This window comes from Pantherophis guttatus, chromosome 2 (assembly GCF_059756535.1).
Source record: "Pantherophis guttatus breed Tessera chromosome 2, ASM5975653v1, whole genome shotgun sequence".
Taxonomy (NCBI): Eukaryota; Metazoa; Chordata; class Lepidosauria; order Squamata; family Colubridae; genus Pantherophis; species Pantherophis guttatus.
The window spans coordinates 91835764-92124121 of record NC_142064.1 but is presented as its reverse complement, the minus strand read 5'-3'; the positions used below and the strand labels follow the sequence as shown (position 1 = coordinate 92124121).

General features: G+C 39.9%; 2 protein-coding genes and 1 long non-coding RNA gene across 9 annotated transcripts; 2 read left to right on the top strand and 1 right to left on the bottom strand.

Moving 5' to 3' along the window:
* Window positions 1-81065: 81065 nt before the first annotated feature.
* Window positions 81066-265187, bottom strand: LOC117661630 (PH and SEC7 domain-containing protein 3). Of its 6 annotated transcripts, XM_034410671.3 has the most exons (16): window positions 264101-265187; window positions 255981-256092; window positions 236281-237307; window positions 227313-227657; window positions 193636-193848; window positions 193453-193533; window positions 190196-190308; window positions 187868-187926; window positions 180012-180101; window positions 113470-113513; window positions 102079-102272; window positions 100465-100535; window positions 88888-89045; window positions 86390-86534; window positions 85364-85507; window positions 81066-81373 (listed from the first exon to the last, which is right to left on the bottom strand). In XM_034410671.3, exons 1-16 carry the CDS (start codon window positions 264119-264121, stop codon window positions 81158-81160), a joined length of 3033 nt encoding a protein of 1010 aa, XP_034266562.2. In that variant the 5' UTR covers window positions 264122-265187; the 3' UTR covers window positions 81066-81157. The 6 variants fall into 6 exon arrangements, with proteins under 6 accessions (XP_034266562.2, XP_034266564.2, XP_087742533.1 ...); XM_034410673.3 differs by lacking the exons at window positions 255981-256092; window positions 264101-265187 and adding an exon at window positions 245458-246045; XM_087886407.1 differs by lacking the exons at window positions 227313-227657; window positions 236281-237307; window positions 255981-256092; window positions 264101-265187 and adding exons at window positions 187327-187403; window positions 198352-198417.
* On the top strand, window positions 244828-263353 carry LOC117661631 (uncharacterized). Its single transcript, XR_004590082.2, has 4 exons — window positions 244828-244962; window positions 245823-245963; window positions 256300-256467; window positions 262521-263353. It is a non-coding gene; the product is annotated as an uncharacterized LOC117661631 (long non-coding RNA).
* A 16270-nt stretch (window positions 265188-281457) lies between the features above and the next one.
* On the top strand, window positions 281458-284729 carry LOC117662016 (E3 ubiquitin-protein ligase TRIM32-like). Of its 2 annotated transcripts, none has more exons than XM_034411275.3 (3): window positions 281458-281634; window positions 282725-283246; window positions 284335-284729. In XM_034411275.3, exons 1-3 carry the CDS (start codon window positions 281623-281625, stop codon window positions 284680-284682), a joined length of 882 nt encoding a protein of 293 aa, XP_034267166.1. In that variant the 5' UTR covers window positions 281458-281622; the 3' UTR covers window positions 284683-284729. The 2 variants fall into 2 exon arrangements, with proteins under 2 accessions (XP_034267166.1, XP_034267165.1); XM_034411274.3 differs by having other exon boundaries at window positions 281461-281634; window positions 282725-283267.
* The last annotated feature ends 3629 nt before the right edge of the window (window positions 284730-288358 follow it).

The following is a 288358-nucleotide window of genomic DNA, read 5'->3' as shown; positions in this document are numbered from 1 at the left end:
TAGTCTTATAGATTATGGAATTACTGGTTTCTACTTGGAAACCACATCTGGACTTTGTGCTTGAGGTGATTTGATTTTGGGTTTTACAAATTAGATAGATTCGTTGATACAGAAATTGCTAGTTTGTACCACTATGTAAAAGTAAAAAGTTGATGTTGGATGTTACTATTTTATTTTACTAAATCAAAGGGAGTCGGAAGTCAATAACTTTTCTTTCTTTTTCCCTTCTTTTCTGCACTCTTCCCTTCCTCTTTCCCTCCCTTATTTTTCCTATTATTTGTTTTTGTATTTTTTGTATTTTATATTATTAACAAATTTTTAAAAAGATTATGGAATTACTGGTGTGTATGGACAGAGAAGAGCCCTTATCCATGAACTTCAAATAAACTGGTCACATACAAGCAATCAAGATAATAAATAAGTAAGTATGTCAGAGAAGTGGCCAATCAGCCTTTTAACTGACCTCATAATCTTCATATGTACAAAAAGTGTAAAGTTTAATCATACAATGACAGTAAACCAATGAAAAATGGACATAGCCTATGCATGCATGTTTATAATGCAGTACAGGCGGTCCTCAACTTACAATCACAATTGGGACCCAAAATTAACACTAAAGCAAGATGGATGTTACTGTAATTGTTGGAAGAAATATCCATCTGGTTCAGTTTCAAGCTAGGAGAAAGATACTGGAAATATGGAGGCTGATTGGAAAGATGGTTTATTGATGAACAGAACCACCAAGCACATGGTTCTGGTGCAGCTGACAAAATGGAGTTGAGAGTGAGGGGTTTTTATATCTTCTTTTGGGCTTTGCACTTGAGTTTACTGTTCCTGTATAAGAACATGTATTCTATTGGCTGTTATCAGACTCCCATGGTTAAGTGAGTCTAGCTTCCCCCGTTGACTTTGCTGATTGGAAGCTGGTTAAAAAGATTGCAAATAGTGATCACGGGACCCAGTGGTGTAATTCAACTTTTTTTTTACTACCGGTTCTGTGGACGTGGCTTGGTAGGCATGGTGTGGCTTGGTGGGCATGGCAGGGAAAGGATCCTGCAAAATCTCCATTTCCATCCCACTCCAGGGGAAGGATACTGCAAAACCCCCATTCCCACCCCACTCTGGGACCAGCCAGAGGTGGTATTTGCCGGTTCTCCGGACTACTCAAAATTTCCGCTACCGGTTCTCCAGAACTTGCTGGATTTCACCCCTGACATGACCCCAAGAGACTGCAATTGTCTGTAAATACAGTACATGCCAGGTGCTTGAATTCTTTTTTTTTTTAATTGAAAAGTTTTACAAAAGGTTTACATATTTCCCCCCCCCTTCCCTACCACCCCCACCCCCTCCCCTTCCCAACCACCCACCTCCCTCCTCCCCTCTTCCCAGAACAAATTACAGGGTATAACCTTCAACAATCATAATTCATCCTAATCTAGATAATTATAACATTCAACATCTCTTGTTCCTTCAATTCCCTAATTACCCTACTAACTTAATTACTTAAAAACACACCAAATATCTATATACTCAGTCATAACCTATCTGCAACTTCTTATTTCGGTATTTATTTTGGATATAATCTATCCATCTTCTCCAGTCCCTTAGATATCTTTCGTTTGAGTGTTCCTTCAAGTACGCCAAGATTTTTGCCATTTCCGCTAGGTTTATAACTTTCATTGTCCATTCTTGGATTGTAGGTAAGTCTTGCTTCTTCCAATATTGTGCCACCAACAGTCTTGCTGCAGTTATTAAATTCAAAATCAATTTCGTCTCTATAACCGTATAATCCGTAACTATACCCAACAGAAACAGCTGTGGTGTAAATTTTAACCCCTTTTTAAGAATATTTTGTAAAATCCACCAAATTTTTATCCAAAACACTTTAACCTTTTTACATGTCCACCAAATAAGAAAATATGTGGCATCCTCACAATCACATCTCCAACATTTTAGTTGTACATTCGGATACATATGAGATAGCTTTTTTGGATCTAGATGCCATCTGTAAAACATTTTATAAAAGTTCTCCCTTAAATTTTGCGCTTGTGTAAATTTCACATTTGTTACCCATATTTTTTCCCAGGTTTCCATCATTATTGGTTGTTCAAAATTCTGCGCCCATTTTATCATACAATCCTTAACTAGCCCTGTTTCCGAGTCTATCTCTATCAATGTATTATACAAACTTTTTATATGCCTTAAACTTTGGTCTCTAGTTTGTCAGGTGCTTGAATTCTGATCCTATGACTGTGAGGATGCTGCGATGGTCATCAATGCAAAGATGGGTCAGAAGTCCCTTTTTATTTCAGTGTTGCTGTAACTCTGAACAGTTACCAAACTAATTGTTGTAAGTACAACACTACCTCTATGACTCTGCCAGCGCTACTATCTGCAGTTGTAAGGTGGATCTGGCCTATGTTGCTAAATAAACGTGTCTCTTTACCAGTTGGCCTCTGCTCATTGGACTTGGCATCATAACTGAACAATAATACCATAGAGAAAACATTAGATAATTTAGCCAAGGAACAAAAGCAACATTTTAATAGATTTTTAATTAGTTTGGGTAGCAAATGTAATAGAAAACTGAGTGCCTCTCATGCCAACCGGATTGGAAGCAGAAGAGATACAATGAGCAACAGAAGGGAGGGATACCGTGCAGAGCAACCTCAAAGTTTGCATGGCTCCTTCAGCAATTTACAAGTTGCCCGAAAAGCAGGGGTGAAAAAATTCAACCACCAATTAACCCAGTGAAGAACAAACATGGTATGGGCACCCCAGGAAGCGCAGAATGTTGGTTGGAAAAGGAAATTCACAAAACTGGGGGACAGAATTGACTTGGTAGAGTGTCTCAGTACTCAGAAAATGAAATATCTGATTGACTGACACCCTGCGGAAAGCAGACCTGTCAAGGAATGAGGAGTTTATTGCAGATCCAGTTTGGCTTTTCTGGTCCACATATTTCATACTGGCCTTGGGCTTCTATCCACTACAGAGACACAAAAAGGAGAGGAGAGGAGAGGAGAGGAGAGGAAAAAGAAAAGAAGAAAAAAGAAAAGAAAAGAAAAGAAGAGAAGAGAAAAGAAAAGAAAAGAAAAGAAAAGAAAAGAAAAGAAAAGAAAAGAAAAGAAAAGAAAAGAAAAGAAAAGAAAAGATTTAAGGAGCCACAATTCCTTTCACTCTTTTTAACTTTCTAAAGAAGGTGTGAATTTTATTATGGTAACAAAAGTAAACATCGCCCCCTGGTGATAACAGAGGATGGCAACACCCCCCCCCCCCCATAAAGCTGGACATGCCATCAACTTGAAGCATTTAGGAAACAACTATAAAATTAACTGGATTTTCACTTTAGAAAGAAGCCACACATTAATAAGTCACACAATCACCTCCGATAAGCAACCAAATCTTTATTGAAAGAGCTACCTCAAAAATTCAGATTTTTGCCATAGAGCACAATCCCTGTACATGATTGGAAACAATCTTTCTGACCCAGCTGCTTTGCATATGGAGGTAGATATTTCACAGGGAGTAAGATGCACTGGTGATGGCTCACTTAATATGCCACATGTCTGCCAGAGCATTTGAGCAAACTCTGCTTCAACAGCCAGCCCTTTGATTTTGAGGGCCATTGCTGCTTTAAAGCTCCCCATGTACTCCATTATGAGAATGTGCACATCAAAAGCACATAATATTTATTTGTTATAATTTAACTATGCTGCCATGTTCCAAAATGACCCCAGGTATATTAAAAGCACAACAGCATAATACAGCCATACGAATCTCATTCCCTAAAATGATCTGTAATACAATTGAGAGTTTACCCACTTCAAAGATAAAATACGAATCACTATTAAACAGCCAACTGGCAGCCCCTAACTAGGGGTGAAATCCAGCAGGTTCTAACAGGTCCTAGAGAACCAATAGCGGAAATTTTGAGTAGTTTGGAGAACCGGCAAATACTTCCTCTGGCTGGCCCCAAAGTGAGGTGGGAATGGAAATTTTGCAATATCCTTCCCCCAGGAGGGGAGGGAATGGAGATTTTGCAATATCCTTCCCCCTGCCACGCCCACCAAGCCACGCCCACAGAACCGGTAGGGAAAAAAATGTGGATTTCACCTATGTTGCTTATTGCTTATTGCCCCTACCAATAAGCAACATAGCAGACACTACCCTAAGACTCCATGAAATGGAATAACTGCTTTTCTGAATGCCAATATATTTGGAGACGTGATGTGGGACTCCATAAGAAGACTGTTCCAATGGAAAAGCCCTGCTACCAAATCCCTATCAGACAGAGAAGATCCAAAACATTTCATGGGCTGAAAGAACAGGATGGGCAGATCCCACTTTAGAGACTTAGGAGCCAAGCCATGTAAGGTTTTATGAGTCAAAAAACCAACATTTGGACCTGGAATCTCTTGGCAACCAGGACAACGCCAATGAAACTGTACTGCATGGTTGCTACAACTCTTAACAGGCTAGTAATTGGGCTACCACATTCTGTAACAATTGCAGTTTGCCAATAGTCTTCAGAGGCAGCCCTATGTATACCACACTGCAGCAATAGTCCAACCTTTAAGTAATAAAGAGAATGAGTCACCCACACCAAGGCCTCCCACTCTAAGGAGTATAAAGTATATAATTACTTTGGCCATAAATCTGGATCACATCTATGCATCACTACGCAGGAGTCTTGTCTTTCTCATTTCCCTTCTGAAAATTCTGACCAGCCTTCACTTCTGAGATAAAATATGCAGAGCTGCTGGAAGATTGCAAGGAGATCATTTCCTGTGCAATTCCTTTCTCTCCTGAAAATCTTCCTCTGCTTGAAAAAACTGGATAAAACTCGAAGAGCACCGTTGAACCAGTTTTTCCCTACCGACAGTAAACACTGAAGGTTTCCAACCAGCAACTCAGCCCATTACTGTTACATTCAGCTATGGTATGATTTCTGAGTTTATATCGAGAGCCTATTTGGATCTGCTTGTGCAGATGAAAGAAATTAAATCAGCCTAGCTGAAGATTGCCTCTCACACTGTATTTGCATAAATCCCGCCATTACAGGCAGAGATGGAGGATGTGAGCTGAATGCTGCCCTACTCTGAGCCGCAGACTAATCTAGAAAGTATGCAATAAGCCATACAGAAACTGAAATATGAGGATTTGCATCTTCCTCCTCCAATATTTTTCGCCGGGGTGCCAACTTCATGCATCCCCTTGAGGTCCAAAATTTATTCAGTGGTAAAATTCTTTCTTTTTTTTTTACTACTGGTTCTGTGGGTGTGGCAGGGGAAGGATACTGCAAAATCTCCATTCCCACCCCATTCCAGGGGAAGGATACTGTAAAATCCCGATTCCCTCCCCACTCCTGGGGGAAGGATATTGCAAAATCTCCATTCCCACCCCACTCTGAGGCCAGCCAGAGGTGGCATTTGCCAGTTCTCGAACTACTCAAAATTTCCACTTCCGGTTCTCCAGAACCTGTCAGAACCTGATGAATTTCACCCCTGCATTTATTCCTCTCCAGCAGAGAAAAGAAGTCTACCCCATTCAGGATGATGAAGAAGGAATTCTGTTTGCCAGACAAGGTCATTAAAAGTTAGGAATCTGCTAAGAAGTGTCATCCAGCATTGAGGTTGATGTTACTCATCTCTGAGCCCTCATCACACAAAACTGGAACAGAAGATGGCAGGGGTGTCCACTGGGTATAGTCAAAGAAGTCAGGATGGCAGCTATAAATGGTGTGATCATGGCGCAGCATGTAAAAAAAACCCCAGTTGGAACGTTGATCATACTACTACACCTTGACTTTTTCGACTATGTCCTGCTGAGATTGTTGGGGAATGGAGCTATGCATAGCGTCATTGCTGCACACATACGGTTAGCCCAGCTGCCTGATTCCCTTGCTTTCCTTGACCTCTTCACAAGATGGAACCGGAAGTTCTGCTTGCAACATTAGCACAGTGTGTCATCTAAAAATCTGATGAGCAGAGCCCAGAATGCAAAGTGAACGTGAGCAATGCAAGGAAATCACCAAGAGCAAGAAGCGGAACTGAAGCAGGGGTGCTATTCAGCAGGTTCTGACAGGTTCTGGAGAACTGGTAGTGGAAATTTTGAGTAGTTTGGAGAATCGGCAAATACCACATCTGGCTGGCCCCAGGAGTGGGGAGGGAATGGGGATTTTGCAGTATCCTTCCCCTCCCATGCCCACCAAGCCATGCCCACAGAACCGGTAGTAAAAAAAATTTAATTCCACCACTGAACTGAAGTATGGCCTCTGCCCAGTGGTGGGTTTCAAAAAATTTTTACTACCAGTTCTGTGGGCGTAGCTTGGTGGGCATGTCATGGCGTGGCTTGGTGGGCGTGGCTTGGTGGACGTGTCAGGGAAAGGATACTGTAAGATCTCCATTCCCACCCTATTCCAGGGGAAGGATACTGCAAAATCCCCATTTCCTTCCAATCAGCTGGGACTTGGGAGGCAGAGAATAGATGGGGGCGGGGCCAGTCAGAATTTTTACTACCGGTTCTCCGAACTACTCAAAATTTCTGCTACTGGTTCTCCAGAACTGGTCAGAACCTGCTGAAACCCACCTCTGCCTCAGCCCACTCCTGTTTCCTGGAGAATTTGAGAATGGACCTTTGTTCTTCTCAAAAACAAAACACTTCCCAGATTAAGTTTGAACCTCCCTGTTGAAGATTAAAGCCTTTTTTGCTTGTCTATGTCATCATTCCTGAGACAGGAATCTGGCCTCAGCAATGCTTAAGGAAGCAGATTTGATAATGAGAACAGAAAGGAGATGTATTTAAAGAAACACATGATAGGAATAAGAGAAACCTGGCACCTACCAGGAGGATCGTCAAAACATGTACATGTGTTTATGTACATGAATGCATAGGCCAGGGAAGTGAGACAAAAGAAAATTATTTGGGATCTTTTGAGCTAAGATAAAACCACAATAGACAAAGAAAGGACCCAAAGTAAATCTCTAACTTCTGTATGTCATCATTACCTGATGAAGTATTGACAGTTCAATGAAACTTGGTTCATATCTCAGTGGGCCTCTTCATCAACTTCTTGGTTTAAGCCAGGGGTGAAATGCTCCCGGTTCGGACCGGATCACCCGATCCGGTAGCGATGGAAGCGGGTGGTTCGGAGAACCGGTAGCAAAAAATCCTTGCCCCCCCCCCCAACATGCCCAGCTGAGCCGCACAATCATCAGAGGCTTTTTTTTTTACTTTTAAAAGCATTTTTTCTACAATCTCTTCGGCCGAAAAAATGCTTTTAAAAGTTAAAAAAAAAGCCTCAGATGATCGCGCGGCTCAACTGGGATCGTCAAAGGCTTTTAAAAGCATTTTTTCTACAACCTCTTCAGATGTTGTAGAAAAATTGCTTTCAAAAGGCTCTGCTGATCCCAGCTGAGTTGCCTGATCTGCAGAGGCTTTTTTTCTTTTAAATGCCTCTGCCGATCAGGCAACTTAGCTTGGATCAGCAGAGGCATTTAAAAGAAAAAAAGCCTCTGCCGATCAGGCAACTCAGCTGGGATCGGCAGAGCCTAGAAAAAATGCTTTTAAAAGTTAAAAAAAAAGCCTCAGATGATCGCGCGGCTCAACTGGGATCGTCAAAGGCTTTTAAAAGCATTTTTTCTACAACCTCTTCAGAGGTTGTAGAAAAATTGCTTTCAAAAGGCTCTGCCAATCCCAGCTGAGTTGCCTGATCTGCAGAGGCTTTTTTTCTTTTAAATGCCTCTGCCCATCAGGCAACTTAGCTTGGATCAGCAGAGGCATTTAAAAGAAAAAAAGCCTCTGCCGATCAGGCAACTCAGCTGGGATCGGCAGAGCCTAGAAAAAATGCTTTTAAAAGTAAAAAAAAAAATAATTGGCCATGCCCACCCAGTCACATTACTCCCACCACCACCAAGCCATGCCCACAGAACCGGTAGTAACAAATTTTAGATTTCACCACTGGTTTAAGCCCTAATATTCAACATGCTTCTTGGCTGAAGATGTGTGTTTAGCATAGTCTCTGGGGAGCAGGTTTCATCCCATTCAAACTGACTCTTACAGAATCCTCAGGTTGCTTCAGAAAGGCAAACTGATTTCTTCAACAAAAATTGAACAGAATAAAATTGAATAATTCTATTAAAATCCTATTGATTTGGAAGTTAAACTGTTTTCCGAATCAAATCATCAAGTTGATTGCATTGGTGGGAAAGAGCTTGCACAGGGATCAGACTGATAGTTCCAAAAGTCAATTTGATTTGGAGATTCAATCCAATTGTCTTTGAACGGGCACTCTCAATCAAATCGTCACACAGACACAGCACTACAGACAGAAAATGTGTGTTACTTCACGCCAACGCAAACTAACGCTATTAAACAGAGGAAGTTCATCTAAGTCACAGCCTGTGGCTGGGCTACGTCTGGTCCAGAAAGGAACCTGCAAAAGCAATTGCTTCACTGAAAAAGACTTCTCAGGATATGTTTAGTTTTCCTGGGATGCTTTTGTATAAGGTGTTTCAGGTTGGCCTCACAAAGCTATTGGAATAAATGATTAATAAATGGAAAGGGCAAACAAACATGTCTCTGTTTTGGAGAAATGGCATATCTGCCACTCATCTTTTTCCTTCAAAACAAAGTGATTCTTCAGAACAGAACCAGGTCTTCATAGAGATAAAATGAAGTTGGCTTCCTCGGGTATCATATGTGGGAAATCATGCAAGTTTTTAGACAACGGTGGTAGTGATTGTGTTTTTCTTGAAGAATAGAGATAGGTACTTCTGGGATGTTCTTCGTAGAGCAAATTGACCTGGATGAACTTGATGGGAAGAGTCTAGGATAGCAAGCGTCTAGGATGTTTTGAGTCATTCTCGCTTAGAAACCAGGACAACACCCATGAAACTGTCCTGCATGGTTGTAGCAACTCTAACTGGCTAGCAATTGGGCTACCACATTCTGTAACAATTGTAGTTTGCCAATAGTGACTGTGTTTTTCTTGAAGAATAGAGAGAGGTACTTCTAGGATGTTTTTCATAGACCAAATTGACCTGGATGGTTTTGATGGGAAACGTCTAGGATAGCAAAATGTTTTGAGTTGTCCTTGCTTCAAATGTCACTCTGATGGCTATCAATCTACCTAACTATCAATCTTCCTATCTACCTATCAACTACCTATTTACTACATTACTAACTACCTACTTATCTACCTAGGAGAGAGAGAGAGAGAGAGAGAGAGAGAGAGACAGAGACAGAGACAGAGACAGAGACAGAGACAGAGACAGAGACAGAGACAGAGACAGAGACAGAGACAGAGAGACAGAGAGAGAGACAGAGAGACAGAGAGACAGAGAGATGGATGGATGGATGGATGGATAGATACAGGCAGACAGACAGACAACATCTATATCTTCCATCTATCTACCCACTTCCCATCTATTCCCCCTTCTCTCTGTTTTATAGTCTTAGGAAGGACTCCAGGTGGCAAACCATAGGATGAAACAATTTAGTTACTGTAAAACAAATTTTAATTAATATAATAAATTCCAATGAAGGGATCATCGGAGGATCACTGATGGGCAGTTTGGAGTTGGTACTCCAGCAGTGGCCCAGTTTCAATCAAAAGCACTTGCAACATCTCACCTCTGAGGCAATGCTCTGTGTTACTGTGAAACTTTCATATGGAGCCATTCCCTTGACCTTGACACTATGATTAGTCAGGACCTACTGCCCAATTGGATGAATTTCAGACAAGGCTACATAGCCATCTTCACTCAGCCAGGGTTCTCTTATATAGGCAGAAAGGCCATTGCTGGAAGCCAGAAGCTGACAATGACAACTGACTGAACTTTAGCAACACATTTATTTGGAATTGAATTTCTGAAATAATCATTGCACTGAATATGTTCTAATATTTATCTTTGTCAAACTGAAAAACAGTGCACTCAACCATTTTCAATTTCAAAGATTTTTGGATGCCTTTCTTCGTGCTTCAGAAGAAGCAACCCCATCTACTGTATCCAATGCATCTGCAGATAGAATACTCTTCTTCTATTGATGTATATGGTCTTTTCAGCCTTTAGGTCACTATTTTAACTGGTTTGGTATCTAAATGAAAAACTGCAAGTCTCACTCAAATTTCTTCCAGTGGCATTCCTCAAAATAATAATAATAATAATAATAATAATAATAATAATAATAATAATAATAATAAAGGATTTTGCAAATGTTTAATTCATCTGTTATTTTGTTGAGTGAGGTATGTGTCTTTGACAGGCTGTTGTTGCTATGACCCAATAGGTTCAAACAGCACAGTACTTTCCTATTACGATGATGGTGTCAGCCCTGTCAGGTAAATGAGACAGGAAACATAACTAGCAATAGCAATAGCACTTAGACTTATATACCGCTTCACAGTGCCTTACAGCCCTCTCTAAGTGGTTTACAGAGTCAGCATATTGCCCCCAACAATCTGGGTCCTTATTTTACCAATCTCGGAAGGATGGAAGACTGAGTCAACCTTGAGCCTAGTGAGATTCGAACTGCCAAATTGTAGGCAGCCGGCAGTCAGCAGAAATAGCCTGCAGTACTGCACTCTAACCATTGCGCCACTGCAGTTCAACTAAATGAATTAATTCTACTTTGGTGTAAGGCTATACAATAGAACCCTATAAGTCTGGAGGTACACATTTCCACCTCCACTTTCAACTTCTTGATACGTTCCAGTGGGTCCTTTCTTAAGTTTCTTTCTCTGACTCCTAAGCCATTGGGGGCTCCTGACTCTCTTGTCTGATTGTTTCCTAGACAGTATCTCTTCTCCTCTTTCTCCAAGATCATTCAGACATTCCATTACATTAGACTGAAATTCCTTAGGGTTTCCAGCATGTGGGAATTTATTGCCATATGCTGGATTCTTTTGTATGTTTCCTTATTCCTATTATATAATATGTGTTGCATGCACAATACAGATATAAAAGAGGTGGGACTTCAATTGCCTGATTGTGGCCACTTTCTTTACTTTGTTTTAATCTGCAGATACCACTATATATATATGACCACTGGATTGTACTTTTTCCTTTAGTAGTCTAGAAATCTGTTGCTATACTGCTAAACTATTTTCCATTGAAACTATGTAATTTTTTTCTCCCTGAAATTAGAATTATTGTTTGCTCCTTTTATGTCTCTGTCATTTTTAATCATGCATTTGGATGCTATTTTTAACTCTTTATACACCTCCTTGGGCATTGTGATAATGATGAAATGGAAAGGTTTTCATGTTTTAAATATGTATCTAAAGAACGGTAAGGATATTCATTAGTTTAGGCACATTAAGTGCTTATACTTCCCCTTGTTTCTGAAATTCTTCAGTCTTATTATGAGATAGAACAATTCATCATCTGTACCAGAAATAATCACATAAAAAAAGTAATGAGATTATTTCAGAAAGATAGGGGAAAAAACCAAGACGATGTGGATCGGTTTGGTAAATGTAATAATGTGCAATTTAAAAAAAAAATAAGAAGGATGTTTACAGATTGATCTGAAAAGACAATGGCCTCTGAGCTCCGTCACATGAACATTTGGCATTCGAAATCCCAAAATCTGCTAATCTCTGTCATTTCTTATCCCATGTCCAATGCTTCTTGTGATTGCTGCTGCCTACTTTACAGCAATCCTCTTATTCTAAAAATGCAATGTTTGGGATGATTGCAGTTCAATTGCATCACCCATTTCTTTGGCTGCCAATCAGAATGATGCATTAATTCTGGTCTTGTTAAGGGTCCCGGTGGGATGAAGGCCTTATGACCTCAGCATTAAAAGAGTGAGCCTTTGCAATAAGAATGCGGGGAGGGAATTTAATGCACTCCTAGGAGCTAAGAAAGAAGCCGAAGGATGATCTTTTTCTCACTCACGTTCTCGTCATTTTCTGTTCTTAAAACCTCTCCAGAGAGCCCTTTTGCATCTCCTTTGAGACGGTTTGCAACACTGAAGAAAATATTGGGGAATATCAAGACGAGGACTGAACGTTACAAAAGGCTTTGGGTGGGGGGAAGAGCATATTCTCCAAAGGATATTTTGTATAATGCCTTTCTAATGAGAAAAGGTATTTTGAATTAATGGTATATACTGTAAGCAGGAAAAGGGAGAGAAAGAGAAAATGTACAAGCACACAAACCCTTTTTTCTGACAATGGAATGGTTATGGCAAGTGCATGCTTTTGCCAGCAAAATAGTAATTCGTCTTTCACAAGATGCATAATTTCATCTGTGTCAGCATATATTTTTTGGTCAATTTTCACATGAAATAAAGTAGTGTTCTGCCTTTTGATTTCCTCCCTTTCTCTTGTTCTTTTATTGTGTTTTCTTGAGGCTCCTGGGACTAATATAGAACAGAATAGAAATCAAGATAAGTGAGAAAATAAATAAAATTACTCTTGACTATGCTGGGAAGAAATCTGAGGCTGTAGCAAGCCACATGGGGAATGTAGAAGGCCTTCCTTATCGAGTCTATTCCTTAGAATACAAGAAACAGTGGTGAAATATTCACATGATGAAAGACACTTGGCTGAAAAGGAACTTTCCGTGCTATTCCCAGTATCAAAGAAACCTTATTGCAGAATAGTTCCATTAAATCAGGAGAAATAAACAGCATCAGGAGCAAATTCTTCCACAGAGCAGGGGTGGAGAACTTCTCACAATTGCAGATATTCCTCACCATTGGAATTGTACAGCAATCTATGGAGAAGGTCATAGATTCCTCCGCTCCTCTCCCTATAATTTAATTTCTACAGGTGAAGTTCAAGGTGGCAAGTGAAGAGTGGGACACTGGTCCCAGCATCCAGTAGACCCTCCCCCCCTCAAATGTAACCAGAATGCAGAGAGAAATATGGGGATGATGCTACTGCAATTGTTATCTTCTCCCTAACATTTGGTAGGCATTGCTTGAAGGTTCAGTCACTGAACTGAACTGTCCACAAGGGCAAGTAACCCATTCAGACACCAGCACTTGGGTCTATATATGGAATTACCTCTCTGACTTTAGTGAAGAATGTTATTTCTCCATTGTTCAAGCCTAGAGAGGTCTCCCCCAAGTTGGCAACAGCTATGGTATAGTGCATTCCAAATATATTGGATTAAAACTCCCATGTCAAAATGATAGGAATTATTGCCCAACACATTTCAAAGAGAGCACGTTACAGAATGCAGATATTGGAGCCAACAGCTACTCAGTTACATATCGTACACAATGAAAAAAAAATAGCTCAGCCTAACTTTGATTGTTGAAAGTTTGGAAATGCCAATGGAGAAAACCAGAGATGTGAAGAAACAAGTTTGCTTCTCTTGTTTCTTATTTTTCTCTATTTATTCTCCCTGCTTTTCTGTGTCATAATCTATATAGGTAACTTGCTTGAAAAATGAAATAAGCCAAGATAAACAACCTATGAAGAAAACCAATCAATGTCTCTCTTAACATGCAAAGAAAACTAACCAATGTCTATCTCAACATTGTCACATAGCATATAGGCAAATGATCCCTACACATATCTTTGAGGCTGTGTTGAGCAAACTAACAACAGTTTAAAACAAAGAAGAAAAGCACCCAATGATGGAATTCCAAGAAAATTAGTATTTTTTTCTACCTGACACTCTCCAGATGTATTAGACTTCAATGTCCATAATTCTCAACCAGTAAATTCAATGGCAAAACATTAAATTATTTTGAGGGGCTGTCATAGAGAAGAGGGAGTCAACGTACTCTCCAAAGCACCTGAAGGCAGTTTAAGAAATAATAGGTAGAGGATCATTAAAGAGAGAATCAACCTAGAACTAAGGAGAAATTCCTGACAGTTAGAACAATTAATCAGTGGAACACTTGCCTCCAGAAGTTGTGAATGCTCTCACACTGGAGGTTTCTAAGAAGAGATTGAACAACCACTTGTCTGAAATGATATAAGGGTTTCCTACTTGAGCAAAGGTTGGACTAGAACAGGAGTGGGGAACTATAGTCCTTTTATGACTTCTGGACTTCAACTCCCAGAATTCTTGAGCCAGTCATGCTGCTTCAGGAATTCTGGGAGTTGAGGTCCAGAAGTCATAATGGGTCATAGTTCCCCATCTCTGGACTAGAAGACCACTAAAGTCCCTTCTAACTCTGTTATTCTGTTGAGTTATGGGAGATTGAATTAGGAGCAGCATTCACAATATAACTGTCCTGGAACCCTTTAAAAACTATGTTCCGGTAGGTAGGGGTACCTAGGAATTTTATAACTCTTTAGCTAATAAAAGTTCTTTGTCTTGCTCCATCTTTCTACAACACAGCCAGGATGCTGCCCTTTCATTTCCTCTACTTCTTTTTAGTGGAGTTGCCGACCCTGGAGAATTAATGGCCTGCCAAGTTTTCTTGATTAGTGAGTCTGAAGAACTAAGAAGATCAAAAACCATGACTCGAGGTCAGCCAAGTACAATATTTGAATGCTTGCGGTAAAAGATAAGAAAATATCCCTTCTCCTATTTCATTGAAAGAAACTGACTCTCCTGCCAGTTGTACACTTAATGGTCTACTCTAGAGCATTTCTCTGCACTTGCCTCATTTGTCATTCTAGGAGCCACTTCACCTTGGTCCACTGACCTACCATTTGTCTCTCAATTAGATCTCTATTGATTATCTGACTATCTGGCTGGAAGAAGTGAATCGATGCAGATCCCGGTTCTTAGATTCTCCCTATAAAAGAATAAATAAGACTATCGATGGCTGTCTGCAGGATCAATGCATAACAGAATTCTCAATGATAAGAACCAATTCTGAGATCAATACTCCATGTTGGATTAATTATCTCTTGATCGGATTCAGATTCCTCAGTAAACAACCTCAACAAGAAATCTTCACTTGTGATGGAACAGAACAAACGGCTGTTGATTTTCCTTTCTCTATTTTTTTATTTTATTCAAAGGGAAGTTAAAATACAAAACTCAAAAAAAAAAAAAACAACCCACAAAACAATTAAGACATTTAAAAAGTACATTGAAAAGAAAAAGAAAACCAACACATAAATATGTTATCCCGCTTAATTGAATACTGATTAATGCATTTCTGCAATATTGGTTCCCACCCCTTTGAAACCCTCCAAAAATTTTAAACTATATCTATATTCTGTATTGATGACAAAATAGTTACCAGGAATAATAATAATAATAATAATAACAATAACAATAATAATAACAACAATTATTATTTTTGAATGTTCAGTTGACTGAGTTTCATGTTTAATGAATAAAGTATATAATAATAACAACAACAATAATAATAGACAAGGTTAAAATTTCAAAAGCCTGTGTTAACCAACTGTTTATTGTAATCAACTCATAGAAAATTTGCCATGGCATCTTATCTATCCCAAATGTCCTAAACATCCTGGATCAAATATTCACATTTGTTTTTAATGGCATCACTTATCAATTGTTATCTAATTAGATATAATAAATTCAGTCTCCACAGTAGGTGTATCTTCCCCACAAATTGCAAATAGAAGTGATTTCCAGTTAATTATAATAAATCCATTCTCTAATCTCTCTCAGTCCTCCTAGGGAAAAAAATCGGTACTTCTCAATAGCAATATTTTCTAGTCTCACTTCTGAAATTTTTTGATTCAGAAATTGTTGTATGCAGTTGCTGGACTCCATTTCCGCTCAGTCAGCATAACCAGTCTCTGTGGTGATAAGAGCTAAAAATCTAATAATATATGAAGGATCGCCAGTTCCTTGTTTGTGATATGGAGATGATGTTCTGTGTGCATGGAGAAGAACCAACAAAAACATTCCCAGATCACTTTCTCTAAAAGCAAGAGAGTCAATAGTTTCATTGTGGTGGTTTTCACTTACAGGATGGTACATTTTGATCCATGGAATAATAGTTTTGGAGATCTTCTAGTCCAGGGGTCAGCAACTTGCCGCTCTTTGGGCCCTCTGCTATGGCTCCCTGTCAGGTGATCCCACCACTGGCTGGCCCCACCCCTTGCCCTCCCCTCCCAGTCACTCCTCGCCTGGCCTGAGAAGGTAAGGGTGATGGTGGGGGAGACAGAGAGATACAGAGAGAAGGGGAGAGAGAGAGAGACATAGAGAGATAGAGAGAGGGAGGGAGGGAGGGGAGAGATATGTCAAAAGGATTTTGTGGTTCCCGGTGTTTTTTAACAACTGGTTCTCTGCCCTAATGACCGGCTGGGTAGGTGTGGCTAGGGAGGGTCATGTGACTGATGGAAGTGAGTGACATCGAGTTGGCCACGCCCACCCAGGTTTTGTGGCTCCTGGTGTTTTCTTTTCTGTGGGAAACGGGTCCAAATGGCTCTTTGAGTATTTAAGATTGCAGATCTTAAATACTCCCACCCCCTGCCCATGACAGGAGATCTTATACCATTCTGCAAAAAATGGCTGTCAGGTCTCTTTTTGAAAATCTCTACAACTTCTGAAGGCAAGCCATTCCACTGATTGTTCTCATTGTCAGGAAAATTCTCTTTACTTCTAGGTAAGATGTCTCTTTAATGATCCTCCACTGTTATTTCTTGCCCTGCTTTCAAGTGCTTTCGAGAATACGTTAACTCAGAGGTGAAATGCTCCCGGTTCGAACTGGATTGCCCAATCCGGTAGCGATGGAGGCGGATGGTTCGGGAAACCAGTAGCAAAAATCCCTCCCCCCCCCACCCCCCATGCCGAGCTGAGCCGCACAATCATCAGAGGATTTTTTTTTTTACTTTTAAAAGCATTTTTTTCTACAACCTCTTTGGCCGAAAAGATGCTTTTAAAAGTTAAAAAAAAAGCCTCTGATGATCGCGCGGCTCAGCTGGGATCGTCAAAGGCTTTTAAAAGAAAAAAACCCCTTTTTTTCTTTTAAATGCCTCTGACGATCCAAGCTGAGTTGCCTGATCGTCAGAGGCATTTAAAAGAAAAAAAGCCTCAGCTGGGATCGTCAGAGCCTTTTGAAAGGCTCTTCGCCAAAGAGGTTGTAGAAAAAATTGTTTTAAAAATAAAAATAAAAAAAATGGCCACGCTCATCCAATCACATTACCCCCACCCCCACCACCAAGCCATGCTCACAGAACCGGTAGTAACAAATTTTAGATTTCACCACTGGGTTAACTCCCTCTTCTCTGTAACAGTCCTTCAGTTATTGGAAGACTACTATCATGTCACTCACTAGTCATTCTCAAAAAAGGCCAAACTGTCTAAAAAGGGATTTAAAACAAATGATCATGAAGAAGCCACTTACCTTGAAAAGCAGGCTAAACAAGAAAGCAATCCATTGATTTATTTAACTTGTAGCTTCACACAGAATATGAAAAATGCCTTGTAAAATTATGGCCTTGCTGTTGTATAAGAGCTATTTGCAGCTGTCAAGAATACCATTGTTCTCTGAACGGTAAGGCTAGACAATCCATTGAGGAAATTGTGATTGGTGCATATTAAAGGATCTAGCCGAAGTAATCTCAAAAGGTTGATTTGTATAGAAAAAGAGTCAGGAGAAATTGGCTTGATTTCCAGGAAATCAGTACAGAGAAGAATTCACATTAAGCTGGTGGAGAACAATTGAGTAGAGGCAGGGGTGGGTTCTAAATTTTTTTACTACCGGTTCCATGGGCGTGGCTTATTTTGTGGGTGTGGCTTGATGGTCATGTGACAATTATTTAGGATTTAGCAGAGGTACTGGTCTACTAGGCTTTTAATTGCTTGCAGAGCTGTACTGATCTACCCATTTATTTTTTGCAAGCACTGGTCTACCCATTTATTTTTGCACTCACTGATCTACTCATGTATTTTTGCAGGCACTGATCTACTCATGTATTTTTGCAGGCACTGGTCTACCCATTTATTTTTGCAGGCACTGATCTACTCATGTATTTTTGCAGGCACCGGTCTACTCATTTGTTTTCTTTTAACACTGATCAGCTGTAGGAGGCCCTGTTGTGGCTCCGTTATCTGAGCCTGTGTCATCGGCAGGAGAGGACTCCGAGAATGAAGGAGAGGAGTTGGCAAGGCCTCGCTCTCCAGGACCCTCCTCTCTGGCAATGTCTTCAGTGTCCGCCGAAGGGCAAGAGATAGGGCTGGGGCCAAGCATGTCCATGCAGCCACAGATGGACAGTGATGAGGGTAATGAGTCTTGGCTGGATCCACGCCAGCATCGCAGAGATAAGCGCACGCAACAGAAGAAAAGGGCGTGCCCAAGATTAGGCTGAGTCACTGGACCACACCCCACAGGATATAAAAGGGAGCGTGGTGGCCAGTCAAACCTTGTGACGAACAAAGCTGAAAGCTTCCACGCCATTCTGCATTGCCGGACTTTTTGCTATAGACTTTGCTGGATTATCTCTGGACTTGATTGACTCCGTAATTATTGAGCTGTTTCTTTTGATGTACCAGGAGTGGGGAGAAGTTATCTCTCCTCTTCATAAATAATAAACTCTTGGCAGGCAGCCACTAGGTTGTTGCCAAGTTCCGTTATCAGAAGGAAAAGGATTTTGCCGGCTGGTTTGGTCTTTAACTCTTGAACGTCTGTTGGTTTGTGTGCATGTGGTTGGGGACAGAATAGGCCCTTTGAAGCCCAGTGGCAAGAGTTTAAATAGTTTTTTCCCCTCTAGCCATCAGCTGGGACTCAGGAGGCAGCAATAGATTGGGGGTGGGGCCAAATAAAAGGTAAGAATAATGCGGGGGGTGGGGGGCACGGGGGGGCAGAACCAGTTCGGTGACATCATATCGTCACTGCTACCGGCTCAGGAGAACTGTGCCGAACCGGGAGGAACCCAACACTGAGTAGAGGTGAATTTTTTTCAGATTGCTGAAAGGATGCTGAGTAACACAATAGCAACACTCTTAACAAAATAACAGAGTTGGAAGGGACCTTGGAGGTCTTCTATTCCAACCCCTTGCTCAAGCAGGAGATCCTATACCATTCCAGACAAATGGCTGTCCAATCTCTTTTTAGAAACCTCCTGTGATGGAGCACCCACAACTTCCGGAGGAAAGCTGTTCCACTGATTAATTGTTCTCACTGTCAGGAAATTTCTCCTTAGTTCTAGATTGAATATCTCCTTGATTAGTTTCCATCTGTTACTTGTTGTCCTGCCCCCAGATGCTTTGGGAATAGGTTGAACCCATTGTAGGAAGTTAAAACCCACCCCCCTCCTAGAAAATGAAATATTTTAGGAAATACTAAAAGGGCAGAATATTTCCCGTGAAAGGGAGGCAGAAATTCACACACACACCCTTTGTTAATGGGCCATTAAGGGCTGGGCCAATTTATTCTACATAACAAAGATCTACCTCCTTCAGGCAGAGCCATTTAATAGCCCTTCATTGCATCACCCAGCAAGATTCAATCAAACTTAACACACAGACAACCTAAAAAGCTAGCTATGACCTCTGACAGCAACCAATCAGAATACCCTTCCTGTGCCCCAGGAAGTTCAAAGCCAGAGAGGGTATAAAACCCAGGGCTTCTCAGCATCTCTGCCCCTTTTTTCGCCCAAGATCTCCAAGGCATGTGATCCTGTTCATCAATAAACCTTCTTTCCAAGCAACTTCCATGAATCCAGTGTCTTTTTCCCCAGTTGGAACTGAACCCAGAAGGATATTTTTTCTAATACCATCTTCTTTGTGGCAGCCCCTGAGATATTTGACTGCTATCGTGTCACCTCTACCAGTCCTTCTTTTCATTAAATTAGACATAATCCAGTTCCTGAAATTATTCTTCATATGTTTTAGCCTCCATTCCCTTAAGCGTATTGTTTTATTGTTTCCTCTGATCAAACAAACTTGATAGATTTTTCTTTATTTTGATCAAAATCAGCAGTAGGACAAAAAAATAAAAAAAATACATCAAGGAAAGCACTGTTGCTCCTAAAGCACTTAGACTAATTTAAAAGAATTGTTTCTTCTGTTTGCCCACTTTCCATAAAGATATTGATTCCCTGATGCAAGGAATTAACAAGAGTGGGAGGAATAACCCAGTGGTGAAATGTAAAATTTGTTACTACCGGTTCTGTGCGCGTGGCTTGGTTGGGGGGGAGGTAATGTGACTGGGTGGGCGTGGCCAACTTTTTTTTTTAACTTTTAAAACCATTTTTTCTACAACCTCTTCGGCAGAAGAGGTTGTAGAAAAAATCATTAAAAAAAAAAGCCTCTGATGATCAGGCAACTCAGCTGGGATCATCAGAGGCTTTTAAAAGCTTTTTTTTACAACCACTTCAGCCGAAGAGATTGTAGAAAAAATGCTTTTAAAAGCCTCTGATGATCCCAGCTGAGCCGAGTGATCATCAGAGGCTTTTTTTTTATTTTTAAAAAGCATTTTTTTGGCCGAAGAGGTTGTAGAAAAAATGTTTTTATAAATAAAAAAAAGGCTCTGATGATTGCGCAGCTCAGCTGGGCATGGGGGCGGGGGCAGGGATTTTTGCTACCGGTTCTCTGAACCACCGTCCGCCATCGCTACCAGATCGGGTGATCCGGTCCAAACCGAGAGCATTTCACCCCTGGAATAACCACATGATTTTTTATTTTATTTTTTTTTAAAAAAAGGATTACTACATCTGGAGTGCAAAATGTCCAATGACCTCTAGATGGCAGCAAAGAGATACCAAACAATTTAATTTCTTCAGGACATCTAGTGATTTTCTGGATCTTAACTACCCAGATATGGTATGCCTTGAGAAAAAAAAGCACCCATCAGTTTGTGCTACTCTTACCACTAGATGTTGTTCTAATAAAAGGATCTTTATGGAATGCTGGTGATCAGACATTGAACAGTAACAAATTTACAAAAATTACCTCAGGAAGCTCCCAGGGAAAAGGCAGAATATAAATGGAATGAATGAAACCATTCATTCATTCATTCATTCATTCATTCATTCATTCATTCATTCATGGTGTGGTTTCAAAGTCCTCTTCCCAATGTCTGGAAAAGTGATCCAAAATCCCATTATCCAAAAATAATTGCCAATTTAGAAGAAGGATCTTCCAGTCCAATGCTCACAGTGCTATTCCGAGACATTTCACTACCAAATCTCCAGTTCAAGCATCAGGCTAGAAACCAGGAGATTGTAGAGATCTATTCCTGCATTAGTTATGAAAGCCAACTGGATGACTTTGAGCCAGTCACTCTCTCTCAGTCCAAACCTCCTCCCAGGGCTGTTGTATGGGGGAAAATAGGAGGGGGAAGATATATTGGGCATGTTTATAAAAATAATAAAGAGATTTTTAAAAAGACTTTAAAAGAGTTCTGCAAGGGAACCATACATTGCCTTACAAATAAATGACATTTTCTAAAACAGAAATGGTCATTGCCTTGAGTTATTGAGTGAAAATAATAAAAGTGGGATAAAAGTAATAAAATGTTTAAAAGGGCTTTGTGTGGTCAGAGGTCTTGTGATGGGTCAGGTGTGGATGTGTCAAGTGAGGATCTTGTGATGGGTCATCAGTGAGAGTCTTGTGATGGGTCTTGTGGTAGGGAGGTTACATCTGGTAACCTCCCTACCACAAGGGTCATTGGGAGGTGAAGTGCTGGTTGGGGGATCTTGCATGGTTTGGTTGAGGTTCAGTGCTATCTTTGGTTGGCTGTGCGGTTGCTTGGATTCTGAGGGGTTCGTAGGCTGGTTGTAGGTCAATCTGTCTGTTGGTGGAATTGCTTGCGGAGTGCCAGGTTTCAATGAACTCACAAGTGTGGCGGGTGGTAACATGGCTGATGATTTTTGTGTTGCTCCAATCGAACTGGTGCCGTTTGGTGTCGATAGAGACATTCACCACTATTGCATACTTACTAGGTATCACTGCCCCTAGTTATTTCAGGGTGGCCTCGGGAGCTCCCTTTCTCCTGTTCTTGCTGAAAAAGGCAGCACATCTCTGGATCTGGGTCTTTCATGACCTTTTCCTCCTAGCCTAGGAATTCACTACAACCCAGAGGAGATTTCATTAGGATTTTTTGATAGAAGGACATGATTGTGTTACCGCCAACCAAAATGAAGAGCTGGCATTTTCTCAATGTGTTTCAATAGCAAAAGGCAATCAGGCACCGGCAAGTCAAACATTATTCACTGAGACGGCGCTATTGTGCATGGATGAACTCAGTGGAATTGATTAGAATTTGCTTATAACCAAACTACAAATGCGCGCCAGTGGCCTTTTATGAATGAGGGCTATTAATTTATAGAAACTTCCCCTGGGGGATGAACAGCAAGTTGGAAATACATCGTGGTTATAACAGAGGCAGTGAAATAGACCGAAGTCTGGGTTTGTGTAGCAGGACAATATCCTCTCTCAAAGATCAGGAGTCCTAAGAACATGCTTTATGGTTTGTGGCACATTAGCACTAGTCTAAAAGATAGCATGATCTTTTCTTCTGAAATAAATTGACATTTTAAAAAGATCACATTGAAGCTTCCTCTACTTTATACGAAAATGTATTGCATTTGTGATATTTGAGGTTGCTCACTGATTGGCATCCTGAGAAATCAAACTCTTTAAATCTAAGACACTTATATTCCTGCTATTCCACTTTGCTTAACCTGTCAGGCTCAGAATCAGTGGATTCTATTGCTCACAGGATTGTTGTTCCTACTGGTGTAGACTTAAAGACAGAATGGTGGCAAAGCCGGAGGAATGTTTTTTTTCCTATTTATGGACAGAATAATAGAATAACAGAGTTGGAAGGGACCTTGGAGGTCTTCTAGTCCAGCCCCCTGCTCAAGCAGGAGACCGTATACTATTTCAGACAAATGGTTGTCCAATCTCTTCTCAAAAATCTCCAATGATGGAGCACCCACAACTTCTGAAGGTAAGCTGTTCCATTGGTTAATTGCTCTGTTAGGAAAATTCTCTTTAGTTCTAGGTTGCTTCTCTCCTTGATTAGTTTCCATTAGTTGCTCCTTGTCTTGCTTTCAGGTGCTTTGAAGATTAGGTTGACACACACACCCCTCTTCTTTGTGACAACCCCTTGAAACTTTTTGCATGAAGCTATTATCCTCCTTTTCTAATCTCCCCCAATTAGTCTTCTCTGTAGCACTATGGATCCTACACAGTAGATCAACTGGGATGAGTTAACAGTAGTTCTTTTAGGGGTTTAGGTAACAAAATTCATTTCAAGTTTCAATCTCCCTCTGAAAGCTTCTATCCATCAATATACTCATAGGAATTGTGGATATTCAGTTCACATCCTCCTCTTTGTAAAAGTCCTTGGAAAACTTAAAAAAAATGTTTTCATGCCTCCCCTCAGCCTTCTCTTCTTGAGGCTAAATATATCTAGTTTTTTTAACTGTTCTTCATAGAATTTCACCCACAAGGCCTTCCATCATCTTTGTTGCTCTTGTCTTTGGAATTTTAGAATTGAAGTATGGATAGTTTGCATAGTTTAGAGTTGATCAACTCAGCATGGATGGTGGGTGGGTGGATAATCTTCCAATAGACAACAACTATTCTGATCAGGGACAGGTAAATGAATATTGCACTCATTGGGAGAAGCCTCCTCAAAATTGAATAGGTATTTAGGTATTTTAACATAGATCAACATCCCTTTCTCTTTTAATATATATGGTGGCTACCATTCTGAAGTTCAATCATGGATTACAATGCAGAAATAATAGAGCCGTGGTGGCGCAGTAGTTAGAATGCAGTACTGCAGGGCTAACTCACTGCTCACTCCAGGAGTTTGATTCTGAGCGGCTCAAGGTTGATTCAGCCTTCCATCCTTCCAAGGTTGGTAAAATGAGAACCCAAATTGTTGGAGGCAATATACTGACTCTGTAAACTGCTTCAAGAAGGCTGTAAGGCACTGTGAAGCAGTATATAAGTCTAAATGCTGTTGCTATTATGCTTAAGTTTGCAGTTGCCTTAAGGCTCAGTGACTGCAGCTCCAGCATTTTCCTGCCTTCCCCAAGGGAAAAAGAGACTGTTAAGCTTAGCTCAGCTTGAGTTGTTTTCCAAGTAAAAACATGGGAGTGAATTTTGTCACTTCCTCATTTACATAAGAGTCCTGAGATTTCCAAGTGGTCTCCAATCCAAGAATTAACTAGATCTTACCTGCTTAATTTTTGAAGCTCAAATGGGTGCTACCACATATCTGCTCCACTCCAAAAGAACGTAACATAAAGAGGACCAATTTCCACCATGAAATAGGACAATGGCAGGGCAAGATTAAGGTGGTGGATTTGTACCTTACCCCTCCTTCTTCTCCACCCCTCCTCTTTCTTCCCATGGTTTCCTCTGGTTTTTATTAGTATAAGAAATCAGGGTTCATGAAACTTACAGATAGAGCTTTCCTTTGAAAAGCAAAACCTTTGAAAATAGTTTCTTTCAAACAGAGGAACCAATTTCCTTTTTTCCAAAAGTGGTTTACTACCCAAGCAGACTTATATTTAGGATGTAGTGTAGTTCTGTGCTGCCTTTAAATGCACACTCGTAGGGAGGGAGGGAGGGAGTGGGAGAGAGAGAGTTTTTTAAAACAAACAAACAAACAAACAAACAACAACCCAGAGCTTAATCTTCTTTATAGGAACCTCCAGGAGCTGCAATGCATTTTGAACAGCCAAAACCCTGAGCTGGAGCTCAGTGTTTAAATGCCTTGATTCATCTCTATTTATTTTGTTAAGCCGTGAGTAAGCAGAAAATCTAGCAGTCAAATTGATGTGCTTGAAAGAGTCTTGGCAAGCCATCCATCAGCCAGATATTGATTAAGACCAGCGCCGCGGCCATTTTGCACAGTAAGCCTTTATATTTTAGCCAGAGAAATCCTCGTGTAGATGTAAATTGACCTGTAAATGCCTTTTGTTTGCTGCAGGAAGGGGCGAGTCAAAAGTGAGCTTTAATCTGAAGGAAGAGGACAAGACAGCAGATGTCAGACAAAGCATGAAGCTAATAGTTACAAAACACACTCAAGAGATGTTGAATTCCCATCATCCCCTATTGCTTGATCCATGATGTTCTGTGAGGTTGGGAAAAGGAAATTTATAGTTATTTCCTGTGGATCTTTCTCTTTGCTGGGAGGGCCTTGTGACTAGACCAGAAATAGCAATTCATTGCTTTCAGCTTCAGCTGCTACTCCTACTATGTCTTGAAATGAGGTGTGGAGAACCTGTGGCTTTTCTTGTGATGCTAAACTACATTCTTACCTCTGATTGGGTGCTTTGGAAGTTGTAGTTTAGCAGGATCTAACAAGTTGCAGACCACCTATTTTTCAAGCAGAGTCTTTGACAACATACAAAATTGTACTCAGGTTGCCTGCTCCCTTTTCTATGGGGAAGCCTTCCCATACAGTTTCCCTGTATACCTACTGAAGAAAGTCAGCACCCACCCACCCTCCTAGAAGAATGAAATATTTTAGGAATATTAAAAAGGCAGAATATTATACCCCCCTGAATGAGAAAAGGAGAAACATGCTCTTGGAAAGCAGCCCCCAGAAAGACTGGGCCATCCTATCTACAAAACAAAAGGCCTTCAGGTCCAGGGTGATGGGATTAAGACGTGACCTTACAGGACATAATAGGATTATCTCAAAGATGAAATCCAAATTTTTTTACTACTGGTTCTGTGGGTGTGGCTTGGTGGGCGTGGCTTGGTGGACATGGCAGAGGAAGGATACTGCAAAATCTCCATTCCCACTCCACTCCAAGGGAAGGATACTGCAAAATCCCCATTCCCACCCCACACTTGGGCCAGCCAGAGGTGGTATTTGTTGGTTCTCCAAACTACTCAAAATTTCCGCTGCTGGATCTCCGAACTGCTCAAAATTTCCGCTACTGGTTCTCCAGAACCTGTCAGAATCTGCTGGATTTCACCCCTGGATTATCTACCACATGGCACAACCAAGCCCCTACATTACATCACCCAGCAAGGTTCAACCGACCTTAATTCAGACAACCTCACCTGGACCCCCGCATAGCCTCCTGGGAGTCTGACAACCAATAGGATACATTTCTTGCACAGGAACAGGAAGCTCTAGGGCAAGGCCCAAGAGAGGGTATAAATATATATATATCTCCACTCTATGTGGTCAGCTACCCAGAATCACATGTGCTTGGTGGTTCTGCTTCATCAGTAAACCATCCTTCCAAGCAGCCTCCATGTTTCCAGTGTCTTTCTCCCCACTTGGAACTGAACCTAGATGGACACGTTTTCTGAATAGTTTTTATCCCAGAGCTATAATTGCACTCAACAATGAACTAAAGGGCCACCATCAGTGAGCTGTTGGGCAGCATTACTTGGTCTGTTGTGTGGATGTTTGAATGGTTTTAGGGATGGGGAATTGTGGTGGGTGGGAGTGTGTTTGGGGATTGTTATGTGTGTTGGACCTGGTCTTTGGGTGTTAAGTGAATTTCATTGTATGGGTATACTGTGTATACACATACAAAAATTATTATTTCTTCCAACACTACTCTCAACTACCTACTGTTACCTACCACATATACCTACTCAAGTCATTACAACCAGGAGGAAACCTTTGACCCTTGGATGTTGCTGAATTAAAACATTCTCTACTTCTTGCAGATTGTGGATCTGAATGTTGCCAGAATTTAGCCAATGTACAGTAGCAACCCAGTGTGGAAAAGGAGGGCTGAAGCTTTGAAAAATTTTCCTGAAGGATACTTAATTGTAATTCCTACTTTAATTTCTCTGTAAAATTTCTGAATGCTTGTGGAAGGCTTCAGCGAACAACTCACAGACCTGCTGTTCCAGATGATTGACTGGTTGCTAATGTCTTTAATGTTTTGTCATGTGACAAAGCACATCTAAAAGAGATCGTCTCTTTTAACAAATCCCAAGCAATTAAATTCACAGCAGATATGCAGGTCTTTATAATGCTAGAGACTATACTCAGAGGTTGGTAGACTGGCAGATGAAGGAGGAGGAGGAAGAGATCTGGCTAGAGAGGGTGCCCAAGGATGTCTCTGTATGGAAATGGAAAAGACTTTGGTGTCAACTGTCACATATAGAACTCTATATGACATTCCCTTTGTGCAGTGGGAATTTTGAGCCAGGTTCTGTTCATTTTGCAAAACTTTCCTCCCTTGCAGTCTCCTTTGTGGCACATTACAGAGTGGCACAGTGGTGGGTTTCAAATTTTTTTACTACCGGTTCTGTGGGCATGGCTTGGTGGGCATGGCATGGCTTGGTGGGCGTGGCTTGATGGGCGTGGCAGGGGAAGGATACTGTAAAATCTCCATTCCCTCCCCAATCCAGGGGAAGGTTACTGTAAAATCCCCATTTCCTCCCAATCAGCTGGGACTTGGGAGGCAAAGAATAGATGGGGGCGGGGCCAGTCAGAATTTTTACTACCGGTTCTCTGAACTACTCAAAATTTCTGCTACCGGTTCTCCAGAACTGGTCACACCTCTGGAGTGGCATCTGCAGAAAGCTGCAGGCACCAAGATGATGACACACACGTAGTGACCTCATCACACAAACACCACCTTTATATCAAATGTTTGGCCCAATTATTTCATTACACATTTCTCTTCATTTGCCTCCACTGTGAATGCTCATAATTGCTATGCCTTTGCTGCATTCCGGTTGCACTATTATTAGGTGGAATAAAGGGAATGACAAATTACTTGAATGCTTTTTTTTTTTTTTTAAAGCAAGGGACTTTCTTTCCTCCAGGCTAACTGGTGATACTGGGTTACTAATGATGCTCTATTGTGCTGAGTTAACCAGCATGTGGGCTCTTTACAAAGGCTCCAACTGTCATCCTTTCCAAGCAGTTTGGTCTAACATAACCCGGAGGTATTATGTTGGGGAAGTTTGTTTGATAAGGACATTTGTGCATCATGCCAATGGCAACAGACAGCACCTAGCCTGATTTGTTCTCAAAAGTTAATCAATGGTGGCTCAGTTCAGCAATTGGAATTGGAAGCATCTAGGAATTCCAAGGCTGTTGAGTAAATTGGAAAGTTGAAAAAAAAAATGCCCCAGAAGAAAACAATGGTAAATCACTTCCCTAACACTGCCAAGAAAATTTCAAGGCTATGTCCATGTGGTCACTATAGGTTGGATTAGGTTCAAGTGTAGCCTTGACCTTGGCATCTTGCAGGAAATTAGTCTGTATTTACAAATCATGGGACATGCCACCAGAGAACAACTGGACAAGAAACAGAATACATTCGTAATCTCTAGCCAGCATCTTCCCTTGCTGGGAAGGATCAATCCGGGGTCAATCCAATTCCAATATTAGGTATACTGACATATTTTTAGTTTTTGTTTGTTTTTTAAAAAATCCTTCTGAACTCCAGACTGAAATGCCTTTAGCAATCTGGAATATGATCAAGAGCAGCCTTCCAGCTCAATTGTTTTGCTTTCCACCTTCCCCCCATCTTGTAATTATCCCCAGATCCCCATCACCACCACAGAATCCATTAGATTCTGATCTAATCCATGATCTCATCTATCTGCTCCCACCCCTTAAACCTGGTTATCACTTGAATTGTATTTACCTGCCCAATAAAACTTGAGACTTCAGCCAGTGCATCAGAGCCTGTAGTACAGTGGACTAAAGCACTGTTATTAACATCTGCTGCTTGCAATTACTGCAAGTTCAAATCTCACCACACTCAAGGTTGACTCAGCCTTCCATCCTTTCAAAGATAGATGAAATGAGGACCCAGATTGTGGGGGCAATAAGCTGACTTTGTAAAAAATATATAAAAGTATGAAGGCTATTGCTTAATGCATTGTAAGACGCCCTGAGTCTCTGGAGAAGGACGGCATATAAATTAAAGCAAAAAAAAAAAAAAAAGAGCAATCTAGGAAATTTCTGGTTGCCATTTCAACTTAGCCAGGCTCTTTGCACGTCATTAGGCTATTCCCAAGGTTACAGTCCTTCATCAGATGCAAGCAATAAAGGTGAATATTTAAACTTAATGCTTAGGTTTACCTTTAAGGCATGCAGTCCTTTTGGAAATAATCTATCTTTTGACTGAAAAAGATTCACTCCAAAATGTTAAGCAAAAATTCTGCAGCTTTATATCAAGATTAATACTGAGAACCAGTTTAGTCTATCGGTTAAGGCGCAAGGCTAGAAACTAGGAGACTGTGACTTCTAGTCCTGCCTTAGGCATGAAAGCCAGCTGGGTGACTTTGAGCCAGTCACTGCCTCTCAGCCCAACCCTGTTCACAGGTTAGTTGTTGTGGAAGAAGTATGAGAAGGAAGGATATTAGGCAAGTTTGCATATTTATAAAAATAATAGAGAAGATGAGATTTTAAAAAACTTTTAAAAGTTTCTGCAAGCGAATCTTTACATTAATTTACAAATAAATTAATGACCACGCTCCTAGGACAGAAGTGTTGAGATTCCACAAATAAATTCTTTAATTGTGATTTCTTTCAAAAGTATCAAAGGAAAAGATGCTTGCACCATCACTGGGAAATTTCCTGCTCTGCCATTTGTCCTTTGGCATCTTTCTACCTGGATTCATGTTCCTCTGGATCGAAAATACTTGAAATTAAATTGCTTGAAAAAAATATGAAGCAAAATATGTCTCCCTTCTTTTGTTCTTCCAATCACCTGTTGTTTTAGGAGTCTTCTGCCAGTTGAAGGGCCAAGAGTAAATCCTTCTGCACAAGAGGTGGATTTCAGCAGGTTCTGACCAGTTCTGGAGAACCAGTAGCGGAAATTTTGAGTAGTTCTGAGAACCGGTAGTAAAAATTCTGACTGGCCCCACCCCCATCTATTCTCTGCCTCTCAAGTCCCAGCTGATCGGGAGGAAATGGGGATTTTGCAGTAACCTTCCCCTGGAGTGGGGTGGGAATGGAGATTTTGCACGCCCACCAAGCCACACCCACCAAGCCACACCTACAGAACTGGTAGTAAAAATTTTTGAAACTCACCACTGCTCCGCACCATAGAGAAATCAAAGAAAGTGTCAGACCAGGGGTGTCCAATTTAGCAACTTTAAGACTTGTAAACTTCAACTCTCGGAACTACTCAGCCAGGAGCATTCTGGGAGTTGAAGTCTACAAGTCTTATAGTTGCCAAGGTTGGACACTCTTGAGTCAGAACAAGAAACCCAAAGCTAGAAATGCTCTCTTTCTCTTCCCCAGAGAATAGCTGGGCATAGAACAACAGACTTGTCTTGGTTCTATTATAGAATAGAATAGAATTTTTTATTGGCCAAGTGTGATTGGACACACAAGGAATTTGTCTTGGTGCATACGCTCTCGGAGTACATAAAAGAAAAGATACATTTGTCAAGAATCATAAGATTTAATGATAGTCATAGGGAAACAGTCAATATAAATCTTAAGGATACCAGCAACAAGGTTACAGTCATACAGTCATAAATGGGAGGAGATGGGTGATAAAACAATGAGAAGATTAATAGTAATACAGACTTAGTAACTAATTTGACAGTGTTGAGGGAATTATTTGTTTAGCAGAGTGATGGTATTTGGGGAAAAACTGTTCTTGTATCTAATTGTTCTGGTGAGCGGTGCTCTATAGCGTCATTATGCATAGCTGAACTGTCCCATGTTAGTGACTGAAGGCAAACCAATAGTCGCATTGGGCCTACTTTACTCATTTTTTAGGTTCTGTGCTTTTCAGTGAGAATTGAAGCTATAGAAGAAAGGCTTAAGCACTCCTTTCCTCCACAAACTACAGTCTCCAGAATCCTCCTATGGGTCAGCTGGGCTTATTATAATAGTAGTAAGAGAAAGTCAGAATGGGACAATTTGGGGCAGTCAATTCTCCATAGCCAACCCACCACAGCCAATTCATCATGGGACAACTTGCTGTGGGACAATTCAATAAATGAAGTATTTAAAATAATTAAAACATTTAATTTTTGTCCTTCTCGTTTCATTTGCATCCTTTCTTTAATTATTCTATTCCACCATTTCTTTGATATTAGTATAACTCTTGAGTTGGCCATGACGAGTTGTCCTAGACCCAGATAAAATATTATCTAAGGTTAGCTGATGTAAGATGGAAAATTTATGGGGGCACAGAGGCAGAAGAAAGAGTATTCCCCCCCCCACCCTTTCTATGAAGGCAATCATATCTTGGAATATATATCTCCCTGTTGCCATTTAAAAAGCACTGCCAGGAATACTTTAGAAAATCTTGAATTGTTCAGGGAAAATGGTAGTGAGAAGGAAGGATTAATTAACTGTTCCCCCTTGCATGCTGCAGCACCCCAAAAATATCCTCCCTCCTAAACGCACACTTGAAAATAAAATAAAAATTTCCAGCTGGCACCCTATGTAGAATGGTTCTCTTAAAATGCTGGGAATGGGGAAGGGGGTTTGGATTATATTTCAAGGCACCTAACTTTTGTTATATTGTTCTTAAAAAAAAAAAGTTGCTGTTTCTCAAAATTAAACTCTGATCGGAAAGGCTGCATTGTGGAATGTGTCTGTGTGGTCTCTGCATTTAAGCTCTGTTCCTCCCAGAGGAAAGCATTTTACACTCAAAGAGAAAGTGCTTGGGGTGCAAACGTTTTTTTTGGGGGGGGGGGGTTGGTTGGTGGTGGTGGTGGGTTTGGGTTGGTTTTTTGGTTTTTTTGGATAATAAAAAGTGACAGCCCTATTCTTCTCATTCCAAGCTGTGGAACAATGCCACCGCACACACATGCATAAGGGAACATAATAGCCGACAACTAGCTTCAGGGCCTACAAAATGCTGCAGAAACACGGATGAAATTTTAAAAAAAAAGGCAGGCCAGGATTCCTGTGGTTCTTTAAAGCTTGATTAACCCAAGTAGCCTTGCATGCACAATTTCTGGCAGCAAGCTCCTGAACTGTGCAAGTGTTGAATATTGTAATTATGGGAGCACACAATGTGGTACATATTATGGCTCTCACTTAGCACTTATCTAACACATTTCAAGGCTTTATATCCAGGGCCTTTAGTCATGCTTAACAGTCACTCTGAAAGAAGGCCCAATATTATTATTATCATCACATATACGGTTGTAACTTAAATTCCAGTTTATAAACTGGTTCCGGAAAAATCTTATTGATAATCTGGAGTGCAAAATTAATCCCATGCCTCTCAAGGTGTTGTTTTTTTTTTTTTAAATCTGTATACACTATCCCAGTTTTGTGCGCATTTCTGCCATATGGATAATATGTGGTTAATGCCTAACAAATAATGTAGTTCTTTCATAAGGTGGCAGACCTCTCTCAGGGCAACTTGCCGGTTGATATCTGATTTAAAGATCATCTGCCACATAAAGACGACTCTTGATTGCTTACTAATCCACATATTAGTCATTGGCTGGGAAAAAAATGTTTGCATAATTCTTGCAAATTGCAGCAGGGAGCCCACGTAGGATCACAGCAAGTTTAATTTTGAATGTATAATGAAGTCTCTTTGAAAGCCTTTTCTTAGCCTATTTCCATACCAGTGTTAAATGTATACGCCTCTGTTTCTCTCCCTCCCTCAGCTATCAGTTTGAGTCCAACGACCCCCTCCCCTCCAAAAAAAATGCACAGTAAAGTTTATGCTGATGAATTTTGCAGACATCAGATTGGACAGACAGGCATTGCAGTCCCCAGTACCCATTAAGTTCCAGTTCATTACATTTCTGGCAGCTAAAAGATGGAGCAGAAAATGACACATTGTAAACCATTTTTTTCCTTTGGTATATGATCTGCATTTTTAAGCAATACCGCTATAAAAACTTACAAAAATAAAACGGATGCCCTTGAAAAGATAGGCTAAAATAGACCTCTGCCAAAACCACTGGCATCAACAGAACACGTTTTCTGTACAATATTGTTTTCTGTCTAGTCACAGCATCGCACATCTCTCTTTTCTCTGCCCTTCCTCCCTCCTTCCCCCTGAGAGGAGATTATCCTGAAGGAAAAGCATTGCTGGTGATAGAATATAGACTAATAAAGTTGGAAGGGACCTTGGAGGTCTTCTAGTCCAACCCCTGCTCGAGCAGGACACCCTATTCCATTTTAGATAAATGGTAGTCCATTCTCTTTTTGAAAGCCTCCATTGACGGAGCACTGACCACTTCTAAAGGAAAGCAGTTTCGTTGGTTGATTGCTCTCACCGTTAGGAAATTTCTCCTTAATTCTAGGTTGCTTTTCTCCATGGTTTCTCGTCTTGTCTTTTGATGCTTTGGGAAATAGTTTGACCCCTTCCTCTTTGTAGTAACCGCTCAAATATTGGAACACTGCTGCCATGTCTCCCCTTCTTTTAATTAGATTAGACATACTCAATTTCTGTCACCGTTCACGTTTTAGCTTCCAGTCCCTAATCATTCCTGTTGCTCTTCTCTGCACTCTTTCCAGAGTCTCAACCAGAGGTGGTATTCAGCAGGTTCTGACCAGTTCTGGAGAACCGGTAGCAGAAATTTTGAGTAGTTTGGAGAACTAGTAAATACCACCTCTGACTGGCCCTGCCCCCATCTATTCTCTGCCACCCGAGTCCCAGCTGATCAGGAGGGAATGGGGATTTTGCAGTAACCTTCCCATGGAGTGGGGAGGGAATGGAGATTTTACAGTATTCTTCCCCTGCCAAGCCTGCCAAGCCAAGCCACGCCCACCAAGCCAAGCCACGCCACCAAGCCACACCCACAGAACTGGTAGTAAAAATTTTTGAATTCCCACCACTGATCTTAACATATTTTTAATATGTGATTACTCTCTCCCTCTCCCTCTCCCCCCTCCCTCCCTCCCTTACAACAACTCTGTAGAATAGACCAGAATTATAAGTGCATGGCACACTAGAAAAACAAGGGAGCTGAGTAGATGATAACATGCTTGATATCCCAAGAAAGAAAATCTGAACAAGAATTTCCCAAATTATACTCTTAAAGATTTCATGCCAATCTCAGATAATTCGTTTATGGAAATCCTGCACATATATTAGACAGATAGATATTAAAGATAGATATTATTTTTCTATCTTTGGAGACAGATGTTTCAAAACAGGTATCTGTCTGTGACAAATGAAGACACTGCAGGTTTTGAAGCATGTCTGATATTTTCCACTGTGAGAGATGCAATTCCCAGAAAACCCAGGCAACATTACCCTCTAAGAATTCTGGGGAAATGTAGTCCATTATATCTAGTAGATGCCAGATTGGGGAAGGCTAGATCAGCAAGTAAATCTGAATGGTAACAGATGCTTCTGGCCTCTTATTAGACCTGCAGCTATTGAGTGGGGGGGAACCAATCAAATGCAGCATTTCTGCATGTCCTTTTACTAATATGGCTGTCTGATGTTTTGTGAAGGTCACATCCTCCCATGAGTGGGGTGTTTAATAGCATCTACTAGGCAGTCTGTTGAGGAGGGAATCTGTTTTCCTTGGCTAAATGTTGAGACAAGAATAAGGTAGCCAGAGCTAATGATGATGTTGAGGCCTTAGTGTCATTGGAATTCACTTCCCGTTACAGGGAGTGAAATATTCATGGAAAATGCCCAGGTCTTGCCTTGGTTTGGCCAATCAGAAACCTGGGGAAAGCAAAGATGGTATTTTTGGCGCAATTGCATGTCTCTTGCTAGGTTTGCAACTAACTATGAAGACCAACACTTGACTTGAGTTGTACCCAACTCAAGGGAACTAAGGGGGAAAAAACCCTAGCCTGACTTTTCTTTCATTCCTACTTCAGGTGAAAAGAAGAGGCCCAACCATTTCTCCCTTCTGTCTCTCCATTGCTGCTGTGGTGTATTTTTCGTGTTTGAGCTTTTTGAATTATACATCAGAAGTGAATAGAAAATATTTGCTATTAGACATGCCCAGTGGTGAAATCCAATTTTTTTTACTACCGGTTGTGTGGGCGTGGCTTGGTGGCTGTGGCAGGGGAAGGATACTGCAAAATCTCCATTCCCTCCCCACTCCTGAGGGAAGGGTATTGCAAAATCTCCATTCCCACCCCACTCTGGGCCAACCAGAGGTGCTTTTTGCCGGTTCTCCAAAGTACTCAAAATTTCTGCTACCGGTTCTCCAGAACCTGTCAAAACCTGCTGGATTTCACCCCTGGACATGCCCCAAAATATTGGGACATCCTTTCCCAACTTTAACCTAGGGGTGCTGTGGGTTCTTCCCCATTTCCAATGCTCACCAGATTTCAGAATTATTGGATTGTAAGAGTTGGCAGCTATTTCTCACCATCAAGGTGAGTTACTGATTAGAAAGTTGGTGCAAGTTCACATTCAAGGTGGAGCTCATTCAACCCCTTGGAGTTTGCTTTGCGTTGCTTTCCAGAACAGCTTAATGTTATTTTGACCATGAGAATCAATAGTCGAAGCATTGAGAAGTCTAGTCACAAAACTCAATGCTTTGGAAAAGAGCTGTTGTTTCCTCTCCCTCTGCCTTTCATGCTTCTGAATGAGAACAATTTAATGAGGAAGATTATTTTAAAACTCTTTTAAAACTCAATTTTAAAATTATTTTAGTTTAATTTAAAAGCGGTGGTATTTTAAATGGGGCAGAACAGATGCTTGGAAACCTTGTTGGGGAAAAAAAAGAACAAATTTAATTACAAGTGGTCCTCAACTTACAGCCATTTATTTAGTGACCCTTTGAAATGACCCTTTGCAATGCTATTGAAAAAAAAGTGACTTATGACCGTTTTTTGTACTTACGACCGTTGCAGCATCCCCGTGGTCATGGGATCCAAATTCAGATGCTTGGCAACTGGTTCATATTTATGACGGTTGCAGTGTCCCAGGGTCATGTGATCCTCCTTGGTGACTTTCTGACAAACAAACTCAATGGACAAGCTGGATTCACTTAACAACCATGTTACTAGTTTAACAACTGCAGTGATTCACTTAACAATTGTGGCAAGAAAAGTTGTAAAATGGAGCAAAACTCACTAACTGTCTTGCTTAGCAACAGAAATTTTTGGGCTCAATTGTGGTTGTAAGTCGAAGACTAGCTGTATAATATAGTAAAAAAAAAATGTCCAGCAGGTTTAGGATCAAGAACAGTTGGTTGAAAATAATTGATCTAGTCCTAGCTGATCTTATTTGGCTTGAAAATGTTGAATGGATTGAAGATTCTGAAGAATCTGAAGATTCATCTATTTGAGAGGCTTTTTAAAAAATCAAACATCTAAGCATCTTTTATCGTTCCAGTTCTCCCTCCTTTTTTCCCTCGTCCGCCGTTAGCCTCGGCACTTCTACTTTTAATGGTATTGGTGTTATTACATTAATCTTTTAATTATGCATGAAGCCTTTCAAAAACTGTAACGGAGGAACCTGAATATTTCATACAGAGCCTAAATGTTTCATGCCTGCTTACCAAGTCAAATTAATACAGAGGACCGATCAACTCATCTGTCTAAAACAGAGGTCTTCAAACTTGGCAGCTTTAAGTCTTGTGGACTTCAGGATCCTCCAGCTAGCATAGCTCATATTTCATCAGCTCAGTTCCCTTTTTTTTCTGCTCCTTCTCAAAGAAGGAGATCAAAGAGTTTAGATGTCTTGACTAAATATCATCACTTCTCAGAAAGAAAAGAAGTTTGTCTTGGAAGGAAATATGGCAGTGGGGAAGGGAGCACCAAGAAAGCATAAATATGAGCAAGCAGTCAACCTTTCACCAACTGAATATTCTACCTAATAATTTCCAAATGCCTTCACAGTGCAAACCTAAGTAGTATTTGAGGACTATCTGCCATCTGGCAACTTGTGCAATCAAGAACACCATGTCTTTCCTAGCCACGTGGCTGATTTACTTGAATTTCTGGGCCCATCTCTGCCTCAATATCTCTCCAGCTAAGCACAAAAAAGGACTGATCCCAAAACTTCCCCAGCAATTGTCTACGTCAGTTCCCCAACCATTGAAAAGGCCCCTCAAATTCAAAGTTCTAGTCTGCTTCTCCCACATCAATACTTTATTTTAAAAAATGCCATCTCTACTTACTGAGCTTTTGACTAACATTATTAGGTCTTCAACAGAGACAGGCATGGCATGCTGCCTCCCGTTCTATTTGCCATTTGAAAGAGAACTTCAATGTCATCCTACACTCTTTCCAGTTTGGAAGGGGGGAGCAGAATTGCTCTCCCCATCTGTATGTGCAAAATTTACAAGCCATCACAATTATTGTTAGCAAGCCTACATCTTGGAAATTTTTCAAGTATTCAGGAAGAGATTGAAGCTTAGAGGGGGTTCCAAATTTGCCTACATTATTATTACCATTATTATTTTTATAAATAGGCAGGTAAAAAATACAATACTTCATCCTCCTATTTTGTCCACAACAATCCTGTGAGGTGAGTTAGGCTGAGAGAGAATGACTGGCTCCAAATCATCCTATTGGCTTTCATGCTTGAGGTGGGACTAGAACTCACAGGCACCTGACTGACTTTAGCCTTAGCCAGTTAAGGGTATCAACTAATCAGGGGAAAAAAATCCTATCTAGGATTCTCTTCCAATCAAAATTAAAAATGGTGTGCAAGATAGACACATATTCTCACCTGCTGTAACAAAATGTTGATTTTCTTGTTGGGTCAAAAAGAGGTGTAATCTGCTTTTAGGCCTCAGAAAATGTCAACAATAATAAATATAAGTCCTGCTGTTTGAAAACATTTTTTAAAAAAATCAAGCTAAACCTTTGCAGTGCCCTGCTGAGATATTAATAGCTACTTAGGCTGTTTGAACAATCACTGATGGGCAGAAGGTCGGGTTTAAGGGTTGAATATTTATATATTACAGAATTTGAAATCTCAAATTATAATTCCCAAGAGTCCTGGAGGCAATGTGGTTGATATATGGTCAAATATGTTCTGAGCAAATGAATACAGCAAAAATCATAGAGAACAAGCAGATATAATTATCCCTTCATACCAAGAAAGGATTCTTGACAAGAACGCACAAACAAATGAGTATATTATATATATATTTATTCAGAAAGTAGCTGAATGCTTATTTGGGTAAATTCAAAATGCTAAGAAGTTTTACAAACTTTTAGAAATATCACACACAATGGATAATTTTATATCTCAAAGTAATACTTATTTGGAATAGACCATGGTGGATCCAAATTCATGTTCTTTTTCTCTTAGTTGTAATCTACATGTTAGACTTTTTTCCCCTTGGCTTAGAAGGTGTCATTTATTTGCTTTTACTGATCAACATTACTGAGACTTCGTGGGAAAATATGGGCTAATCAGGGATATCAAACTCGTGGCCTGCGGGCCGGATGCGTCACATACAGACCGTGCCCACCCCAGTTCTGCAAAGGGAAAGAATGTTACGAGAAGTCACATGACAGCAACGTGACGCAGTGAGTTTGACACCCATAGTCTAGATCCAATCAAATCTAGTTAACTTCAAATTGATAGAAAATAATCTTCTTCCTCCTCCTCCTCCTCCTCCTCCTCCTCCTTCTTCTCAGGAGATACAATGTTCTGACTTTTGCTCTTCTGGCAACCTCAACCATTTTTATTTGATGCTGTTGTACTGTGTCTTTGATGCTGTCTTTCCATCTTCTTCTGGGTCTGCCTTCTCCTCTTTTTGTATAAGCCTTGTGGTATAGAATCACAAGACATTCTCTCCAGGTGAGCAAACCACTTACGAATGGTTAAAAACCACTTAATGGATGGTTACTATTGGGCAAGCACTTACTATATCTGCCCAGATAGGCATAGCAATAGACTCTTTACAACCCTCTCTAAGCGGTTTACAGAGTTAGCCTATTGCCGCCAACAATCTGGTCCTCATTTTACCTACCTCGGAAGGATGGAAGGCTGAATCAACCTTGAGCCTGGTGAGATTCGAACTGTTGAATTGCAGGCAGCCGGCAGGCAGCAGAAGTAGCCTAGAGTACTGCACTCTAACCACTGCGCCACTGAGGGATGGGGGCAAGGATGTCATTGCTAGGATGGAATTAGCAAAGGGGAAAGCAAGAACCAGAATTTTGCAGCTTGGAGAAGACTCCAAGTACCTGCTCCCAGTAGTAAACTTACCTTTACTACTGGTTCGCAGCAGGAGTTCACGCGCGCTTCTGCACATGCGCAGAAACTTCTGCGCATGCGCAGATCACCCATGATGACATCATGACGGGTGGATGGAGCCTCCCACCGGTTTTACTACTGGTTCTATAGAACCAGACTGAACCGGGAGCAACCCACCACTGCCTGCTGCTTGCTTTGAGTGAAGAACAGAACTGGCTATTATTTGTGCTGGGATTTGCTTTCCCATTTTGCTTAGCCTGAACTAGCTTTGAAAAAAGCAATGCAGTCATTACAAACTGTTCTTATGAGTAGAAGTGATGTAGATTGCCTGACCTGATGTACAGATCAACACCTAATTATCCACCAGTGTTTGAATGCTCTGACACAGTTCTGCTCAGAAAACTTTCGCATTGCATTTTAAAATGCCTGCTTTGGAAGTTTTGTTATTAATTGTATAGATGTGATTTTTCATGCAAATTTAACAACAGGAGAAAGTATGAGATTCATATAAAAACGGCATGGGTCAAATATCTGGGGCAAAACAAAGCACATTTCAAACGACACCAGCGTGAGTTCATTTGCCTAGCATCACTTTATATATTTATAGATGAAAAGGAATTATGAAAATGTCATAACTATAGTCCTATTCATTTCACTATCCTCAAGGAATTCATTCTTGAAACATTGTGGTTTTCTGTGAAATGTTATCATTATTCTTTCTTTGAGATGTCCAATTTCCCCCCCTCTTTGGCTTGCAATAAGCAATACTTTTTTTTTTTTTTTTGCTTTAATTTATATGCCACCCTTCTCCGGAGACTCAGGGCGGCTTACAATGTGTTAAGCAATAGCCTTCATACTTTTGTATATTTATACAAAGTCAGCTTATTGCCCCCACAATCTGGGTCCTCATTTTACCTACCTTTGAAAGGATGGAAGGCTGAGTCAACCTTGAGCCTGGTGGGATTTGAACTTGCAGTAATTGCAAGCAGCAGATGTTAATAACAGTGCATTAGTCCACTGTGCTACCAAGGCTCTATCAACACTGATAGAATGGGCATGTGAATAACAATATTACTATTCAAATGACTTTGATTGATTGTGTGCTAATGTTTCTGTCGCCTAGAAACTACACAGATTTTGTCTATGACGATCTAGCTCTGATATGGTCTTTTAGATCTTCCAGTGGGGCACTAATCACCACTGTAATTTTCATGCTCCTGATTATCTTCTTCTCTTTCTTTCCAGTTTTTTCCAGCACAGAGCTGGGTCTTTGCATAACATTTTCGAAGTAATGCCTGGTAATTTGTGCTTTGAGTGATACTTCTGGGTTGATTTGCTCAATGATCGATTTGTTTGTTTTCTTGACTGTCCGTGGTATTCTCAGGAATGTTCTCCAACATCAAAATTCAAAAGCATCAATATTCTTTTCCACCTTGCTCTTCAAAGTCCATCAAATGAGTTTAGAAGTGCACAATAAGCACCCATTGAGTGGTGAGTGATAGAATCATAACAACAAACCCAACACTGTTACTAAATTGTTCATGCCTTATGGACACTATACCTGGACATAATGTACAATATAAGCATTACATAAACAACAAGCTCATTTTCGTAAAGGATACATTTCCGTATTCTGTATTCCAAATCATATCTCTCTTTTGATTGAAGAAGAGTTTAATGCTTTTGTTCGTTGCTACAGATTAATCACAGGCAGTTCTAAAAAAAATCAGGTTCTCTCAACAGAATCTTCTCAGCCCTTCTACAATTTCCATTTTTATGTGTGCCATTATTGTTTCCTATCTAATATGAGTGACATTGTTTTAATCTAGGCATAAATATCATAGCTTGTTTTGCTTTTTATCTAGAATGCCAAAGCCAGAGCTTTTATATAATATATTCCAATAAACTCAGGCTTAGCATACATACATAATACACAATCCAGTTTGGAAGCATTTGAAAGCTGCTTTCCCTGCTTGGAAAACAGATACTATTCTGTGCAAATGAGGCAACTTCATATTATCTGGTTTGAAGCCCCTGCTTCTAGTTTGAAAGAACATTCATTTAACACTTTAATTCTCAGGCTTTTCTACAACTGTTGTCTCTAATGTATCATCTACAGCAGGTAATCTTTGATTTATGATCACAATTGAGCCCCATAATTCCATTGCTAAATAAGATTGTTATTGTGAGTTTTGCTCCATTGTATGATCTTTCTTGCCACAGTCATTAAGTGAATCACTGTAGTTAAGTTATTAACACGGTTATTAAGTGAATCTGGATTCCCCACTGACTTTACTTGTCAGAAGGTCACAAAATTGCATCACCCCAGGACACTGCAACCTTCATAAATACATGCCAGTTGCCAAGATGAAGGAAGAGGAAGCCAAAATGGCAAAACCTGTTACACAAATTTCCTTCACTTTACATTCTATTCAACATTTATTAAACTAACATGAGAGGTCTCCATAACTATCTTCATCCTCCTCATTCTTAATCCAAAACATTTCCCACTGGTTTGCTTTAAGTGGAACTTAAAGGTAGTTGGTAATTCAGTTTTTTATTTACTAGATTGGGCAAAGTCTAACTAGAGAACAACTCTTGTTTCTGATCTCCCTTCTGTAATTTCAAGCACATATTGCTTTTCTTCCCCTTCAATTAATAATTGAAAAAAAAAATCAGTGGATGGATGAAGGTGGAGAAAGGAAGGATGTAAATCATCTCTGCCAGAGTTTTTGCTAATTAGCTTGAAGCTTACCAAAAAATATTAATTCATTTCTCACCAGCTGGTTGAAACAGCATGGCCTGCATCCAGAATGAATGTAGTGCAATGGAGTTCCTGCTTTTAGATCAGCCTCAAGGTTTATATGTCAGATCATTAATCAGACTTCACACAATTCATTGGAATACCAACCAGGATAAATACCTTGTTCTGGGGCAGGAGAAAGCAGAGAAATAGTATTATACGCACAAACATATAACCAAAAAAGTGTGAAAAGATGCCAGGCTACACAGGGATGGGGGCTTACCCTGGCCCTACTCTATATATTTATAGATGAATACCAGAAATTTATTGTATGTATGTATGTATGTTTGTTTGTTTGTTTGTTTGTTTAACATGTATTCCAACACCCCCACTTAACAACTACTCCTTATAGACCATTTCTGATCTTAGTTCTGTTTCCTGTTTCTTATGATTCTTCTTGTCCTTTTTTCTTCCTCTTTGTTTGCTCTGTGGTGCTTTATATAAAACAGATTCATTCATTCATTCATTCATTCATTCATTCATTCATCCCAGCTATCCTTAAGGAACTCAAGACATCATAGACCAAAAACACCCTGCGAGGTACATTAGCCTGAGAGAAAGTGGCTGCCTTGAAATCAGCTACTAAACTTCCGGAGTTGAAGGGTGGTGGACCAAACCCAGACTTTGTACAACTTCGTTCCTAGTCCAACATTTTAACCACTACACCACAATTCAGCTCCAGACCAACAGACTCTCCCAACGTTCCCTCACCATTTTTTAAAATGTTGCTTTTTAAACAGCCAGCTTGTCCACCAGCTTGTCTTAAGTATAGTCACAAATCTCAGCTAATCTCAGGGTGGATTTTTTTTTCTGGTTTCTTAGAAACAATTGCAGTTGCTAACTGCCGCCCACAGCTCAAGTGTCTGTGTTGCCTGAGAAACACAACGTGGGCATGGGCTGTGGTGAGTGACTGAAATTCAGCTCTCCTTCCTTCCTTCCTGGCCTTTTTTGGTCAAACTAGGATTTAACCTGGGCCTGAGACATTTATGACCTTCTAACTGCACACAATGCAAAGAAGTCTCCATTCTGTTTTCTCTACTTTATCAGGACAGCAAAAACATGGAAGCTGGGGTTTATTTATTATAAGCTACTTTTCAAGTCCTAACTCACATAGAGTGAACTTTGGGCTCAGTGAAAAAAGTCAGGGAAATTATTCTCTTATTTCCTGATACACCTGTGTAGAAGAGTTCCTATTTTCAACCATGAAATGTTAACGAATATGGTGAAAGTTTACAAAAGTTTGCCGGTCCCAAGTAAGAGAACTACTTTATTGCCTTCTAAAAAACAAAGTCAGAAATCTGAGTTTGCCCAGATTTGTGGAAGCAGAATGTCGCTAACTAATTATATAATGTCAGTAACCACTGAGATTGTACATGGATTCATTAACACAGGAATGGTGTTGCAATATTTTCAGGATCAGACTCAATAAGATTAGTAAGAGTTAAAGGTTTAAATATATTTCCTTTTATTTACAATAGGCATTCTATATTCACTGAATATTCACAGATAGAAGCAAGGAAAAGGGTGCATGTAGCTCCTTATATATACAATGGGTGGAGCTATATGTGGGAGTGGTGAATTATGAATACATTAACAAGTGAAGAATAAGTTAACCCCTGATACCCCGTTCATATACTATTTACACATTAGAGAATTAAGGCATTTACATCTGACAAATCCCCCTCTAAATGCCGATTCGTTATGCAACACCAATTACATTCAGATTCAGCACAATACAAAACATACAACTTAGAAGTTAAATATTTATGTTGCTTAGAAGGTAAAGGCTTTGTCAATATGTCAGCTAATTGTTCTGAAGTATCACAATGCACTGCTTTGATAAATCCATCCTGAGATAGTTGTCTCACATGTTTAAATTTTATATCTATGTGTCTGGACCTTTGTCCAATAGCATCAGATCTAGATATTTCAATGGCTGCTTTATTGTCTTCATGCATAACAAAAGGCAAAGCAGGTTTTTTCCAAACATCTGAAATTAAATCATTAAACCATACAAGGTTATTTGCAGCTTTGGATAAACAAACATATTCCGCTTCTGTCGTTGAAGTGGCCACTAGTTCCTGTTTACCAGTGTACCAGTAAACTGGACAGTCATTTAATAGGAATATATAACCAGATGTACTTTTTCTACATGAGGTGTCTCCAGCCCAGTCCGCATCTGCGTAACATGTAAGCTTTGGTTCTTTATTGTCATTAGGTTCTAACATTAAACAAAAGTCTAGTGTACTTTTCAGATATCTTAGAATTCTTTTAACAGCTTCCCAGTGATACATTGTTGGTTTGCTGACATGTCTGGATAACAAATTGAGTGGTAAGGCGATATCTGGTCTTGTCCAATTAGATATATAAAGAAGTGAACCTATGATTGATCTATAAAATGTGTTATCCTTGAATTCGGGGGAAGATTCATCAGTATTTCTTAGAAAATCAGTTTGCATAGGAGTATCACAAGGTTTGGCATTGTTTAAATTGCATTTATTTAAAAGTTCTATGATCTTATCTCTCTGAGTAAGTTTGAATCCCCTTCTAGTCTTATTAATTTGAACACCAAGATATTTGTTTACTTTGCCTAGGGATTTTAACGAGAAATGTTCATTTAGCTTAGTTACAAAAGTTTCTCTTCTCTCTTTATGTTTTCCTATGTATAAAATGTCATCCACATAAATCAATACAAATTCAATGTAATCATCACCCTTTTTGACAAAGAAACAGTTATCAGCAGTGGTAGCGTTGAAGTCCATGGTTTTATGTACTTTTACTAAACAATCATACCATCGTTTACCAGATTGTTTTAACCCGTATAAACTCTTGTTTAACAACCAAATCTCATTTTTGTTTGTGTATTGACTGTGAGGTGCTCTTACGTATATTTCCTTATCTAGTTTTGCGTGTAGATACGCAGTCTGTATGTCATATTGAAATACATCAAGATTGAGTGCTGATGCTACCACTAGAGCTGTTTTGACACTCTCTGTTCTTACTGTGGGGGAATACGTGTCAGTATAGTCCTCCGGATATTTCTGTGCATAACCTTGTGCAACTAGTCTAGCTTTGTATAGAGTATTGCCTCCCTCTAAATTCTTAATCTTATATATCCACCTGGTACCAATAATTGTTTTATTTTTAGGTGCAATTGCAGGTGTAAATACATTTAATCCTTGTAAACTTTCCATCTCCTTTTTCATCGCTAATTCCCATTTTTCTTTTTCTTCACGAGGGAGTTTTAACACCTCCTCATATGTATTAGGTGTTGTTGGCTCACCATCCATGTGCATTATATAATCCTTGTATTTATTTGGCATTTGATTTCTGGTGTTTCTAATAGTTTTTTCAGGTTTACTATCGTTATCATGCAAATATCTTGCTTCCTTTTTTGTTAGTGTGTCTGTCTTTATTTTGTGTTGGCTATTTGTCCAAGTTTTGTTTTTGTTTTTATATTTGTTGATATTTTGCTTTTCTATGGTCCCTTTCTCATGGGATTTTGTATCTTTGTATTTATTTGGAAATATTTCATTAAGATGTAATTTAGACCAGTTGGCCTGTTCATGGAACACAGCTGTTCTGGAGACTATAAATTTGTTATTATTATCAATGAATCTGTACCCTTTAGTGCCAGTCTCATATCCCATAAATCTGAGCCTTCTGGATATGTTTTCTCCCTTTCTTCTTAATTGCTTAGGTATGTGTACGTCTGCAGTGACTCCGAATATGTGCATGTGTGCTAATTTTGGTTTCCTATTATACATCACTTCATATGGTGTCTTATTTACAATGCTGGACCAGGTTCTATTTTGTGTGTAATTTGAATAATGTAAGGCTTCTGACCAGAATTGTTTGCTTAAGCCAGCATCTTCCAATGTGCATCTAATCATGGTTTGTAATGTTGAATTCTTCCTCTCTGCAATCCCGTTCTGGAACGCAGAAAATGGACTAGATGTGTAATGTAACATTCCTTTGTCTTTTAACCATTGGGAGAATTGTTTAGACATGAATTCACATCCCCTATCTGTCATGATTTGTTTTATTTTGATATTGTGTTGTGTTTCTATGCGTTTGTAAAATTCTTTAAATTTTTGAAAGGTTTCATCTTTGTGTTTTAATGTATAAACAAATCCATAGCGGCTATAATCGTCTACTATTGTCAAGAAGTAACGTTTTCTATAAGTGATTGATGGAGTTAATGGACCAACTAAGTCCATGTGTACTAAATCAAAAATTTTGTTAGTTGATCTAGTAGATTTTCTTGGCCTGGGACTAGTTTTTAGTTTTGTAGATTTACATACTGAGCATTCCAAATAGTTTTCACAATTTTTTATTTTAACACCTTCTGCGTGTTCAGTCATTTTTTGTACTACAGGAAAACTGGCATGTCCTAACTTCCTATGTAAGATGTGAGCACACTCATCATGAATTGGCTTACCTATTTTTGGTTTTTTTTTATTGTGTGCATCTATGTGATCATGAGATATTTTACATTCATCATTATCACTGTTGCTAATATTTTCATCATCTACTTCAATACAATCTCCCATATTTGAATCAATGTTATGCAGCCATTTTTCCTTTGTTATCAGATAAGGTAGGCCTCCTTTAATCATCACAGTACCTATATTTATTTTATTCTTCTCTAAAGTCGCTTTTCCTTTTGAAAAAACAATGTTAATGTCAGAATCTCTACTTAGTTTTATGGCACTTAGTATGTTATGAGGTATTTCAGGTATTAGCAATACCCCCTCTATTTTTCCTAGACCAGGCAGGGTTACATTCCCTCTACCTAATACTTGAACCTTTTCTTGGTTAGCTACCTTTATTACAAATTTATCTTCTGTAAATGAAGACAATATATTTTTGTTATTAGTGGTGTGATTGGTTGCTCCAGAATCAATAAGCCAATTATTGTTCTCATTTTGCTGTATGTTAGTGTTGTCTTGTTTATTTAACCCATTCAGTGAACCAGATTTTCTATCCTTTGAATTATCTCTGCCCCTCTATTCTCTTTGTAATTTGGTGGGCTTCTATATCTATGTCTATCTATGGAAGACTGTCTATAATTGTATTTGTCTCTATATTCTGACCTATGTCTTTCCTTTGAAATTTTGGGGCAATCTCTTCTATTGTGTTCCCTGGATCCACAATTGTGACATTTAAATGTTTCATTATATTTTTCTTGGAAAACTACTTTCCTATATGGTTTGTGTTCTGTGTGATTGTTAGAACGATTTCTTCTTGAATTGTCTTCTGCTATCAATTTATTGGATAGACTTTCTATGGATAAGTATCCTAGATTGATTGTGTCTAAATGTGACATAAAATTGTCCCATGATGGATCAAGTGAGTTGATAATAACACTTTTCATTGTTTGGTCTGAAATCACCTCCCCCCTCAAATGCAGCTCAGCTCTTATTTTGTTTAAAGATATTAAATGCTCACTTATGGAAACCCCTGGTTTTATCCTAGATGAAAAGAAATCTTTAGACATTCTTGTGGTGGTAGCTACGCTATCACTGTGAAACAAATTAAACATGCATTGAATAATTTCTGAAACAGTCAGATTTGGCTTAATGCTGTGATACATTTTATTTATTTATTTATTTATTTATTTATTTATTGAATTTCTATACCGCCCTACTCCCGAAGGACTCAGGGCGGTGCACAGCCATGAAATAAAACACATAGATATACAAAATTTAAAATCGAATAAAATGAATTAAATAAATTTGGCTGAATTAATACCCAATTTAAAATACCCATATTTTAAAATCCATTAAAAATTTAGAATTTACACTTTAGAAGGGAGGAGATTTAGGCGAGGCCAGCTTGATGAAACAAAAGCGTCTTCAACTCGCGGCGGAAGGTGCGCAGATCCGGAATCCTCCGTATCTCTGGGGGGAGCTCATTCCAGATCGTCGGTGCCCCCACAGAGAAGGCTCTCCCCCTAGGGGCCGACAGCCGACATTGTTTGGCCGACGGCACCTGGAGGAGCCCCTCTCTGTGGGAGCGTACTGGTCGGTGGGAGGCTGTTGATGGTAGTAGGCGGTCCCGTAAGTAACCAGGTCCCAAGCCATGGAGCGCTTTAAAGGTGGTAACCAGAACCTTGAAGCGCACCCGGAAGACCACCGGGAACCAGTGCAGCTCGCGCAGGAGAGGTGTTACATGGGAGCTCCATGTTGCTCCCATAACCACCCGCGCGGCCGCACTCTGCGCCAGTTGGAGCCTCCGGGTGCACCTCAAGGGGAGCCCCATGTAGAGAGCATTACAATAGTCCAGACGAGAGGTGACGAGGGCATGAGTGACTGTGCGTAACGAGTCCCGATCTAGAAAGGGACGCAACTGGCGAATCAGGCGAACCTGATGAAAAATCCTCCCGGTCACGGCCGTCAAGTGCTCTTCTAAAGACAGCCGTGAGTCCAGGAGGACGCCCAAGTTACGAGCCCTTTCCGTGGGGGCCAATGATTCGCCCCCAATAGCCAGCGATGGTGCCAGCTGACTATATCGGGACGTCGGAAACCACAGCCACTCGGTCTTGGATGGGTTGAGCCTGAGCCCGTTTCTCCCCATCCAGATCCGCACGGCCTCCAGGCACTGGGACATCACTTCAAGGGCATCGTTGGGGTGGTCCGGGGTGGAGATGTACAGCTGGGTGTCATCAGCGTACAGATGGTACTTCACCCCGAAACCACGGATGATCTCGCCCAGCGGCTTTACATAAATGTTGAACAGAAGGGGCGAGAGAACCGATCCCTGCGGCACCCCACATATAAGGGGCCTCGGGGTCGATCTCTGCCCCCCTGTCAACACAGACTGCGACCGGTCAGAGAGAAAGGAGGAGAACCACCGTAAAACGGTGCCTCCCACCCCCAACCCTTCCAGCCGGTGCAGCATGATACCATGGTCGATGGTATCAAAAGCCGCTGAGAGGTCTAACAGGACCAGGACAGAGGAACAACCCCTGTCCCGAGCCCTCCAGAGATCATCAACCAACGCGACCAATGCCGTTTCCGTGCTGTACCCAGGCCTGAAGCCCGACTGGAACGGATCTAGATACGACGCTTCATCCAGGTACTGGGGTAGCTGTCGCGCAACCACACTCTCAACAACCTTCGCAACGAAGCAAAGGTTGGAGACTGGACGATAATTAGCCAATACTGCCGGGTCCAGGGAAGGCTTCTTGAGGAGAGGCCTCACCACCGCCTCTTTCAAGGCGGCGGGAAAGACACCCTCACCCAACGAAGCATTTATAATCCCCTGGAGCCAGCCTCGCGTCACCTCCCGGGAAGCCAGCACTAACCAGGAGGGACACGGGTCCAACAAACATGTGGTCGCGTTCAATCTACCCAGAATCCTGTCCACGTCATCTGGGGTCACAGGATCAAACTCATCCCAGATAACAGTCTCAAGACCTGTCTCCGTCACCCTCGCTGGATCTATCCCGTCAGAGTCCAGACCTGCCCGAATCTGAGTGATTTTGTCATACAGATATTGAACAAAATCCTCGGCTCTCCCCTCCAAGGGGTCCTCCCGCGCTTCCTGGTGGAGCAGGGAGCGGGTCACCCTAAACAGGGTGGCCGGGCGATTATCTGATGACGCAATAAGAGCAGTAAAATGAGTACATTTTGCTGCTTTTATCGCCACTAGGTAACTCCTAATATAAGATCTTACCAGTGTTCGGTCAGATTCAGAAAGACTAGCCCTCCAACAGCTCTCTAGGCGTCTTTTCCGGCGCTTCATCTCCCTCAGCTCCTCGGTGAACCAAGGAGCCAGGCGAGATCGGCGCCGGGTCAGAGGCCGCAAAGGCACGACTCGATCCAGGGCTCCAGCAGCCTCCCTATCCCAGGCGGCCACTAGGTCCCCAGATGAGGCGTGAGCCAGAACCTCCGGGATTGGCCCAAGTTCCATCTGGAACCTATCAGGTTCCATCAGGCGCCTGGGGCGGTACCATCTTACCGGTTCCGCCTCCCTGCGGTGGGGTGCTGCGGTTCGAAGGTCAAGGCGAAGGAGCGAGTGATCTGACCATGACAAGGGCTCGATGACTATATCCCCTATCTCGAGATCACTCAACCACTGTCCAGAGACAAAAACCAAGTCCAGTGTGTTTCCCCCAGTGTGCGTAGGGCCATGAATTAGTTGGGTCAGGTCCATGGCCGTCATGGAAGCCATGAACTCCCGAGCCACCTCAGACGCCTCACCCACGGATGGCAGGTTGAAATCCCCCATGACCATAAGTCTGGGGGTATCAACCGCCACCGCGGCAATAACGTTGAGTAGCTCGGGCAGGGCTGCCGCCACGTGGCAGGGAGCCATGTACGTGATCAGCAAACCCATCTGAACCCCGTGGCCCCACTTCACAAGGAGGGACTCACAACCGGCCGTCTGAGGAACAGTGGTCTCCCTCGGCCTAAGGCCTTCTCTAACATTGCAGGAGACACACTAGATATTATTAAGAAAAATGCTCTATGGTGTAAACAATCTATTTTTATAGTCCAAGGTCTTTTTGGGGGACTAGTGATAAAAAATAGTAAGCTTTCCTTCATAAAGACAACCTGGAGCTGTTGATACCATTCTTGCAAGTTAATGCCATCAACCCTTAGCTTCGGGAAGTCACTGGGTAAATTTCCGTCATTATTGGGCCCATTACTTACAACCTGAGGTAGTCCGTGGTCTCGTAAATGCAGAAAATTGCAAAACGGCATGGGGATGCTCGCAACGAGTCTGCGCGGTCTTCTCGTCAGTTCATGTCTTCCCGGGCCGTCTGCGTAGTCTTGCGCATGCGCGTTGTCCATTTCTTCTTTGGAGTCGTCGTGGAAGGTTCTCCCCATTGCGGCTCGCTCGTTCTGCTCCTCCTCCGACGAATCGGTCTCTGGTTCGATTTTGGGAGTCCTGACGACGGCGGCTGTTCTTCCTCTTCTTTTGAGGGCGTTGGTGCTTGCTTCGGTCTGTGGCGTAGGGCGGTATCGGCAAGGCTCTCTGGGTTCGGGCGTCAGCGCTCTCGTAGTCTGGATGGGAGCGGGCAGGTCTTGAGGCATTGGCTTGCTCGCTCGCTTCTTCGTTAGCTTTTTTGTAATTTTTAGTTTTGGCCCAAATGCGGCAAAAAGCGTTTTCATTGCTGATTTTATTTGGTAGTTTGTTGAATCACCTTCACTTTCTGATTCTGATTCTTCTGAGGTGTTTGAATCTTCTTTTTCATTTTCGTTGTCTGGTAATGTTTTTCGCGCCAGAAATTTTGAATTGAGCTTTTTGATTGGCTCTGCTTCGCTCATCTTGGAGGCCTGTTGAAACCAAGATGGCTGCCGTTCAAAATTTCGCGCGGGATCACCGTTTTTCTTCTTCGCAATGATTTTCTCTGCAGTCATATCACTCACTATTTTTGGGTCTTTAGACTTTTCATTAGTGATGTTTTTCTCTCTCGCTGCTCCGCTGTTCTTCAGCATATCTTGGAGGTTCGCGATGAGGCTTTCATCATTCTTCTGGCTCTTTAATAATTTTAATATCTCTGACCTGAGTTCGTTATTCTCTATCTCGATTTCCTCCTGGTCATCATTTTCATCTATTATTTCTTCGTCTTCAGTGGTGTATTCTTCGGATTCTCTCGAAATTGCGTTTGTGGATTCGTTGATTATTTCTTGTTCTGTTTCCATTTCTTTGCTGTAGGCCCTGGTGTTGGGCCTATCTTTCTTAGACATTTTTAAGTTTTTATTGAGTCAATTAACCATCCTCTGCTACCAGCTTGTTGCAATATTTTCAGGATCAGACTCAATAAGATTAGTAAGAGTTAAAGGTTTAAATGTATTTCCTTTTATTTACAATAGGCATTCTATATTCACTGAATATTCACAGATAGAAGCAAGGAAAAGGGTGCATGTAGCTCCTTATATATACAATGGGTGGAGCTATATGTGGGAGTGGTGAATTATGAATACATTAACAAGTGAAGAATAAGTTAACCCCTGATACCCCGTTCATATACTATTTACACATTAGAGAATAAGGCATTTACATCTGACAAATGGAAAACCTTCAGCCTGCACCCCTAATGAGTTCCCTATAGGCAGGAGATACATCGACATGGTTAACAGATCTGGTGCCTCAGGCTGGCCAATCTGGTCCATATCATCTCAAGTGAGACCTCTTTTTCTCCACAAAGTTTTGTCTCTTAATCCACTTCCTGTCAGCTGTAATGATGGTCATTTTTTTTCGCAAAGAGGAAATTAAGGCAGCCAACATTTATTTATTTATTTATTTATTTATTTATTTATTTATTTATTTATTTATTTATTTATTTATTTTGTCAAGCATATATAAGATAACAGGTAAAGTATAAACATAATTTGAATACATGAAAAGAGTAAATAAAAAGGAATATTAGGACAGGGATGGTAGGCACTTTGGTGCGCTTATGCACGCCCCTTACAGACCTCTTAGGATTGGGGTGAGGTCAACAGTAGACAGTTTAAGGTTAAACTGGGGGTTAGGGGAAGAAACTACAGTCAGGTAGTGCATTCCAGGCATTCCAGGCATTGATCACTCTCTTACTGAAGTCATATTTTCTGCAATCGAGTTTGGAGCGGTTTACCTTGAGTTTGTATCTATTATTTGCTTGTGTATTGTTGTGGTTGAAGCTGAAGTAGTCATTGACAGGTAGGACATTGTGGCAGATAATTTTATGTACTATGCTTAGGTCAGACTGAAGTCGGCGTAGTTCTCAGTTGTCTAAGCCCAAAATTTGGAGTCTGGTGGCATAAGGTATTTTATTGCAGGTAGAGGAATGGAGGACTTTTCTCATAAAATATTTCTGGACTCTCTCGATTGTATTTATGTCCAATATGCAGTGCGGGTTCCAGACAGATGAGCTGTATTCAAGAATTGGTCTAGCAAATGTTCCAGAATCACATTGGCAGTGAGAGATGTCCATCTTGAATCAATCCTTCCACATCTTCCTTAAAGGCTACACAAAGAACACCACCACTGACATATGTTCTGCTCAAGGGTCTACAAGTCCCTCTTTGTCCTGGAGATTGTTAGGGGAAAGACAAACGCTTGAGATTGGTTAGAACCAGCAGATAGGACAAGTTGGGAAGCAATGGCTTCTTATCTCTCATTGAGAAACAGATGGTGTCATCTATTTGCTTTTGCAGCTTTCCACAAGCCTTGCTCATCAACATTATCTAGACTTCATGGGCAGATGGGAGCTAGATCCAATCAAATCTAGTTCCTTACCTCCAAATTAATTGGAAATATTAATCGTGATAAATAACCATGACAATTAATTGCTCACTAAATGATATATAGAAATATGCTGTATTTCTGCCCCTTTTTGCCTTTCCAGATATGTTTTGTTGCCTTTAGAATAGATCCTTGACTAGATGGACCTTAGTTTGATCAAGCAAAACATTATAGCTCTTACATAATTCATAAACAAAGGCTATTCCTCTTAGGACCCATCAAAGATCTCAAACAACCCAAGAAGGACCAAATTGAAAATAACCTTCCTGTACCTCTGGGCTGTTTCGAGCCTGACATTCTTAAAATAACAAACAATTTAGATGAAAAAATATGCCCAAATGACAGTGGTAGCATTAAGAAGGCAATGTTCTCAGAGGAGACTGTGACCCCAACTATCTCAGCAAGAGTCACATAGTTCCTGGGTTTCCTGGCACAAATTGGGTTCGGAGAAAAGAAGGAAAGCAAGTACATTCTGATATTTAGGCACAGCATGTTAATTCCTCAAATTGTGACTTTACAAACTTGGCAGCAATATTCTACCATGTTGGTTTTTTAAAAAAAATTTTAAAACATATTTACAGTGTTGACTTAAAAAACATTATGTGGGCTTAAGTAATATTGTTAAATGTAAGATATTTGATACTGGTGAATGAAGAACTTTGGCTCTGGCCTGTTTTAAATAGGACTTCTTTCCTTTTATAGTAGATTATATTGTCCAAACCCTGAAGGGGAAAATGGATATGATTTTGTCTATCAAATCTTGGTGAGCATTTGATTGACTGAGTCTTCACTCAAGAGATGCTGAGCTATCATAGAAGATTAAAACATTGGCTGTCCAGTCCAGTTCCCTACCACCATTTTTTTACACCACAATTTTTGCTTGCTTTTCTTTTATAGTAAACCACTTAAAAGATATAATCTAGGTTTGCTTCAGTGTCTTTTTGGGCTGGAGCACATCTTCCTTTCAGCAGCCATCTGTATCTAATTTGTGAGGAAGAGCAAAAGGGCCAGCGTAGTCTCAGTCATCAGTTCTTGTAATCACTAACTGTGTCTTCCTGAATAGCCTGCTTCTCAATAATGAGTATGATGGAAACAACAGAAATAATTGTTTTATCTTGCTTACCTTATCTTTCCCCTACTCTTCTTCCTCCTCTTCTTCTGAGGACATAACCTTTCTAGGCTATTATTACCATTCATCACACAGTCAGCCAGATCTTCAGGCTGGATTTGGCACTTTTATCTACCTATCAAGTCCTTCCCAATAACCTGGGATAGGCAGAGGTGTGTATGTTTGATGGTGCTAAACGTATGGTCACATTATTCCAAGCAAAGCAATTGACTTTTTTTTTTTTTTGCAGTTTTTTGCAATTGACTGATGTTGATTTTGTCAATGCCGATGGTGTTCACTGGTGCTCCAGATGTTTGGAGGTTGTTTTGGGGTAGTAGTAGTGGTGGTAGTAGTAGCGGTGGTAGCAGTAGTAGTAGTAGTTAAACCATTCTGTGAGTCTGTTAAACTGAAGAATGTATTACAATCTACTTGGGTTCAATTAAGACACAGGGAAATAAATATCCATTTATCATTCAATGATTAATAGAAAATCACTCTTCCAATATACCACTAAACAGAATATGGACTTTCTTCGTGTTCTTATAACAGCTTACATTTGAATTGAGGCTCTTTGTTTGCCCACAGGACAATCAGGTTGGTGGGGTGGTTCAGGTTAACAGGCTAGAAGCTGGGAGATGTGAGATTTAGTCCTGCTTTAGACAGCTGGGTGACTTTGGGCCAGCCCTTCTTTCAACCCTAAAAGGAGGCAAGGTAGCCCACTTCTGAAATCTTGTCACGGCATGGGCACAGCACGGAAATGGCATTGGTCGCTCTGGTGAATGATCTCTGGCGGGCTCGAGATGGAGGTTGTTCCTCCATCCTAGTCCTACTTGATCTCTCAGCGGCTTTTGATACCATCGACCATGGTATCCTACTGCAGCGACTTGTGGGATTGGGGGTGGGAGGCACTGTCTTGCAGTGGTTCTCCTCCTACCTCTCAGGTCGCTTGCCGTTTGTATGGGTGGGGGGACAGAGGTCCACCCCGAGGCCCCTAACTTATGGGGTTCCTCAGGGGTCGGTTCTTTCCCCCTTGCTCTTTAACATCTATATGAAGCCGCTAGGTGAGATCATTTGTGGCTTTGGGGTGAGATATCATCAATATGCTGATGATACTCAGTTATACATCTCCACTCCAGACCACCCCAGAGATGCCCTTTCCATGATGTCCTGTTGCCTGGAGGCGGTGCAGGCCTGGATGAGTAGGAACAGACTCAAACTCAACCCCTCCAAAACTGAGTGGCTGTGGATACCGGCATCTCAGGTTTCAGAGGTCCCATCACTTCTGATGGGTGAGGAAAAACTTGTCCCCGTTGTTAAGGCTCGCAACTTGGGTGTCCTCCTGGATGCTCGGTTGTCCCTAGAAGACCACCTGACAGCCGTGACCAGGGGGGCCTTCGCACAGGTTCGCCTGGTGCGCCAGTTGCGCCCTTTTCTAGACCGAGATGACCTTTGCACTGTCACTCATGCCCTGGTTACTTCCCGCTTGGATTACTGCAATTCCCTCTACATGGGGCTACCCTTGAGGTGCACCCGGAGGCTCCAGCTGATCCAAAACGTGGCCACGGGGGTTGTAATGAGAGCCCCTCGTTACTCCCATATAACACCTCTCTTACGCGAACTACACTGGTTACCAGTGGTCCTCCGGATCCGCTTCAAGGTGCTAGTCCTCACCTATAAGACCCTACATGACTTAGGTCCGGTATATTTGCAGAACCTTCTCCTGCCTGCCTCACACCGTCCTGTTCGCTCACATAGGGTTGCTCTCCTCAGGGTACCATCAGCAAGCCAATGCCATATGTCGACGTCTAGGGGGAGGGCGTTCTCTGTGTGTGCTCCCACACTCTGGAATGAGTTACCTACCGAGCTCCGTATGGCTCCTGATCTCCGCTCCTTCCGTTGTGACCTGAAGACTTGGCTGTTCAAACAAATGGGCTGACTATGATTCTGGGTTTTAATATTTTACTATTTATTACTTATTTGATTTTAAGGGGATTTTATTGTTGCATGCTTTTTAACTTGTGTTCGCCGCCTTGAGTCCTTCGGGAGAAAGGTGGCATATAAATACATGAAATAAATAAATAAATAAATAAATAAATAAATAAATAAATAAACTTCAAGGACTTGTCCAGGCAGTTGCAGGAGTCAAGACTGACTGAAAGGCTAGTACACACACATACACACACATACACTTGCCCATTGCTTTAAACTCTGACCCTCAAATACTGTTCCTGCTTCCTTTCATCGCCAATATAATACTTGATACAGTCCCCCCCGTTTCTTTGAGGTTAGAAAAACAAGGTGCCTGTCTCCTTTTCAAACTCAGCTCCGGCACAAACTGCCTTCTGTTATATACACTCTTCTCCCTTGCGCCTGCCCTTCTTGAGTGGAGGAAATGAATTATCTCCATCTGTTAACTGATCCCACTTGGGCCATTAAACCATAATGACAACAAACAGCTGTCTTGGGTCAGGTCAGAAGAGGCATCTCTGTTCAACATCAAGCCTATTGCTTTATGCATAGAAAGCTTTGGCTCTATGTGGTATCTTGACTAACATCAGACCTATAAAAATATATTCCCTCCCCCAAAAAACATTCCACACTGAATTGGGCCAGCCTTCCACCAATGATGCCTCAAGTGAGGAACACCTTGGGTACTGTTCAGTGGTGGGTTTCTCCCGGTTCTGTCCCGTTCTATAGAACTGGTAGTAAAACCGGCGGGAGGCTCTGCCCACCCGCCATGACGTCAACAAGGGTGATCTGCGCATGGCTCCCGTTGCAAACTGGTAGTAAAGGTAAGTAGAACCCACCCCTGGTACTGTCATCATCTACAACCTTCAGGAGCAGAAAATTGAGAAAGACAATACTCAAACTTCTTCATCAAGAGATGAAAAGATTTCTTCAGGAAACTCTTGGTCAAAATATGTATATTTGCTACTGTTTATTTGGAAACTCCATATTTCCAGTCCTGTAGAAGTCTGCAAAATCAAGCAATGGCCTTTTAAACAATATTGGAACAGTTTTCAGAAGAAAATAGCTAACAATCTTAAGGCACTTACCTTACTTTTAAGAAGGTCATTTAGTTGGCTTCGAAGTGTAGTCTTTCCAAACCATAGTGCCTTTTAAATGGACTTCATTGCCTGAATGCAGATGTAAACTGTTAAGGGGGAAAAAAAACTACATTTAATCTAGAGATAGGCAACTTGTGGATTTAGAAAGAGATGCAGCCCCTGATAGTACATTTTGTAACCTGTAGAAATCTTTCTAAGCAAGTTTGTTGAAAACTAAATATATAATTCCCATTTCTGACGGGAAACAAAGAAACTATTAATTCATGAAACAGAAATATCTAAGTTAAACAAACTCCCACCCCCCACCCCAAAAGAAACAATTTCACTCCTATAAAGGGCCACTAGAAAATCTGAGGATCTTTGAGGAATAATCAAGGTCATTCAATAGAAGAATGGCTACTGCCTCCTTCTATTGTTGCATGAATTTTCAGAATAGCACTTGGAACCATTAATGGTAGTGTTTGAGGCATTTTTTAAAACCCTTGCCTTGGCTGACCACATTTGACTTACCTCTGCTACTGATATATTTTGTCTGTACGATTATGCAACCATAAAATGGGGAAATTGTTCTTGTTAACAAAAATCTATGTATTTATCAATCACACACCTATCCATCTCTCTACCCATTCATGCATGCAGTTCTGTTTTGGCATTATTTGCAAGTATGGATTTTCCTTGCTATATGAGATAAAAATTGTGCATTGTATGATGAATGAATCTGTACTTAATCTGGCCATATGTACTTTTTGTTTCAGCTGTAGCTGCCTGCCTAATAAGTTACAGTACAGCAAATACATCCTTTTATTTAGTGCCCATGACAGTTTCCAGCATCGTTTCAATTCAGCTCTGCCTGCACTAGGAGGTAGACTAAACTTTTTGTGGATTGAAAGAAATCACAACAGGCTTTTTCAGCCTGATTGAGCACTAAAAATAGTTGTTGTTCCAGTTCCTTTTTCCAACGCAACCACCTTCTCCTGCTTTGAATCATTTTTGGTCCCCTTGAGATAGGACAGCTGCTGAAAGTGGAATGTACCATTTTTCAGACTATAAGACGTACTGGTGTATAAGACACACCAAGATTTCAAAGAGGTAAGCAAGAAAAAAAAGGGTTTTGCCCTCCCCAGCCCACAGGAGCACTCTGCAGGTCTCCCAAACCCTCTATGTGCCCTGTTTTTGCAAAAAACTGGCCCGTTTTTTGCCCATTTTTCTCAAAAATGGGGGCGTTTTTGCCCTCCCCAGCCCACAGAAGCACTCTGCAGGCCTCCCAAAACGGGACATGCGGGGCGAGGCTTCAGGAGGACAAAAATGGCTGTATTCGGTGTATAAGTTCATTTAGTGACCATTCAAAGTTACAATGGCATTGAAAAAAGTGACTTATGCAGCATCCCCACAGTCACGTGAATTAGTCGGATGCTTGACAACTGGTTCACATTTATAATGGTTGCAGTGTCCCGGGGTTCATGTGATCATTTTTTGCCATGTTCTGACAAGTAAAATTAATGGGGAAGCCAGATTCACTGAAGAACTGTGTTACTAATTTAACAACTGCAGTGATTCATTGAATAAATGTGGCAGGAAAAGTCATAAAACGGGGCAAAACTCACTTAACAAATTTCTCACTTAGCAACATAAATTCTGGGCTCAATTGTGGTTGTAAATTGGGGACTACCTGTAGTAGAATTGGAAGTTGTTGTGTCAAATCATCTAGCTACCATCCTGTTCTCCCAGTATATCACCATTTGCTGACAAAAACATCTTCCTCTTACACACATTTCATTAAATAATTAAGATGAGATACATGAGCTTCTGGAGATCCTTTCCATTGTTTGGCCTCCATATCTTCAGCTTAATATCTAAATAAATGCTCTGGCTGAGTGTCTGAAAATAGGAATGTCATACAGGATTCTGTTGTCTCTACCTACCCCCGTCCCATTGATTTCAGCCAGAGGTGTCTAACCTTGGTAGCTTTAAGACTTGTAGACTTCCACTCCCAGAATTCCCCAGCCAATTCTTGGATCTAAGCATTCAAGGGGCAGATCCTTGGAAAAGAATGCTTAGAACTTACTAGCTTGGAACTGGGGCCAATAGAAAAAGCTATGCGCCCAAACATCATGCTCTTTCTGGAAACATGTTTGCTTGTCATCATTTCCCCACCTTTAAAAAGTTGGCTTTTTGTGTTTTTTCCCATGATCCTCTGCTTCAGTTCCTCAACTTGGTACACATTTTTATAGCCCCTGCAGCAAGAAAGCTTATTACCTTCACAAGCCCCTGGCATCTCGGCTGCTCCTGCAATAACTCACCAAGGCTATCCCGGGGAGACATCATATTAGACCTTTGGGGCTGGCTTTCATTCTAACAATGTCAGACCTGGACCTTGTCTCCTCGACATTTGCTTCAGTAACTATTTCAATTTTCTTTCAAGATTTGAAATTAGTCCTTTAAATGTAGCTGCAGAACATAATGTTATTTTGGTCCTGGGGGAAAAACTGGACCTTTCGCATTTCAAAGGCCAGGCCTTAGTCTTAAAACAAGGGACAAAGAATATGTAAGGTAGAGCCTGCAGCCAGCATAATGTCTGTGGAAAATTTCCTGGACGTTTACTCTGTTCTGTACCCCTGCATTTTCCCACAGGTGATCCATTGGCTGCAATAGGAATTTACCACGTAGCTTGTAGTCCAAGCCTGATGTCATGAGCTGAGAGAGAAAGACTGGCTCAAGATCACCTAGCTGACTTTCATGGCTAAGGTGAGACTAGAATTCACAGTCTCTTGGTTTCTAGCCTGCTACCTTAACCATTAGACCAAACTGGCTCTCAATTTGTTCTATATTCCCAGCTGATTTCTTTTATTCTTTAAGACCCCCTTAATTAAAAACAATAGAAAGCTGTCATGTTGCAAAGTAAATTAAAAAGGTAAAGGTAAAGGTAAAGGTTCCCCTTGCACATATGTGCTAGTCGTTCCCGACTCTAGGGGGCGCTGCTCATCTCCGTTTCAAAGCCGAAGAGCCAGCGCTGTCTGAAGACGTCTCCGTGGTGATGTGGCCGGCATGACTAAACACCAAAGGCACACGGACACTGTTACTTTCCCACCAAAGGTGGCCCCTACTTTTTTACTTGCATTTTTTATGTACTTTCGAAGTGCTAGGTTGGCAGAAGCTGGGACAAGTAACGGGAGCTCACCCCATTACACGGCACTAGGGATTCGAACCGCTGAACTGCCGACCTTTTGATTGACAAGCTCAGTGTCTTAGCCACTGAGCCACCACATCCCAAAAGTAAATTATCAACTTCTAAAAGTAGTAGCTATCTTTACAGGAATGACTACAAATTGCTTAGGCCAGGAGTGTCAAACGTGCGACATGTTGTCATGTGATGTCTTGCAACTTTCTCCCCCTTCGCTACAACGAGGGTAGGGGTGGCCAGCGCATGATTCATCAAGGCCATGGGCAGCAAGTTTCACACCCCTGGCTTAGCCCTCTCTGAATCAGTTTTAGTCTTCTTCCTGGATGATTACCTTTTATTGCAATAATCTTAATGAGTTCTTATTACTGATACAAAATACTTACTGGATCCAGAGTACCACAACATTATAGAAAAGAATCTGTAATGCTGTTGGGAGTTACAGGAGTTAATCTCCAACACATCAGAAACATACCAGAATAACAAAATAACAGAGTTGGACCAGACCTTGGAGGTCTTCTAGTCCAACCTCCTGCTCAAGCAGGAAACCCCATACTATTTCAGACGAATGGTTGTCCAATCTCTTACTTAATGTGAATCCCTATAGATAACTGTGTAAAGAAGGGAATTTGTGATGGAGTCGTTGGGGAGAATGTCTCAAACCTCAGAAAAATTATATTTTTTCCTTTCCTTTGTTACAATGAAATTATTATACAAAAATAACTATTCTTAAGATTTATGATACCTACATATTTCTAATCATTATACCCGAAATGAATGTACCTCTTTCTATATGTTCTATGTGTCTATTCTGGAGTTATTATAACTTTTCATAAACTCATTTTTTCTCTTTCTCTCATCTTGAATTGCCTACACATGTATAAAGCAGAAAGGTTAATTAGCACTGGCTTTGCCTGCCTACTCAGCTGTGGATTTTGGGAGGGGGAGTCCTTTAGCCATCTTAATTTTGGCTGGCTTTGTTATTGGCTGGCATTTCAGTATTTTCAGATAAAGACTGGTTTCTGTCCATCCTGAATCCCTGCAGGGACTTTAGCACAGCACTCTCCCTCTCTCTCTGTCTTTGGCTGGGAGAGGGAAGATTTGTTACCAGCTGCAGGTTGGCTGTTAGCAGAACTGCAGGAGTTGGCATGGGTGCTTGGTTCTGCTGCTCAACTCAGCTTTCAAGCTGCTTTTGTGTCTGAATTCTGCACCCCCTTTTTCCACACCACTAGTTTGCTGCAGTTGACATTTCCTTCTTTCTCACCTGCAACCTTCTCTTCTTCTGCTCTCCCACACAATCTCCGGTGCCTTTGTCTTTGACCTAGTTTCATTTTTATTTATTTATTGTTAGTTTATTTATTTGTCAAGAATACATAAGATTACAGATAAAAGTATAAACATGATTATGAATACATGAAATGGATACGAATAAAAAGGGACATTAGGACAGGGACGGTAGGCACATTGGTGCGCTTATGCACGCCCCTTACAGACCTCTTAGGAATGGGGTGAGGTCAACAGCAGACAGTCTAAAGTTAAAGTTTTGGGGGTTTGGGAAAGAAACCACAGAGTCAGGTAGTGGATTCCAGGCATTGACCACTCTGTTGCTGAAGTCATATTTTCTGCAATCGAGTTTGGAGCGGTTTACCTTAAGTTTGTATCTATTGTGTGCTCGTGTATTGTGGTTGAAGCTGAAGTAGTCATTGACAGTTAGAACATTGTAGCAGATAATTTTATGTACTATGCTTAGGTCAGACCGAAGGCAGCATAGTTCTAAGTTGTCTAAGCCAAAATTCCAAGTCTGGTGGCATAAGATATTCTGTTGTGAGCAGAGTGTCTGAATTCTTTTATATCTGAATTCTGCACCCCCTTTTTCCACACTACTAGTTTGCTGCACTTGACATTTCCTTCTTTCTCACCTGCAACCTTCTCTTCTTCTGCTCTCCCACACAATCTCCGGTGCCTTTGTCTTTGACCTAGTTTCATATTCAATAACACTTACTTTCACCAAATCTTTGCACAGGATAACTACCAGAATCAAGCAAAGTAACATTATGGTCTTGTTTCGTTATTCCATACATCTCTTACAACATCCGCACCCAAGAGCTCCTCTTGCTTGTTCCTCATATAGTTGAAGCATAGATGTAGTCCAGCTACTCATAGTTGTTGGGAGTTTGGGAGGGAGAAGAAAAGGCTCTCATTGACTGTTGCCTTTCACATACCTCCATAAACCATGAAGCCTCCAAACTGCACTATTGTGTAACCCTTCAAGTTATTTTCAAGGTACTGGAGAACAGTGCAGAAGCTCAATTAGAACCATAGCAAGAATTATGTTGGTGTATATTTGGGGCATGTTTTTTGATCCCTAATTGCAGCAATCATTTGAGAGGAGCCCACAAACCATATGGACAGAGTAGACAAATGCATTGGATATAGGACGAAGGATGAAAGTTCTGTTTATGGTATAAAAACCGAGACTAACAAATTCAGCTCAACAACTGATGATGCATTTATTTAATGACTGAATAGACATGATTGAGCCAGGAACTTGACAGAATGCTGATGAAATCACTTGACAAATCTCACTGTGAAATTCTCCCCTGCCATGCCCAGATTCACAGCACTTTTCCAATTTAAATGTTGAGAATTTCTTTTTTAAGACATGGAATCTAAAAGGATAGAAATGTAATTCAGATAGGGGTTCTTTCCACTCATTTTTTTTCCTTTAGATTTCAACATAATCCTTAGGATTGAAATTGATTATACCAGAAGTGATTAATGATTTGATCCAGCTAATTTCACCATTCCATCAATGATGGGGGAATTGGGAAAGCAACTGCCATGAAGCATTAGGGAATAAGACAAAAATAATTTTTCCCCTCCGTTTTCTCAGCAAGGCTTCTGAATTGTTGTTTGTATTTCTGTAGCCCCAAGTCTGCTGATAATTATCCCAAGCTCCTGCCATAGGAAAGAATAGGATAGAATGCATTGCTTCAGAGAAAGCATCATTTGCTCATGGCCTGAGATCACCTTCTTTTTCCTTTCAGCTGATCTCATGTTGCGCTCAGTTGCCTCCCACTCTTTTTTCTTTTTAATCAGATGTATAGTACAACATTTGTTTTACTCTTTAGATCCAGAAAACATGCTCCTAACTCACTTGAGAGAGCTCGGATGAGATGGGTTTTATTTCCCCCCGGAACAGCAAGATGAGACTGATCCCACTACTGATATCTAGGACTGGGAAGGAAGTTTCCTCTGAGCTGAACTGGGAATGCCAATTATCAACATCCAGCTTGAGTAGCCCAATAAATGTCCAGGATCATTTCTTTTCTGAAAAGCTTATTGTTCGTTGAATACATTGCATGGTAATGGCGAGGTAAAACTAACTCTGAAATTCTCAGGCAGCAGTTCACAATATTAAACAATGGTTTTCACAGACAAACCCTCCAGGCTTCCATGTAGACCATGTAAACAAGTTCTCTTTCTTATGGGAACCATTTGCCACCTTCTTCACACCTGTTAAGATATCCTTGAAAAGTTTCCAGACTCTCACAAGCTTCAGTGGGACTGTAGAAGTTTTATTTCTCCAACTCACCCATTTGTAATCAATATCTCCCCCCTTACTCTAATGACAAGTTGAAATGAAGAGGCACGTAGCTCCCAATGTTTCACTCTTGGCACCAACTTTTTCATTCTCTTTCAAGGGTGGCAAATACTATTTTGAGCAAGTCCCTAATAGCATCCTCATCCACACTATCATAGTTGCAAGAAGTTTATATAGATTCTCAGTCATCCAGGTCATGGTTGTCCCAAAGGTGCTTTTTTAGGAGGCAAATGAAAGCGAAACATCTTTTGAAGATGTTTCACTTCTCATCCAAGAAGCTTCTTCAGCTCTGACAGGATAGTGGAGAATGGAAGGATTTATATTCCTTGCAGACAGCTGGTCATTTGCATCCTTTTAGAGGGTCGTTGAAGCAAGAGCATTCAGGTGACCCTGAGGACACAGATAAACTTCAAACTGCTTCAAAGACCCCCTAAAAGGATGCTAATGACCAGCTGTCTGCAAGGAATATAAATCCTTCCATTCCCCACTATCCTGTCAGAGCTGAAGAAGCTTCGTGGATGAGAAGCAAAACATCTTCAAAAGAAAAAACAAGAAAGTCCAGTTGCCTCCTGAAAAAGGATCTTTGGGACTATCATAGTTGCAGGAAAGCAAAAGGGTTTTTAAAATTATAAAATGGAAAGACTGGCTTAAAAAATAAAGGTCAGGGGGGATTCACCTTTCCCTTTGGCAGCTATGAAATGCTACAGCATAGCGATAACAATATGGAGTCCACATTCTTTCATGAATTCACAGAAGACTGCATGGCATTTTCTTTACCTCTGTCATGGATTACTTCTGAGTCCCTTTCAAGCAATGTGTAAATGAAACCAGTCTACATTGGCAAGTGTGTACTGGGTATTGCCATGGTGCTTCTCTACATGCATAGCCATGACCACTAGCAAGCTACTATGTTTCTCAGGAAGCTGCTTGGAGAAACAACTAACAAATTATATGATTCGTCACACAGTCAGCCAGATGTTCAGACTGGAGTTGACATTTTTGTCCACCTATCAAGTCCTTCCCAAGGACCTGTATTGTTGTTGTTGTTGTTGTTGTTGTTATATTTTTATCAGGGAATTGTGCAGCCAGTGTCCAAATGGAGTCCAAGACACTGACACAAACTTGTAGTTTTATATAAATAAATATATGTTGCATTTATATTTGCAGCAAACAGGATAGTCAGGCACATTATGAGGTAAATCATCAGGTAAAATCACAGAATAGAATACAGAGCATACAGAAGAAAAAGGTGGGAAAAAGAAAAACTCCCCCTTTACACCCAGCAACCAATCATAATGTAGATTGCCTCATGGAGGATCCCGTCCTTTCCAATCAATCAACTCAACTGTGTGTTCTGGCCCATTATACACTTTACAGTTCTGGCTATTAAATATCGTAACAATTTTTATTGCACCTCTTTTTACATATAACTCAAGGTGGCAATCACACTCATATCCTGCCTCCTATTTGCCCCACCATGATAACCGTGTAAATTGCAATGGGCCAAGAGAGAATAAGGGATCCCAAGTCAACCAGACAGCTTTCATGACTAAGGCAGGTCTAGAACTCACAGTCTCCTGGTTTCCAGGCCAGCAACTGCATCAAATGCTACCGAAAGGAGGGAAAGTCCTGCTTATTTATGTACACTAGTACATTCTCTACCTTTTTTAATGTATCAGGGGGTTCATCAGTAGATGAATCATCCCCTATTTGTTTTGTGTTCTGGTAATGAAGGGCAGCAGATAATGCAAAGTCAAGTGGCTGTAAAGGATCAGATTTGAGATAATCCATGAAAGCCCTTTCTGTGATAATAGTTTGGGAGATCTCTTCAGGCATGTAAAATAGGGGTTGCCTGTGTATAACTGGGACTAAAACAGTGGTGGGTTTCATTTTTTTTTACTGCCGGCTCTGTGGGTATGGCTTGATGGGCGTGGCATTGCTTGGTGGGCGTGGCATGGTGGGCATGGCAGGGGAAGGATACTGTAAAATCTCCATTCTGTCCCCACTCCAGGGGAAGGTTACTGCAAAATCCACATTTCCTCCCGATCAGCTAGGACTTGGGAGGCAGAGAATAGATGGGGGTGGGGCCAGTCAGAGGTGATATTTACTGGTTCTCCAACTACTCAAAATTTCTGCTACCGGTTCTGCAGAACTTGTCAGAACCTGCTGAAACTCACCTCTTGACTAAAAGATGTGTGTATGGGGATGGGGGGAGGATATGTAAGCCTTATGCATATCCCCACATGCTTGGCTGTCTTGATGTCTCCTGCTTGAGCAGGGGGTTGGAGTAGATGATCTACAAGGCCATCTTCCAAGTCTGTTAAACTGTCTTCTGCCTTCTAAAATCTTGTATTTACAAAATATACTTACAAAATCTTTGTCTGCTCTTCTTATTGGACATGCAAATATCACAAAGGCAGCTGAGCACACAGAGAAATCAGAAAGTTAAATCAAATCAAATGAAATGAAATCAAATGTTATTGCGGTCACAGGCCAGTTTAACAAAAAGTTAAGGTTATGTACATCTTCCAACCTTCCTCTCTCCTCCCCTCCTTTTAGCTCCCCTCCTGGGCTGGCTGAGTTTTGCCAATACTCAGTGAATTGTTCCATATATGTATCATATTTTTCATGTACATGTAGCGCTACCCCTATAAGGGCCGTTGGAGTCCGGGATCTCCTGGCCTTTTTTTGCATGGCCACCAGTCCACACTGGTCCCTCGCTCAGGCACTTCTACTGGCCTGGATCATGTAGGGTCGTGATGGTCAGTCTCCTCTCAGCAGGCAGGTCAAGTGATGGGGTGATGGTCAGTCTCCTCGCAGCCGGTGGGTCACATAATAATGAGATGGTATTCATGTGGCTTGTCAGCTCTTATCCCTTTCTCTCTCTCTCCTCTCTCCCTCTCTTAAATTGCCTGCTGAGCTTCCCTTTCACCACCTCTGCTCCTTTGTGGGTTCCTCTGCTTGTCCCACAGAAACCATTCCTCTCCCCTTCTCTCCCTCAGGCTTGCCCCACAGAAGCCTTTCCTCTTCTATTCCCTTATTTCCTTTAGGCTTGGCCCACAGAAGCTTCCCCTATCCTATCCCCTTATCTCCCTCAGGATTGACCAACAGAAACCTCTGCTATCCTAGCCCCCAGCCCAGGGGTGAAATGCTCCAGGTTCGGACCGGCTCGCCCAATCTGGTAGTGATGGAGGCGGGTGGTTCGGAGAACCGGTAGCAAAAATCCCCACCACCACCCCATGCCCAGCTGAGCCACACAATCATCAGAGGCTTTTTTTTTTTTTACTTTTAAAAGCATTTTTTCTACAACTTCGGCCACTTTGGCTCAAGGTTGACTCAGCCTTCCATCCTTTCTAATGTAGGTAAATTGAGGACCCAGTTTGTGGGGGCAATAAGCTGACTTTGTATAAATATACAAAAGTATGAAGGCTATTGCTTAACGCACTGTAAGCCGCCCTGAGTCTCCGGAGAAGGGCGGCATATAAATCAATTTTTTTAAAAAAAATGCTTTTAAAAGTTAAAAAAAAAGCCTCTGATGATCGCGTGGCTCGTCAAAGGCATTTAAAAGAAAAAAACCCTTGTTTTCTTTTAAATGCTCTGACGATCCAAGCTGAGTTCCCTGATCGGCAGAGGCTTTTTAAAAAAGCCTCTGCCGATCAGGGAACTCAGCTTGGATCCTCAGAGCCTTTTGAAAACATTTTTTTACAACCTCTTAAGCTGAAGAGGTTGTAGAAGAAATGGTTTTAAAAGTTAAAAAAAAAAATTGGCCATGCCCACCCAGTCACATTAACCCCCCCAAGCCACGCCCACAGAACCGGTAGTAACAAATTTTACATTTCACCCCTGCCCCAGCCTTGCCCCTCAGAATCCTTCCCATCCTATCCTCTTTCCCTCTTTCCCTCAGCCTTGCCCCACAGAAGCCATCCTATCCCCTTATGCCTCCTCTCCCTCCCCCCCCCCGCATCCCTTCCTCCTCCTCATCTTCCTGCTTTTTTCTCCCTCCCTCCAGCCAAGGCCCTCCTTCCTTCTCTATTCTGTCTCCTCCCCTTCCTGCCAAACCCTCCTTTTATTCCCTTCTCCCTACACGCAGTATTATGCATAGTAGCATTTAGCTGCACTGGTCTTTATCTGGATTTAACTATATTTAAATCATTGTTCTAGTTTTAAAAGCCGTGATTGGGAGGTGACTGCCTTGAAAGACAGAACACACATTGTATTTCTTAAAGAAATGTAGATATTTACCCAGGCAAAGAGGCAGCATGAAACAATACAGGCATCACACACACATACACACATACACCCTGGTTGCCGTATGAAGCTGAAACTCTGATACTTCATTTCATTCTGTCTATGTGTAATATATTCTGAGCAATTGAGATGAATAAGGAGTGAAAGAATCAGCAAAACAAAAAACAAACAAACCACTTTTTGGAGCTGGTAGTGGATGCAGAGAGAAAACAAAGAGTCAATAGTTGTGACATTAGCATTCATGTGAAGGGTAATACTGGTATTTGGGGATAGTTTACAGCCCAATCCAATTTGCCTAAAACCAGGGCTATGTTTGCAAGAATCTAATTGGCAGTTTTGTCACTTTATCTACACATTGGGGAATGGCTTCAGCAACAGCCTCATATTTCACTGTGCCAACATTATTTTAAAAAGAAAAACGATGTCTGGATTGTGGCTGGTTACCTTAAAAATGCCCTTTCTGTAAGGTGAGCAGGAGTCTGGCAGGGAGAGAGTGACAATAGCAATGATGATGACATTGAGGATGATTGCAGAAACTAGGCCTTCATAGTTATCATTAAGAGGCTACGTCGGAGAGAAAAGCTATGACTTTCACACTATTATTAAAGTTACAATCCATCTACCTTGACTTCAAGCTCCCCAGATTCTTTGCAATATGATCCAATATGTATGGAATGATAGATAAACCTGTTATTTACAGTAACAAAAGATCGGATGAGACTGAACCCAGTCTCTAAAGTTTGGAGACAACGGTGATGTTAAATGTTTGGTGATATTAAAGTTCTTGAGGCTTTCAAAACGAGTGGAGAGCAAGGGTATTCATTGCCTGTTTTTCCTCTGCTCAGGCCTAAAAGAAAATGGCACAAATAGCAACTTCACATAATTCATTTTTCATATTATTAATCAACAAATTGTTTTTTCAGCACCAGCAGTTACTATTATGTCCCCTTCTTCAACAGCCTTTTATTTTTGAATGGCCACTTTTGCATCAGCCCTAGAGACATTTGTTAAATCCATCTTTTCAAAAATTAATCCCTCAGGCCTTGAATGGCTTGCTCTGAGGCAACTGAATGAATGCAATCTAAACATCCCAAATTTGCCAGTTTAAAAGTAGGCTTTTCTCTCTTTTTTAATCTCTTGGTTCCCTTCTATCTCATTCTATTCTGGAATGTGTTGGAATTCTAATTACATTCTGTTTAATTCTGGTTTTGTTCTATGTAATTTCTCTTTTATTTGCTGTTGCAGCCTTCTCAGACTCTGAGAGTTTCGATTATTGTTTTGTGAGCTGCTTATGGATTTGGCAAGGATAATTTTAAAAAATGCAAACCATTCTGACCACAATTAATGGGCTGGGGGGAGTTTTGCATCACCCTTTAGGGCTAAATCTATTTGTGTATAATTAGATCCATGTAGTTGAAATAAGATTAGCATCATTGTGACCATAGAAGGCCGACCTAGATACTTTTATGGCATTAATGTCAAACAGATGAATGAGATCTACATCCAAACTTATGGAATCTAAGTCATTAATATATGTGCAAAATGGTTTCCCTTGACTCTTTAACGCTTCCCTATGCATTTTTGTCCATATTGCATGCTTACTGAATGTGAAAGCAGCAATGATTAGTTCCTCTCTGCCAGAGAAATAAGCTATTAGGTTATTACTTGTGGATTTAAATTTTGTCTGGAAAAATGTAGCATGCAGCAGCAATTTCAAATCTAGTGTAATTCCAAATAGTTTTAAAAATATATTAGAACATTGCCAGTATATTTCTTTACCATTTTTTTTTTGTATCGCTGGAACGAAGTATTATATGCATAATTAAAGTTAGTTTGACACTGCCTAAATGTTGGTCGGGCATATGAAATATATTTTATTTATTTATTTATTTATTGGTTCAATTTATATGCCGCCCTTCTCCGGAGACTCAGGGCGGCTTACAATGCGTTAAGCAATAGCCTTCATACTTTTGTATATACCTGCTTAGTAGGGCTTTCGGCCCCCCTTAAGTGGTGTTCTTTTTTATACAAAGTCAGTTTATTGCCCCCACAATCCGGGTCCTCATTTTACCTACCTCGAAAGGATGGAAGGCTGAGTCAACCTTGAGCCTGGTGAGATTGGTGTATGGGTGTTGAGAATGAACAACATATAAACATTTTTTGAAAATCAACTTTCTGAATTATTTAAAATCTTGAGCAAGTGACGTTTTTGCAAATTGTGTTATGTCCAGTGCCTATGCGCAACCTAATTAATCAAGCAGACAATTCTTTTGTAACCTTTCTGGCGGGAGACCAAAGGCTACTGAGATGCTATTTCTCAGGTAAAAAATCACGACAAAGTGGAGACTAACGTAGCCTCATACATCAGCCAGAGAAAGAAATTAGTGTGTATATTTCCTTTCTAACCTAAAGAACCCATGAAGTTTTAAATTAGTGCCTTGGGATATCCAAAGCAGAACAACTAGATTCTGTAATAGCTTTGTACCATATAGTATCAACCTTGTTAACTCTCAAGATTCTTTTTTCCACTAGGTATTCAAAATGGACTGTGATTAATATATAGATATATGTATATATGTGCGTGTGGGTATGTATATGTGTGTGTGTATATATATGTATGTATGTATGTATACAATATATGTGCATGTGGGTATAGGTATTTTTTTTCCTTTTGAGAATGGGCATCAGAATTTCATTTTAACGTGTGCCATTATGTACACAGAAAAGTGACAATAAAGATTCTTATCTTTTTTTCCCTCCCCCCCAATTCATTTTTCTTTTGTGATTTGCCTTTTAGATTGTAATAGCAAGAAGAGGTGACTTTTTGGAGGAACACTGTAAAATGCTTTAAACATAATGTTCCCTTTCTGGCGTGATTTATTTATATTATTAAAGTTTTGGGGATTATAGAGTACTTTTATCTGTCCAGCCTGCTTGCTCTTTATGAGAGGTACATAGCTGATTCCCAATCAGGTTGGTAGATTTAAAGGAGTGATTCTTTTCTGCAGGAACCCTTCAATTATGAAATGGGCTTCCAACTCAAGTCCATCACATTCCATCATGATACCCCCAAAAAACATTTTTTTGATATGATCAGCTTTTCCTAAGAAATGTTTTTAATGTGGGCATCATAGCCGATTGTCAATACAGTACATATTACTTCAGTGCCATGTACGTAAATAATTTTCCTGTAAAGAATTTATTGTTGTCTCCCTCCCTGCTAAACTACGGCAGTATGGGTGCTTAAACCAATGTATGTGGTTAGCTTTCTGTAACTTCATCATTGGTATGTCCTCCTTACAGAACTGCCCCTACTGTTTTTACAGTGTTGGTTACTTTCCCACAACAGCTATGGTGGAAGTTAGAAAGTCTCTATTAGTGTGTGTCTCTCTCTGTGTGTGTATGTCTCTGTATATGTTGTATAACAACTGAGCTTTAAGATCTAATGAGTAAAATGCTTGGCTAGTCAATAACCAAGACTGAAGCATGCATGCATGAATGAATGAACGAATGAATATATGTGTGGGTTTTTAAACAGGCACACCATCGTATGTAAATATTTTGCCACCATTATCTGTAGTAATTTGTCCAGTTCTTCTTGCTTTCAGTTGTCTTTATGACATAAGCAAACTTTCACACCACCTGGTAGCCTTGAATATCTTGCACCAGAATCCAAGCAGGATTAACATTGATTGGAATAAAGTGGGGCCCGTAAGATATATCCATCATTGTGGAAATCAAGAAAACTAAAATGGCTTTTTCAATTAGATTCCAGCAGATATTCTGTATGGGAAAATATAAAATATTTTTTTCTTCCAGAGATCACCCACCACAGGTACTGAACACAGAAAAATCAGGAGGAGATGTATAACAATAAATAAATGAATAATGACTTTGTTTACTGTGTTTAAACTCTGGGTTTCTGCTTTATTGTTGTCCATGATTTTCCATTTGAGGATGATCAAAGTAAGTGAACCCACGAGACACTGCTGCCATTTTTGTAAGCAATAATAAACTGTGATTCCAAAAAAGCGCAGTCAGCTTCAGCAGTTGAAATACATTTGGTTTATTTCTTTTCTATTTTTTTTACATATACATATATCATATACATATGTGAAATCCTTCACTGGTTTGTTCATTGTCAGAAACATAAAAATCCATTCAGAAGACTTTAGGCTTTGTTGTGCCAAAACAACATTATGTCAACTTATTAAAAAGAAAGATAGTAATCATTATGAATATGAACACACACAAAAGGGGATGAGAAGAGAGTATAGTATCTCACAGCTTTTCTAGCAAATTGTCCGCAGACTGTAGAGGGTTAACTCTAGCAATGGTAAAACAGGAAAATGTATTTACTGTATGTACAGAAGAAAATAAAAACAAATGTAAACTTAATCTCAAAAATATTATTTCAATGATATATAAAAACAATATCCACATAAGTGAGAGTCCTTCTTCCATATAGTGGAGGAGCTCTCTAAGTGCCTTCATTTAATGTGAAAATTGCCTTTGCAGTACCTGAAAAAAAAGGGAATAGTGATTTCAAGGGAAATTCTGTGATACTGACAGGGCAGCCTATCCCAACCTGATGCCCTTCAGACTGGACTATGTATTTTCCTGTAGTCCAAAAACAGGAGTGTATTTACTGTATGAAAAGGTTTTTGGCTCCTTTGGCTAATTGTATGATGACAGGAGGTTTTGATTTGCCTCTTTATGTTCCCATGGGGAGTGATTAAGATTCTTAGGCCAGATCCTTCCTCTTCCCCCAGATGCTCATTTCTGGCTTTTGCTTGGCAGAACATAATCCACTCTGTATTTCAGAAAAGTCTGGTCAACAGTTCAATTGCCCAGTGGATAGTTGGGGAATATCAACATTTACGGGAAGAGTAGCCTATAGGTCAGCTGATGGAGACTTGGGTAATTCATTTTTGAGTTTTGGTTTGCTAAAGGCTCCACTTGAGGGAAAGGAATCAAAATAAGCATAAATTACAATCTGAGGGCAATTGTTGCTTGGGTTTTACATAGGGACATAGAGAGGCAATTACTCTTGGAAAGAATTTAAAGGTAGGTTTTGAGCAAGGAATTTCAATCAATATTTTGTTACCCCCCTCTTATAACTGTCTTGAATTATATCTCTGCTCAACTTCCATTTCCCAGAAATATCACATTATATAAACTTGTACCAATGCAGTAAGGACAAATCATTTTGATGGCAGTTTACTGCGTATGGAATTGTTAAAGGCTTCAGCTTCAAGTATGGTATACCAATTGTTACTAACAGTGAGAGGAATGGAAACTCAGGTATTCAAATCACAGACAGGGGGATCAAATGGCTGCCCAGAATCCTTCTTCACACTTGCCACAATGAACTTTTTTTCTTTTTTCTTTTTACTAAGTGTTGCTTTTTAACCACATGATGCAAAGAGGCCAAGTTTGAAGAACTCTGATTTAGGACCACCCATCTCATCCCTTCTTTTATAAGATATGCCCTATCTTCCTTGTTTGAGCATCAAAAAGGCCCTGGAGGTAAGCAACTCCTCTCCCTTTTTTTAATGTACCATCTCTCAATGTGGGAAATATTGAAGTGGTATCTCTTCCATTTTAATTCTATTGAACAGGTCTCGGAAAAATCAGCATTATAAAAACAGAGGATATTTTCCTTGCACTTAAAATCTTGACCAATCTTCCAGGCCAAAATGAGGTAAAATAAAATGAGATACCTTTTCTGAGATTCTGTTCTATAGTGAAGCTTTCACAAGACTTGGTCTTTCAAGAAATAGAGCAAACTTGCATCTGGCCTAGTACAGACTTGTTCTTTAATTCCAGTGGAAAAATAAAGTGCCACAGAGGTAAAGAAGCAAAAATACAGCGCACATTCCCTGCTGATTCTCTTTTACACTTTTCAGGGAAATGGGGTAAACTAGAGCACTTCTACATTGGCCTGATGGATTTATATGTTCTACCTCTGCTAGCATGTTCTATTTCTACTGGTTTGTTACCAAGTAAAGCTTCTTCTTTAAGCTCTTAAGAAGAACAAATATCATATACACACAATCAGATTTTACAGAGAACTGTACCATAGGTGATTATGTAAATAATCATAGACAAATGGTGCAGAGACCACCTACAGGCAAATCTTATTTGTTAAAAATGACAGATATAAACTGAGCCTCAGAGCTGCTGCAAATGTCAGCCATGCTACTTCTTCAAGTGATACAAATGATGGAAAACAAATATGCAAGATTCTTAAACTCTGCACAAGACGTGGAGTGGAAAAGATAAAAACTCTGCTGAACAAAGATGGCTACCATATTTTCAGTCACTTAAAGGCAAAAAGATAAACTAAGCACAGCAAAACTTTAAATATAAGCCACAACTATTACTGAGGCCAGCTCATCTGGAACCAGTGGAAGAAGCCACATTATCTCTTCGGTATCTCCTCATCAGAAAACAATCAAGTATCAGTTTCATCTTTACTAAGATTGAAACAAATTAGTTTTTATCCATATTATACCTCTGCAGTAATAACAAATAATCTGTTGAGACACATAGATATGCTAATTACATTCAAATATACTTGGTGAGTTTTACTTCTAATTTAATTTTAGGTGAGGCTTCTCAACTAATCCCAATTTTTGATCTGGCATTATTCAGGTTTCTGGGATTGCCATTCCTATCATCCCCAACCAATGTGGGTGAATGTCTTGCTGGTTTGGAGATAACAGGAATTGTTATTTAAAGAAAATGTTGCATTGCTGTATCTATACAAGCCAGAGTTGAGCAAGAAGTTTTCAATGGATTCAGAAATAGTTTGGGCTCAGTAAATTAATGTTGTAAATCTCTGCCAAGGTCTGAACTAGAAAATTCCCTCACGTAGTCGCAATATGTTTTCCAAATGCGCTCCCTCACTTTTCAAGATATTCTTTTCTTCCCAAGCTTTGTAATCTGAAAACCTTTTAGCTGGAAGATACTGAGAACTGAATATAATCCACTTTACATGCAAGACATATAGCTTATCACTCAGCTCTAGGTAGTCTACATGGTAGACTTGATCAAAACTGTCTAGTTGAATAGCAGACCAATCTCCTTACAAGCCTTTTCCGACTTTCCTAGGAAGAGCCTATTGGGGAACCAATAATTTCTTGATTTCAGAAATCATGATTGCCCATGATAAATCCACACAGTTAATTTTAAATATGGGTAATAAGGAAAAACAATAGTCTCTAATAAATTAACAGTTCAAACTTCCTAAGCTTATAAATACAATTTCCAGAAATTCCAATCAGCTCAGCCAAACCTGTAATATTTTCAATCACAACAACTGCATAGCACATAACAGAAATTCACTTAAAATGGATTATGTGCATTACTAGTGCAAGATGAACTTTAATTTCAATATTGCCAAATCATTCAATTTCTCTCATTATAGGCTAATAGATATAAGCAGCATGATCTCCACCCTGCTGCTAAAAAAAAAATACACTTCTGTAATTTTGAAAAGTCAGTGGCCAATGTCAAAATTATTTTTTCCATTTTTTTTTCAATTGGGAAAAAATAAAAATTAACTGTTTGTGTCATATTCTTAGCCTAATTTGCTTGGCGATATCTCCAAAAGATTTCCCCTCCCTAAATGGTCTCTCTCATTGCATACAGATAATTTTATTCTGTTCACCTTAATGCAAACTCAAAATGAAAAGCAGAATTAAAACTATAACAATTCTTAACGGTCAAACATACCCAGGACAGTCAAAATACTTAAAATATTTTTCTAGCAATCCTCACAACACTTTGAACATATAATATATGCAGATGGAGATCTAAGAATGAAAGATGAGGCTTGATTACAAACAAAGATTCACAACATAGTTAAAAGTTGCCACTGTATCTGTTAATTTCTTTAAATTCCAGTACAGTGCTGTTAAAGTTATACTTTAAAAGTTTGGATATGCTGAGATAAAGCAACCTTTTAAACAGAATTTAAACTAAAGTGCTGATTTTTCAGACTTCTCAGTCTGTTACAGAGTGTGAATGCATTGCAGCTTTGCAGATAATAGAACTGGGAACGTAATGTACAGCTGAAAATTAAATGGAATTAATGTACCATCCAGAGATTCGCTTTGAAGATAACTTCTAATCTGGCTCAAAACAGGTCCCAAATAATAAACATGGCAAGATACCGCTGCATAAGAAAAATAACAGGCAAGAGCAACCAATTGGGGGCAATCTGTTAAAATAAGAGCTTACTTGTTTTTTTCCTTCAAAATGCATTCCACTCGGTGAAATAGGATCGTTTTGAAAATCTCAGCCTCGCTGAATTTAATTTAGGGATGCACCCATCCAAGACTTTAAAAAGTTACAATAATAACTGTATAGGCTGGTTATCAACCACTGAAGAGTTCAGCTTTGAAGTTTGTAACCAGGAAAGGAAATCAGCTATGCCTGTTGGTTCTAGAGGCCACAGTGCTGCACTGTCTTATGGAATGCAGTTGTTGAAGTGACAACAGTGTTGGTGGTCAAAACCGAAGAGCAAGACTTAGAAATAAAGTCATTGTACAACTGGGAAGGACACAGTGGGAGACCGAGGGGGGCAACGTTCTTCTGGAAAGCTGTTCTCGCTGCTTCCAGACACAGCAATAGTTTAAATATCAAGGGATTTAGCCTACAAGCCTATTCCTGTGGGTGTTGTAATTGCTGATATGAGCTGCAGGATTTCACGAGCAATTTTTAGATCATGTACAATTATTCTTACTTATCCACCCAAGTTTCAAAACCCCTGGGACTGAAAAAGTGATTCCTAGGGATGTTTTTTTTTAAAAAAAAGCCATAAGGTTGTAGGAGATCTGGCTATTTTGCCATGAGCTTCAATGGCAGTGAAATAACATTAGGGAAACCTTTGACATATAAAAACATAACCAGAGACCAGTGAATATACTTCTATAGGAGCTTCTTGCCATAGACCCTGACAACCATGGCACGACCGTAAGGATTGTGTACACACATTTGAATGCCAATGTGCCAATTCTTACAGAAAACAATGCTTGCACACAGCAAAACAGAAGTATAGCACAAAGTTAATGTAAGTACCTAGTCCCAATCCAATGCCAGCCAAAACCTTTTAATTGCAAAAGACCTAAGTGTAATTGTACCTATCAGTATACATATTTCACAAAAGCATAGGCAACTATTTTGATGCATGCTCTTGTCTAGATGTGTATATCCACATCAGCAATGCACCCATATCTCCCATGCAAGGTAAGTGTAACTACACCTTAATTTTCAAGTGAGCAGACAAAAAAATAGCTTATATATAAAAGCTGATTCATAACGTGGTTATATAGGAGAAGCTTAATCATGAATAGCTGCAGTCAACACTTCAACAAAAAGGCAGCTTCATGTTTACCCCTGGTAGGTTCACAAGTGCAATCTCTGGTGTTCTGCTGTACTAGTAAATGTGAAGTAAAAGCAGAATTATTCCTCTGAGAAAAATACTGAGCTACCTACTAAGATTGTAATGAAGCCAAAGCCTGTTTGATCACTTATTTCAGGGATGCAACCGAGGAGCTGACTGCAGTCTTGGTAATTTACAATACACCCTCTGCCTGCCACCACCATAGGCACCTTGGAAGTAATATATAATTTGAATTCCCCTCTGCTTCTGAAAAGAAATAGACACAAATACATTCATGAATTGCAACATTTCAATTATTGGCTGCACTGCTGTTTCCCCAAGGCAACAGTCATCAAGGTGCACATTGAGAACAAGAGTGCATATAAAGCCCATTCCAGCTTTTAATTGTGTGGCTTGAATAGCCATCTTGGGGTTTGTTTCAGCCTTCTGGAAGCATCACAAAAGAATCCAGGGGGGAAAAAAACCACCAGAAAGCTTCCAACTGTTATCAAACCTCTTTCAAGAACCATACTTTTAATATTATGCCTAAGGGCTTGACTAGAGATTGATTCTTAGAAAGTGAAAGGAGGACAGGGAAAGTGAAAATGGAAACATGACACAGACAGTTAATTCTGACATGTCATTGTGTGCATTATGGAAAAAATTGCAGTCTCTCTTCCTTTGAGCACAGAGACCCAGCTAGGTGGCGGTTTCTTCTTTCTGTACTTCTAGGGCTCTTATCCTAAATCATGCTTACTTTCCAACCGATTGAGTAATCTCTGGACCAAATCCAGACTACGAAGCAACCTACAGTTTCACACAAATGGAAAAGTACCTAGTATTCTAAGGGGAGAGGAGAGGTTTTGCAGTTGGAGGGAATGCTCTTCTGTATTTATTTATTTATTTATTTGCTAGCTTTATATCCTGCTTTTCCCTCCAGGAGCTCAAGAGAAGAAAATTAATATCCTCTCCAATCTTTGTATGCAATCTTGACCAAACTTGTACTAGGTCATCAGAAAGTCCATGTAACTTATTGGCACTGACTCTACTAGATGAGCGGAATATATATATAGGCTGTTCCCTGGCTGCCACATGGGTTACTCCAAAATCTTACAGAGCTTGTTGATCTGCAAGAGAAAGAAAGAGCAGTCACTGTTTCCCCATTGATCATTTTTCCAAAGTGTGTCTTTATGAATGAGAAGAAATATTGAATGAGTCACTATGTAGATGGGTTCACACATTGTTTTATGCCAGGGTGCATTTCATTTGACTTTGGCTCAGTATACTGGCGAATCTAGCTATTGTGGTCTGAACAACGAAATTTGGTTAAAACAAAGTACACCTTAGCGCAACGGAGTGAATCCAACTACAAATTCTGCATTTTAATGGAAGGAGTACATCACATACACCTGATAATTCCTACCATGCTGTAGTCATTCCAAAATGCAAATCTAAAAACCCTGCTATCCTAGAGTTTGCAAACACCATCAGTAACACTCAACAAATAGATGTGGAGGCTAACGGTCAACCAACCTGGAAGGCTCTTGAATAATTCAGTTTAGTCTACTTTAGCTATGGAAATGCCATATACAACCTTAATATAGTATCACTGTCTCATCCATGTGTAGAGAAAAAAAAAGTGATTTCTCTGTTTCAAGGGATGAGTTTAACATTTCTCATATGTATCTCTCTCCAGTCTTACCAAGGTCTTCTTCCCAAATATTTTTTACAGCCTCTTCATTTTTTCCCCTGTACTCCATTAGTACAAAGCATACATTGAACTAACACAACCCCCCCTCCCACTTTTTTAAAAGATGCAAATCGGTACCATCATTTTACTGCAACCTTTTTTTGTTTCAACAAGGCTGAGAGTTTGCTGGCTTTTCTGAACTCTTGTTGAAACCATGTGCCACTCTTTGTGAGTCTTTCTATTTCGGCAGGCATTAGCAACTTATCCAGTACCCTAAATACCAATTTAGTATTCATGACATACAATGATAACTCATGACTGAAAAATGAAGGAAATTTTCTTATGAAGGTACAGGTGGTAAGAGTCCTATCTTAATGAACTTCTGATATGTAACTTATTTTTATATACAAAGATATGTAACTGCAGGTGTAGCAGGTCTAATAGTGATTGATGCTGGGAACTGTAATATTTGTGGCATCTAAACAGCCGCAAGTTCCCAGTGCTGAAATAGAACAATACCTTAATTGCACTTATAAAGAATGTCCTGACTACTGACAGCTTTTATTTAGTATTCTAAATTTAGGAGCCTAATTCAGTGGTTTCACATGTGTCACCCTGTCGTTTTCTTATCTCCCAACTTGACAGAGCCTAGGGGATGGGACTTTTTTACAGAATTTATCCTCTTCAAAAAAAAAAAAAAAAAGTGGGCATAGAAATGTACAAACCCCGCTTAGAAAATAATGCCCCTCTAGAACATGTGTTCTTATCTTCGAGCTGCCATTTCTGGGTTTAACGAGGTGCCCTTCAACAATTTTCAAAACTTCTTATTCCCCAGAAAACCTTTTTCCAAGGCTCCTGATTATAACTTAAACCTCCATTGTTCTGGTTATTTCTTTTCTCTTTGGTTTGCATTGCAGGATGTTTTTCATCCCCAGGAAAGAGACAGATGTAATGCCCTCCTCTGCAACGGAAATGAGACCACTCTAGGAACTGTAATAATGAGAGAGTTCTTGGGTCATTTTCTTTTTTAAAATCAGGAAATACAGTATGGATATGGGGATAGACAGACATCTCTGCCAGGCAATTCTATAGCATAGGGGACCTGTTGGTTAGCAAATGAGCCTGGAATGATACCAGATTTTGATCAACTAGTTTATAAAGTGCCTGAAAATATTTAAACATCTGAAGGAGGATCATAATGCCAATTGAACAAAAACATTACACACTACTGCTATCAGTACAACGAATATATGATTATTTGCTATTGAGAATCATTAGGGTAGATAAAGTTTCCACCCAGGAACATGAAAAAAATAAGACCTGTTTCAGTTGAAATAATTTCTATTCACTGAAGGTCTTCATCTGTTTCTATATCCAAAATATTAACTTGGTAACTTGTAAAGTTTGGACTCAGAGATCACAATGACTGATCACTCAATAATCTAGTTACTGGCGTATCTTCCACAATGCGTTGTTACTGAGCTTGGCAACACTTGAACATTTTTTACCCAGTCTCTTTTACATCTTAGCTTATCCGATGATAAGGCTTAACAAGTTGATAAGCCTCCATTTGTCTCGTCATTCCCCCACGGCTGAACAGCAGCAGCAGTTCAGATGAAAATTACAAGCCAACAAAAGAAGACCAACATATGACAGAGAGATAAATATACCATGAAATCTCTCTTGTCACATTCCAATTTTTTCCCCCACTTCTTTTCTTATTTTTTTTTTTAAAGGAGGACTGGATCAATTGCTCTATGATAACTTAACTAGGCAAATGCAAGTTAGAAGCCAAAACATTTCCAACAACCTGTACAGAAACAACAAAATTTACAACTGAAAAATGTCACTAACACCCATTCAGGCAGATGTGTTAATTTTTGTTTGTTTCGCAAAGGACAGGTTATCAAAGAGAGAGTGGCGCGTGATCCTCCAGCCTGCCTTAGTTTCCTTAAGTAACCTTCTGCTTAATGCTGGGAGTTTCTGGTCGATAGTCCTTCCTCTCAGAGACGTTGCGCTTCACCTTGGCGCTAACAGGAGACTCCTGATTTAATGAAGGGCTGGAGTGGCATTTCTTCAGTCCAGGACCATCAATCTCACTGGTACTCAGCAACTCCTTTCCTGCTCCATCTTTGAGAAGAGACACATAGATTTCATAACGGGTTTTCTGGAAAAAAAAAAGAAAGAAAAGACTCCGTCTACAGTGTCACTTCACCGATGTGTGTGGAAATCAGTCACAGCAAATTGGACGCATAGCAAGTAAATTGGACCAGCAATGCAATATTAGCCAGTGGGTGACAAGGGCATCCAGAAGTAATACTGAAATGTCTTGTAAACTGAAAACTGAAGGACATGTCTTGGTTCTCTTTCTCAGAAGAAGCATTTGAACTTTGAATGTTGTATTTTGAAAAGACATGCAAAGAATCTTGTCCAAAGTAATGGATTTCAGAGTGTGCAACAAATCGTGGTACAGTGGTTAGAATGCAGAATTGCAGGCTAATTCAGCTGACTGCTGACTGCCAGCAATTTGGCAGTTCGATTCACACTGGTTCAAGGTTGACTCAGCCTTCCATCCTTCTGAGATGGGTAAAATGAGGACGCAGATTGTTGGGGGCAATATGCTGATTCTGTGAACTGCTTAGAGAGGGCTGTAAAGCATTATGAAGCGGTATATAAGTCTAAGTGCTATTGCTATCTTCAGTCTACTCACAAGACTTAGGCAGGCTAAAGGCACTTAAGAAGGATCCTTATTGTTGCCTCACCTTGTCCTTTCCTACACTTCCCCCTTTATCCCAACTTGATTTGGTGGGGGGAATGCTTTCTTAAAACAATAGAATACCTCTCATTTTATGCCCAGCTGATCAGTATGTAAAGTAGAAAATTTACTTTAGAAAATTTAGTAGAAAATTTGTATGGCAAATGGATATATATTTACATATAAAATAGAGAACTTTAATTGTGGTGCCTACTAGCTTCTCATCTTTCCATGATTATGAATATAATGGTTCAGTATTATGATGTCAAAATGATCATTACAGAATTGAACTTAAGTTTTTCTCTATGCCATGTGTTCCAATATGGTATGGATTTCTAATTATTTGTAAAAGATACTGTTGCTGGTCTTTGGCTAGGCAGACCGTTGCATTTTAATGTATCATTTCACTGCCACAAATTTCTGAGCCCACCAGGCACCAAATACAAAGTGTAAAGGAAGATTTAACATATTTTTGAAAATGCCAACTGCTGAATTTGTTCACTCTCTAGAAAACCACAACTCCTCTGTATGAGGCAGTTTCATCTGCAGCATCACTCAGTGGTGCTGTGATTAACTCAAATACACTAACGGCGATTAACCAGAATTCAGAAAAAGGTTTTTAAGAGGTGCAAAATGCAGTTTCTAGAATTCCAAGGAATATTTATTTAATGACATGCATTATGACCCTTCCCAATGAATCGTGACAAATGTTGATGAAGTTCTACCAAATGCCATACATTCTTTAAAGGAAAATCTATTGTCAAAATTGTGTTCTCCAACCAAGTACAAAAAGTGCTTTCTCTTATTTCAAAACATGACTCAGCCAAGCACTGCTATACAAATGCAGGAAGATTTCAAGGTCTCTTTAAAAGAACACAACAGAGAAAGCAATGGTTGTGGATTGGAAGAGACGGATTATTAAAAAAAAAAAATCAATTTGACAGTTAAATGAAATAATCACGTACTTAGTATTTATACTTCCAGCAATGGTGAAAAGACAAATAATTATATAAGCATGTCACTCAACAATACCGAACTAGTGAGATGAATGCTGATAGCATTTTTAACTGATTATGCTTCATCAGATAATGAATATGCTAGAGAACTGAACAGAGAAGAAATGGTGCCAGGAATGCTGATTGTTGTATAGCAACTATTCTTCAGCCCTGGACTTTTTCTGCCTCTATTCCCAATTTATAATATAACGATTTTTAAATTGAGAATCTTTGGAAACAAGACTTAGAAAGTCAGTAACAGATCCCACCCTCTGGAATATCTTCTCTCCTGAGGTCAGGGTAGCTCTGCCAGTTGGCTTGAGGACCCAATGGGAGAGCTTCATATTGGAAGTGGTTGACTAATTAAAATTCAACCCCACCTCCCCCCCCACCACCACCCCACCCCCGTGGGTCCAATTCCCTTCTTTTCCATCTTTTGTTTATGGATTTTTTTAATCTGTTAATGTTTTTATCTGCTGTGTTTCAGTATGATGGATTGATTTTAATGTTTTTCAATTTTTTTATGTTGTACGTCACCAAAAGTCTTTGGATACAAGATGGGTGTCAAATAATTTTAAACAAACAAACAAACAAACAAACAAACAAACAAACAAACAGCAGTTTTCTTTAAAAAATGCTATATTGGCCATGTTTGGCAGGTGATATTCTAATGAATTTATATTTTTTTAATCTATTAGATTTATATAACAATAGCACTTAGCCTTATATACCATTCCATAGTGCTTTAAAGCATTCTCTAAGTGGTTTACAGAGTCAGCATATTGCCCCCAACAATCTGGGTCCTTTTTTTACTGAGCTCGGAAGGAATGGAGGCTAAGTTAACCTTGAGCTAGTCAGGATTGAACTCTAGGATGTGGGCAGAGTTTGCCTGTAATATTGCATTCTAACTCTGCCATTTCTCTAAGAGCTTAAGGCAGTTTACATGGGGATCTCCCTTCATTTTATCCCCACATTAACTCTATGAGGAAGATTGACCTAAAAGTGTGACTGACCAGAGACAAATTCAGGGTATTAATTGCTATACATCCTCTGCAGTTCAGACAGTGTTACCAACAAACCAAACTATTATATTCCAAAATTCATGACAACAGAATTCATCAGCAGGCTAATCCATATATAAATGGTTTGTTGGGAACTAAAGCATTGAAAACAATTGCTCTAGAAAAGTATGGAATAGCGCATCCCATAATCAACTCCAGAACTTAAACTGTAGTTGTCAGGCTTGTTGGACCTCTCACTGCCATCCAGACATGGGATCCACTACTGTTGTTCCATCTCTAGTGGCATACAGGTAGTTCCTGGTAATTTAAATAAATAAGAAAAGAAGCTACCTGCACAGGTTAACCCTATAAAGAATGGGGGAAATTCCAGTATCAAATGAAGACAGAGAAGCAGAACTAAAAAAGTAACAACATGAAAACATCACCCTCTTCCTAAATTATTACAGACTGATTCTTCAAAAACTAAGAGCCTAGCTCAAAACAAAGCAAATACACATCTGGTTCATCATCCTACATTTATGCTTTACTAAACAACCTGTGCTCTGTTGGGTTATCATTACAGAGATATTTGCTTATCTTAAAAAAAAAACAAACCAGAATGATCACCGGTGGGCAAAAAAATCAGTGGGAATGGGAGCAATTTTTAACTTAACCTGCTGGTTTCTTCACTAACTTTCTTTGTAGGAAGCTGGCTTGGACCACTGGAAATGACAATCACATAACCAAGGCTGACCGCAGATGCTCAGCAGCAATGAAGCAACCACAACTTTGCCAAATTTTAACCTCAGGTCCTAGATTTTGGTTGCATTCTCTAAGTTAATCCATTAAGGTCAATTGATTTTAAAATGTTGTCCTGTGATCCACTGGTTTTCCCAACTGAAGGTTACAAACAATGGAACAGACATGAGAGTCTAAATAATACATAAACATCAACAGGATAATTCTCTCCCACTTAGACCTTTTTGATTAAAACATGTAGCAATATTCCCTCCATTTTAATTATAGAATTAAAAACTTTAAGCAGATATAAACTCTCACTACTCACTTGCTGAAGTGCTACGATCTCTACAATGACTACCTTTAAAATAGGGCCCAGTCCAGGGGTGAAATCCAGCAGGTTCTGACAGGTTCTGGAGAACCAGTAGCAGAAATTTTGAGTAGTTCGGAGAACTGGCAAATACCTCTAGCTGGCCCAAGAGTGGGGTGGGAATGGAGATTTTGCAATATCCTTCCCCCAGGAATGGGGAGAGAATGGGGATTTTGCAGTATCCTTCCCCTGCCACGCCCACCAAGCCTCACCACGCCCACCAAACCATGCCCACAGAACCGGTAGTAAAAAAATTGGGATTTCACCACTGGCCCAGTCTTAGTTGTCCAGAACCTACCTCAAACTCCAAATAATGGTCTTTCAACTTGTAGTCTTCAATCTCCTTGCCCTTAAGTTTCTTATCCGGTGGGTAGGAACGATGTTCGGCTAGTTCAGTAGAGACCTGCTTCAGTTTGTTCTCGTGGGATTTTAGCTGGTCATCCTGCAGAGGTAATTACATGGTTTAGAATGCACCTCTAGTGCATTTAATAAAATGATTTAAAAATTCATTTCTATTGCTTTTAGGAGTGTTCAGTTCCTAAATCTGAAACTCAACTATTCCTGGTTCCTAAACCAGCAATTCAAATATTATATGGATTTTATTTAAATTAACAAGAATTTTCTAAACAAAATTGGGAAAGATCCATCCGTCATATGACCTAGATCTGTACAGGTAGCCTTCAATTTACAACTAGTTGCCTAGTGACTGTTCATATTTACCTCCCTTGGTGGTACTTGCACTACCTAGATCCAAAGTTTGAACAGTTCCCCCCTCCTGAGTGATTGCATGACTGCACTTTGGACACTCAGCATTCAGGTTGCATTTATGGCCATTTACAGTGTCCCACAGTCATATAATCATGTTTTATGATGGTTTTCAATAAAGTTAGACCATAGCAAAGGTTACCTTAATGACCACGGAGTTTAACAAACCCCACAAAAAGATTATAAAATCAGGTCAGTCATGTGAATGACCTGAATTATGACCATCACAAGTTGCGACCAGTATGGACAGCCTCCATAATAGTCATAACTCAAGGACTACCTAAGTTGTAGTCATATCATGGGTTCCAAAGAAGAGTTCACTCTATTGGCTGGTGCTATTATTTTCTCATTTCCCATTCAGCCTAGAAAGAACAGCTATGTACACTGCTGATTTGGAAATCACGTAGCCAGCTTCCACACTACCTTTGGTGTTAGGACTAATGAATCAAGTGCCCATCTGTGTACAATTATTTGAGAATGATTGCAAGGGAGAATAATACTGGAAACCCTGTTTGTGCAAGCTGTAAGGAGAGGGGGAAACAAACAAAACCCCAATCACCTGAGATAATTTGGTGGTGGAGGCAGGTAAGAGAGGGCGGCTGAATTTCTTCTGGGATCCAATTGCAGCTGGAAATGGTGGGGCAGAAAAAACAGCTGCCACAGAATTGATCTTACTGATCCAGGACTCCATTTCTTCAGGGCTCCTGTGGAATAGAAGCAGATTAATCAGAGACTCTGGATGGCCTCAGGCATAACCTTTGCACATTCTTTTCAATATCTGCACTGACATAATAAGAATGGCTAGTTTAGGTCACTCTTATACTGTATATTCTTGCGTCAGAATAAGTTTCTCTTGTGGCAATGCAGGATTTGTTCCTGAGGGTAAGCCACATTTAGGAAAATTCCACTCATCTGTGTTTCATCCACATATTTTTCTTGTTTCTTTCCATCTTTTGTTCAACAACCTTTTTTGCTTGCATCATACATATAATCTTTCTTTAGCAGCCATAACTGGGACAAGCAACTTGATTGTTGAGCAAAGCAGTTGCGAAGAGAAACATCACAATTTTCTGACCTTATTTCAGCTTTCGTTTGCCTTACACATCTGCAAAGGTCATGGATGTGAGAACTGGCTGTTGAGTTACTTTTTTGTCACCGCTGCAACTGCAAATGGTCACTAAACAAGGCAGTTGCTGAATGCAGACCACTTGTAATGACTGCTTTCCTGTTAAGCTTCAGAAGACAGTAACAACCTTAACTTAAGACTGAGTCAAGCAAGGTGTCTGCAGGATATGGTTAAAAAAACATCAAGATGGTGGCCATCAAGGGCTGATCAAAACTCTGCCTGTTTTTCATGTACTCAGGCAGAATTTTGATCACACCATCACAGCTGACAATTTGACTTTTTTTTTTTTTTTATCATACCCTGCAGACACTCTGAAGTATGGTGAGGGACCATGGCAAGCAGAATCTTTTCTGGAGTCATTCCTACAGTTCATTGAATGCCTCATGTCTCCAAACCTAGGTGTCTGATAGGGTAGGGTAGGATAGAATTAGAATTGAGTAGAGTAGAGTAGAGTAGAGTAGAGTAGAGTAGAGTAGAGTAGAGTAGAGTAGAGTAGAGTAGAATAGAATAGAATAGAATAGAATAGAATAGAATAGAATAGAATAGAATAGAATAGAATAGAATAGAATAGAATTCTTTATTGGCCAAATGTGATTGGACACACAAGGAACTTAATTAATGACTTCAAAGTCCATTTATGAGGGGTCCTTAGTCCTCCCTGAGCTGGGTGTTTTCTTGCAGACATTACATGACCCAAATTAGGCAACATTATCAGTGCACAGTTTGAGTAATGAAAAATCTGCAAGAAAACAACCAATCTCAGGGAGCACCAAGGACCCCTCATTTCAACCCTGAACTACAAATATTCTCTAAAGTCCACTTAAGAGATCTAGGGACATTGCCACTCCCTTTCTTCTTTCCAACTAGAAGTAACCATTACAACAGTTTGAATTTTATAATTAACTCCTAACCCCAAATTTAATTTTAACCTTGTTATTTACATTTCTAGTTTCTTCGCTAGTAAGGTGGATAAGGGTCTAGATCAGCCTTCCCCAAATGTTTTGATGCATTTCAGTGATCTGCAAAACACACCCCTATAGCTTCTAAACTCTGGCTCTACACAACAGAAAAATTATCTGCATTGCAGCAGTTACAAAAGTCACGTGCATGTCTCTTTTGTAGCTTTTTTCCTCTAAAGTTTAAATGACTAAAAGGAATCATTTTTTTAAAGATATTACCTTGAGCAGCATGTCCTGACCTTAACTTTGATTGTTAAGGTAAGCTTAAAAGCTGCATGTTATATATTACCATGTATGCTAAGGTGTGCTTTTTCTTCCTCACCCTTGTATATATTATAGCAGACCTGCAATACAGATTTAAGGCCAAGACAGCATTCCAACTACTGAATAATTCTCCTACTTGGGTTGCCTGATTCGGAATGGCACAACTTGCTGCAGCCAACTTGCCATGGCCAACTTGCTGTGGGACAACACGCCACAGGACAATTTAACAATTCAATTCAATTATTTAAAATTATTTAAAATAAATTTAAAATTATTTTAATTTTCGTCATTCACATTTCATTCTGTTCCTCCTTTTTCATCCTTCCTTTAAGGATTCTATTCCACTGTTTGTCTGATATTAGTGTTAACTCTTGTCCCACAGTGAATTGTCTTGTGGCGAGTTGACTAGCTAAATTGGCCATGGTGAGTTGGCCGTGGCGAGTTGGCAAGCCGAATTGGCACAGACCACCTGATTGAGCTGCACACCGTTCTATAGGCGAAGGATAGACCACTAATAGTTTCAGTATTTACTTATGGAGCCTGCAATCCTTTTGTTATGATTTATACTCAGAACTGGAAAATATAGTTTGAAAAAAAGGAGAAGGGAAAAACAAACTTGAAACAAGGCTTTGGAGAGGCGCCCAATGTTCCTAAGATTATTATTTTTTTCATGAACCACGCCACGCAAGCAACCAAACTGGAACCTACTGAGCTTGAAAAAGCAACACTCTCCAGTCAGCTGTCTTCAGTTTCAGGACATTTGGCTTCTTCTCGTAGTCGGTTGCCTTTGATGCTAGCGCATGGTGCACGCTGACGGCATTCTTAAGGTCGTCCTCTGATAAAGCCTTCTCTGGTTTGTATTCGTCCTGCAAAAATTAAAAAGGCGATTTTTGTGTGTGTGGTTTTTTTTTAATCCCTGGCTGCAATAAAACAGCAGGCAAGAAATCAAACTGCTTTGTAAACAACCACCAGAAGTGACAAAGGCAAGAGCATGTTGTTACAATCTTATACATGTTTACTGCAAATGAGGGATAGGTGAGAAAGTAACTTATCTTGCTTATCTTACAATATGAAATTACCCCATTCACTCTTACTAAACATATCCAAAGTGGAAAGCCTAATATACCCACAGGAGTGCAGAGAAGAATACATTCAGCAGAGAAAAAAATGATTCAAAAGATCAGTACATCTAAGTGATAGATATGTGAACAAAGGTTTACTCTTTCCTTTAAATTACAAATTAATATGGAAATCTGTTGAGAGAAGTTTCATGCATGCTATTTTTATTAGATTTATATCCTTCCTTTTGAATAGGAAATTAAGATAGCATATATAGTGCTTCTTCCTATTTGTCCCTGCAACAGCAACCTTGTGAGGTAGGTTGGGTTGATCAAAAGCAACTGGCAGAGTCACTCAATGAGTTTCAATGGTTGAGGGTGGATTTAAAACTCAGATTTCTCCACTCCTCCTCCATTGCCTTAACCACCCCACCTCATTGGTTCCAATAAATGTACAAATTGGAAATAAATATATATATAATGGGTCTCTTTACTGGAGTCTCAGTTTGGCACGTAGTGAACAATACAAGTAAGGGTTTCTAGCCAGCATTACTGGCTTCTGCTAGCCAGATGGCTATATGGACTCATCATTTCCCGTCTTCCTGTTCCCAGTTGCTCCGGGCTGGCTCCAGCAAGCACTCTTTGGGCCCGGCTCCAGCAAGTACTCTTCGAGCCTGGTTGCTCCCTGGCTGGCTCCAGCAAGTACTCTTCTGGCCTGGATGGCTGTTGTGGCCCGCCGGCAGCCAGCAGAGCTGGCAGCAGATTTGGACAGTGAGGAGGTTGGGGAGGAATGTGGGCCAGTCTTAGAGTCTGGGGAAGGCTCAGATGAGGGTCTGCGTCGGAGGCAGAGAGGGAGCCAGGGCCATCTGGGAGTTATGTGCTGCCTCCGGAATCTGACATCAGCGAGGCAGAAGAACAGTGTGAGCCTGATCCCAGCATGCGCAGAGCTGCCAGAAGGCAAGAACAATTAAGAAAAAAAAGGGTGACTCGGGAGTAAGGCTTGGAGATGATTGGCCACTCCCATAAGATATAAAAGAGGAGCAAACAGACGTGAATCTTTGCAGGAAGCAATTAGTTTCTATAATCAATTCAAGCTCTGAGAAGTCTGTTTGACTCTGTGCTCGTTTGGCCTTGCAAAATTAATTGGCAATTAGGTCTCTGGCAGCGTTTCAAGGAAGATAAAGGTGGGTGTTTATCAACATTACCCTGAAAGACTGTGTCAACTCAAGCAGACATCTGTCAGAATCTTCACAGACTGTTTGTGAATCATTACGGGCTGTGAATGACCCTATCACAGCCTTCTCAATAAAAGAGTTTTTTTGGAACTGAGATTGCGATTTATGCTTTCTCAGGAAGCCTAGGTCAGAACAATGACTTCTGAACCAACTGCAGCTGGCTTGTCTTCCTGGCTCCTCTCCCAGCGTGAGTCCCATCACCCGACACCCATCTGCTTGTGTGTGGCAACTCCAAAACGGCACATTGTGGCAACTTTGAATGGCAAGCTGTCTCGGAGGTTGACACTTCATGGACCAAAAAGCCAATTCAGCATATGTCTACTCAGAAATAAGATTCTCTGAGTTCAATACCACCTATTCTTAGAAAACCTTCCTTTCCTTTCCTTTCCTTTCCTTTCCTTTCCTTTCCTTTCCTTTCCTTTCCTTTCCTTTCCTTTCCTTTCCTTTCCTTTCTTTTCCTTTCCTTTCCTTTCCTTTCTCCTTTCCCTTCTCCTTTCCCTTTCTCTTCCTTCCAACCATTCCTCTGGGTGCTCAAAGTGAGATACCTATTTTCCCCAATTTTTCCAAAGGTAGGATAAGTAGCTCAAAGTCAGCCAATCATTTTCTGTGGCTGAATAACATTAACCAACATTTAACCACTATAGCACATTGGCTGATATACTCCCACTTCCAAAACCTTCAGATGAGTTATAAGAAATATCATAGAAGCACCTAGCACAGGTCTATTGTGTAAAAACAAAGCCAGCATCCCCCTCATTTTGCCATGGCGATTTTTCTCCCTTACATCTAACTGGCGAATGTTCTGTACAGCTGACATCTTCAATTACAAAAAGACCATTAAGATAAAATGTAATGGAGAACTCTGAGCAAAAAAAAAAAAAAACCCACATCAGGAAATGGCATAGAAAATGTGCAGCAGAATTCCAAATCAGCACTGATGTATGAAAATACTTCCAGTAGCAGCCAGTCTAATTAACCCAAAGTCTTCAGTGTAGTTGTTACAGGTCAGTTGTTGATTAAATCCATTTCAATACAGCATTGATCCATGGCAAATTCACTGTAGAACAGTCCACTGCCAAAATCTGTAACCAGATAAATAAAAATTCCCCCCAGGCTTCAGCGATGAATTTGAACAATGTGCTAAATATCTAGAGAGGGTGGCAAATTAGAAGTTAAAGCAAATGGGAGAAATGCTTTTAAAAGGTCTGGAAATAAGCCTACAAAATCAAGTAAATGTATCGTCCAGGTAGAGTGATGCCCATTAGTAGTTACGGGGCAAGTCAGAAATTCAGCCAAGCCAACTGAGGACAGGTGCCTGCGCTTTTAGCCACTGTACAGAAGGAAAAACAAATGTGAAAAGTATGACTTCTTTTGGTCCTAAGCCTTTTCATGCCTCTTTTACAGAACCAGGAATAGTGCTGGACAACTATCACTTTCACTATCACTGATCAAAAAGTTTGAAAGCATACAAATGCGAGTAGATAAATAGGTACCACTTCAGTAGGAAGGTAAGGCGTTCCATGATGTCATGCTGGCCATATGAGCAAATGGCCTTGAAACAGAGATGAGCACCACCCTCTAAAGTCGGCAACGACTAGTGAAGTAAAATCTACAGGGACTCCTTTACCTTTTTACTTCCCAATCCTGTACTAATATTAGTAACTGACACTTCATTTGCATTTAAGATGGGGTTTTGGAGAAGGGAAGTAAAGCTTTTGGTGCTAATAGAAGTCAACAGAAAAGGTCAGAAATGGTTGGGAATTCTGGTTACTATATGCATAGGGAGGGCAGAGGGTTAGAAAAGATAGCAGTTCTGGCTTTCCTCAAGTGGGAAGCAAAGCAACTTGGTTCCTAGGAAAAGAATGCTTTCGCATACTTAGAATAGAACCACAGAAGTTCTATCACAATTTCTGAATTGCGACTAGTGCCTAAGATTTTGCTGAACAAGACTTAGAAATTCTGTACATGTTTATCTTGAATTTTCACTGAATGCAGGGGGACAATTTCAAAGCAAGCAGGCATCTGATTATGTTAAAAAAAACACAAATCACCAGAAAATGTATGCGTGGTTAAAAGTCTCTTTTACGCACAAAGCAAAAATTGTTTTGAATGCAGTCAAGTATCAGCGCCAACATTTGCTCTAAATTTTCAGACAGACGAAAGAGACATCACTCCATTTTTCTTACGTTTGGCAAGACGAAGGATATTTCATACACCCAAGGCATAATGTAAAAACCTATTCCGGGGATTACTCAGCCAAATCTTGTGATCAAAATGCAGACTGGAGGGCAGGAACATTGAGATGAAGACACAGGCTCCATTTTTAAGCATTGCCAGAGGATACTACAGAATAGGTATAGGTTTCAGCATGGAGCGCAGTTGAGAAAAGCATCAAAATTTTGCTCCCTCCATTTTTTTTGTACTTTTGCCAGAAATTCCTGCAGAGCACATTTCATCTACCAACACTAAGTTGCAACATTTCTCTCTCTCTCTCTCTCTCTCTCTCTCTCTCTCTCTCTCTCTCTCTCTCTCCCCTCCCCCCTCTCTCCCCTCCCTCTCTCCTTCCCTCTCCCTCCCTTCTCCCCCCCCTCTCTCTGTGCAGGTATTGCCTCTAGAGTTGAATCCTGGGCCTGAAGCTATAAAATTCCATCAACTTTTAATCAAAGGGTGACAGTACATTTGCCTGCAGTTTCATTTGGATGGATCTGAACATCAATTCCAATTTCTAAAAAAAATTGAGCTAGCCCACACTGTAATGTTTCAGCACTTTTATGGATTTGGTACATCATCCTCCCAAGTTCTACCTGTCTGTATATAAGAATGTGTCATAAAAGGGACAAACCACATTATAGAAATATATCACTTGTCTGATCTCTGGACCATTATCTAGATCAGTCTTTTTCAACCTTAGCAACTTTAAAATGTATGGATTACATGCTGACAGGGAATTCTGGGCGCCGAAGCCCATCCATCTTAAAGTTGCCAAGACTGAAAAATGTTGATTTAGACAGATTAGGTACCCTCCATATATGTGGAACTCGAACTCCCATTATCAGCAATCTGTGCAACCAATGGCTCTTATAACCCAAGACATCTGGAAGGTATGAGGCTGTTTTTTTGGGGGGGAAACTACTATCTCAAGAATTCAAAACTGTTTACTCTCACTACGAAGTCCACTACTGTTTGTTTTTTTATTACATTTCATCTTGCTAAGAAGAGAGAATGAACCTGAGCTCAGAGGTGTTCATGAGGGAAGTAATAAATTATTGGCTTTTTAATTATTTTTATATATGCCATATTTCATTTTGCAGGCCGACTTAAGTAGTTTAAGACTGCCACTGAGGCTCTCGGCTTGCTTTTTGCCAATTTTTTTCAGAACTGGTTTTCTTTTTATTTTGTCTTCCCATATATAAAAGTATATTATAAAATGAAATAGACTGCATAGAGGAGAAGATGTCAACAGAGCATCTGCACTAAATAATACTGAATACAGGTTTCACATGCTGGAGGGTACTGTTCTTATTAAGATTTGCTAAATTTGTAGCCATTTACATTGGCTGTATGCAAATATAAATAGTAGTTACTAAGATGGCTCAGATGATCCATCGTACTTAATGCTCCTCCATATGAGGGCGGGAGGAAGCCATCGGGGCCATGAACCATAAACCTAGAAAAAAAAAATCTAAGTATTCAATAAATTCACAAAATTACACGAAATAAGAAAAACTTGTAAAAGAAAAAAAAAGATTTGCATTTTTCCTAAAGAGTTCATTAGGTTAAAGTAATAATATTTGCTGAACCTCACTTTTCCCAAGTAGTTCTTTGATTTTGGCAGCAGAATTCAACTAAATGTGAATAAATTTACACTGCACTTCAGTACATCTTGAAAGCCCTAATTATAAAGCAATAAGGTTAAGTTTCAATAAATAAAGCCATTATTTTCTCAAAATATAGTGAATGCATATGGTTCAAATGGCACAAGTATTTTCTAAAGCATCTGATATATTGACCTTGTGTGTGTGTGTGTGTGTGTGTGTGTGTGTGTGTGTGTGTTTACATGTAATATGTATATGCAGGTATATATCTTGATATCAGAAAGACAAACGTAGCAAACATTCGATTTCACCAGTAACACTACATGTTTGGCAACTCTAACCTTATCTATGAAATTTCATATAATGTTTTTAAACAAAGAATTTAATTTAACAACAGTATAGTTAAGAGGAATAAGTTTCAGTAGTTCTTTCAACATGTGCACAACGTGTAGGCTAAGATTAATTTTAAATCTGATCTTGTCCCATTGTACCCTTAATATTAACCTTCATTATCGAACAGAATAAATGGAATCCTAAATATTTAATTGGTTCAGCACTGAAACTCAGGGACCATTAACTACAGATCTGTAACATATTAACTCTCCTACAAAGAGGATTTCAGATTGATCACATACAGTATAAGGTGGTAAACAGGAATGAGGACTGGTGTTTCTTCAGATTATGCTGTATAAAAACGTCTAGCATCACGTATCATTAGCTATCTGGCTAGCTGAAAACTCTAGTTCAGAAAAATCTGACAGGCTGAAAAGTGCCCAAACTTGTCCCTCAGACACAGTTTCCCACAAACTTTATTGCATGGCATTTCAATAGTATGGTTTTTCGCTTAAAAAAGCAGTGGTCCCAAAGCTCTTCAGCTCATTGACCCCTTCATGAAATTTCATATTTATCAAGCCAGAAACATTATATGAAAATAACTTATAAATATTACTATAACTAAATAGTGCTATAAATGAGATAATCCAAGGCTGCTCTCACTGGTAGCCGTCCGACCAACCCTGAGTAATATTGTCTCATCACTAGCTACCTCATCTTCAGGATTAGGGATTGGTGTGGAGACAGAAATCCCAAAGATTAATTGATCCCAATCAACTTTCCATAATATATTGACCTCCAGTCACTTATCATTTTTTTAAATAGTCCCATTAACTTTTGGGGGATCAATACTGACCATTTTGGGGGACACTGACTTAGATCAATGGAATTAGTTTTTACAAGGAATACTAATATTCCCAAGCACATCCTCACTAATATCACTCTGAACATACACTTACTCTACTCACTATAACATAAATAGAATGCCATGGTTTACTTGCATCCTTCCCATTCATTGTAGCTATTTCCAATCATTAAGGTTCCAATCATTAATTCTTAACGATACTTCTATTAATTTCCTAGATCACTAATAAATGAATGCTGGGCAAATAGAACAGAATATTGGAAGCCAGCTTTTTTGATATACTGTATTACGGTACCTATCTTGTGTTATCTCTGTGTTTCTTCCATTTTTGAGCTATGCTACTGAAGAAATGCATATTCTTGTCCTGTTTTATATTTTTCTCCTATGCTGTTTAAAATTTCTAGAATTGAAAAATGGAAGGAAGACAGAGAGTATGCTCCAACAAGCAAGGGGCCAAACCATTCCTTGTCTCACAAGTTGGTTGCAGAATCTAGTGCACAATGATAAATTGTATTTAATCACCCCATTTAAGAGCCTTTTCATTCCTCAGTTCCCCCATTTTTAGGTTGGTTCACACAAATGTTTGCTTCATGTTTACTGTTGGCTTCACTTATACCATCTCTCTCTCTTTGGTGTCATTTAAAAATATTTCTGATGACCAGTCATAAGTATCCTCTCTTTTTCTAGCTTCTCCTCCATTTTCTGATTTTTCCCGGGTAAAAAACTGAATTTAAAAGCTAACTTTGTGACATTTTATGTGGCATTTGAAGACCATCTTGTCTTCTTTTCTTCAATGCATTTTTCTTTTCAGCAAGATATTTTTTTCCAGGAAAAGGAGCATATTAGAATCATTGTTTTTCAAGATACTACAATTAATAATCTTTTGACTTTAATCTCTAAGGGGAGAGCACTAGATATCATCCAGAAGGGCGAATTCAGGACAAAGCAATATTCTTGTTGATATATTACATTGTAAGCAGAGTTGCAGCTAGATAAGTTTGCTAAGGAGAGATTTTTCTACATTATTATCAAAGAAATCTATAGCTAACTAAACTTCTGTTACTGGGAGGAGAAACATAATGGCAGATTCTACCATTCTCCATATTGTCTGAAACAGGAACCAAAAATGCTCGGGAAGGCTGTTTCCTAGCTCATTATCCATGGCTGGAAACCCTACCTTAAAGATAGATTACCATTGATATAAAAATAAAAGCAAGCAATTATAAAGCGTAGCTATTTTTCAAGAAGAATAAAGACGTCAAATAACAATTGAGGAATCATTACAAAAATCTTGCACATTTTAAAATTCTAAGTGATTATTTTTTCAAAGTTTCACATGTCCTTAAAGAGCTCTGTTAAATATAAATCAAGTTTAACAGCAAAAAAATACTGTTTTTGTTTTTTTTTAAACTTCAGTATTTGAAAAACAGCTTTTGCAATGTTTGACTTTGGAATTAGCTAAGACGTAACATCAGCAACATAACTCATAGCCCACACTCCCTGTCTCTTAAAAGAAGGATGTCATCGCTGTGAATACTGGAATACAAAAGTGAAGGGAAAGATTAATATCATCTGGTCATTTTTAATTATAAGCACAACTAGGATTATAGAATAACAGAGTTGGAAGGGACCTTGGATCTTCTAGTCCAACCCTCTGCTTAGGCAGGAAACCCTACACCACTTCAGACAAATGGTTATTCAACATCTCCTTAAAAACTTCCAGTGTTGGAGCATTCACAACTTCTGGAGGCAAGTTGTTCCACTGATTAATTGTTCTAACTGTCAGGAAATTTCTCCTTAGTACTAAGTTGCTTCTCTCCTTGATTTGTTTCTACCCATTGCTTTTTGTCCTAACCTCAGATACTTGGAGAATAGCTTGACTCCCTCTTCTTTGTGGCAGCCTTTGAGATATTGGAATACTGCTATCCTGTCTCCCCAGTCCTTCTTTTCATTAAACTAGACATACCCAGTTCCTGCAACCATTCTTCATGTTTTAGCCTCCAGTCCCCTAATCATCTTTGTTGCTCTTCTCTGCACTCTTTCTAGAGTCTCAACATCTTTTTTACATTGTGATGACCAAAGCCGGATGCAGTATTCCAAGTATGGCCTTACCAAGGCATTATAAAGTGGTATTAACACTTCACATGATCTTGATTCTATCCCTCCGTTTATGCAGCCTAGAACTGTGTTGGCTTTTTTGGCAGCTGTTGCACACTGCTGGCTCATATTTAAATGGTTGTCCACTAGGACTCCAAGATCCCTCTCACAGTTACTACTATTGAGCAAGGTACCACATATACTGTATCTGTGCATTTTGTTTTTCTTGCCTAAATGTAGAACCTTACTTTTTTCACCATTGAATTTTGTTTTGTTAGATAGTGCCCAATGTTCAAGTCTGTCTAGATCCTTCTGTATCTTAAGCCTATCTTCTGGAGTGTTGGTTATTCCTGCCAGCTTGGTGTCATCTGCAAATTTGATGAGTTCCCCATCTATCTCCTCGTCCAAGTCTTTGATGAAGATGTTGAAGAGTACTGGGCCTAAAACAGAGCCTTGGGGTACTCCACTGCATACTTCCCTCCATGTAGATGCAGTTTCATTTAGGACTACACGTTGAGTGCAGTTGGTTAGCCAGTTACGAATCTATCTGGTGGTGATGCTGTCTAACCCACATTTTTCTACTTTATCTAGTAGTAGGTTATGGTCTACTTTATCAAATGCCTTACTGAAGTCCAAGTAAATTATCTTCTAAAGTGAAAAGATATTTTCTATAGACTTCAATCTCATTGATTAATATAATCTTTATACATTTTCTTCAGAACTGAAATATTTGGCATTTGTTCATAAAACTATTTTTTATTTTCAACCATCATCTATCTTTCTATATGCACATACATACAAACAAAATCTTTTCTCAGATTAATTCTAATTTAACTGTTGTAAATTTAGAGAATCCTGGAATTATAATTGAATGAGATATTATAAAGAGAGAAATCCAGGACCTTTCACAGATGTATAATTCTAAAATTCCCATGAAAAGGATACTTTTCTTACCAAAGTAGTAGTTTGTCTGACAGTTTTTATAATAGTCATGATTGGGTTTTTGCTCTTGAAAACACAGCAAAAAACAATTTTAATATAAACACTGACGATCAAATACCTTTATTCAACCAATTATTAGAGAAAGAGTGTAGGCAAGAAAAAACAAAAGTACACATTTAGACTGGAACCAGGCAGTAACTGTGAGAGGGATCTTGGAGTCTTAGTGGACAACCAGCTAAATATGAGTCAACAGTGGGTCACCACACTATTAAAAAGGTGTTGCAACTCTAGAAAGAGTGCAGAGAAGAGCAACCAAGATGATTAGGGGACTGGAGGCTAAAACATACAATGAACAATTTCAGGAACTGGACATGGCTTGTCTAGTGAAGAGAAGGACCAGAGGAGACATGATAGCAGTCTTCCAATATTTGAGGGGCTGCCACAGAAGGGAGGGGGTCAAGCTGTTTTCCAAGGCACCCGAAGGCCAGACAAGGAATAATGGATGGAAACTGAACAAGGAGATATTCAACCTAGAAATAAAGATAAATTTTCTGACAGCGAGATCAATCAACCAATGGAACCACTTGCCTCTGGAAGTTGTGGGAGCTTTATCACTGGAGGCTCTCAGGAAGAGATTGGACTGCCATTTGTCAGAAACGGTGTATGGTCTCCTGCTTGGGTGGGGGGGTTGGACTAGATGACTTACAAGGTCCCTTCCAATTTTGTTAATCTGTTAAACTTCCTATGAGAAGATGATCAGGAAGGCTATGTCATCCTTATAAGGCTGACTTCCATGGAAATATGTAAAGAACTCAGTCTTCTGACAATTTAGACCAACTCTAATCATTTCTAGCCAGTATTGTTAATGGTAACACCAAATATCTGAAGGACATCAAACTATCCATTCAATTGTTTCCAGTTGCTACCTTAATAAATAACATGGAAGAATAAAGCTTGGAAAAGTCTATTTGGTGATTATTCCTGTAGTGATCTTAAGGAACACAAGATGCAGAACACATACAATCAATGTAACCTTATTAAGATCAACCAATCCACAAGTAGATAAGTGATAGTTCACTGCACAACATCACCTCAGTAGAGAAATATATAGTATATTTGAGTGTTTCAAGGAAGCAACAGAAGATGAATTATTCAGACTGTGACTTCCACTAACTCTGCTTTTGTAAGATTTTGGAACTCCAATGAAAAAACTGCACACTTCTCCAGTATGACCACAGAATATATAACTCCTAAGTTTGGAAGAAGAAATGTATTCTGCTTCAGGCTGTACGAAGTGGAAAAATCCAAATTACACATGCTCTTGAAACAACCCAAAGCAATTCAGTAAGCATCCAAAGTTTATTTATTTATTAAATTTTTATCCAGTGCCCATCTCACTGATACAGCAACTCTGGATGGTTTACAATATGATAAAAAGTAAAAAGGTATTACAAATAAAATTAGAAAATTAAATAGCAAAGCTAAAATCCAAGATGATGGATGGCCTGGAGGTGGGGATCTTCTCTCTACCCCATCAGCCATCCCCAATATAGCATACCCTGATTGTGGCCCCAGGTCAGCTGGAAGAGTAAAGTTTTTCAGGTTCTTCCAGAAGGTCAGTAGTATGGGGGCAGACCTCACCTTCAGTGGGAGAATATTCCAGAAAGCAGGGGCCACAGCAGAAAAGGCTTTTCCCCTGAACCCTGCCAGCCAAAATTCTTTGACAGATGGGATCCAAAGTAGGCCGCTTCTGCTAGAACAAGTGTAGTAGCCTAGTCTAGTAGGCTAGAACCGTGAGACGGTTCCTCAGATAGATTATATTGTCCTTAGTTATCTTGTGGGGATGGTGAGTTCATTACTCAACAAAGCAATCCTAAGAAGGACAAACAACAAGGCTTCTGCTTTTTAACCAAGGAGAGTTGAAAGAAACAAAGTTTTACCTTCTGCAAATAAAGCACAGTTCCTTTAAGGACAGCATAAAAGGTTTTCCATCCTCTTTTTCCTCGTGGAGCTACGAAAGCAACACAAACACAAAAAAAACATACAAATTCTGTTTAAAATATAGTAGATCTCACATAAATAATATGCTCTTTTGGTTGTGAAGCCTTCCTCAGCCCCCCGCTTTTCTTCTAAAAACTAGTTTTGATAATAAAAAAAACTAATAGAAACTAAAATTTAGAAAAAAAAGAGATTAAAAAAGAGGAAGCCAAAAGTGTAGAAAAAAGCAAGAAAATATTATTTAAAAATCATCATAAAGTAATTTTTTAAAAAAATATTGCAGGAGAAGGGTAGTCCAAAGAAGCAGCAATGCTTAATAGGGACTCGATATCTGTCCCTTCCAGAAAGAAAAATTATTAATATTCTCTCCCCGGGCCTCTCCTATATTTACCAGCCCTGTATTCATTGGAGCTACCTGCTACAAAAGTGGTCCCAATGAACAGAAACATGTAAAAAAATAAAGCAATGGGAAAGCTTTTCAGCCTATTTCAGAATTTGGGGTTTTTTTGGGATTGGGGGGAGAATTGGCTCTTGGTCGAGTCCCAGTTTTCTCAGCAAGATTTCAGAAGTGGTTTGCCATTGCCTCCTTCCTAAGACTGAGAGGGAAGAATGGCCAAGGTCACTCAGCTGGCTTTGTGCCTAAGGAGAGGAACTAGAATTCCTCCTGGTTTTGAACTTAATGCCTTAAATCAGGGGTCCCCAACCCCCAGGCTGTGGCCTAGTACTCAACTGCAGCCGTTCAGAACCGGGCTGCACATGCAGCTCCACTTGCGCATGCAAAGGTGTGCGCCTGCTGCTCTCAGAGAACAATCCCAGTGGTGAAATGCAGCCGGTTCTATCTGGCTCGGGCGAGCCAGTAGTGCCGGTGGTGGGAGGCTCCGCCCACCCACCCAGACGTCATCACGTCCCGTTTTTGACCCTCTGCGTATGCGCAGAAGGCTCTGCGCATGCATGGAGGAGGTGCGCGTGCTCACATCTGTGAATCGGTAGCGAAGGTAAGTGGATTTCACCCCTGAACCATCCCTTCTCCTCCGCCCCCCATTGCTCCACCAAGCCAGAGAGGTTGGGGACAGCTGCCTTAATCACTACACCAAACTGGCTCTCCCGGGCTTGAACTAAGAAGAGGCTAAGCAGGAAAGCAATCTCATCTTTTGAACTCTGTCACAGAGACCTCTTCCCGCATATCTGTGGCAAGTGAAATGACTGGAAGGGAATAGCAAAGCCTAGCAAAGAGAAAGAATATTGCAGCTGTGTGCTGATTCCCCCTTCATCTCCTGGAGCAATTCTCAGATGGGTTGCTGGAGCTTTTTCTCTCCTTAACCTTCCTAAATACTTGCACAAGGCATTTTCTCAGCTTTTCCTTCTGGGCTGCCAGATTCCCAGTTACTCCTCTAGTAGCACTAGAAGAGTGCTTTTATTTACATTCCCAGTAGCAAGCAAAGAGGCACACGCCATTGTGCATATTCAAGTTTCTGTATTTACCATTTCCCTCCCTCCCTCCCTCTCCCAGTTATCTCTTTTTCTTGAAAGAACAGCTCCCTCTGAAAGACACTCACTCTTCTTTCCATCCATATCAGCATGGATTTTACGTGCCAGGAATCCGGTTTTGTACACAGCAGCATTGGGATCGTGTGGAATATCCAGGAAGGGGTTATTGGAATTGCCGATGCGACTGACAGACTTGGACTGGTTTCCATTATCCTTCTCATCAGTGCCATCAGAAGGGGATTTTTTCTTCTCTTCGTCATCTCTAAAACAAATCCAAACACAAACTTCACATTCACCAGTGCACATTTTATTTTACTAGTCAGATTAAGCAAAGGCGCATATTTGGTTATGATCGTCTTTATTTACTGAGTAGCTGGAAAGCTTGATTTCATGCTAGGAGGACCTGTGGTTCTAAAACGAGCAGAGCTGAATATCGTGAATATCTTATATTAAACCGCAAGGAATCTCATTAGTTTCAGCGGGATGGTTTAGATGTATCTTTGGGGAGAGGAATCGGGATGGAAACCTTGGGGGAATTACATTCAGCAACAAGGTGGTTCATGTTGAGGCTTTGTGTATTTTAATGTGCTATTTCAAGAGTTTCATATTTTAAATTACAGGGGATGGGATGAGGACCTTGCAGATCCTGATTTTCTGGCAAGAGCAGCTTGCAACAGCTGGACATTGTTGATCGAAGTTCAAAAAGACTTGGCAAAGACTCTTGTAATTGAGCCCTGGAGCTTCAATGTACGGAAAATTGCCATCCTGCCCAGTGGATAAACTGTTCTGACCTACTGTCCCTATTGTACCCCAGAGTCCTTCAGCTTTTCCTATTGTCCTTTTTCTCTTATAGTCAGTAACAAGGAAATGGTCAGCCCTTCAACCTAGACCAGATCAGAAAACAGACTCCACAGGACTGTAACTATATTTTATTGAGCTAGGCCTTAGTAACAGAACCTTGCAAGCCTGTCCATCTCTCCCCCTCCTTCCTCCTTGTACTCCAGGGGTTTTTATGTCTGAGACTTTATAATACTCTTCTGTCTCTCAAAACATAAGATATTCCTTCTGCACCTGAAAGCTTTTGAATTCCTTCTCCAAGGTCATCTCCCTGGCTTCCTACACAAATTAGATCAGTGATTCTCAAACTTCTTTTTCTTCACCAAGGCATATTTACTGAGACTACAATACAAGTATTTAGCATACTAGATCCCAGAATTTAGCATCCAGCTAGATCCCACAATCTAGCATACGACAATCCCTACACAACCAGTGGCTCCAAGATGATAGAATGTGCTACAGATTGAAATGGGGAAATCGTACATTTGTTTTGCCTCTGAACTATGATTCTCTCTGCGCACCCTATCCCACTATCACAGGCGCACTGCTACCACCGCATGCAGTTTTGACGCAGCTGTACAAAGCAAGACGGGCATTTTCTCCTTTCCTCTCTGCTGAAATCTGTCACAGTCCAGGCATGAATTAATGGAACTGGTCTCTGCTTTATTTTTGGATCGTACCCTCGGATACAGATTATCTGTCAGTATCCTCAGATGGAAGCGTTCTAAATCAACACTCTGCTGTGCAATAATTCCTCTGCATCTTAACTTTTCTTTCAAAACTAAAACCAAGGAGCAGCTACTTACTTCAACTTCTGTCAGCTTACACTTATTCCCCCCCCGCCCCCCCGAACCACTTGCCCTCAATCAAGAAAGGCAGTTTGGTTCTTTAAATGTTAAGATGTCCGTAAATCATGCAGAACAGAAGGCAACTGGGCTTTCTTGTTTTTCCTTGAAGACGTTTTGCTTCTCATCTAAGAAGCTTCTTCAGTTTTGACTAAAGCTTTTTGGATGAGGAGTGAAACGCCTTCAAGGAAAAACAAGAAAGTCCAGGTGCCTTGTGAAAAAGCACCTTTGAGACAACCATGATCTAGATGATTGAGAATCTCCAGAGACATGCAGAACAAAACTAAGTTATGAGTGTCATATAGTGTACCTATACAATCTCAGGCTCCTCCACAGCTTTCCATGAAAATCTTCAGATGTTGCTTAAATTTAAGTCCCCCTAAAAGTACCTACAAGTTTCATTGATAGGCCAACTACAGAAATACTGAACTAACGGGAAAGTGGCTCTTTCCATTATTTACTACTGCTGTTCTACAAAGATGAACCACAAAAAAGCTATGCAGCCAGAATAGCGTTTTTGTGGTTCTCCTTTGTAGAACAGCAATAGCGAATAATGGAAGGAGCCACTTTCCTGCTAATTTGTTACTAAGATGCATTTAGGTGATCACCAAATTTTATCTGTCCTTTGTCATCTTCTACTAGCTATCCAGCATAATATGCCCTGTTTTCTATCCTACCATAGGATATTCTACAATGGTTTCCTTATTTCTTTGCTTTTTCTGATAATTCAAATAAGTATTTCTAACACACTGCTAGTTTTCTTCTTCTTAAAGCTTTTCTGCTTTTTGAATATCAGCTGAATGTTGATTCATTGGTTGTATCCAGAAATGATCAACTGACTTGTCTGAACCTGACACTGTGGGCCAAGAGAGAATGACTGACCCAAATCACCTTGCTTTCATGCCTAAAATGGTAGTACAGTGGTCTAAAGCACCCTGTTATTAAGACCAGCTGCCTGCAATTACTGTAGGTTCGAATCGCGCCAGGCTCAAGGTTGACTCAGCCTTCCATCCTTTCTAAGGTAGGTAAATTGAGGACCCAGTTGTGGGAGCAATAAGCTGACTTTGTATAAATATACAAAAGGATGAAGGCTATTGCTTAGCACATTGTAAGCCGCCCTGGGTCTCCAGAGAAGGGCGGCATATAAATAAAAAAAAAAAAAATGGGAGTAGATTTCACAGTCACCTGGTTTCTAGCCTGATGCCTTAATCATTAAACCAAGGGTGTCAAACTCGATTTCATTGAGGGCCATGTCAGGGTTGTGTTTGACCTCGGGGGGCCACGGGAGACATGGCCAGGGAAGGCATTGCCAACTCGACATCATTTGTGTCGAGGGCACCTGTGGTGGCCCGAGCACTCTGCCAGCAAAAATAGGCTCCCGAGCTCCGTTTTCAGCTGCAATGGCCTCCTACAACCCTCTGCTGCTGAAAACGGAGCACTCCATTTTCGCTGGCAGAGGCACCACGGGCCAGTCCTTCGCTGTTTCCAGGACAGCCCCGTGGGCCAGATCTAAGCACCCCTCGGGCCGGATTTGGCACCCGGGCCTTGAGTTTGGCACCTTTGCACTAGACCAAATTGGCTCACTTTATAATATCACCAATGTCCAAAAATAGCAGAGGCTCTGTTAGATGGTGTTATGAACCAAAGAATGCTTCCCCTTAATAAACTAATAAACATCTTGGAAGTGTCACTCAACTTCGTCAGCCAATCGAGAGAAAATAGGCAAAAGACAGGGAAACAAAAAGTGACTTTAGATACCAAGATTAATTATAGATAGGGGCAGGGCTCAGTCATCAAAGTATGTCAGCTAATTTCAATAGCAGAGAAATGCTATATTCTCAAGAGCATCAGGTGGTATTGGCAACTGGATTATGTGATCAATAGTTATCTGTATCTAAATAGCAATGTAACTGTATTCGCCCTATATTTATAACTATTTATGTTTAAAAATTACATTAGTCATGATTCTGAACAGCATATAAATTGAAACAACATTGATTATAGTAAAAAGTCCAAAAAACGTGAAAACCCAGGAACTAAAGCTTTAATAAAATTCCCTCCAGGGCAGATAATAGATATTACAAGTATTCCTTGACTTACAACCATTTGTTTAGTGACCATTTGAAGTTACAATGGCACCGAAAAAAGTGACTTATAACTTTTTTTCACACTGGTCATGTGATCAAAATTCAGATGCCTGGCAACTGGTTCATATATATGACGGTTGCAGTGTTCCAAGGTCATGTGATCGCCTTTTGCGACCTTCTGACAAGCAAACTCAAGAGGCAAGCCAGATTCACTTTACAACTGTGATATTAACATAATAGCTACATTGATTCCCTTAACAACAAGAAAGGTCGTAAAATGGGGCAGAACTCACTTAACAACTGTTTTGCTTAGCAAAGGAAATTTGTAGCTCAATTTTGCTTGTTAATCGAGGGTTACCTGTAAATAAATGGAGAGGTTCCCTCTCCTGACCTGCTGGATTGGGGTTTTGGCCTCAATTGTGGTCGTGAAGATTCTGTCCAGTGGTAGGTTGCTCCCGGTTCGCAAGAACCATAGTAAAAATTTGTAGTAGTTCGGAGAACCGGTAATAACATTGGCTGGCCGTGCTCCCGAACCGGTCCCCGGCCTGGTCGCCGCTCGCTTACCCCGCCCACCTCATCAGAGGCTTTTTTTTTTAACTTTTAAAATCATTTTTTTTCCTACAACCTCTTCGGCCGAAGAGGTTGTAGAAAAAATGTTATTAAAAGCCTCTGATGATCCCAGCTGAGTTGCCTGATCGTCAGAGGCTTCTAAAAGCATTATTTTCTGCAATCTCTTAAGAGGTTGAAAAAAAAATGCTTTTAAAAGTAAAAAAAAAAAAAAAAGTTGGTCACACCCACCCAGTCACATTACCTCCCAAGCCACACCCACAAAATAAGCCATGCTCACAGAACCAGTAGTAAAAATTTTTAGAACCCACCCCTGATTCTGTCCATTTCCTCAGGAACCAGAAAATCAAATGTTTCCTAGGTAACAAAACAAGTTAATGTCTTAGTCAACTCACATGGATTCACTCATTCAGAATTGTACTCTGAATGAATCCAAGTGACTTTTTATGATAGGAGCCTAGAATATTCATACAGTGGCCATGAAGATATTTCTGTGACTCCTGAGTAAATTATCTTAAATCAGGCTATTGCTTTATTATGACAATGGCATACTTCATATGGACTCTTACAAAGATGGGATAATTCACTCTTCATTGTCCTCCAATGGTACTCTACATGTCTCTTCTGTTGTTTCATCTTTCAGACCTCCTTGGAAAACCAAAAGTCTCCATTGACAAATGGGGAGAAGGCATATAGGAAGAATCCAAACCAAAGTCCCTTCTACCCATCTATTCCAGATGGCAACTAAGACCCCTAAGTTCCCTCTAGAATACATCTGGGCCCATTACACTGCTCAATAAATTAACTTATTAGTCAGTTGAAAAGCAATCATACTTTTCATGATAGGGTCTTACAATGGTGGCTACAAACCTCTGAACGTAATGCTACATTAGGATAGATTAAAATTGCTAGGAACTAATAACCTCCCTATCTTCACTGCTAATCCAGCAATGGAAATTGAATAACTCAGGCAACGCTATCACTGAGCAATAAGAAGGCCAGTGTACCAGCAATAAATCCAACTGTTTCTCAAGCCCAATTTCAACCAGAGTATCACATTCAATTATCTCTGATGCAATACCTCAGAGAGTTGTTACGTCTCCTTGAATGACAACCGTAGAGATTGAGGATGACCTTGGTGGAGATCTGCAAGCTATGTTACCAAAGCAACAAGGGATGAAACTTATGTTAAGTCTACAACAGAGAGGACAATATTCGGAAAATGCTTGGACACATACCTCCCTAATTCACTGAAGTATGAGAAGGAAGATACTCAATACAATCTGACTTTCAACGTTCTGCTAGCCACTCTCGACAAGTTTTAGCATTTCTGTGGAGCCGATTTCCTAGTCTGATCTATCTAGCAGGGCTGACAATAACAGCTGAGCCCCCTAGCCTGAACACATTTCTGAGAATGAAACATCCCTACCTGGGCCCATACAGGCTTCTGGGTGGGAAACATCCTTAGTCTGGACTCATACATGCCTGATTAGCTGCCTCATCCAGATCATAGATGAGACAGCTTTGTTACAAATTCACCTACTCAATTTCCCCGAAAGTAAGACCCCGTCTTATATTTTTTTGAACCCTGAAATAAGTGCTTGGCCTTATTGCCATGTGCTCAAAAGCCCAATTGGATTTATTATCGGGGATGTCTTATTTTGGGAGAAACAGGGTAGCATTTAGCAGTAGCTGGAGGGGTGTGACACTGAGGATCCGGAGGCAAGACTTAGCATTAGGGCTAAGCATTGGGGGTTGGAAATGTCAAATCTGCCTTCCCTAAGGGAGGTCTACCTCTAGATTCCCTCCACGTGCCTTTCACAATTGAGACATTACTGCCTGCTCTCTCACTGCCATTGGTCCCGATTACTTCCTTTTCTCATAAGCCAAGCATCATCTGATAGCTAATAAGCCTTAATTCAAACTCTTTGAAGGCTAGGATCTGTCACAATTTCCTAACAAGGAACGTCTTTAAAAGCAATAACAGTTTTTTTAAAAAAAATAATAACAATTAACTTCTCTTATCATCATTGCTATTGACTAGAAGTGTCTTGGAAAGAGACAAGAAATAATTACGGTATCTTTAATTTAAGCAGCTTCCAGCAGTGCAGGAAAATACATGGTAGTATACTTCTAAAGACTTTCTTGGTGTAGAATGAGAACTTGCATACATGACTATAGCAAAAGATAATCCCCCTAAAAGCAGTCTTATCTATATTAATATAGGCATTTTTTTGGTTTCTTTTCTGTTCAAAAAGATCTCTACTCAACAGCCATGACTCCCTTCAGCATGAAAAGGAAATCAAGTAACAAGGATGAACAGAGAAAGGACGATAAGTGTTTAAAATGTGCTGGCAAGCTCTCATTTCCTCATATTTAGCTTTGAATATCGATAGGGATCCCATGGTGAGACTGCAAAATGATTAAATGATCAAGCTCACCCACATTCCTGGGTTTTTATCCTTTATTTACGTTGTTCATTTTATGGTTTTAATTGTGAATATATTGTATGCTGCCCAGAGTCTCGTTTCATGACAAAGGAGACTATATAAATCTATTAAATAAAATAAAATGGTGAGCTTCCCAAATGCAGCTGAAGTGGTGCACACAAGGCATTCTGCGATGAATTATCTTTAATATTGGTTTGTTGTCAAGCTATCCACCGTTAATCATAAGACAAACCTCAGACCCCAAGCCAACAGGAAGAAACCTGACCTGAGCTGTGTTTTTTCTACCAGCAGTTCTGACACAATGCTTCGAAAGATAAAAGGAGAAAGCTAAGCATGGGTTTATTCATGCCGCCGCAGATTAACTGAGGATTGGATTTCTATCTTTAAGATAATGTTTCCAACCCAACTAAAAAAGTCTTTCCAACCTTACAAGCAGCCTTTCATCATTAACAGCTCGTTTTGCTTACTAGAATAACAAGCAGGCACCTGGCTTGCAAGAGATAATTTGGTTTGACAACCTATCCTTCTGTTATACATTCAGGAAATTCTGTCCCCCACCGCATGGGACTGAGTCTGATGACCAAATGGGCACATCACCAAATTCTCCGACTTATCAAACATCTTGCATTGTATTAAACTGTATTTCAATAAAGTTAAAATAACAACAACAATAAGGGAACTGCCAAAACAACAGACAAACAAAAGATCAGTTTCTAATTGACATGTTGATTTTGGAAAACTGCAACAGAAGGGAGACCAACTTAAACGTGGCATGGATTACAAGAAGGCATTCAATTCCCTGCCAGATGATTGGATAATCAAGTGCCTAGAAATAACAGGAGTCAGCAGAAACATTGGTTTTGTACAAAAGTGAATGGCACAACGGAAGGCACAGTTGCTGGTCAATGGTGATATCAAGAGAGGAATCTTTCAAGGAGACTCAGTTTCACCATTACTGTTTGTCACTGGATTGATTCTTCTGTAGACAATACTGAATAATTCAGGCCATAGCTATATCAAACATCAAAAAACATCTGCCAGGCTATCACACTTCCTTTACATCGAAGATCTGATGCTGTATGAAAATAAAACATCTGAAATAGAATCACTGCTCAACACTGTATTTATAGCCCAAGCTATTGAAGTGAAGTTCGGACAGGACAAATGTGCTCCGCTCACCATCAAATGGGGGAAAAATAATGAAAACTGAAGATGCCCTAGAGAAACAATATCAAGAGTCTGGATGAAGACGATCTCTATAAATTCCTGGGCATCCTTTAAGCTGACAACGTCAAGCACACCGAAGTCAGGAAGGGTGAGAAGAGAATACATCATAAAAGTGAATAAAAGATTTAAAAGTCCACATTTAATGCAGGAAATAGCATCAAGCCATTTAACACCTGGGTGATTCCTGTCATTAGATAGGCAGTTGGAATAGTGGACTGGACTCAAGCCGAACTGAGTAAAAGACTGAGTAAAGACCAGTAAAATAATGACAATGAATCCCCTTCATCCACGCAGTGATGTTGACAGGTGCTTCTTACCAAGAAAAACAGGTGAGGGTACAACAGACAGCTGAAGAAGAAATAAAAAGGACGTTGAAAGAATATATGAATGAAAATGAAGAAGACACACTGAAGCTAGCATGCCATGAACGCTTACTGGAGAGACCGAACTGGCCTATAAGACCAAATAAAGAATAGAAAGGAGACATAGCAAGGCAAAGTATTACATGGACAGTAAATAAAAAAATATTAGGCAAAGCACTTAACACCAGACCTGGCAGTGGCCAAGAGCAGGAAAATTGAAGAAAGAGACAGAAGGGCTAATTTTGACTTTACAAGATCAAGCTTTAAGAACAAATGCATACAAAGCCAGAATTGAGAAGACAACGATGGACGGCCAATGCTGCCTCTGCAAAGAAGCAAAAGAAAGACAGGACCATCTCATTTTTACTACTGCAGGAAGATTGCCCAGACTGATTACAAACAATGGCATGACAAAGTAGCAACAATGGTGCATTGAAATATCTGCAAGAAGTACCAATTGCCTGCAAGCAAAAACTGGCCCCTAAAATAGACAATGTAACAGAAAATGAGGAAGCTAAAGTGCTCTGGGATTTTAGAATTCAAACAGAGTAGCACCTGCGACCCAGCATCCCAGTCTTAATTGTTGATAAGAAAGACAAAATCTGGGTAGTGGATGTGGTAGTATCTGGGGACAGCAGAAGAGGAGAGAAATAACTGGAGAAAATCATAAAATACAAAGACCTGCAAATAGAAGTAGAACGGCTTTGGCAAAAGAAAACAAAAATACCACTAATAGTAATAGTAATCCCAATGGGGAGTGATAGGTGCAATCCTAAAACATCTGGAGCATTACTTGAACACATTGGCATTAACAAAATCACCATTAGTCAATTGTAAAAGACAACTTGACCTGGAACAGTTTACATCCTGTAAGGATACATTCAGCACCATCAAACAACAACATTTGCCAATCCCAGATCCTTGGGAAGGACTCAATAGGTCAGGGCTGTCAAACTCCCATGCCCACACCTGGTTTAGCGAAGGGGAAAAAAGTTGTGATACGTCACGTGACAACTCGAATGTCAACTTGCAAAGCTTTCAAGTTGCCATGAGCAGGAGGGAGGGGGAACTGAAGTGAATTCCATACATTTTTTCTGACCGCAATCAGAAGGAGGTGTTAGGTTTCACAGCCAGCCAAAGTGGGTAATTGGGGAATGTGATTTATGACATGGCCAGAGAGGAGGGGAGAGGCAGGGTCATAGGGGAATGTAAATCTACGTGGGATCAGTCCTAACTGCATCCGAGTATTGCCGGAATGTTGCTCCTAATAAATGAATATATTTCCTTTGAAGTTTGGATCATGGCTCATGAATTAATTAGGGCATCTTTCGGAAACTTGACACCGAGTTTGACACCCCAGCAATAGGTGAATAAAAATCCCAAAACCTGTCTAAACTTCTGGCTGACAGTGCAACCAACCATAATTTATAAAACCTGTATGCTACCCAACTCAATGACTTTGGGCAGCTTACAACAATCAAAGAAACTGCAGTAAAATCATTGGAATGTAAAAAGGATAAAGATAAAAGTTGGCAAGTGCAAAAAAACAGTCTTACACTCCCTTGCCAAAACACTTCATTATTCTTCTAAACAACAGCAGAGTTAGGAGGCCATCCAGATTTTTGGGGAACCTCAAACCAAAGGTCAGATGCTGCAATAGAGAAGGTGTGCTTCCAAGGTCTTGACAGATGACAATGTTTAATCAATGGAACTCGGAGCATGCTAACTCTGCAGAATTAAATTAGCTGGGTAGATGTTAAGTAATCTGGTTCTACAGAATATAGGGCCTAGATTTATTAAGCATGTAACAGAAATAATGCCATGAGGAAGACTGTTGTAGACTTGAAAAAGCACCATTTTGGATGTTCCAGCATGTTTTGCCTTCTGGAACAATAACAGCCTATTAAGTAACCCTATCTCATTCTGTGCCAATCTATGGCCAATTATATCTTCTCAAGGAAAGCAAGGAGTGTCAAACTTTATGACTACAACTAACAGGCATCACCAATTTCTATTCTCCAAGAAATTACAAGTGATCATCAACTTAAAATTATTTCAGGATCCAATCACCAGGACCAGAGGTTTACTTTTCTGAGCTTTTGGACCTGTGCTGCAATCCATCCTTAGGCAACTTCACTTTCAAATGGTATATGTGCATGGAAGTTCACCATATTGAAATATCAATAACAGGTGGCACAATTTTTAATAAGTAAAAAGATTCCAAAAGAAAAACATTCTTGCAGATGTTTTGTTACCCATCACTATTCGGTTATCTTGTACTGCTGTAACTTAGTTGGGTAATGAAACATCTATTAGCAGAAAACAAAGCTCAGAAATCTCCATACAAGAAACTTGGAGACATTATTTTATGGAATCTAACCAAATATACTCTTCAAGTTATTATCCTCACATTGCAAATGGAATTGATCTTAATGAAGAATGGCTTGCCTAAAACTATAGATTTAATTGGTTAAATCAGCCCTTTTCAGGGGCCGTACTAGTTTAGTTATCATGAATGAATTAAGACTGCCTAATGAAAAATGAAAGATGTCTGATATATAAAGACAACAAAGTCAGAATAAAAATAAATACAGCTAGTCCTCGACTTACAACCATTCATTTAGTGACTATTCCAAGTTACAACAGCACTGAAAAAAGTGACATATGACCGTTTTTCACACTTGTGACCACTGCAGCATCCCCACGGTCACGTGATCAAAATTCAGTCGCTTGGCAACTGATTCATATTTATGACGGTTGAAGTGTCCTGTGATCAGATTCCCTTAACAACTGTGTTTCTAACTTAACAACTGTAGTGATTCCCTTAACAATGGAGGCAAGAAAAGTCATAAAATGGGGCAAAACTCACTTAACAACTGTCTTGCTTAGCAAGGGAAATCTGGGGATCAATTGTGGTCGTAAGTCGAGGACTACCTATAAATAACTGTAAGAGGTTCCCTCTCCTGTACTGCTGGAGTAGATCTCTGCAATTTCTAGAATCTATTCCATATACTGCAGGTACATCAAGTGGAATACCATAAAAGGAATCATTTGAAGCTTATTAGTTCAACATAAGATACTTACACTGCCCACTCAAGCTTTTCATTTTTGATTGAGTTGTAAAGAGCCTGGAAAAGGAAAGAAATAAAAAAAAAAATTAAGTGGATTTGAATGACCATATATAGAAGATAACTTTTTTTAAAAAATCCAAACGTCACAAATTACCACATACATGTTGCACTAAGGATTAAAGCCTTATTCCTTAGCCTGGGGTGCATAAAAGTCTTTGTTGTGTTTTAACATTGCTGAACTTGTGTTTTTTGTTTTTTTTTCTTTAAGCCTGGAGACGAGGAAAGGCTTTTAACAACCCTTCGCTGACTTTGGAGAGGTTCCAAAAGTTAAGAGCTTGTTACACAGAAGTCTTCTTCAAGTGCTTTTGCTCCAGTGCAGAATTGGAGAGGATGAGTGGGCTCATATTTAGTATTTTATTACAGATAAAACCTTCATGGTCATTTGGGAACAAGCACAGAGCCTGGTTTAGAGATCTCAGTTCTCAATGCTGAAGAAGAAGAAAAACATCAACCGACCCATCCACTCAAAGGATTAATTTCAAATTAACAGAGACCAAAAACATGTCCTGAACAATGATATTGAGGCTTAAGATGAGATAAATTTTGCTCATGTATTGTTATAGGAAAGCTAAGTCAATAACAACCCACCAAGCTGATTCTGAACTTAACAGAACTCTCCCTGTGAGTCTTTATAGAAATTCTAGTTTCTAAGGTCATTTTTAATATTATGCCCCTTAGACAATTTTTTTTAATATTTAAAATTTGGAATCAGAGCTTATGGTACCTCTCTTTAGAACAAGAGGTGAATTCTATAGATCAAGAATGCACAAATAAGGGAGATAAAAGGAATGTAAAATGCTACATCAATGCCGATCTATTTGTTTTGGCAAGTAAGGGATATAAAACTCTATACTTGTATCTTGCCCACTGCACTTCATATTTGATATTTTATAATTAAAGTCTCCAAATAAAATGACATTAAATTCATATGGCATATTCTGAATTTCTACCCTCCTGCTGCAAATCACATTGATAAGAGCTTTTAAAATGACACATATCAGACATATCATAAAAGCCATTTCACCTATCATTTTATCTATTACTATTAAATATAATATGGTAGAAAGCCCAGACAAGGTGGGAATAGTATGATTGGTAAACTTATTCAACTGTATCATTAAACAGCAGGTCAGGTAGCCTTTAAAAGATTGAGTATTAGTACCAGTTTGCTTTTCAAAATTTCCCGATATACAAATAGAACACAACCTTTATGTATTTTATGCATTTATTTAAAGTCGTTTATATAGAATTCTTCCAAAGTCATATAATCTTGGGAAAATAAAAACATCTGGTTTCCAAAAAATAACAGTATCTGTTATTTTTAGATAATTTATATTTAGACGAGCCTCTCTAGAAAAGGAATTCCATGACACCAACATCTGTGCTTTGAAATATGAAGCCCATCCACTGAAATACCTCAATATAGTTCCTAACATGCAGCACTAGCTTCCCATCTGGTCCTAGCAGCTGTATTCTGAGCTAAGTGTAAATTCATGACAGCCTTCAAAAGGTGTGTGCGTGTGTGCGCGAGTGTGAGTGATTCAAGTGTCTAAGCTGTGTCACTGAAAACTGAATGTCTTACAGCTCCTGTAAATTTTAGAAATACAACAAAACCAAAAATAATCAACGATAAACAAATACTTCAAAAGCATCAGTCTGTGGTGTCTATACTCCTGGGGTAGTGTCATCCTTCCACCCTATCACTAAAGTCTTCCAAAAGAGCCAAAGATCTCCAGGGGGAAACATAACATATAAGCCTGAAGAGAAAATCCTAAGCTTTGCTAGAGTATAGATTACTGTCTGCAACAGCAACACATCTGGAGATTACCAGGCTGCAGGCTGCTTAGTTGAGAGTTCTGCCTATAGTAGTATCACAACAGTGGATATATTTCATATATGCAGAACAATGATGAGGTTTTTAACTACAGGATATATTTCATATATGCAGAACAATGATTAGGTTCAGATCAAACCCTTTATTATGTCACATTCATCCACCAGAAATATCAACAATTGATAAGAAATCAATTTCAAAGGAAGAAAAATATGCCTAGATTGCTTGTGCAGCTGTTTCTCTTTCTTAGCACACCAGCTTCAAGAAAGTTCATTCATTCATTCATTCATCCATTCATCCATCCATTCATTCATTTTATACCGCTATACATCTCACATATTTGAGATATCTAGGTATCTTACAATAAAATAGATAAAATACATGATGTAAAAAATAAAACACATAGCAGCCAGGCATCATTCAAAGAACTATCAACTTAGCCAGCAGATGGAATCCATTACACACCTAGGACCCAAGACCCAGGTAAAAAAAAAACCAAGTTTTCAAGTCCTTTGAAAGTTGAGCAGGGAGGGGCCAATCTAATCTCAGAGGGGATGATGTTCCACCAAGTGGGCCTCATGGCAGAAAAGAGGTTCCTTCTGGGCCCCACCAGCCAACACTCCTTGGCTGACAGTATCCGGGGATCTAATATGTAAGGTAATATGTAAGCCACTGGGGAATGCTGGTCCCATAAATAACTCGGTTCCAAGTCATGAAGAACTTTACAGGTGACAGTCAGATTATTCAGAGTTTACGTGATCTTCCTGCTTGGCTGATTCAAATCAGGAAACCCATGAAATCATCATCGCCAAGTTAAAAATTCACAATTAATGGCATGCATTTCACCATCATAGGCTTCCTCATTTCCAAAGATTATTATTTTTAATTGCCCAACAAGTCACTACTCAAAGATTTGATCATTAAGTCAGAAAAAGCAGTTAGTAATCCTCTCTAGCCAGCTCTTTCTTTCTTTGCTCTAGGAAACTGAAGCATAATAAAATATGGCAGGAATTTCTGAAACCATCTGCTTTGAATCTAAGTGGGGTAAATATTTCATATTAGATATAATTCTAAATCTGACTGTGACTAGTGTGTTAGATGTACACTACCTTCAACTTCATTCTAGAAGAACACTTAAGTGTGTGGGGTATGTGTGAGCTTGACTAGATAGTTTTACATCTATTAGTACTATAAGATAATAACATGTTGCTATCAAAATATTGATATTTATTCCAGTTTTATGTTTCCTTCAACACTTGTTGACTTCAAGACTGCAGAATCTTTTTATGCCATATTGTATCCAATTCCAAGTAATATCCACATCCAAATCCTGGTATGCTGGCAAGATTCAGCAAACCAATGGACTAAAGTACTAAATACTATGTTTAGGAAGTTCTAAGTTTAGTCATTACTCTAACAATTGTTATTAATGAAGATAACATGAACCTCCAACAATCATGAATTGCGTCCTATTGAGCACTGCATGTTAAATCTTTGAAAAGATCAATAAGGCATTTGGAGATGACATTTCATTTTTCATATAAGGTATCCCATTACATGCAAAATATTTCCCCAATGAGGGGCAGTAATTTGGATTTAAATATTGAGAACCCCAAAAAGAGGAACAGTTTTCTCCATGTAGATTGTAGAATGTAGATATGATAAAATCTAAGAGCCTTGGTAGTACAGTGGTTTAAAGCACCCTGTTATTAACACAACTGCCTGCAATTACTGCAGGTTCGAATCTTACCAGGCTCAAGGTTGACTCAGCCTTCCATCCTTTCTAAGGTAGGTTAAATGAGGACCCAGTTTGTGGGGGCAATAAGCTGACTTTGTATAAATATACAAAAGTATGAAGGCTATTGCTTAACGCATTGTAAGCCGCCCTGAGTCTCCGGAGAAGGGCGGCATATAAATCAAATTAAAAAAAAAAAATCAATGCATATTCATGCTCTCATCTGGTCACTTTATCAGTTTTCTTGAGAAGAAGTTAAAAAGCTATTTGATAATTGGAAATTATGTCTCTATTATATGAGCTATGATTTCAGTCCCTATTAGACCTGTTGAGTGCTCCATAGGTACTCACAGGTGTTTCTTGAAAGCATTTTTTTTTTAAATTAAATTGAGATTAGAGGGTGTATAATCACAATTTATATGGTTTAGATGATAAATGGGATTAAAAGATTTTTATATATTCTCTTTATAAAAGTGCCTGGGGATATTATTCCATGCTAAGTATAACTACCGTAATTATAACTTGCTGACTTTGCATACTCATAGTAAATGGCAGCACTTCCAATATATTGGAGAAACAGAATGAATTGATTTAAATACTGCTAACTACAAGATCACTCAAGTACATCTCCATGTCCTAGGTCAGTGATGGCTAAACTTTTTCTCTTCGGGTGCCAAAAGCACACATGCAACAGCGCGCACGCATGCCGGCACCCATAATGCAATGTGCGTCCCACAGCACATGCATGCATGACCCCCCATACATACGCACGCGGGCCCCCATGTGACCCCGCCACCCATGCATGCACGCGAGGGGTGGGATTAAAAATTTTTAGCAACCTGAACCATGGGGGGGGGCGCGTTTTTGCCCTTCCCAGGCTCCGTAGGCTTTTCTCGAACCTCTGAGAGGCTGAAAACGGCCTCCCCCGGGCTATGGAGGCTGGAAACGAGCCCATTTCTGCACTTCCGGAACATGCACGCCACTCCCCCCCCGCACTCTCCGCCGCATATGCACATGATCCCCTGCGCATGCACGCATGTCTCCCGCATGCACCCCACCCCCTGCGCATCTGGAAAATCAGCTGGCCAGCAGGAGGCGCACGCGCACGTGCAGTGGACGTGAGTTGGACGATGGCTTGTGTGCCTGCAGAGAAGGCTCTAGGTGCCAGCTGTAGCACGTGTGCCATAGGTTTGCCATCGTAGTCCTAGGTCCATCTCCTGCTACCGTCCATTGGAAGCAGGGATTCACATAATGCTAAATCACAATGACTGGGTTTTATAAACCATGCTACACTTAATTTTATGCACAAACAAGGTCATTGTCTTTGTGAAAATATTTCTGCATATAATTTCCTACTATACAGCTACGGGCTTTTTAAATGAAGCCCATACAGCTCTTTTAAATCATTATTAGTAAGCCACATTATGTATTCTGTGCACTTTGTTCCAGAATCACTGCACCAAACCATTAGGTTCTTTTTTTAAAAAACAAAACAAAACACCATTTCTTAATCATCTTTAAAAGAAAAGAAAGCAAATAAGCAAGCGAGCAAAAGGAGAAAAGAATAGTACAGAAATATGTATAAGTGGACAAAAGAATTACCAAGATTGCACAGTTAGTGCTCAGTATATTGCTGATTAGAAATTAACCATAAAACATTAAATTTTATTTAAGTACATTGAATTATTTTAGCAATGTAAGAATTTAAATCTTTGACCAAGGTGTCATAATCTCCATTATTTGTTGTTTGAAAATACAAAGAAAAAAACAAACCACATTATAAATATTACTTTCTAACTTCTCCTTTGTCATACTCTGATATATATCATTTAGAGACATTTAAAATATTTTTGTGAAGTATTTGTCAGCTCTTTGTTTCCTAAAAAACTATACAGTACTCTAGGTATTTACTGTATATTTGCCTTGTTGCATAATATATAGTACATATGGAAGCCATTTGGTTATACATTTGTTGTGAATACATGTTGTTGATTTTATCATTACTACATATTCTCCACGTTTTAGTTCCCAATCTGACATCTTCAGTAATATATTTCTTTTTCAGTATTGTGCTAAAATTTATCCTTATCACTATAAACATGTATCCTAATCAATTGGGATAGTTCTTGCTGACGTGTTTTGAAAATATACCTTGTAAAAAGAATTGTGATTTTATTTCAAACTGGACTTCCCAAATTCTTTGAGGAGTGCTAAATCTTGCTCTGCTTTCCCCATGGATTCTAATTGCATCATTTTGCTCCCTTTTTTATCAATTGTTATTTCATTCAGTCTGTCTCTTGCTATTATCCGACACATATTTTGATATCCCTTGAGTCTGTTTCTGTAATGTGCTGTTTAGATGTTATCACTAATAGGGAGCTTTCATCACACACAAAGATATCGTATTTAAAAATACATGAGGAAGCCTGAAGATCTGCGTTCCCAATTGTGCACAAAAGCCAGCCTTCCAAAACTTAGTCTAGGGTTCCCAGCTAGCATGGCTGAAGGACATGTTGTCTGATAATTTGAGGAACTAAAGTCCAGTTACTTTGGGGAACACCTCAGGCCAATATTGTTTTGACATCTGTTCCTCAGATTACAACTTTCCAATATCTAATTCCACATCCAGCTCACAGCTTCAATTTCTAACAGCTGAACTCTTTTAATGTGGGCTGGAAAACAGATTCTTCTACTTCAGTTTGAGGAGAAATTTGGTCATGACAGAAATCCTGAGAGGGAGTAAGGTCTGTACTTTTGGAAAAAGCAGCTGCAGCCAGGCAGAAATACTCCTCCTCACTTCCCTCATGCATTCAGACATGCATTCATCTAGTTACCCATTGTTGTGGTCCGCCAACAGCCTGTGGAGCTGGCAGCGAGTCGGACAGTAAGGAGGCTGGGGAGGACCATGGGCCAGTCCTGGAGTCTGGGGAAGGCTCGGACGAGGGCTCTGTGTTGGAGGCAGACATGGGGCCAGGGCCATCTGGGAGTTATGCGCGGACTCTGGAGCCTCCAGAGTCGGATATCAGAGAGGCAGAGGAACAGGAGGGGGCCTGTTCCTAGTGCGCGCATGCGCAGAGCTGCCAGAAGAGAAGAACAGTTAAAACAAAAGGGACGACTCGTGAGTAAGGCCTGGAGATGATTGGCCCCTCCCATAAGGCTTAAAAGGGGACCAAAGGCACACGGGCCCTTTGCAGGAAAGCAACGTTGTTAATTCTGTTCCCAGTCGGCATCTCTGTTTGATTCTGGACTCGTGTGTTTTAATGACTCAGGAAGCCTAGGTCACAACACCCATAGGCATCCAAGCCATGTTGCAGTTGTCTGTGCTAACTGAGCCACACATTGGTGTTTTCAAGGATGTATTCTCGTCACGAGGCAGCCTCACCCAACCCAGTCTATTGAGCAAATTGAACAAATGCAAATGCTAAGGACGAGTGGAAAGAGGGGTGTGTGTAGTACAGAAGATGAAAGCAAATGGCCTACACACAAGGAAGCTGAGGCAATGTCTGAAGACTGGCAGCTATTATAAGCAGGTGAGATGATTTTCATTCAACTGCCCGAATCACAAGCTATGATGAGTAGCATATCCTAGTGGGAGTCCCGGCTAGAGTTTAAAACTTTGATGGGAAACCAGTAGCAACTAGATGAAGAACAACCTCACAGAAGCAGCACTTCATCCCAACTAGTGCAAGAAACTTTTGGAAAAAGGTAAAGGTTGTATTGCAGGTAGTCCTTGACTTACAACGGTTCATTTAGTGACCGTTCAAAGTTACAACATCACTGAAAAAAGTGACTTATGACCATTTTTCACACTTACAACTGTTGTAGCATCCCCGTGATCACGATTTACATTCGGATGCTTGATAACTGTCTCACATTTATGACAGTTGCAGTGTCCCGGGGTCATGTGATCAACTTTTGCAATCTTATGACAAGTAAAGTCAATGGGGAAACCAGATTCACTTAACAACCATATTATTAATTTATCAACTGCAGTGATAAATTTAACAGTGATTCACTTAACAAGTGCGGCAAGAAAAGTCGTAAAACGGAGCAAAACTCACTTAACAAATTTCTCAGTCAGCAACTTAATTTTGGGTTCAACTGTAATCGTATGTTGAGGAGTATCTGTACTTTTAAGGCTTGGGGATTTTTTTGTTTGCAATAGTAAAACTTATAGTAAAAGAAGTATTAAACACATATTTATGTGGCAACATCACTTTGCAAAGTCCTAGAAGGGTGGAGCTGACCCAGAAAAATAGCCTCTTGTTGGGGAAGTAATAAAGCATTGCATGCAATTTTGCCAGGCTGTGTTGTGTCCAATCCTTGGAGGGGAAAGTACCCTCACAAACCCTCAAAGGTTATTTACTTATAGCACTGGCTATAGCACTGCTAATAGCAGTGCCTCTAAAAACAGCAATACCTTCTCTCTGCATCCTTTGTTTACAGCAACAGATAATCATCTAGGCATCTCAACTGGTATCTTTTTCCAACTGATGTCATACGTGCCCTTCAATTTTCTAAGGGTCCAACATATGCTGGACATTTGCTAAGTACCGTTATTGTATTTACCTAAAACAAGATTCTAAATATAAGCTTAGAATTAAAAAAAAAAAAAACAATTACCTGTCTCTATTACTATATATATACTCAGCAAAATCTAAGACCAGTCTTTCCTTTTAAATATAAATACAATATGATGTAAAAGCAAATAATCTCAAGGGCCTGAAGCTTTTTGTTCTGAACGGTATACATTTCACGAAATAAAAATTAAATAGCTGCATTTAACTGATTTGATATGACAGAAGTCTCTGACTTGAAGCTCTAACCAATTTTCAAGTTGGGTTTTATGTGTGTATGTGTTTTTTAAAAGAACTTGTTCTGACAGCAATAACATGCTCTTGGTAATGATACAGAAACTTTCTGGCACAGTCTGCCATTTCTATGACTCCAAAATAATTCCGCTAAATAAAACTATCCAAAGGTTCACCTGTCTTTCACAATCATATTCTTCTGTGAGTCATCTAACAAGGGAATAAACATGCAGATCAAATCCATTCAGAGTTTAATTCTGCGGCCAAGTGATATCCTTCCCAACAGCTGCCATCCGAACGGACTGTACCGCCTCGGGAGTCCCTGGCTGCCAAAACTACAAACACAAATTGCAAGGAAAAACACTGGTCTTCAGTAGTCCATCTCCTGATCAGACCTCTTTCACTGTAGTACAGGTAACCCTTGACTTATAACAATTCATTTAGTGACTGTTCAAAGTCAAAAAAGTAACTTATGATCGCTTTTCACACTTACAACCATTGCCGCATCCTCATATGGTAGTCATGTGATCAAAATTCAGACTCTTGGCAACTGACTCATATTTATGACGGTTGCAGTGTCCTGGAGTCATGTGATCATCTCTTGAGACCTTCTGACAAGGAAAGTCAATGGGGAAGCCAGATTCACTTAAGTAATGTAACAACTGCTGTGATTCAGTTAACAACTATGGCAAGAATGGTTGTAAAATGGGGCCAAATTCACTTCACATCTGTCACACTTAGCAACATAAATGTTGGGCTCCACTATGGTTATAAATTGAGGATTACTTGTACTTTAGCATTTAATGTTGCCCTAGCTATCCTTCTTTGCAAAAACAAAAAAAAAATCCCGTAAGCAACCTATGTAATTTAATATGGAACACTTGGCATTGTTCTGCTTCCAAATAATTCTAAATACCTTGGTAATAATTGTCCTATGTCTTAAAGAACCAAGCATTTTTTTACTACTGGTTCTGTGGGCGTGACTTCATGGGCATGGCGTGGCTTGGTGGGCGTGGCAGGAGGATAAAACTGCAAAATCCGCATTCCCTCCCGACTCCTGGGGGAAGGATATTGCAAAATTTCTATTCCCACCCCACTCTAGGGCCAGCCAGAGGTGGCATTTGCCAATTCTCCAAACTACTCAAAATTTTCACTACCAGTTCTCTGAACTACTCAAAATGTCTGCTACCAGTTCTCCAGAACCTTTCAGAACCTGCTGGATTTCACCCCTGGTTTGGGCCAATTTGGACAGAATTATTCATCAATCAGGCTGGAAAATGGTCCCATACAATCATCAAGTATTGTCATGTGTTTACACCATGAGTATGCTAGACTGTATTTCAGTATAGCAGTTCTCTCAACTCTCCGATGAAAATCTTATGAAAAATATGTCCACATAAACTCTGTGTTAGCAGTGGGATAATAATATTAATGATCGTCATACAGAGGTGTTTTAAGGATTACTGAGATAATGGATGTGCAAACTGTAAAACACTGGGGAGTGCAAAAAAGCATTAAGCTGCAGGCAAAACAAGGGTTTGTTTCACATCTTACTTAAACCAGCACTAAATTATCACTATATTTCTGTTAGTACTACTAAGAGAATTTATTTTATTTTTATATTCTGACCAACTCCTGAAGACTCTGTGCAGTTTAATTGCTTAATTTAATCCATCAATAAAGAGCCTGATAGTTTAAGCTAGAATAAACATTAACCCCCAACACACTGTTTTCTAATAGAATATTAAAAGATTTCTCATTAACAAAGCAATCAGAAGTACATCGAGTCACCCGTCAGGAGATAGGCCACTACATAAATTGGGCAGATGAATAAACAATTCAATAAACAAAATCCATCCCTGCTTGGACAGAAAATTACTAGGACATCCCAGAGCTGTAGTCAAGATTCTGAAGGAATTTTAAAAAAGAAATGGAAAAAGGAACAGAAACCCATTTCTCTATATTTGCTGTGAAGACGGCCAGATGTCAAGTCGAACTTGAGGGATTCTACCTTTTTGTATGTGTGTCCCCTCCAGTGGTGAAATCCTCCCCAGTTTGCGCACTGAGCGTGTGCTGCGTGTGCATGCACAGTGCATGCCAAATGCACACTGTGTGCGTACACATGCACAGCATGCACCAAATGCACGCTGCATGTGGAAAAAGGGCACTTGGGAAGGTAAGTAGAACAGCGAGGGGGGGAACAGCTGTGCCGCGTGATTTAGATTCACTAGAAAGCAGCGATTTTAAATCACGCGGCACAGCTGATAGTTGGAAATACCTGTTAGGACCAACCGGTAGCTTTTTTTTTACTACTGGTTCACCAAACCGGTAGCTTTTATCACTACCGGTTCACCTGAACTGGTGCGAACTGGTAGGATTTCACCACTGGTTCCCTCCCTTTGTAGGGTTTTAAATATGTAAATTTTCAATCAGTGGATTTCTTATGATTGTACTTTTGCAACGTCTCCACCTCATCAGGATTTGGGCACTTGGCAACCAGATATATTTACAATGGTTGCAATTCCCAAGTTCACACGACTGACATTTGCGATGTTCCCTGCAGGTTTCCATCCAGCAAAATCAGGGGGGAAAGCTGGATTTGGTTAACAACTGTATGATTCACTTATTGACCGCAATGATTCATTTTAATGACTGCGGCAAAAATGGCTGCACCCATAAAAAGAGAATATTTGTAACTCAGGATGGAAATGAAATGTCTTTTCTTGCCCAAAATAGGTAATACTGCACTGATTTCATTACCCAAAATACTACACTGCACATCATCAATACTACACTGATGATATTACCTAGGATGGATAATGAAATGTCTGCAAGAAAATACAACCAAGCTCAGAGGGCAGCAAGTGCTACTCCAAAAAAGTTGTAAAATCCGGTGCAATTAACTTAACAACTGCCTCATTTAGTGACAGAGGTTCTAGTCCCAATTGTGTTTGTAAGCCAAGGACTATCAGTAATATTTATAAATGTTTTACCTGTATTTGGGTAGTAAGAAAGGAGTTCTATGACTGGGAATGAAATCTGAGCTAGAGAAAACTTTGCAGTCATAATACTTGACTTCAGTTGGAAGGAAAAATTATAAACTGTCAAGCTGAACATGATGTGCAAAGAAATTTCAAGCTCACGTTGCATTTTCTAGAGATTTAATTCAAATAGATGGACCTTAAGCACATCTGACTTTCTCTGAATTATTTCTCTGAATAATTATTATTAATATCAATGATCAACTAACATTTAATTTGCAGTTTTAATTTATTGTGCGTTTCTACGTATTGATTTTAACTGAGTTCTCATAATGCTTTTAATAGAAAGATGCTACTAAAATGAACATTCTAAAGCTAGTTAACTGATCTTCAACTGAGCTAAATGAAAATGGGGACATCTAATAAATATAAAAGATAAGAATCCAGCAATTTCCCATACTTTTGATATCTGGCTTTTTTCTTGTTTAAAAATAATACATTGCTATATCACAAAAGATTTACTTTTTATAGTTTAAAAATCAGCTGCCTCGGTGCAAGCATGCCTACACTTTTCAATGTTATTCCATTCACTGTTATTTTATTTATTATTAATTTGTACAACCCAGGAAGATTTATATAATGTTTTGACTGTATCCTCCCCAATCAACAACAATCCTATAAGTATTCGCATTTATAGAATAGCAGTCGCACTTAGATTTATATACCACTTCATAGTGCTTTACAGCCTTCTTTAGGCAGTTTACAGAGTCAGCATATTGTCCCCAACAATCTGAATCCTCATTTTACGGATCTCAGAAGGATGAAAGACTGAGTCAACTTTGAGCCAGTCAGGATCAAACTACGGGCAGTGGGCAGAGTTAGCCTGCAATACTGCATTCTAACCACTGTGCCACCACAGCTCATCTATGATATGTGTGTATACCAAAAAAGGCAAGATAGTGGATATGACATTGCGTAGCGGATATGACACTGCATAGTGGATGCAGTGTCACACAATAAATCTGCCCCTTTCTCCAAGCACTTATATGAAATGGACATGGTTTATATCATGTACGGTATGTCTGCCATCTTGCCTTTTTTGACTGCCATCCCCCTTCAGGCAGCACTATCTGTCAATTATTATTCTTAAGCATTATTAAACTTGTGATACTGGTGACTAGCAAAGCTTTTTGATTGTTTACTACAGCAAAAAACAAAACAAAACTATGTTACAGGTAGTTCTCAACTATTCATTTAACAGAAGTTTGGTCTTACAACAGTGCTGAAAAAAAAGCAGCTTAACACCCATATTTGTAGTTATGACCGTTGCACGACTCCTGCGGTCACATGATCGCAATTTGGGCACTTGGGAACCAGCTCACATTTACAATGGTTATAGAGTGTTGCTATCACATGATCACAATTTGTAACTTTTTCAGCCAGTTTCTGATAAGCAAAGTTATTGGGGAAGCAGAATTTGTTTAATAATCAAGTAATTCACTTAACGACTGCATGATTCATTTAATGGCCACAATGAAAGTGTTGTAACATTAGGTCTGGTCACATGATAACTAAATTAATAACCGCCATCCCATAGCAACTGAAATTCTGAACCAAATTGTGGTTATAAATCGAGTACTACCTGTAATGTTTAAAAATAAAATTACAAGACTATTTATAAATGTTTTTTGGGACATTTGTAGCTACACTAGTTACTAACTCAGAGAACTATTAGCATTCTTGGAGAAGATTAAAAGACAATATGCTAGACAGCAAGCAAGATTCTGATAAAGAGAGTGGCATTTTTCTTATTTAATTTACATGGAACATGTGTGCCTCAGTATAAATGGGGAAAGTTCCTGCATTGAAATTACAGGAGCCTGAGAAATAAACAAGTATTCCCTCAACACCTAGCTCCATATATTAAAGCACGTGACTTCATAAATTATCCAAATACCTTTCTAGTTGAGTAACTGCCCATTCCCGCCTTTAAAATTGTATCCACATTTTAGCCAGCCTGGGATCTAAATCATGGCAACAGAATGACTTGGAAGTAAATACAGTGTGCAAAATTAGCAAGTGGCTCAAATTAATGCGTTGGCAAAATACACCACGGTCCATAGCTACAAACATCTGTGCCAAACAATGGCATAAATCAGAACTTCGACTAACAACCAATATAGCGCAGTCAAAGGGGGATTCTTTATTCGAAATTAACTATTACTTGTGGGCTACCAACCAAGACCAGGAAGACATGGACTGCAATATTGTAGATAGTAAAGAAGATGCAAATATGCAAAAGGGGCTGAAATATTAAAGTCCAGAACAATCACATAATAGGAAGTGACTTGGACAGATAACTCCCTAATTCACTCAGATATAACAAGGAAGAAGAATAGCACAATGAACTTCAACTTTCTATTATAGCCAATCTCAATGAAAACAATTTTAACCTTCCTGTGGAATTGATTTCCACATTTGTTCTACCCAATGAGGCTGTCAGGTTATTAACATTTATAAAGATAAAGCAACTTCCTTTATATGAGTGGTCCTGCCATTATTCAAATATACCCTTTCTCAGAGGCAAGCTTCAGAGTTCTCGTCTGCTTCAGAGTTCTCGTCTGTATTTTATCTCTATGGTTAAGATAAATTACAGCCCACACTCAGGACAGCTGTTCCCTATGTTTTTCATATATGCAAAGAATTAATCCATATTGTGGCTGCAGGCCAAATCTTGCAAGAGAATCTTTAACACAAAGTCTACATCATTTTTGAAGTAACGTTATGTGCTTGCCCAGCTGAGCCAACAGACCAATTGCTTTTTAATAGGGATGGTGCTGAGATTGAGTGAAAAATCCTCCCAAGTATTAAGCATCGTTCATTTATGGATTCTAAGCTCTTTTGAGCTCCTAAATTTTTATTTTTGAGAAAGCTCCTCTCTTTAAAAATATGATCGGTTTTAAAGGAAATGCAACTGACGGAAGGCGCTAAAAGCTTGAAGTAAGCATTGCCTAAAATTGGACAAGAAAATTAATTATTTTTAATTGGAATCGTAAACGGCTGGCGTTGCTAGTTTAAGCCCCAGAGAATGGCTTTTGCTGACAAATATGTAGATGGATTATTAAGGCCCAGGGAACTCTTTCTGTTGTTGCTGTTTGAAGGAAGTGGAAGCTGTTGATCATTCATTTTTTATGTTTGGCTTTTACACCCTGACACCCTGGAGGGATATGAGAGAAAGACTTAGATAGGTGAAGTCTCAGCATTGCTGTAATCATAGTTCTATTGAGATCAAAACAACTTTACCTCAAAATTATTCTTAATAATAATTAAAAGGGATAGCTAAAGTTGTATTGGCAATGGTGATTAAACTGTTACCTGTCACAATGGGTTGGATTGAGAGGGCTACATTGAAATGATGCAAACAATCCTTTAGGCCAAGCTCAATCCTGGATGAATTTATAGGCCGTCTCTGTAGTTTAATCAGCCACAAACGGTCGGCTGTTGCCTTCTGAGGCAAACTGTATTTTCACTGATTTTGGAGCCTGGGGTTTCCTAATGATCTCTCATTCAAATACTAACCAGGTCCATGCCATCTTAGAAAAATCTGGATAGATTTTTCATTATCACCCAATGTCAGCTATATATGGTGCTGTTATCTACCTGGCAGGTAGTCGTCTTCTTCTTGTGCCATATCTGTCATCGGATGTTGGTGATCATGTTGGCAATCCTATTTTTGCCAACAGTCACATGAAAAAGTGTTGCTGAGTTTTGTCCAAACCAGTCCCTTAGGTTTTGAAGCCATGATGTTCTTCTTCTGCCTGGACCTCATTTGCCATCAATCTTTCCCTGAAGGATTAAGTGAAGGATGCCATATTTTTCTGGGTGTCACATCACACGTCCAAAATATTCCAACTTTCTACTGGCAGGTAGTAGAAATCCCTAATTTATAATTTCGTATATTTAACAACAAGTCATACAGATATCCAGACATCATCCTATCAGATCTATTTGTGTATTATATTCAGCTGCACTCACAGTTTGTTATAATCTATGTTGTTGTTTTAACCATTCAGTCGTGTCCTCCATGCTATCTTATCAAGCACAGCTTCTTTCAATTGTAGGATGTTCAACTTTCAGATTTGATATTATCAAGCCAGCATTTTCTTTGTTTGTTCCTTCTTGTTCCACTAACCATTCCCAGCATCACTGCCTTCTCCAATGAATTTCCACGCATGACATGGCCAAAGTAAATCAGACACAGTCTTCTGATTTTAGCTTCTAGTGGTGTGTCTGGTTTTATATGATTTAACACCTTTCTGTTAGCTACCCTGGATGTCCATGGTACATGCAATAATTTACATCAGCAGCACAATTCAAAGGCATCAATTCTTCTTCGATTAGCCATTCTTAGTGTCCAACTCACACACCCATATATCATTACAGGGAAGACTATTGCTCTAACTAGCCTGCTTTTTGTATTTATATCAATATCTCTGTTTTCCAGCTCTTATTCATGTTAACCATAGCCTAGGGTTATGCTGTGTTTGATTTCAGGAGTAGAACTGCCATTGTGAACAATTTTGGATCCAAGGAAGATAAATTCTAGAACTAATTCAATTTCCTCCTTGTTGATTTCAAACTTCTAATGTCCTTTGCAGGTCTTGTCATTATATTTGTTTTTTTGATGTTAAGACTCAATTCTACTTTTTCACTTTTGTCCTTGATTTTTCAGATCATTTTTTCCAAGTCTTCCTTCGTTTCAGCCGATAGTGGTATATCATCTGCATTTATACCTCAAATTATTTATGGATCTTCCCCCAATCTTCACTCCAACATCAGGCAGTTCCAGATCTAATTTCCACAAGATCACTTCAGCATACGGATTGAACAAAAACTGTGTCACCATAAAGTATTCTCAATGTTGCCTCCTGATTCAGTGTACAATGTTCTGTAAAGAGATGATCACGTGAGCTGGGACACCGAGATCATGCAAAGCTGCCCATGGCTTATTGTGTTCTACACAGTCAAAAGTTTTTCTGTAATTGATAAAGCACATATAAAGTTCCTTTTGATATTCACATACCTTTTCCATAATCCATCTAATATGGACAAAGTGCTCTTGAGAGCCACTTTCCTTTCTAAAGCCAGATTGTACATCAGGTAACTCTTGATCGATGATATTCTGTAGCTCTTTTTAATGTTTTTTAATGGAATCTTGATTGCATGAGAAATCAATGCAACTGTGTGATAGTTGGAGCAGTCTCTATGATCACCTTTCTTTAAGGTAAAGGTAAAGATAAAGGTTCCCCTGCACATGCGTGCTAGTCATTTCCAGCTCTAGGGGCGGTGCTCATCTCCGTTTCAAAGCTGAAGAGCCAGCACTGTCCGAAGACGTCTCCGTGGTCATGTAGCCGGCATGACTAAATGCTGAAAGCGCACGGAGCACTGTTACCTTCCCACCAAAGTGGTCCCTATTTTTCTACTTGCATTTTTACGTGCTTGCGAACTGCTAGGTTGGCAGAAGCTGGGACAAGTAACGGGAGCTCACGGCGCTAGGGATTCAAACTGCTGAACTGCCAACCTTCTGATCGACAAGCTCAACATCTTACCCACTGAGCCACCGCGTCCCTACACTTTTCTTTACTGATGGGATAAAAACAGACCTTTTCCAGTCCTGAGTCCATTGACATGACTGTCATCAACCATATGCCAGTCCCAAGCCCGAATAAATGGGGAGGATTAGGGAAAGCAATGGTGAACTATTCTGTAAAAAAATCTGACCCGAGCACTTTATGGCAATAATTCAACATGACTCAGAAATGGATACCAACAGTGGAACCTCCAGGCTGGGTAGTAGCTCTACTGGAGAAGAGCAAGAGCTAGCTTTTAGTAGTCAGAGTTTTTATGATGTTATTGGAGGAAAGCCTTCGGGAAGCCCAACAGTTATAATATATATTGACCATAGTATAATAACTGAAGAAGTCCACATACATGGGCTGCCAAGGATGTAGCTAACTCCCTCTCTCTCTGTATAATATAACCACTAATGATTCATTACAATAATGCTATCAGCCATGAATCTATATGCCTAAGAATGTAGCAATATAAATATAAATATATATCACGTTTCAGCACATCTTCCTGCTTACTAGAGTTCATGATCCCAAAAGCCTTACTACACTATTCATACGCAAATCCTTTACTTTATTGATTCCACCTTCACCATTCCATTTGTGGGTCAGTAGGCTATGTACATTTCTTGACAGTTATGAAATCCCTGAAGTCATTCCAAACAAACTTTTAATTCACATGTCATCACAATCCTCATTGAATTAATTTTGATTTCCACTGGAAAGCATATAGTTATTTTCATTGAAGAGTTGGCACAAAGAAAATTTGCTGTATATCTGCAATGACCTATTGTTGTTAGAGCTTTATTCAGTATGTGAAACTCGGTGTTTTTCCATTGCTTTCAAATCCTTTCAAACTTTCAAATCCAAGGAATGGAAGTGTTTGTAAATATTTGACAGATCTGCCCAAACAAGCACTGAATACATCTCCATTGTGCTAAAATGAAAAAGTGCAGCCAGGTATGAATGGGGGAGGAAAAAAATCAACAAATTATCCTAGTTGATTATATGGTGAAAGATAGATAATTTAAATAACTAGAAATCCTGAGTCCTTCTATTCAGCAAAGGTCAATCTGAAAGAGAAAAGTCTTACTGGGCCAATATAAGAAAGCAAATAATTATTGCAAAAATGAAATTTTACTTCTTATATAACCTGGAGAGAATGACTTTTGCCCTGTCCTTTTAAACAGTTTTTACTTAAAAGAAAAGGAGGAGCTGGAGGAGGGATAATAAAATTGTAATTATCTATTGAAAAGAATGTTGAAAGACATTCATATATTTCTTTACTTTTCTCTCTCTTTTTAATTCCTTTCACTTTTTTTATTACTTTTTCTTTTTCTTTCTTTTTCTCCCCTTTCAATTTGTCTTTTATTCTATGGAACTAACTCTGAATAAATATACCATGTTTCCCCAAAAATAAGACCCTGTCTTATATTTTTTTGAACCCTGAAATAAGTGCTTAGCCTTATTTTCGGGGAGGTCTTATTATTCTGGGGCACGTGGAGCAAGACAGGGCTTCTCTTCCCGTCTTACTTGATTTCCAGCTCTGTCTCCCTAACCCTAAACAGAGGAAATGGCAGGGACTGGCTGAGCATGCGGCTAAATATTTTCGGGGAGGGCTTATTTTCAGGGAGGGCTTATTTTCAGGGGGCAGCTTATTTTAGCGCATGCGCTCAAAAGCCCGATTGGGCTTACTATCCGGGGATATCTTATTTTTGGGGAAACAGCGTACATTTTTAAAAAGATTGGGGAAGAACCCATCAAAATTTGGGGAGGGCAGACTGACCAGGCCATATTCTTTCTAGGTAAACCATTTCAGCTTTAGGGCCCCGGGCCCCATTCCTTTGTTTTTGATTGTCCAAATATGATAAGCAATTATCAATGTAGGTAGCATACACTTCACATTCCATTCAAATTCTTATTAAAACAAAAACCTGCCTATTTCTCAAATCTCTAATTTCCTAAATCACTTTGTACAGATTCCAAATAGAATGATAATGCTTTTTCTTGGACTGAATTGTTTCAGGAAGGACAATAGACTGCTGGTTAAGAATGTTTGTCTGTGCAAAGGAGTAAACATTTTGTTGAATTTTAGAAAACGCCTCACTCAAATTGAAGTTGGTTACATCATAACCAACTGTGTGCTTTGGGTGCCATCAGAGGTGGGATGGAAACCAAGAACTAAGCAAAGCCTACCTTAAAAATTGCCATAGCTACGCTATATATTTGTACTGAAATACACTTGAAGCACAACTATAGAATATAATAAATGAAAATAATTATATTGCCTTTTTGATCCATAGTTATACGCAACCAAAATCCAGCCGTCTGAAGTAGCATCAGTTCCAATAGCAGACATAGGAATGAATAGATATATTTTATATGGTTTAGTGGTCTAGCTTATAGTTTGTTCATGCAACTGTTTAATTATTAAGGATTTAATAATCTCTTCTTTTTTTTTTTTTTGCTGTTGGATTACCCTTTTCTTACAGCCTCTTCATCACTTTACATAATCTTTCTGTGGTTTTTGAGAAAAGTTAAATTTTATGCCAAGAAATGCTTAATTCGGTTTCCTTGGATATGCTTCTTAAATTGCACAAATCTTTAAAAAATCAGATTGTAAACTGGCATATATCTTTCTATAGGGTTGCGACTTTTAAAAATCTCTAAGGTTTTGCAAATTTTGTCACGTTACAAATAATAATTACTATTTCTTTACTTTCTACAGTTTTTGCTGTTTAGCAAAACAACAAAGGTTTACTTGTGGCCCATCACGTTAAATCTTAATCAGCTCTCTGGTTTCTGAGATTTCACCAAACATTACCTAAGTGTTTTCAAACATTTCTTAGCAACTAAATAGACTTGAGGAGGAGGGGGAGGAGGGGGAGGAAGAGGAGGAGGAGGAGATCATCAAAGTTGTTTAAAGAAAAGTAAATTCTGAAAATATCTTTTCTACAAGATTGTTATCGAATCACAGTACAGACACAGTACAGACAATCGTGACCAAAGGCAATGAATTAATTAATCCAACAGGATAGAGCTAGTGACCGATGATGTATGAAATTAACCATATTTGTAGTAATATTAAAATTGATATAAAAGAGTAAGGGAGCTTTAGATATTTATGTTTTAAGGAGGCACTGGGTTTCTTTCTTTTAGAAATTTTACCAACCAAGAGCCTACATACTGTATGTGATGATTCATAGAATAAAATACTTAATTCATCACTACTGCTCCTCAGAGACCAGTGCTGCTAAAATTGCTCTCATCATGGCTAAGAACAGAATCTGCTGAGGGAAAGATATCTGCATATGACTACAGGGATTATTTATCTCTATCTGATAGAGATAATCTCCACCAAAGGCTTCAGTGAAGGAAGGAAAATAGGGTGACATTCAACCTCACCAGCTGAATTGAGTTCTATGAGATAACAATAGATCAGAATAAGGCACATCTTACATCTGCAATGCTTTTATTTTTCTATTTACTAATCACACACTGTTCAGGACTCAGATTTGCCTAAATCAAAGCCCTGAATTGCAGCACTTAGAGCAATGCCAGCAAAGTCTCTATTTTATCTCTGTTCATGACTGACTTCTCAACCCTGAGACTGGAATTCCAGCTTGTTCTTTGTGAGCACAGTATGTCCTTCACATGGTATGGACCAAAGTATGCAGGAGGTGGGGACCACGTTCATTCAGTGTCCTACTCTCTCACTCACATACCAACCCAACTGATGAGGCAATTTGATGCCTCTGCCTGTTAGAAAGGATTTGATGCTACCATTGGTTTAGCTAAACTGAGGCTAAGCATATGTGTCAGAAAAAAGAAGGCAGAAGGGAGGCGTTTTCCCCGGTTGATATTTTGGCAGTTTTAATGAAATGAAGAGGAATTGAGAAAGCTGTCGTCTGTTTCCAGCTCCACCCTAACTTGCTGTGCATGAAATCTTTAGGCATTCTTGATTTAAGTCATATACCTCTCCCACCTCTTGAAAAAGATAATATTCATACAATCTATCATGTTAATGAAAGCTCAAGAACAATCTTAGGTTTAAATACATTCAGAACAATACTGAATTGCAGAAGTCAAATATAAAGTCTGGGAAAGTAGGACTTCCAAATGTCTAGCCATCATCCTCTTGGTTAGAAGACAAAAATATATAAACCAAAAAGGAAAGGAGTTTTTTTATGATGCTATATTTCCTTAGGTGGATTCCTTTAAAGAAAAAAAAAAAGGCAGCACCCTTTCACAATAATGTTCTGCTGTTGCCATTAAAAAGATGTTTCCAGAAGTGGGGTGGGGGGACCATTTTGTACATACTCAAATACAAATTTAACACTTCAGACTTTAAACATATACACTTCAACCTTTTTGATTTGCCAGGGAAAACATAATGTGGATGCCCACAGATATTCCATCTGACATATCTAGAAATATCAGACTCAAAATATAGCAGCCCTGTACAAAGATAAATAGCACATGAAAAATGCATCTGAATCCGTTTTCTTATACTCCTTTAAATAATGATCTAGGTTCCACAGAGGGACCGTGAAGAAATCAACATGCTAGAAATAATCAAAAGGCTGCAGAAAAATAAAATAATCTTCTAAGAAATGGGCAATCTGGCCAAAACTCCAGCGATGACCAAGGGAACTCCAGAGTTATCTGGCTCAGTTTCTCAGAGGTATGGAACATTGGCTGTCAAAATAAATATAGAAAATGGAGGCAGGAGGTAATAGATTCTTCAGTCTGCCCTAGGCTGTTGGTTTGCAGCTGTCAAACTTTCCAGCTTACCCCAGGCAACAGTACTGTGTTGGGGAATTCCAAAAATGGTAATACCAATATTTTTAGAGCATTTAAATCAAGACCCAATTACCGTTTTCCCCGAGTTTAAATAATGTTATTACTGCCTTTTAAAAACAAAAAGACAGAGGCAGTCCCAAACTGGATCCTCAATTCACAAACAAACAGCTGCTAATTGCTCCATTACCATTACTCCCAGGATATACCCAAATGTCCCCTTATGTAATTAACCCCAGTTTAAGAACCAATGTTCCAGAGAGTATCAGGTTGGAAAAAACTTTTCTGATAACCATCTTTTCAACCACAGTATCTTCCAAATAGCTGGGCTTCCACTCCAGAATTTTCTGCAATGTCAGTACAGGATTGGGAATTACGGAACTAAGAAAATATTAAATATGTATTTGCGTGTGGACGAATGAGAAAACAAGCCATTTTGGTGTAATGGTTAAAGTGTTGGAATACAGGCAGGAAGACCCAAATTGTCTTCTTCCCTTAGGAATTGAAGTCAGCTGGATAATTTTGGGCCCGTCACTTTCAGCCTAAAATGGGAAATAGACAATCAATCATCTATCTACCATCCTGTGTTGGATCAGGTAGGAAAATTAATAAATAGCACATTATGATTTTTATTTATTTATTTATTTATTTATTTATTTATTTATTTATTTATTTATTTGTATCCCACATTTATTATTTTTACAAACAACTCAAGGCGGCAAACATATCCAATACACTATTTTCCTCACAAAACAACCCTGCAGGAGGACTGAGGGAAAGTAATAGGCCCCAAATTATCCAGCCAGCTTTTATGGCCAAGGCAAGACTAGAATTCACAGACTCCTGGTTTCTAGCCTAATACGTTAACCACTAAATTTGTGGATTTCAACTCCCAGAATTCCCCAGTCAGTTGAAAATCACAACTCTTAAAGTTGCCAAGATTTGATACCTCTGATTTATATGAAAAAGTTAGATTTCCATATCACTTTTTTTTTTTTAGAATTACACTATGTTCCATTCATTTGTTGAAATAGACTGATCAATGGAAGTTTGTGCAATAGCAATAATAAATTGATCCTGTATTAATATATTTCCTTGTTTTCTCCAGGATATATAACAATAATCCCAAATTCCAGTGGTTTAAGAGCTCACATTGGTATAGGTCATCCTGATCTTAATATATGTTACTAATATGAGACAGGTATGGAGGTTGGGAAGGAGTTATTATTTAGAAGCCATTTCTTCTTATTTCATTTCTCCCTCCCCTTTAGTCATTTATTTCTTATCCACTCTCAAAGTATAAAGAGTAATATAGATGGCCCAGGTGGACAGGGATAAAAAAAGAAACTATGTCACCAAATGTTTAAATGACTTTCACCAGAGTATATTGAAGGTCAATTGTCATTCCCTCCCGAATTCTACTTATATATTTTACCAGTTGATATTTTATATCGGCTCAATGATTTAATTATTTCATTATTTTAGATTTTATCTAGACTTTAATTCTTCTGTGTTTCATTTTCTATACTTTTTAATCATAGACTTGATAATGTTTGATGTAGGAAGGGAAAAAAAAGAATAATCTAAATATACCCATATGGAGTTTCATTAAATTCAGTTGGATAACTTATCCAGACATCATCAAACCTTACATCTTTAGGATGCCATATGCCACTTTTCTTCTGCTGTTGCTGCAAAAAAAAATAAAAATGAAGACGTCTGCCTCTCTGGAACATGACATTTAATATTAATCTGCTGTGCAAGTGAACAACCCTGAATTAAAAAGTACCTGCTTGAAATGACGTCAAATGATATGAAAGTTTTGTCTGTGAGGAATAACCTCTGATGTTGTTGTGATAGTGAGTGATAAGCATGTGTGAGTTGGGTTAAGCAACAAGATCAGCATCACAATCAGCCAGCTTTGGTCTTCTCTCAGAAAAAGGGGTGGGACCATATCTGGTGGCACTTAATTAAAGGGTATTAACGTAGGAAACTGCTTTATTTTGACAGATCTTTGATCCACCCAGCCCACTGCTTCTGATATTTCCTGGCAAATGCTCTGCAGAGTTTCAGAACAAAAGTCCTTCCAGTTTTACTTGGAGATCCCAAAAATTAGAGTGAGACCCTTTTGCCTTCACAACATGTGATCTGTCATTAACACAGACTGCCTTTTTCCTAGGAATATTTTTAAAGTTTGAGTGGAATCATTTGAAATCCTTGGTGGGGGGGTGGGGGGCTTCAGTCATCCAAGTAAACGTGCTAAGCTTCGGTTATCAATACGATTCACCTGATTAAACTATTCAGTTGCTGCAAACTAGTCTGCCACAAGATGCGGACGTTACCGTACTATTTATTTATTTATCCTAATTACGCTGCTTGGTAGGGTGAAGAATTCACCAGCAAACTGAACATCTACGAACATGTAAGCAACCTTAAGCATTCCACTCCTTTCCCCTCCCTGCAAGAGAGCAAGAAAGGTTTAATATTATTTCTTGAAGAATTACAATAGAACGATTACAACAATGTTAGGGAGGCTTACAGTTCTTCAAGATTTTGACATCTATCTCATCCCAATTTGTGGGCTTCTGATGTGAATGGACCTTTTAGAACATGACACTTGGATGGTAGTATCAAACCCAGGAGGGAACAAATGAGAGAAAAGAGAACTGGTGCATAAACCCTCCTGCATATTTAGAGAGCATTAAGAGCCTCTTTGCATCTTACTCGTAATGTTGCAGATTCACAGGTTATGGCACCTCCGTACTAGCATACTTGTGAAACATTAGTAGCATGTTGCAGTGAAAGGGAAGAGACAGATGGGGAAATGGTCAAACTGAGAATCAATCTCTTTAAAGATATCCCAGTTATATGGACTGAACTCTTAAAACCGTATATTGTTGCTTTTAAAGGGAACAACATGCACACACACGCGCGCAAGCTAAAATGAACACACTACGACACTTTAAAAGCACTTCAAGTAGCTCCTGAGGCAGGTAGATGGAGCCAGCTTGATAATATTTACGGTGACAAACACAATACAGAGATGACAATTTTTTTAAAAAAATCCCCATCCATATGGAAACATACCAAATGTAAAAATGAATGTTTCATAGCAATATTGAGCCCTCTGCTATCTATAAAAATACCACCTGAATCATACAACCCACTCACACAGAGCCAGGGGAGAAGGGAAAGGAATCTCCATTCAATATATGGAAGATTTTGGTGTATACGTGCCGGAAGGGATTTATTTCCTTCCCTCTGTCACCCACCCACCCACCCACCCATCCACCTACCAGTGCAATGCAGGTATGTTTTGTGAAGCACTCTGAAAATCTATCCAATACCTTTTTAAAAAAAAATCTGACACCCCCCCCTTCTCCTTCCAGGTGATTCCTTCCCCAAAGCAATTTTTTAAAAATGCTTTCAAGTTATAAAAAAAAAGATACAATCAACTTAGTATTACTGATAATACTCCTGGCCCTCCCCTTCTACAATTGCCACAAATATGGAGGCAATCTATATGCATCCATACGTCCAGACATCCATACAATCTATTCATTTACCTTAGCATCCTTAGCAGAAAACTCCGTGGAGTTGGAAATTTTCATAGACTTTGAGCGGTGGCTTTGCCGCCAGACGGGGTCTTCTCGTGGATATTTGACTGAACCTGTAGCTCTCACCCGGACTTTGCTGGTACTCTGCACGCTATTAACTCCAATCATTTCGGCAAAGTAAATAAATGATCTTTATAGAATTTGGAATCTATGAAAGTATCAGGGGAGACTGAGAGTAATGAGGAACCCTTTTTTAAAAATAATATTAATAATAATTCTCTTCAGGGTAATTTTAGAAAGAGAGGAATCTCCGTGAAGCTCAGGCTGTAGCAATTTGCTTAAAGATGCACCAAGCTGGTTCCCCCACCGCCACCACACATACCCCCACACACAAACACACAGTCTCTCTCACACAAAGCATCTTCAACTACAGTGTTTTGAGGCAGCGTGATTGTTCAAGGCATGGCTCACGTCACTGGCTGAAAAATATAAAAGGGTGGAAACCCCACCCCTCCACGCTCCCTTACTGCTCAGCAGATATCGCCATCCTGCTCCAACACACACACACACACACATAGAGAGAGAGAGAGAGACACCGACACCAAGGACTCAAGAGTGTCTGTTTCAAACAGCAGAGCAGATGGCGAAAAGCCAAGTAAAAAGTAATTCATTTTGGACTACAGACAGGCTACACTTGTAATTCCAGCAATGCCATGTCAAAGTGCATTAACTGAGCTCAAATAAAATAGAGATGAATCAAAGAAAAGCCTCAAGGGTTGAAAGAAAGAAATAAAAAAACCCCACCAGCTAAATGATTTTCTAAACAGCTTAGGAGAGGTGAGCTTGCCGGGGGGGGGGATGACGGGGGGACGGAAATGATCCTGAGAATATTCCATGCTATGCTTTATTAGAAGGAAAGGCAAGGTTTTCAAGCCGTCTTTAGCATATGTTTTTCTTTTTTCTGGAAATAAGCACGGAGGGGCTGTGTAGCACAGCAGCAAACTGAGCAAGTTACCAATTGGAAAGTCACCAGTTCAAATCTCATTTTGCTAAAATATATCCTAAGAGCCTGGTACGGGGACAGGTCTGCAAATGGCTTTATCTCATTTGTAGGGATTACCGAGAAGTAACCGCCTTCCTCAACCAGATGCGTATTTCAGACATAATTTCCAATTTGTCATGCTGTGTGAGAATTACGAGTTGCCTTCCCACGTAGCTGGGGGACCCCATCCTGGCAGCATTGTGCTGAATACTAAAGTCCTACTGTTGTCATTGGGATTTACTCTCAGATCATCTTGCATAAAACAGTGGATTTGGAGTTTGTAACAGATTCTTAATGCTCTAGCTCTGAGGTGAGGTGAAAAGTTATGAACTAGATACATACGTATGTATCCATCACATGTGTGGAAGAGAACATGTGCCTCCATCCATCCATCCGTCCATCCCACTTAGGGGAGGAAGTTTACGCAAAGTACAGAAAAAGAGCAAGTAGTAGTAAGCAAAATTAAAATTAAACTAAAGTAGAAATTAAGAGAGGGAGTCTAGCTAAATTAATTTACAGGGTACCTCTCTCTACCTTTATACCCTTTCAAAGTTTGATTTGCAAGGATTAACAAATTGTGCAAAAAAAATTAATTAGGCTGGTTCTCATTTCTTTAGATTCATTAGCTGAGACATTAGGTCATTCTCACACATGCCACATGTACACGCGCGCGCACACACACACACACACACACACACACAATCCAACAGCATTTAATCTCAGTCCAGTCAGCAAAAATTGCATTCTTGGCAGCTGACAACTCTTGTTCTCAAAGTTAACTTCAGAGAATAAGGGGGGGGGAGTAGGTCCTGTCAATTCTGTCTTCCAATCAGCAGTCAGTGACAAAGCTGCGAGGTGCAGGTGCACGCTGCTTCTACAACTCTGCTTCTGTTTTGCCAGTGGCTGCTACCGGCAGCAAACTCCTGCATGAGAGGAGAAGTGAATTTGATGGAGAGCTCTTCCATCAAAGGGATGGGTGATGTTTATCTAAAGGTTCTCATGTCCGCCTCCCCTCAATCATTTCTAGTTCCTAGAGACCCAGAACATAGCAGATTGCATGTAACCATAGCAACCAAACTCAGATGAGAACCGTCTCTACTACGCCCTGCCTATGCACAGAAGGAGAGTCAGCTGGCATCACTGGTTGAAATAGGTAAAGGAAGAAAGTTAGTCTGCAGGAATAGTCCCCACAACCAGGAAGGACAGGTGTTCAGAGTTACCCCTCACTGCCTCAGTGGGTTCCTGTTAAGACTAATTATCAAATCAATGGATTTGTTTGTATCTGTGTGGAGGCTCTTGGTATATTTTCTTCTTTCTCCCTCTTCCTCTTTTGATTAGTGTGCACTAACAGATTCATTAAAATTATTTTGATTTGAGTTCTTCCAGATTCAGCCCACCATGCCTGGCTTTCTAGAAGTTAAAATGTAGGAGGGGAAGAGATGGGAATGATATTTTCATCCTAGTGCTATGTAATAGTCATCTATTACCCAAAAGCATCTTTCCAGACAAGTAGATTTTGCGACATACATTTGCCTGTGCATAGGTGTGTCATGTGGTAACACACAGATGAGAACAAGAATTAACCTCTGGAATATAAAAACAGGCACCTTTATATAGCTTACACATTCAGATATCTGGTTACATTTGAAAATCTCTAATACTGTAGATATCTAAGACTATTAAGAATAAATGAATAGATGGGAGAATAAATGGGAGACTATACAAATAGCAATAGTACTTAAACTTATATACTGCTTCACAGTGCTTTACAGCCCTCTGTAAAGCAGTTTACAGTGTCAACGTATTGCCCCCAGCAAACTGAGTCCTCTTTTTACCAACCTCAGAAGGATGGAAGGTTGAGTCAACCTTGAGCCGGTGAGAACTGAACTGCTGGCAGTCGGCAGAATTAGTCTGCAGTACTGCATTCTAACTACTGTTCCACCACAGTTCTTATGACATAAATGAGATGTAATGGTTAAGAAACTCTATTAGAAGTATAAAGACTTCCCTTAGCCATGAGATCCAGGTGGGTAGCCTTAGGCCAGTCATTCTTTCTTGCTCCAAATCAAGCTTTAGAAGAAGTCAGCTGAAGAACAAACACGTTTCATTGTGCACTGATTGCTCTTCTGCATTAACTAGGCAAAGATACTAGCATGACATTGTGATTAAGGCGCTAGTCTAGGATAAGGGATACAGATACTAGACTTCTTTTAGCATGCTTTCTGAACACCAGACTGGTAAGTCAAAAAACATACATCTCCCAATTGGTACTGAACCTGTATGGTAGATTAGTCCTTGAATTATTCTGTAGTGAATGGATCTGAGCTGAAAATAAGGGTAAGAATAATGAAGACTAAGTACAAAGTTGGTTTTCAGTGTTTTACTATGTGGACAGGAATAGTTTCAGCATACCAACAATAGTTTCCATATTTTTCTTTGTGAGTCAAACATGTAAATATAAGTTTATCAGTGTTGAATTCACATATCCTCTGAACAAGTTATAGTAGTCACATTCATATTCCAAAGATTAATTATGACATAAACCAAAATTATTGGGTTCATATAATACACCAACCCCAAACCAAGCAAACCGAAGAATGGTTGAGTACAAAAATAAGAGATATTTGTTGAATTCTGAAATCTCATTCAAAAGATTTCATCAGCATTTATTTCATCAAGGATGGACTCTTCAGTGCAATGCTAAATGCTGAAGTTAACTTTCTCCAAATTGGTTGAGATTACAACAACAATTAGCTATACTGGCTGAAAATTCTAGAAGTTACAATCCTAATACATATGGTGGGCAACTTACTTTGAAAGGATGTTTTAATTTAAGATATGATTAAGTTGCTTAAAATGTAGATATAGAAATAGGATTAGATATTTGATTTTCAATAAATCAGTGATGTTTCTAAGATGAAAGTGAAAGAATTCTATGCCTTACAAAGGGGAAGAAAGAGAATTTATGGAGCTCAGAGATTTAAATGCACAAAAAGAAATACATTTTTCATTTAGGTGAAAGATAAATCTTTTGGAAAACAAGCTGTTTCTTTGAGCACCCAAACTGAAAGGTCAACTAAAGCTTCTTTGCAGACTCATCAACTAAATCAATTAATCTACTGCTTTTGCCAGTGTTCAGAAGATTCATTGCAACTTTGTTTGACCTGACAGAACAAGACATAAATAAGGAGGAGCTCTTGGTGCTCTCTGAGCTTCGTTGTTTTCTTGCAGATGTGTTTTTCTAGTGTTTTGAGAATTGGCTTGGTCTAGGATGGCCATGGTTTCGCAGTTGAAACTATGATTAAGTCTGCTCATATGTTGTGAAATTAAAGAGTCAATATCAAATAATGATGCTGGTGCCTCAATCCAGCTCCTGATAAAAGAAGTGGTGCCCAAGGTATACAGAGCAAGAAAGATGACTTTGACAGAAACATGCAGGAACCTAGGCAAAAATTACCTAGGCAAAAGGGGCTGAAGCATTTTTTAAGTCCAAAACCATGAGGTAACTACTGGAAGTGTCTGAGGAAGACACCAGCCTGTGTCATTGGACTATAAGAAGAAAGAAGAAGTACACCACTATCAAATTTTCAAGATCCTGTTATTATAATCAGTTTCAACAGAAGTCATTTTAGCCTTCTGTGGAGTTGATTTATTAATCTGATCTATCTAGTGAAGCTGACAAGAGGGCACTTTTTCTTAAGCGCTTGCATATGGCAGCTCTGTGTGTGTGTCTTCTTTTAAAACCTCCAAATGCAAGGCCTGGTAAGTACAGAGCAAAGAGGTAGCTTTTCTTCTTGTACAGAAATGAATATGCTTTCAGAATTTCTTTATCACTCCCAATTTGTTGTGTCAAACTCAAGTGGCACCGGTCTTTCAGCTGCATTGTTTCTCAACCTTGGCAACTTCTATATTTGTGAACTTAGCTCCCAGAATTCCTCAGCCAGGAAGACTAGATGAGGAATTTTAAGAGTTGAGGTCCACACATTTTAAAGTTGCCAAAGTTGAAAAACACTGTTCTGTAGTAATCCAAAGGCTGCAACAATTCAAATAACCCACGAGAACTATTCTTGCTGCTGTTAGTGGACATACAGAATTTTGCAGCCTATGTCCAAAAGCCTACCCCTTTCTTCACTAGATATCCTACTAATTCTAAAATATATGAATGCATTTTTCACCTCTGCAGAGCCAGAGGTTTTTTGCTGTTGTCTTGCTCCTTTATTGGCAACATCTTCATTTCTATTGCTTAGATCCCTTGTATTCCATCCTTTACCTCTTCCACTTTGCTATCTAATTTACCTCTTCCAAGTGTAACCCTATCTTCCAAGATTTTTTTCAAACTAAGAAACACTGGAACTTCAAATCTACTTTTGTACCTTTGGCCTTACATATGCTTTGGGTTCATTATTCCTATTTCAAAGAAATAAATATGGATTTTGAGGAGGAAAAATACTCTATACTGTATAAAGGTAAAGGTTCCCCTCGCACATATGTGCTAGTCATTCCTGACTCTAGGGGGTGGTGCTGATCTCCGTTTCAAAGCCGATGAGCCAGCGCTGTCTGAAGAAGTCTCCGTGGTCATGTGGCTGGCATGACTAAACACCAAAGGCGCATGGAACGCTGTTACCTTCCTACCAAAGGTGGTCCCTATTTTTCTACTTGCATTTTTACATGCTTTCAAATTGCTAGGTTGGCAGAAGCTGGGACAAGTAACGGAAGCTCACCCAGTTACGCGACACTAGGGATTCGAACCACTGAACTGCCGACCTTTCGGTTAACAAGCTCAGCGTCTTACCCACTGAGCCACCGCGTGCTGTATACTGTATACCCAGACATAAAAAGGTGAGATAAAAACTTAATAATAAATTCCTTGTTGAATTGATATTTCCAGAATAAAATGAATCCACAGCCCAACAGGGCATACACAAGATAAATATTTCTATGAAGTCCTTGGGATTATAACATATTTTTGCTAGATTAGGGTTCTATACCTACTTCTATAAAATGTATTCTATATTTCAGTGGCTATAATGTTCCATCACTGGAAAGTTTTTTAGTTGAAGAAAACTTCCAGCCTATATTTATTTCCTATTCTAATTGCAAAAAACAGAAACCAATTGCCCCCCTAAGAACCTCACTGTGACAGGTGTTAACAAAAAAGTGATATATTGCAACCAGCATATCTATCTATAGTTATATGGAAAGGCCAGGTGTAATCTTTTTCCTACTGTTTACAAGGACACAAGGGATAGTTCTTTCCATTTTCAACAGTGGAAACAAACTATTCTGAGATTTGACGCTAATTATCAATGGTGCTATTCCACCGGGTTTAGTGGTAGAGTTTCTTAAAATATCAATGGCTAAACCACATCAACCAAATCTTGGACATTGTAGCAGCATGATCCAGTACATGAACATGGAAGTTAGGAATCTCAATATTTAGACACAGCATTTGGGTGCTGGAAACTAGAAACAAACAAAAGAAATGAGCATCAAATGCTCATGTTTGAAAATCAAATTAAACGTGCTTCCTAAAAATGCATTGAGAACCACCTCTGAATAACTTGCAGAGCTAAAAAAAACAACACAGGGTAAACTTTTCATGAGATGCAATAAATGTTCTCCTGGAATCATATCCTACTTGGATACGCTCACAGCTTTTTAAGGCTCAACTTCCCACTGGTAATTTGATCAGATATCTCCCACACAGGAGTTATTCTATCTTTATTAATGCAGAGTAGAGTAGAGTAGAGTAGAGTAGAGTAGAGTAGAGTAGAATAGAATAGAATAGAATAGAATAGAATAGAATAGAATAGAATAGAATAGAATAGAATAGAATAGATTTTTTTATTGGCCAAGTGTGATTGGACACACAAGGAATTTGCCTTTGGTGCATATTCTCTCAGTGCATATAAAAGGGAAAAAAAGAAAAAAAACATTCATCAAGAATCATGATACAACACTTAGTGATAGTCATAGATTACTAATAAGCAATCAAATCATACTAGGAAACAAACAGAACAATATAAATCATAAAAATGCAAGCAACATAGTTATAGTCATGAGTGGGAGGAGATAGGAAGGATGAGAAGAATAATAGTAATATAGTCTTAGTAAATAGTCTGACAGTGTCTGCTTGCAGAACTGTTTTAAATGAAAGGGGGAGATGGGTATAAGAAAGTCTGTACTAGTAGTCAAGAACCTAAGGTTCTTCTATCAGCATCAAACTAAATTAAAATTTGGCTAGTCAATATTTTCTCCTACTCACAACCAGTTGTTTATAGCCACATTTGAGATGGGTATCTTGATTTGTTGCAGAAATTGGTATCTTATTGAATTGGTATCATCTTTAGAGTAGGACAAAGAACCTAATGGCCAGATTTTCCCATGAGAAGAGTGTCCTGTTGCAAACACAGAGGCAAGAATGTTGTGCTCAATCTTTGACAGCTTGTAACCAGGCTGTCTTTTAACTGACAGAGAAGAAATGCATTCTGACTAAAAAGTCATCTTTTTCTGAGAAAGTGGGAGGTCAATCTTCTCTATATCTGTACCAATGGTCTCTACTTTAGTGGGCTTTTTGTATTTCCATTTTACATTTATTAAAAGGTACCATTTCATATACCTAATAGTGCCTTTTACCTTTCCTTGAACCATTAAGATGATTCACATCCTGACAATGGGTCCAATTTTCCACTCTGAATTGTCTATCAAGGGCAATGACTAATTGACTCGGAAGACCAACTAGATGTCATGAGATAAGGATTGCTCTAATAGTCCCTGATTGCCATAATTACTTGTAAATATGTCCACTCAAATCTTCAGTAATGCCTATGGTAATTTACAACACCTGCTTTAACAGAGGGCATTAGGAGGGATAAGAGCTAGTTTGTACTCAAGGCAGAAGGCAAAGGATCATTTGGAAGGCATTACAGGCAGTTGTAATTGTGTAAATGTTCAGAATAACATTTGATAGCTATGGTAGACAGGCAACCATCATTACAAAAATCTTTTTAGATAGCTTCTTCCCCCCCATAGCTACTACCACAGAGAAGGCACAGAGGTTAGAATGCAGTATTGCAGGCTAACTCTGCCCACAGTCTGGCGTTTGATCCTGATGGGCTCAAGGTTGACCCATCCTTCCATCGTCAGTAAAATGAGGATCCAGATTGTTGGGGGCAATATGCTGACATTTGTAAACCACTCAGAGTGCTATAAAGCACTATGGAGTAGTATATACATCTAAACACTATTGCTATTGTGGAAAGACCATACAAATTTCTTGAGGCCTTTACAAATCAGATTTATTACAATTCTTATTTTAAAAGGCAAGGTCACCTTTGAATTATGCTCATCTTCTAGTCACCCATGAAGTTCTCTTGGCAGTGGTATACAATGATTTGCTACTGCCTGGTTCCTGGCTGGTTTTGCCTTTCCAGACTAACCTACAAGCCCTAGGATGAGCTTTTTAGACCAAATTAAGCCAAGTGCTGCCACCTGCTGAGGCACTTTTATTTACCATTGTTTACAATGTTTGTACATCATTTTGGGATGACAGTTATTTTAAAAGGCAGGATATAAATAATTAAACAGATTTGCTTTTAATTATGAATTAGTTTATAATTAAGCAAACATCTTTGAATTCTACTGTTGAAGCATATGCAATCAAAGAAGTTTCCAATGCAAACCAGATAGTTTCAGCTAAATTACACCAAAAAAAGTCCTGATAAGCACTTGGTTGATATACAAAAAATAATTCACTATTTTCTTTACCTTTGGTTTGAAATAATTCTAGTTCGTGCATACAGGTTTATTTGCTCATTATATTTTTTCAGTTTAAGAGCCGATTATGTTTCTTTCTTAGAAAATAAAAGTCCAGAATAGGACTCCATTCTAAAATAAAGGGGGGGGAATCTTGTTAAATCATCTCAAGGGCCTAGCAAGACCATTATTTGTATACATCACATCCTTTTGAGAAGGACATCAACAGACACCAAAAACCATGCCTTTAAACACAAGATGTCTATTTAGCTAGCTAAATCTCTCTTCCACAGTAATACCTACTTCTCTTTTTAAAATATCCACATTAGTGCTACCAAAACATCCTATATGAATGAATTCCAAAACTAATGTATTATGTGTAACTTATTTTTGTCTCCCCAGAAACCCCTTGCTAATGCATGCATCAGAATGAAAACTTATAATATATTTTCACATCATGTTTAAGGCAAAATCTGGCTTATCCAAAGACAGAACTAATTATACTACTCCCTATGCAGCATGGCTGCAAAGTATTAGGTTATGGATTGCTTTAGGTCTGTTAAATAAAGCCATTTACAGATTCTTCCCATCTGGAAGCAACTGTTATACTGAATTCACCTAAGAGCTTCCTTAAAGCAAACCATGGATGGGTGATTTGCAGCCAAGCAAATCAGAAAAGTTGCTACTGGTTGCATTTGCAGATCAATAAAATTTTGTTCTGGCTTTGTTATTATCACCTTCTCTACCTTCCTAAATCACTCTCTTGCTTTCCCACCAACAGTTTAACTTCTACTTACATGTACATTATCCCAATACTTTCCTGGGCTAATGCCAGAATCATAACAACTATGTTTTTAAGGCAACAGAATCCCACATGTAACCACATAATGGATTAAAATGATGGCATTAAAAAAAATACAAATCCATGGATTTGTCCATGTAAAATAATTTAAAGTGTATCCTTACTTTATTAATATTTTCTTTATGGAAGTTATAATTTTTTTTAACAGGAGCCTACTGACCTGCAAATTAATATAAGCTTTTGCACACACAGATACAAGATCTGGATTTAGTGTTATAAGAACATTATTACACTTCTGCTTCAACCAAAAGCTATTGAATCCCATAGTGGCCAATTAGATTCCTATGGAAAATCCACTAGCAGGAAGCCTGAAACGTGACAGAAAAACCATTCTTTTACTGATTTTCTTGTCTTTTTTTCTGTAGTTGATATTCAGAAGCATTCTACTCCACTAGAATATATTAGAATATAACCATTAGTAGCCACTATTCTAGTTCCCATGAATTTGTCTAACTTCAAAACTAACCTAGTTGGTAATCATCATTGTATGTGGTGGCAGCAAATTTCATAGTTGTAATAAATGATGTACAAATTTTTAATGTGTCCTGATTTTCATATTATTCATTTTCAAGTGCTTCTCAAAAGAGCAAATTCTTCAAAAAGTACAAATTTGAATCTATGGGGCTACTTTGGAATCAGCCACACCAAGCCAAAGGGTCAGTTTTTAAGAGGATAGAAAACTCCTGTTTTGAAAGTTACCCTGTTTCCCTGAAAATAAGGCATCCCCTGATAATAAGCCCAATCGTGCTTTTGAGCGCATGCGCTAAAATAAGCCTCTCCCTGAAAATAAGCCCTCCCCGAAAATATTTAAACACAGAGCTGGAAATCAGGTAAGACGGCAAGAGAAGCCCCGTCTTGCTCCACGCGCCCCAAAATAATAAGACCTCCCTGAAAATAAGGCCAAGCGCTTATTTTGGGGTTCAAAAAATATAAGACAGGGTCTTATTTTCGGGGAAACACGGTAAATTACAAAATGTACAAATAATTTGAGTCCTTTCAAGGCATGATATGTTTCAAAAAACAAAAAAGAAGCCAACATTATAACAATGGGCATCAACTAAAGGGGTCAAATGACATAAGGGTAAGAGTGTATTAAATGTGTCCTTTTTTGGATCCAAAAGTATGCATAGATTATGAACAGGAATTGATAGATTCAAAAAAATAATACTGTAAAGAACAATTCAGTTCAGTTTAATCTGTTTTATATATTTTTAAATCTATTCAATTATTTCAACACTAAGTCAAAAGAACCCTTATTCCATATCTATTTATATGCATTGTATATGCAACCATATACATTTCCCCCTGAAATATGAAATAGGAAGGTAAAAGGGTTTCTCATATCACTAGGGTTTCCCATAACCCTAGGGAGAGGCACTTACTGAGATGAACAGATCCTTAACCATGCAGGGTTAAAGATACTGAAATGGCTCTGTGTAAGCCACACTCCACGTCTCCTCTATGCTTTGAAAGTCTCCCAAGCCATTTGTATAAATTAGGCTGAACTGGATATCTAAATTAGCTTAGATGAATGGAATCCTATACTCAAAGTTGTCAACTTATGGCAGTGGTCTAAAGATCTGCCCTGCATGGTTGAAAGAAATCTTAGATGGCCTTTGTGATATAGAGTTGGAGAAATTCTACCTATAGTTTCAGAAGAGCTCTCCTTTCTATGAAAACAAAAGAAGCAGAATCCATTACAGTGACACAATAAAAAGTACACTCCAATACACTTTACAGGCCAAATAATAGAGCTATACCAAGTTCTAACTATGAATACAGAAAAGGATCATCACTGGGTTTATGAATTCCCCAAGGAAATTTATTTCCTTGCTTTAAATCTAGTAATTTCTAGATTAATAGCAAAAAACATATTTTATTTGAAATTGGAGAATCCATCTTGCTAATTCAAAATATTGGAAGAGTGCTAATCTGACTGATTTCCTTGAGGAAAATGTTCTGTATCTACTACACAAATGAAAAGATACTACCTCCAGTTCTCTTCAAATAAAATATTTTTCCTCAGAAGATGCTAAGAGTTCACTGGAAAACATGAGAAATGAGAATATTTGGTTAATTAGATTTAGGCCCATCTAGTCAGCAGTCTATTTCAGGGGTGTCAAACTCAATTTCATTTGAGGGCTGCATCAGGGTTGTATTTGACCTTGGGGGACCAGGGTGGGCGTGGCCACCTCGATGTCACTCATTGGGGGCACCTGTAGTGGCCCAAATGCTCTGCCAGCAAAAACGGGTTCCCGAGCTCCATTTTCAGTTGCAATGGCCTCCTGCAACCCTCTACCAGCGAAAGCGGAGCTTGGGAGGGTTCACAGTCCATTTCTGTCTTTGCCGCCTTAAATAGCTTTGAACCATCTGCAAATTTTGCCATCTCACTGTATATGCCTAACTCTAAATAGTTTATAAAACGTTGAATAATATTGGATCCAGTAAAGATCCTTGCAGTACTCCTCTTCTTACATTCCTCCAATTGCCCATTTATGCCTTCTATTTTTGCTCAACCAATTACCAATATAGCGGAGGAGACCTTTGCAATTCTATGGTTGCTAAGCAAGTACTCATTGGCACTTTTAATGAGGAATTTTGTTAAAAAGTATTTTGAAAGTCCAAGTTTAAAGTATCAACAAGGTCACTTCCTCCCACATATTTGTGGACATGATGAAAGAATCTTTTACACATTCTCATCTACACTTCTACCATAGTTACTTCACCTACACTATTGCCAAATCCAGAGGCCATTCTACTTAAGGGAGCAAAAGGAAGCAAATTTAAAAAAAAAGATAAGCACAGTAAAAACAGGAGAGGAGAAAGGGTGTGTGAAGAAATGACACGAGGCTGGCTCCAGGCTTTAGTTAATGCGTCCTTGACGGAAGGGGCCTTCCCTCAACCATTAAAGGAAGCGGTTGTAAGGCCTCTCCTCAAGAAGCCTTCCCTGGATCTAGCAGAATTAAAGAACTTTCATCCAGTCTCCAACCTACCCTTTGTCGGAAAGGTTGTAGAGAAAGTGGTGGCACTTCAGCTCCTGCGGTCATTGGAGGAAACGGATTATCTAGACCCTTTTCAGTCTGGCTTCACGCCTGGCTACAGCACGGAAACTGCCTTGGTCACGCTGATGGATGATCTCTGGCGAGCCCGAGATGGGGGTCATTCCTCCATCTTGGTGCTATTTGACCTCTCATCGGCTTTTGATACCATTGACCATGGTATCCTTCTGGGAAGACTAAGGGAGTTGGGAGTGGGAGGCACCGTGTTACGGTGGTTCTCCTCCTATCTCTCTGGTCGGTCACAGTCAGTGTTGGTAGGAGGACAGAGGTCGACCCCTAGGTCCCTCGTTTGCGGGGTGCCTCAGGGCTCGGTCCTCTCTCCCCTCCTATTTAACATCTACATGAAGCCGCTGGGTGAGATCATCCGACGATACGGGGTGAGGTATCAGCAATACACTGATGATACCCAGCTGTATATCTCTACCCCGCATCAATTCAGTGAGGCGGTGGATGTGATGTGCCGGTGCCTGGAGGCTGTGAGGGTCTGGATGGGAGTCAACAGGCTCAGACTTAACTTAAACAAGACCGAGTGGCTGTGGGTATTGCCTCCTAAAGACCATGCTGATTGTCCATCCTTGGTTCTGGGGGGGGGGGAGAAATTGTCCCCCTCAGAATGGGCTCGCAATTTGGGTGTCCTCCTAGACTCACAGCTAAGATTGGAGCAACATCTGTCAGCTGTGGCGAGGAGGACAGGTTCGCCTGGTGCACCAATTGTGACCCTACTTGGATCAGGAGGCTCTCCTCACAGTCACTCATGCCCTTGTCATCTCGTGGTTAGATTACTGCAACACGCTCTACATGGGGCTACCCTTGAAAAGTGTTTGGAGGCTACAGTTGGTCCAGAACGTAGCCGCGAGAGCTGTCGTGGGTGCATCTAGGTACACCCACATTACACCAATTCTCCGCGAGCTGCACTGACTCCCTACTGGTCTCCAGTCACAATTCAAGGTGTTGTTTATTACCTTTAAAGCCCTACATGGCTCAGGGCCAGGCTATCTTCGAGACCGCCTTCTACCGCATAGCTCCCAGCAACTGGTAAGATCCCACAGAGTTGGTCTCCTCAGGGTCCCGTCAGCTAAACAATGCCGGCTGGCGGGCCTGCGGGGGAGGGCCTTCTCTGTGGCTGCCCCAGCTCTCTGGAACCAGTTACCTCCTGAGATCCGGACCATCCCCACCCTATTGGCCTTTCGAAAAGCAGTGAAGGCCTGGCTCTTCCGGCAGGCCTGGGACCGTTGATCTCACTGCTGCGATTTGGCGAGATCCGGCCATGAATGGTGTGAATGGGTTTTAATTGTTTTTAATGGTTTAACTTTTAATGTTTTATATATGGCTTTTAAATGCATTGTAAGCCGCCTTGAGTCTTCGGAGAAAGGCGGCATGCAAGTTGAATGAATGAATGAATGAATGAATGAATGAATGAATGAATGAATAAATAAATAAATAAATAAATAAATAAATTGAAGGAATAAAACTGGCTTTGTAGTATCTCCCAATTCCAAGGCAGTTTCAGTTTCTATAGAGTTTCTGCAATACAGATAACTTTATCACAGTCTTCTTGTGAAGAATCAGGATGAAACATATGAAGAATAGTTGCAGGAATTGGATATGTCTAATTTAATGAAAAAAAGACTGGGGTGATATGATAATGTTCCAATTATCTAAGGGGCTGCCACAAAGAAGAGGGGGTCAACCTATTCTCCAAAGCTCCTGAAGGCAAAACAAGGAGCAATGGGTGGAAACTAATCAAAGAGAGAAGCAACCTAGAACTAAGGAGAAATTTCCTGACGCTAGAAGAATTAATTGGTGGAAAAACTTGCCTCCAGAAGTTGTGGATGTTCCAACGCTGGAGGTTTTAAAGAAGAGATTGGACGACCTTTTGCCTAGAATGGTATAGGGCCAGAGAGGCTCTGGAGGCTGGGGACAGAAAAAAAGTCACTTCCTGTCCAACCAGCAGTCGGGAAAAGGGCCGTTTCTGGTCTCCGGGGGGAGGGGGGAGGCCTTTCCGCCCCTCCCCAGAATCCTAGAGAGGATCTGGAGCCAGTTGAGAGAGAAAAACAGGCCTACTGGGCCATCACGTGCCAGGAGCAGGGGGGAAGCGGGGGGGGCTGGTCATGCGTGGATGCGCGGGGAATAGAATTATGGGTGTGGGCACACATGCATGCGAAGCCCCCTGCCCCCCCTCTCCTGGCACGCGATGGCAAAAAGGTTAGTCATCACTGGTATAGGGTTTCCTGCTTGAGCAGAGGATTAGACTAGAAAACCTTCAAGGTCCCTTGAAGGTCCCTGAATAACTCTGTTATTCTTCAATCTGATATGCTTTCGGTACATTGGAACTGCAAATGTCAGCACTCCTATTGGTAAGGGATTCAGGGAATTACAACCCTGCATTTGAAGGATACCAGACTGGAAAAGACTGCATTACCCTTATTTCACCTGCAGTAAAATCAAAAACTAAACAGTTTAACTATTAATTCAAGTCATAAAACAAACATACTGCACTGCATAAGGAAGAAGATCTTTCTATCCTACAGACCAACCACAGAGAAGGAACAATTCCTGAATCAAGAGACAATAAACCTAATCATGTTTACCATTGAAATTTTGCTCTATTCTTTCTGATTTAATGATTGCTTGATTGTATCAATATGGGGTTAATTGTGCTATGATAGATACCTATCGGGTAACACTAGTCAACAAAAAGCAACATCTAAATCAGTGGTGGGTTTCAAAATTTTTTACTACCGGTTCTGTGGGTGTGGCTTGGTGGGCGGGGCATGGCTTGGTGGGCGTTGCAGGGGAAGGATACTGTAAAATCTCCATTCCCACCCCACTCCAGGGGAAGGTTACTGCAAAATCCCCATTTCCTCCCGATCAGCTGGGACTTGGGTGGCAGAGAATAGTTGGGGGTGGGGCCAGTCAGAATTTTTACTACCAGTTCTCCGAACTACTCATAATTTCTGCTACCGGTTCTCCAGAACTGGTCAGAACCTGCTGAAACCCACCTCTGATCTAAATACCAACCAGTTATATCAGTTGTTTTTGGTTTTCTTCTCCTAAAGGAATGTTAGTTGGACAGGGGAGAAGAGGAAGAATATGTTTCAGAAATTTGTTTTTTTCCCAAATAGAAGTGAAAATTATATGTCACACAGGGACTAGAATTTGTGAGACATTGTATTAAAGAATTCCCAGTTCCAAAGCAAGATTTGCAATCTTCAGGAATGCAAAATTTATGCCAATATTTAAAACACATACACGCATAAAGATAGACAAGCAAACAAAAAAGCACACATAGATTTTACAGGGAGGGGATCAAAATTATAATTGCTCAAAATGTTATTTAAAACATTATTTCTGTAAAAATTATTTGGACTGGTTGTGCTTTCCAGAGATCCACATCAGGCCCTATTTCTGCAGAAATGTGACTGTGTGCATGATGGCCTCCATTCTGTGTTCTTCATAGTATGAGCAGAATACAATAACCTAATCACTTCCATGAAGTGCCAATGACAAAACCCCACTCCCACCAACACTGGCAGGGAAAGCTCCTGTATATAAACAGAGAGCAAAGCCCACACTCACTAGCACTGAGTGGGAAATGAATCATCTGCAAGAAAACAACCAACCTCAGAAAGCACCAAAGACTTCATGCTGTGACTTAGCAAGCTGTCAGAAAGAGTCATCATAGAGACCCAAGTTCACTGCCAGCTCTTCTGGGCTGCAGATCTGGAAGATAATGGCTTTGTCAAGTCATTTGAGGACTGGAGAGAAAAGGAATAAAACAATCTCATGAGTGCTTTCACCTAGGAATTGCAATTTCCGTGAATTAAGGGATATTTATTTATCCACTCAGACTCATCAGTCTTGAGGTAGCCATCTTATTCTATGTTATGTAAGAACCAGATTTGGGCAGTATTTTACACTATGCTGTGCTTGCGTAAGGTTGGTATACTTACATCAGAAGATCTGGGAGAAGACTAAGTAAGGCATGCAAGTTATGTAGTTTCTATTATGCACTTTCCTAGTTTGTAATTTGAAAATAACCATCTCTTACAAATTTTAAGTGGATTCTAGTAAGTGGGTTTTATTTAATATCTGAGCAACAGGAAACAGAAAATGGCTTGCATGCTTCACCACTAGCTGAAACACTGTCAACCACAGAAGAATCAGATAAGTTTAGGATAGCTCCAGCTTTTTCCTTTCAGGAAATAATAAGGTTTTCTGTTTAAGTGAAAAATATCTACAAATCTGCTATACCACAGTAATAGCTGTCATGGGAAAGGTATGACAGGAAAACACTTCAGGACCATCATGGAATGGACTTTGATGTAACTCTAAAGCAGTGGTTCTCAACCTTCCTAATGCCACGACCCTTTAATACAGTTCCTCATGTTGTGGTGACCCCCAACTAGGGGTGGGTTCTAAATTTTTTTACTACCGGTTCTGTGGGCGTGGCTTATTTTGTGGGCATGGCTTGGAAGTCATGTGACTGGGTGGGCGTGGCCAGCTGGTCATGTGACCGGATGGCCATGGCTATGTGTATAGGGACTACTCAGAGGGCTGAAAAAAGTCATTTCTGACAGGTCCTCGCACTTTTGACTGGTCCTCACACTTATGACCATCCTCACATTTATGCCCGTGCAGCATTCTTAACAACCGTGTCACTCATTTCACAACTGCTTCTCTTCACCATGGTGACAAGATAGGGCAAAAACGTAAAATGTGAGGACAGTCGTAAGTTCGAGGACTGGTCAAAAGCGCGAGGACCAGTCAAAAATAACTTTTTCAGCCCTCTGAGTAGTCCATATGCACAAAAGGACTACTCAGAGGGCTGAAAAAAGTGATTTCTGACAGGTCCTCGCACTTTTGACCGGTCTTCGCACTTATGACTGGTCATCATTTATGCCCGTTGTAGCATTCTTAACAACCATGTCACTCATTTCACAACTGCTTCTCTTCACCATGGTGACAAGATAGGGCAAAAACGTAAAATGTGAGGACAGTCGTAAGTTCGAGGACTGGTCAAAAGTGCGAGGACCAGTCAGAAATAACTTTTTCAGCCCTCTGAGTAGTCCATATGCATAAAAGGATACAGCAATAGAGAGGGATGACGGAAGGGAAGGAAAATTAGAGTAGGAGTGAGAGTAAGAGAGGGAGGAAGAGAGGAGGAGAAGGAGAAAGGAAGAGGAAGTAGGGAGGAGAAGAAGAGGGGGAGGAAGAGAAAGTAAGAAGGAAAGAAAAGAGAGAGGTGGTAGGTTTGAGGAGAAAGATTGCTGTACAATAAAGAAGATGAAAGGGAAGAAAACCAACCCCAAACAAATATAAAGATATTAAGATAAAGAATGAATTGTTAAACTTTAAAGAATAAAAGAGAACAAATATGAATAAATAACAATAATTAGAAACACACATACAAACATACAATGTATTTTCTTTGAACAGAGTATTTGGCCGGTTCACAAATTTAAACAGTGTTTAGTCATTTCAATTAAATTTACAATTTCTATATTTCCTTTTTGCCATATTTATTCCTCATCTATTTTTGTAAAAAACCAATATTACCCTTCATCCTCATCTCTAATCTTAATCAAATTCAATTTTTCCCTTCTATTCTATATTATACCCCTTCCCATTGTCATATATTTTTATATCTATCCTCACATTGGTTAATTATGTAATATTACAGTTGTTTAATATAAATTCAACATTTTAATATAAATCAATTAGTTATATAACAACCTTTTTTGTATATTAATCAATATGAACATGAATATTCCAATTATTTCCATGCAATCCAATTTCTTACAAATCAATTAATTATATTTACCAATAATAATAAACCAAATAATTTCCCCCATATATTCCTCCAAACCACAACTTAACAATTTCTGCTTTCAGAAATATACAATTAATAGTATCTCAATTATTACAATTCCCTAGTTAAATAGAGCTTTTTTTCTTTTGTGTTTTAAAATCTTGAACTCTCCTCTTTTTCCCTAAATTTCCCATTGTTTGCACCTACCTTTTTTGGTGAGGAAAAAGAAAAGAATTCTGCCTGCCTAATTTTCCAACTTTGCAGCAACAGCAAAGCAGTTTCAGTTTCATTTTTCAGCATAGCTAGGGGGAAAAAAATCTGCTCCAGCAAGCAGCAAGCCCTGAGCAAAACAGCTGAGAGGAAATCAGCTGAGGGTCGGGAGCCGATCTAATCAAGGGCTAATTAGCCTACGCTGAAGCTCCATGGGCCAATAAAATTACAAAAATACACCGAACCATTTGTTAAATTGCTGGCTTGCCCGCCCCTTGCCCACCACTATTTATTGGCAATAAATAGTGGTGCGGAGGGACGGGGCGAGCCAGCAATTTAACAAAGCCCCGCGGCAAGAATTTAAAGTTTTTTTTCCTCTAGCCATCAGCTGGAACTCAGGAGGCAGCAATAGATTGGGAGTGGGCGGGGTAAGCGAACGGCCGGCGATCCAACAGAGCAGAGAGTGAGGGTGAGTGAAGGCGTGGGGGGGCGAGAGATGGCTTTGGCGACCCCTGTGAAATGGCCGTTCGACCCTCAAAGGGGTCGTGACCGCCAGGTTGAGAACCGCTGCTCTAAAGGTATTTGACATAGTTACGATGATGGGAATGGGCAATTTTTATAGCTGTGGAATTCTTCATACTATGAAACCTGGAGACTAAAACATATGAAAAAAGGTTGCAGGATTTGGGTTTGGCTAGTTTAGAGAAAAGAAGGACTGGGGTGACATGATAGCCGTATTCTAATATTTGAGGGGCTGCCATAAAGAGGAGTGGGTCGACCTATTTTCCAAAGCACCAGGACAAGAAACAATGGATGGAAACTAATCAAGGAGAGAAGCAACCTGGAATTAAGAAGAAACTTCCTATCAGTGAGAACAATTAGCAATGGAACAGCTTGCCTTCAGTAATTGTGGGTGCTTTATCACTGGAAGTTTCAAAAAGAGACTGGACAGTCACTTGTTTGAAATGGTATAGGGCCTCCTGCTTGAGCAGGGAGTTGGACTAGAAGACCTCCAAAGTCCCTTTCAGGTCTATTCTGATTGATGTCATTAAGATCACACAGTCAGATTTAAAAGAGGAACAGACAATTCAAGGAACACTAGCTAGGGAAGTGCAAAACTCACTGATTCCAGAATGTTCTATGCCCCATCCCCAAAGTAAAACCTCCTAATGACCACTCCATTCAAGAAGAACAGTGTAGTTTCACTTTGGGTTCCAGAAACCACCAAAACATTCCATGGTCTTGGAGGAGGTTCAGCAAGGCTCAGAGGAGGAATGGAATGGAATAAATTTATTTATTTTATTTATATGCCATCCATCCCACTATCGAGGAACTCTGAAAATACCATTTTCAAAAGTGTGAATTTTGTATATCTGATACTAATCAGAACTGCTTTTGTATCATTTCTACATATCTTACATAAATTCTTCTTCAAACAGCATTTGTGGGATGACTTTCCCATAGAACATTTTAATGAATATTAATCTGACGCCTTCCATATGATATGTATTTCATAACTGCCCTAATTACCTTAATTGCTGTTATTTTAATATACCGTACTCTGCATGAGCTATCCAAGATAATGTATCATTAAACAGTATTCCTAAATAGTTAAACTACTGTTCTGTAGTGGCTAGGTGAGGGCATCTGCTGGTTTAGGGCTTGGTATCATCGCTATCCAATTCTGTTTGGTATGCATTTTCATAGCTCTAGTGGGGAGAGGCTTCAAACAGTCACTCATACCCTAGCTACCTCACAGTTTGATTACTGCAACATGTGCTACATGGGACTGCCCTTGAAGACTACCCAGACGTTTCAACCAGTTCAAAATGCAGTCTCATCACTATCCAATTGCAGTTTGATTACTGCAACATGTGCAACAAGGAACTGCCCTTGAAGTTGTCTACCCAGACACTTCAACCAGTTCAAGATGTGACTATACCCATAAACATGTTTTGCAAGCTGCACTGGTTGCTGGTTTGCTTCCAAGCATGATTTTTATCTATCTATAAAGATAGATTTGTTATATAAATTTGCTGGTTGTTTTCTACAAAAATCCTACATGGCACATAGGGCCTGGTTACTTGAGGGTCTGCCTGTCTTCCATAACATCTGCATACTGATTTGATCCTGCAGGACTGGGGTGCCTTTTCTCTAGCAGCACTTGCTGAAATGTTTCCTTCCCCCCCAAATTCAGATGACCCACCCACCCTGCTTTGTTGTTATTTAGCAGAGCAGTGAAGACATGTCTCTTCACCCAGGCTTCAGTAAGGGAGAACGAGACCCCTTGCTTCATTGCGCTTGCCCTCTTTTATCTTTATCTTTTATTAATTTGATTATGATTTTTTCATTTGATTGCGAGATACGCAGAGTTGCTGAGAGGTGGAAGGCATGTAAGTTTAATGAAGTATTATGATTGGTCACACAGCAACAGCCAGATCTTTAGACTGGATTTGGCATTTTTTGCCCACCTACTGAATCCTTCTCAAGGACCTGGGACAGGCAGATGCTGTTTGATGGTGTTAAAGGCATTGTCACAGAATGTCAACTGTTTCAAGTAAAGTTGCTTTTCGCAATTGATTGGCGATGATTTTGTCAATGCTGATGGTGCTCAAATGGCAGTCCAAATGTTTGTGGATTGCTCAGGTCTTCCAACAATCACCTTTCACTACTTTAACTGTCCACATCTACTTTGAAGTTGGTTTCTTTTCTTCCACCTTTTCTATCACAACAGAGTTGTCCAGAGATGTAGATCTTCACATAATGTGTCTAAGTATAATAATTTGGGCTTTAGTCATTTGTGCTACAACAGAGAATTCTAGGTTGATTTGGAACTAGAACGTAAAATGCTATTTAGTCATTATAGTCTTCTATAAAGCTCAGCAAGCATTTGCAGCTAATGCTCGCCATGATTACACTGTGCTTCCAGAGACAGTTTACAAAACATATCACACATCCAGAATAGCACTTGATAAAACTCTAGTGAAAGCCTAGTATTGAGTTCATCTCCATTATTATACAAGTCCCATAAAGCAGTGGCCCCCAACCTTTTGGGCACCGGGGACCGGTTCCATGGAGAGAAGTTTTTCTGCAGACCGAAGAGGGCGTGGTTTCACATGCTGCCTGCATCCCATGGATGGGGCTTCAGTTATTTGTGCAGACAGGTTTCTAGCATGCTGTGGACCGATGCCGGTCAATGGACTGTGGGTTGGGGACCCCAGCCGTAAAGTATCTACATAGATGGCCACTGATTTTTAACCTGACTTCTATTTATTGAAGATATATATATTCCTTTATTTATTTTAAAATTACTTGAACTTAATTAAAATATTAACTATTTAACTTAGATACCACCAATTTCAACAAACTAACCCACGACATCCACCATAAGGAACAGTAAAACAGGGTATTTTTTTTTTGCCAATTCCTTAAAAATCAGACTAAAACCATAACACGAAGAATCAAAAAAGGGATAAATGAACATCTTTTTAAAAAATTAGTCACATTGACATTCAAAAACCAAGCTCCATATCCAGAATTATACTTAATACCGCAATGTAACTAAATTAATAACTTGCTCCAGGAATTAATTTGATACATCAAAGACCTTTCTAATTAATGTTTTTCCTAGATCAGAAACTCTATGGCCCTCTGCTATTCTTCAGTGCAGGCGTAAGTGACCTTTTTAACAGAGACTGGTATAAATTGCTCTGGTGGGGGATGCTCAGGCATGGGCACTCAGAAATTCTCAGACACACACATTTTTCTCCATCCAGACAAACCTGAAGAGTACAGTGTTACAGCGGAAGGAAACGGCAATGCGTGTTTGTCATTCCTTACCTCGACGAACCCTGCTTGCAGAGTTCTGAGTTTTCCATTGTGGAAAACTGTAGCTTTTGAGCAGTATAGTTGGATTGTGAAATCCTTTTTCCCTCCCAGGCCTGATTCCTACTACTGTTAGTAACACCTAGCTTTGTGTTCCCTATTAGCCAGCTGATCCAGATCAGCAAACTTACAAGAGATGGGGCGTTTGTCCTACCTTAAACGCCGTTGCAGTATGCAATCCTGACTGCAGTATGGGTCATTAATGGGTTAATGTAGTCCAATCTGTCAGGAGACTGAGTCAGAATTTTGTGGCTACGCCTCCATGTTTCTGCTTCCTGTCCCAGTTTTCGGCGAAGAAAGACCTGGAAGAAAATCTGGACCAGAACATCAGTAATTGCAGATCCAGGCCCCGGCGGAAAGGGTGGGGCTGACCCACTCTGCAGCCAGGAGAGAATTGGCATTTAAGGTAGGACAAACGCCCCTTCTCCTATCCTGCTGCAGAGTGGGTCATTAATGGGACATACCCAAGCCAGCAGTCACGGGAGGGAAGCCGAAGGGCCTGGATCACCTCTGGCAATGACCACCTGTTATAGAACTCACCTCCCAAAGGATGCCTCTGCTGATGCAAAGACATCCAGCTTGTAGTGTCTGATGAAGGGTGAAGGAGAGGCCAAGGTGGCCGCCCGATAAATCTCAAGGGAGGCTTGTGTGGCCCAAGCAGCTGAGGTTGCTGCACTGCGAGTGGAATGTGCTGTGTCTCGTCTAGGCGGTGGCAGTGTGTTGCTCTCGTAGGCGCAGGCAATGCACGCCCTGATCCAACGGCCAATAGTGGAAGAGGTTACCTTGGTCCCAAGGGAAGTAGGTTGAAAAGAAACAAACAGAGCCTCTGTCTTCCTGGAAGGCGCAGTGCAGGAGATATATATTTTTAGGGCTCTCTGCACATCCAAGGTATGCCATTTTCTTTCCAAGGTGTGGGAAGGCCGAGGACAAAAATTGGGCAAGATGACCTCCTGCACCCTATGGAACCAGGAGTTAACCTTGGGAACTAAAGTTGGATCCAGACGTAAGATTACCTGGTCTGGATGGAAAATGCAGAGGTCCGACCTAACAGAAAGGGCTGCTAGTTCTGAAATACGCCTTGCAGAAGTGATAGCTACCAGGAAGACGACCTTAAGGGAGAGATGGCGAAGGCTAGCCATTCTCAGAGGCTCAAAGGGAGGTTCCGTGAGTGCCCTCAGAACCCTAGGTAAGTCCCACGTGGGCGAAGGTTACTGGCTCCCCGGAGAAACCTGCAGATATCGGGATGTAGGGCCAGGGGCTCCCCTTCCCTGCCCATCAGGACTGTGGAAAGAGCAGCTACATGATGCCTGATGGTGCTGTGGGCCAGCCCCTTATCCAGACCATCCTGCAGGAACTCCATCACTTGTGGAACAGAAGCTGAAACAGGATTAGTCCCGTGTGCAGAACACCAGCGAGAAAATACCTGCCAGGTGTGATTATAAATCCGGATCGTGGACTTCTTGCGGTCTGCCTGGATTGTTCGGATGACCATGTCGGAGTAGGCACATCACTTCAAGACGATCCCCTCAAGTGCCAGGCGGTCAGATGGAGCCATTGCAGCTCCGGATGTAGAAGAACCTCCTGGCTGAGGGATATCCTCCAAGGGGGGATCCTCCATGGTTGGGAAATGGAGAGAGCGACGAGATCCATGAATCACAGTTTTCGAGGCCAATGCAGCGCCACCAGGATCACCTCTGCCTCCTCCTCGATGATCTTGCGTATGACTGCTGGGATCAGAGGCAAGGGCAGAAAGGGTACAGGAGAACTGGAGGCCATTCGCAGTGAAGCGCGTTGGTCCCTTCCGCCCCTTGAGTTGGAAACCTCATGAAGTAGCAAGGGAGGTGCGTGTTGAGATGAGATGCAAAGAGGTCTACTTGCAGTTGACTGAAGCGACTGCAGATGTCCCGGAAGAGGTCTGGATGGAGAAGCCATTCGGAACTGTCGATTGTGGTCCTGCTGAGGAAGTCCGCCTGTGTGTTGAAGTCGCCGGCAATGTGATCCACCTTCAGCAATAGGAGATGGGCCTCCGCCCATCTCCCGAGGTGGAGGGTTTCCTGCATCAGCTGCATTGATCGAGTGCCCTCTTGGTGGTTGACGTGAGCTTTCGCCGTGGTGGTGTCTGTCAGCACGAGGATGTGCTGGCCCTGTACTAGTCGCTGGAAGTGGCGCAGAGCAAGGTGAATTGCCCGCAGCTCCAACCAGTTGATGTTGTGCCGAAGGTCTTGCGGAGACCAGCGACCTTGAGCCACCTGGTGGTTGAGGTGAGCTCCCCATCTGTAGAGGCTGGCGTCTGAAGTGATGGTGAGTCGTCGGGGCTCTCGGAAAATCATCCCCTTGTCCAGGCTGGGGGATGCCCACCAGTGAAGTGAGCGCCGAACTGCGAGAGGAACCCACACTGGAGTCCAAGAGTTAGATACCTTGGCTTGTTGGAAGGGAAGGAGGAACCACTGGAGCTTGCGAAGGTGTAGACGGGCCCAGGGCACTATTTGGATGCAGGAAACCATCTTCCCTAGTAACAACAATGTCGCCAGAGGAACCGTGGGATCTCGCAGAACCTGGGCTACCTGTTCCCTGATGGCTATCTTTCTGTTGTGAGACAAGGAGACTTCCCCCGTGGTGGTGTTTATGAGAGCGCCTAGGTGTATCAGGCTTGTGACTGGCTCTAGTTGGCTTTTTGGAAAGTTGGTCAGAAAGCCGTGGTTTTTCAAGATGTGTAGGGTCAATTGAATGTCCTTTCGGGCCTTCTGAAGGGAGGGGGCCTGTACTAGAATGTCATCTAGGTATGCCTGAAGCCTTGCTGATTTTGATCTTAAATGGGCAATCAAGACAGCTAGTATCTTTGTGAAACAGCGGGGGGGCCGATGCTAGCCCGAATGGCAAGGCATAGTACTGCAGGTGTTTTCCTGCATAACTGAATCTTAGGTATTTCCAATGTGCCTGGGCAATCGGAATGTGAAGATAGGCCTCGGAGAGGTCGATCGAGGCCAGATAATCCCCCTTGCGAATTCCCTCCAGGATGGATTTGAGGGAACACATCTTGAACCTCTTGAAAACCAAGTGGGAGTTTAGGTTTTTTAGATCGAGGATCGCCCTCCAGCCCCCTGAACACTTCGGTACCACGAAGAGGATGGAATAATAACCTTGTTTCCTTTGATTTGGAGGAACAGGTTCTATGGCTCTGATGTCCAGGATGTGCTGGATGGCTTCCTCCATGCAAGCTCGCTTGGCGAGGTCTCTGGAGACATGGCATGGCATGAAGTGGTTCAGCGAGCTGGTCAGGAATTCCAGATGAAGGCCAAATATGATAGACTGGAGGACCCACGGGTCAGTTGTTGTCTGTGCCCACTGGTTTGCGAAGAGGCTCAAGCGACCTCCTATGGGGGGAGGCAACGAGTCATTTTTATGGAATTGGCGGCTGCCAGTTCCATGGAGGGAGTGTCTCTGATTTCCGCCCTGTCTGCCCCTGTAACAAAAGGAGTGCCTGTCCTGTTGTCTAAACTGGCCTTGCTGGTAAGAACGTTGGGGCAATTGGGTCTCTGGATAGTTAAAACGAACTGATTGCCTGAACGAATAAGGGGTAGCCCTCCTGTCTGCCCTTCTGGTAATGGAAGGCAAGACCTTGCGCCTATCCTTGTTCTCAATGAGGAGAGGATCCAGGGCTGACCCAAATAAGCTAGTTCCCTTGTATGGGGCTGAGGCCAGGCGCCACTTTGCCCTAAGGTCAGCTGACCAAGATTTAAGCCACAGAAACCTTCTGGAGGTAATGGAGGAGGCTAGAGCCCTAGAACAATATTTCGCAGCACTGAATGTGGCATCAGCAGAAAACTGAGTGGCGGCTAGGATCTTATTAAGGTCCTGATGGACCCGAACCTCTGAAGGAGGTAATTTGGCCTGCAACTGCTGTATCCAGATGATGGTTGAACGATTGAAAAACGATGCTGCAGTAGCAGCACTGATGGCACATGCAGCAGCTTGATGGGTCTTTTTGAAGGAAGCCTCAAATTTTCTGTCCTCTGGTTTGAGAGCCTCAGAGGGATCTCTGGATGCATAAGGTGCTGGAGAAACTAGGGCCGCCACTGGAGCATCTACTGTAGGGACCTGTAGTAGTTGACTGAAGGAAGGAGCCATGTTATAAAAAATTTTATCTGAGGCACTGAGGGTGGGAAGGATGGAAGGGCTATTCCACTGATTTTGTACCACATCCCCAAAAAGCTATAACAGCTTTTTATATATACACAACTTTTTATATATAAACAACTGTTTTAACACAGGTTCTGAAAAGATGCCATGGCCTTTCCCAGGAGCAAGAACTTGGTCAGAAGGATCTTCCTCTTGTAACCCCACTGTGACTATTGCCTTGTGTAGCAAGGATTTAAAAAGTCCAGCTGGAAAAAGACCAGTGAAGGCCAGTGTATCTGGTAAGGCCGAATCCTCATCCTCAGACAAGTCAGGGTCTCTGATAGGCTCATCTCCAGAAACAAGTTCCCCATTGCCCTCTGAAAGAGAAGGAGAGTGATGGGAACGTTCAGTAAGACTGGCTTGGGGTGAGGAATGAGCCTGCTTACTGAGATATTCAGAAACTAAAGATGAGGATCTATGGCTACGAATGCCTGCAGCAATGCCAGTGGAAATGGCTTTGGAAATCAATAACTGAACGTTGTCTGGTAAATTGTCCAGTTGGATCTCAACAGGATCTGGAGCCCTGATGGATCTTGGGGTCTCAGGATGAGAATCACAAATAAATGGGTTGGGCAACTTAGGTTGATCTTTATCAATAAACAGCTCCTGTGCTTCAGGAGTGGTGGGACTTGGAGAAAGTCTTCCAATTTCCCCTTGAAGGGAAGGCTGGGGTGAGGCTTGATGAGTAATCTGTGGAGAAGACTGAGCAACAGGTTGATCACTGGACCTGGACATAGTTTCTAATTGAGCTTGTTTCTTTTCTGCCATGGAGAACTGTTTCTCCAAGGCTTTTTGCCTGTGCTCCATATCTTTAATTCAGCGCTGGACTGTTGAGAGGTCTTGAGACTCTGTTTAGATTTGGAGGTAGACTTCTTGTGGATAGCAGTCACAATATTGTCTTGTGATTATCTGCCATAATTAAGGTACAAGGCAGGTCCACAAGCTGGTGTAAAGAAATAATTTGACCAGCTGTTACAAGGCAGACCAAGGAAGTCTGTTGAAGGGCGGCTTATCTGAGTGCTGCCTGCGCCTGCCCCCCCCTGCTTTGCCAGGGCCTTAGAGTGGCAATACTTGCCAATCAGCAGAGAAGGAGGCTTTCAAAGGGAACCACTTTTAAAGCTGCAGGATCCGATCGAGTTTGCTGCAAATGAGGCAAAAAAATGGCCACCGCTGTCCTGGCCACGCCTCCTGGCTAATTGCTGCAAGGGCCACCCCGACTAGGCACTTTGCAATGAGTCCACCAAAAAGTGCCTTCCAAAATGGCCACCGCCAGGAATCAAAATGGCCACCGAAGCTCGAAGCAAGCCTCATGGCTGTACTTCAAAATGGCCACCATCAGTCCTACTGAAGGAAAAAAGCCCCAAAAATGCCACGCCACCCCAGAACGGTGACTGTGACAGCCGCAGCGGATCGCTAGAGCCAGCGGTGGGAGTAGCTGGATAGGGGCAGTGTTGGTGGTAGTGGGGGGTGGGGGGGAGTAAAGGGAATTATGCAGCTATACTGCAAGGCCTGTTAGGCCTAGGGCCCCAGGGGTGGCCACCCCTTTTTTCTTGGTAGTGGCGGTTTTATCAGCCTAGACTGATGTGGCCAGCACACTAACCCCCAGAAACAATAAAAATTTTGTAAGAAAAACCTGTAGTTGAATCAATAATAAGTTGAACAAAGAGTAATCTGCCAAGATGTCTCTCTCAGATGGACTGAGTCGAAAACTGGGACAGGAAGCAGAGACTTGGAGGCGTGGCCACAAAATTCTGATTCAGTCTCCTGATAGATTGGACTACATTAACCCATTAATGACCCACTGTGCAGCAGGATAGGAGAAAGGTGATGATCTCCATGGTTCCATGGTCTACAATCCCATAAACCCCCTTTCTTGGGTTTGGACATTTGTAGATACAAGACCAGATTTTCCAAAGATCTTCTGGCCCACATAGGACTATGTATGCCCCATTGAAAATGTTGCTTTCTAAAACAGGTGTCTGCACAGCAGCCTTCCCATTGAGGACTGCAATATAGCAGATTTATGACTGCATCTTGCTCACTTCTTCCATTAGGCATCTGAAATAAATGGACTGTATCAAACACACTGTTACTAATATCACTTTAATCAATGGTTTGTTTTTCAACGTCTGGGAGAGGGAGAGGACCATGACAGGTACAAAACAAGAAGCCAAAGAAATCTTTAATTAAAATGCTAGGGAATGACAGCAAAATGAGATAAATGCCTGTCTGTAGTATCCAGAAAGGAAATTGCTGGTGAAGAAAAACAGCAAGAGCAAGCTCTTGTATCAGTTAAGAAAATGAAGAATTGGCTAACAATAATTTGCTTCAAAATAGGATCTGCATTCCACTGGAAACCAAGAATTTAAAGGTTTGGATAGTATAACTCACTGCTGGTACCACCTCCATCACCTATCTGTTTGCATTACATTTTTATTTCTCATATACTTAAATATATTTTAGCACCTCTGAGGGTCTTTCCGTGCCAGATGTATTTTGACAAGCAAAACAATCAATGGAAACCATTAATGTTTTTTTTTTTAATTTGTTTTAAACTTGTTGCAATGGCTGGTCTTGAAAATTTAGCTGGGCAGGGGGAATAATATGTGTCCCAATGTCACAGGCTCACAGCATATTCTAATAAATAGTGACAATCCCAGTTATTCTGCTAGCAAGTAACAGGTGTTAACAGTAAAGAGGACATATGTCCCCCCTTAAGGACATTTGGATTCAGAGAGAATCACTGAAAAATTCACAGGCATTTGCTGCAAATCACAATGACCAACATAATAATAGTAACAAAACATGCACTGCAATGCCACAAACCAAATCCCAGTGTTTTGTACTCACACTTTGTGTCATGACATCTTCAGTGGATATCCATGTGGGTTTATGGAAACATTTCTTGGTGTTTCTCCAAATTTAACAATAAACTGGGCAAACTTTTTCTCTGAGTCATGAGTTGATTTTTAAAATAACATTAAAGACGTAAGAGTAAATCTGTCTGATCCCAATGCTTTGCATTGTATGTTTCATCTGTTTGAAGCTCATAATTTCAGTCAGATGTAATGTTGGCAGACTCTGAGACTTCAGGGACTTGAAATATCTATGAATTTTCAAAGCTGTTTCTATTCAGCTGTTTTCCAGTATGATTCCTGATCAGGTGAGTAAAAGTTTTGTAAATGTTTTGAATCATTTCAAATGATTCAATTCCGTTTCAGATGGGAAATTTTAAAATAGCTTCCTCTGGTATGATGATCCATGTTTGAAGTTAATGCTAGATGAATAACTAGAATTTTTCAAAAGCTATAAGGAAATTGGTACTTTAAAAAAACAAAAGGAAACTGGGAAAAACACAACATATATTACAAAACTAAAAGCAAGATCTTTTATTTTAAAAAAGGCTCAAACTAAAACTAATGTACAAAATCCTCATGTTAACATAGTATAAGCATATGGAAACTTTGAATTATTTTTTAAAATTGAACATTTGTGTTAAAGGACTAAATTATTTGACTTAACTGAAGTAAGCAGTAGGAAAATGGGAATCTAAATGCTAATTTGGGGAGAAAAGAAACAGATAAAAACAGGGGCAGCATAGTCTAAATTCTCATTCAGTTCTTTGTTGCTTCCTACAAAAACCTAGCGATGCCTACCAATACCTTCCTAGTCAATGCCTTTCAAGCATTACGCTATACAAAAGAACAAACAAACTAATATCTAAATTATTGAAGGAAGCTCCTGCTTTGGTTATTTTAAATGAAGATTACTGTGAATTTTCTCCTCCACTTCAGTTCATCTGATTGCTTCTTGAAATTCATCTATCCTGTTTGCAAGGGAAGCTACTCAAAAAAAAAAAGTAACTTTTAAAGACGTTAAGAGGCCTGCTTGGAGACAAAAGGCCTTTTCATAAATAAAAATTATACTAAAGCCTAACTCTTTGGAGCATTCTAGGATTTCATTTTTTATTTAATTTAAAAACCTATTAAAAAGCAGATCATGAGGGAGTTTGGTAGGTTCCAAGATAGCTGTGCGGGAACACTATGAGTTATCCATGGCCAAGTCTACAGCATCACTACAAAGTTCAATCCAATGATTAATATTATTAGTAGAATACAAACTGAGTTCAGGATCAAGCTATATTTATTTCATAAAATGGGGTGAAACCAAAGCATTGAATGAATGTAAGGCATGTATATTTGCCTGAATTTGATCCAGTGCAGTTATAGCTTTGGAGGCAAGGCAGATCTCTATCTATATACTTTGGTATCAAACAAACAAAACAAAAAAATCCATATTTTAAATGGAAAAATAGGTATACAGTACTATTAGTCTGAAATGGGTATGTGTATATGTCAATAGAGTAGAACTATTTATTTAGAATATTTACTTACTTAGGTTTGCCTAAGTCAGCAAACCCAAGCAAACCAGATAACAAATAGGATAAAAATAATCTAATTACAATATGACAAGCACAATAGAATAATTAGGAGTCTCGGGTAAATAGAGAATAATTGGAATAAATACAGAGCAGTGTTATAGCAACAGCTAACTATAATTAGTATAAAAAAAAAATAGAACCCTAATGAATAATGAAGTTTTAAACCAGTGGCATAAGGTGGCAGACAATGAAGTTGATTCCCTCAAGAGTACATGTTGCAAGCAATCATCAGTAAAGAACCCAGCCTTTGCAAATTATGCTCTACTGCAGAAAATCAGTCACTGTAATGCCATTTATCAAATATGAATTTACAGCCAAGTGTATCTAATGGACATTTGGCCACGTTTTGCCATTGCTCCTTCATGCTCCTGAGCAGGAGCAGCAAAGAGTTAATTGGTTTTAAAACCAAGAGAAGATCCGGCTGCTATAGCACGTCCTAGCTGGCTGCTTTTTATTTCTGTTCTTGCAAGCTGTGCTGCTTCAGCCACCGCTTCTGAAAACAGTTGCCTCCTGCAACTGCCAAGCCCATTAAACCATCTCTCAATACAGGGGGGGGAAATGCAGCCTTCCAAAGTCAAGGGCAAAAGTTGTGAAGAACAGCTCATTTCAGCCCCCAATGCAGACACTGAATGGAAATTCATCTAAATAGGATATTATAGTCATTCCAACATCCTAAATGGTTCTTGCTTCGTATAATAGGATACTGCAGTTCCGCTCCGTTGCTCCCAGTTATCTGGAATTCCCCTGCAGATCAGCTATGTTGAATTACGGATGTCCTCTATTCAAGTTTTTCGTGAAGCCTTTATCCCATGTTAGCCTCCCTTTCCCAAAAACTCTTTCCCTCCCCCTCCAGCATCCCTTACTGTGTAGCTGCATTCCTCCCTATTAGAACATAGCTCTATCTTGGCTTGTTTGCTTACAAAACTTGGCAAAATGGCATGAGCAATGAGGGCACTGTTTCAATCATAAACAACAATTTCTGCCTAGATATGTCTGGGTACAAATAGCACCAAGGCATCCAAACACAGAAAGAAGCACATGCTGATATGATATCATTCTGGCCCCTCCAAGGATGCACTTAAGTGTAGACGGTCAAATTATGCTTTTGGTAATCCTAAAGCCAACACTTTAGACAAATCTGATGTTCTAAGGATAATTATATGACAACAATAAACATGATGAAGCTGACGTTTCTTCACACGAACAAGGTGTGGTCCAACAAGAACCCTGCCTTTAACCAGAGTTCATATTAGTACCAACACCTATTTTCAACTATGACGGGGAGAAAGGAAAGTATACCATGAGTAAAGGCAAGTGAGAGCATGATTGCCTTACGTTCCCTATTATTTAAAAAAGAAAAACGATGAGGCAGCTTTTAAGAAACCGTTGGAAATAATTCGGATTTTGTATCTGCACCAGTTCATACATATGCATTTAAATTACACATAATTAGTTTCACAGTTGCTCTGTCTCTCACAAGCAGACATATAGCTTAGCGTTTAGGTATAAACATTTTCATTTTTCTCACAGGACTGCCATCACATGCCTTCCATTTTAGACAGAGGATATTCCTTTCCTCTCAGTTTGTGCCTTAATATAAATTAAACTCTTTCACCCCCACTACTGCAATGGATTCTTGCTCTTTAGGGGAAAAACAAAATTGCCTGCATGTGCTGTGCAGGTCTATAAAATGTACACAGGCCTTGAAGCATGTGGTTTGCATATTCCGCAAAGAAGAATGTGAAATCTAGCCTTAGGAAGGACACAAATATGCTATTGCTCATGGCAGTGCTAACATTCAGATAACTATATGACATACAAAGAGAGAGAGGGAGGGAGGGAGGGAGGGGGAAGAGAGAGAGTGGGAGGGAAAGAGGGAGGGAGGGAGAGAAAGAGAGGGAGGGAGGGAGAGGGGGAGAGAGAGAGGGAGGGAGAGAATTGCATATTTAAAATACAATTATCCCAAGAAAACATTTTTATTTCTGGATGCAAGTCCATCAACGTTTTTATCTCAGAGAAAAAATCAATATAAACAGATGGTTAAAAGTCCTATTGAGTTTTTTCAAGAATACAAATGTTAAAACAATTTACTTTTTTGGTCTTTTGGGGGGGGGTATATTAAAGCAATTTTTATTTTATTGCTTAATAAAAGGCAATATTTGCCCGTCTCTTAAGATTTTAGGACTGTTTCTGAAAATAAAAATGTCCTATGAGTGTACAGTAGAGTATTCAGAGCTACCTACACATATTATATGCTGTGTAGCTTTGTCACAAGCGTATGTGCTTTACACTTGCCAGGCATATGCCACTTGTAGCATATGGTTTGAGATAACTTCCTGAAGTACTAGATGTACTCATCCTGAATCCACTGAAAAATCCTACTGTTCTAATGAGAGCTAATTTTAAAAGCACAGAAATAAAACAGAGAGACTGAATGCAAAAGTACAAAAAGGAAATTATTTCAGATTTTGGAAATGGGATAGTATGGGGCGTTTTTAAGAATAGGTTTGCGTGTGCATGTGTATATATGTATGTGGGGGGGGTGTCTCCCCAAGTCAGTCTTGGGGACTACAGATATATCCATGAAATTTTATTGGCAGCATTTTCAGATGTGTCTTACCATTGCCTTCTTCTTAGGGTTGAGAGAGGGTGACTGGCCCAAGGTCACCCAGCTGGTTTTGTGCTTATGAGAAGACTAGAACTCAAGTCTCCTGGTTTCTAGCCTGCTGCCTTCAACCACTGCACCAAATTGGCTCTCATAGGCCCCTGAAGACTCTGTGTGTGTGTGTGTGTGTGTGTGTGTGTGTGTGTGTGTGTGTGGTGCTCTTTCATTACACAACACACAGACAGAAACACAGCTGGCAAGATATCAAATCATGATTCAAAACACACTATTCAAATAAGAAACAAGCAAGTAACATGTACAAATATTGCAGAAAAATACTGTAAACAGAACAGAAGGGGGAGAGAAGTGCATTTGTTATAGATACTTCATTTGTATTTCATAATAGTCAGAGCGATGTCAACACTGACTAAACCCTTCTCTCCCCACTCACAAATCATTTTCAGAAAAGACATATGCACATGACGTCACCATCAGTCCTTCCCTCTGGCCCAATTTCTAGCTGGAAAAATTTCTCCTGGTTCCCAACAAACTTCCTTTCCAAATATAAAAACAATCATTTTTGTCAAGCCTACAACATGGGAAACACCCCCCCCCAAACACACACACAAATAACTTCCAAATATTCATTTTATGGATCACTGAACATACAGCATCATCCCTCTCTCATTTCTGCCTAAGTTTGAAAAGACCAAGCATTCACCCTGACTGATAGAGACCTTTACAAGCCATTATAAACTTCCAAAGTTTAACAATGCTCTTGCATATATGACAGCTGTATGTGTCTCACAGACACACATAGCTGGCACATATCTTCCTCTTGGTATTGTAGCATTGCAAAAGGCTTCTCTCTTCCTGCTTTTGGAAAGAGAATTGTTCAGACGATTAGAATTGCACTGGATTTTTTTTTTACCATTATATCATCTCTCCTGCCGCTCCTGTTTTTTTTTTTCCTTTTGTTTCACATTTTCATTAATATAAGCCTTTATCGTACAGCACTATCCAGTCCATGGAACATAAATGGGAGAGAGGGAAAGGCTACAGATGATTTAAGAATTGGTGTGTTTATGTGTATGTGCGTGCGTATGTCTTCAAGTCAAACTTACTTCTGGTGACTACCTGGATGAAGTGTCCTCAGTAACAATATTGGAAGTTGTTTTGTCATTGCTTACTTCCTCTAGGACTGAGAGAGATAAGACCGGCCCCAGGTCACCTAGCTGACTTTATGACTAAGCAGGACTGGAATTCACAATCTCCTAGTTTTTAGCTGGGTCCCTTAACGGCTACGTCAAACTGGCTCTAATACTAACATGTGTAAAACAGTTCCCTGTCCAGTCGTGAACGATTTTAGGGAACAGTGCTCATCTTCGTTTCTTGGCTGAGGGAGCCAGCATTGTCTGAAGATGTTTTCCATGGTCTTGTGGCCAGCATGGTTATATGCCAAAGGTGCACAGAATGCTGTTACCTTCCCATCAAAGTGGTACCTATCAATCTACTTGCATTTGCATGCTTTCAAACTGCTAGGTGGGCAGGAGATGGAGCAAGGAACGGGAGCTCACCCCGTTGGGTGACGCTCGGCTCTCGAACTCAGGCTGTCAGCTTTCCAGCTGACAAGCTCAGTGCCTTTAAACACTGATCAATCATGCCGCCTCATCCAGGTAGTCTCCTGCAAACCCATTCCAGGTGACTACATGGAAAAATAGAGCCTCGGTGGTGCAGCAGACTAAAGTGCTGTTAAGTGTTAGCACTTAGCTGCCAGCTGCCTGCAATTAGTGCAAGTTCGAATCTCACCAGGCTCAAGGTTGACTCAGCCTTCCATCCTTTCGAGGTAGGTAAATTGAGGACCCGGATTATGGGGGCAATAAGCCAACTTTGTATAGAACAACACCGCTTGTGGGGGCCCAAAGCCCTAATAAGCAGGTATATACAAAAACGTATACAGGTTATTGCTATAATGCATTGTAAGCCGCCCTGAGTCTACGGAGAAGGGCGGCATATAAATTGGACTAATAAATAAATAAATAATAAATATCTACATAATTTTGTTTAGCAACAATATAATAGATCTTTGCCACTGACTTCTTTACCCTGGACGTTCATGGTGCTATCTAAATCAAATTCATTTAATAGTTACAACAAAGGAATGCTTCCCATAAATATATAATACAGGTAGTCCTCAACTTATGACCACAATTGAGCCCAAAATTTCTTTTGTTAAGTGAAACATTTGTTAAGTGACTTTTGGCCCATTTTACAACCTTTCTTGACACAGATGTTAAATGAGTCACTGCAGTGGATAAGTTAGTAACCTGGTCATTAAGTGAATTCCGGCTTCCCCATTGACTTTGCTCGTCAGAGGGTCACAAAAAGGGGATCCCATGATCCTGGGACACAGCACCCATCATAAATATTGACCAGCTGCCAAACATCTGAATTTTGATCACGTGATCATGGGATGCTGCACAGTTTTCATAACTGTGAAAAATGGTCGTAAGTCACATTTTTCAGTGCTGTGGTAACTTTGAACAGTCACTAAATGAAGTGTTGTAAGTGGAGGACTTCCTGTAACATGGAACCTTTTCATCAGTAAATATGATTCCCCAAAGCAAAGACTGGACTATTATTCAACTACCACACACTGTATATCTTAAGTTAATCATCCTGATGTTATGAGTTGTTGTACTGGACTGACTTTTTTTGTTCTCTCTCCCTAGTAGCACATGCACAATTTCCAGACACTCTCCTAACTACAGAGCCATTAGGGCCTACTAACTTTAATAGTGCCAAAAGCAGAAGGATCCCATCCATCTAGCAGAGAACCCAAATCTATTGAGAAGCATACAAACACATATACACACACATCTGCCATTCAGGAACAAAAAAATATCAAAGTGAGGGGAGGAGAATCAATCCAGCTAAAAAAAACTGACAGAAAATCACTTGAAGAAACTAGAAGCATTTGAAATGTGGATTTACAGACGGTTGTTACGTGTAAGCTGGGTTAACAAAATCACAAAAGAGGAGGTGATAAGCCGTCTGGGAAAGCAAAGGGAAATCATCAAAGCCATTAAAAAGTGAACGTTAGAATATTTTGGACATGTGGTGCGAGACCCAGAAAAATACGGCATCCTTCACTTAATCCTCCAGGGAAAGATTGAAGGCAAACGAGGTCCAGGCAGAAGAAGAACATAATGGCTTCAAAACCTAAGGGACTGGCTTGGACAAAACTCAGCAGCACTTTTTCATGCAGCTGTTGACAAAAATAGGATTGCCAACATGATCGCCAACGTCCGATGATGGATATGGCACAAGGAGAAGAAGAAGCTAGAAAATAATCAGTTGCAACAACTTTACTTCCCCTTACTGTATTGTGGGGCGGAGGGGGGGGAATTTAAAAATGCTCAGCTATATGGGTTTAATGTTTATTTCATTATAACCTATTGAGCTGCTTTGAAATAGCAAATGTCATTTATACCTAATTAGCTTTAGAAGAGGCTCCTCCATTTTTCCCTCAATGACTATAGTGTTGATAGCTTCTCAATGTGACTAGGACAACCTTGCGTTATTAATTTGGGGAGGAAACGTAGATGATATTTTCATTTCGATATAACCTAGCTAGGTAAAAAACTCCCAAAGAGAAAAGCAGAACAAACTACGATTCAGAGATTCTTCTGGTCCCAAGCGGAATGAACACAGTTCAAGTAAAAGGTCTGCCATTATCACAGCAGCGTTGCCATCTAGTGGTCCGATGATAAAGTGAATCCAATATGAATCACTGCATCGATGGGAAAAGTAGGAATTGAAAAGCTAGCACAAATTTTGGAGCCCCTTTCCCATCTTTTTTTTTTTAGGAAATCGTGATTGATGCACTTGCTTCTCTTAAGCTTTGTGAAAAATGCCTCTCAGAAGAGGTAATACACATCTGTTAGCAAACCATTTGCACGCATACCTCAAGAGAATTTAAAAGCATCGCAGCTGGATTAGGTATACTTAAAATGAATACTTAAAATGTATCAGACCCACAACTGTGCTTTCTACATGGCCAACTCCTTGGGAGCCTACAAATAGATTATGAGGGCAACAGTCCTTTCCCACCATTGTCTTCCAGCTGCTAATACTTAGACCACATATTCTGTCTTATCCTAGAGGGAGCAGATAGCTTGCAGAACTAGCAGAAAAGTCTTCTTTCTCTTCAATGAAATCTATCTAACTCCCTTTTCAAGCTGTCAAAATTTATATCCATCAGCAAGTCCTTTAACAATGAATTCTAGAGATTAGCAATACTCTGTATGATCACTATGCAATCTCTCTCCCTGAATCTTTACACATCTGATTCTGAACATCGACCATTCTATTGTGGCCATCAAGGATAAAAGAGAGAGGAACAAAGAGAATTTGGATTATGGATTTGGATTATGGATTTTTTTGCGACAACTACCGTGTTTCCCCGACAATAAGACCCTGTCTTATATTTTTTTGAACCCTGAAATAAGCGCTTGGCTTTATTGCCATGAGCTTAAAAGCCCGATTGGACTTATTATCAGGGGATGTCTTATTTTGGGGGAAACAGGGTATAATGTGAGAAACCTCCTATCCGTTCCGCACAGCTGTCCCTCTCTTCCTATAGCAAAGACCAAATACCGGGACAACATTTTCACGTCAAAATGTTTCAAGTACCAAATTCGTCAAGTCTTGAAGCAGTCAAGTACCGAAGTACCACTGTACTTTTAGAATCAGGATACATTTATAGCCCTGAGATGAGAAACTTAGCCTTTTGGTGTTACCATCGGTAAACAGACCATGGTGGCCAGGCTGTACTATATATTTATGGAGATACATTTGTATAAGCAGATTGATCTGCTCATATGGGTAAGTACAGTAGAACTTCCACAAGTTCTAAGATAAAGACCCTTAGATAAGATAAAGACCCTTAGTCTAAAACAAGTTTTTCAAATCATGATTTCAGAAGTTTTTTTAGAAGCGCATTCAAGTTTCTAACAAAGGCAGGTAATTTGTCAAAACAAATCATCAAATTCAACCCTGCCACATAAGAAGGGGAAATGATTACTGCTTAATTCACATGGCATCACTGTTGGAGCATCCAACATCTTGTGTAACCAAACTATACCTCCTGGAATATGCCCAGAATCACACAAAAGGGCATATGACACAGAGACCTCCCAGTAGGCAAATAAAGCAAAAATTATTCCTCCAAGGAGGAGAGCCTAAAAAAAGTTCATTACAGAAACAGATTTTTAAGATTAGTTATGTAGAATTCATTTCCCATCCATCATCCATGAAGGTTCAAGCCAACTTCCAGGAAAATTCCAAGCATTTTATTCTCCCAGCCTGTTCTCTAGGCTGTAAATAGAATAATCTCAGAAACAATAAGATTTTATTTTAATGAAGTCCATTTTCTAGCAAGCATAGAAGGCATACAAGATACCCTCTTATTCTTACTATATATGTTGTTTTATTGAGGTGGCACATTAAAAAAGATGGTTTAAAAAATCAGCACGTATCTGCTTTTGCTGATGTTAACAAAATTTTAGGCTATAGCTTTCTATACAGCAAAATCTCATTTAATTTTTTTTCTTTCTCAGCAAACCAAACACACTAACAATTAGCACTTTGCTTCCTAAGCAAGCAAATCAGACAAAAGAAAAAGAAATGCTCATATTAGCACCAGTAATGGAAAATGTTCAGTCCCGTAGGCCCCAAACTTTACCAATTATTCAGAATCAGGTACTGGAACAAATTGAGGAAATGTACATAGGCAAGAGGGCAAAAGCTGTACTTGTGCATATAACATTTCTTGATCTTAAATTATATCTTCCATTCAAATATAAAAACCCAAAGGCACTTTTCTCCTGAAGCACTCTTTTAACCTATTACCATAAATATTCAGCAGAGAAGTCAGCTTTATCACAAGTCTGATAAAAAAAGAACACCTAGCCAGTTTCTAGCCTTCAATTATCACACAATTGTTGCAATCCAGCCAAGGCAATTCATATGGAGAAGCAAACTGCCTATGCAATCCCTGTTGATTGTTGAACCACGTGTACAATTCTTAACAATCTTGAGGTTCCAGTGTTCCACAGAGGACCTGAAGTGCGGATCAAAACTTCAGCAGCCCGATTCTTTTTCTCCAGTTTAACCCGACAAGAGGCATTTAAAGGCATGTTTCACTTCAGCTCCTGCTGCACGTGTTTCCATTCGTGGTTAACAATGCCAAGGAAGAAAAAAGAGCTATGATCCATTCCCAAATGTATGTGTATGGTGTGATACCAGAACAGTATTCGTCAATAGTTTATACGAGGCAAATATTCAGAATCTATGCAATTAACTCTTCCATTTTATATTTTAAAAGCTGCACTTATGTACTCTTCAACAATCGCTGCATAAGCTCTTCTTTTCTTTCAATAAGTCAGGATTCAGGGATAATATTGGGCACTGGGATCTCCCAGTACTGACCCCATCAATGAATGTTATAGTGCAGTGATGGCTAACCTTTTTGCCATCGTGTGCCAAAAGCAGGGGGAGCGTGCGGGGATGGTGTGACACACACATGTGCCCACACCCATAATGCTATGCGCCCCGGCCCCCGTGCATGCGTGTGCAACCCTCTCTCGCTCCCCCTGCTTTTGGCACACGATGGCACGGTGGGCCCGGTAGGCCCGTTTTTTGCTCTCCCCAGGCTCCAGAGCCTTTCTAGGAGTCTGGGGAGGGCGAAAAAGGCCTTCCCCATCCCCGTGGACGACCTCCGGAGGCCGGAAACAGTCTGTTCCCGACTTCCGGTGGGCCCAGAAGGCCCGAAAATTAGCTGGCTGGTGCACACATGCGCACTGGAGCTGAGCTCACGTGCCCACCGATATGGCTCCGGGTGCCACCTGTGACACGCATGCCATAGGTTCGCCATCACGGTTATAGTGCATTCTTACTTTTTTAAGGCAAACACTGGCAGGAAAACTTACAAGTTATGGTCCTTTCCTGGTTGATCACTGCCAAGAAAATGTAGATGAATTTAACTTTAACTCTTCTTCAGCACAGAATTTGAGAATATTTGCTTTAAGAGAAAATCCTTTATAAATTCCTTTATTCTAGAACTAGCGAATTAAATAGCTCTTTGAAACTATGGTCTCCACATCATCATGAAAAAAAAACATGAAACAGAAAATGACAGGCAATTTAGTCAGTTTGACAGCAATCTCTTCCAGTTAGTCAGCAAAGGTAGAGCTGACACTGTATTCCAATAATAAGAAATAAGAGAGAGCCTCACCTTCAGGAGTTCTCTTGGGAAATCTGCACCCTCATTCATTCCTTGAAGGTTGGCGATGAATTCTTGACAGGACATCTTTTTGCCAATGTTCTGAAATATACAGGACATGGGGATATGAATGCAAACCAATGGAAATGAACATTACATAGTTTTTAAAATCCTTATATTAAAACTTTCTAAATAATTTCTTTACTTAAATCGAAAACCCAACTATGAACAGCACCAAACACAAGATTAAAGGTAAAGGTAAAGGTTCCCCTCCCACATATGTGCTAGTCGTTCCCAATTCTAGGGGGCAGTGCTCATTGCCATTTCAAAGCCGAAGACTCAGTGCTGTCCGAAGACGTCTCTGTGGTCATGTGGCCGGCATGATTAAACGCCAAAGGTGCACGGAACGCTGTTACCTTCCCACCAAAGGTGGTCCCTATTTTTCTACCTGCATTTTTATGTGCTTTCGAACTCCTAGGTTGGCAAAAGCTGGGACAAGTAACAGGAGCTCACCCCATTATGCGGCACTAGGGATTCGAACCACTGAACTGCCGACCTTTCGATCGACAAGCTCAGCGTCTTAGCCACCACGTCCCTGTAAACACAAGGTTAGAAGCATTCTTTTATAAATCTGCACGAACTATCTAAAAAATGCAAATCAATACTTGAAGGAGAGTGGTCAAAGACCAGGTGAAGGACAGATCCTCAGGGAGAAAATCTATGTACAGGTAAAGTCCTCAATTTACATCTGTAAGGGAATTTGCCCATAACAGTCATAAGTCGTGACAGACATAAAGCAGGTCGCACACATGTAACCAATTTGATTTTATTACTTTTTTTTTTTGCAGGAGTCATTAAGTAAACCAATTATTCACTATGGTTTTGCTGAAAAGCAGAAGTAAATGTCAGATTTGGGCAAAAATATCGTAAACACAGTCACGTGACCGTGGGATGCTGCAAACAGAAATCAATGTGGACCAGTTGCTGAATGACCGATATGCAGTCACATGACCATGGGGGTGCAGCCATTGGAACTTCAGAACTAAGTCCTAAGTAACCCTGGCTATGTCTATTGCTGTTAGCAACCTGTCATAAGTCAAGGACTACCTGTAGTTGCTAAGAGTTTGGATAGCACATAATCAGTCAATAACATAGAGGAGAGAGGAAACAGTGAGTAAACTCTCTAACAAGGATAATGGCAATCACACAGACTTTTTAGTCAAGATTCTCAACGAGCTTTAAGAAATTGGTTTGCATTCCCAAAATATTAGGGTGTTGCCACAAAATGGAAATCATTTTGCCAAAGCAACAGCCTGAAGGTGATAAACTGCACAGAAAGTTCTGGGTTTAAAATAATCTCTCCAGCCAAACCCAGAATTTCTCTTTTTTTTTAAAGAGGGGGGTGGAATACCCCAAAAGGATCATTTTTATTTTTCCCATTCCTGTCTTTAAAAACAGTGGAGATTAATTTTAGTAGCAGCTAAGAGATACAGAGGAGAGAATGAATCACTCCTTTTCTAAGAATGAACAGTCATTTTTCCCTCTGTACGAATAAACCTAGCTATTTTTCTCTTTCAGCAAGCCAATTCCAAATTTTGATTAAAGTAGAAACCAAGAAATTTGTCTAGATATATACTCCCATCACTCAAATCCCTTCTTTATTCATGTCTGAAGCACCTTCAAATTATAGTCATATAACATTCAACACTGAGCAAATAAAATAGATATAAAATAAAAATGTGCTAGTCGTTCCCAACTCTAGGGGGCGGTGCTCATCTCCGTTTCAAAGCTGAAGAGCCAATGCTGTTTGAAGACATCTCCGTGGTCATGTTGCCGGCATGACTAAATGCCAAAGGCGCACGGAACACTGTTACCTTCCCACCAAAGGTGGTCCCTATTTTTCTATTTGCATTTTTTACGTGTTTTCAAACTGCTAGGTTGGCAGAAGCTGGGACAAGTATCGGGAGCTCACCCTGTTACGCGGCACTAGGGATTCGAACTGCTGAACTGCTGACCTTTTGATTGACAAGCTCAGCATCTTAGCCACTGAGCCCTGGAGCAAGCACTTGTGCAGAGAAAGCAACAGAATCTGAGAGAATATTATGTATATACCCTTTTGTCCATGGGTTACTAATAACAGGTGGTCCTCAAATTATGACCATTCATTTAATGACTGTTCCAAGGTACAATAATGTTGAAAGAAGTCTGAAAGAAGCATTTATAATCTTTGCAACAGCCCCATTGGGCCAGGAGTGAAATTCACTTGCCTTCCCAACCGGTTTGCAAATGTGCGCACACCGTTGTCCATGCATGCGCAAAGCCTTCTGTGCATGCGCAGAGGCTTAAAATGTCACAAAAAAGCAACATCTTGACATCCGTGCAGGTGGGCGGAGCCTCCCGCAGCCGCAGCTACCGGTTCGCCTGAATCGGATAGAACCGGTGGAATTTCACCCCTGATTTGGGCGCTTGGCAACCAGCTTGCATTTATAATGGGTTAGGAATAGAATAACTTTTATTGCCGCTTTGAATGTACACTAATTGGTATACATTAAAATGAAATTCTGTTGCATACAGCTCTCAAAATGTCACCACCTCCAATGTACACTACATAAACATGACTAGATAGATAGATAGATAGATAGATAGATAGATAGATAGATAGATATGGCTCACTGACGACGCCTTAAAAGGCAGAAATAGCTATCTGAGTCTCCCAGAGAGCAACACAGAGTTGCAGTTTGTCAACAAAAAAAAAGCCCAGAAGCTTGTGAATGAGATTTCACAGAACCAGGGCTGCAGAACAACTCAGTTTACGTAGGTAAAACCTGGCTAGAAAGAATATGCACATAAAAGCCTACGAAAAAGAAAAAGACATAGATAGATAGATAGATAGATAGATAGATAGATAGATAGATAGATAGATAAAGCAAACACAAAATTATGCATATACCCACATATAGTATATAACACAGAGAAACAACACAGTCTAGTCCAGATGTATACATGTACATGGTGAGAAAATGAATCTTTCGAGTTTACTAGACGGATAACATAGAGAACAAAGTTGTTACAGAATCTGGTAGTCCTGCTAGAAATACTTCAATACTGCAGTATCCTGTAGTCCTATGATTACAATTTGTGATTCTTTTGCTCAGTTTACTATCACAGCATTCACCTAACGACTGCGGATTCATTTTAACAACCACAGTGATCTACTTAACAACCATCATAAAAATGGTCATAAAATTGGATCCAGCATGATTTATGACCACAAAAACTTATAATGAATATTCCGGTCCCAATTTCAGTCATAAGTCTAACACTGACCAAAAATGCAACTTGGTAAAAATTTCTACTCACAAATCAATCTATCCACCAAGCTTCTTTTTCCTAGTGAAAAAAAAAAAAAAGACTGCTCATTGGCCTGTAGAGTGATGGCAGCACCGATCCAGAACTAATAGAGGGTAAACCATGCAGAGGGAACATTGCAATGGGAGGAGAAATAAACCCCATCCATTTCATCTTAGTAGCTGCGGTTGACACAGTGGTTAAAATGCAGTACTGCAGCTACTTCTGCTGCCTGCTGGCTGCCTGAAATTTGGCAGTTCAAATTTCACCAGGCTCAAGATTGACTCAGCCTTCCATCCTCCCGAGGTGTGTAAAATGAGGACCCAGATTGTTAGGGACAATATGTAAACCACTTACAGAGGGCTGTAAAGCACTATGAAGCGGTATATAAGTCTAAGTTCTATTGCTACTGCTATAGTAAATTTCAAACCCTGTCCAAGAGGGACACCACCAAAATGGAAAAGGGATTTTCTTTTTAAAGACTACGTAAGAACTTGTAATTTCAAGAGAGCGGTTATGAAACTGTGAACCGTACTGAACCCAGCTGGTACATCTCAGCTCTCTCCCATTTAGCATCACTCAACTGGTTTGTAAAATTAGGGAAACTGGATCACCAAAGCATGCAAGGCATCATAATACAAGTAGCTACAGGAATGCTGAAATTATACAGAATACAGAAAACTGATAACGGTCAACAGCTCTTGAGTGCAGTTGCCAACTGTGAATCCATACATATTGTGCTCGGCGAAACTGAGATCTTGCCCAAGCAACCTGAAAAGGGAAGTGTGAATAGGACATTCAACAATCAATATCATAAAGTGCTTGTAGGCCCTGGTATTCAGCGATTACTACTGAAGCATAGAATTGACAAGCCAGTTGTGCTAAGAGCACCTCTTATTATGACATTGGGTATATGAAATAATTCAAGGGGTAGATCAATATGCAATCTTCAGTTAAACTGTTTAGTACAAAATTCAGTCTTAGAAGGCCTTTAAAATTGGAAGACAGACACAAATGAAACTATAAATATGACCTTATTCACACACACAAAAATAAACCTTCAATTTGCTGAAAAAAATGTATGGAGGGGATATTTCTTCATTTGGGTTTTCTCTGAGTTTTCTGAATAGTCCTGAATGTCCCGATTTTAACGGTAGAGAAATGCAGTTTTCTTAAAACACTGTTTTAAGATAACAGACAACAGATGCTTTTGAAAATGATCTTCAAAAACCGTTAGAAGATGGGGAGGGATAAGCATCCGAGAGGTATCAAGAAAATATCATAATAGAACTTTGGAACATCTGTGTAGCAATGCAAATCTTGTTTCTATAAATTCCTCACAAGTTTTCCAGGGTATAGCTAAAAGCACTATATACAACTAATTTTAACAGAACATTCAGCAAACTAGGGGAAAAGCATGACCATTTGTTCCTTGGACACAAATAGCTCTACAGCTCTACAAATCTCTGAAAAATTGCCATCTATATATAGTGTCTCTTGATGTCTGTGAGAGTCCTGCATTTGGAATCTGAAGAAAAAGTGGCTAGCAGGAATGAAGCACATTCAGCTATTAAACATATTTATATAGCTGCCCATCTAATAAAAGGAGCTACAAAATGTAAGTATACAGTGTACAAAATATAAACATAATACCATAGAACAGGAGCGTCCAACCTTGGCAACTTTAAGACTTGTGAACTTCAACTCCCAGAATTTTGGAAGTTGACATTCACAAGTCTTAAAGTTGCCAAGATTGGACAACTCTGCCATAGAACAAAATAAACTACCATATTTTTCAGAGTATAAGACGCACCAGAGTATTAGACGCAGCTTAGTTTTTGGGGAGGAAAATGGGAAAAAATCTGCCTATCAGGTATTCATCTGACTAGCGGCCTTAGTCTGGTCAGCTTTAGCACATTAGTTTGCTGGGTTTTTAATCCCCTGCTTGGGGATAAAAAACAGCTTCTAAGGCACAGCTGAGGGGAAGCAGCAATGAGAAAAGCAGGCAAAGCACAGGGAGATCGTTTCACTCGGCTAGCGCCTAGTTAGGGCTGAAAAATAGCTTCTAAAGAACAGCTGAGAATCGGAGCACAGCATGGAGATCCTTCATTCACTAACACTTCGTTAAAGCACAGCGGAGAGTTAAGGGAGTAGGCAAAGCTGGGAAGATCGCGCTTCACTCACTAGCACCTCGTTAGGGCTGAAAAAAAGTTTCGAAAAAGCTACATTCGGAGTATAAGACGCATCCAAATTTTCAGCCTCTTTTAGAGGGGAAAAGGTGCGACTTATACTCCGAAAAATAAGGTATGTTGAGGTCTTCATAAAAAATACATCCCTTTACCAACCATTCTGGGTCAGCTCTGTTGACATCTTGGCTCTAGGTCTTGGGAGAAAAGCCAATTCTTTACCAATTTTAGAATATAAAATGAGAGCAAACCCCGCTCCCTACCAATAATTATGATGTCACCTAGTTTGAATAATGAAACATCTGCAAGAAAACAACCAAGCTCAGAAAGCATCAAGGGCCTCTCATATTCATCTTCCTGAAGGCCAGTCATCTTGACAGAAAAGGTGTGATTTTTAAGTCCCACCAGTGATATTGCATCAGCATTGGGGCACACAGCATGCCCACCCTACCAGATTTAGTAGGACAAGTAGAAACCATTGGGGATAGATAGTCCTACAGTTAACCTGACCTCATGCAATATATGGTTTTAACACCACTGTGGTATAAACTGTACTGCACCCAGGAGACTACTGAGTGCCAGTGCAGCTCACTCTGCACTAATATTACAGGGGCATCTTAAGGTGCACCCACCACTAACTGTGTTGCTGCATTATGAACCAGTTGCAGCTTCTGAATGCCTGTTAAGGGCAGCCTCCTTATAGTGTGGATTGCAACAACTCAACCAGAAGGTGACTAAGGCATAAGTAACCATGAGCAGTTCCTCCTAATCTAAGAAAGGGCACAACTGGTGCAAGAGCTGTGGTGGTGCAGTGGTTAGAATGCAGTACTGCAGGCTATTTCTGCTGACTGCCAGCTGCCTGAAATTTGGCAGTTCGAATCTTACCAGGCTCAAGGTTGACTCAGCCTCCCATCCTTCTGAGGTCGGTAAAATGAGGACCCAGATTGTTGGGGGCAATATGCTGACTCTGTAAACCACTTAGAGAGGGCTGGAAAGCATTGTGAAGCAGTATATACAGTGAGTCTAAGTGCTATTGCTATTTGTGCAAAGGTCTTCCTGGCCATGGCTGCCACTTGCCCTTTGATCAGGGCCCAAGAGTCCAAGGGAATTCCCAGACTGCATACCAATTCTGAATTTTATTTTATTTATTTTTTTATTTGATTTATATGCCGCCCTTCTCCGGAGACTCAGGGCGGTTTACAGTGCCTTAAGCAATAGCCTTCATACTTTTGTATATTTTTATACAAAGTCAGCTTATTGCCCCCACAAACTGGGTCCTCAATCTACCTTAGAAAGGATGGAAGGCTGAGTCAACCTTGAGCCTGGCGAGATTCGATCTTAGTTTAATTGCAGACAGCTGGTGTTAAATTACAGTGCTTAGTCTGTTGAGCTATCCAGGCTCTTGAATGAGTGTCATCCAAACCAAAGTTAAAGATATCAAATCACCAGATACTGAGGATGTTAAAATCAACAGCCAGCCCAGTCTTGGTGGGATTGAACTGAAGTTGATTCTTCCCCATCCAGACCCACATGGTGTTTAGGTGTTGGGAAAGTACCTTGACAGTTTGAGCAGCCCAGGGTAGAGATGTACCTTTATTATCACCATACTTATGGTATTTAATTCCCTGCTGACTCATGTCCTCACTCATTGGTTTCATGTAGATGTTAAAAAGGAGCATGGAGAGAGTCAAGTCCCCTGGCACCTCATTTTTCCCCTCTTACCAAACCAGCTGAAACCAGCCTTGGAGGTAAGATGGGGCCTCCCCACTCAATCCCTTGCCAGTTCAGGTTACCTGATTAGCAATATCAAGAGCCACTGAGAAATCAAGTAGGGCCAGGATGAATACACTGCCTCCATCCCTTCCAGGACCTGCCAGAGGTAATTCACAAGTATGAACAGGAGTTGCAAGTCGCTGACCAGCACAAACCAAATTAAGGAAATCAGGTAATCAAGGAGACCCAATCCCAAAGTTTTTGCTGTGCAGTTTTCTGGAGTTTCTGCAATCCATTCTGTGGAGGGACATTCAAATGTTTCCCTGCCTTTGCCAAATGGTTTTGTTTCATCTTTGCCAAGTGCACTTTTTACAGGCTATTTGGCCTCGTAACTTGTTTCTCTCTTATTCAGTGCATTCTGAACTACAAATGCTTGCCTTTTTTTACAATCCTCACAGCTACTTTCTGCCTCTGTATAGATGACTTCACTACTCTTTGAAGCTATTATAAACCAAGCCTGGAATGCAATGTCTGGGCCCACTGAGAACAGAAACCACAGATGTGCATCAGAAGACGGTCCAATAGTTTTGAGGAGTGGTGCTAAGTTTGCAGAATACTCACATGGCCGTGAAGGTCAGTGTTAAGCAGCATTATTGCACATGTGAGGCAATGGACTCCATCTGTAGGATTAAAAACACCCAAAGCATGACATATAGAAAGCCACACAGGAAAAAAGAAAATCACACTTCCCACTTTTCCCGTCTGTTTATAAAAGAATGATGCCAATTAAGCTGGAACCCCCTGCAGCCTAATTAACACTCTCCAAAGCAGTTTCCTTATAAAGAAATACATGACATTAATCAAGAAAGAGATATCTCATGAAATTAAATCACTGGTAGAGAGAGGAGACCAGCCTGATTTGGTTTGTCACTGGAGAACCACCATAAGCCATGTTTTGAAGATCCACCACATACCGTATTTTTCGGAGTATAAGACGCACCTTAGTTTTTGGGGAGGAAAATTGGGGGAGGGGGGAAATCTCCCTACCAGGTATTCATCTGGCTAGTGTCCTTAGTCTGGTCAGCTTCAGCACATTAGTTTGCTGGTTTTTATCCCCTGCTTGGGGATAAAAAACAGCTTCTAAAGCACAGCTGATCTTTGGAGAGAGAAGCAATGAGAAAAGCAGGCAAACCACGGAGATCGCTTCACTTGCTAGCGCTTCTTAGGGCTAAAAAAAGCTTCACAGCTGAGAGTCGGAGGGAGCAGGCAAAGCACGGAAGATCACTTCACTGAAAAAAAGCTTCTAAAGCACAGCTGAGAGTCGGAGGAAAAGCACAGAGATCGCTTCACTCACTAGTGCCTCATTAGGGCTGAAAAAAAGCTTCAAAAAAGCTACATTCGGGAGGGAAAAAAGTGCGTCTTATACTCCAAAAAATATGGTAGGTGTTTATATCTTGCAGTAGCTCAGCTGCAGAATCTGATCTTGATTCTATTGTTCTTTTTGCAATTGGACCTGCACTCCAGTTCAACCAGCAGATTTAGCCAGGCTCCGTTTAATTGAAACCCATTTCTTGTGAGACCAGTTTAGACTCCAGCTGAATTTAGCTCCAAAGCTTCAATTAAAATGACAAATGCAGCATCTTGCCATTGTGGCACAATGTCATGAGGCATGAAGAAAACGTGCAGAGTTTGCACCAGATAGTATAAGACTGCTTTTGTCATATCGGACCCTTTAATGCAGCCTCCATATTAGACATTTCTGTCGGGAACTTGTCTCAGAACATCTTCCCTGTTCTCCTTTGCTGCTTCCACAAAGTCTGTTGTGTCCATGAAGCTACAAGCTTGAGTGGGCTTTATATATGTGTACTCAGGGGTGGGCTGTTGGGGTTCACAGGGGTTCTGGAGAATCTGTAGCTAAGATTCTGTGCAGTTCAGAGAATTCCCAAATCCCACTCCTGGCTGGCTCCGACCAACCCACCCCTCCCCTCCCTGGGATCCCCACACAGCCCATTTGGGATGCAGATAAGTGCAGGGCGCACACGGAGGCTTGCGGAGGGGGAAAAATGGGCCTACCGGAAGTTTGGGAAAGCCAGAAACGGGCCTATTTCCGGCCTCCAGAGGGTCTCCGGAGCTGGAGAGGCCATTTTCACCCTCCCAGAAGCTCAAGGAAAGCCTCTGGAGCCCAGGGAGGACAAAAATGCTCCCCCCCTCCCCACTGTGGTGCAGAAGGCCCACCTTGGCCACGCCCACCCAGCAACCAGGCACAGAACCCCTTGCTAAAATTTTGAAGCCCACCCCTGTATGTACTTGATTACAATCTTTCATGGTCTCCGCTTTTGTCAGTCGAGATTCTCAGTCATCCAGGCCATGCTTGTCCCAAAGGTGCTTTTTCAAAAGGCAACTGGGCTTTCTTTGTTTTTCCTTGAAGACATTTTGCTTCTCATCCAAGAAGCTTCTTCAGTCAGAACTCAAGTCAAAACTGCAGAAGCTTCTTAGATGAGAAGTGAAACGCCTTCAAGGAAAAACGAAAGAAAGCTCAGTTGCCTTTTGAAAAAGTACCTTTGGGATGGCCTATGTTTTTCCTCTTATCTTAATAAGCCTTCTACAAAGTCAATCATCATGCCTGCCTCCTTAATCGGGCAATAAATAATAGGCGGCCTCGGTGAAAGATGTTGTTTATACAAATACCTGAAAAGGATTCTAGTGGTTCAGCAACAAACTCAGTGAATACCCAATTCCAAAAACAAACAATGGCCATAAATATTTTATAACTGACTGGACTGCATTTTCACTCAGCTAGTTTGGGTTTATAGACATGCTGGGATGGTTTGTCTTGGGTTTCTGGGATGGTCTAGTGCGATTATAATATTAAAATAGCCATTATGAAGTCTGCCTGAATAAAAGTGACAATAAGACCAGCGTATTTTAAAACTGCGAAAGGATGGTTACCTTGTGTGGAAATAGCAGTGGGGTTGCATTGGTGGTACCTGCTGGAGAAATGAATTAGAACTCTCTCTCTTTCCTGAGTTTCTCCGATGAGGGAAAAGGCTTTAAAAAATGTCCTAAAAAGAAATGTAAAGGGGGGGGGGGATGTCAAATATATTAAGGTTATAAAGATAACTTTTTCAGAATTGAAGATAGCTTGAATGAAGCATGCATCCCAGGTGGATATTGTTGTGTGCTACAATAAAACCCACTGTATTGTATAACTACCGATGCCATCAACACAAGCACAGTTGCCTTAAGTATCAAAGACTGTATGGAACAGCTCAGTTTTTACTGTTTTGTAAAATTATGTTAAAATCTGTGCTGGTCTAACTTTGGGGGGCGGGAGTGAAAACAGTCAGACTATACCAGAGGTGAAATGCTCCTGGTTCGGACTGGATCGCCTGATCCGGCTGCGATGACGGCGGGTAGTTCGGAGAACCGGTAGCAAAAATCCCTGGGCCCCCCCATGCCCAGCTGAGCTGCACGATCATCAGAGGCTTTTTTTTTAACTTTTTCTTCAGCTGAAAAAATGCTTTTAAAAGTTAAAAAAAAAAAGCCTCTGATGATTGCGCAGCTCAGCTGGGATCATCAGAGCCTTTTAAAAGCATTTTTTCTACAATCTCTTTGGCCAAAGAATTGGCCACGCCCACCCAGTCACATTAACCCCCCCAAACCACGCCCATAGAACCGGTAGTAACAAATTTTACATTTGCACTATACTGCATTTTTTATAAGCATACTATAAATAAAAAGAGTATTATTATTATTAATGCTTAGTCACTACTACTAGTTAGCTACTAATCTTACTTGAAAAGAAAGCTGAGGTGTATATTTTAAGACTCTTAAAAATCTACTGCCTATCTATAAAATAGATAACTGGTTTATGCTAGCAAATACTTGCTAGAAATATCTGTAGGTATAGCAAACATAAGCAACCTTTGCTATAATTCCTGGGACTAAGGAATTGTGGGAAAACAAGAAGGAAAGGGAGAGATAGGATTAGCTATTTTCTTAAACATGATTGCATGAAATCTCTGTGTTGATGATTATTTAGGCGCTGGTCTTACTTTAATCGTGTCTTCCAGCAGAGAGCGTGCATCCTGCAAAAAAACATGCCTTCAAGTCTATCAACCTACAGCAGTCTTGTGTTTTTTTAAAAAAAATGATGCAGCTGTCATCACTTTTCATCTTTCTCTTCTAACTTCCTTATATCTCTTTCAGAGCCCTGCTGTTACTTCTTGTTCTTTCTCCTTCCACTACCTCATACAACTGACAATCAACTTTTTTTTTTTACAAAACCATTTAAAATAAATAAACAAGCTACTTTCGATGAAGCTGTGCCGTGCATTTCCAACTACAAATTAATTGCACAGAAGGTCCATCCTAATTTGTGGCTATTTTAAAGCAGGCACATGCAGAGGCAGGACCACATCTGACCAAATCATACTCCAATTCAACTCTGATGGCTACTTTCCAAGGCCCATGTCACATTCATTTCTCTCTGGATGTAACAAGAGAAAATAGAGCTTTGTGGTAAAACAGGTGCATTGTATATTGAAGGTCTCTCCTATAATTTTTGGAATCTCCAGTTGGAATGATCTAGTAACAGGAGATGACAAATATTTCTGCCTGGACAGTTGCAAGCAGTTAAAATAAATAATTTAGAAAATGGATGGAGGAGAAGAAGAAATGTATCTCTTTATAGTCTAGAATTCATTTTGAATCAAAGTAATACTAAAAAAATAGGCCACTTGATTGCAGACTTTTAATGGGATACAGGCATTGAATTATCCATAGAATCCTTCATCGGAAAAGTTAATAAGAACAATTTCCTCTGATGCCTCCCAAAATACAGTTCAGTCCATGAGACTGTCAGATGGATCATTATTGCTCAAGTTAGGCAATAAAACTAGTACTCTACACAGAAATCTGAATTAGCTCAGTACGTTGAGTTTTTACCAGAAATGATTCCAAATACTTCTCACGTTGGCTATGAATTTTATGATTTTTATAGTTTTATATACTTTTTATTGTTTTAAATTGTTGTAATATTTTGCTGTTTTCAACTGTTTGAGAGCCAACCAGAGCCATATATTGAGCTAGGTGGCTATATAGTACATATTTGATAAATGAATAAATCAGTGTTTCCCAACATTGGCAACTTTAAGATATGTGGAGGTCAACTCCCAAGCAATTCTGGGAGTTGAAGTCAGCACAACTTAAAGTTGCCATGGATAGGAAACACTGAAGTAAATAAATAAAATGAACATTTTTTAAAAACTTTATCTGGAAAGGTATGTTTGATGTATATGTGTGTATGTATGTATGTATATATGTATGCATGCATGCATGCATGCATACACAGAGAGAGAGAGAGAGAGTATGTCTGTATGTATATGTGGGTGTGTGTATGTTTGTAAAGGGGGGGAGAGGGAGGGAGGGAGGGAGGGAGGGAGGGAGGGAGGGAGGGAGATGGTTTGGACCGGTTCACAAGAACCGGTAGTAAAACCGGCGGGAGGCTCTGCCCATCGTCCCGGATGTTGTCATAGGCGATCTGCACATGCGCAGAAGCTCAGTGAGCGCGCAATCCCATTGCGAACCGGTAGTAAAGGTAAGTAGAACCCACCCCTGGGTTAAATGTATGTAAATGAAGTGGATGTTGGCACAAGTTTAGCCCATGGTACAGCATCTAGACCAGTGATGGCAAATCTTTTCGGCACCAAGTGCCCAAACCGGAACATGCGTGCATGCATGTGTATGCGCTGGAGCACCGGTAACCTGAAGACCAGTTGGCCGGTGCGCGCATGCCTGTTTTTTGGGCATTTTCAGGGCCGTTTTTCAGGTCAAAAACAGCCTGAAAATGGCCTTAAAAAAACTATTTTTAGCCCATTTTCAGATCATTTTTTGCCCAAAAAACAGCTTGAAAACAGCCTGAAAAATGGCCTGAAAATGGCCCAAAAAAACGACCTGTTTTTTGGCCATTTTTCAGACCATTTTCCAGCGCTCCAGCACTCACGAAGACCAGCTGGCCAGCGCACTGGAAACCTGAAGACCAGCTGGCGACAGTGCGCGTGCCCACAGAGAAGGCCCTGCGTGCCACCTCTGGCACGTGTGCTATAGGTTCGCCATCATGGATCTAGACACACATAACTCAAGTATAGCATTTTCGTTGGATGAGAAATGATACATGAAAATTCATGGGGAAGAGGGCTTCTTACCTGAGAGAGTAATCCAAAGACATGTCTGTGAAATCAAAGAACTTGAGGTATTCTTCAGCTACAAGCTTACTAAACTCGTTGCTTCAACAGAAAAAGAAAAAGCATAGATCAGATTATTAGGAAATGAAACTCAGACGTATTCATAACATTCTAAAAGATTCAAGGCAGAAAATTGGAACGTACTTTTTCCCCAAATGCTTTGCCACATCTGATCGTTTGAATCTATCCAGATGATAGAGGCGCTTTGCCAGCCTCCGCGCAGCCTCCACATTGCCACTGGTCGTACCATTGATGAAGTCATGGCTCAGGTTTTCATGTCCCTCTTTTTCCAGAATATCATGACTGCCCATATCCCCTGTGGCATCTAACGATGTAGTACATTCCAGTCTTGCATTGCTATGAAACAGGAAAGAATATTAACAGGAGGAACAAGAGTAGGGGGGGAAAAATTAAGTGCAAGTCATTTATGGCGACAAACAAATAACAGATGATTAGAAAACTTTTATTACATTCTATGCACAAATTAAAATGGACATAGTACATTTCTCCTGAAACTCTATAGAAGTGAATGGAAATTTCTATTTTTTCTTTTATTTTAAGGAGACTTTCTGAGACAAACTTCCTACACTTCTGCTTTTTTTTCTTTCAGCTACTATCTCTAAATTCAGAAACCTCAAACCTTAATGTTAATTTAGAAATCTTAATAGAATTGCTGCCCAAATTTTATGTTCAAAAACCCGGAAACCTTATTGTAGGTCTCAAAGCTGTAAGAGAAGGCAGACAAAATAGTTGTGAAGAAACTAGACTTTTCATAGACATTTATAAATTATTTGAACATATACACACATAACTCATAATGAAAGCCAAAAAAATTTAAACCATGTCTAAAAAAAGAAAATTCTTCATGGTTCCTGTTATAGTTCACTTGTTTTAAATGCAAAACTTTGTAAATTATAAACAGTTTGATAAGGTATGATCTCCATAATGTGTTTCGGGTGATAAAATTCTGTGCAGCTATTTTCATTATAAGATGGAACTATTTTCATTTCAAAGTTCTTAAAAAAAACAAGAGCAAAATGCAAGAATTAAAATTAGGAGTATGTGAAACATTTCATTTTGACCTATTTGAAGTGTGAAATTTTGTGACATGTCCCATTTCAAGTGCAAAAGTAATATTTTTCAAACAAAAAACTTTGTGCATAAAATGTGATGTCTCACAGTCAACTTGAAATGGTTGCAAACATTTTGCACATTTCAAGTTACGAAGCCTTTAATTAAGTAAATAGTACCATCAAACTAAATTTAGTAAACTCTTCCCAGATGAGATGACTTTATTCAATGTAATAAAGTATTTATTTAGAGCATTTATACCTCACCTAAGGGTTCCCAAAAGAGTTTGTGCCACCATAGTAATAACAAAAGAGACCTCATAAAAATAAAAAGACATGGGAAAGAAAGAGACAGAAAATAATTCAGGGACACGTTCTTAAAGTTTCATCATTACTATAACGGCCAACTATGATGAAAATGATTTGTTCAGGGAAGCCCTGATGATACTATCACCTTATGGTTAGCTGTTTAACTCCAGCACCACTCAGCAATTTTTTTTTCAGTTAAACCCACATTTATTTGTTTATGAAGCTTATATACTGCTCCATTTCTAAAGGACTCTAGGTTTTATTATCCTCAAGGTTGTCCCAAATGAAGGAACACTTTTCGATCAAATGTAATATAAACTAAGACTTTTCTGGTTCCAATCTGGGACTCTATATATGAAATAGCATTATTTCAAATTGTTGAGAGACCTAATTTTAAAACACCTCATACCGTAGTAAAAACAAATACGATGCAATAGTCTCCATTAAACATTACAACACAGGAAGAAGGACTGTGATGGCACACTGTAAAAATGTCATCTGAACGGTAGCTGCAATGAATCCATGAAATGTGCTGCTGCTACGGAAGTATTTTTTACAACCCATGTTTCATTTTTACTGCTTTATACCCTTTTCATTGGCATAACTACTTGATAAATGTGAATCATGTGAGCTTATTTCCTGATAATACAATGACTGGTTTTGAAACCAAGCACCCTTACCATGACCCGGTCTTATTTTCTTTTAGGTACTGAAATAAACACTAGGGCTTATTTTCAGGGATGACTTAATTTGTTTTGAGTGCCACCACTGCAAGGCAGGGGGGTGGAGCTACCTCATGCGCTGCGCTCCGCTTACCTCAGGGTCCCTGCAGCCTGGCCATCCACGCCCTGACAACTGCCTCGCCTCGCAGAGGTGGCCCACTTCTTCCGACACTGGCGCAGCACCACATGAGGCAAAGCGATGTGCCGGTGCCGCAGCCACAAGGCAAAGTAGTGGGGTGAAAGACGAGGTGAGGCAGGTGGGGGGTGGAGGACAAGGTGAAGAGGTGGGAAGGGAGTGGAGCTTAAGTAGGGCTTATTTTGGGGGTAGGGTTTATATTGGGCGCACGGTATCTGGAAAGTGTTCTAAAAAATCCACCATCGCACCACATCTTTGATGTGTCACAACATTCAGACACATGGTCAACAGCATACCAACATATACATTTTTCTGCAACAAACTTGATGGTCTCAGGGCTGTAAGGAAAGCTGATTCATCATGGCACAGCCCCAGACTATTCCTTTATTGGGTAAATGCGGAAAATGGGGGAGAAAATACAAAATAGATATGTCATGGCTTAAGGCTCCCATTTGCCTCTTTAGAACCCCCAAGCCCCAGAATTGGAGAATTTTTTTCTCATTTGGAAAGATTCAAGGAGCCAAGGACTATCATAAGCCTCTCTGCATAAACTCTGTTATCTCTCATATTTGCAAACCTGGGTGATTTGGTCCCACCCACTTCAGTGATATTATGACATCACTAATTCTATAACCAGCAGCGGTCAGTCAGAAAAATCCTGCTCACCTCTGTTTTCAAGTCAACAAAGCTGTCAGCCCTGGAGGCCATCTTTTTCTTTGGATCTTCAGGGCTGCCACATTTAGTGCTGTGGGAAACTGGGAGGGGGATTGCATGGGATAGTGGAGATATCTAGCCATAATAACAATCCTTTCTCTGAAAGTCAAGGACATTTGGCCTGCACCTGGAGTGGCGTGACTGGGAGACATCTCCAGTTGGGACGGTGCATTGATTGGATGATGTGATGGACATGTGGGTGCAAGGGAAGGGACTTGGACTTTCTTTTGGGTGGGGAAAACCTGGAAGCTTTCAGATTTAGTTTTCCCACATGTGCCAATATGACATCTCTAATAAAATGGAACTTTGAGGAACTTCTAACCTTGGAGTCTTCTTTTGTTGGGGGTGTTACTTGGAACCCTGACAAAAGCATCATTGCCAAATAGTCCATTCTGAGTACTAAACCGGCATTAACAATAACAATGGTTAATAATGTGTTTATGACGCCAACTTTATGAAAAGTGGCGTCTTTCTTCTAGAGAGAAAAGTGATTCAAACTCTGTGTTGGGGATGACAAACATAAATATTCCCATTTGTATTGTAGTACCATCCACTCCAGTCATTATCTCTAAAATGAGGAAATGTCAGTTTTCAGTATATTCAGTATACATACCAGTATACTATTGGTATGTCCACTAATTGGACATACCAATAGTAGAAAAGCAAGACAGTGAGTAGGCAGGCAGATGAAAGTCTGTGGGTAAAGGAGGAAGATTTAAAAAAAAAGAGGCAAACAACCTAAGGAAAATATTGCAAATAAAATTAAGGAAGAAATTTAACAAAAATTGAATATTTCAAATAGAGGCATCAAGGCTCAAATATATACAGATGTAGTACTCAAAAAAATATTGGTGAATTCTTAAGCTTTATTAATTTGGTTAGGAAATGCCACGGACTATAGTGCAAATTAGTCTGATACTTTTTAAAAGAATTCTATTAAAGGTTAATGTTGATCGTTTGATGCCCAGACCTTTTGACCTAAAACAGTCGAACAAAGCTTGCATAAGGATAACGGATATATTCCTAGTCTTCGTTTGGCTACCCAATCTCTTTACAACGTACTTCTGTAAACCATTTTTTCCCCCAAATTAGTTCTTATATTTCCATCATATAAGCCTTAAGATTAACCTAAGGGGAAAACTGAGCAATGGTATGGTAGAATTGTTAAATCTAAGTTAGTGCCTGGTTCAGGAGTGGTATTCATTTACCTTCCCTACCGGTTTGCAAATGTGTGTGCATGCGTGCACGCTCACTACGCACACACACACCTTCTCTGTGCATGCCCAAGGCCTTCCACGCATGCGCAGAGCCCCAAAAACGTGGAAAAATGGGACGTTGTGACATCCGCATGGGTGGGCGGGGCATCCCATAGTTGCTCCTACTGGATCGCCCGAACCGAATAGAACCAACTGAATACCACCACTGGCCTGGTTGCAAAAACACCAAAAACTCCAAATAAAAAATACAGTCCCACACCCCAATTCAACTTTAGCAGAATTTAGGAGCAGAGCACTAAATTAGGTTCATTTCAAAGAAACTAGAGATGTATGTGTCAGAGATTCCATCACAATTGGCCCTAGACAATTGTGAACCAAGCTCCATGAAGGACTATGTGTCTGGCATGTTTCAGAAGAATTTCCATTACAGTTCCCAAATTTGCCCCATAGCACCGAACATTATGAAAACTAGACTAAAAAGGACATTAGGTTGGAAGAGGCTAGCACATACAGAATTATTTATAATATCATTTCTTTGCTTCAAATTTCTTTGTCCTGTCATCTGCAAAAATAATTTGGTGTATTTACCATTGATATCATTGAAAAATGCCAATACATTGATGATAGCATTTGGTATCAGCAGTCCAATTATATCAACTGCAGTCTTTACTCAACCCCAACATTTAACATACCTGTTTAATCCCACATTATAGCTTGATACAATGCCAAGTTCGTCATGTTTTTGCATCTCCCTAAAACAAGCTGCTCATTCAGCAACAGTAACTGCCAGCAGCAAGCAGACCACTCTTGGCAAAATCCTTTATGGTATCCTTCACAGGAATCCTAGATAGATGTTTCCTGTCTTAATGTGAGCCAAGGAAAAGATCTCCTTCATCTTCATATGTTAAGGAGGACTGGAATCTATGCATCTGCCATTTGGACATCCATTTGACTTTAGAAAAATATCCCTAGACATTCCAGATCATGACCTCATGATGCAAGAATTACATCATAAGTGACTTGCATTCTTTACAGGGAGTGGCATTTTTAGACCATAAGTATTTTAGCTAAAACTTCTGGATTTATTTACCTTTTGGGAAAGTGAATCCTTACGATTTATATTGACTGTTTTCTAATATGATTTGATTGCTTATTTGTTCCCTATGGCTATCATTAAGTGTTGTACCTTATGATTCTTGACGAACGTATCTTTTCTTTTATGTACACTGAGAGCGTATGCACCAAGACAAATTCCTTGTTTCTCCAATCACTCTTGGCCAATAAAATTCTATTCTATTCTATTCTAACTAATTGTAACACAGGGAGGGAAAGGAAGGAAGGAAGGAAGGAAGGAAGGAAGGAAGGAAGGAAGGAAGGAAGGAAGGAAGGAAGGAAGGAAGGAAGGAAGGAAGGAAATTATGTTATCTGTCATTGGGAAAAGGATTTGGGAAGCCAGCAGTCATGTTTCTTTAACAAAACATTTGCCAGACATACATAAAACAATGTAAAACAAATAAAATATGCTAGGAAGGAGGCATATAACTTACAAGAGCCTTGATAGTACAGTGGTCTAAGCACCCTGTTATTAACACAGCTGCCTGCAATTACTGCTGGTTCGAATCTCTCCAAGGCTCAAGGTTGACTCAGCCTTCCATCCTTTCTAAGGTAGGTGAAATGAGGACCCAGTTTGTGGGGGCAATAAGCTGACTTTGTATAAATATACAAAAGTATGAAGGCTATTGCTTAACGCATTGTAAGCCGCCCTGAGTCTCCGGAGAAGGGCGGCATATAAATCAAATTAAAAATAAATAAAAGAAAAAAAGAAAAAGGAATGAATCTGAAAGCAAGTATTAGCAAAGGACAGGTTTCATTAAACAGAGAAACTATATTTATTATTATATTTCATGTTCATTTCAGTCTACCTTGACCAAATAGTGGACTATCAACTATCACCTATTAACAAATGTTTGCAAATTATTAAACTGTATAATCAAAATCTGTTATTTAAATTAGGCATAAAAGTAAAACATCGATACAGAAAGTGTCACTTGTAGTAACCAATATTAGGTATTAGAAGTCTTTTCTGAAACCAGAACTAATCTAAATATTTGGACCGAGCTGTCTCAGGTAGCCTCATTTGAAAAAGGCACTAGAGATCAGGGGGTCTCCAACCTTGGCAAATTTAAACCTGGCGGACTTCAACTCCCAGAATTCCGCAGCCAGCAAAGCTGGCTGGGGAATTCTGGGAGTTGAAGTCCACCAGGCTTAAAGTTTCCAAGGTTGGAAACTCCTGCTATAGATGGTCCTTGTTTAAAAAAACAACAACACTTTCGAGTCTAGGTAGTCCAATTATAGATTCCTGAACCTTCTTCAATGCTACTCAACCAGTAGAACATATATTAGAAATTTGAAGTCCTTTTTAGATCACAATTTCCCCTCACCAAAATTATACTCCATATTTGGAATACTTTGCAGGATTATCTGCATGAATTCAGCCTAGTGAACATTTGACTTTCCATTAATCCTTCCTTTTTTGCATATGTCAAATTCACTTCCATTTAGATTATTTTCTGACACTTCATTCCTTGGAACTTATCAACATTCTAGTAATATTAAATTTGTAATTAATGTGATTGTTTAAACTCAAAACAGGCTAAATCCGTCAAATATTCTTTCTTTGGATGCTGAAAATGCCTATTATTTCTTGGATATTTTTGAGAGGGTACTGATTTATAATGGTTTCGCCAAACCTAGAGTGACATGTTTATTAACTCTAAAGCACAAGTAATTATTAATAGTGTGTTATTTCCTTGGTTAGTTATGACATGTTATATATCATGACATACAAATTGCCACAATTTCCTTTTCTTTTTAATTTGACGTCGTGCTAGTGCTATTAGAAATCCTGAAAAAGTTCACAGATCATGTTAGGGAAGACAGAAGTTTTTGAAAAATCCGCTATATGTGAAAAATATATGTTATATCGACAAACAAGAAACCTCTACTTCTCATCATATTTCAGTGACATGATATTCAGTCTGGTTATTCTATGAACTGATTTCCCTGGGTGTCATAATAAACTTGAGAACTATAGGTTTGTGAATTTAGGTGTTTTTCTGATTCCTTTATGTTAGTATAAGGATTCCTAAGACTTTTTGTCAATCAGTAAATTTAACACTATCTCCAGTTTCGGTACAAATGAACTTCATAAAGACAGGTGATTGTATTTGTAAGTATTTGTGATAAGATAAACATGACTAACTGAATTCTGAGGATAATCCATATTTTAAGATTTCTTTACAGAATTACAGAATAAGAGAGCTGTTACGGACCTTGAAGGTTTTCTAGTCCAACCCCCTGCTCAAGCAGGAAACCCTATGCCACGGCTGTCCAATCTCTTCTTAAAAACTTCCAGTGTTGGAACACCTTAATTTTGATCATGTGATGATGGGGATATTGCCATGGTCCTAAGTGTGAAAACAGTCATAAAACAGTGTTAATACCACTTTATAATGCCTTGGTAAGGCCACACTTGGAATACTGCATCCAGTTTTGGTCGCCACGATGTAAAAAAGATGTTGAGACTCTAGAAAGAGTGCAGAGAAGAGCAACAAAGATGATTAGGGGACTGGAGGCTAAAAGAGAATGGTTGCTGGAAGTGGGTATGTCTAGTTTGATGAAAAGAAGGACTAAGGGAGACATGATAGTAGTGTTCCAATATCTAAGAGCTGCCACAAAGAAGAGGGAGTCAAGCTATTCTCCAAAGCACCTGAGGACAGGACAAGAAGCAATGGGTGGAAACTAATCAAGGAGTGAAGCAATTTAGAACTAAGGAGAAATTTCCTGACAGTTAATCGGTGGAACGACTTGCCTCCAACAGTTGTACATGTTCCAACATTGGAAGTTTTTAAGAAGACATTGAATAACCATTTGTCTGAAATGATAGGGTTTCCTGCCTGAGCAGGAGGTTGGACTAGAAGACTTCCAAGGACCCTTCCAACTTTGTTATTCTATTCTATTCTATTCTATTCTATTCTATTCTATTCTATTCTATTCTACGCTACGCTACGCTACGCTACTCTACTCTACTCTACTCTATTCTATTCTATCACTTTTTTAGTGCCATTTTAACTTCAAATAGTCACTAAAAATGAACTGTTGTAAGTCGAGGACTACCTGTACTTCGCATTGTCCCCTTTGGCAGAAGCAACTTCAAGCAGGCTTTTCTTATAACAGGCCACCAGTCTCTAATATCCACTGGGGAGAATTTTTTCCCACAACCCATGCAGAATTTTTTCAGCTGTGTGAAAAAATTTGAGGGGCTGTTTCAAATCTCCTGGCAGCCTTTCAATGGGATCTAGATCCAGAATTTTATGTGACCATTCCAGAGCCCTATACTTCTATTTTTTTTTTTTTCAGCCATTCCTTGGAGCATTTACTAAAATGCTTAGAGTCATTGTCATGTTGCAAGATCCAATTTCAGTTGAGCTTCACTGTTCTGACATATGGTCTCACTTATCCATAAGAATCCTCTGGTAGAATGGAGAATTCATATTGGTTTCTTTCTGTGATGGCGAGCTGCCCTGATGAGTAAAGCAGTGTCAAACCATAAGATGTCCACCTCCATGGTTTAGAGTTGATCTCAGGTTCTTTGGGCGAAATTCTACCTTTAGTTTTCAACAAGCATGTCTTCTGATACTGAAGTTCAATATCTTTGCCTTATGTGTCCAGAGCACATAGGTCTTTGCTGGATAGTCATGAGCAAGCATTAGTGTTGCCTGAATCCCACACTGGTCAGAGTCAAAGGGCTGAACTATAAGACCTCCAAGGTCCTTTTTAACACTATGATTCTGATTCTTTGTGGACAGGAAAGGTTTCCCCCTAGCACGTTTCCTATGTAAATCTAATTTATGCAACTTATTTCTCATAGTAGACTCATTCAACTTGACATAGTGGTAAGAATTATCGAGAGGTCATGTGATGAAATTCTGGGGTTCTTGGAGATTTTTTTTTCAATATCTTATGATCTGCTCTGGGGCTGAACTGGCTGGGACAGCCTGACCTTGGCTAACTGGCAGATGTTTGAAATCCTTTCCACTTGTAGATGATCTTTTAGACAATGTAAGGATTATCTCCAATGGTTTGGCAATCCTTTCCTAGACTCAGGTATCTATAACCTTCTTTCTGAAGGCCTCGGAGAATTCCTTTGATATAGGCATGGTGATATCACATACTTCAACAATAAAGACCAAATCAAACTACATGTTCCCAGTTTAAATAAGATAAATTCATTAGAAATCCTCTCTATTATTTGCACTTGATTCTAATTTTAGGTATTTGAGAGAGTGATAAATGTAAGGGTGCATTTACTTTTTCCATATGCTAAATTTGCATTTACTTAAATTCCACAATGGACTACAAAATATAAATGGTGCAAGATATTTGCTATTCATATAGTTGAAATGAAGATCAAAAATGTATGTACAGTATGTTGAAATGTAAAAAATCCAAATTATCACTGGGGTATACTTACTTTTTCATATGACTGCGGTGCTCTCATTTTAGGTAGTTAAAGGTACAAGGACGGTGCATTTGAAACAGTTACGCTGCACTTTGTACTAAATCCACGTTTTTTGGAAAGAGCTGCATTCCTCAAGAGGGAATAATTTGACAGTGTGCTGGATATGACTGAAGCAGTCTGGGAGTAAAACTAAAAGCAAAAATGGGCCGGGCTCTCTTTCTCTCTAATATCCTCTTTCACCATTCTTCCTGGTATCCTTTTCTCTCCCTTCTAACTAGTAAGTTATAAAGAAATAACCAATTCTCATCAGAGAATCTGAGCTGACCTGAATTGTTTTGAAGCAGAATGTTGACATTTGACTTAAAGATATCCAATAATCCTAAACTGCACACCCTAATATCACACTGTTGTCAAATCTTGCTTATTTTCATTTATTTAAGGCAGGCATGTCCAGCCTTGGCAACTGCAAGACTTGTGGACTTCAACTCCCAGAATTCCTCAGTCAGCCACAAAGCAGCTTCTGGAATAGTTTAGATTGATCAGTGTCCAGAGAATGCCTGCTCTAAAGCTGGCAACTTAAATTACAAAACTGGAAGGGAACCAGGTGGAAGCACTGCCAGGTTCAAATAAAGAGTTAATGTTATTTCAACAAATACACTGGAGTTCTTAACACTTGTCTTACACAACTGACACGAATTTATGAGGTACTTACAAAATAATAAAGGTGGGACAAAATCAAAATAAATACATACCACAATTTTCCAAGAGCCTAACTACCAATATTTTTGTGAAACAAAAATCTGTATTGCAGGGGTGAAATCCAGCAGGTTCTGACAGGTTCTGGAGAACCGGTAGCGGAAATTTTGAGCAGTTCGGAGAACCGGTAGCAGAAATTTTGGGTAGTTTGGAGAACTGGCAAATACCAACTCTGGCTGGCCCCAGAGTGGGGTAGGAATGGAGATTTTGCAATATCCTTCCTCCGGGAATGGGGAGGGAATGGGGATTTTGCAGTAATCTTCCCCTGGAGTGGGGTGGGAATGGAGATTTTGCAGTATCCTTCCCCTGCCACGCCCACCAAGCCATACCCACGAAGCCACACCATGCCCACCAAGCCACGCCCACAGAACCAGTAGTAAAAAAATTTGGATTTCATCACTGCTGTATTGTCCTTTTAGCAGCCAAGAAACTGTTTGTATTTCCAGAGTCTATCAGAAATCTATGGAAAGAAAAGGAGGCCAGAACTCAACTTTCCTCTTTTATCCAACAGTTTCTTGAAAGTTGTTAGGTTTGGATAAGAAAGAGGGTCTTAAGTTTTGGAACATTCCTTCTAAAACGAATTCAACTCTCGTCTTTGATAACAGTATTTTGGAAGCTGGTCAGAATCTTGTTCTTCAAGAAGGCCTCAAACTACAAGCTTATCTTATTTAACCAAACACTTATTACAACATATTGAATATTTTTTTATTGCTGCAATATTAATTCTTTACAATTCTGTTGTTTTAGATTTCCATGTGTTTTACTGCTGTAAATCTCCCAGAATTCTACGAAGAATTTCTACTATGAAATATAATTCTTTTCAATGAATAAATAGTAAGAGATTAACAAATTACAGACCAATCAGTTTCTGAGGTCATTGCGTATATGATAAGCCCTTACCAACAGCATGTCAAGTGGCAAGAAGAATTTATCTTTTCCTAATGTCCAAATAAGTACAAAAGTTTCAAGATTGACAAGGCAGTTAGTTTTCTCAAAATATTGCTGAATGTGTAATCATTAGATCAGTAATCTTCTGTTAGCTTTCTAAGGAAGAGATTCTTAATAGTAAGAAAAAATAAGCACGTGCAGTTAGTAAGCATTCTGCTTAAATTCCCCTTTCCTAATTTTTCAGACCAACCCCTATATTTTAGAGGAAGATTTTAATGTACTGTATAAGAAACGTAAAATTAGTACAGGCTATAAAGTCTGTCCATTGAAGTTTTCATACCAATAATTTCTTACCTTTTTAATCTAAGCAGAAGTTTTCTACAATCATAGCAATTAAAAATATTGGGGAAATATTTTTAAAAATTCTTCCAGCGTTAATGTAATTGTTCCATGAATAAATTTATTTTAAAAAGCTGAACTGACTGCAAAAGGTTTGTCACACCTGAAATAATTTATCTGTCTGGTTTTTTTTCCAAGCAATAATATAATGTATAGCTATATCTGAAAATATTAACTCAACTCCAAAATAATTAAGCCAGATCTTCCAAAATAGTTATATGATAGGTTTCAAGGATAGAACTATTAAGTGGGAAATTTTTTTCCACAATTGAGCCCAAAATTTCCGTTGCTAAGCAAGGCAGTTGTTAAATACATTTTGCCCCATTTTATGACTTATTTTACACAGTTAAGCAAACCACTGCAGTTATTAAGTGAATCTTGTGGTCATTAAGCAAATCCAGCTTCCACATTGACTTTGCTTGTCAGAAGATCACACAAGGTGGACATATGACCTCAGGACACTGCAACAGTCATAAATACATGTCAGTTGCCAATCATCCAATCACATGACCATAGGGCTGCTGCAACTGTCACACGTGTGAAAATTGATCATAATTCACTTTTTTCAGTGTCACTGTAAGTTCAAACAGTCATTAAAGGAATGATTATAACTAGTCAAGGGCTACCTGTATTTGATTGCATTTTTCCAGTTTAAATTATTTCTGAATTTAAGAAAGTCTGAAATCCTACACAAGTCCTGAATTTAAGAATACCTGAAGTTTTCAAAAGTTGTTGTTTGTAAAAGCTCAGTCATCTAATACAAATGGCTCAACAGCACCTACAAACAATTCCAGAAACAGCGCTGCTTAGCCATTCTATCTCCATGAGTGAGTCATGGAAAGTTAGCAAAGAATCCTTAGTAGTAATAGTAGCAGCAGCAGCAATAATAATTTAGTTTCGTTAAAAACTAAAGACAGTTGATTGGTATCTCAAATTTGTTCAAGAAAAAAAATCAAACACACACAAACCTAATACTTATTTCTCTGAACAATGCCCTCATTATCGGTCATGGAGTGGAATTATGCCTGTACGTAAAAGAACTTCAAAATTATACATTATATAAGGTATAATGCTACCCAGAGTCGCCTTGTAGGAGAGATGGGTGGCATAGAAATTTAATAAATACATACATACTTACATATATATATACATACATACATACATACATACATACATACATACATACACGGAAGAAACACTGTATCAGACATGGAAGAAGAAAGAGCTATGATCTTATTTAATGTACAATTGCAAGGGAAATAAAAGTCTTTACAATCTTATGAGTCGGGAAACAGGCTTAACGGGGATTGTAATCAAGTTACAGGAATTCTGCAAAACTGTCTCAAAATTCACAAAATCTATGGTCCAAGTGAATTTTTTTATTGAAAAGAATCATGGGACCACAAGATCAGTGATAAAGAACTTAACAAAGAGATGGCAATAGAAAAAATAGACTTGGGGAAGAATCCTATATACTTTGCAGATTGCTCTTACACCCAAATGAGTTATGCTGTCACCACTAAGGTCCTAAATGTATTTAGAACTGCAGTCTTTGATAGATGCAGGCAAGCGTGTGATTATTTTTATCACAATGCACTGCTAGCATGCAACCACCTGTTACATAAACAACTTAACTTCCGATTCTATCTTGATTCTCCAAACTCGATCACGTTGGTTAGCACTGGGGCCACTCTGAGATCTTTCTCACAAATCATAATAAGAGGGGGGAAGAGATCAGTAAGAAGACAAGAAGTATTAGATTACCTGACTTTGGAAGCGGTCAGCCCATAACTAAGCTCGTAATGGCAGCATTTTCTATCACTTCAGCCATTCTTTTCTTTCCACCGATAGCTTGTCAGGCTGTTCGTTGCTTCAGAAAGACACACAAACACTAGATAAGGGTTTCAAGGTTTATAGACGGCGGGTGGACTGTAGGGTAGAAATCCTAACTTGAAACAACTTTAAGTGTTTCTTCCTGTGCTTGTGGGCAGGGCAGTTCCCTACAACTTTCCAACAGACCTGCCTCCAAAAAGTACAATATACAATGAAGTCACTCTTCTCCACAGACATTCTTTAACCATTTGCAGACAGCCCAAAAGAACACTACAGTATTTGCCTGACTTTCTGTCATCTAGAAGAGAAAGGAGCGGCTCCCAACCCATGTTCACCCAAAATAGCTTCTATGAGGAATAGGGAATATAATGTAGTTCATACTTTTGCAAACTATTGTTTCAAAGAACTCACTTGCTGCAGCAAAATAGTCCTTCCCTTTTAATCCAGACTTAACTATCAACCTAATTTAACATGTAATATTGTGCTAGTGGTCACAGTTTCTGCTAAGGGAGGGGAGATCCCTCTATTTAAATGCAATTGTTTGTTCTTGCCTTTTTTTTTTTTTTTTTAGGGCAAAGAGCTAGAAAAATCCAAGTGGATCAAGAAGAAATAAAGGGTTGGGACAGAATGGGACAACTTGCCACAGCCAACTCGCTGTGGTCACCTCACCACAGCCAACTCTCCATGGCCAACTTGCCATGGCCATAGACCCTCTCCCAACTCAGGTCTATGGCAATTTGCTGAGGCCAACTAGCCACAGCTAACCCACCACAGCTAACTCGCCACAGCCAGCTTGCCGAAGCCAACTTGCCGTGGGACAACTCGCCACGGCCAACTCGCTGAAGGACAATTTATCAACTCAATGTAATTATTTAAAATAAATTTTAAAATGTTTTACTTTTTGTCATTCAGATTTTATTTTGTCCCTCCTTTTGCATCCTTTCTTTAATGATTCTATTCCACCATTTATTTGATTGCCCTGCAGCAAGTTGTCCCACAGCGAGCTGACGATGGCAAATTGTCCCATGGCAAGTTGGCTTCAGCAAGTTGGCCGTGGGCCACAGTGAACTGTCATAGACCCGGGTTGGGAGTGGGGGAGGAGGAAGTATGATAGACAGACCAGCATGTAGGATTAATTTTGTTGTTAGTTGCAAAGTCATGTCCGACCCATCACGACCCCATGGACAACATTCCTCCAGGCCTTCCTGTCCTCTACCATCCTCTGGAGTCCATTTAAACTCACGCAAGTGCGTATAATCAAAGCTAGTTGATTCCCAGTTGCAATGTATGGCTGTGAAAGTTGTAGGATTAATAGATTAGGGAAAATGCTATTAAAGTTACAGTTAGAATATTGCATTGCTGCAAGAACGAGCTACACTGTAAAAGTTGAAAAACTCTAGACCAGCTGGCTGGGGACTTCTGGGAATTAAAGTTCACACATTTTAAAGTTGCCAAGTTTGAAAAACACTGCACTAAATTGAACAAAGCTGTGGAGTTTAGCCATACTGGAATCTCACAGTTTTGTAACTAATTGGGTGCTTTTGCTAATTTTACCAGCTGCAAAAAAAATGAACAGTTGATTTTCAATTTTCTCCTGTTTTTAAACAATTCCAGTTTTGATAAGTCTTTTGACTTAAACAGACTTCTTAAACACCAACATGGCATTCATTCTCTCTATTCCTTCAATGTCTAACTTGAAGCTCTCATTTACTTATTTTATTGCACCCTCTCTCAAATAAATCCAAAGGTCTAGACATAAATTTCCTCCACCAGTATTATCCTCACAAGAACTCTTTGAAATACAATTAAATACATGTGCTAATAATTCAAGATCTATTTCAGTCTAAATATCCTCGCATATTTCAATTTAAATGAAAATGTTTAATTTCCCATGTAAAATCTCCAGAAATTGCAGCAAAGACTTGGTATTAACTGAATCAGGGGTGGGGGTTTGCAGGGGTTCGGGAGAACCTCTAGCTAAGATTCTGTGCAGTTTGGAGAACCCCCAAATCCCACTCCTGCCTGGCCTCACCCATCCACCCACCCACCCCACCCCACCCCTCACAGGATTCCCCACGCAGACAGTTTTGGATGCAAGTAAGTGTAGGGTGCGCAGAGGCTGGGGGGGGGGAGACGCAAAAACCAGGCCTACCGGAAGTTCAGGAAGGCCAGAAACAGACCTGTTTCCAGCCTCCAGAGGGCCTCCGGAGCCTGGGGAGGCCGTTTTTGCCCTCCCGGAGGCTCAAAAAAACCTCTGGTGCACAGGGAGGTCAAAAACATCCCACCTGCCGAGGTGCAGGAGGCAGACTAGGCCACACCCACCATGGCCATGCCCACCCAGCAACCGGGCACAGAACCCCTTGCTAAAATTTTTGTACCCCACCCCTGAACTGAATATATTTAATTTATCTGCTCTTCATCAATAGAGATAGAAGAAACAGGAAAGGAGATAACTCCACTTCTAACACGAAGCAAGAACTTCAGGCTTCTTCCAGTACTATGGAAAAAATCTACTTCCTTCAGCCTTAAACTCTGCCATTCAAAAAAAAACAAAACCACATTGACTTTCCATTAACTCCATCTTTAGAGAGTCAAAAACAGCAGAACCCAGCACTTCCTCCATTGTCTAAAAGTGACTGCTGGTAGGCCAAAGGTGCACCACCAGCAGAATGTAGCCAAGAAGGCCTTGTGGCCAAGACAGGGGAACAATACAAGAAATGGTAGAAATTGTACTGTGGGAAAAGCCACAGGTCTCCAGAGGTAATGGAACATGGTGGAAGTACCAGCTTCAAGCACCAGCTTCAAGCTTGCCTACAAAGCAGCTTGGCTGAACACCACTCTGAAAATCTGATGCACCTTTACAAACTAGGAATCAGACAATACAATACAGGTAGTCCTTGACTTATGACCATAATAGACCCCAACATTTATCTTGGTTAAGTGAGTTGCGTTTGTTAAGTGAGTCCATTTTATGACCTTCCTTGCCACAGTTGTTAAGTGAATTACTGCAGTTGTTAAGCTAGTAACGCAGTTGTTAAGTGAATCTGGTTTCCCCGTTGACTTTGCTTGTCAAGAGGTCTCAAAAATCTGATCACATGATTCTGGGATACTGCAACTGTCATAAATATGAGTCGGTTGCCAAATGTCTGAATTTTGATTGTGTGACCATGGCTTTGCTGCAATCGTCGTAAGTGTGAAAAACAGTCATAAGTCACTTTTTCAGTGCCATTGTAACTTCTAGGGGTCACTAAATGAACTGTTTTAAGTTGAGGACTACCTGTATATTGTCTAGCAGATTTGACAGAAGACCCCTTCCATACCTCAGGGAGAGCTAACACTGGGAAGGAAAGTCTGCCTGGCAAAACAGAAAGCTGAGGCTGACTGTGGAGAAGTCACTGGCAGAACAGATAGGCAAGAAAGCAGAAGGTAAACAGACTGATGGACCTCAAGACCTGAGCTCCATCCAAGCTCTTCTCACCACACTGTCTGAGATACCACATGAATTTCAGCATGCAAAGCCAGGATGGAAACTGGGAGGTCCAACACACAATTTCTCAAGGCCACAATGGGAGTTACACCCACAGGATCCCTCTTTATCAACAGGCTGTATTATTAACCTTATAATTTATTATTATATTTTTATAACCAAGGATTAGTTCTCAGTAGTTTACTTTACAGGTAGTGCTTGGTTAATGACCATTCGTCCAGTGACTGTTCAAAGCTACAAGGCAGTGAAGGAGAAGACTTACAGCTGGTCCTTGAAGCTGCAGTTGTCACAGCATTCCCATGGTTACATGATCGCTATTTGGGTGCTTAGCAACCAACCTACAATTACATCACAGCATCATACCGTCATGAGATGACCATTTGCAACCTTCACTGCCAGTTTCCAACAAGCAAAGTAGATGGGGAAGCTGGAGATTGCAAACGGCAATCAAATGGTATCACACTTAACAACTACACTGGAACTGCTATCATAAGTCAGCACAGTCATGTGATGACTATGTTGCTTAGTGATAGATTTCCCACTCCCAATTATTGTTAAAAGGCACTATCATAAAATTCCAAAGAAAACAATAAACTTAATAAACTGCTATAAGATCAATAGCAATTAAAATTAACCCTCATGACATTGGAAGAGTTGGAGGGTGCTGGATGTGGAGTTACATCACAAGGAGCAGCCCCAAGAGAAGAACTTGAGAGAGAATAGTTAAGATTTGGTTAAAGTCTAACTCTAGGCCAGGAGGTCACAGTTTGCTAGCCTAGCGGTGATGAAAGAAAACCCATGGGCCCTTCCAAAATGTCTGGAATCTCTAGTTCAAGATTCAGGGTTCAACAGTTTTACTCAGACCCATAATAATTACACCAATAGACTTGGAAATGAGATAGAGCAAAACTTCAAACTGGATCTACCAGGTTCACTTGTTGAGGCCTTTCAGCCCCCAAGGCAGCTGCTCACCACCAAGATTGTTCTGTTTGTCTTGGCACTCCTTCGAATGGTGGTGCAAATGTCAGAAATTTGTAACAAAGGCAACAGGGAACCTGAACTATTCAGCTCTCTATAACTATGGCCAGGGTCTTGCTAGAAGCAATAAGACTGTACAAACGCTATTGTGTTGTTTTCTGCAACTAGATATGTAGAAGGCTCTGAGGAGATACCTCAAAGATATATTTGAGGGTGAAAGTCAGATACTTTAGTTTTTCTTCTACCAGCAGGATATCAGGGGAGATGAGTCCACAATTGACAGGTTGAATGTATTGCCTTAGTCTCACAGCCAACAAAGCTGCTGTCCCCTTCTAGCTTCATGGCACTCTGTGAATTGGCTTAATGACAGGATTGCTATTAATAGACATTTGTAGGGTGGTTTCAAGGCGCAGCTGCCTACTACTATAAAACATTACAAAATTGATGAGTTTACCTCCTCAGACACTGACTTTGGCTACACTAGATCACATAGATTTAATAAACTATTACACTGACTTTCCCTGGAAATATATATATACTTTCTCTGGAAATATATATATATACAGGAAGTCAGCTCTATCTACAGCAGTGTTTCTCAACCTTGGTAGCTTGAAGATGGGTGGACTTCAACTCCCAGAATCCCCCAGCCAGCAGTGACCAAGAATGGTAGCTGGACTTAACAGAAAGTATCTTTCTGGTTACCAGAAGATGGATCTGATAGTCTTTCCCTATTTAGGAGGGGAAACTTCTGAAACCTGTAAAAAGACTTTCCTACATTAGCAATTCAAAAAAGAAGATCTTCATGTGCATTCTTCATTTGTTCCAAACTTCCAAAGCAACTTTTAATGGGTTTTTACAGCTCTAGCAAAGAGGACTATAGATATTCCTGCTCATGCTGCAATTGGTTCTATGTGCTGCACAATGTCAACATTGATTGCTCTTTATCGTTTCTTATCCAAAGGAATGTTGGGGAAAGGAATTATGTAAAGAGAGTCCAGGACACCTGTCCATCAAGAAAATAACTCCCTAAAATCTGAAGGTAATACAGCCAAATTCAGTGAAGAGGGAGGAGCCAGCAAAAGAAAGATCAGGTTAAAAAATGGGCTATATCACACTGAAGGATGTGTAGAAAATTATTCCTACAGTGTATCCCTATGGGAGTGCCCATTGGGTAATGTTTTGGAATGTTTTTGACTTCTCGTTCGAAGTCCTTCCCCTCTGCCCACCTACTCACATTATCCACAGCAAAACATGGGTAGCCATCAATTTTTCCCCAACACGTATACATACAACTACTAGTACAAAGTTGGAGATATTTCCAGCATCTATGCTCTGCATGCTTTCCTATCTTGTTTTAGTGGAAAACAATTGCCTCAGTGTATTTATTTAACTGTGTATGCACACAGTATTTTTCCATTGCATCTGAACCAGACTGGAAAAGAAGAACCAGCTAATAAGTTTACCAACTTTCATTCAGACTCAGTTTGGGGTTTACTTCCCTGATTTGCCGATCTCTTAAACTCTCCATCTGTACCGAATACCATCAATCCCATGGCATTCTAGCCACCCAACTCACACAGTGACTCCAGATGGCGTACAGCATTACTTAAGCAAGCATATCCACCATATGATTCTGGAGGGAAGCTGAGATATCAATCTTTTTTTTAAAAAAATTGATTTATATGCCGCCCTTCTCCGGAGACTCAGGGCGGCTTACAATGCGTTAAGCAATAGCCTTCATACTTTTGTATATTTATACAAAGTCAGCTTATTGCCCCCACAAACTGGGTCCTCAATTTACCCACCTTAGAAAGGATGGAAGGCTGAGTCAACCTTGAGCCTGGTGAGAATTGAACTTATAGTAATTGCATGCAGCTGGATGTTAAATGCTGCCTTAGTAGGAGGCATTAGCCTCCTACGCCACTCAGGCTCCTAACAAATAAATAAATATAAACAATCCTAAAGTCAAATACCTACAAATACCCAATTATGTACATCTACATTCATCCTGTAGGATGGATTTGAAAGAGAATATCAGAGGTTCAAATAATGTAAACTTTCTGATTTTGTGACCTCACTCCAAATCCTGGCCAAGATCAAGTTTAGTATCTGTATTCATTGGTTTCATCAGATTATCTGAACTATTCCACAAAAGAAAAGATGTGAGAAGACAATGGACGTTATGTGCTTTTCATCAAAGGTTATATGTTGCCATCTATCAGGGATGCTGCAAATGGAGATTTCCTACATCAGTAGGAAATTAAGCCCCAGGGTTCTCTGAGGCTTTTTTCAATCTCTGATTCTAAAATGAATTCCAGAAATTAACCAAATTAACTGAAAAGGCATGCTGTTATAGTCACACTAAGATTATTCTAATGAGACTGACAGAGTTGGGTGTATCATTTGGATTTTTTTAGCCTTAGTCGCTTGCTTGCTTGTTTGTTTGTTTGTTTGTTTGTTTGTTTGTTTGTTTATTTATTTTTATTCATTCGTTCATTCATTCATTCATTCATTCATTCTTCCCACCTTTATTATTTTTGCAGGGTGCCAAAGACAGCACCCTGTAAAAATAATAAAGGTGGCATATAAATAAATATGTATCGAACATATAAATATCCAACACACCTTCCTCCTCCTATTTTTCCTGCAACAACCACCCTGAGAGGTGGGTTGAGCTAAAAGAGAGAGAATGGCCCAAGGTTACCCAGCTGGCTTTCATGGCTAAGGCAGGACTTGAACTCACAGTCTCTTGCTTTCTAGCCTGGTGCCTTAACCACCAGACAAACTAGTAAATATTTTGCGTTTGGTTTAAGTATGGTTCCCATGCCATAGATATCATCCCTTCACTATGTTTTTAATCTCTAAAAACACCCCAAAGTGGTCATTTTATTCTACAGTCCGATTTGCTGAGCTGTAAAATATACCCATCCAGCTTGCTTACAACTCCCAGAATTCTGCAGTCAAAATCCAGAGCTCCGCTCTTCCTTTTCAAGGTCTCTCTAATGATCCTCATTGCAAACAGAGTAGAAACCTTCCAGAAATAGCAGGTTTTCAATTCTCTAACTCCACCCAATGCTTTTGTTGGATGTTGATGCTGCATATTTGGAAGCGAGAACGCAATAAGAACTGAACTATGTTTAGGGAAGTTCTTCTTTTCAAAAATAGCCGTCCTTTCACCGAAAACGCAGCCAATGAGTACAGAAAGCTCACATGCTGATTTCAAAAACAGGCAAGGCCCCATCCAACTTGTCCCTCTCCACCAATCCAGCGGGAGAATACTGCTTTTCTAATGTCACAGCAAATACACTGAAGCCATGCAGTCTGGTTTTAGACTTACTGAATGCTGCCAAGGTCAATAGCTGATCGGCTGGCTGAAGAGAAACACCCAGACACAGAGGAGCCCATAGGAACTCCTGGACATAACTTATTGCCTGTTTTAATTTCAAAGCCATGTGAGTCACAACGTGGTCTCGAGCCCCCACTCCCCGAACTCAGCCCCCGTAGCAGCTGTACTAGGCAGAGCAAGGTTGGCCCCCTTCTGCTCATTCATTAGAAGGATTGGATCACATTACTGTCAGGCATCATTCCCTTGTGGATCAGCTGACCTTCCCCGCACAGCTAGAGCCTGGCTCTTGTTTGCACCAGAACCTCTACGGCTTTGTGATAAATTCCCAGGAGAAAAGTGGGAAGCTGGCACCTTGCCTACAACTTAAAATTATTTAGTTCATCAGCCCCTGGCAAAAGAGAGAGAGAGAGAAAAAATAGGATTGTGATAGACTTCTGTGATGGAAAAAGACAGTTTAACTCTTCCCTGCAAAGCTCTGGTTGCTTTGCTCACTTACTAGATTTCAAAGGACCAGCTGGTTTTGCCATACTGTTCCTCCCTATGTCAGAACTAACAGTCAGTGCTGATAAGCTTCCCACCCTAGTTAGCTTGCAGAGTCCAGATTTTGCAGAAAAGAACGAGAATAATTTAGCTTCATCTGTGCAGTTTATTAAACCCCAGCACAGTACACCCATATTAGACTGAGGAAAACCTCTATCTGATACCATGCACAGCAACTTCTTTAATGAAGACAATTCTGAGCAACACATATTACTGCTCAGGGCACTTAAGAGCAGCAGAGACAACCCTGCACTTGCATCCTGAATGTTACTATATATTAAAGACAAACTCCAAGACCCAGAGATTCCTCAGTTTTAAAAACCAACCATCTAAGAGAGTAAAATCTATTGCTTAATGCATTGTAAGCCGCTCTGAGTCTCTGGAGAAGGGCGGCATATAAATCGAACCAATAAATAAATAAATAAATAAAATCTTATTTTCAAAGCTGGTTTACTTTTTAATAGCTATATTTTACCCGAAAGATGGATAGAATAAAATATCTCAGAAAAACAAAAAACAAATATTTGCTCACCACTGTTGACAAGTAGAGAGCAACTAAGCGAAATTGTTCAGGAATCAGGAATATTCAGGCATTTTAATCATTACTTAGTCATGGATTCTCATTCAGTAGCCTTAGACATATAGCTAAACCACAGCGTTCAAATCTGAAATGGACAAAATGCTTTGTATTTGGTGTGGACAACTTCACTACGTGATAGGTGGATAAAAATGCCAAATTCAGTCTAACAATCTGGCAACCAGCCATAATAATAATAATAATAATAATAACCCCCAGTGAAGCATGACCTTGATGTGGTTGCGGGCTTGTTGGCTCTGAGGAAAATGACAGCTATTCCAGAGGATCAACCATAATGAACAAGTTTCATCAGAGGAGCCAGACAAAGAATGTCTCATCCATATGCAATATGGTGAGGCATAATTTAGAGAAACTCATCTGGATCCTTTATTGCTGGGGTCAACTAGGATGGTACCAGATGTTGGAGTTCCTGGACATCTGGGCTACAGCAGTGGTCCTCAACCTCCAGGTTGCGGCCCACTACTGTGCCGTCAGCTGTTTGGAACCGGGCCATGGAAGTGTCTGGCAAGTGCATGCACATACATGCCGCTCCATTTGCTCAAGAGGCGTGTGCGTATGCCCACCATTTTCACAAACGGAGCTACACGCAATGCACACTTGCTGGCCACTTACACAGAACCATTCCCTCTCCTCCTACCACCACCACTACCTGTGCAAAGCCATAAAGATTGGGGAACTCTGGGCTACAGGACTCAGATCTGTTGGCTGAGCAACCAGGGCCAGTAGCTGCAGGATTACTAAAAGAAAAGGTGGATTATCTGTCACAAATATACAAAGATTCAAAAGAAAGAAAGAATGATCTATTATTATAAATCAAATCCAAAGAGAAGAGAATATCTAAAAAGAACATCCGGAATCAGAAATAACAGAACAGAGGCTAGCAGACGGTTGTTGATTTATAATGTGAAATAAATTATTTAGAGAAGCAGAAGTGGAAGAGCTGCAAAGGTCTATCCAGGGCAAAGAAATCAAAGTCTTGCCACAGACTTAGTTCAGACTGTAGACACAAACCTGGGAGAATTGGTTGGAAAAAGCTAGCATAGCTACTAAATGATTTTCATTCCCAAACCTGGCACCCTGTCCCCTGCCTTCCCCTAAGAAAGAACAAAACTCTCTAACTAAAAAAGAATCAAAACAAACAATAACTGAGCATCTATAACAACATAAAAACAACAAATAAAGTTTCCTGCATTGAAGCTTGTTCCGAAGAAACAGCTAGCATAAATATTAAAAATGCAATACTGTAACATCAAATATAAGCACCAGCTCACTGCAACAAAAAAAACCAACTAATGTACAACATGGCTGCAGTTATAAGTGAGTATCTGGGGTGCAAAATTAACAAACAAGAAAAAAAAACCACGAATAGTGCACCATCAAAATGGAAGATCAGGTAGGAAAATAAGATCAGCATGCGAAGATCTAATGCAAGCAAATTAGAACAGATGAAAACAAAGAAGCTGAAGAACAAGAAGATCAAAGAATATCTGAACAAATAACATCACCTAGAAACAAGGAAGATTTAAGGAAGCACTGGAAATAATAAAGCAGCAAATAACAGCTTTAGACAAGAAGATAAACTGATACAAAGCTTGAACTGCACATTATAGGTAGAATCTCCAATTTCAGTCGAATCAGAAATGTTTCTGCCAATTCATCAATAGAGAGACAGTGATGAATCAGTAAACAAAGAAAAAAAGGTGCAATTCTGGATGCAGATACGGGACAAGCCAAAGAAAAACAACAAGAATGCAGGTTCGATAAAAGAGGGAGGGAAGAATAAAAAAAAGAAGGTGAAATGAAATAACTTTTAGTAACAGCAGTGATCGTGAAGAAAAGGGCAAGAAAAATCAAACATTGGCCAGCATCAGATGAAGAACTGCATCGTTTTTTGGTGAAATAACTGACTGGTCTACACACCAGATCTAACTTTGAAAAGGAAGTGTGAATAATTGATGTGGGAATACCTGGAGACAGTAAAGACAAAGAATGGGGAGAAGATCACCAAGTATCACAATCTGAAATTCAAACATTGAAATATTACCGCAGAAACCAGCTATGAGGTCTCATTGGTTGTCAGCACACTGGGTGCTCTACCAAACACTCTTAAACAGCACTTAGAAAATCGCACATTGACGAAATTTCCAGTTGTCAATTAGCAAAGGCCACACTGCTTCGACCTGTTAGCTGATACATTACAAACACGCTAGGTTCTTGGGAAGAACTATATGCATATGGAGGCCAAAATCAGTTAAAGAACTAGCAGCTGTGATTTCACAACCTGAGTGTTCTTGAAGTAAATGATACAAAAAATAAAATACAATGAAATGAAATGAAGTGAAATGAAATGAAATAATGAAATGAAATGAAATGAAATGAAACGAAATGAAATAAAATAAAATATAGATAAAATATAGATAAAATAAAAATAATTAAAAGCTAACTGTATTGTCCCAATGTAGCAATGGCCTGTGGGCCCAAATTGGAAATTTTGACAATATATACAGGTAGTCCTCAATTTATGACCACAACTGAGCTCAAAATTTATGTTGTTAAGTGAGAAATTTGTTAAGTGAGTTTTGCCTCATTTTACGATTTTTCTTGTCGCATGCGTTAAGTGAATCACTGCAGTTGTTAAATTAGTAACACGGTTGTTCAGTGAACCTGGCTTCTCCACTGACTTTCCTTGTCAGAGGGCTGCAAAAAGTGATCACATGCTCCCTGGACACTGCAACCGTCATAAATGTGAATCAGTTGTCAAGCATCCAAATGTAAAGCACATGACCATGGGGATGCTCCAAAGGTCATAAGTGTGAAAAATGGTCATAAGTCACTTTTTTCAGTGCTGTTGTAACTTCGAACAGTCACTAAGTGAACTGTTGTAAGTCGAGGACTACCTGTAGTAACTCCCCCCAAATTCTTAAAGAAAGGTTAGGAACAAACTGAAAACTTATCTGTACAGAGGAATATGTGCCCTACTAAGCTATACTTGCCAGCTGAGAATGATGATTTTGCTCTGTTTGCATTTGCAGAAAAATACTAATGTAAGCAGCCTGTGACTAAAAGGGAACCCGGTAACTAGCACCAGAATGAAATAGGCTCCAAAGGCCTACTGCTCTTCCAAGAAAATTGTGGCCAGTTTCTAAGACTCATTGATCATCTATCATTGATCTACCAAATTACTATCTCATAGCAATTACAAAATTAGGGCTTCTCCCATCTTTTGGATGTGGAGCAAGGATTTTATTATTCTCCAAGAAATGCATAAGACTCCTCAAAGCTCCTCCGTGATCAACTTTTCATATGATAGAAGAGAAAAATTCATGGAGAGTAATCTTATTTGTTGTTCTTAGCTGCAAAGTCGTGTCTGACCCATTGTGATCCCATGGACAATGTTCCTCCAGGCCTTCCTGTCCTCTACCATCCTCTGGAGTCCATTTAAGTTCATGCCTACTGCTTCAGTGACTCCATCCAGCCATCTCATTCTCTATCGTCCCATTCTTCTTTTGCCCTCAATCTTTCCCAGCATTAGGCTCTTCTCCAGGGAGTCCTTCCTTCTCATTAGGTGGCCAAAGTATTTGAATTTCCTCTTCAAGATCTGGCCTTCTAAAGAGCAGTCAGGGTTGATCTCCTCTAGGACTGACCGGTTTGATCGCCATGCAGTCCAAGGAACTCGCATGAGTCTTCTCCAGCACCATAGTTCAAAGGCCTCAATTCTTTGGCGCTCAGCCTTTCTTATGGTCCAACTTTCACAGCCATACATTGCAACTGGGAAAACCATGGCCTTGACTATACGCACTTTTGTTGGCAGGGCGATGTCTCTGCTTTTCAGTAAGATAGATTTGCCATAGCTTTCCTCCCCAGGAACAATAATCATATTAATATAAGTAATCATATTAAATATGTGTAATTTAAATTAATTCTAGTTTTGGTCCTAGCCTCATCTACTCAAGCACACCAGTCAAGTTAACAAACAGTTCGTGGCTCAAAAAGGGGTGAATATTGTTCCTCTATAGTTCATAGAATTGGCTACCGAGTAGTCTTCAGCTAAATCTCTTGTAGTTACAACCATAGATTCAATAGACATCTCTCTTGCTCCCAGCAATTCAACATTCTTTGTTTACTTCTGGAGCTGCCATCTTGGCTAAATGAATCTTGAAATCCTCTCACATTCCCAAACCTACCTATTCTCATGAGCAAGTATTTCTAACACAAGAGTAACTAAATTATGGTTTCCATATATTGTTGGACTACATCATCTCTCCCCCCCCCCCGCCCGACCATTACTCTTTCTGACTGAGGACAGACAGAATGGGAAGAGCAAGAAAAAAAGTCAGTGCTAAATATATCCTTGATGAAATAGGAAATTGGCACAGTCCCTTAATAATGTCCACATGCACTTTATCACTTTCTACCCAATCATTTTTACCTTATCTTAGAAGAATATGAGGACAAAATTGCCTCCTATTCACCCTTGAATATAAATGGGTCAAGCTTCACTAAAGATGAAGATTATAAAGAAATGCAATATGTCTCTCGTTGCAGAGCAAATAAGGACAGGATGCTATTAGTCCGACAACAAACAAACCGCTTTATTTCTATGCAGACCTGCCTAGATACCAATGAATATTTTGCCAATGAGTGTATATCCTAGTCCAACTTTAGCATTTTAAATGTGTTGTATCACACCTCCTAATGTGGACCCAATGAATGTCAATGAATGTGAATTTACTCATCTGGAGTCATCACTTGGAAAACAGCATACGTGTTACAACTTGGGCTGAAAAAAAGAGACCATTCATTGATTCAAACCTATTTCTGACATTCAGCCCTTATGCTGACTCCCTGTTCCTTCTCTTTTTTACAGTTGTGAGATCACTTTGGTGGCATTAGAAGTTGGAAGTTCAAACTGAAGCTTCAACATAGCAGAGCATTTTAATTTCTTGGCAGATTAAAATACCTGGGAGGCAATGTTGGGTATGCAGCCTTGGGACTTCCTATCCACTCTGCTACAGAGAAAAGCCATTAGCATTCTAGCTAGGAATTTAGGAAGTCCTCCTCTGGAGGGTATCACTGGGGAGGAAGTCACAGAGGGTGGGGAGTGATCTAGTCTCAGGAAACTTATTTGCATCTAACTTCCTTCCCTCACCTCCCCACTCACCTTCCCACTTTGTTTCTAAGCTGCACAACCATTCTCCATCATTTTCGATGTGTCCGCCTTCATGCCTCCATCAGCCATTGCTTCCTTAGGTTTCTGCTCACAAGATCACTGTCTACTCTGCCCCACTTCTTTTTACACCACCTCATCTCCTCTTCAGCTTTTTTCAGCCATTTGATGGCTAGGTTCGGGTGGGGTGGGGTGGGGTGGAATGGGAAGGGAAGGGAAGGGAAGGGAAGGGAAGGGAAGGAGGGAGGGAGGGAGGGAGGGAGGGAGGGAGGAAGGAAGGAAGGAAGGAAGGAAGGAAGGAAGGAAGGAAGGAAGGAAGGAAGGAAGGAAGGAAGGAAGGAAGGAAGGCAGGCAGGCAGGCAGGCAGGCAAGCAGGCAGGCAGGCAGGCAGGCAGGCTACATTTATTCAGAACCACCACCCCCATCAGCATATGGTAGCCATTTCCAATTCAACACACATAAAACATGTTGGATTACCACTTCCATCATCCACATTCATAAAAGAAGGTAAAATCCAGTCTGGGCAGGAAGACCTAAGCCAGGAGTCCTTGTCCAACTGCACCAGTTCCTTGTCTTCAGCCTCCCAACTCCACCCCCTCAGGATCTTGTTTCATTCCACTTCACTATTTTCTCCCAATATTTGCACTTACGCCTCCATGTTTCAGAGCATTTCTCTCCCTCCCCTGGCCACTTCTCAATTTTCAGCCATCCTGGGCAAAGTTTTCAACCTCAGCCAATGTGACTATCGGCTTGTTCCACCCAGAATACAGGCTTGAGATTGGTTTGCTGATCCTATCCTAGTTGCTCAGCCACAGGCCAATTTTTTTTAAAAAAAAAAAATACATTTAGTTCCTATGATCTTTGTGTGTCAAACTAAAAGCAGAACTGAGGGTGTGGTTGTGCAGACCTAGAAAGTCCAGTAATTCCTACTTAGTATTGAAACTCTGTGATTTTTGCTCAATCTTGTCACCACTGACATGTTGGACCAAAGAACGCTGTGTCCCCTACTTGCTGCCTATTTTCTACCAGTGAAATAAGCTCAAGAATTCCTAGCATTTCCAAGACCCTTCCTCTGCCTTTCTGCGCATCTAAATAGGATTACTAAGAATTAGCATCATCACTTGGAGACGTTTTGTTCCCTGAACAGGAAACCACAAGTGATTCTACTCTGAATTCTACAGTGAACTCACAGCTCTTAGGGGACCTCTGTTGGCTGCTTAATGCATTTCCAAAATAATGCATTTCCAGATTTAACATTTTGCTGTCATGATAGCATTGCTTGGACTCAAAGCAGGCTAGTCCAAGGAATTATTCATCTATGGTTACACAATCCAACTTTTTTTCCCTTTTATTTTCCGATCTGTAAATGGGATCAGCTGTATGAGAGGCTGTCTGAAAAGTTTCTGAATTTAAAACTGCAATGCAGTTGTATTATACATGTCCAGAGAAAGAAAACCATGGGAAGAAATGGATAATTTCTAGCCAAATTTAAATCAGCCTCTGCTGATTTAAGATTTCAAAGAAAAGTCTTTTAAATGTTCCTTAATTTTTATTTTTATTCTGTGGCAATCTTTATGTCCTTTGTAAACATATTCTGGTCTGCAGGTGATATTTTAAAGATTTCTTGCCTGAGGCAATTATAACACGTAGACAAATGTTTTGCTGCTCACAAGAAAACATAAAGCATCTCTTTGGAGGTATACTATAGTCATGGGATCTATCCATAGCTCCTGATCCTCCTGAAATCCAGACCTCAACATTAGGGATCCTACCCACTAAATGAAATAATTTCACATTAGGAATCTTTCAAATCCCTCTTCTACCCCTAATCTGCCTTATCATAACGGCAGGCTTTTAACAAAAAAAAAATTTGTTATTACTATAGATGTTTATTCCTAAAACCAGAGACCACAAAATCCTAAACCCTTCCAAAACAAAACAAAAACTGTAATAGCAGATTTGTTTATGTGTACTTTAAAAACAAAATCTCAGCAAAAGCACATTACCAAACAGCGACCACAGCCAACCCGAAAAGCACATTCACATTAAATGGGAGAAGCAGAAGATATATTTAGCTTTATGATCCAGTTTATAACCAAATCTGTTTGCCATTTTCCTTAGAGATTAGTTCAGCCATGGCTTTCCATCTGTCATGAAATGCACTACAGAAATGGTCCATTGCTGACACTTAACATGCTTGAGTTAAACACTTTGGATTCTTGCTCATATTTTATTTAGAACCTAAGATTTGTTCTTAAAAGTCTCGTATTTTGAAGCAGTATATTGCAGAGCGACTGAAGCTGTACATGCTTCATCTTAGCAATGTTTAGTCTCCTTTGAGTTGAAGTTGTCTGATGACTTCACAGACACATCAGTATTTTCTTGCAAGAATACCAAAGTACATTGCCATTACAATACTTTATTCCAAAAAGTTTTTTTTCCCAAATTGCCAGACTAGTTTACAACCCTGAGATTTCTTAAATTCTCTCATCCAGCCGTAATTACATCAAATACTGCTTCGTTTTTGACAATCAACTGGGTAACTACCATCTTTTATAACCTCCTCACATTAAATCTGATTTGAGTTAAACTCAGTTTCTGCCTGGCATCCACATTCATATCATAATACTCTTTTCTTCCAACAGCACAAAAGTGATCTACCGCTGTTTTTTCCCAGCCCAGCCTACAATCTTGACATTCCTCATGGTCTCTCATTCAAGTACCAATCAGGCTCAACTTTGCTTAGCTTCTGGGCACAGCCAACATCAGTTTGATGTAAACATGGCTGAAAAGGAATGATAAATGTTGAAAGAAATGAAGGGAAGTCAGATTATAAAAGCCAACGTTTTCTAAAAGTTCCAAACTTTATAATTCAAGGCAGATTTTGGGATTTCCTAAACTAAGATTAAGGTTTATTCATATAATGAATAGGTTTTTAGGAAGGTTGTCTCTTACCATAGCAATATCTCCTCTTCAGACATCTAACTTAAAGTCAATGTGAAAAAGAAAATCCCAAGTCTGTGCCTCGTTTCATATACAGCAATTTGCTGGGAGGGACCCATAGCTGACACATCAGTTATGAATACTTGCCAAGATGTTTATATTGAAAATGATTTGCATTTTGCCATGTAAAATATGTACGAGAAATGGAAGACTGGTTTTATTTTTAGAGAACTTTAATGTTAGCGTTAGAAGAGGTGGGAAAGGAGAAAGGAAGGGATGAAGCTGCACACATTCAAATTCTGTTTTCTAATTCCTTCAAACAAAAGGCTTCATTGGAAAAAATATGCTTTGTGTGTGTGGGGGGGGAAGAGAAAAGAGAGGAGAGAGAGAGAGAAGAGAGAAGAGAGAAGGTGGGAGAGAGAGAGAGAAGAAAGAAGAGAGAGAGAGAGAGGAGAGAGAGAAGACTTGAATGGATCCCATCCAACAACATGTTCAGTGGTGAAAAATGCAAGGTTCCACACTTTGGCAGGACAAACCAGATGCACAAGTACAAAATAGGTGATACCTGGCTTAGCAATAATTCTTGGCAGAAGGATCTGGAAGTATTGATAGATCACAGGATAAAGATGAATTAGCAATGTGCCACATCTGCCAAGAAAGCTAATGCAGTTTACGCTTCATCAATAGAGAGATACAAGTAGTCATTGACTTACAACCACAATTGAACCCAAAATTTTTGTTGCTAAGTGAAATAGTCATTAAGTGAATTTTCCCCCATTTTACGACCTTTCTTGCCACAGTTGTTAAGTGAATCAATGCAGTTGTTTAGTTAGTAACATGGTTGTTAAGGGATTCTGTCTTCCCCTTAACTTTGTTTGTCAGAAGGTCGCAAAAGCTGATCACATGACACCAGGACACTGCAACCATCATACATAGGAACCAGTTGCCAAGTGTCTGAATTTTGATAACGTGACCATGGGGAAGCTGCAATGGTCGTAAGTGTGAAAAACAGCCATAAGTCACTTTTTTCAGTGTTATTGTAACTTTGAGTGATCACTAAATGAACTGTAGTAAATCGAGGACCACCTGCAATGTCAAAATCATGGGAAGTGATAGTACTGCTCTCCACTGCACTGATCAAACTTCACACTGTGTTTATTGATAAACTCTAATGGCATGTGAGAATGACCTTGGGAAACAAGGAAGGGCCTCAGCAAGGAAGCAATCAGATAAGAGGCAACTTAGCCATAGAAAGAATGTGGACAGGGCAAATGTTTGACAAGGGACCTTCCCTAGTTGCTTGGGCAGTAAAGGCAGTGGGGGAGAGATGTACTTTCATACTTGTGAGATACTGTTAATGTAACCTTAAAATATAGTAGTACTAGTTCATCTGGGAGTGCTTCCTGTCTGGATTACCTCAGGAGGTTGACATCACCACAATACAAGAAAGACACTGAGAAATTGGAAAGAGTGCAAAGAGTGTTAAGGACAATAAGATGCTTTGAGGCTAAAACATACAAAAAGAGATCAAAGGAACTTGGTATATTCAGCCTAAAGAAAAGAAGACTGAGGGGAGACATGATAACTGTCTTCTAATACATGAAGGGATATTACGGGGTGGGGGGTGTATATTCTCTGGACAAGAACCAATTAACCAAAGCTTAATAAATTCAAATTTGAAATAAGAAGAATTTTCCATGAGAGCTATTAAAAAGCTGAATAGCCCCTTTCCTGAAATCATAAGAGCTCCATCCCTGGAAGTTTGTTTTTTTTTTAAACCTGCACACAGGATGGTATCAGGATACCTGAACTGGGCAGGAGGTTGGACTAGAAGGCCTCCATAATCCCCTCCAACCCAATGATACTATAAATTTCCAACCTGCCGCTGGCCACATGCTGGCATAATCACGTGTTGCAGCACCTTTCCCACCTATGGGAATTTGCTGTGACCTTAGAGAGCAGAGGTTGCACATTTTGATCTTAAAATACACTTCTAGTATGCTATGTGATCCAAACCTTTCAGCATTTTTATCATTGTTATATGGAAGCTGCAAAGGTTGACTCAAATATATTTACTGGCAATATAGTGTTATTCACTTCCTAGCCCTACACCAGGGGTGTCAAACTCACGATCTCACAGCGGCGTCATGTGACGTATCGGGACTTTTTCCGCTTTGCTAAACCAGGCGTGGGCGTGGCCAGCATGTGACACATCCGGCCCGTGGGCTGTGAGTTTGACAACCCTGCACAACACTCTTTAGGTACCTAGTATGACAGGACCATATCATTTCAGCTGCATATCCTCAATAGAAATCAAAATGAAGAGCCTCGGTGGTGCAGTGGACTAAAGTGCTGTTAAGTGCTAGCACTTAGCTGCCAGCTTCCTGCAATTAGTGCAAGTTCGAATCTCATCAGGCTCAAGGTTGACTCAGCCTTCCATCCTTTCAAGGTAGGTAAATTGAGGACCCGGATTATGGGGGCAATAAGCCAACTTTGTATAGAACAACATCGCTTGGGGGGGGGGGCGCGAAAGCCCTAATAAGCAGGTATATACAAAAAAATATGCAGGCTATTGCTATAATGCATTGCAAGCTGCCCTGAGTCTATGGAGAAGGGCGGCATATAAATTGGACTAATAAATAAATAAATAAATAATTTCCCCCCCCCAAAAAAGCATACCAATTCCTCAAACAAAACCAAGATACAGCGGAAAAATTATTGTAAAAGCACAATACTATTTCACAGCAGGAAACCAACAACTACTACACACTCCAAGAATTACACAAGATAAGTTACTGCAAATTTGTGAAATCAGTATTATCAAGGCACATAAAGGTTAATCCTTTCTATTTCACCCCACTGCCATTCTGTTTTTGTTTTGTTTTTTAGAAACAGTAACATACCCAAAGAACAGCACTCAAGTTGAAGTGTCATATTTGGCCCTTAGATTAAGCACTCTGTACAGGGTTTGTGAACACCATTTCACACTGCAAACAGGAGGGTCACAAATGGGAACAAAATCAGCAAAATCAAAAACTGGCAGACCCAGTAGCAAACATTCTCTTCGTGTTTTAAAAAGTTGCAACCCTAAAAAGAGATTCATCGGAACGGGGAGGAAGGGAGGATGTTCAATTCATTATCATCAGCGAGATGCAACCAAAGCCACAAATATTGTGAAGACAATCCTCTCTTGTTACCTTTCTGAAGGACAAGCTGCAGCAAGGTCTGACTCTTTAACGTCTCCGAGTCCATTGGCGACTCCATTGCAAGAGTCCTTTCTCATCACCCCTCCGGGAGTCCTTTCTAAAAACTGAGCGTCTTCTTTGATACGTTGCTGGATCATTGGAGTGAGTGGCATTTCAAAGCTGAAGTAGCTGTCAGGCTCAGAATATAACGTTTCTAGTGACTCGGCACTGTAATATAAAGATGCATTGTCCAGAATGCTTTCAAACTGGGAGCTGTACACATCTGTTGAGATTTCAGAGAGTTGCCCAAGGACATCTTCCATTCTCCCACTGAGCCCTTCTTCCTCCTCCATTAGCCTAGGAATCAAAATTGGTTTAAAAAAAAAATGCTTTAGTTTACTTTATAAGCGTACATGTGGGCATGTTCACATTTTCTCATATCAGTGGTTTCATGCAGACACATACAAACAGCCATTCCTTTTGATCGTTATGTACCAGCGTTTAAAGTCTGGTTACAATTGTCTTGATGGAAAACAGACACTTTTGTCTTTCTCCCTGTGACTTTCCATCCCCCCCACATTCAAACCCAGGATGGAGTAGAAACAAAAGTCCCTGCAATGGGATGATGTGTGCTAAGAAACATCAGCTCATTGTGTTCAACGGGGTGAAAAAGGCGCATTGTGTGTCTCTTATTTTAGATTACTTTTCAGAGATTCTGGAGCTACTAAATCCTTTCTTCCAACAGCTCAGGCAATTATTATTTTTTTTAAAAAAAGCAACAACAGGAAAGATTAGAACTAGAGAGAGAATGGGTATTTGGAGGCCTGGAAGATAAATGTTAGAGTCTTTTTTCCTTCTTTTTCTTATATTCTACAATTAATGCATTCTCAAGGTTTTAAGCTCAAAAGGACTCAAGAAAGCATAATGGTGCTTCTGTGCTGAATAGTTTTTCCATATCACTATTAATGTTATAGATACACATATGCATATATCTGCAAGGTTTCAAAACTTGCTGCTTTGCTCCACAAAGCCCTGTCACAACGCCATTCCTTTGGTACGACTGAAACAAGAATCGGAGCATTAAAAAACTAACACAGGACCTGTTCTGCTTCTGGATAGACTGGGACTATTCCAGGACCTTTTATCATTTACGGTGGACATGAAACAAAGCAAAGAAATACTGGAGTAGGGTTCACATCTTAATACAAAAGATTCTCAAATTAAATATGACGATGGAACCAGAAACTTTTCTTTTTGGGTTTAATGGAAAAAGACTTGGGGAAATAATTTGGAACTTTGATGTTATATAGATAGTCTTCGAGTTGCAACAGTTCATTTAGTGACCTTTCGAAGTTACAGAGGCACTGAAAAAAGTGACTTATGACCATTTTTCACAGTTACTTTTCCAGCATCCCCATGATCATGTGATCAAAATTCAGATTTTTGCCTACTGGTTTATACTTGCAGCATCTCAATGAGCCGCGGTGGCTCAGTGGTTAGAGAGCAGTACTACAGGCTACTTCTGCTGATCACCGGCTGCCAGCAATTTGGCAGATCGAATCTCACCAGGCTTAAGGTTGACTCAGCCTTCCATCCTTCCGAGGTCGGTAAAATGAGGGCCCGCTGATGGGCCACAACAGTTAGGGGCAATATGCTGACTCTGTAAACCGTTTAGAGAGGGCTGTAAAGCACTATGAAGCAGTATATAAGTGTAAGTGCTATTGCTATTGCTATCTCAGAGTCATGTGATCCTCTTTTGCAACCTTCTGACAAGCAAAGTCAATAGGGAAACCAGATTCACTTAACAACCAGGTTACTTACTTATTAACTGCAGTGATTCACTTAACAACTTGGGCAGGAAATGTCGTAAAATGGGAGAAAACTTACTTAACAAATGTCTCACTTAACAAACAGAAATTTTGGGTTCAATTGTGGTCATAAGTCAAGGACTACCTATATATATTGATGGCAGCAAGATTACTTTATGCACAAAAATGGAAGGACAGATGAATGGCTGCAAAAGTTGATGGAGTTAGCAGAGATGGCTAAATTGACTGCTTTGATTAAAGAAAAGAACACAATTTTGTTTGTACTTGGAAACTGATTCTGGACTTTGTGCTTGAGGTGGGGGGGAAATGAAACTTAGATTTGGGGTTTTATCAATTAGAAGTTTTGTGGCTAGTTTATACTATTATGTAAAAAGTAAAAAGCTGAGGTTTGATGCTATTATCTTATTTTACTGCACCAAAGGGTCAATTTGCCTTGAAATCAACACCTTTTCTTTCTTTTTTCCCCTTTCTCTACCTTTTTCCTTTCCCTTCTCCCTCCCCTATTTTCTTTTGTATTTTTGTATTTTATATTATAAACTAATTTTAAAAAATCAGGAATTGGAGCATCTGCTCTGCTTCTGAATAGTTTGATCTTGAAACTGTGCAATGGACATCACAGAGAAGAACTCTTATCCTGTTTGAGGAAGACCTAAATCTTGGCAAACCAAACTATTTGGTCCTTTCTAAATTAGCACGATCAGCAACCAAGCCAAGGAATGAGAATGTGTGGAAATTTAAAGTTAACATCTTTTAATCCTTCCACACGTCTTCCCCAAGCTGCAATTTGCCTCAGAGATCATAAGGTACAGATTGTGGAATCTTAAAAATCTCTAAAAGTATTAAGCCCCTGCACCATGACATAACACTTTCAATTTCTTAATCTTTCTTTAAAAAATCAAAGAGAGGACTTTGAAAACAGAATGTGCCCTCATTCTTTCATTCCTCCATTCTGGTGATTGGCCTAAATCTTAAATTGGGCCTGGACTGTTCAGTTATTTATAGTACTTAATTGAAAACAGGGTTTCCTTTTAAATAGGATTCAAAACTAGTTAACTAATGGTATTCCAGAGGATCTTAGATGTTTTAAATAAAAGCATCACAAGTGCCAATATTAAATTGCATCACAACTAAGACCACTGGAAATACCTTTCTTTTTCCTCTAATCTCTTAACCGAAGCTTAATCATTGGCCTGATTCACACGTGAAGCTAAAACTAACAGGTTTAGCTTGACTTCTTATGGTTTATTCAAAAATGCCCTGACATAATATGTATTTACCTTGACTGTTAGTAGTTCAGGTTCTTGTTTAGAGGCAGCATGAAATAAACTTGTATTCATTTTGAACCTAACTCTGGCTCCCAACTTCCTGTGCCTGACAGTTATGTTAAATAAATCACTGCGCTATTTTATATGTATATCAAATTATTTTCCTTACATCAACTATAAGTGTTATTGGGTTAAGTTACTTGGAAAATCCTTTCATCCACTTAATTATTAGATCAAATAAAAATTATTCTCATGAGATATTCCATGATGGTAAGCAGTATAATCCACGTCCCTCATTTTGTAAAGAAAGGCCAACCCATGCTTAGTCATAGCACTGATAAAGCAGTTGCTATGACATCCAGAAGGCTATTTATTAGAACAATTTAACTAAGGTACGTTACAGTCAAGACTCCTGCTGTTGTGTTTACAATTAAATTTATCACATTACTCATTTCTACATTTTGTTTATACCATTAAGTGTTTACTTACCATGTAAATTAAAACCTATTTATGCAAACTGTGATTAAAGAACATACTAATAAATCATTCATAGTGTAAGAATAAACTGACCCTATCTGCTTGTAAGAACAGCAAAACAGTTTATCTTAGGAAAGAAGAGAGCTTGAGCTGAGTAAAAAGTGGAAACATTTCATTAAGAGAACCCCTTAATATGCACGTGGGCTAAGGATATAATGGAGATTTATCTTCCTAATTCCAGAATAATGTTTTTTGTGTTTCTACAAGCACCTTGATATTATTCAGCTCTCTAAACCAATTTCCATCAGATCTGGGTACCATAAGCATACCGTGTTTCCCCAAAAATAATACCCTGTCTTATATTTTTTTTGAACCCTGAAATAAGCGCTTGGCCTTATTGCCATGCACTCAAAAGCCCAATTGGGCTTATTATCAGGGGATGTCTTACTTTGGGGGAAACAGGGTAGACAAAGAAAAGAACTGTGGGAATTGTAGGAGGAAAAAACTATTGGGACTATAGCTTGCCTAATTCTGAAATTAAAGCCAAATGGAGAAAAAGCCATATTCTAAGTGACTATAAACGTCTACTTTGTTACCTATCCAGTTGTCTTTTTACATGTCTTAAAAAATTCTTTTTTTCAAAAATTGCAAACTGTGAGGCTGCCACAATGCTTCCAGCATCATCTTCATTTATAAAACTTTGAAGTCCCCAAAATGGGTTTGGAAGTGCACTTAAACCAAACATAAAGTATGAAGAGCAGAGAGCATCCTGTGTGGAAGAGACAAAAAATAGGTTGTAAGCAGGGGTGGGATTCAGGCAGTTCAGACCGGTTTGAGTGAACCGGATTGTTAATTTTAATCTGGTTTGCCAAACTGGTTGTTCCAAGGACTGGCTGACCCCACCCACCCCGTCCCTCCCAGGAGTCTCCATGAGGCCCGTTTTGGATGCCAGGATGCCAAGTGCAGGGTGCGCACAGAGGCTCTGGGAGGGCGAAAAACGGGCCTACCGGAAGTCCAGAAATGGGCTCATTTTCGCCCTCCCGGAGGCTTGAGAAAACCCTCTGGAGCCTGGGGAGGGCGAAAAACGGGCCTAACGGAAATACCGGAAGTCAGAAACCGGGCCCATTTCCGGCCTCCAGAGGACCTCCAGTGCCGGGGGAGGCTGTTTTCGCCCTCCTGGAGGCTCGAGAAATGCCTCCAGAACCTGTGGAGGGCAAAAATGTCCGTCCCCCCGCTGTGGTCCAGGAGGCTGAGTAGGTCACGCCCCCATGGCCACACCCACCCAGCAACCAGGCAGCGAACCAGTTGCTGAAATTTTTCAATCCCATCCCTTGTAATATTCTGGGAAGTCAGTGCTTTGCAATTTGTTATCTCCCCCATGACAGCCCTTTTGTGAACGGACCAGCCTTTCCATCCAGCAATCATTTTAGGAGAAAGCCCATAATATGTTTCTAACATTCCAAATGCGTCCCAAATTGGCTGAGATGATGCAGAATACTGTGGATATGTAGTGGTTACACGTAGTCTTTGGCTTGTGACTGTAATTGATCCCAGAATTACGGTCATTAAGCCATGTCAGTCATTAAGCGGATTATCATGTGATTTTAGGACTTTTTTGTGGCAGTTGTTAAGTGAATATGGTGGTCATTAAATGAACCTTTTTTTGCCATAAACCAGAAGTAACTGTTGTAAATCATGGTCATATGACTGTGGGACACTGCAAACTGCTGTAAATGGGGACTGGTTGCAGAGCACCCAAAATCATAAAATCAGGTGATCACGGGGGGGGGGCAGCTGTCAGAATACATTTGGGGAGATATATTGTATCTCTGAATGGCCACTAAGTGACTTGTCATATGTTGAAGACTATCTGTGCGGCACTGAATGTGGGCTGAAGTTCATGAAGTTCTCTTGAAGTAACCTTAGAATTTTCTCCCTCACAAACAATACTCACATACAACATATGCATCCTTTGAGGAAGACAGAAACAGCCATTTTCCTGTCTTAAACTCCCTGAGGCAAGTGCAAATTTAAATCTAAATACACACACACATGCCTGTGTCCAGGGACTTGCCTGTCTCTTTTTCTTTTGTTTTTGTCTATTCACTTATGGATAACCTTGGGAAGTTGGAAAAGCAGAGATCTTTTAAAATTCAAATCCTCTACCACCCTAAATGGCAGGCTGTGGAGCTGTGTAGCTTGGCAAATCAAAATGTGTACCAGAAAAATTCTAAGGAGGGAGCAACTGAACAGGAAGAAAAGCTGAGAAAAAGAAGCTGTTATATTCAGATGCTGGGGGAAATCGCTTGAGAAAAAGTGGAAGGAGAGATCTGCAAAGTACTGATAATCCTTGGAACCTACAAACTTTGCCTATTGTATGTAAAGCCTTTAATAGGAGATAGGGTTGCCTATTTAGATGCCTATGTATGTATGTATGTATGTATGTATGTATGTATGTATGTATGTATGTATGTATGTATGTATTTATTTATTTATTTATTGGTTCGATTTATATGCCGCCCTTCTCCGGAAACTCAGGGTGGCTTACAATGCATTAAGCAATAGCCTTCATACTTTTGTATATACCTGCTTAGTAGGGCTTTCTCTCCCCCCCCCCCCCGGCCAAGCGGTGTTCTTTTTTATACAAAGTCAGTTTATTGCCCCCACAATCCGGGTCCTCATTTTACCTACCTCGGAAGGATGGAAGGCTGAGTCAACCTTGAGCCTGGTGAGATTTGAACTTGTAGTAATTGCAGGCAGCTGGCAGCTAAGTGCTACTTAACAGCACTTTAGTCCGCTGCGCCACCAAGGCTCCTTTATAACTTACATTCAGTAAGCATGCAGGATTTTCCTGACACAATTTGGTCTAGTCTAGTGGTTAAAGCACCAGGCTACAAGCCAGGAGACTGTGAGTTCTACTCCTGCCTTAGGCCTCAAAGCCTGGCTGGGAGACTTTGGGCCATTCTCTCTCTCTCTCTGTCCAAATCACCTCACAGGATTGTTGTTGTGGAGAAAATAGGAGGAGGAAGGAGTACTTCCTTGTATGTGTTCACTGTCTTGAGTTATTTATAAAAACAACAAAGGATAAATCAATAAATAAGTAAACATATAAACAAACAACTCCAGGGAGTGCTCAAGCAATGCTAAGATACCAGCAAGTATCAAGCTAGCATCCAAACCAAGACTTGTGTCAGCTGGGATTTTGCCTGATCTGTTAGATAATGATTATTTAAGATTCCCAGCCAATATTGCCAGCTATACTGGTTGGGAAAATGGGAGTTGTTGTCCGATATATTGAAAGAGCACCAATTTGGCCAAAATTAAACTAAAATGCTTCTAATATGGACATGCTTCAGCACATAAATTCTCTGAGTTGTCTCAAAAATCTGCATGAGAACCCCCTGCTCACAAATTCATGGATGATCATCATTTTCGTTTCTTCCTTGACTTCTCAATTTCCCAATCTGCTGACAGTAATCCCATGACTGAACATTTTGACTTGTGCCAAACAGCCAGAACAGCCAAAATAATTAAAAAGGAGCAACGGCAGTTCTATTTAGCATTTCAAACAGTGTCCAGTGGCTGGCATTGGATCAAAATTTGTTGCTGTTCATTCAAGCTTTACTGCTGCTGCGATAGAAGAATCCAAGGATTTTCAAAGCAAAAGCACAAAACAGAAGTTTGTCTAAATTTAAGCAAAAATGGCTCTCTGGATGTCAGTCAACAAGATAAACTCACAGAGTATGATTTTTGAGGGGGAAATAATTGACATAAAAACAGTTGTTAAAAGCAATTTCAACATGATGACCCAATTGTTAATTGGATACATTGGGAGAGAATTTGAAACAGTATTGTATTGTAGTGTACTGAACTTTCTCCTTGTTAAAATTATTTTATTTTTTTCCTTTTCCTTTTTTTACATGATTATATGCATTTACAGTATTTTGGAAAAATTAACAAATGATGGTGATATTAATGTTAACATTAATGTTTAGAATTCTACAGAGATTTTTTTAGTTAAAGTGATATAATGAACCTAGTTTTATACATTTTATTAAATAATTAATTTAAACTTTATGATAAATGCAAATCCTTCATTTATTGAATTTTTTTACTTCGACCACTCTTTCTCTCCTCCTTTTTTCTCTTATGTAGCAATTTACTGTTCTTTAAATGTGTCGATCAAATTATTAATTTAAAAATAAAACAAAGCAAAACCAGTGTTCAGAAAAAAAAAAAACCATGCGAAAGGAATTACAGCACAGGTAGTCCTTGAGTTACGACCACAATTGAACTCAAAATTTATGTTGCTAAGTGAAACATTTAAGTGAGTTTGTCCCATTTTTACGGTTTTCTTGCCACAGTTGTTAAGTGAATCATTGCATTTGTTAAGTTAGTAACATGGTTATTAAGTCACTCTGGATTCCCCAGATTGTCAGAAGGTCGCAAAAGTTGATCACATGATCCCAGGACACTGCAATACTGCAACCGTCATAAATATGAACCACTTGCCAAGCATCTGAATTTTGATCGTGTGACCGTGGGGATGCTACAATGGTCATAAGTGAAAAACAGTCATAAATCCCTTTTTTCAGAACAGTCACTAAATGAATTGTTGTAAATTGAGGACTACCACTACTTGTTTTTAAATGCACAAAGCATCCTAACACATCAGCACATGGTGCAAACACATTTTGTTTTTTTTAAAAAAACAAGATTTGCTAAATAGGGAGGAATCGGAGAGGCAATTTCACAAAATAATTTGAAAATTACTGCGATGGTTAAATATGAAGGTGATGTGCTACATATTCATCCATCCAATCAAAAGAGCTACAAATATTGATTCTCTAATGGTTGGTTTAAGAGGCTGCTCTGTTGAGCAATTGCCAACTCCCCAATCCTTTTAAGAACCCTACTGGGAACAGACCAGCAAAATACTAAGGTTCAATACTAAATTCACCTACAGCATGTGACCTTATGGAAAGTTCTTCACTTGAAAGTTACTGGCAGTACCCCACAGAAATTGTGCAATGCTCTCCATCGCTAGAGGCTCAACCATTGCATTTGTTTTACACAACTGTATCTCCGGTTTCCAACCAGGGTAAACTAAATCTGTGCTTTCTGATCTATCTACAGTTGTGAAAAAGCTTTGTATGGTGTGATTTTCGGATTACTGTTGTTTATGTACTGTTGCTATAAATAGTACTTTGCTCCACCACTTTGCATATTTTGTGTGGAACAGCACTACAAAATTTGAAATATTAAAACAGCCATGCCTCTGTCCTTCCCACCCCAGAACAATGATGGGCTCACATATCATCAAATTCTTAAAGGACTGAAAAAATCGATGTCATCAATATGTTCTCTGCTGCCCCTGCATTAAACATTAATACTAGTAATTGTTGTTACCTGTCCTTCTCTGGCCCAGACTTTCCTTCCTGAGCCCAATCCTTTTCTTTAGTTCCAGAAACTTCATCTTCTTCACCTTTTGTCGAGGTTGTCAGTGATTTGAGGTTTTTCCAAGATACATTCCAAGGGCGATCGGGCAAGCCAATGAATCCTGTGGAAGGAATGTGTGATGTGTGATGGTTTGACAAGTTGGAGAAAGTTCTCCTTTCTACACTCTCTATTTCAGAGTCCTCCTTTTCTTTCTGTTCCTCGGCTTTTTGTATCCAAAGAATTTCCACCCCTTGAAATTCCACATGTTTGTTCGTTGCTGTCTCTTTTGATATCCTCCTCTTGGGGAACAGTTCTGCTTTCTCTGTATCACCCATGGCAAACTCCCGCTCAAATTCTGCCCATGCATCTCTGACACCATCATCAATGCCCAGGTTTTCATCCTTTGGACCAGCCAAAAGCATGTGACTACTCCTTTCACATATTTTCTGGGCTTCCTCAGTTCCACCACCAGAAGTTGGCAAGGTTGCAGGCTGAACTTCCATGGTTAAGATCATAGAGTCTTCCTCTGTGATCCAGTACAATTTCCTCTCTGTCATTATCTCAGATGGAAGAGGCATTTCTGAAGGCTTTTCCTGGCCTGCAAGAACCTTCTCCCTGTCTGCCTCTTCAACTGCTGTCCCAGTCCTTCTCTCACTTTCCATTTGCATCTCTGAACCAGGAACTTCACTGCCTTCATCCTTGGCCTTTTCTGATTCTAAATCTTGAGAAACCTCACTCTGTTTGTCAAGAAGCTGGGACTGTTCTTCCTCTTTGGACAGGCTTTGCAATGTTTCAGAAGCCGTTTCCATTCCATCACCAGAACTGCCATTTTCATAAGGTTCGCAGAGCATCTGATCACTCAGATGTCCATCCAAAGTACTTGTTATGTCTTCCCCATAAATCTCAGATGATTTCTCCAGGGTCTGGGCTTCTACAGACCCGTATTCCGGGAATTCATTGATGTTTTGTGGGAGAAGAACACTACCTCCATGGCTACCTGCAAAAACCAAATAAATAAATAGAGAGCAAAAGAGAAAGGCAACCACTTAATTCCATTAGCAATATTGTGCCTACTCTTTTCCTAAATGGAAACAGTGATGTGTTTTGGCCTCTTCGGCATTATGTCATTTTTTATTTAATATTTCTTTCCAGGCTTGTCTTTAAGGCACGGCATATTTGGATAACAAACTTTCCAAGTCAAGGCAGCTAAAGCACATATTGAAATATATTCATTTAATGTTAAATCCTGCTCATAGGGAGCCTTGGGGGCTCTTAACAGAAGATTCTCAGTAGACCAAAATGATGAAGACTCTTTAAAGGAAACTCTAATTCATTAACTAATTTCATAAATCACTCACTCAACGGCAAGAAAGAAAATCCTTTGCCCTCTAAAGCTCACACAGTCAGTTCTATGATAGAGAATTTCACAGCAGAAGTGGGTAATTTCATAACTGGAAAGCAATTTATAAGCTGTATGTATGAAGAAGCCAATGGAACATGCTGAGTGTCATCACATTATAATTATTGAATACCTTTATCCTAAGGCAGAGGCAGGAAACCTTTTCCAAGTCAGAGACTGAAGCTTAATATTTCAACAAGTCAGCAGTTCAGTCAAAGCCTTCCGAAAACATGGAAATGTTATTTCTAAAGAAAAGAGTTCTTTTGCGGTTCTGGGGATTTGAGGGAAGTTAAGAATGGGTGAGGTTTCTGCTCTCCATCACCAAGGTCTTCGTCTTCTTGCCTATCCTTACTTTAGAGCAGGGGTCCCCAAACGTGGCAGCTTTAGACTTGTGGACTTCAATTCCCAGAATTCTCCAGCCAGCATAGCATAGCATAGCTGGCTGGAGAATTCTGGGAGTTGAAGTCCACAAGTCTTAAAGCTGCCAAGTTTGAATACCTCTGCTTTAGAGTTTTGATCACAGAATATTACTAAAAATTAACCTACTCTCACCACTGCATTTTTGAAGTGCCTATTTTGGGATTCTTGGGGTTGCAAATGGAGTGCTGGAAGCCACACACGGCCCTCAGGTTGCCAACACATTTCCTAATTTATGAAAGTTATTGATCATATCCATGTAACCACAAAGCTATATCGATCAAAGCCAACCATATTATCCATTAGTTTCTATCAGTACACAATCATTGTATTTAAACTGCAAATGCTCACTTACAACATACGATTTTATGTGCTTCTAGGTATACTTGAGATTTTATGAAGCAAATATTTCAGGATTAAAATTGTCCCTAGGTGAGACTTAGATTGTAGGCAGCTCTGTTCTACTTTGTTTCTGGGACTGATGAAAATTATCCTGCAGTTTTCTTGGCAAAGTGTTTTTGGAAGTGGTTTGCCATTGCTTCCTTTCTAGGGCTACGAGAATGAGCTTGTTTTGTGCCTAAGGCAAGATTCAGGGTCTTGGTCTTTAGCATGGTACCTTAACTACTACATCCAAATGGTTTTCATAACGTTATTAAGAATGGATACTTATTCATCCACCATGGATAGCCTAGACGTATCTTACCATTCCTAGAGCTCCATCAGCTATTATATTAGAAATAACTTATATTTCAATTTTTCTTTACTTGTCAGAGATTATCATTCTTTATTGGGAGCCTCCTGAATACTGAGAGAAAAGGTTTAATGCTTTCTTTCTTTCTATTTTATTCATTTATTAGATTTTTATGCCTCCTTTATTACTTTATAAGTAACTCAAGGCATCAAACACAATTATCTTTTCCCCCCTGAGGTAGATTAATTTGGCTGAGAGAGAGTGACCCAAAGTCACCAATCTCCTGGTTTCTAGGCCAGCACCTTAACCGCTATACCAAATTGGGCTTGTAATAAAGACAGTACCTTTGCCAAGTGGAACAAAGTTTAGGGGGGAAAAAATATATCTCCTGTCATCAATGGCTGCTTCTTCATGCACGTCAGCGAAGATAATACTGGTAGAGACAGGTCTCATTAGAGAAGAATTAAGTTCCCTTCCAAATCGTAAAGGAGAAAAACCAAAATATAAAATGGCAAAAACCAAGAGACAAACATATAATTGAATTAAGAGAAATATTCTTTGGTAAGACAACAATGCAATCAAATTTTAGAGCAGGGACTTTTAAAGTTTCTTTTTTGTTCCTTTTTGTCCAGATTTGTTTCCCACACCTCTTATTCTTCAGTCAGTAATCTTCCCCATTTGCCTTGGACACAGGGGTAGGTTCTAAAATTTTTTACTACCGGTTCTGTGGGCATGGCTTATTTTGTGGGCATGGCTTGGTTGGGGGGGGGGGGTAATGTGACTGGGTGGGCGTGGCCAACTTTTTTTTTTTTTACTTTTTTTTTAATTTGATTTATATGCCGCCCTTCTCCGGAGTCTCAGGGCGGCTTACAGTGCGTTAAGCAATAGCCTTCATACTTTTGTATATTTTATACAAAGTCAGCTTATTGCCCCCACAAACTGGGTCCTCAATTTATCTACCTTAGAAAGGATGGAAGGCTGAGTCAACCTTGAGCCTGGCAAGATTCGAACTTACTTTAATTGCAGACAGCTGGTGTTAAATTACAGTGCCTTGTCTGCAGAGCTATCCAGGCTCCTTAAGAGGTTGCAGAAAAAAATGCTTTTAGAAGCCTCTGACGATCAGGCAACTTAGCTGAGATCATCAGAGGCTTTTCAGAGCATTTTTTTTACCACCTCTTCAGCTGAAGAGGTTGCAGAAAGCAATGCTTTGAAAAGCCTCTGCTGATCAGGCAACTCAACTGAGATCGTCAGAGGCTTTGCAAAGCATTTTTTTTACCACCTCTTCAGCCGAAGAGGTTGTAGAAAAAATGCTTTTAAAAGTTAAAAAAAAAAAAAGCCTTTGATGAGGTGGGTGGGGTAAGCGAGCGGCGACCGGGTCGGGGACCGGTTCGGGGGCATGGCCAGCCAATGTTATTACCGGTTCTCCAAACTATTACAAATTTTTACTACCGGTTCTTGTGAACCGGTGCGAACCGGGAGCAACCCACCACTGCTTGGACAGCCTAAAAAGTAGAAATCTAGTAGCTCCTTTTCAACTAACATTTTATTAGAAGTGTAAGCTCTTTGGTGAGCTGCAGTTTCCTTCATAAAAAGCAAGCTGCAGCTAATGGAAATGTATGTGTTTGAGTATGATTTATTAGTTAGAAAAAAATATGCTAACAGACTCCTCTTGATTTTTTTAGCTACCATAAACTAAAATGATTCTCCTCTAACAACAGGTGAAGGTTCATGGGTGCATTCATTTACACTATTTGCAGGGCTGACAAAATCTATTATTTCACATTTCCATTAGGCTGCTGTTAACAGGAATGTTATGATTGCTAATTACGTTGTGTCTTTGCCTTTTTTTTGTTTTATAAAACCTCTCAAGAAGAAAATAATTAGAATCCAATTTACATCAAAGGACATATTTTATAATTGATTTTATCCAACCGGAGTCTGAAGCAGGTGAAAAGCCAAAGCAATCAGGAAAAGAGCAGCAGCGCTTGGCAGATTCCCACATGCATCCCTTTCCAGCCACAGCAGTTCATCAATACAAGTGAACAGATCCATTTTCCATCCTTGTTACTTTTCTTTGTCTTCATTCATAAATCCACTCCATCCCATCTGTATTCACCTGCTAGGTTTGGGGAGGGGGGTGGTTCTTTAAAGAATAGTCCACATGGAAAAAAACATGTGCTGAAGATTCCAGCCTGCTGTTTTAAAACACCTTCTGTGACTTTGCTTAAGCCAAAACTGCAATCAAGCTGCAGGGAGCAGCAAAATACAGAGAATGGCTGCATGCCAAAGAGCAAGGAAGTGTGGTTTCAAAATGCAGAGCATACAAACATTGCTACCTGGTCATTTCAAAATCAGACCTCCCATCCCATCTTTTCCTTGAGGAAATCCTATACGAGGTCATTGTTAAAGGCCAGCAAAAAGGCTCCCACTAAATCCAGAGTAGGAAACTATCCTTTTTATGGTTAAACAAGCCTGTACTCCTACAATATTTGGGATGGATGGGAATCTTCTATAACCCCCATCTATGCTGAGAGTCTTGGGGGGGAAAGAAAGATAAATAGGCTATCATGCAAGGAATTTCTTATGGAGATACTCTTTCACCCTGTTTCTCTCTCTTTTTGCTTCTCTGTTCTGTCCTTCCTAAAGGGAAGACGAGCAAGATATCCAGACAGGGATGGAATAGGGTGAGTAACAGAGGTGGTATTCAGCCGGTTCATATTGGTTCGGGCAAACCGGTAGCGGAGATTAAGGGTGGGCGGGAGGCCCCGCCCCGGCTCTATGCCATCCTATTTAGGCACATTTTTGAGGCCGGGAGCATGCGCGTAAGGCGAGCAAGCGAGCGAGCAAAGAGCATGCGAGGAAGGCCAGGCATGTGCCCAGAAGGCGCACACACATACGAAGCGAGCGTACGTGCATGCGGCAAACCCGTGGTAAGAATATTGGAAACCCACCGCTGGTAAGTAAGGGGTGGCAATGAGATTAGGAATCAGTACAGGTAGCCCTTGATTTACAACCATTTGCTTAATGATGGTTCAAAGTTATGACCGCCTCAAAAAATGTGACTTACTTGCACTTACAACCATTGCACCACCCTCATAGTCATGGGATTGCAATTTGAACACTTAACAACTGGCTCGCATTTACAGCTGGTTTTTGTGTCCTGCAACTGAACCATCTGATTTGCAACCTTTCTTGCCAATCTCCAGCAAAAAACACTCATTGGGGAAGCTCGATTCATTCAACAAATCACACAATTTGCTTAACAATTGTGTGATTTGTTTAATAGCCACTGTAAAAATTGTTGTAAAATCAGGTCCGACTCAACTTACAACTGCAATGACTTATGACATAAATTCCAGCCTCAATTGTGGTTGTAAATTGAGGATAACCAGTATGGGAACATCAGGCTCAGACTGGCCTAGTGCTATCCATTAAGGCATCTTTTCCACATATGCCCGGTATCGGCATCTCATTACAGGGAATCATTTTATTATTTCTACTTTAAATATATGTTATTCATTTCTGTGGTGAAATGGTGCCTTTGCCTAGACAAAGGTGTTGTGAACTTTTTGTTTTTGCTTTATTTTGTTCTTTGTTTTGCATATACTGCTTTACTTCTACATTGGTGATGCTGCTAGAAATTAAGAAGTTGAAATGTATAATTGTGCAGGCTTGGAGTTTGTCATAACTTGAAAATTTTAGCTAGTTGGACGCAATCAGGAATGTAGAAGCAATTGAAAAATGTGGAATGACAGTGAGGCCGAGGGGTGTGTGGAATGTTAATTGTGTGCTTAACGACTGAAGTAATAAACAAGGTTGCTTAAAAAGCAGGATCTTAAGTTCAAGTTAGTTCTGCAACTGTTATGTAGAAAAGCAACTTACTGTGCCCTAAGGAAGCCTTTGTGGAATAGAACAAACCAGCATAGGATCTCTGGCTAATAAACCCTTAAGTCTGAAAGAAGTTTTGGTTTCTATACACATAGTTTAGTATGCACAACAGCTATTAGATACCAAGAAGTATTTTTATTTATACAAATATAATGGCATGTGAGTTATAATTTGAAAAACCCAAATTAAGTGAAGCATCTTCCACACAATCTTTAGATAGCCAAAGCACAAGTCAATACCGGTAGTCCTTGACTTATGAGCACAATTGAGCCCAAAATTTATGTTGTTAAGCAAGAAAGTCATTAAGTGAATTTTTACTCATTTTACGACCTTCCTTGCTACAGTTGATAAGTGAATCACTGCAGTTGTTAAGTTCATAACACAGTTGTTGAGTGAGTCCCCATTGACTTTGCTTGTCAGAAGGTTGCAAAAAGTGATAAAATGACCTTGGGACATTGCAACCTTTATCAGCTGCCAAGCATCTGGATTTTGGTCACGTGACCATGGGGATGTAGCAGGGGTGAAATGTAAAATGTTTACTACCAGTTCCGTGGGCATGGCTTAGTGGTGCTGGTGGTAATGTGATTGGGTGGGCGTGGCCAACTTTTTTTTTTTGTTGTTTACTTTTCAAAGCATTTTTTCTAATGCTTTGAAAAGCCTCTGGCGATCAGGCAACTCAGCTGGGATCGTCAGAGAGGCTTCTTAAAAAATGCTTTGAAAAGCCTCTCTGCCGATCAGGCAACTCAGCTGGGATGTCAGAGACTTTTCAAAGCATTTTTTTTACCACCTCTTCGGCCAAGAGGTTGCAGAAAAAAATGCTTTGAAAAGCCTCTGAGGATCCCAGCTGAGCCGCGCGATCATCAGAGGCTTTTTTTTTTTAACTTTTAAAAGCATTTTTTCGTCAGAAGAGGTTGTAGAAAAAATGCGTTTAAAAGGAAAAAGTAAAAAAAAAAAGCCTCTGATGATCGTGTGACTCAGTTGAGCATGGGGGGGAGGGATTTTTGCTACCGGTTCTCCGAACCACCCGCCGCCATTGCTACCAGATCGGGCGATCCAGTCCGAACCAGGAACATTTCACCCCTGGGATGTAGTAATATTCATAAGTGTGAAAAATGGCCATGTCACCTTTTTCAGTGCCATTGTGTCAATGGTCACTAAGCGTATGGTTGTAAATTGGGGACTACCTGTATTCTGGTAGCTCTTCATCCCACTGCATCCCTTCATTACTAAAAACAGTGTGGGGCTGTGGTCAGGGAATTAGAATTTGGGGGACAGGTTCATATATAATGACAGAAACTCACAGACTTCTTTGGGCTAATTGCTAACTCTCAGCCCAATCTACCTCCAAGGTTGTGGTCAGAATGAAACAGGAAAAGCTAAATCTAGAGAAACACCATTTGAGCTCCTTGAGAAATATCAAGGCAGTAAGTCTAACAACTAAATCAGAGGTCTTCAAACTTGGCAGCTTTAAGACTTGTGGACTTCAACTCCCAGAATTCTCCAGCCAGCATAGCTGGCTAGAGAATTCTGGGACTTGAAGTCCACATGTCTTAAAGCTGCCAAGTTTAAAGATCTCTGAACTAAATTAACGGAAGTGCAACACAAAGCATTTGGTATACTCAGAAGCACTATGTAGACATTAAGCAGTATTACTATTTCGTGCCAGGCACTGTGGCAAAGACTTTGCTTCTCTAAAGAAGAATTCAAGGGCTATTTATCAGCTGGAAACAAAGGCATAAGGCCATCCCACTTGATTATTCACTCACACAAAACAAAATCCACAACTTATTCTGTGGCCTGATGGTGCAGTGCAGCCAGCCTCACGCCACCACTAGTCTTTTCACCACCCACCGATGGTGATGATGATGATGATGATGATGATGATGATGATAATAATAATAATAATTATTATTATTATTATTATTATTATTATTATTATTATTGACTGAAAGGTTCTCTGCAATTGCCAGAGAAGAGTCCAAATGTGGGGTTCCCCTCGGGCAGCAAAGTTTCGAAAAAGCCACCAGCACTTTAAGGGATGCCCCTCCCCCTCTCCATCAAGCCACGGAGCATCATGTCTGGTTAAAGCAGCGAGTGCATCACGTCAATCCTTCCTTTCCCACACACCCCCAACCCACGTAAAATAATCGTCTCCCAAGAAAAGGAACACGATTCAGATGCTAATTCACCACCGAGAAGCAGGGAGGCAGCCGGATAGTAAAACTGAACTGCGTAAGTTCTTCACAACCCACTCCAGGTAACCATTTTGTTATGATTCCACCCCCTTGTCTCTCCCCCCCACTCCCCACACATACACCCCCCCTTTACATTTGATCGTATTGATAGCCCGGAGGTCTACAGCTGCATAAGAAAAGTGAGCCATAAAGCAACCACAGCTTGGAAGTAGCCACAGCCTTCCTAATGTTCGATATATATCCTTAAGAATTCATAACTTGACAGAGCACTGGAAGGTGTATATATACATATATACAGACATATATATACGTGTGTATACATGATCCGTGGTGCCTGCAACAATTCCTCCCCTATTTGAAATGTTCAGAAATTGCCGCAGGCCGCTTAACTGACAGAGTCATCAACCTGAGGAAGCAAAACATCGGATAAAGCTAAAGAGATGAACAAAATGGTTTGACATCCGTGTTGTGAGTGTGCACATGGGTCTTAGAAAGTCCTATCCCGCTCAACAAGAACAAACAGATATAATTCGGCTGAACAGAGGCTGACTACTCACAAAGATTACTGTAGCTCCAGCAGTTACCCATTGGTCAGTGAAATCATCAGTGTATCTAATAAGGATTCCAGCTTATGGTAAACGCTGCCCGTTCTAAATCAACTGGAATCAGCATAGTTTCAAATTTCCTGGCTGAGGCAGCGCCAGCAGCCGCACGGGCGCTCTGCAATGCACACAGGGTGATGTAAATGGAAGCCTTCTGAGCATTATGAAACGGGGAGGGGGGGGTGAGAGAAAGGACCGCAGTCGCATTCCTGCTACAGCTGAAAACGAGCCCACCTAGGCTACCTTAAGGCAGCAGAGCTACCGTAAGCTTCTTTCTTTCTTCTTCTTCTTCTTTTTTTTTTTTTTTTTTGATCTGGCAGAGATGACTATCGGTGAAAAGAGAGGGAACTGTATTTCATATCCGCAGTGGCAGCGGCAGCAGCAGTAAGAGCCGCAGCAGCAGAAAAACGGAATGACATTGGAAATTCGGTCTTACTCAGCAGCAGAGGCTCCGTGACAGCGTAGGTACTTTATCAGAACTGAGCCTTTTCTTTGAGGAGTGCACAAAAGATGAGGGGACAGTTTGTCACTCACAGCTCTCTCCTGTTGAAAGAAAGAAAGAAAGAAAGAAAGAAAGAAAGAAAGAAAGAAAGAAAGAAAGGGAGGGAGGGAGGGAGGGAGGGAGGGAGGGAGGGAGGGAGGGAGGAAGGAAGGAAAGAAGGAAAGAAAGAAAGAAAGAAAGAAAGGAAGGAAGGAAGGAAGGAAAGAAGGAAGGAAGGAAGGAAGGAAGGAAGGAAGGAAGGAAGGAAAGAAAGAAAGAAGGAAGGCAGGAAGGAAGGAAGGAAGGAAAAGAAAGAAAGAAGGAAGGAAGGAAGGAAGGAAGGAAGGAAGGAAGGAAGGAAGGAAGGAAAGAAAGAAAGAAAGAAAGAAAGAAAGAAAGAAAGAAAGAAGGAAGGAAAAGAAAGAAGGAAGGAAGGAAGGAAGGAAGGAAGGAAGGAAGGAAGGAAGGAAGGAAAGAAAGAAAGAAAGAAAGAAAGAAAGAAAGAAAGAAAGAAAGAAAGAAAGAAAGAAAGAAAGATTTGTGCTAAATAATTGTGGGTTTTTTTGTGATTGGGAGCCTATTTGTGCACACCAAATTCAAGGTGAACGATAGAATTTTATATGTATTTGGACTTCGAGAAACTGCATGCAAAGCACAAAGCACAGGATTGTTCTGGGGAGATAATTCAGGCATTGGATAAAAAGAAAAGGGCAGGTTTCTAGGTCTCATGGTTTTGTCATTAATATCAGATCTCCAGTAGTTGTGCTAGGGTTTTAGTCCTGTGCATTACTGATTTTCCTCTCCATGGCCAGCTTGGTAATGAATGTACAATACTGCTGATACAGGTAGTCCTCGACCTACAACAGTTTGTTTAGTGGCCATTCAAAGTTACAACAGCACTGAAAAATGTGACTTATGACCATTTTTCACAGTTACGACCTTTGCAACATCCCTATGATGTGATCAAAATTCAGATACTTGGCAACTTGTTCATATTTATGACCGTTGCTGTGTCCTAAGGTCATGTGATCCCTTTTGCGACCTTCTGACAAGCAAAGTCAATGGGGAAGCCAGGTTTACTTAAAAAGCGGGTTACTAACTTATCAACTGCAATGATTCACTTATGGCAAGAAAGCTATGGCAAGAAAAGTCATAAAATGGGTCAAAACTCACTTAATAAGTGTCTCACTTAACAACAGAAATTTTGGGATCAATTGTGGTCATAACTCGAGGACTACTTGTGTTTATAATTATCCTAAGAAATTACAGTCCCGTTAGTATACAATTTATACAGCGCTATCAGAGAGCATACAGAGCCAATAACAATATTGTCACTAATGCTTCTCAGAAAATGAGCAGCATGGTTTGTATGCTACACATGAGAAAGTCTATAGAACACATAAATTAAGACAAGCAAAGGCAGCTGGACTGCAGGATGCAACTAAACAGGGAGCGGCTGCAGATAAAGTTAAGCATATTAGTATTATTTGGAGCAGGCAGGACATGGCAATGGTTTATCAGGCCACAAATTGTTTTAACTTTGGCTGCTTCCAATTACCTGGGTCTCATAGGACAGCTTGTGCAAAAGACCTAAGAAAAAAAGTTTCTTTTAAAACAAAGCAGACATAATAGAGAATATAGTTACAACGATCAAGGATTGCATGTGGGCAATACAATAATTCTAATTCTCTAAGAGTTCAAACTGCACTCAACCGTTCTCATGGGAAAGTCAAGGACTCAGCTTTAGTAGATAAAATACTTTGATTGCAGAAACTAAATAGCCACAGCAACTACAAACAGCTTCTACAGAACGTACTTATACACATGTGTGGGAGCCCGAGGTCTAAATCCTCAGTTTCTTTCTCTCCCCCCACCCACCCCCACTTCTCTTTCTTGTAACAAACTGCCTGCAGCTCTTTTGGCAGGCTGGACTGTTGATGGTCCCCACACTGTGTTTATATAACAGTCTGGTGTGGTCTCAGGAGTCTCGTTTTCTGCCTTGTCAGTTTCAGCCGTCACAAAAACACAGAAGAGAAGGAAACTGAAGGCCAATTAAATGTCCGTGTTTGATAAACATGAGAAACAGGTGGTTTCCTTTTATTCTTTTTAAACCAGAGATGGAAGGGGGTACGTGGACACAAGGCTGTGGTATAATGGTGTTATTTGAAACCAATCACACTAGTCTGACAAACTTCTAGGACAGGGGTCAGCAACCTGCGGCTCTGGAGCCGCATGTAGCTCTTTAAACCCTCTGCTGTGGCTCCCTGTCACTCAAAATATGTGTCACAACCACCAATGTGCGAGCCCGCCAGCACGCAATTTATTGAGCTTTTCAACCTCCAGTAGGCCAACCATGGATAAATCCAAGAAAAGAAAAGTTTCAGAAGAAAACAGAACATTTAATTCAATTACATATGCTAGTTTTGTGGCCGCTCAAGAAATAATCAGGTACGGGAAGGGTTTTTTGGCTCCCGGTGTTTTCTTTTCTGTGGGAAATGGGTCCAAATGGCTCTTTGAGTGTTTAAGGTTGCAGACCCCTGTTCTAGGATAAAAGGGAAGCTAAGGTGAAAAAAAGGAAGGAAGAGATGGAGAAGGGGGCTGTTTTTACTCCCATCTTCCACCCCAATTCATGAAAGTGAAGGTACTAGGATACTCCAGGTTGTGAATACCAGCATATTCTGGAAAAAACCAAGGTGAATTTCTGATGGCTACCAAGCATCTAAGGCAGTTGGCCCTATTTCCATCCAACCAACCAAGCTTCCCATTCCCCTTTGCTTTCTGTTTTTGTGCCCCCCCATCCTTTTCCCCCTGCTATTCCCAAAACAAGTTGTCCTCAACTTACGACCACAACTGGGCCCAAACATTTCTTTTGCTAAGCAACACAGTTAAGCAAGTTGTGCCCCATTTTACGACCTTTTTGCCACAACTGTTAAGGGAATCACTGCAGTTAAGTACAGTTAAGTGAATCATGTGGTCGTTGAGTGAAGCTGGCTTCCTGCATTTGATTTTGCTTGTCAGAAAGTGGCAAATGGTGATCACGTGACCCCCGGGGACACGGCAACCGTCAAAAATACATGCCAGCTAACAAGCGCCTGCATTTTGATCTCATGACTCTGGAGATGTTGCAACAGCCGTAAGTGTGAGAACCAGTCAGAAGTCACTTTTTTCAGTACCGTTGTAACTTTGAATGGCCACTAAACAAATGTAAATTGAGGACTACCTGTACATCGTTAAACTTGTAATGTTTTCCTTCCTTTCCATCTTGTATTCCTCTACCCTGTCAAGGATGGTAGAAGAATAGATCCTAATGAAATGCAGGCAACCTATAGGTTTGGATTCTCAGGGTGAAATCACACATTACACTAAGACAAAAGAAAACTAGTCTACCAATAGCTCCTCATAATGTATGAATCTAGCCCAGGGGTTGGCAACCTTAAACACTCAAAGAGTCACAAAAGTCCTAACCGGAAGCTCCCCATTCAATTCTGGAGCCGACCAGAAGTCCAGTTCCCCCTCCTAGCGCGGAGTCCTTTTTCCTCTGCCGACTGGAAGTCCGGTTCCCCCACCATAGAGCCTCCTCCTAGCACGGCATCCTTTTTCCTATGCTGACCGGAAGTCTGGTTCCCCCCACCATAGAGTCTCCTCCTAGCATGACGTCCTTTTTCCTCTACCTGTCCTAACCGAAAGCCCTATCAATTGTGGAGCCAACCGGTGACAAGGAGCCACAGCAGAGGGATGAAAGAGCCATATGCGGCTCCAGAGCCGCAGGTTGCTGACCCCTGATCTAGCCCCTGCAATTCCAAAAACCTGGCTGATGGCTCAACATGTACAGTAAACCAAGTCTTTGGCACTATGCTACACATTTGGTTCACAGTTCTCTTGTCAATCTGGTTGTTTACCTCATAAAGGAGGTGGGAAAGGAAATGCAATTAACTCTTATCTATTTTACTGTAGATGTTTCCTCAATTAAGTATGATTCCTACATCCAGCAGAAGAATATGCTTTGGAAAGAAATCTGCAGAAACACATTCCACAAAGTGTTTCTTAGTTATTATCTCTGTGAGTTATAGTTCTGCTATAGGGACAAGGCCAGCTGGGTGACTCTAAACCAAACATTAGTCTGTTTCCAAAAATCTGACCAAGATATCTATAGGGACTTGCCTATGTACAGTAGTCACCAACAACAAAGACAGATTCAAAGGCACCAGGTAAAAAAAGTTTTAAGACTCATATGACTTTAAGCGGAATTTTCTTTAATTCTTCAAACATTAAAGAAATAACTTTTATATGTTAATAACTGGGGGGGGGGAGAAACAGCTTAAAATCTTAGTCCAATTTAATGCAGCTTGCTTTGCACTTCTTGGGCACAATCCAAGCAAATGTGTTCACTGTTAAATTTTAATAAACAAGGTTTCAAGCTTAAATCAAATAATCAGTGTCATTAATAATCTGAAAAATTGGAATTGCACTAAAAGCCTACCACAAAGATTAGAACAACAAAGCTAAAGGTTTTAGCAGAACCTCTTGGTATAAAGAAAGTAAAAGTATCAATTTTCTTCCCAAAACATTTTTCTTTTCTGAGGAAAATTACTATTATTTTCCTGCTAACCGTTAACAATTTTTGAAGGGCATTATTTCTCTCTATCCTACTAAGATGGCCATTGATATTATACAGGAGAAAGTCCTCTACTTATGAATATTCTCCATTTCAAACCTAACTCCTATTTAAGATAATCAGAATAAGAGCCTAGATATTACAAGGGGAGAGTCTCAGAACCAGGGATAAAGAGGAGTTGGGACAGATGGACAAATTGGGGCTGTTAAGTATAAATCAATGTTTTTCAAACTTGGCAACTTTAATGTGAGTGGACTTTTACTCTCAGAGTTCCTAAGCCAGGTTCATACATTTTAAAAGTTGTCAACAAAATATTGGTATAAATTGATGGGTGGATGATTGTAATGTCTGTATCATTTAGAAAGGACCAACACTTTGAAAAGTTTTGTTGTATACTTTAGACCAGTGTTTCTCAGCAACGTTAAGATGTGTGGACTTCAACTCCTAGAATTCCCCAGCCAGCATTCTGGGAGTTGAAGTTCACACATTTTAAAGTTGCCACAACTGAGAAACCCTGTTTTAGGCTCCAGTATCTGTCTTTATGTAATGAATTGTGCCGGGTATATACACACATACACAAACACATCATTCATGGGACTCTTTCATAATAAGAGCTGGTCCATTAAAATAATTAATTGAATTATAATGTAATTAGTTGTTTTAATTCATTTAACCTTGAGATTGTCTTTACAGTATTTCAACTGGTATCACTGTAGTTGCTGACTGCTGGTTCCCATGATAATGGAAATGCAGACAGTTGAACTGGTTGCCAGTTTGCTTCCGTGTGCAATTCAAGGGGCTGAGCTCACCTATAACATCCTTCATGATATAGGACTTGATTATCTGAGAGACCAGTGGTTACTGCACATACAATGAGATCAGGTAGTAGGCAGACACTCCAGGTCCCTTCTATTAAACACTGTCACCTGTCAAGGGCCCTGGAAATGCACCTTCTCTCTTGCAGTGCTTGGTCTCTTGAATAGTCCCCCACCCCCCCGAAATACTTATGGCTCCCATCTTAGAAGAGTTCATATAAAAATATTTAAACCATGGTTGTGCTCCAAATTCAGTTGTTGAACCTTTGGCAAATACACATTTGCTCCAGTCACATGTGTAAATTTTCTTTTTTACTGTATTTGTTTTGTTACTTTTAATTTAAAACCCAGCATCACTTGGGAGTTGCACAGACGTTTAAAGTTAATAAATACATATTTACTTTTCAACAGTTTTTCTTGATGATGTAATTGTCTGAATAAAGGATTGGAAACTAGGTGGCTAAGGCATCCATATTTAACCCTGCCACACTAAAGGGGTACCTCTACAAGTCTGAGAACTAATTCACTGTCTAGTTTGAATTTTTATCTTGTTTTTAAAAAATCAATTATATCTGTATATTATTATTATACATGAAGTAATTCACTGTCTTTAGTAATATGAGATCCTTAGAATGCTAGATGCAATTTAGACTTGCATTTCTAAAAAAATTTAGTCCATCTTTCTTCTAATCCAATCTCCTGTCAAACAACCATAATGTGATGTCACCATATATTTTCCCGTAGTAAATGGCTTGCTTGATTGTTTCATGCTATGCTGAGGACCTGTGAATAATCTGCTTAGGTATCATAGCCAAGCAATACTCTCTACATTTAAATGTATGTCAAGAAAGTATGTTCGCAAAATGAGGAAATCAGACCTAATTCAAAAGAAATTATATTTAGAAAAGAGAAATTTCAAGAGAAGAAATGAAATTAATTTCTTCATTTGTGCAATTCCCTAATGAAAAAAAGTGAACAAAAATCAAAACAGTAGTTTGGATACATGAAACTATCTCTGATAAGTTACCATATTTTTCGGAGTATAAGATGCACCGGACTATAAGACACACCGGACTATAAGACGCACCTACCTTTTTTGGTGAGGAAAACAAGAAAAAGAAATCTGCCTCTGCCTCCCAGCACTTTTGCCTCATTGCAGCAAGCAGCAAACAGCAAGCTTTACTTTCATTTTTGTTTTCAGCATAGCCTGATTAGCACAAGGAAAAAAAAATCTGCTCCAACAATATACCTCCTTGCAGCAAGCAGCAGAGGCCCACGCAAAACAGCTGAGAGCAAAACAGCTGAGAGCAAAACAGTTGAGAATCCGGAGGCCGATCCAATCAACTCGTGCTAATTAGGCTGTGCTGAAGCTGAAAGGAGCTGTTTCTTCTTGCTGTTTGCTGCAAGGAGATAACTGCTGGGAGGCAGAGGCCAAAGGGTGGGGGCCAGTGGGTGGGTGGGGCTACATTCGGTGTATAAGACACACCTAAATTTTCACCCCCTTTTAGGTATGGTAATGACATTTTGACGGAAGAAAAATCCTTGAAGAAAAATTACTGATCCAAGGTGATCAACAAGAGCTATTTTTTATCACTAGTGCTATTTTGGGTAGTGATAGCTTGCTGCTGCTAAAAAAACTTTAAGTAGACCAATCCGTAAGATTTTCTTCACTGAGACAAAGTTGGTTTATTACATTTACGTTTTCTTGCATTTCCTTCTATGTCTCCAAGAAATGTCCACATTGTTGGGACTATGCATATTTGCTTAAGCAATCAGTTAAAAGACAAATGACTGACCAACTACTTTACTTAGTTACTTTAAAATCCTTACTATTAAGTTATCTAATCACAGCTGTCTTACCTTCCCATCTACACTGATTTGTATCCAATCACCACATTTAGAGTGCTATGATTTCCGAAGAAGAGGTTGACTTAGTAGAATCATTTCAGCCAAAAGTGTTCCATAAACAAATATCACATTAAAAACTCTGCCTGGCACCAGCCAAGCTCTGAAAGTAGGCAAATATTTCTTATGAGGCACTTCGGAGTTTTTTTTTTCACTTGAAAAATCAATGTTTTTACAATCTCCCCAAAGAATCAATGGCGTCTTTCTTCTCCATTCGTTTAGAATAAATGCTCTTTTAGTTTTCATGAGCTAAACTTCTTTCTTTAGGTTTTTTTTTTGTAAAGAATGAGTGGCTCTGTGTGCCTGTGGGAGGTGGTATTAGGAAGTTTATTCCACAAACTGACAAACTTTGCCAATGCTCAAACACAGAACCTAACTAACAGTTGCAATTATTTTAAGAATCACTCCATAGGTTGCAGAAGGCAGCTATAGACAGAACAAAAGGCCACAACAGTTGTTACTGCAGTGATCCTCTAGATATAAGTTCCAAGAACTTTTCATCCAGCATCAACCATCTCTCAACCATCTACAATTGATCCTTGATTTACGGCCAGTCACTTAACAACTGTTTGAAGTAATGATAGACATTCCCCAAAAGGGGGCTGATTACCTGATTTCAAAGTTACAATGGCCGCACCTCCTTCCCACGGTCATGCCGTATTTTGGGCCCTTGGTAACCAGCTCATTTTTAGAGCTGTTTGCAGTGTCCTATGACCATGATTTTCCATGTTTTCTGGTGTTTATTTCCAGTCACCAGCAAAAAGAGCGCTATTGGATTTATTGAATTCGCTTAATGACTACATTGTTTGCTTAATGACTGCTTCGTGTACTTAATAATTACTGCCAAGTGTTATAAAGTCAGGTCCAGTCATGTGATGACTCACTTAACAATAACAAGTTATGATCATAATTCTAGGCTCAATTACTGTTGCAAATTGAGGATTACTGTACCTAGTTTTAAGGCTAGAAGCAAAGCAGAAGTTCTTTAGCTAATTGAAAAAGAATGGTAAAATAACGACTGCTCATTCCAGCTTTTCCCAATTCTCTTTTAAGATCAGTATTATGAGATAAATAAATTTAAAAAAACCCTACGCCTTGCAATCCAGAATTCCTGAAAATCCACTGTAAAGTTCAGTTTCCGAATAAATATTGATACAGTAGACCTATGTTCCTCAAACTTGGGAACTTTAAGATGTATGGACCAACTCCCATCTATGCTGACTAGGGAATTGTAGGAATTCTTAAAATTCCCAAGGTTGAGAAACACTAGAGTAGACTACTGCTATTACTACACTAGGAAATTAACAGCTCAGTTAATTCCAAGATTTCAAAGGGTCCAATTTCATGTTTTAAACTAAATAAAAACTACTTCAGGTAAGTGGACTTACCTCCTATATTTCTTTCCAGATCTACTGCAGCTTGTGTATTTTATTCACAGTGCTTTATTTCTGTTTATTTAACAAATGGACCTTTTATTAAAGTTATTAAGGTGGAACATTGTTATCGACAATTTCTACATGCCTTAGGTGAGCGAGCCCAGTTCAGTCCCCCAAATAGATAGATTGATTGAATGTCTGTTAACATTCATTGATAGCACAGTGGTTACATTAACTAGTTTTTGTACTATGAATTGCTGACTCCATCCATATTTGTTTGTGTGTATGTGTGCATATGATGAAGTGATGTAGTTTTTAACTGTTGCTAGCCAGGCAAGAGTCATGTATTTTAGAGAATAAAATGAACATGATGTTTTAATAAGAAATTCTGTAACCTAACAAGTTAGAACTCTTTCAGTGCTTTGCTTATGCTAGCTAAGGAGTACACCTCTAACAAGGGCTCCTGTTGAATCAAAATCTACATCATTATAGGAAATCCTCAATTTATGGCCAATTACTTAACAACCGCTTAAAGTTATGACACACTCAAAAAAAGTTAATTACAACTCATCCTCAACATTACAATAGTTAGAGTCACATAATCACATTTTGGGCGCTTGGCAACCGGTTCACATTTACAATTGGTTGAAGCATAACGAAGCCACACAATCATGTTTTGCAATGTTTTTTTCTACTTTCCAGCACAAAATACGCATTGGATAAACTGGATTTGGACTTCAGACCATGCGATTTGTTTAAAAACTATACAACTCGCTTAATGACCACAGAAGCGTACTTAACTACCATTGTAAACAAAAGAGAGTCATAAAATCAAGTCAGGTCACATGGTGACTCAATTTACGACTGCGACAATTCGTAGCCAAAATTCTGGGCTCCATTGTAGTCGTAAATTGAGGACCATCTGTAGTACAGATGAAAAGTGGCAGTTATATCCATAGTTGAAAGAGTGGAAGCTTCTTTCATAAATCCTTACTTGTTCCTAAAGAAATACATTGATATTGTTATTCTCTATTTATCCAGCATTCTTAATCCACCTGGTTGCTGTCCAAATGCACGGACTTCAGCAACCAGAGTATCCTACTGTATGGTCAATGCCTGGAATTCTGGAAACTGAAATCTACACATCTGGAAGGTATCCAGGTTGGGAAAGCTGCACCCTTGCCTCATAAATTCAGAATCAGCATGAGCTCTAAGTTAAAATAATATTATATGTATAATGAGTGAGGAGATGAAAGTGGCCTCAGAGTAGAAACATTGGTGCTTACCAGATTCTGAAGTAGTTTCATTTTCTGATCCGCCAAATAAAAAGTCATATTTGGCCTTGGCAACAGTCTGGGAGTGAGCTGATGCACCATTAACCCAAACAAATGTTTCTCCCTGCAAACAGAAATAGAATGAAAACATGTTCATTTCACCATGACACCTCCCACTAGCAATCCCCCATATCAAAGCAACAGAAATAGGATTTTCAAAAATACATATACCAGCTTTTAAAAGTATCTAAGAGAGAAAGAGAATATTTTGAAGGTTTATTTTCAGCAGCATGCAACACCTCTTTTTTTTTCTTTTTCTTTTTTCTTGCAGTTTATTGCTTTTCACTAAAACTGCTACAGAATTAACACACCCATCTTAATCACACTGTCTTGAGAAGGATTCCTCTAGCAAGTCTTCATCTATGTAGCATTAAAAGTCTGCTTGCAACCTTCAACTGGGCAAAAGTGTACCGCAAGGGACAGCAATGTTTGAACCAAGGTACCGTGTCTTCGGAAAGCCTTTGGAAAGACAGTGCAGCTTTCCAAAGACAGCACAGCTTTTCTGAAGGCAGCACAATTTTCCAAAGGTTCAGGAAGTCCCATGTAAGAAATTTTCCCCACAGAAACCAGGTCTAAAAAGGAGATAGTATGGGCAGCAAGGTGCTTCTGCTTCAGCTGGGCACAAAATGAAAAAGGTCAGTGTGAAGAAGTGGGAGAGAAAGTAGCTGGGCAAATGAATGCTAGCTGGCACTTGCTGGGGTAGGCAGCGTTGAGCTGAGACTGAGGCTTCCCGGAGCTTGGCAAGCAGTCCCAGGCAGTGGTGAAATCCTCCACGGGTTGCCACCGGTTCACTGCCCACGCATGCACAGTGCGCGCCAGACTCATGCTGCGCACACACACGCACAGTGCATGCCTGACGCACATTGCATGCACATGTGCAGTCTGCACCAAACACGCACTTTGCGTGGAAAAAGGAGCCGTTTGAAGGTAAGTAAAACAGCAATGGGGGAACAGCTGTGCTTCCTGCTTTCTAGCGAATATAAATTGCGTGGCATAGCTGATCGTTGGAAATACCGGTTTGGACTAACTGGTAGCTTTTTTTTACTACCGGTTCACCAGAACCATATAAACCAGTAGCATTTCACCCCTGGTCCGAGGGCCACATGGTTTACAAGACAAAGTGCAGATGTCCAAAGGGCAGAGATGGGTGGGAGGCAGGCAAGTGGGAGAAGTTGGAAGTCTCTTACCTTATTGAGGCTCGGGGCTGGGAGGAACTAAGTGTAGAATGGCTTGGGATAGGTACTCACTTAACAACTCATGATTCTCGGTCAACCAATGCCATAGGGAATGCCAAGATTTCTACTGTAAGTTGGCATGGTCACATGACATCTCATTTTATGACTGCTTCACTTAGCAATGGATCCAATTTGTGGTCATAAGTCAAGGATCACCTGAATTGTAAACTGCATTTTTTTAACTACATTGGTAAGTACAGGATGTGTGTCTAGAGGCAAAACCAGACTTGCTAAATTGATTTCAGCCTCATTAGGTTGACCAGACCAGGAAATCCACTCCATAGGAAGGCTCAAACTACTTTTATTGAGATTGACTACAATAACTGTGTAGTCAATTATGCAGTACCTTCTCCTTCTTCTTATATCTAGTGAAACAGAGAGGCATCTGCATGAACCACTTTCAAATATTACCTCATTGCACTGGACTTAAAGATGCTTCAGCCCCTAAGATATGGTTCCTGTATATTTCTAGCAAAGTCATCTTCAGAACGCCATGTTTTCTGGCTGGAATCTTCCATAAGTCCTTCCCTAAAAGTTTGCACAGGAAGAGCCAAATCTAAGTTGGAAAAGGTGGTCCTGTAAGCACCCAAGTGCCAAGCCATCAAAGGGTTTCAAGGTAACAAACCAAAACCTTAAACTGGACTTAGAAGCACACTGGTAACCAATGACCACAACACAGCATAGCTTTGTCACTGCTAAATCTGCTACATCCCATTAGCTGATGTCAGCTCCACTATACAGACCAAACCAGGAAATCAGCTTTACAAGAAGGCTAAAATTACTTTTATTGTAGTTTTACTGGCTACCATTAACAGAAACCTGCAAGTATAATTGCTTTACTTTCCACCCCCTTTATACTCATGTGACTTAGGGAGGTGTCTGCCAAGTTGCTAGTGGATAACTGCTTGGGGATTTATTACATGTTTTTTCTCTTGTCACTTTGGTAACAGATCTGGCCTATCAATATCAAAGTTAACTTCCTTATTCATCACAGCAGATCAACAGTCACCTTTTAGTCCGGTTAAAAATTCCAAGTGATTTTCAAAGGCCGTTTTATGTAGAGCACAATACAGCAATCGATGCACAAGGAGATCAGTGCATGAATGACTATTGCCAATTATTCCAATCCCTAAATTGGCACACCAGCCAAAGTTGGGCAAAGCCCCTCTCCCACTCAGCCACAACCTCCAGCTACTTCTCTAGTAGGTATTATGGAGCAAAGGAGAACCCACACATCAAAAAGCTTCCTTTAGGAAGAGTAAGATTTTAGCTTAAAGCAAGAATGGAGCTGTGACCAAGCTAGATCAAGCCCCAATAAACAGTAAGTTCCATCATGCAGTTATTTAATCTGACCTTGTTTACATTTATTCTAGTCCTTACAGCCTCCCGATACCAGTCTAAGACTTGAAGTTTTTAAACATCCCTAACCCAGCCTGGGTGGCATTGGATGAAATTTATATCAAAGACTCTTTTTATCTGGGAAAATGTTCCAAAGACCAGGCCGCTTGTCTAAGAATAAACTCCGCTGAACTTAGTACAATTTACTTCTTTTAATTGCCTCCTGGTTGTAGCATAGGGTAATAATGGCATGGCACCAGGCTTCTTTTAAAACAGTCCTCGCTTTGTACTCTACCCCATACAAAGATAGTTCACGGTCAGTTGAAAAAAGTTGAATGTCCCCCCTATTAGATCTTGGACAACAGATTGAATGGTCAGTTTCCTTCTCTCAGGGACAATGAATTTCTCTTTTTAGTTAGTTTTCTAAATTTGCATCAATACATGTTAGTGGATACTATGCAAAATTATGTAGCATCTTGGTCCTACTACAGGCAATTCATGTCCTCTTTTTCAGCCATGCTTGAATGGACACTGTAAATACAGATGCAACATAAACTTTCCAAACAAGGCTCCAGCTTCTTTCTGCATCATCTTTGTTCGTGTTTCTAAAAGGGGAACACTAGATCCTGGATGAATCATTGTTTACACTCTCCAGGTTCTTCTTGTATGACTCTGCTACCTTGATACCTTCAGGCCCAAAACAGATACAATTATTTTTGCTGTATCTGAGGTTTGAAAATTGTCTGAGTTATGGTCTAAACCATAAGATGCAAAGTTAAACAAGAGGCTTCAAAGCAATGCTCCAAGTTAACAAAACACAGTGGCATTTTCAAACCACAGTAATTTTTCATTATTGAAGATGCCCAGCGTGTTTTGTTTGAAGTGGGCCATTTTATGCAATCTTATTCCATTCTGCTGTTTCAGTAAGGCTTTTATTGGACTTGGAAGATCTTCTGATATTGCTCCTCCTTTCTTTGTATCAGCTTCTGAACTGGCAGAATCAGCAATGAGCTGGGACTTTATCAGAATCTGGCTTTTCCCTTAGAAGTTCCATTAAGTCTTCCAGAATCACAGGATTTCTTCAGGCAGCCTAGCTATTTGACTTCCTATATTGTTCTGTCATTTTATGAAGAACTTCTGGTTAGAATCTGGTATGCACAATAGAGACAGTATCATAGTTTGATAAGAATGGACATCAACTTGGGTCTCTGGCTATCGGTTTTTTCTTCTACCAATGACCTGATTTGAACTCGTAGAGGGGAGAAAAAATAGCATTTGAGTCAAATATACACTTGACATATACAGTACTTTCAATCACACAGTTACACAAACGTGTACATCTTTCACAAAACAGAAAAGCTATGTGTGTCGGGGAGGGGGGGAATTCTTCCCTATGGAAAGTAGTTTTCCTGATCATTTGCAGTGCAAAAAGCTTCAAACGAAGGTTACATTTCTGTTCCCCTATTAAATGTGCTTAAGCATTTTCCATTTTTCACTTTTTATATCATGTAGGTACACCACCCTCTTATTTGTGCACTTTTGTTCAGCAATGGTAAAGTTGGCTGGGGAATTATGGGAATTGAAATGTACACATCTTAAAATAATTCAGACTGGAGAAAGCTGTCTGTTATGTGCAAAACAGAATCTAAAACTACGATCAGGAAATCACTGTGGTGAAGGCATGAAAACAGCACACTGCGTACTCAGCCTCATAGCAAGATTCAAAGAAACATATTTCTCAGAAATCTGCGTAAAATTGGGTTACCTGAGACAGGGTTGTGAAGCAGGAAGTCTAGGTCTGGTGTAGTAGTTAAGGCACCAGCTAGAAAGCGGGAAACCATGAATTCACGTCCCGCCTTAGCCATGAAAGCTGGCTGGGTGACTTTGGGCCAGTCACGATCTCTCAGCCCAACCCACCTCACAGGGCTGTTGTTGTGGGAAAAAATAGATTGAGGAAAGAAGTATTAGGTATGTTTTGCTGCCTTGTGTTACTTATAAAGTAATAAAGGCAGAATAAAAAAATATAATAAATAAATCTAAATTACAAGTAATCCTTGATTTACAACAGTTCATTTAGTGACTGTTTGAAGTTACAATGGAACTAAAAAAATGACAATTTTTCACACTTATGACCATTGCAGCATTCCCCATGGTCATGTGATTTTCATTCGGATGCTTGACAACCGTCTTACATTTATGACGGTTTCCCAGTGTCCCAGAGTTACGTGATTACCTTTTGTAATCTTCTGACAAGCAAAATCAATGTGGAAACCAGATCCACTTAACAACCGTCTTACTATCTTAATAGCTGCAGTGATTCCCTTCACAAATGTGGCAAGAAAAGTCATAAAACGGAGCAAAACTCACTTATCAAATTTCTCACTTGGCAACATAAATTTAGGGCTCAATTGTGGTCGTAAATCAAGGACTACCTATCTGTGCTGCTATAAACTCACAAATGGGCTTCAGTCAACCTCTTTTTCAGAGATTCAAAATACTTCTGCCAGATCACTTTTAACAGCTGACTCAGACAGTATGTGCCAATAGGAGTGAAGCCAAATAAAGCCGTCACGTATCAAATTATCAAGAGATCAGCTGATTTCAGCCAAGATGGATGCAAACAGAGATGTTTCATATTTTAAAGTCATCAGGTTTTTTTGCCACAATTACTTTTATGCATCATGCTTGGATTCACTGCCTTATAGGCATACATGTTTAAACAATTAGACATCTACAACAGGGAGTCATCTCACTCAGCATCTAGTAGCATTTCCAAGCACTGGAACACCAAACGTTTGGCTGGTGGGATATGTTCTATTCAATGGGTTTTATCTTGGATTACTACCTAATCAATGTGCAGTATCCTGAAGATGTCAGTCATAATCAGACCTGGTCAGGACATAGAGAGAAGACCACATAGTCATTCTATATATGTAGGACAGACTGAGAAATAAAGACCATCCTGGAAAAGAGCAATGGCAACTCACTTTCATGCTATTGCCTTTTAAAAGTCACTAAAAGTCACTGTGGTGAAAGCTTGAAAGCTGCACACTCTGCATACTGCATACAAAAAATACAGCTGTTTCTATCTAGGTACCAGGAGATGATCTTCTGAATGGAAGATGACCTCACCTTTGCTCATATGATAGGAAACACAATCGTAGTAGACAATAAAGATTACATAAATATGCAAGAAGCATTACTTAGGCAAAGGAGCTGATGCATATTTAAAGACCCAGAACACAAGATAATATTTGGAAGCAGTTCAGGCAGATACCGCTCTGATTCACTGATAATCAGGCTTACAAGATTCTATTATTGTAACCAAACTCACTAAAATATAGTTCTGATCTTCCTGTGGGCTTGATTTCCTGGTCTGGTCTACCTCGTGGGGCTGACAATCATTCTCCAGCAAGTGAATGGACTGCTGCCTGTAAAATGATCCTCTAAGGAAAGAGCCAAACCATTCCTCCTTTTAATATTGAAGAGAGCCTGGAATCCTGCTGGGATAAATCAGACATTCCTTTAACATTTGCTTACAGTCCTGCATTATATACAAATGTATATCCCCTACCCCCTCATCTCTCACAACGTTTGGCCTGATGAGAAATGAACTCCAAAACATCCAGCAGGTACCGGGTTGCCTAATCTAGATGGCACTATGTAGTATTAGCTCACTGATTTGTGACAGACCTGCTGTCCTACAATCTGGGGTCTTCTGTTCCTTTCTGCAGTGCCACAGTAGTCTCCCCCCCACACACACACACACATAGCCACCGCTCCCCCTTTCAAGAAATCAGCTGAAATCTATGCTTTACTCCCCCTTAAAATAACGACTGTGCCTTAATGCCAAGCAGCTGTGAAAACAGAGCCAAATATCAACATCCACTGGTTTCCAAGAAGTTTTCCTTTCTTTCAGGAGAAAACTATTGATGAACATTTGAAAGCACCTTGATTGGTTGAACTCCCTTAGTTCATCGCTGCAATCTATTAAACTGAGTTTGATCTCTCAAATTAAAAATAGGAGCCAAACAATCAGATGGAAGAGGGGAAAAAGCTCTTTCGCATGCTTCTTTGCATATAAGAACAAACAGGGACAGACAAATGCTCACAATCAAGCAGAAAAACGAGAATAGACCATATGTACAAAGACCTGAGAGCGATTACAAGATGTACAGCCAGCGTGCGCAAATGCGAGGAGTGGAAATGCGTATTTGCATACGCTCAACAAATTAACCATTTTTACAGTGTGTGAGAGTAATCAAAAATTGAGGTGCTACATAAAGACAGACAGGTCCTGCCCCAAAAGATTTAAAATCTAATTGCCCACCTCATCCTGTGCATCTCCACTCACAAGAAAGCTTCCAAAGTGCAATGGGATTTGCTCTTAGATGAAAGGGTGAAAGATCAGGGGAACAAACCGAGGTGAAGAAAATCAAAGCGACAACCGCAGCAAATGAGATGCAAAAATATGTCAACTTGCAAGTTTGTTTTGGCTGCTGAAGCACTTTCATTGTAAATTTTAGATATCTGTGCACTTTTTAATCCACGGATGATTCTGAAGGGATAGGTAGAAATTAGCTTTATTAAAGTCTGCTTAAAATGCTTTAGGTTAGCATTATAACACTCCAAATTGCAAAGCATATTAACAGAACAAAAATAGTTCAGGGCACTGTTTTGTTTTGTTTTTTAATGCACGGTAGGAATGCCCGCGTTTTCAGGCCTGCAATAAACCTGCCAAATACATCAGTATTATTCGTTTGATGGAAGGGGGTGGGGAGGAGAAAGGAAGAAGAAACATGTAATGAGTTCTACAGGAAAAAAAATAATAATCCAAGGTTTCTAAATCCAGGGCTGAACTACAAAGCTGGAAGGATATGTTCATTACATGATTATAAAAAGGAAACTCAGATGGAACCATCCTGACTCGTCCTCCCACCATTCTACCCTTCACAACAACCCTACCAGGTAGACGAGTCTAAAAGGGGAAGCGAGTTAACTTCGTGCACATCTGAGCCAAGTCACATCTGAGCGGAATCCGAAGCCGGGTCCCTCCACCTTAGATCGGGTTCACTCTTACAGCCAGGCTTGGGTATCCCTTCCCCACCGCCGCCACCCTCCACCCAAAAGTCATAAATCTGCTTAAAATGGGGGGGGAAGGGGAGGGGGAGCTTCCACCAGGACAGCGAAGAAACCTAATTCTTGCAAAGCCGGCAAAGGGCAGCGCCGGCTCCGTCTTTGTCTCCCATTCATTTGCCCACGGGCACGGGGCGGGCGAGGGAGGGGGGAGGACGACACCGATTCTTGGGGTGGGGTCCGTGGCATTGAAGCGGCTTGACACCTGGGCAGCGTGGATGGGCAGAAGCAACGAGCCACGGGGGCATCTCGGGTGACAAAGCCAAGCGGGGAGAAGGCATAAGGCACAGGGGAGAAAGAGAAGGAGGAGGAGGAAGAGGAGGAGGAGGCGAGTTTTTTTGTTTTTGTTTTTATTTTCCTTACCCCATCGTCGCTTTCTTCCATCTTCCATCTCCCGGACAAACCCACCCACCCTTTTCCTCTCCCCCGCTGCAACAATAGTCCGAGGAGGGTGGGATGCCCGGGGGTTGCTGCTGCTGCTGCTGCTGCTGCTGCTGCTTCTGCCTCTGGCAGCCCCGCGCGCGGCGTCCTGCTTCTCCCACCTTTCTGCCGCCGAATCCTTTTGTTAGAGAAGCAGAAGCCGCGAAGCGCCGCTCAGAGCGGCGGCAGCCGAGGCTGAGGACTTGACTGGGGGCTCCTCCGGCATTTGCTTCAGCCGCCGCCGCCGCTGCCGCCGCCAGCAGCAGCTCTCTCACACGGGCTTGAAGGATGGCAGCGGCGAGGAGTCGGCATGACAACGCGAGGGGGGCATCCGCTCCCGAAGCGGCCGCCTCGCTTGACGCTGCCAGCCGCCCCAGCCCGGAGGGACGGCGACTCGACCCTTCTGAGCATGTGCGAAACCTTTCCCTCGGCCGCCTTCCCTTCGAGGGCCTGCACATGAGCACTGAGGAGCAGCGAAGCCGTGAGAGGAAATGTTTCCTGCCCGGAGTCAAGCGAGGCTTGCATGGAACCGAAGCCGAGCGGAGTTCTCACCTTTGCTGCCGCCGCGGCCTTAAGACACTCCCGAGTTTGGCTTTTCGGGAAGGGCTGCTTATAGCAATGGTGCCCTTCTCTTTGTCGACGAAAAGGATCGGGCGAGTTGCCTGCGGGTCCGAGGCTCGAGTATCTCTGCTGTTTTAGGAAAAAGAGACGCCCGCGTGGCAAGGAAGTTTTGGGATCCGTGGATGGAGTACCTGCGTGGACTTATTTAAAAGGAGGGAAAGGGAAAGTTTCCCTTTTCCTTCCTTTTAAAGGGAACAACACAACACCCACCCACCCCCCACCCCCACGAAGCAAAATACAGGGTGAAGGAACTAATTCTCGGGATAGCGTCCCCTAGACAGGAGCTTACTCAAAGGAGTAAGGGGTGTATTCAACTAACTACACGTTGTGGCTGCAATTCTGTACAGCCTTCTTTCCCCCGACTAGAACCTTGCAAAAGGGCTGCACTACAACACACGCACACACACACGCACACACACACGCACTCAACTTCCCCAAATGTTCCACCAGGTGGGATTATGGAAGCCACGTTGCACTTGTCTGGAGTGCACCGGGTTGGAGAAGGCAGCCGTGGGTGTGCTTGTCCTGCGTGTAAGACTGTAAGTGATTTGTGAGAATTGAATTGAGGCTGGATCCTGTTAACAAGTGGGAAATAAATACATTAAGCCTTTTTATATCCCACTGATTTGAATGGAACCAAACAAAGTTCCATGAACTGTCAGAGGCACACAGTATCAAAGCCTATTAAAGAGCACAACATAACTATTTAGGGATATATATATGCAAATAACCTAGAGTTAGTTTCACTAGAAATTATTCTAGCATACTTTTGACAAGGCTTGAATTCAATTACATTTTTTTTTTAATGAGGAACAAAGGAAGTGGCTTGTTTTCTTAGACTTGCTTGGAAATAGTACACCATCTGCAAGAAAACCGCCTCTCTTAAAGTATAAAGTGACCCTCTTTTTGGATCATTATAATGAAGCCAGGTTTCGTATGACATTTCTGCCCCAGGCAATAAAAGATGTAGAATTGCCTTGTCCAGGAAGAATTGCAGGTTCAATCCTTCACTTTTCCTTGACTAGGATGCCTTGTTTAGCTTTTTCTCATAAATCTAAAAAAGATTTTAAGACAGACTTGGATGTGTGTTCCTGCATTTTGCAAGCCCAGTACACGACATACCGAGAAAGTCATCAGTTTGTTGATTCAAGTGTGACTCACACTTAAGTGGAATCCAGCCTCTGAGCACAAAACAGATTAATCTGGGCCACGTGTGCATGTCCAGTTTTTCCCAATAGTTGTGCTTTCTCTTACTCCCTCTGCATACCAGCTGCTGAAGGAGGAGAGAATCTTGATCAGATTCTTGCTTTTGGACTGCTTTGGCACAGTAGGAAACAGGATGCAAGAATATATATGACTTCCTTCCCTCCCCCCATCCCATATAAACACTCCAATTTTTCTCCAGATATCATTGGAAGTTTCTTTTAAGTTACTGGTAATTGAAATTTTCTAATCAGATTTACAGAAGAAGAAAAAACAAATGAGCAATCGGGAAATTACTGAGAAGAGCCTATGTGGCTGAAGGAGTCTGTCGAGAAAATCAAGATCTTAAAATCATGACAACAAATTGGAAATCTTGTGGTTTTAAATAGAAGATGGGTAGATACTTATTGTTTTCTGGCATATCAAGAGACTGTCTTTTCATAGAGGCCTTCTTTTTTTCATAAAAATAACTTTCAGGATTTGTTTGCCAGGCATATTATTCCAAGAAATGGTGGTAAGGATAGAAACAGATAAGTTAAATGTAGAAATGGTTTATCCACGGTTTATTGTATAAATCACATTTAATGAGGTTGTAGAGCATGCTTATGCCATAAGCTACAACTAAATTTTAGGAATATAAATCCAACATGAGTCACATAAAGTGAATGTTATTTTAATATTTCATTTACAGAGTTTTTTTTAAAAAAAAGTGAAATATTAAAGCTATTGTCCTGGCTTTCAGTTATCCAGATATTAAGAATTTACAATTGTATATCTGTTAACATCCCATAATGTAGGATGCATTATGTTGTAAATCTACAAACTTAGAAACATTTAGAGCTCATACCTATACATTTTAAACAATACTGTAGCCGACAGTTGTCTTCTAGTATCTGTAACCATTGGAAAATTATTACTCCTGAGTTATATGAATAAATTAATTTTTATTATGGTATATGACCAATCATTAAACATGTTTTGTGTGTATTAATATGTTTGTGTGTATATGTGTAGGAAATGACCAGGCTGATCCCAAGGGAGTGGTCAAAACATATCATTAGTCTCGAGTTCCTTCATACCCACAAGAGATCTAAGCCTAGTCCCACTTGAATTCCATTACCTTATCTATCACCTACCGTATTTGCTTTGATCATCAGTAGTTCAGATTCTTGTAAACAGCCTAAGCTTGCAATAAACCTTTATATTCTTTTGAACTACCTGGATTTCCTGATTTTCCCATGCTTGACAATAGGTGTCTTCAAGTAATTGTTGATTCCTGGCGATTGCCTAGACTAGATTGCCCTGTAATTCTCTTGGCAAAATTTCAGAAGTAGTTTGCCATTGCCTCCTTCCTAGGGCTAAGAGAGAGAGACTGATCCAAAGTCACCCAGTTGGCTTTGTGCCTAAGGCAGGACTAGAATTCACAATCACCCAGTTTCTAGTGCCTTAACCACTACACCAAACTTGCTCTATTAAGCACATTATATACGGTAAATGAACTAATCTTAGTTAGCTACTCCTGAATTATGCTATGTAACAAATCTGTGATTTGGGTTGATATTAGCCTAAGTTAGGATCCAACTTGCTTGGTTTTATCATAGCTCACATAAACCTTGGTTTTATGGATTGTCCATCATATTTCATGCCTTAGTGTAATGTGTGAATAAATAAAATTTAATGAGTATCTTACTTGTGTCTTATTCAACAAGCCATGTTGTTAATTTTGATTTGAGATCTTTTAGTTAATATAAGGAGTGACCTGATGGATAAGATCAAGATCCAACAAGCTAGTCCTGCATGATTATGAATACTGGTTCTGTGGGCATGGCTTGGTTGGCATGGCTTGGTGGGCGTGGCAGGGGAAGGATACTGTAAAATCTCCATTCTGTCCCCAGTCCAGGGGAAGGTTACTGCAAAATCTCCATTTCCTCCCGATCAGCTGGAACTTGAGAGGCAGAGAATAGATGGGGGCAGGGCCAGTCAGAATTTTTACTATCGGTTCTCCGAACTACTCAAAATTTCTGCTACCAGTTCTCCAGAACCGATCAGAACCTGCTGAAACCCACCTCTGAGATGAACTATCAAAAAATAACAAGAGGATATGAAGTAGCTTTTCCTTTTTTCCCCCTGATATATTACAATACTTGCAGTGTTTGATTTTCTTTTTATGACTTCTGTAAAAGGACCTCCAGAACTCTTCATGCGGAATATGGGCAAGAAGAACGTAGCAGTTGTGTACTGTGTACTCTGGCTGCAGGGCAAAGTTTTCAAACCTAGGGTGGAGTCTGCCTCTATCTTGGTTTACAAATCCTGCTGCTAGCCTCCAGCTGTGAATTAGCCACCCGCACGGAGAGAACTGTGGCAAGCTGATCTGGAAACTTTACTGTACAGCAAGACATATGGTTGCAATTTGGTTGGCGACAGCCTGTTGTAGAGTACTATATCATATGACAGCTCAGATCAGCTAGCGTGCCAAATGAATGAATAACACTCGGAAAATTGCAGGAGAGAGGGATGGGGAGAACAGTGGAATACATGCTTTGTATCACTTAAATTAATTTGTACTAATATTCAGCATTTAGACCACTTGTCTCATACAGTACATAAGTCTTTTTTTTTTTTTGGTCCTTATGGTAACTTTGTAAATTCAGTACTGTTACTGCAAAAATATGATCTGCAGCAAAATGTTTCTTTTCCATAAAGGAAAGTTCCACTTCTGGGTTCTAATAGTCATTCCCAACAGGACAATCCATTCTTTTCTCCCCTGCCACTTTCCTTTTCTAACTCTAATGGTATATTCTACCTGTCCCAAATGTGCTCACTCTTTAGAGACTTGTTTACTGATGTTTCGGCCACATGTACTCTCATGTATTGACCCACTTTCACAATTCATGCGGTTCTGCCAAGTACGCTGATGCAACCCATGATTCCTGCACTCTGTTTTGGTTCAGTCAAAATGTACAACCCCAACAGCAGTTTTTAACGTTAGTTAGATGTTGCAGGTGAGGAGAGGTTGGTGTTAGTGTAATGTTACAAATGGGAAGTAGAGATAAGTGAGAGTTGATATGAAATGATCCAGTAGGTTCATAATAGAATCAAAGAAAGGAAGCTCTCAGTTTGTATCCATTGGAAATACCTACGGTATTCTACAGAAATTTTACATTGTATTCAGGATACATAATTTAATTACTTAAGGCTATATTGAATCAGGTCGATCCAACATTCTGTTCCTGTATTTGTGGGAACATCACAGTGTAGCATGACAGCAATAGCACCTTCACACTTCTTGTCCCAGCAGCCTGTGGCATTACACTCCTGGTAATGAAGTGTTATACAACCATCACAATTAAGACTCATTGGTACCCTTCTTCCCCATTCAGTGGTATAGTTCTGGAGACAATTACTGTAAGACAAGTGTAATTATGTATGTTGTTATGGTGCATCTAGACTGTAGAAACAAACTAAAAATCTGGCAAAAATTATTTAGCAAAGGGAAAAATTTACCATCACTGGCATGTTTACAAACTGCTGGAAAAATAAAAAGCTGCATCAAGAAAAGAAGGTTTTTAAGATAAATGACAGAATTTGAAACATATGTACAGGATCAAGATCACCTATCAAGATATATATATAGATTGCTATTAAAATATGACAAGCAGGCAATTGGAACAAAATGTTTTACAGATGGCACATAACTCCTTCCATAATTGTAAAAATAAATCATATAATAAATGTTGGAGATGTTTGAATATGGAAAGAACAATTTATCATACTGTAGTGATCATGTAGAAAAATTCAAAATTGCTGAAAGGTATATGTATACAAATTATTTCCCTGTATCTGTTCTCAACCATTTTTCTGTACTATGCCCAGTTGTACAATAATCTTAATAAGAGTTGCAGCAATCAGAGCTATATATAACATTCCAAATAATATATACAGAAAGATGCCATTTATGTATACTAACTAAGACTTTACTAAACTTAGTTGTCTATTTCACAATAGTGGTTTTCATTAAGCCATCCTTCATAATCACCAAACAACCTTCAGTCTGTTTCAGCTTCTAAGAGCAAAATCAGTATGAGTGTGAAAGCTCGTTGATCTTAATCTGGAGTTTTCCAAGTATGTTGAGACTAAAGCTACCAGGACCACATCAGTGAAACTTTTTAACAGTACTAGTCCTCCAAGAGCTGGAAAGCATCAGACTGGGGAACACTGAAGTACTGATAGAATTTACTGGTAGTACTTGTCAAACTTAATTGCAACATGGCTAGGCAAGTCGTAAGTCATCAAAAAGCTATGCCAAAGGAGGGTATGTAGTGACAGATTTAAAGAGGAGATTATTTGAAGGGAGGAGCACCCTAATCTTAAATTAATGTCATTATAATCATCTTATGGAGAAGTTGGTATAATATTTCCTTTTTGTTGTTGTTGTTAAGTTTAAGACAGCCTTATAGAATTGCAGCCAAATGCACCTATACACTCGCCACAAAAACATTTGATTGTCCGGTGTCTATTTGAAGGGTTATGCCAACCCGATCCTGTTAAGAGCAAGGGCCCTGGAGCAATACTGTTGTGGAAGGAAAAACAATATCTAGTATGAGATTAGGAGAGCCTCATTGGGTAATCTTTACCAAAAAACAGTGTGCTAAACAAATCTAGTCAATCCAAATAAAGGAAAGCTTAACGCAATGAGGAACTCCGTTTCCATCTCTCAAGACAGACCTACCCCTAGAAGTATAAGGTCAACTGAGGAGGAAATCGCATTGTGCTTTGTGATTCAAATTCAGTTCAAAATTTAATTTCATAATACCAGGCAGAGGGTCTAAAATACACTTCTCTGGGATACATGAAAAAAAGAACAAATACAGCTTCTTTGAAAATGAATCTTATATAGTATCTGGCCCTTGTCGACTGCAGTGAAGCTGGGGAATAGATAATTCAGGGAAGCCGTTCTTGATGGTGTATACTCTCCTTTGATATTGTCACAGAATTACACCTTGCAAATATATTGACTGCTTAGAAGCTGCCATCGGGGTCTAAGACCAGCTCTGTTCCCCTTGTGTTTGTGCTTAAGATGCAGATGAGTGGGGGGAACTTGAATTTCAGCTTTTAGCTATGGCATATGCCGGGAACTAAAACTCCCAGAAGGGCCTATGAAAAGTTGCAAACCTGTAGCAACCGCAGTTAGCATGCTTCTGACTTCCTCAACCTGGCAACTTCAAAACATGTTGGACTACAATTCTAGAATCATGGATAGAATACACCAACAGAAGTGGAAGCCAGTGTTGGAAAAAGCTGATACAGCAGTGGTGAAATCCAATTTTTCTTACTACCGGTTCTGTGGACATGGCTTGGTGGGTGTGGGTTGGTGGGCGTGGCAGGGGAAGGATATTGCAAAATCTCCATTCCCATCCCACTCCAGGGGAAGGATACTGCAAAATGTCCATTCCCTCCCCACTCCTTGGGGAAGGATATTGCAAAAACTCCATTCCCACCCCACTCTGGGGCCAGTCAGAGATGGTATTTGCCAGTTCTCCGAACTACTCAAAATTTCAGCTACCGGTTCTCTAGAACCTGTCAGAACCTGCTGGATTTCACCCTTGTGATAATGTATACGTGAGCTGGAAGAAAGTTCTCAAAACATATAGTTAGTACACCAAGCATTGACTGAGAACATTCTTGTAATTATTTATACGTCTCCAAGTCAAGCCAAGAAATACCTTACAATTTTGCACAATTGATATGGCATCAATATCATAGATAAGTAAAAAAAATAATAATAAAAGTAACATTGGGAGATAGTTTGGTGTAGTGGTTAAGGCACTAGGCTAGAAACAGGGAGACTCTGAGTTCTAGACCCTCCTTAGCTGTGAAAACCAGCTAGGCAACCTTAGACCAGTCACTCTCTCTCAGCCTCACTCACCTCACAAGGTTGTTGCTGTGGGAAAAATAGGAGGAGGAAGGTATGTTGGATATGTTTGCCGCCTTGAGTTAATTTGTAAAAATAATAAAGGTGGGATATAAACAATAAATAAATATTTCTTTCTAAAGGTTAGGAGCCATTATTCGTTTCAGTACTAAGTGAACCACAATTAACTTGGTTTGCATATGGAAGGCCAGAACTAAGCAAACTACAATGTTGCTTAAAACAATTGATGAAACTGGCTATGATTTGTTTCACTGTGGTTCGTTGACTAAGCCCAAGTGTATTCCCATGAATCATCAGGCAATAACTATGGTTTACAAGCTGAATTGCCAAAAGTGCCAAATCAAAATTAAATTAATTAATTAATTTTTATTTAAAATTGTGTTTTAAAAGGATAAATGAATCCAGTCGGTTCCCAGATATAATGATTGCAGTAGGTGCAATAAACGTCTTTTCTCAATCATTCTCTTTTAACTTTTCCACTGATTCTCAGTATCTGATTCAGTGCAGTATTGACAAAAGCAAATTTGTCATCTTGTTGGCTTAACCCAGGAGTGTAGAATTAACCATCCTCTAATTTACCTGGCACACTGGGAGACAAAGTGGTACAGTGCTAGATTAGGAGCCTAGGGACCACAGTCTAATATAGGGCCTCCAACCTTGGCAACTTTAAGACTTCTGGACTTCAACTCCCAGAGTTCCTCAGCCAGCTGAGGAACTCTAAGCCATGGAAACACACTGAGTGACTTTGAATCAATCTCTTGAGTCAAACTCTCAATTCAAGGGTTGTTGCTGAGGAGAAAAATAGAAGGAGTAACCCATCATGAACTCCTTAGGAGAGGTTGTTCATGTTGTAAAGTTGTGCAATTCTACATCATAAGTCATGCAGCTTCTTATCTTCTGGTTTTACCTGCTTCCAGGGTGACATTCTTAACAAAAGTTGACATCTTAAGCGACTACAATCATGGTCATAGACTCTGAAAGGCGTTTACAACTTGAAGCAAAAGATAAGGTTGGGTTGGACAATTTTTTGGTTGCTGGAAGCTGTACATGACACAGTACGGGAAGGACTGTCAGTGGGTAGGGCGATCGTGCAAAGTAGCCCAGGGTGATGCCACAAAGATAAGAATTTGCTCCTATGTGTTAGAATGGGAGGCATTTTGAGATGTTTTCTTTGCTTCTGAATCTATATTAAGACAATGTTAAAGTTTACATTAGGGTGTTGCCTGAAAATACTGGGAAACCACATGACTGATTTTGGACAATTGTGATATGAGAGGAGTCGTCTGCAAAAAGAAGGTCTGGGGCAGGATTGCCAACAGGTTTTAATACAGGTAGTCCTTGACTTGCAACCATTCATTTAGCGACCATTCAAAGTTACAACAGCACTGACAAAAGTGACTATGGCTATTTTTCACACTTATGACCTATGGTCATTTGATTTACATTCGGATGCTTGACAACTGACTCACATTTATGATGGTTGCAATGTCCCAGGGTCACATTATCACCTTTTGCGACCTTCTGACAAGCAAAGTCAATAGGGAAACCAGATTCACTTAACAACCATGATATTAATTTAACAACTGCAGTGATTCACCTTACGTAAGTGGCAAGAAAAGTCGTAAAATGAGACAAAATTCACTTAACTAGTTTCTCACAGCAACAGAAATTTTGGGCTTAATTGGTGGTCATAAATTGAGGACTATCTGTACTTTGAGAGACTGTAGACTCAAGCACATCAGTCAAGTTAATAAACAGTTCTTGGCTCAAAAGGGGTGAATATTGCTCCTCTATAGATTATGGAATTAGATTCCACGTAGTTGTTCACACTTAAAACCGTTGTAGTATCTCCATGGTCATGTGATCAAAATCCAGATGCGGTCAACTGGTTCATAGTTATGAATGTTACAGTGTCCCAGGGTCATGTGATCAGCTTTTGCGACCTTCTGACAAGTAAGGTCAATGAGGAAGCCAGATTCACTTAACAACCATGATACTAACTTAACAACTGCAGTGATTCACAATTGTGGCAAAAAAGGTCATAGTGAGGAAAAACTCACTTAACAACTGTCTTGCTTAGCAACAGAAATTTTGGGCTCAGTTGTGGGTGAGAACTACCTCTACTCAGCAATCAAATGTTGTGGCAGTCCAGGGGTGAAATGCTCCTGGTTCGGACCGGATCACCCGATCCGGTAGCGATGGCAGCGGGTGGTTCGGAGAACTGGTAGCAAAAATCCCTGCGCCCCACCCCATGCCCAGCTGAGCCTCACAATCATCAGAGGCTTTTTTTTTTTACTTTTAAAAGCATTTTTTTTACAACCTCTTCCGACGAAAAAATGCTTTTAAAAGTAAAAAAAAAAGCCTCTGATGATCGCACAGCTCAGCTAGGATCATCAGGGGCTTTTCAAAGCATTTTTTTCTGCAACCTCTTTGGCCAAAGAGGTGGTAAAAAAAATGCTTTGAAAAGTCTCTGACAATCCCAGCAATGTTGCCTGATCGGCAGAGAGGCTTTTCAAAGCATTTTTTAAAAAGCTTCTCTGATGATCCCAGCTGAGTTGCCTGACCGGCAGAGGCTTTTCAAAGCATTTTTTGCAAAAATGCTTTGAAAAGTTAAAAAAAAAAAATTGGCCATGCCCACCCAGTCACATTACCCTCCCCACCAAGCCACGCCCATAGAACCTGTAGTAACAAATTTTACATTTCACCCCTGTGGCAGTCTCTTCTACCAAATCAAATACAGATGTTTCCTCAATTTCTCCCCTCTATATTCCAGTGAATGTGACAATGTAGTAGCTGCAGAGGCAATACACATCATGCAAACAAAATAAGGGCCACTGGATTGTATGACTCTCTGGCTCATTGTGCAATGAGATGAAGGGAAAATAATTATATGAGACAAGTAGTAATTGCTGGTTCAGGAGATTAATAATGGCCATGTTGTTAACTTTAGCCTCTGTAACTCAAAAAGGTTTTTCATTTAGTACCTATGGATGGAGGTGCTAATTCACAGAAATTATGCTTCTCATAGATGTAATCTGATTTTGTAAGCAAGGGTGTCAGATTACCAGAAGCACGTGGGTATCATACGTGAATTAGCCAGTGATGGCAGCTAACACTCAACAAACAAGCTTTAAAGAGCTACTAGTGTTTCCAAAAACCTACCTATCTTAGAGAGTGAAGTCTGCATTACTGCCAACACAGGATTCCTGGCAGTAGATCAAGGGAACAACATTTTGAATGTTTCCCAGTGTAAAGGAACAGGAAAGTATTTATACATACTTATACATACTTATAAATAGGAAATGTATACAGGAAAAGACAGAGAAAACAAGTGCTAATTTTCTAGAACTGTTACAGAGGAGAACAAAGCAGTTTTAATGGCTTTGTCTCAGCAAGGAGAACAATCTCTACATGAGACCCATCAAACCAACCAGCCAGCCATTCAATTACACTTTATGAATTCCAGAAAATAAATTTCTTACAACATTCTTTTGGAATTAAGCTGCTACCTTAGGATTTTATTACAAGACCCAAGATTACTGTGTACCAGAATTTACATTTCATTATCTTCCCCAATTAAGTGCTGCCCAGATCAAACTACTCTCCAATAACACAGACCTTTCCCAATTGTTGGATAGCCACAAAGAACATAGATATTCTATTTTTAAGTATTCAGTGTACTTGCTCTTCATCTTGCAAAAAACCTACAAAAGGTAAGAAAGGGGAAATCATTTTTCTGTACCAGAAGAGAGGAAAATGGCTGCAGAAAATGGTCAATTCCATAGCTCCCTATCATCTCTCCTCATTCTAGCAAGGCTAATTTTTTTTATAGAGCTCACCCTCAAATCCCACTTGCCATGATTCAGACAGCTCATTATTTGAGTTTGAGGGACAAGTGCTTGTGATGTTGCCTTCACTTCATCCCCATCCTATTACTCAGGCAGCTAAAATGGTCTTCAATTATTCTGGTGTGAACGTGTTTTCTTTGTTCTTCTAACCTAACTTGGCATCTGGACAATTTAGGACACCTGGATGACATATTTGAGGATGACACATCAGGATTAGCAAGCTTCTTAGCTCCAATTAGTCATGGAAGGATGCTGTGAGAATGGCTCTTCCTGATGAATCTTGGCTTCAACAGCCTCTTTTTCTGTTTTTATTTAACAGCAAAATCAGTCTGATAACCTGAGACTAGGGCTAACGTACTGAAAAGCTTTATTTCACAGTCTTACATAACATTTGTCTCACTTTAACAGTGATGGCTATAACAGAAATATTAATTAATTAATTCTATTTTTGGATTGGCAAAACATTCTTGAAACAACATTGGGCAACTAGCAACAAAAAGCAATGAAAATTCCCACTCTACCTAAAAAGGGAACCCCTCCCCCGACCATTTATATGGCTATATTAATTTCATGGAAAACCAAAACTCCAAATATATGCATATTTTTACAGGAGACAACTAGAGAACATCCTATAATATCCTATCAACCACACAGCTGCTTTGTTTTCTTTTATACAATTATTTATTGCAATCTATTTATTACAATTATTTATGAATTGTCCCAATCACATGACTTTGAACATCCTTGGTTTTTTTTCTTCTTCTATGTACTCTCACTTATTTGACCAGAAATCTGATTGACAGTCCTATTTAAAAATGCAACTTTATTTGAGCTTCGGGATGGGGAGATTAGGGGGACGATGACTGTGCAGCAATGAAGAGTACAGAAATGTGATGTTATAATTATTCAGCAGGATATATTTTGAATTGATAAAAATAAAAAGCTTTTAATATTGCTCTATTGATCTCTTGGTAAGTCATGGTATTTTAAACTTGTAGAAATATCATAGCATCAATATTCCTATAGAAAACTGAAAGAACTCCCGTCCCCTCAATTGGGGTTTTAGAACTATTGGATGATTCTATTCCAGATAGATTTCATGGTATCTCCATATGATGAAGAGTGATTGTTTGTCCTGCCAGTGGGTGACAGTAGATGGGAGGGGAAAGGAAGTTAAAACTGATCAGCAATTTAAAAAAAAAAAAAAAACTACAGGAACAATAGTGTTTGTTAAGCCACACTAAAATTAGGGTGACTACTTACTCACTACTTACACCCACCAACTTTTTACCAATTTAAAAGCAAGAATAATGTATGTAAATATATCCAGAGATAAAAATCCACAAATAACACACAATTCAAACTGGACCTCCTTAAAAGCAAACATTATACATTATAAACTCAGATCAACATTCCCGTCAGTTGTCAAAAAAGATGACAACTATTTTGATGAAGTGCAAGAGGGTCTTTTTTGAGCATTTCCTTAAGCAGCATCATACATTTTGGAGGAGGAGGAGGAGGAGGAGGAGGAGGAGGAGGAGGAGGAGGAAGATGAGGGGAAGTGGCCAGGCAAAGAGCTCTGTTGCAGAGATGAAATATCCATTTGATCCTTGATTCCAGAGACCAATTTATCAGGTACAATTGTAATGAGAAGAACCAATTGGAGTTGGATCTCAATGACAAGTGCATTGCATCCAGGTGCTGACTAAGTTTATGATAAAATTTTTATCAATGTGGATCAAAAATAATCTATTAAGGAGATCATAAACATATGTGCCAAAACTGGTATGCTTTGAACAGACTAGCATTTCTTCCAATAGGTCTATGTTGGGGAAAACAGCTTGAAGATATTAAAAACAATCTTAGCAGATTTAGACAATCTCCTTTTCTCTTTCTGTTTCCAACCAGCTGCTGTCGCATATTAAAAATGTGGAATCCTTAAATATATGTTCTATAGACTTACTTGGCTAAGTTATAAAGCAAGGAGTTAAAGCGTACAGTTTAGCTTCCTTTATTAAATTAAACAGTTCTATAATTCGTTGGTATTAAATGGAAGATGAAGAACATTATGTAGGCTTCTTTATATTTTACAGAAGACTGGCAGAGGATCAGTGAAAAAAAATATAACCCAAGTAGCAGTGTAAACATTCCTTTAATAAATAGTATCATCACCTCTTTATGAGTACGCAATTTCTTTATTAATTCTTACCAACTATCCCTTGAGAAGAACATCCTTTTTTCTTTGATCTCAGTAAAATACTGGCTTGCGATTACATTACTGAAATATCACATATATAATTTACAAGTCTGTACCTGTATTATTTAAAAGGCTTTGAAGATCTGCAGTTATAGTAAGCCCTTCAATGTTGTGTAGACAAAGAATGTAGATTGAGCTAGAAGGCCTCTTGGTTGAAAAGATTTAATCTACTCAAATACAGTTTTGTTAGTCAGTGGAAAGAAAGATAAATGCCTTTTGAATTTGCAGCTGGAAATATGCAAAATATTTTGAAAATATCAAGCAGATCAGTTTTTATACAACTCCTTACTTTGTATAGTACCCCTTGGCATAATATTAGTAACAAAAACATAATATGTTATGTGTACTGATTCTTGCACTATCGACCTGAGTTTCTATCTCAACTTCTGTAACCTTCAACCTTCAGACAAAATACAACCTCACATCATCTACAGTCTCTGTGGATACTGACCCAGGAAGACTGGAGCTATAAATCCAACAAATCTGAAAAAGATGACGTATGAGGAAATTAATTTTGGCTATGATAAATAGAACTTTAAATAGAATAGAATAGAATAGAATAGAATAGAATAGAATAGAATAGAATAGAATAGAATAGAATAGAATAGAATAGAATAGAATAGAATAGAATTTTTTATTGGCCAAGTGTGATTGGGCACACAAGGAATTTGTCTTGGTGCATATGCTCTTAGTGTACATAAAAGAAAAGATACGTTCATCAAAAATCATAAGGTACAACACTTAATGATAGTCATAGGGTACAAATAAGCAATCAGGAAACAATATCAATATAAATCATAAGGATACAAGCAACAAAATTACAGTCATACAGTCATAAGTGGAAGGAGATGGGTGGTGGGAATGATGAGAAGATTAATAGTAGTAGTGCAGACTTAGTAAATAGTTTGAAAGTGTTGAGGGAATTATTTGTTTAGCAGAGTGATGGTGTTTGGAAAAAACTGTTCTTGTGTCTAGTAACCCTAGATGTTCTGGTGTGCAGTGCTCTATAGCATAATTTTGAGGGTAGGAGTTGAAACAGTTTATGTCCAGGATGTGAGGGGTCTGTAAATATTTTCACAGCCCTCTTTTTGCAGTATACAGGTCCTCAATGGAAGGCAGATTGGTAGTACTTGTTTTTTCTGCAGTTCTAATTATCCTCTGAAGTCTGTGCCTGTCCTGTTGGGTTGCAGAACCAAACCAGACAGTTATAGAGGCGCAGATGACAGATTCAATAATTCCTCTGTAGAACTGTATCAGCAGCTCCTTGGGCAGTTTGAGCTTTCTGAGTTGGTGCAGAAAGAACATTTTTTGTTGTGCTTTTTTTTTGACGTTTTTAATGTTAGCTGTCCATTTTAGATCTTGCGATATGGTAGAACCTAGAAATTTGAAGGTCTCTAATGTTGATACTGTGTTGTCTAATATTGTAAGAGGTGGGAGTATGAAAGGGTTTCTCCTGAAGTCTACCACCATTTCTACGGTTTTGAGTGTGTTCAGTTGCAGATTGTTCCGGTCGCACCACGAGGCTAGTTGTTCAACCTCCCATCTGTATGCAGAGTCATCATTGTCTTGAATGAGACCGATCGTTGTTGTGTCATCTGCGAACTTCAGTAGTTTAACAGATGGATCGTTAGAGATTGGTATACAGAGAGAAGTGGGGAAAGCACACAGCCTTGGGTGGCCCTTGTGTTAATTGTACATGTAACCACTGTTATTCTGCTTAGCTTCACCTGCTGCTTCCTGTTGGTTAGGAAGCTTATGATCCACTTACAAGTGTGTTCAGGTACCTGTAGCTGGTTTAGCTTTATATTTTCAACATAATTGTGGATGGGGAAACCTGTGTGTTTTCATGCCAAGTTCATTTGCAGAATGATTTTGGGAACATAAACTGATCAGGCCTCCTAGAAGATATGTTGTTCCCACAGCAAAAAATGATGCCAGTTTACATGAAAGAGCCATAATTGGGATCGACTTTCTTGGCTACTGCTATCCTGCTGGCTCCACTTTTTACAGCCATTTCAAACTGTGGAAAACTTACAACTGCCTTAATATCACAGAAACAGAGAACAAGGTGTTAGGTTTTACCTCAGAATGTTGGAATCGTTACACATGGCCTAAGCATTGAAATCTTGTTAATACAGTCTTCCTCCCCAGGGATTATACAGAATTAAACTTCCCATCAAATCTCTGCAGCTGACTGTTTGTTTATTTATTTATCATACTTAGATAGGTGTACACCTCATACCGCATTAGGTGAGGGGGTATAACAGAGAGGGGAAGTTCACTTTCCAAGTTCTTTGAAACAGTAGCCACAATCACTCTAAATGATTAATAAATGAAAATGGTACACTGATGACACTACACAACCTAGTTTATTATTTATTTATTTATTAGTTCAATTTATATGCCGCCTTTCTCCGGAGATTCAGGGCGGCTTACAATGCATTTTTTTAAAAAAACATTATAAAAAACATTTTAAAATTAAAATATTAAAACCCATTCACACCATTCATGGCTGGATCTCACAAGATCGCAACAGCAAGATCAACGTTTGGTAATGAAACATCTGCAAGAAAACCACCAAGCTCAGAGAGCACTAAGGTTCAAACAAAGCCTTATTCAAATTATGATTTACAAACAATTTTACCATTCCTTCTCAACACTCCCAGATCTTTGAAAAGCTCTTCTTCTGCTGCTACCACTTCTCACTGACTGTTTTCTGGCTTTGGAATTAATAGTAAAGAAAAATTGGGCTAGCTTGTGTTATTATCTTCCTTTTGGGGAAGGAAGGAAGGAAGGAAGGAAGGAAGGAAGGAAGGAAGGAAGGAAGGAAGGAAGGAAGGAAGGAAGGATTCAGGCAGGCTTTGCCAAAAAAGGAATATGGTGCTATGTTGTGTGGCTGTTGTGTACAAACTGTTTACTGCCTAGATAAGACACACTGGGAGTTGTAGCCTGGAGTGTTGAAAAACACCAAGGATGAAGAATGGAGTGAACCATTTCCGATTGCTGCCAAGAAAACAACATTAATATGTCCATAAAACTATCAGAAATCAAGCCCAGTTTTAATCATGTTTTTAAACTGTGTTTGTATTAAGTATTTATTTTTCTATTAATTATTTTAAGCAATATCCTCTGGTGGAAAAAGTGGAGTATAAATTCAATAAGCAAATAAATGGCTTTGACCTCTTTGTATGCCCTCGTTTAACCTTCTGGGTAATCTTGGAATGTAACAGGATGACATCATGACTCCCTGTTATTATATTATAGGAGGAACTTCCACTCCTGACCAAGGAAATGTTAGACTCTTATTACCTGAAGGCTCTTGATGATGAAAAGTACAAAGATTGTTCTCATTTGCTTTGTGCCTTGTTTGTACTCTCCACCTACCCACTTAATACACCTTCAATATTTTGCAGCATCGATGTAACAATGGGAGCTGACAAGAGAGGGACAAGAGACAAGAGGGACAAGAGAGGGAAGTTGCAGAAAAAAGACAGGGGGAGGGGAGGGTAATGGGAGATCTCATGGGAAAGAAATGGAGGCCATGGAATAACCTGCTAATATTTAGACTGAAGTGTTAGCGTGGCACCTTTAGTTCTCCCCAACTATGTTCAAAGAGGTACGGTAGATTACTGTAGCTGTACATCTCCATCAGTAAGTTTCTGGGTATTATCCATCCTGTCCAGTGGTGAAATCCAATTTTTTTTACTACTGGTTCTGTGGGCGTGGCTGGGTGGGCATGATGTGGCTTGGTGGGTGTGGTTTGGTTTGGTGGGCGTGGCAAGGGAAGGATACTGCAAAATTCCCATTCCCACCCCACTCTGGGACCAGCCAGTGTGGTATTTGCTGGTTCTTTGAACTACTCAAATTTTCCGCTACTAGTTCTTCAGAACCTGTCAGAACCTGCTGGATTTCAGTCCTGATCCTGTCTCTGAGTTAAATAGCAATAGTACTTAGACTTATATACCGCTTCATACTGCTTTACAGCCCTCTCTAAGTGCTTTACAGAGTTAGCATATTGCCCCCCAAAATCTTGAGTCCTCATTCTAGCAACCTCTGAAGGATGGAAGGCTGAGTCAACCTCAAGCCAGTCAGAATTGAACTGCCGAACTGCAGTCAGCCAGCAGTAGCTTGCAGTACTGGATTCTAACCACTAAGCCACCATGGCTCCAGAACTATATTGGAAGATTTCCATGTCATCAAAGTTTCTATCCCTCTTTTAAATCAACTTGAAGTTGACTTATAATTGCCTTCAGTTCTGTAAACACAAAACTTTTGAGGCGGGGACAAAATCAGAGGGAAAACAATGAGAAAGTTGGAGGAATGGTTCATGAGTGTGAGAACAGGCCAGCTACAACCAGTGCAGAGCTAAGTACTCCCAAGTGTAAAGAAGAGCTTTGCTGTAATTTCAGATGCTCCACAGCTAAACCAGTGTTAGATTGACTCATCTCCCAGACAGCTGACTTTGTAAGATCAGACAGGTCCAGACTTAGTTTGAAATAGCACCAAGATCCCATGTGAAAGTGCTCAAGAGAGGTATCTTTTAAATAGAAAATATGGAGTCAGTGGTTCACCTGGTGGAGGAAATCATTTTATGCTTCTGGGAATGTGGATCTATAGCCAAAGAAATGTGTGCTATCCAGTGCTTGAACTAATTCCTGAGTTATCATTAGACAATCTGTTTTCCTATTTCTTTTGCTGTTTCCTAGATAGAAAAATCTCTCCGCTTTAATAACAAATGGAAACTTTCTGGAATCCAGAAGATTTATTACAATTCCCTAATAAAAATTGTGGGCGGGTTTGGTACAAATCCAGGGAAGTTGATCTGGCCAACCAGTCTGACAACAAACCTTGAAGGCGATTTGGTAGTGAAAGACAGTGGTACGGGGAATATCCAGATCTACAGCACTGATGGTCGTCCTAAACATCGCTTTTCATATGGATTCGAACCAGTAAAAGGGCTGGGAGATATCACCTGCATGAAAAACGGTGTGTTACTTGTGACCTGTGGGACTAAGATCATCCAGCTCTTCTCTAAGGATGGAGATTTGATCCATGAACTGAAGTCTCCCAAAATCACCTGGCCTTATTCATATGGGATAACAGTTCTGAAGTCCAATAAAATTGCAGTGTCTGACTGGACCAATGGAGGAAAAATCAACATCATTGGGGTGGACTGGAGAATGAATGCCATCCTGAAGACACAGTCAATAGAGGGATTCTACAGGCCGGTGCGTATGGCTGTCAATGAGGTATGATTGGATGCCCAGAAAGGTAAAAAGTTTGCTCAACATTCATAGAGGGATTGGTAGCAGAGAAGGTATAACATTTTAGCATAAAAGTATAAGGATAGCAATGCAAGTAACAACCACAAATATTTGAAGACTCAGAAAATGAGATGGTATTTCTATCCAATATGCTTGTGTTCTACTGACATCCTTATTTAAATCTGTTGTTAGAGCATCCCAGCTGGATTTGGTCCTAACTAGTACTATTTGCAATTTCCAATGTGTCACTCCACTAGATGACTGTTAGTGGATTTCAGTGGCAAAGCTCCTGAAAAGAACAGTCTTACTTTCTATGAAATAGTCCATATATATTGGTCATCTCCAGCCAGATACTATAGGTAGTCCTCGATTACAACAGTTCATTTAGTCACCATTAAAAGTTACAACGGCACTGAAAAAAGTGTCTTATGACCATTTTTCACAATTAAGATGCTTGCAGCATCCCTATAGTCATGTGATTTACATTTGGATGCTTGATAACTGACTCACATTTATGACGGTTGCAGTGTCCCAGGGTCATGTAATCACCTTTTTCAACCTTCTGACAAGCAAAGTCAATGGGGAATCCAGATTCACCTAACAACAGTAGTGGGTTTCAATTTCAGCCGCTACCGGTTTGCTTGTGGGTGTGCGTGCTTCTGCACATGCGCGGAGACGTCCAAGTGGGTGGGTGGAGCCTCCCGCCACCGCTACCGGTTCGCCCGATCTGGGGCGAACCAGTAGCAACCCACCACTACTTAACAATGTTAAGTTAGTAATGTTATGTTACTAACTTAACAACTGCAGTGATTCTTAACATATGTGGCAAGAAAAATCGTAACATGAGGCAAAACTCACTTAACAAATTTCTCACTTAGCAACATAAATTTTGGGCTCAGTAGTGGTCATATGTCAAGGACTACTTGTATAACATCTCGTTCCTACTTGGATCAATCTCAGGAAGAAGGGTATGCTTTTTTTTAAGTCTCATGTAAACTTACTGTAGTTAACCAACATAGTTGTTGTTTTTTAATTTGTCATCACCTACTCAGAATGAAGACATGCTGGTTGCAGAGGGGCAACTGTTTGGAAGGTTTCAAGGCTGCTGCATCAAAATTATTGACAGAGAACGAAGCCTGAGAAAGACCGTAGGTCCCCATCATGGGAAAAAATTCAGTTTTGAAAACCCTTCTGGAGTCACCGTGGATGGTCATGGAAACTTCTTAGTTTCCGATCAAGGTCAAAACTGCGTTGTGATGTTTAATCCTGATTCAACCCTCTGTGATGTTGTGGTGAGTGAGGGTTTGCAAGGACCAAACGATATCACCATTTTGGATCACGGGTTGATAGCTATAGCTGACTGTTATAACCACTGCGTTAAACTCTTCAGGTACAAGTAAAGGCACCAACCTCTTTCTGCAGTAATGGAATAAATATAACAAACACAGCTGAATAATGGAATAAATGTGAACAAACATAGCTAAACATACAGTGGCATATTCACATCCCTTAGAAATGTGGGGAGGGATCTAGATAACAAAAGGAATTTCCCACCCTGCAGTCATAATGTCCTGGGAAAACAGCACCTTTCCCAGAATGAGTAAGGAACTGATCTATAAGTTATCCTTAAATGATCTACTGACTTGGAAGCAGGAAAAAACAGAAAGTATCACTGATTTGTGAGTTTTATTTGCAACAACTCTACCAGCTCTTATAGATGGAGATATGATATTTTCTATCTGTAATCTTTCTTTTCTGATCATTTTGTCCCCCCACCCCACCCCAGATCCATTAAGAATTGTGGGATGTTTTGATCACGAATATTAGATGACCTCCACCCATTGCTCTTAGCATGAACCTTGAAAATTTTGACACTACTTAATGCAAAAGGTTGGAAAATAAAATCCCTTAAAATCTCCAAGAGGAGAGGGTGTACAATGTATATAACTACCACAACACTATGGGTTAGGGTTATGTTTTCTCATGCTATTTTCTTTGGGGGGGGAATCCTTTTCTCTTATGTTTTGCATACTATTAGACGAAACTTAGGAGTGAGTTGTCACTAATAAGATGAAAAACAATTGGGTGGAGAAAAATCAGGAAGCTGGTCGCACTTTTTCTAATTAACACAATGTATTAAAGGCATGAACTCTCATGAGTTGGGGTTTACTTCATCAGATGCAGAGAATAGTCAATTAATAAAGGATTCAAAAAAGAAATGAGGAGAAAATGAGAAGACTGAGTGGTTTATATATGGCTTCTGTATGAGACACATTACAAGTCCCTCATCAATAAGCAATTGTAATGGATTTGTTAAAGCCATCTGAGAAAGCGTGACATCTTTTGATGTATTGTGAATTTAGTCATTTCTTGCTCTACAATATTGGCAAATTTTTGTTCTCTGTAAAAGTGGGGAAAAGGAAGAAAGCTGACATAGGCCAACATTTGATTTGCCCTTGCAGGAAAGTAGAACGTTCGGTCATATTATTTCATAATGTTCTTGCTATAATTATGTTATCATTTTCAATATGGGCATTTTTTGGTAATTGTTAGTTGCTTTATTTCTGAGGTCTGTCTGAGGGGTTTTGCAGAAAAACCTAACCAATATGGTGAGTTTTTCCAACAATATTAACAGTTACCTAAAAGTATATTTTTGGACATACAATTCTTTTCATCCTGTTCACCGATTCTATTCTGAATCCTAAAAACATATGTATATGTGCATATAATTCCCTTCCGAACTCATTAAACAAATTTTCTTTTTTTTTTATAAAACGAAGAAACAGAAAAGCCAGCAATAAATTTCCAATATCTTCATTATTTTGACCCTTAAGACTTGCTATTAAAACTACTTTATAAATGGTTGTGATTGTGATGTCCTTAAAATGTGAAACTGCATAAATGAAAGGGTTTCTACGAGAGGTGGCATAGTGGCTTGTTAAAAATCAGTATGCATTTTAAAAAGCATTGGCATGCACTGTGTTTAGAAGTACAATTGATGTCAAATAGTACAGAACAATGAATAACTATTTTTACACCGAAAGGCGAACCATAAATTTGTACATTTTAACTTGATTTTGGAAGTTTCATAGAACTGAAGCAAGAAAGTATCTTCCATAGTTTACATAATCCATCCTTAACAATTCTGATGTACCTGTTGTATCAGGCAAAAGAGGAAGAGGTCAGATAATTAGTCTTTTAAAAAGAAATGCATTAAAGACAGATTAAGAACTTGATCTTGTTGAAGCAACTATTTGGGTAATATTATATTTTTTAAAAAATTATTATTATTATTATTATTATCAAATGTATTTGTCACCAATCTCACGGTTCAAGGCAACCCTGAGCAGCCCTACAGTAAGATAAAATATACCACTATCCAAGAATTATAAATATAAAAACAAATTAAAATTACAAAAATGAAAACAAACTAAAAAAAACATATATATTTGAAGGGGAGAGGTTGGGGGGGGGTCTTCTCTGTTAGTTGCATCAACCACTTCCAGGCAATAGCTTCTCCTTCAGGCCCCTATGCCAGATGGCATAGTTCCATTTTAGACTGGAACTGAAGCAGAATGATCTTAATAAAACTGAGAATGAATTAAACATCTCTAATTTTAAAGCAGTAGAAAGCAGTTTGTGTGTGTGTGTGTGTGTGTGTGTGTGTGTGTGAAAGCCTGTTTTGTAAAGACAAAAGACCATTAAGTATCCATCTACAATTCTACTGGAATTGTTGGTGGCTTCAGTGGAATTAAATTAAAATTTACTGGCTGCAAAGAAAGTGAGGTGTGACTAAAGAGTTAAGGACTTAATCTAGCTGTCACTTTATCTGTCACTCCTCTTGCCAGTCTCATGGGTTTAGTTCCTTCTGTCTTTGTCCCCAAGTCCAGACTCACGGAATATTTGAATCTCCCCTGGTAGAATGTATTCTCTTAAATAAATCTCCTTCTGTTATAAATAAAAACTATAGTTTAGTTTTTATAATTAAAAACTAAAAATCGTTGCTTGGGTTGTATTCCTGCCTGTGATGAACATATATGCAAAAAAGCTTTCCCAGCCATAAAGCTAAAATGGTGGTGTCCAGAGGCAGGTTATGTATAAATAGCAGGAGTTTATTGGCCTCAATAAACAAGTTTCAAAGCAACATACCATATTTTTGATAAATTATCACCTAGTCTTTAATTTGCCATTAAAGTTTCTTTTATGGTCTTTTTAATTTTAACCTGGATATCAGGCAGGAAGGGGACTTACACCATGTAGTACTTGAGAGAGAACTCTCCTATTTTGTTTTTATTTTTAATTTCTCATGACTGACATAAATGACTAGGATGTTCTTCTGGACACCTCTTTTAGCTGGGAGTGGTATTCTTTAGAACAGCTATTAGAAGAGTACCATAGTACCATAGAATTTTTGTTGTATCTCATGGGTGTGTATTTGAAAGCACTGCAAAGTTACATCCTATCCCCATGACCTTCTGGGAACCACTGATTAGATCCTGGATTAATATCATGCTTGGAGTAGTTTAATTAAATATATAGGACCAACTCCTCCCTGATTTCAATGCTAATACTCTTGAGTATGAGTATGAGTAAGAGTAATCATTGTTTTTCAACATGTAAACATTGTGTGTTATATTTTTATGATGGGAAGGATGTGTATTATTAAGAACTGTAAGTGAGATCTTGGTATTTTAGTGCACAACCAATTAAATATGTTGGCACGGGCACGGGGTATTTGCAGGACCACCTCCTACCGGTCTCCCACCGCCCAGTGCGCTCACATAGGACTGCCCTCCTCCAGGTGCCATTGGCTAGACAATGTCGCCTGTTGGCACCCAGGATGAGGGTGTTCTCTGTGGCTACATCGACCCTCTGGAACGAGTTACCCACTGGGCTCCGGATGGCCCCCGACCTCCGCTCTTTCCGTGGTGACCTGAAAACGTGGCTTTTCCAACAAATCTCCTGATCTGTTGGGGGTTTTAGTTTTAATTGTCGGGGATTTTAATTGGATTATTTTAGTATTTATTTTACTGTCTTGTTGTTTTATTGTTGTGAGCCACCCCGAGTCCTTTGGGA

What these genes read in the sequence shown, in the direction of transcription:
- LOC117662016 (XM_034411274.3), top strand. An exon ending in TGCGTATGGCTGTCAATGAG is followed by an intron (nt 283,268 to 284,334) that starts GTATGATTGGAT and finishes TCACCTACTCAG; the next exon opens with AATGAAGACATGCTGGTTGC.
- LOC117661630 (XM_034410671.3), bottom strand. Translation starts at nt 264,121, where the DNA reads ATGGAAGAAAGCGACGATGGG. An exon ending in CACTGCTATTTCCACACAAG is followed by an intron (nt 187,927 to 190,195) that starts GTAACCATCCTT and finishes TTAATCCTACAG; the next exon opens with ATGGAGTCCATTGCCTCACA. An exon ending in GAAAAGCTTGAGTGGGCAGT is followed by an intron (nt 102,273 to 113,469) that starts GTAAGTATCTTA and finishes GATTTGTTTTAG; the next exon opens with AGATGACGAAGAGAAGAAAA.